The sequence below is a fragment of the Tauraco erythrolophus genome, chromosome 15 (genome assembly GCF_009769465.1).
Source record: "Tauraco erythrolophus isolate bTauEry1 chromosome 15, bTauEry1.pri, whole genome shotgun sequence".
NCBI classification, from domain to species: domain Eukaryota; kingdom Metazoa; phylum Chordata; class Aves; order Musophagiformes; family Musophagidae; genus Tauraco; species Tauraco erythrolophus.
In genome coordinates, this window is record NC_141479.1 from 947632 (window position 1) to 1221856 (window position 274225).

General features: G+C 53.8%; 12 protein-coding genes and 3 non-coding genes across 19 annotated transcripts; 9 read left to right on the forward strand and 6 right to left on the reverse strand.

The window, feature by feature from the left end:
* The first annotated feature begins 8087 nt into the window (after positions 1 to 8087).
* NUTF2 (nuclear transport factor 2) lies at positions 8088 to 36756 on the forward strand. 4 transcript variants are annotated; one of them, XM_086621000.1, is made up of 6 exons: positions 8900 to 9101; positions 10214 to 10267; positions 19151 to 19268; positions 22616 to 22687; positions 26592 to 26690; positions 36222 to 36756. In XM_086621000.1, exons 3-6 carry the CDS (start codon positions 19170 to 19172, stop codon positions 36333 to 36335), a joined length of 384 nt encoding a protein of 127 aa, XP_086477126.1. In that variant the 5' UTR covers positions 8900 to 9101; positions 10214 to 10267; positions 19151 to 19169; the 3' UTR covers positions 36336 to 36756. The 4 variants fall into 4 exon arrangements, with proteins under 4 accessions (XP_086477125.1, XP_086477126.1, XP_086477128.1 ...); XM_086620999.1 differs by lacking the exons at positions 8900 to 9101; positions 10214 to 10267 and adding an exon at positions 8088 to 8131; XM_086621002.1 differs by lacking the exon at positions 10214 to 10267.
* Positions 36757 to 38984: 2228 nt separating this feature from the next.
* On the forward strand, positions 38985 to 78322 carry EDC4 (enhancer of mRNA decapping 4). The gene is given in 32 exon segments (XM_086620864.1): positions 38985 to 39066; positions 44512 to 44668; positions 45743 to 45854; positions 46980 to 47079; positions 48665 to 48854; positions 49915 to 50062; positions 50577 to 50681; positions 51588 to 51697; positions 52625 to 52708; positions 53318 to 53413; positions 54536 to 54638; positions 55099 to 55279; positions 57117 to 57189; positions 57644 to 57735; positions 58366 to 58562; positions 60845 to 60933; positions 61704 to 61857; positions 62607 to 63070; positions 64755 to 64856; positions 65862 to 66014; positions 67396 to 67432; positions 68404 to 68584; positions 70311 to 70466; positions 71194 to 71309; positions 72008 to 72173; positions 74100 to 74129; positions 74132 to 74285; positions 75553 to 75768; positions 76476 to 76546; positions 76549 to 76593; positions 76596 to 76641; positions 77831 to 78322. Coding segments are annotated over 32 exon segments (4200 nt in total). The 5' UTR covers positions 38985 to 38987; the 3' UTR covers positions 78024 to 78322.
* A 539-nt stretch (positions 78323 to 78861) lies between these two features.
* On the forward strand, positions 78862 to 82491 carry NRN1L (neuritin 1 like). The gene is given in 5 exon segments (XM_086621234.1): positions 78862 to 79006; positions 81972 to 82036; positions 82038 to 82129; positions 82219 to 82430; positions 82433 to 82491. Coding segments are annotated over 5 exon segments (573 nt in total).
* Positions 82492 to 89740: 7249 nt separating this feature from the next.
* PSKH1 (protein serine kinase H1) lies at positions 89741 to 137764 on the forward strand. Its single transcript, XM_086621070.1, is given in 8 exon segments — positions 89741 to 89772; positions 91597 to 91756; positions 93312 to 93607; positions 93609 to 93698; positions 93700 to 93741; positions 93743 to 94264; positions 94266 to 94346; positions 132354 to 137764. Coding segments are annotated over 7 exon segments (1374 nt in total). The 5' UTR covers positions 89741 to 89772; positions 91597 to 91731; the 3' UTR covers positions 132672 to 137764.
* Positions 137765 to 141096: 3332 nt separating this feature from the next.
* On the reverse strand, positions 141097 to 143178 carry CTRL (chymotrypsin like). The gene is made up of 7 exons (XM_086621159.1): positions 143127 to 143178; positions 142864 to 142967; positions 142585 to 142664; positions 142318 to 142399; positions 142025 to 142238; positions 141445 to 141578; positions 141097 to 141258 (listed from the first exon to the last, which is right to left on the reverse strand). Exons 1-7 carry the CDS (start codon positions 143176 to 143178, stop codon positions 141097 to 141099), a joined length of 828 nt encoding a protein of 275 aa, XP_086477285.1.
* A 2010-nt stretch (positions 143179 to 145188) lies between these two features.
* EXOC3L1 (exocyst complex component 3 like 1) lies at positions 145189 to 153539 on the reverse strand. The gene is made up of 13 exons (XM_086620886.1): positions 153497 to 153539; positions 152398 to 152558; positions 151144 to 151363; positions 150164 to 150824; positions 149882 to 149999; positions 149563 to 149688; positions 149355 to 149455; positions 148802 to 148912; positions 148542 to 148671; positions 146953 to 147075; positions 146449 to 146604; positions 145883 to 146007; positions 145189 to 145375 (listed from the first exon to the last, which is right to left on the reverse strand). Exons 1-13 carry the CDS (start codon positions 153537 to 153539, stop codon positions 145189 to 145191), a joined length of 2262 nt encoding a protein of 753 aa, XP_086477012.1.
* Positions 153540 to 154719: 1180 nt separating this feature from the next.
* E2F4 (E2F transcription factor 4) lies at positions 154720 to 171333 on the forward strand. Of its 2 annotated transcripts, none has more exons than XM_086620888.1 (10): positions 154720 to 154878; positions 157309 to 157418; positions 158420 to 158581; positions 159339 to 159382; positions 162166 to 162227; positions 162576 to 162855; positions 164303 to 164494; positions 165659 to 165706; positions 168801 to 168845; positions 169174 to 171333. In XM_086620888.1, exons 1-10 carry the CDS (start codon positions 154732 to 154734, stop codon positions 169287 to 169289), a joined length of 1206 nt encoding a protein of 401 aa, XP_086477014.1. In that variant the 5' UTR covers positions 154720 to 154731; the 3' UTR covers positions 169290 to 171333. The 2 variants fall into 2 exon arrangements, with proteins under 2 accessions (XP_086477014.1, XP_086477013.1); XM_086620887.1 differs by having other exon boundaries at positions 154732 to 154878; positions 162576 to 162861.
* A 453-nt stretch (positions 171334 to 171786) lies between these two features.
* On the forward strand, positions 171787 to 179822 carry ELMO3 (engulfment and cell motility 3). Its single transcript, XM_086620827.1, has 20 exons — positions 171787 to 171864; positions 171946 to 171986; positions 172088 to 172160; positions 172237 to 172287; positions 172737 to 172906; positions 173763 to 173862; positions 173968 to 174119; positions 174904 to 174982; positions 175591 to 175641; positions 176006 to 176128; positions 176308 to 176439; positions 176704 to 176808; positions 177361 to 177469; positions 177700 to 177836; positions 177948 to 178111; positions 178234 to 178346; positions 178601 to 178705; positions 179005 to 179087; positions 179326 to 179406; positions 179610 to 179822. The coding sequence occupies exons 1-20, from the start codon at positions 171787 to 171789 to the stop codon at positions 179820 to 179822; spliced, it is 2160 nt and encodes a 719-aa protein (XP_086476953.1).
* A 2327-nt stretch (positions 179823 to 182149) lies between these two features.
* TMEM208 (transmembrane protein 208) lies at positions 182150 to 189562 on the forward strand. The gene is given in 7 exon segments (XM_086621098.1): positions 182150 to 182170; positions 182259 to 182354; positions 182478 to 182537; positions 182680 to 182816; positions 187336 to 187420; positions 189124 to 189222; positions 189224 to 189562. Coding segments are annotated over 7 exon segments (525 nt in total). The 5' UTR covers positions 182150 to 182164; the 3' UTR covers positions 189266 to 189562.
* Positions 189563 to 190956: 1394 nt separating this feature from the next.
* On the reverse strand, positions 190957 to 203692 carry MATCAP1 (microtubule associated tyrosine carboxypeptidase 1). The gene is given in 11 exon segments (XM_086621235.1): positions 190957 to 191096; positions 191099 to 191120; positions 191599 to 191696; positions 192407 to 192584; positions 192586 to 192654; positions 192656 to 192697; positions 192699 to 192715; positions 193136 to 193190; positions 193192 to 193269; positions 199041 to 199184; positions 203243 to 203692. Coding segments are annotated over 11 exon segments (1293 nt in total).
* A 1757-nt stretch (positions 203693 to 205449) lies between these two features.
* LCAT (lecithin-cholesterol acyltransferase) lies at positions 205450 to 212187 on the reverse strand. The gene is made up of 6 exons (XM_086621059.1): positions 212040 to 212187; positions 208988 to 209144; positions 208402 to 208517; positions 207966 to 208061; positions 207465 to 207689; positions 205450 to 206072 (listed from the first exon to the last, which is right to left on the reverse strand). The coding sequence occupies exons 1-6, from the start codon at positions 212185 to 212187 to the stop codon at positions 205450 to 205452; spliced, it is 1365 nt and encodes a 454-aa protein (XP_086477185.1).
* A 3069-nt stretch (positions 212188 to 215256) lies between these two features.
* TRNAH-GUG (transfer RNA histidin (anticodon GUG)) lies at positions 215257 to 215328 on the reverse strand. The gene has a single exon. It is a non-coding gene; the product is annotated as a tRNA-His (tRNA).
* A 490-nt stretch (positions 215329 to 215818) lies between these two features.
* On the forward strand, positions 215819 to 215891 carry TRNAK-UUU (transfer RNA lysine (anticodon UUU)). Its single transcript has one exon. It is a non-coding gene; the product is annotated as a tRNA-Lys (tRNA).
* A 2292-nt stretch (positions 215892 to 218183) lies between these two features.
* Positions 218184 to 218255, reverse strand: TRNAH-GUG (transfer RNA histidin (anticodon GUG)). The gene has a single exon. It is a non-coding gene; the product is annotated as a tRNA-His (tRNA).
* An 18219-nt stretch (positions 218256 to 236474) lies between these two features.
* LOC147527722 (uncharacterized) lies at positions 236475 to 249189 on the forward strand. Its single transcript, XM_086621236.1, has 4 exons — positions 236475 to 236483; positions 240071 to 240226; positions 248468 to 248932; positions 249046 to 249189. Exons 1-4 carry the CDS (start codon positions 236475 to 236477, stop codon positions 249187 to 249189), a joined length of 774 nt encoding a protein of 257 aa, XP_086477362.1.
* Positions 249190 to 274225: the final 25036 nt, after the last annotated feature.

The window sequence follows — 274225 nt, forward strand, 5'->3', positions numbered from 1 at the left end:
GGCGCTGCCCCCTTCATAGGAACGAACAGCCACGTCACGTTTGGCCCCGCGTAGCGGAGGCACGAGGAAAGCTTTAGAAACCCTCTCGGGGTGATGTGTTTCTTCAGTAAATTACTGATGCCATGAGAGACGGCTGTTCCGAGCGTGAGAGAACCCCCAGATTAAAGAGTGCTCTTGTGCTGTGTAGTTTTTGCTTTCTCCGCAGCGCGTACGTATTTGCTACGGATGTCTCGATGCTCTCAACACCAGTAAGGATTGCAATCCGGTGCAAAGAACCCGGCGGCATTGACGGCTGGAGTTTATCTCGGTGGCTTAAGAACTCCCTGTAGTGAAACGGAGGCTTTGTAACACGTCGGAATGTAAATCCTTGGCTTTTGTTCAGAGGACTGGAGTGAAACAGAAGGAGAGCAAGTTTATCTGCAGTGGTTGCAAACCCTTGCTGTCTAATCCTAGACTAGTTGGCGTGACTAATAACCTGTGCGTTAGGCAGGACCTTACTGAAACGTGCTCGTGTGTTCAAACCAAGATTGAAGAGTATCGTAACGGATCCGTGTGGAATGATTGTGTAGTTTCTGTTTCTAGCCAGCATCGGTCCCCTCACTTTCCAGCACCAGAAACCAAATCCACGTTGGCTAGAGAGATGGTGCAGCGAACGTGTACCTCCAGGTGAGCCGGTGGAGCGGATACCTCAGCACTTTGGAGGAAGAGGAAGAGGAGGGTATCTGGTGCACCTCCGTGGCGATGCGTAATTCGGGGGTGCGGCGTCGATAGCGATGGATGTTGAAAGCAAAAGGCAGCTCCCCACAGCGTGCCCACAGTTACGTTGGAGGGAGGAACACGCAGGTGTCTTCGGAGTCTGCGAGATCCTTCTCCTGTCATCGGAGCGCGCTACGCTCGGTCGAGCGGGATGTCGGTTTTGCTAAATTTTATAGAAGTGTTTTCTAACTGTAAAAAGTCTGTTTAGTTTGAAAACGTTGTACGCTTTGTAACACTGGCTAAGGTAGTAACACTTCCCAGCTGTGCGTTGCGATACTCCGTGTGACTGAACAAAAGGGCACGGTGGGATTGGGAGGTTTGTCTAGTGATCATGTCGCCTGTTCAGCTAATGGCACTGGTTGTCCCAGCCTGCTGTGTGATGCATGGCTCGTTTTTCCTGTTAACACGTGTACCAAGTTGGATGGTCAACCGTAAAGATACTACAGGTCTCTTCATGTACTAAGTATTACCCATTATTTCGTTTTAATTTATTTTCTCCAATCTGATATGTAGCTCTTAACTTCAGCTCCGTGGTATACTGATTTTCCTGCGAGTCAAGCAAGCAGCAGTTTTTTTGTTTGGTTGACTGGTTTGGTTTGTTGTTTCGTTTTTTGGGGTGGTTTTTTTTTTTTTGTAGGGAAAGCAGATACCTGCCACGCCATCTGATTTAACACATGTAATTGGTCCAGCAGATCTATGTGCTCCCATCAAGACAACAGGCAGCACGACGTCTCTCTTGACGAAGGAGACGCGTTGTGCGCCGTGGCTTCTTGAGAACGTGCGTGTCGTAATGGTCGTGGTACTTTTTCTACCATTGGAATGCACTTCAGGACGTTCAGCCCCTCGGCCCGCTGGACTGGTTACCTGCTGGCTGCCCCACTTCCTCCAGGTTACACTGAGGTGCTAACATGCTTAATTTTAATAAAGTATATTTTGTTTTGTTACGCCGCCTGTTTCCGTGCTGTGTATGTACATGTGTATCCGAAAGGGTGGTGGCTGTGGCTTGTCTTTTGCGACGTGGTTTTTTTTATTGTTCCTTGTGAACTCCATGGCCGCAGCAGCATGGATGTGTTTGCATTCATGCAGGGTGAGGAAGAGGAGTCTGAGGTGTGTTCAGTGAATCATGTGCATGTTTTGAGCAGCAAACAGCTGTTAGGACAGGGGTGCTCTCTGGATAGCCAGAAGCGATGGGAGCAGCGAGAGCCAGGCTTCCCACGCGGTGCTTCTGCTGGCGGGACAGCAGCGAGTCTCCCAGTTACGTGCAGTGGAGGAAGGAGAAGGCACAGCCTTCCGTGAACTAGCCTGGTGCAGGGAGGGGCTGGGGTGTAGTATCTGTGAATTTGTCATTCCCCTTCCCAAAGTTCCTAATTGCAGTTTGGTTTAGAACTATTAGTCTCAAACAACTGTAAGCGGCAAAAAACTTCAGCTGTGCCTCAAGCCTCCCATTTTTGGGTTGAACTGGGAACATTAAATGAAACTGCGTGACAAAAGCAAACACTTTTCCTCGTTTGCTGCTAAATTAAGTGAGCAACACTACTGGCAGTGACCTGAGAGGCCAATTCTGTAAGGATTTAACAAATAAACCGTATCAGAGCTCCACGCAAATGCTTTTTCTTCCACTGCTCACCTTTCTGCATCCTGTGTTCTAATCCAGCCTGCGCCCTCGCAGTTTTGTTTTCTTCTACCACCATTGACTGTCTTTGGTTGCTGCTTTCCTGTTCGTGTGTATTTTCAAACGTTAGCCCTAGAAAAAGATTGGGAGAATGTTTATTTAAATAGGCTTTTATTGCTTTAAGGGAAAACCATTTCATCTGCGTAGCAATCACCCCTCGAGATTAACAGTCCCTCCCTTTCTGGGTTTTGGACCTATATTTTAAGTTTTCTGTAGTAGTAAGACAGCCTTTAACCCAGGGGGTTAATCACTTTATTTTACTTCAGATGGGGCATTCTTGCCCAACATCCTCCAGCTGCAGAGCTCAAGCACTCACCGAGTCCCACCTGCCCTGCGTAGGCTACATCCCATGTTCCACTATGAGCTCACCTGCTGCTTCAGCTTCCCAGTTACACAGGAAATCCGGAAATGGAACTCCGTCTATGGCATGTTTAGCTGCGCGATCCTAAAATCCTGATGATGTGGATGAGGATAACACAGCCTGCCTGTGACGGGGAGAGCCGCTGCTCAGGGTATTGGCTGGCTGATGCCGTTTTGGGTATCTGTAGAGCTTCTCGTTGTTCCTTTCCCGGTTTCCTAAACTAGTTTCCAAAATCACCCCATGAGTGGTTAAAGCTTAGGGTAGAGTGAGTGAAAACAGCATTCTAACATATGTATCTTTACTTACACATCTGTACAACCTGCTGTAGTGGAAGGTGTCCCTGCCCATGGCAGGGGGTTGGAACTGGATGATCTTTAAGGTCCCTTCCAACCCAAACCATTCCATGATTCTACGATCATCCAGTTCCAACCCCCCTGCCAGGGGCAGGGACATCTTCCCCTACACCAGGTTGCCCAAAGCCTCATCCAGTCTGGCCTTGAACACTTCCAGGGATGGGGCAGCCACAGCTTCTCTGGGCAACCTGTGCCAGTGTCTCACCACCCTCAGAGGGAAGAATTTCTTCCTTCTATCTCATCGAAATCTCCCCTCTTTCAGTTTAAATCCATTTTCCCGTGTCCTGTCACTACACACCCTTGTCCAAAGCCCCTCTCCAGCTTTCTTGTAGCCCCTTTAGGTACCGGAATGCTGCTGGAAGGTCTCCCCAGAGCCTTCTCTTCTCCAGGCTGAACAGCCCCAACTCTCTCAGCCTGTCTCCAGAGCAGAGGTGCCCCAGCCCTCGGATCATCTTCGTGGCCTCCTCTGGACCTGCTCCAGCAGCAGCTCCATGTCCTTCTGATGTTGGGGACCCCAGAGCTGAACACAGCACTGCAGGGGGGGTCTCAGGAGAGCAGAGCAGAGGGGCAGAATCACCTCTCTACTACATCATGGGAAGCCATTGCGTTGGGAGTCAGTGTGTTCCCATGCCAACTCCACGTTTGTCTCATGTCCTGCCTCCAGCTTTGGAAACTGCCCCCTCTTACAGTCCTTCCTGCTCTTCCTGCCTCTGCCCTGTGACCAGGGCCCTGACGTGACAGGGCAGAACTTACTGTGGCAGCGAGCGTCATTACGCAGAGGCTGGAGACTCCTCTGGGAATTCCTGTGCTAGAAAGCACAGACTGATGGGCTGGATGATGAATATCTCTCTGATACAGCCTCAGGTTTCTCTGCTCTCTATATAGACAGCAGAAAACGCTGAAATTCTGGGCTAAATCAGGGATAAGTTGAGGAAAACGACACCATCAACCCCAGCTTTCTCTTTGCCCTTCTTTTCCTTCTCTGCACCTTACCACATGCCCTGTTTTTACTCTCATGACGAGGAGTGTTGAGGCCCATTCTTGGGGTTGGCTCTCCTTCCCTTCTTCCTATCACATCATTCCCTGAAAGCAGCAGCACCCTCCTAGGACCCTTCCAGGTGAGGAAGAAGCATCCAAAGCTTTCACTTTCCTCCAGAGCAGAACACAGGAGTGCTCCCAGAGCACCAGCATCACAAATTCACCATCACCTAAGGGCTGGGTGAGAAGCAGCCAAGGAGAATTCACTTTGGATTATTCTGTTGTTTTTAGATTGCACATTTTCTAGGATAAAAATCATCTCCTTTGTCCATTTGTCCAGCAAAGCAGAGCTTTGATGCTGCCTAGGCTCCTAGGTGACACCCTTCTTAACCTCTGCTAAAAAATAAAGAATCAGCATCACTCAGCTGCTGCCCAGTCAGTTCTCGATTCAAAGGCTTGAACGTTTCCTCGCAGAAATATTGCAGTTCAGATGGGCGTGCTGGGACAGCCCAGAGATCAGATGGACACCTGCACTGGTCCCACAACTCATCTGGGAATCACTGCACAGGCAAAGAACAAAAATTGCGTGCTTTTGCGGGTGGTGACGGTATCACCTGCTGACGGACCTTCGCTGCTTTGCTTCTCCCTGGGTTAAAGCATCAGTATGTCCCTTCTGATGGAATATGGTTTAGGAACAGCTCTCACGCAAGCAAAACATTCCTAAAAACCAGTTACCTCCTTCTCAGGATGCTCCGTTCAGCCCTCACCATCTTATTTTCACTTTTCCTCCCAAATCACACAGCAACTCTCCCTCGAATTCTTACTGCATCTCTCCTTCAAAAAGTAAAAACTACCCTGCACGGAGCAGAAAGCACTACTATAGCTGGGCGGTCACACCATAAAAGATACTTATCTACAGTGACGAGTGGTGTTGCTCAGGGGTCAGTACTGGGACCAGTGCTATTTAACATCTTTGTTGGAGACATGAACAGTGGGATCGAGTGCACCCTCAGCAAGTTTGCAGATGACACCAAGCTGTGTGGTGTTGTGGACACGCTGGAGGGAAGGGATGCCATCCAGAGGGACCTTGACAGGCTGGAGAGATGGGCCTGTGAGAACCTCAGGAAGTTCAACAAGGCCAAGTGCAAGGTCCTGCACGTGGGTCGGGGCAATCCCAAGCACAAGTACAGGCTGGGCGGAGAATGGATCGAGAGCAGCCCTGAGGAAAAGGACTTGGGAGTGCTGGTGGATGAGAAGCTCAACATGAGCTGGCACCGTGCGCTGGCAGCCCAGAAAGCCAACCATGTCCTGGGCTGTATCAAAAGCAGCGTGGCCAGCAGGTCGAGGGAAGAGATTCTGCCCCTCTACTCTGCTCTTGTGAGACCCCACCTGGAATACTGCGTTCAGCTCTGGAGTCCCCAACACAAGAAGGACATGGAGCTGTTGGAATGAGTCCAGAGGAGGCCACGCAGATGATGCGAGGGCTGGAGCACCTCTGCTATGGAGACAGGCTGAGAGAGCTGGGGCTGTTCAGCCTGGAGAAGAGAAGGCTCCAGGGTGATCTTATAGCAGCTTTCCAGTACCTAAAGGGGCTACAGGAAAGCTGGTGAGGGACTTTTTACAAGGGCGTGTAGTGACAGGACAAGGGGCAATGGATTTAAACTGAAAGAGGGCAGATTTAGGTTAGATATAAGAAAGAAATTCTTTACATTGAGGGTGGTGAGGTACTGGACCAGGTTGCCCAGAGAAGTTGTGGATGCCCCATCCCTGGAGGTGTTCAAGGCCAGGTTGGATGAGGCTTTGGGCAACGTGGTGTAGTGGAGGATTTCCCTGCCCATGGCAGGGGGGTAGGTACTAGATGATCTTTGAGATCCCTTCCAACCCAAACCATTCTATGATTCTATGATTCTGTGATTCTACTGAAAGAAGCTACTACAGCTGGGTAGCCGCATCCTAAAAGACACTTATCCCACTACAGTGGCTACCACAGCAACAGCAGAAGGAAAATGAATCGCGTTTTACCCTAAAGCCTGCAAGTTCCAGGTGTGGTCCTATGTTTGGAATTGACCCCAAAACACACCAGCTAGAACAAGGGACCCCAGGCGGTCCCTATCATGCAAATCCTTCTCCTTTTTCTTTCCACACGAAGAACAAATGAGAAATAGTATTTTTTCTGTATATTCTGTATATTTTTCTGTATATTCTTTGGTGTGTAATCAACTCAGTTCCTACACCTTCCTAGATAAAACTGATGGGTCAGGCTTGCTGTGCACAAACTACTTATCCATGTAAGAGCCTCACAGGGTCCACAAGTTAAAAAATAGGTTTTGTTCATCACACAAATCCTTAAGCTGAGTCCACAAAGAGCTGTAGTCAAGGCAGTACCAGCCACTTCACTGACACCTTTTCCCCAGTGGAGAGACATCACTAGCCACAAGGTGCAGAGCACATGAATGTGTCTCAGGCTGGCAGCTGGAGATCTGAGAACGTGACGATAAAGGCAATGAAAAAGCCCATCATTTTCTCCCAGGCACCAACCAGCACCTCGATGAGGAAACAAGAAGGAGAGAAGGAAAAAAAAATTCACCTGTTTGTTGTTCAGGTACTTCTCACTTGGACTCTGCAGCAGACTATCAGCTAGCTGCCTGCAGTCACCATTTCCAGTTCATGTGGGGAAAGAAGCCATGAGATAGTGACCAAAGTGTTGGCACTCAGGTTTGCCTTTTTCAAGTCCGAGAAATCTGATGGAACACACTGTTGGTGCCACATTAGAGGAGTTTAAGGGGTTCAATGCTGGCCACCTCTTCTCTCCTTTTCCTAGTACTGCCTTCAGCAGCAAGCTGGGATAAGTGGACCCACCTCTTTCCAGGGCTGTCTCTCTCTAGGAAGCAGACAGGAAACACCCAGGTTTGTCAGCAGAGACTCGGGAACCTTCAGAGCTGGGCCAAAATGCCATACTCGGTACGGGACAACCGCCAAGCTCTCAGGCTCAGCCCTACGATCTCAACTCCCCGCTAACAAAGCCTTCTCCACCTTTTGCAAGCCCTCCCTGCTGCCACTCGAGTCAATGTAGTGTGAGCCTCCAGTGAGACCAAATCCATGGGTTTTAGACCAGTTATCTGTTGGCAAGTATTTATTTGAAGGCATTTTTCTTCCACTCCACGGCTTCTGTGCTACCTTCTTTCACTGCGAGCAAGCCGAGCAATACTTTTCTCTTTTCTTTGATTTCCTTTTATTAGACTTTCTTTTCTTTTATTAGGTTTGCATTGTATAGCTCTTGTTAGGGGAGTTTAAACGAGTTTCAGGACCCGCAGTTCTGGCTGTGGCTCACCGCCTACTTTCTCGCACAGGGCCGACAGCCCCCCGAGGGCGGGCGGGCCTGCTCGGCCTTAGTGGAAACACTTTTTGCTTCTCTTCGGGGTGAAATCCTGTCACGGTCACAACCCGCGGACGGCTGCAGCCAGAGCGGGTCAGGCGGGCCCAGGGCAGGCTGAGCTTCCCCTCAGCCACCGGAGCCACCACCGACTGACCGACCTCCTGCCGCCGGCCCGCCGCGGCGACAGGGCCCGCTGGGGCGACGAGGCCTCCCGCCCGGGGACGGCTAGGTGGCCCCGGGACAGGCAGCGGCGCTGGGCTTGTCAGGGAGGGGCCGCGGGGCCCTGACGGTAGCCACGGGGCCCTGAAGGTAACCACCGGGCCCCGACGAAGCGCGGGAGCTGGCCGGCCTGCCCCGCCCCGCCACTATCCCACAGTGCCCCGGGGCACCGCCTGCGGGGCCGGCGCTGCGCGGTCCCCTTCATTCAAATGAGCCCCGCGGGCGGCGGCGCGGGGCACGTCGGGAGTTGTAGTCCCCCGAGCCCCTCCTAACGCGCGCTCCGGCGGCCAGCGGGACTCGCTGTCCCGGCGTGCTGCGGGGCGGGGCCGCCGGGGCGGGGCGGGGCGGGCGAGAGAGGCTGAGGGGGTTCGCGCCGCGCACGGTGCCGCCGCCGCCGCCATAGTGGGAGCCGCGGGGTGAGTGCGGGGGGGCGGGGCGGCAGCGGGCCCCCGGCGGGGCGGCGGGAGCGGGCCCGGGCCCGGCCGCCCGCCCGCGGGCCGGCACATGGCGCCGCCCCACCCTGCGCTCCGGCGGCTGCGGCCCCGTGGGCCGGCCCAGCCCCGGCGCGGGGCGCTGCCGGCAGCCGCGGGCCGAGCGGAGCGGAGCGGGAGCTGGCGGCCGGAGCCGCCCTGACCTTCCCCGCCTTTGAGGCGCCGGCAGCGCGGTCCCCGAGGGGCGGTGGCCGCGGCCCCGCGCCCGCGTTCGGTGCCCGAGGGAGCCGAGCCGCCGCCGCCGGCTCTGCCCGGGGCTGAGGGGGTCGGGCGGGGCCCCGCGTGTGGGCGGGCGGGCGGTGGGCTGAGGAGGGTGGAGGGCCCCAGCCCCGCTCCTCCGGGCGGCTGCGGGCAGCGAGGAGCCTTCGCGGAGGGAGCCCGTGCCGCGGGGCGGGAGCACATCCGTCTGGCGGGTCGCCGGTGAGTAACGGCGAGGCGAGCGCCGCTCCTCAGGCTGCGGGAGCAGCGGCGGGCCCGGCGTGCGGCAGCGAACGGCTCTTCCCGGGAGTGCTGACCCCGCTCAGGCCGTGCTGTCGCCATGCTCCGAGGCACCGGGGCTGCCCCCGGCACCGAGCCCGGTGCCCCGTACAGCGCGGCGAGGAGAGGCGGAGGGGCGAGCTCCCGGGCTGAGAGCTGCGAGGCGCTGGTCCGCCCGGTGCCGGTTGTGCCGGGGGCTGCTCGCTGCTCCCGGTGCTTCTGGTGCTCCTGCTGCACGTCTGGCCGCCTCGCGAGAAGGTGTGCGGGGGCCGAAGTCGGTCCGACGGGGTCCAATCGCTTTGTAACGCAGAAAACAAAAGGTTCGCGCTTCCTTGGAGTAAAGCGAGCAAAGTGCGTGTGCTGTAGCCGCCCAGTTTTTTCCTTTGAGTTGCCAGTTTGCGGTGTCGTTCTCCAAGAGGTGATTTTTTTCTTTTTTTTTAATTCCACTTCTATAGCCGTTGTCACTTTTTACCTTCAAAACCAATCCAAACCTGCAGAAACTCACAGTAGCAAGGAGCGTACGGTGCGTTTTGTTAATACGAGAATTTTCTGAAGACATTAAGTCCCAAAGACGGTTCTACTGTTCGAATTTAACTCCCTGTGTAATGCTGGCTGTAACGATTCCAACCGTTCGCTCTCATTCAAAGTCCATCACTTCTAGTTTGGTTTGGAGTTGGATTTGTGGCAGACATGTACTGCAGCCAAACGGGAACAAAGCGCGTTGAGCAGGAATTGGTTGCAGAACTGTTGCTTCGAAGTAAATGTGCTGGATCAGCTGCCTTCTCAAATTGATACTTTTTAAATTTCTCTTTTTCTGGGAGGAGTGATGTTCAAGCTCTCTGGGTTTGTGTGTGGTGACTTTTAAGTTTTATTTTAGCAGCAGCAACAACAAAAAAAGCATTTCACAGATCTCTGTGTAGAAGTAGAGAAATAACTTTTCTATAATATCTCTTTATCAGTGAAACGCATCATCTAATTTTAAAGTCCAGTGACACTTTTGGCTCACTTTTGGACCGTTTAACTATTTTCCCACTGGGATCCTAATTATTATTCCATGTTCCTCCCTGAAAGATTGCAGGTTATTCACTAGGTGGTTTGAAATATATTTGCTTTAACATCTGTGTTTGTTCAGTTCCTTAGAAAAAATGCAAATGGTAACAACTTTCTGTGGTTCTCCCTGCAGGGAATTCTTTTGTCTCTGTCACCAATAATAGGATTGTCGAGTTAGTGATGGTGTGGAGTGTGTTTTGTGTAAGGATGGTGGTATACTAATAGCTGGTAACTTTCGTAAGCGTGATCTCTTTCAGTTGTGTTAAAACTTCTGAATATTGTGGCATTTTTAATATTTGTATTTGTAAATGACTGATTAGTGTACTTCCATACCATGTTTCTGGAAGAAAGGCTCTTGTGTGTTGCAAGAAGGGAAAGAGAAGCAAAATAGGAGAGAAAATATGCGGTTTTGGAAGTGGAAGGTAGTGAGATAGATACCATAGGAAAAGTTTTGGTGAGTCTTTTTTTTTTTTATTGCAGGCATATTTTGGAAATTTGGAGCTCACCCAGAGACCTGATAGCAGTTGTTTGGAGGTGAGGTAAAAGCCTTGCTTGCACACATGAAAAGCTTGTGGATCGTAAAGCGTGTTGGAGGAAATTTTCCATGTTTTGAATGCTGCCAGTCGATAATAGAGGAATACTGTGGCTAAACCTAAAATTATGGGGTAATATAATGCAAATATTAGTGTTATCTCAGTCCTCTTGCATTTAGCACTGCACTAAGGTACCTAGGGTTGTGGTTTTAGGGGTGACTGCCTGTGTGCTGTCTAATTTAGGACTGTTACTTACACAGCTTGCTACTTTTAACAGATATGTAGCAGTGATTGTTTTCAAATGTGCCAAACTTCAGGTGGAAACCACAAGAAAGGTTGTGAGGATTAATTTGCAGGCTTTTTATAGAGGTTCTATTTGGAATAAAAATTAATACTGAATATTACTTTGCTGCTGGGCTCCTGAACAAACCTGGTTAATTTTTAAGTAATGATTTGGTAGAGAAAAAAGGGTTATAACTGTGGTGTGACGTCTCTGCTTCTGTAACTTAAAAATCAGTTCCTGATTTTCTCCTAACCTGAAACAGCTGTCATGATAGTCAGAGATGGATAGATAGAAATATCTTCTGCTGTTTCCTGGGGATTAAATGTTGTGTTACTGTGCCCACAAGGTAGTGAAAAACGTGGTGCAGCAGTTTCCACCTCCTGCCCACCATTGCCTCCTCTGTTACTTTACTGAGCAGTCTTGGATTCGTCCTGGGGAAAGGAGATGGGACTTCTGCCTTGTAAACTTGAATTCAGTTTTTGGATTTCAGCAGGAATAGGGTGGAAAAGATGGCAGATGTGTGCTGTTGTTGCTGTTGCTTAACAGCAAAACGTTACATCTTCCTATCCAATTATATGTAATAGAATATATATCTATATATTTGAAAATCATTTTGGCTGACTCTTCGTGGCTCTGTTGGGCTGTCAGGTTGCAGACAGGATGAGCATCAAGCTGTAGGCACAGTGAAAGCTTTTCCAGAGTCCTCCCTACGTGTTTTAATTTCTAGTGGCCTTGTACTTGCTGACATCTGTAACCAAAAAAAAAAATACATACTTCAGGTTGGCACAATTCCTGCATTAATTTGTCTTAATAAAGTTGGAGGAGAGGAATAAAAAGACGGAGAAGAGGAAAGTCAATTTATTTTCCATATTTTTCAGAAGGAAACAGTCTGTGCCTTGTCACTCTTCCCCTTTCTCCCTTTCCATCCTTCCACAAGACTTAATTATTTTTACATCTGAAAGTGTGTTTAGAATAGTGTAATTTCTTGCACAGCTAGGTGAAGGTCTCTGTTGGAATTGGTAACTCCTGCTTGGCCTGGAGCAGTAACTCTCAGATTAAGCTCGGTGCATCAGTCAGCTCCTGTGGAGTTGATAGCAGAGACACCTGAGATAAGCATGTTTTTCAGTCTCTGGATGCATGAATTTGCTCCTCAACTGGTAATTTCGTAGGTTTTCCAACTGAGAAATGTTGACCACGAAGTTGGAGTCTCTCAGAAAGTGGTTCAGAGTTTAAGATAAATGACTGATGGTCTATGATGTCCCCGAGTAAGTTCCAGAGTTTCATCACCCCTGCATTAACGCGCGTTCTGCCCGGCCTGGGCTTGCTTAGGCTGGAGAGGAGAAGGCTTGAGCGGGGCTTAATCCCAGCCTCCAGCATCTGTCAGACCATTATCAGGAAAATGGAGCCAGGCTTTCCACAGGAGTCCTTGGTGGGAGCACAGGAGACAAAGGGCAGAGTTTGGAACAGAAGGGATTCTGGTTGAACGCGGGAGAGCTGCCCTCTGCGCGAGGGCGGTCGAGCGTCGGAACAGGTTGCCCATGGAGGTTATGTAGTCTCCAGCATCAGGGCTTTTGGGGATGCTGGAGTGGATAAAGGTGTAGGCAACCTGGTCTCATCTCCTAGCTGGCCCTGTTCGGAGCTGGAGGAGGTCCGTTATAACCTGAATTAGGCTGTGATAATTGGTGTAGTTTCTTCTGTTGTGAGTGTGTGCCTTTGCTAAAGGAGGATGATCTGTTATCGAGTGATTCGTGAAGTGGTTGAATAGTTGATCTGTTTGAGAGAAGATTAACTGGTCCTGTGATGCTGGTTCCATTGTGTTCCTGGAAAGCGTGCTCAGGAGACACTCCCATCTTCGTAAGTTTTAGTGGTGATAGAAAAGAGATTGAGTGGAAAACAGCCTAAAAACTGTTTGCTGCTTTGTTTTTTTACTGCAGTCTAAAGACTGCTCACTCTTTCTAATCTGAGCGATCAAAAATACGTGCATGGTAGAAGTTCCATGAGTAACAGGAGCTGCAACAACTGAGAGCTCTTTCGTTGTCCTTTATTTACTCTCGTTAATCAGTAGTGAAGGGTGCAGCAACTGATGGTCTTAAATCATGTTTGCCATGGATTCACTTCTGAACCAATAGCACCAATTTAAAGGGAGCATGGGTGCTTTCTTGTTACACTAATTTTCAGATCTTCCAGAAAACAGGCTTCAATTCTATCTTAAGAGAGTTTAACTTTGGAGCAGTGGTGTGTAGGGCCATCCCTGGTACCCAGGGAGCGTGGTTTATTTTTGCTCTGATGACTTACGGAATAAATGTAGTCATAACTGGAACATAGATGGGGATTTTTTTTTTTTCTCTTCTAGCATGTTAGATTTTCCTCTTAATTCTGTGTTTTCTTTCTTTGATGAGAAAGTTGTTACTGAGCTTACGTGCCTGTGATGGCTGTTCATTGATTCTTCGAACGCAGCGTGCTTTTTAGATGTGACGATCCCTGGGAACCCACCTTCATTTTTATTTAGCAATTTACATTATACTTTACTATTGCTCATACTAGTTTTTGTTGAGGTTTTCAGAAAATGTAGGATTCTTATGGAAGTGCAGGTCTGCCATGCTTGAAGACTGAATTTTTTTAGTTGATAGCAGTGAGCTTACATATGGCCAGGTCTGATAACCAGCTGCTGTGGCTCTTTCTACTTTTGCCAAGAGAAAAGGTGGCTTCTCCTCAAGTTACACCTCTGAGTAGCTCTGGTGATGCCGCTTGAGCAGAAGGATGGACTTTGTACTACAGCATGCTGGCAGAGAATCATCTCCAGGTTGTTTCACGGTTTCTTGTTAGTTGAGGGAAGCAATGGGAAGAGTTTTTGTTCAGCCCTTTTGCAGAAATGGGTCTTTTAAGGACTGTGTTCCCCTTAGAAGTTATGAGCAGTCGTCTTGTTCGTGGTGATCTCTCAAGCCGAGGTGACCCAGAGAAGGAAGAGGGATGAGCATAGATACGGAACATCTAAGCTGTGACAGGCACTGGGAAAGATTCTGTGTTTCGTGGGCAGAAAATCTGTTGCCTGAAGCCAGTGTAACCCTAGTTTAATTCAGTGTCACTCATGGCCCATGTGAAAGCTCCTTTCTCTCTTAGCCCTCCTCTGTCTCGTACCGTTCTTTCCTCCTTGGTGCTACTACTGTTTGGATCATGCACCTTCACATCATGTTAGTGCCATGTGCCAAAGCAGATGAGGAGGGAGCTTAGTTCGGGCAGCCGTCTGCCTCCTGGAGCAGCATGGCTGGTGGCACAGGACATCATAAGCTGGAGGAACCTGTGGGGAAGGAGGAAGAGAGGCTCCAGGGTGTAGCGTAGGCTTGGATGATTTAGGAAGGTCAAGCAGCAACAGAATCGCTGGGCATTATGGACTGTGTGGGCTGGGCTGCTGGGGTTTGTGGGGCCCTGTGGAAGTCCTGTTGACGTGGGAGGTCCAAGACTGTGTGTAGGAAAGTGAACTGGGAAGTTCTGCATGGTTTAGGGTACGAATTCCCTTTCCTGTGCTGCAGGATGCTGAACACAGGAGGTTTGCTGTGTGCTCAGGGATGCTGCGTATCCCAAGGCATTGTGCAGCAGTGGCAGCGCTGGGATGAACATGGGATGAAGATGCTGGGGATACTATGGTACCTTGTAGGAAGAGGTGTGTAGGAAGTGTGGTGAGAGATGTGGAGAGGGCCAGAGGATGTGTCAATGTGCGGCCTGGCAAAGGTATCGGAAAATTTGATTTAGACGTCACCGAGGAAAAGTCCCTGTTGAGCAGCGATCCCAGTTCTACAGTGTCAGCGTGTACCTGTTGGAGAGAGAGTTGCTGGCAGCTGCAGCTTGTGCACTGTACTGGGTTCCAGCGTGAGCACTGGCTGCTGGGTGGTATCTGAGGTGGGATGAGCTCTCTAATATGAGCAGATTCCAAAGAATGGAGCGAGTAACGCGAGTTAAAGCTTTACACTCCGTGTTGGTAGCACGGCTTTGCTGCTGGGCTCCTGCGAAGAAGCCGTTAATCAAATGGGCTGTGATGTTGTTAAGTGGATGTGATGAGGTAGGTTTGGTTTGAAGTGACAAAGAAAATTAATTAGCTTAAGGAAACTGTCTCTTTTTCCATGGGGAGTTGAGGTGGAATATCCAATGACACACTTAAACAGTGGTAACTTTCAGCAGGTGCCCTTAAAAGGACAGGACAGGTGTGTCACATCTTATGTGCTTTCTAGCTTATTGAAACTTCTTTTATCTGACTTAATATTAACCAAATATTCTTGCCTCTGTCACCAAACTTTTGAGTTAACCATGGATAGATGTGGCTGGCTGGCTCTGAGGCACATCTGTGTTGTCCTAATGTTTGGCAACGTCGGAATATGTGTGTTCTTTGTAGCTTTGGAATAGATCTTAAAAGCCTTTTATGTTACTTTTATCTGATTAAAACAGCCCGATAAATGTGTCAGTACAATCTCAGGTGAATTGTACTCTCGTGGAAAGGGACTGGGCTTGATGGCACAGAAGATCATTTCTGTCTCGTTCTTTCTTTAGGTACATCGCTAAGCTGCTTACGTCTGTGATGACAGGCAGAAAACATAAGACAGCATGGAGGAAAAGATGACAAATCGGAAAAGGAAAATAAAAAAAACCTTTCCAGGGAGAGTGAGAGTGTTCAGCAAAACCATATATGCATGGCATAGGAGAAAGAACAAGGTTGTAAGAAAAAAACAAATAAACAAAAATAATCAAGGTTCATTCATCTCTGCAGCTTTTTTTTTTCAGTTGGGTTCTCACTTCTGGCAAAATCAGCATTATAGCTGGTCACATTTATACTGTTTGGTTTTTTAATGGTATTTTACGTGCCAAAATAGAAATACATTTTTGTAGAAGGAGATAACAAGCTAGCATCCTAGTTTTAGAAACCATAATACTACTTTCTGCGTTTAAAATACAAATTTCTTAATTTCTTCAGTCTCAGAGGGTTTCTTGCAGTTTCAGGATTGAACAGAAGGACATGTGCTTGAGTGAGGCTGCTGTGCCTTGAGGAGGTGAAAGCTGCCGAGTCTGAATGAGGTGCAGTGCTGGCAGACAGCTGGCAGACAGATCCTGGGTTTGGATGATGGTACAGTGAGCTGGTAAGGGTGAATGCTCATTGTCTGTGTGGAAGTTCATTTAGCAACAGCTAACTGTAGCTTCAGAACAATAAGCTGGTGGGTTTTTGCTGTTCACTACTTCCTCTCAATCATAGAGTCGTAGAATGGTTTGGGTTGGAAGGGACCTCAAAGACCATCCAGTTCTATCCTTCCTGCTCATGGGCAGGGACACCTTCCACTACACCAGGTTGCTCAAAGCCTCATCCAACCTGGCCTTGAACACTGCCAGGGATGGGGCAGCCACAGCTTCTCTGGGCAACCTGTGCCAGTGCCTCACCACCCTCAGAGTTAAAAATTCCTTACTTATATCCAATCTAAATCTCCCCTCTTTCAGTTTAAAGCCATCGTCCCGTGTCCTGTCACTCCACACCCTTGTCCAAAGCCCCTCTCCAGCTTTCTTGTAGCCTCTTTAGGCACTGGAAGGTGCTGGAAGATCTCCCCGGAGCCTTCTCTTCTCCAGGCTGAACAGCCCCAACTCTCTCAGCCTGTCTCCAGAGCAGAGGTGCCCCAGCCCTCGGATCATCTTCGTGGCCTCCTCTGGACCTGCTCCAGCAGCAGCTCCATGTCCTTCTGATGTTGGGGACCCCAGAGCTGAAGGCAGCACTGCAGGGGGGTCTCAGGAGAGCAGAGCAGAGGGGCAGAATCCCCTCCCTCGCCCTGCTGCCCACACTGCTTTGGATACAGCCCAGGACACGGTTGGCTTTCTGGGCTACCAGCGCATGGTGCCAGCTCATGTTGAGCTTCTCACCCAGCAGCACTCCCAAGTCCTCCTCCTCAGGGGTGCTCTCCATCCATTCTCTGCCCAGCCTGTACTTGTGCTTGGGATTGCCCCGACCCACGTGCAGGACCTTGCACTTGGAGAGTTGCACAATGTTACATCTGTGGCTGTTTAGTATCGGTACTGTCAGCTAGATATACACTTGAATGTTTAGGAAGGATATCTGGTAGCAATGTGGGTTGATGGGTTGAAGTTGAAGCTGTGATGATCCATAAAAAAACGAACAGACGTGAGTTTCACCTGAGCTGATTGTTGGCTCCACTGCAGCCATCCCAAACTGCGCGCCTCTAGGTACCTGCAGGTCCGGAACGGAAAGAGCAGACTTCACAACTAAATACCAGTACTTCTGGTTTTCCAGACAAGGCATGAGAGTCCTCCCTGACAGGGTGGGCAGCCGTCCCTCAGCAAAGTTTCCAGGGAGTTGGTGAGATGGTCTTAGGGTGGTTTTCTTTCAACGTAGAAATCCTTTAATACAAGGTGAAGTTGTTTGATTTCTACATCTGCTCTAGGTTAGGCTGGTATGTGGCAGTCATGGATGCACAATCAATACTTTTTCTCTTGTGAAGAAGTAGGTTTAAGTTGTTGGGGACATTTGTTTTGGTTTTTAAACTTGTTGGACGCGGACGGACTTTTAGTTTGTGATCTGTTCTCCCAGAGGAGTGACTACACTGGTTAAAACTCCTTCAGACCGAGTAATGTAAGTGTTAGTGGAGCACACGTGATGGTGACTGATGCCAGATTTTACATCTTTTTGGAGCAGTTCAAATATTAGTTGTGTGGCAACAAGTCTTTGAATTTTTAGTCTAGGTTAGTGTGCAGGGTTACTGAGTTTGGTCTTGACCGTTTTACATAGGTGGTTAATTCAATAGGGATGTTTACAAATGGGATAGGTATGTTTCTATCAAGTTCATTCTTTGGCCTCATCCTTGAATAAAATAAATTTGAGGTGCACTGGAGCACTAGCAGGCAGCCAGCATCAGTTGGATGTCAAAACCTGGGAGTCTGTGGGCATGTTTTTGTGGTGCATTGTCTCAACCAAAGCTTCTCCTGCCGAACCTCTCCTCCCTTCATAGACTACAGAACATCCCTTTCTCAGCAGGGATGTCTGACCTCTCTGTGCTGTCACCTTCTCTGCTTCACAGATGCCAACCTTTTCTCCCTCAAGTAGTCTGAGTGTTTAAGCTCTAGCAATTGTTCTTGGTTTGTATTTCACTTTGCTGGTTGAATTTACTGCCCTGAAAACTTGTGTGCTACCTCCCGTTACGCTGGTGATCTAATGGAATAGATTTGCTCTTCTGCAAGGCTGGCCACGTTTTTGTAACCTTAAAACTTCTGGCCTAGGATTTGAACCAATTGCATTTCCTATTTGTATGAGTGAAACTCAAACGGCCAGAGCCCTAAAATATGAAAAGAGTTTTCTTGTCTAGCTGTGCACAGAAAGCTAGGCCGGGTGGTATCTGCTGTGGAGATACTACGAATATGTTTTTTACTTCTCTTAGGAATTTGTCAAACAGGTGTGTGAGTAATTGATGACTAAAGGAAGCCAAAATCATCGTCCTGTCCTGTGTTCTGAAACAGAATTTCATGCCTTAGATGCTTTCTAGACTCACAGTGAAATACAGACCTGTAGCTCAAGGGTTGCTGGTCAGGTATTGCAAAAAGAGACTATGGGTGGCACATCCTGACGTTGAACGAGTATAGCAGAGTTTGCTTTAAGTGAACTCAGGTCTTGAAACGTAACGTGGTGAGTTTTGAGTGCAGCATCGTTGTGTTTTGCCTTTTAGCACAACTCTTCAGCCTTTTAGAGAGATATCAGGATCAAGAAAAAATGAACTTGCTCTCCTGACAAGTTTAATGGGATGATAAAGCGATCACCTGTACTGATCACGTGTGATGGTTTCGAGATTGGGTCTGCCTGGACTGCTGCACGCGGTGTACGCTTAATCCCTCCGAAGTAGAGGGACTCGTGTTCCGAAGTGTGATACCTCTGAGCTTCCGATACTTTCACTGGGAACTGCAGACTCTCCCCACTGGGAAAAATCATGGTTTGCATCTTGAAACTACTGCAGGCTCAAAAGATAAACCTCGAGTATACTTCAGCCTTAGCGACACGATAGAAGAGGAGAGTGGGTCTTAAAAAGTAAGCTTGTGTGAAGCAAAGAGCTGGTGAATGAATTCCTGTTGGGTGCCATTCCTTAGGATGGCTTGTGGGTGGGGAAATAACCTGAGGAGCTGCATAGGTAAATCAGTTGGTGTAAGCTGCTTGCAGACAATCCATATTAACACGTCGGTTGTTTACTGTAAGTGAGATCAAGTCACAATAGCAAGTGCTGGCCAACTTCTTCAGATGGTGTCATGTTTGAAATACATGAACGTAAGGTGGTGACGTTTGCTCATTTTTGTTCTTGTTCTCCACTGTTGCGTGTGGGTTGTGACGTCCCACTGAAATAGCTCTAGAAATCAGCAAATAGGGTCATAAGAAATTAAGCCATTTAGTATCCAGGATTTTTATTTCACAGAAGTCTAGGATACAGAGGTGAGATTTGTCCTACTTCTTCCAAAGAAAAATTCTGGCCAGCTGAGGACATCTGTGTTTACTGCTGCTTAATACACAAGCCAAGTGCTGTGTATATTTATGTGATCGTTCTTTCTGATAATTTTTGTTTGTTTGTTTTGCAGCTTTAGGTGAGGATTCAGAATGGGAGACAAGCCTATCTGGGAGCAGATTGGGTCCAGCTTCGTACAACATTACTACCAGCTTTTTGATGCAGACAGGACTCAGTTAGGAGCAATATATGTAAGTATGTACACACAGCGGGCTGGGGTGCTCATTTTCTGTCTAGGTGTCCTTATTTTGATGAGGATGATGAGTTTTATCCTGACTCCAGAACGTCAGTCAGTGCAATCACACTTACTCAACTTTTACTTATTGCATTTCTTTTACAGTTCACTTCTATTTTGAGCTTTGGCTGCTTTATCTAGAGGCATCAAATCCCTGATGTGCTATAGACAGGGTGCTGCTGATGATGATGCTGTGATGAAATTTTCTGTAAAAGCAAACATGCTAGCCATAGTTTGACCTTAATTTACAGGCATGGATTTGCTTGAATCCCTCTTGAAGTGGGATGTGATTTAAATCCTACTCTGCATTTAGCAGTTCTTGCAGGTGTTTGTTGGATATCATGTTGTATTAATTGTCAGAACACTAAAATAGATTTAAAATTTTGAATCCAGTTTAACTATTTAGACTTTGTTAAAGAAATTTAAATTCAGTTTGAATGTCTTCAAAAATTAGTGTTTTTTTTTCTCCTTGTTTGGGGCAAAATGGATTTGATTTCCAAAAGTAAAGACTGTAACAAACCCAAGGAACATCAGCTGTTAGTTTTGGGGGAAGACACTTCCACAACATGCAAAGTGCCCTCTCTGCATGTGGAGTTGATTACTGGTGGTGAGGAATGCTGCTGGGTGGCTGAGGTGTTTCAGCAAGACACTCAAGTCTTGCAGGTCTTCCAGCAGCATATCCTGTTTTTCTGACCTGTTTCTCATCTGCTGGATGAATTGTATGAAGCTTCACCAAGGTCTTGAGGGTTGAAACTGTTGCGTGAGCACCATCTGACACCCCTCCTATACCTCATCAGTACCCACCAGCACTCTGAGCAGCATTTGCTCTTTGGATTGTTGTGTATTTATTATCTGCTGGATTGTTGCCTGGTTTTGGCCAAAAATCTCTGTACAAAGAGTGTACAAAGCAAGAAGACAGTAGCCTGTATGCAGTCTACAGCTCTAAATATGAAGGCACTTAGGAGTTTCTGTCCTGCTATTGCCAAGACACATTCAATCCTCAGAAGACTGATGATAAGCATAGGCTAATTTAAATTCCTGGAAATGTGACCTTCCACATAATGAACTCCTGGGCTTTTGCCACCCTTAGGATCTTTCTGCCTTTCATCATTCAGTGGAGATACCTATGCAAAGGTAGTCAGGAGAGGTCACTGATGGGTATTGTTTTTGTGGAGTTCCTAAACTACGGAGGATGGGATCCTGTTTTGTGTGGCTAAAGTGCACCAAGGTCACAGCTTGTCTAAATTAGAGGTTCTGCAGAAATGCACTTTTGCTGATGAGTTTTTTGCCTTCGAAGACCCTGTGGGAGCGAGTGAATTCTATAACGTGCAGGGACACAGCAGGGAGCTCTTGGATTTCTTTTGCATTCCTGTCTCACTACTTCCACCACAAGGTTCAGTTTTCTCCTGTAGTGTTGTAATCCAGGTCGAACAAGCTGTTGTCACCTACTCCAGGTAGGGATCTGGACCTGTGACTTTTGCTATGAATTGCTCGAGTTACGGGAGTTGGAGCGCCAAGTCAAAGGCTTGTTTTACAGTTATCTCCCTGCAGTTTTGTAGGAAAATGCTGTAGCTACTTCTTTCCTCTCCTTTGAGTGTGTGGCCACTCATAATGAAATATTTTCTTATGTTTATGCTGTTTTCTCATCTCTAGGGCTTTTGGGATAGCAGAAGGGATGCTTTTCTTAAGCAGTTGTTCCCAGATACAGCAAGTGGCTGTGGAGGTAACCTATAGCAGAGAGTCAGGTGGATGCTCACGAGGTACAACGTGAAGCTGTAGTGTGTTTCGGGAAGGGTGTATTTTCCACACCAACTTAAACTATGTCCTTTGCCACTCTTTGAAACATCAGGAGGGTCCTGCAGCGCTCTCCTGCTGATGGCTGAAGTGGGTTCAGTAAGGCAGGTTTTGAGTCCCCTCTGCTTTTGTGGCTTTCCATATCTGAAGGTTGTAATTTGAATGCTGGAGAGGACAGCCTCGTTTCCTGCTACCATCACCTTGCCCTCAAGTGATCAGCATCAGGCCTTGATGTTGTGTAAGGTGCAAGCGGTGTCAGCCAGATGTCTCACTGTGTGGCTTCAGATTGCACCATCTAAGTTGAGCCCATTTATTCCTAAAAGGCATGTCTGAACTCGAGGCTACCGTATTCAGGGGCTCTTCACCATAATGCCCTGGGTTGCATCTGTGACCCTGAAATGCTTCGTGCTGTTGCCTCGGTCCCCTTCTTTGTTCTTTGGCTCCTGCTGCACTGTATAGTTTATTCTGATGATACATGGAGGACCAGAAGCTTTTTTTAGAGTGATTGTGGCTCGTGCAGGTTTGGCACAGCATCTGTGGTTGAAAGAAGTGGCTTTTTGATATGGTGTGGGTCAAAAACAAGGCCTGGAAAATCTACGGGAGAGCATACAAATGGAGTTCTTTGGAATCTGCTGTTTTCAGCTGAGACACTCAGAGCTTCAGTGAGAGCTGAAGATTGGATGGGGAAGAGCCAGGACTCATGTTCCTGGAGATATTTTATCTCAAATGAGCGGAAGGAGTAGCCACCCAGCAAGAACTTGGGCTGTCACGTGGAGGGTGAGGGTGCTGTTTGGAGACGGCAGCAGGCAGAGTTTGAGCTCAGTGGAAACCAATCTCAATTGAAGTCTGTTCGCCAAGGTTTAAAATTGGATTCGAGAAGGCAGAGCTATGTCAAAAACAGGATGTTGTGACTCTGGTTTAAACAGAGTATCCTGAGGGGAACAGAAGGTTTCTCACCTGCTGCTGGTGCACCTGACATAGCAGACTCAGAACGCCTTCCCCCCTATACTGGGAGAGCTTGTAGGCTGAAGCACCTCAATCCCTTCGTGCCACACAGGGCAGTCTGTTAGAAGACCTTTCCAGGCACATACTACTTTTTTGGGTGTGAGTAGGGTGTACGAATCAGTACCTGAGAGGGAAAAAAGAAAAGCTGATGATACAACTCATATTGTCAGATTTCTTCACATATTTTTGTCTCTCTACATGCTTGACTTTGTGTCTGTAGGATTATTGGGTTTGGTGTCTTTTTGATTTTCTTCTGCAAGCCAACCTTGATCCAAAGGCAGGAACTTTTTTGCTGGTAGAATCATGGTAATGAAATTTAATCTACTGCATTTCTAGTTGATTATTCCACACTTTCTCAGTTGCTCTTTGTGGTTTCTTTCCATTTCTCTTTGAGGTAGTTTCCAAATAGCTGGATACCAAGGATATATACCAAGTAAACAAAGTATTTTACCAGGATTGCTTAAGGGTTACCTAAGCAGATGAATTTTTTTCTTTTCCCCTCAGATTGATGCGTCATGCCTTACGTGGGAAGGACAGCAGTTCCAGGGCAAAGCTGCTATTGTTGAAAAACTCTCTGTAAGTCCGTAATCCTTATGGGATGTTTTAGGAAACAGTTCTGAAGACTATATATGAATTGCTTTTGAAAACTTTATTTCGACTTCAGTAGTTTAAAACTCTAGCACATGGGACCTGTGCTTCCAACTTTTGGTCTTCAAAAAACGTTATTGATGATGTAATTCAGTGTGGTGGGGTGTTGCATGGGTGCCTCTGATGGTGAAATGTTAATTGACCCTTAGTTTGCAAGGTTATTTTGTGACTGCAATTGCATTTGACGCTATTGATTTTTTTTTTTAAAGTATAGTTCATAAGCTGACCCTGTGATCTAGAGGAATGAAAGGTGGTTTTTTTGTTCTTTTAAAGCATGCCAAGGAAGTAGGAATGGCAAACCTGTTACGTGGACCTGCCTGTGACAGAGGCTAAACATGTTACTGCGAGGAACAATTTGTCTTCTGAATCATAAGCTGCAAATAAGTTCTGTAGCAGAGAACCTGACTTAGCCTCAGTGCAACGTGTGTCAGTGGTTCAGATATGAGCAGTTATGGTTCCAGAGTGTGAAACCAGTGTTTCCTCTTCATCAAGTGAGAGGAAAGCATTTCTTACTGTGTGGAGACTGAAACTCTCTCTCCATGTTTGCTCAAACTCGGAGAAGCTTTACCTTTTGGGTAAATCCATGCTTCTGTTATAAAACTTATTTATAAACTGTCGTGAAAACAGAAAGTTTGTTTCTCTTGCGAGGTAGGTGGAGGGCATGCTTCAGGTCTTCAGATGTTCTGCTCAGAGCATGGTATACCAGGCAGATATACCATTTCTGTTACACATTGAGAAGAAAAAAATCTTTGTGATTTCGACGCTTGTCTTGTTGTACAGCTACTCCTCCCGTGTTTCGAAGTCTCTGCTTCCATCCAAGACATCTTTTAGCTGTGAAGGCTGAGGTTTGCCCTTGGATCTGTGTCTTAGGTGCCCGCATTGCCTTCGAGAAGGCCACACACCTCACAACAGCACAGCCTGCAGCTGCTCGCTTCTAGATGGGGCGATACTCAAGCTCCAGAGTTGCTCGCTTGTGTACTCGGTGTTCTTTAGACTCCTGGGCTAGCAGCCATGGTGATACCCAACCAGCTAAGCATTTGCTTGGCCTTGGATCTGGCCCAGTGCAGATCGGCCCCTTTCCCGCCGGAGTGTTACTCGTCTTTACCTTCCCTGTTTGCGGTGCACATTGGACTTTCTGGATTCGTGTGCCTGCTGCAAGGTCTTGCTCGGTGAGTGAAGGCATGCCACTTTGCCGCAGAGGAAGTTCCTCTGACTTGTATCCATCTGCTTAAAGTAAGGAAGAAATGCAGTAAAATTATTCCGTGCCCTTCCGCTGCCGTGGCTCGTTACGGGGCTGTATCAACTTACCGTGACTCTTTCAGCATATCTCTGTCAGCACTGAGCTGCCTGGGCTCCGGTGGTTGTTTCGACACAACGTGCTCACCTACTCCTGTTCAAGCTTCTGAAGCTTCTGAGTCAGTTGAGCAGATCGCTGGAAGTTTGATGCTGGAATTCTTTCGCGCTTCTGCCGTCTGGTGTTCTTTAGTGCCTGGCAGAGTGATCAGTGTGAGCGCCCAGGGGCAGGATTTTATTTTACAGCAAGTTCTCTGCTGTGTAACGGCAACACTGGGGCACCTTTTCAACCTACTTTGTCAGGTGATGCTAAGACAGCAGGGCAAGGTTGTAACGACATTGCCAGCACTGCTGCACCGGACCGGTACCTTGTTGCAGAGAGGGAGCTGACACTTGGTCCTTCTGTCTTAGTTGGTGCTGGATTTAGGAGTTGTTTCAAATAGAGTGCCTCTCCTAATCAGGGGACAGCCTGATTTACATTGAGCATTTGAGATAATCCTGTAGCTCTACAAACCTCCTGGGCCACCGAGGAAGCTGGGACAGGTAGCTTTGTCGCCAGGAGTGAGTTTAAGCTACTTGACTTCATTCGTGCGGAACTTCTCTTACCTGACTTCAAGGAGCATTCCACAGTTTTGGTAGTGAAAGCCCAGACAAGTTTTAGTGTCAGAGGACACTAAAAGGACTAAGCCACTTGGTCATTGTGTGGCTTCTCACTTGTTAGTCACTTTTATTGTACTCTTTGTATTGAGAAATGCTTCTCTCCAGTACAGATGGATGTCCATAAGCAGCCATCCTTTTGAGGTAGCTTCTCTCCATCCTAAAAATCGATGCTCTTTCCTATCAGCTGATCCTACTCTTTCCAGTGGGATTTCACCCACTGGATCGCATGAGGAGTAGCTCACTTGGCTGGCCAACCGTTGGGGTCCTTTTCTCCAAAGGGGACAATCGGATACTTGAAACAGGCACCATCTTACCCAGCCCTGTCTTTGATTCCTTGTCACCATTTTGCAGGGCTCTTGACTCTCGAGCGTCTTCTCTCCCCTGTCTCACCTCTCATTGGCATCTTGTCGTGCTGGAAGCTGGGTTCTGGAATCAACCACATTCATTCCCCTTCATCTCTCTGCCTTTTCAAGACAAGTTTCTTGCAGGACTCGTTCAACAAGAAGCTGTTGTGCTGAGGTGGGACCAGGTTGCACAGTATGCTTTTATCAAAGGAAGGGTGTGCAGTGTCTCAGCCTGTGCTTGCACACGTTCACGTTTAGGATGGTGGCCCTGGGAAATACTCTGCTGGTAGTTCAGAAAAGACTGCTCTGGATTTGTTTTTTGTTCCTAAATGTCTATTCCATATTACAAACCGTTTGGCTCACTTTGCAGTTCTTAGTAGGTTGGGATTGTTCTCCCAGCCAAGAGGAAACACTGCAGGCTTTGTTAGAGAATGTTCTTGAATAGTGTCCCTCTGGGATTAGAGGGCTGCTCTGTACACTCCCTTTGCTTCCCAGGTCCTGATTCTTCCATGGTTCATGTTCTCTATTATCCAAAGATTTAGCTTCCTGGTATTCTTCCTGAAGCCTTATGCTTGTAGGGCCAAGTTGTACTTCACATCCTTGACAGCAGAACTTGAGTCTTCTAGGGAGTCTGTCAGGCTCTTTCCGCTAGAGGGAAATGCAGAACTTGTCAAAGCACATGTTTGGATCTGCCTCAGGGAAATGAAGCAATGGCATTAAAGTACCTCCCGAGGTTTAAATGACTGCGTGCTGCTGTCCTGTGCAGTGCACGGACCCTGGGTGTTAGCCGTGAGGTCACTCAGAGCTCCCTCTGTGCTGAACTGCCACCTCTAAAGCATCCAGCATTAATGCAGCTCTTGATAGAGCAGTGCCGAAACTGCGTTTGTGTGACAGGGCTCTCGGAATCCCTGGATGTTTGATGTTCACTGCTTGGAGTCGTCCATGGAATGTGAATGTGGTCTAAGTTGAAAGAGAGGAATTACTCCCCGGTGTCTGGTGTTTCTCAAGGTGCGTTCCTTGCACACTTAACTCCAGACACACTCGCATTGGCTACGTGAACGTCAAGGGGATTAAAAATGGGAAAGGTGGATGTGTGGATTTCAAGTCTTGAACACCAGTTCTGAGCCAAGCACATTTCCTTTCTGTTTGTAGCCAGTTTAACAAAGAAGCAAATTTGGAGTTGTCTGGTAACCCCCCCAAGGTATTAGATCGTACAATTTTTTAACGCTGTTCAGAGCAACAAAGCTGTGTGCCTTCGTCGTGTCAACTTTCAGCCTACTGATGATCTGAAGCTCTTCAGGCAGTGTAATTAGACTAGGAAAAGGTACTGGGACGTTATTTCTTGTCTTGGTGCTTGAAAAACACAACTGTTATGATCAACCCAGCCTGAGTAGTGCTGAGTTCCAACAACTCTCCACGCAGTACTACCAAAATAGTCTAACGCTGGTTAATGTTGGATTTGCTCAATCTTTGTTTTGTAAGTTCAATAATGCAATGCCTGTGTATTTCCTTATTTTGCTTTCTTTTCATTGCAGAGCCTCCCTTTCCAAAAAATACAACACAGCATCACAGCACAAGACCACCAGCCTACACCTGACAGCTGTATACTCAGTATGGTAGTGGGACAGCTTAAGGTAAACCCCATCCGATACAGCTTAACAAATGCTTAGATTTTTGCAGGATTCTAAATCATCTCATTTCTGAAAACGCTAAAATGCTCTCTTAGGTGGGGAAGGAACACGGGTAAGCTTGCACTGGGACATCATTTTTCTTCTGCTCTAGACTGTCAAGAAACTGCTCATCCCTTCAGATAACTAGCACTAGTAAACCACCTGTAATTTGACAGTCGTATGTTCCTGCCAAGCAAAGTACCGTGGTTTTTATTGTGCACACAAATATCACGTGGGGTCTAAAAGCATCAGTATTTCCCTTACTCTGATGCAGTAAGATTTCAGTGTCTTCTGTTGCATTTAAAAGCATCATTACAATATTCTTGGGCAGTATAAGCACATCTAGTTTAATGTACTCTTTGATGCCACGTGTGCATCCAGCTGTGATTTAGCAGATGTTTTTTAGCTGACAACCCTTCAGTAAGACCATGCTGTTTCTTTGCTGGCACAGGACACAAGAACACAGTCCTGGTGTTAATGCAGTCCAGTACCTTTGTAGTCAAAACCAGTTCAGCGATGGGAGCGTTGCCTCCGAGATCAAATGCTTATTGTTGAAACAGCTGCTTCTTGTGAAGAAATCAGTTCATTTTTTATTTTTCGGGCTGTAGTATGATTACATTGCTGTTGAAGTTACACTACTGAACTGTGTCAACTTACCCAGTCTCCTGTGCTTTTGGGGAAATGTTGCATCTTAATATACCAGGACCACAGACTTGTAAATTAATGAGACTACTTAATAATGATAGAAATTGTCCTGGAATCTGCCAAAAACGTCCTGTATGTAAAGTCAGCCGTAGGTGGAACTTGCTCACAGTGGGCAGTGTTTATTTGAAAAGTGCAAGATTACATAGCAATAGCTAAAATTATCAGAGTTGGTTTTGTCAGGGTTTGGTCCAGCCATGCTGTCAACTCAGGATTCTAGAGCCATCCAGTCTTTAGAGTTACTTGAACCTTGTTTCTTTTAGAATAGCTGTTGAGGTTTCCCTTTCCTATTAACTCGGAATGGCACCTCTGGTATCAAAACATCCAAACTTCCACTGGCTGTACTGTTGTTAACTGAGCAAACGTAGGACTGAAAGTTTGAATCTGCTTGCTTAGCTGTTCTCCTTGATCGTTTTGGGCTGGGCAGTTGAGAAGAGCAGTTCCCAGTGTATTGCATCCACTTCCAAGCCTAACACAGATAGCTTTGGCTCTCGTTCAAGTTGCTCCTGCTTCCTAGCTGCAAGTTGGATTCTGGCTTTCTTGTTGCTCAGTCCCACCTGCACACACTCTGAGGAAAGACAGCCATACCTGTCTGTCCTGGGAAGCACTGAATTGCAGGACAGGTGGGAAGTCAGGCATGCTGATCTCATCTGTCTTAATCTTGGTTGTGCACAAAACTCAGTGATGGGACCGAGACTTTTTGACTCAGTGTCTTGAACCAGTCACATCTGCACCTGGTTTTGCAGAGTCATGTTTTTAAGGTTATTGCATAATCAAGCAATCACAGCTTGCAACAGTGATTGTGTTGAATTCTGTGACAAGATACCAAGTTCTTAAAGATTCTGTAAAGCTTTTGGGTTTCCTCGCCCACTATTATGGCCGTTAGGGTTGTAGATGCAGTCCAGGAGCTTTCCATAAATACCACGGCTTGGAGTAGTATTTCTTACTGTGCTGTTTTTATCCTCTGAATAATTCAGGGATCATGTGTTAGTGCGTCTAGGTACTTGGAAAGAACATATTGGATTAAAGAATGCCTATTGTCATGATCAAATCCAACTTGTGTGTGAATTTTTAGTAGGAGAGGCAACACTTTTCTACTCTTTGTATGTATGTGTCTCCAAATTTTAGCTTTAAAAATAACATTTTAATGCCTGGGAATACTGTTCCTTACTGAGGAAGTGTCCAGAAAGTCAAAGCCAACTTGGAATTTGACTTCTTGCTTCTAATTTGTGTGATACTTATAGAAGCAGACAAATGAAATAATCATTAACCGTCAGTAGCATGGCATATATAGTGACCATTTCTACCAGCACATGAACCTGCTTGATATATGTAGAGAACAGTTTTTTCTTGTGCTAATACATCCGTGTTGACAGCCATTTTAATGCTTCTCGATACACGACAGTGACTGAGAACAGCTGGGCTCAGTTAATGGATTTTAACAATTGACTCATCTATGGCATTGGATGAACGGGATGCACTTGAACACACAAATGTGTAGCAGCATGCTTAGTTTTATTTAAAGGTTGCCTTCTTAACGGCGTGGCTGTTCTGCACAGCTCGCATCTGTTGGTCTGGGGGAAAAATAGAGAAATTTGCACGAGGAAGGGCACTTTCAAGACCATCAGTAGCAGGGTTTGAAGGGAAAAGCCATGCTTGCTGCTTACTGTTCACTTGTCCTTTTTGTGGGCCTGTGAGCTGAATTCTTCAAAGCCCAGTACAATTAGTGCATATGCTTTGAATCCTCTGTGGTTTTTCAAAACTTGCATTATTTTATGTAATGAAGGAGCATGCGTAGTGATTTAGTAGCACAATCCAGGAAAATAATGCTAAAGTACCTGTAACATGCCCTTCCTAAGAACTCATTCTTGGCATGATGCTTGAATGGATTTTCTGAGGCCTTAGCTGTGTGAATTGCCAGTCCCAAAATTTCAGTGGAAACTCATTAAGTGAGCTGGGCCCGTTTTCTATTTCTTCCTTAAACCATTATATTTTGATCTTGTTTGATTTTTTTTGGGGGGGGGAACCAAACCAAAGCAGAAAAATCTTCTGCTGTCCCTGCATATAGCATGGGGTGAACTGCTACCACGTTGTCACAAAGCCTCAGCTCTCTTCTCAACTGTGCAAGAACACTTCTGAAGCAATAATGGAGATATGGACTATTACTGTCAAACTCTGTATTTATTTTTTTTTTCACCAGAGTATTATGCCTTAAGTAATCCTGCAGGTTTGGGTTGTTCTCAGCCCTGGGGCTGCCCTGCTGGGGGGGAATTTAGCTGGGGACAGTTGAAATCATTATTGCCCTGTGCCAAGGTGAGGATGGGTGTCTGCCTCTGTGCTGCTCCAGTCTACAGACCAATATGAACTATAAATGAAAAATTAAAAAAGCAACATCTTTTGCAGCAGAATAATCATCTGCAAGTGAGGGGATGGGACACAACAGAGTCTTGGAGAAGACGTTGGAGAGTAGTAGAGCATCTAAGTAGGGTGAATGTCACGAGTGAGGATCTAACTCACTGGCACAAGCAGTACAGTAATCACTTTCGCTGAAAAGCATATTTACAAGTAAACATATGAAAGATCCTCTCTAATGGACGTTGGGATAGGTAGTAATGTTTTTATTATCCTTTTGTAGCGATATAATAAATACACCTCCCCTTTCTCTAGTTCTCTTACCACTCTTTATTGCCATTGATTGTCTGGGTGCATGCTCCCCTCGCTTCAACTAGGAAGAGTGAGCATCAGTTTGTGCCTTCAGGAGCGAGTTTCACTTGGTGCCACGCTGCTTTGCCAACGTGCATCCAGAATGTCACCCAGTATTTTTCAGTGTGCTTCACCTAGTAACATATTTCTCCTGTCATGCCCAGGCAGATGATGACCAGGTTCTAGGCTTCCACCAAACCTTTTTGTTGAAAAGTTTTCAAGGTGCCTGGGTGTGCACCAACGAAGTCTTCAGGCTAGCCCTCCACAACGTTTAACCCTCTGCCTTACCTCTCTTCCATGCAGTCCTCGCTGTCCTGGTTGAGTAAGGAGTGCTCTCTTCTCGCTCTTCTGTCACTTGAGCTGGCTGAGAAGCATGGCTGTGGCTTGCGTGTCCTTGGAGAAACGTGGCAGATCTGTGGCTCTCCCTCAGAGTGTGAATTTTGAAGTGACTGTTGCAGAATTAATTGTGAACGACTAATTGTTAGGCGATGTTTCGCTGGTCTTAGAAGGGGAAGGAAATTTGCAATTAAAATCGCTGGATGTTTTTGTAATGCATGCTGAACACTGAAAGCATTGCTTGAAGCCCGTTAAATGAGGTTTAACATCTGAAAGCACCTGCGATCTTAAGTAATTAGCCTTTCCTTTGCTATGAGGCTGCTGCGAGCCTGCAGTTCAATTAACTGCGGTGAATCGAGTCACTGTGGGGTGCTGGTGAAAGGGTAAAACTGTCTCTGGCCAGACAAGAGGAGAAAAGTTCTGGTTTTCTACTAAGCTTTGCAGCTAAACTTGGATTACAAAGTAGTGTTGCGTCTAATGCTCTGACATGACCCTTGGTTCCGTGAGCTGAGGAGTTTCTACAGTTTTGAGCCTCTACGTCAGAAGGGGTGTAGGAAAACTGGAAGAGATGAAAAAGCTGCCAAGTTTGCCAGTGTTTGAGAGCTTCTGGAGCCTGGAAAGGAGACAGCGAAGGGCAACCTGCCTGAAATGCAGGTGGAAAGTAGTTGAGTGCTTCCAACAACCTGAAAGCAAACTCTGCTTGGTGGTGCTGGACAGTGTAACAAGGAGCGGTGGTTGCAAACCATAAACTGGGAGGTTCAGGTTGGACACACTGGAGAGTTTGGTTAGGGTTTTTTGGTGGTGGGTGTTTTTTTCTCTCCACCAGAAGATTGAAACCCTGGGAAACATTGCCTGGACAGTGTGAGATATCCATTCTTGGAGGCTTGGAAGACCACAAAGCTGTGGCTGATGCAATGCTGCTGGTAGTCCTGCCATGAGCATGAGGCTGAACTGGAAACCAGAGGATCTTTCCAATATGATTTTGGGACTTTTCCTATTTTTATTTTAATTCAAGGATGTCATGGAACGATTTGAACTGCGTAAAGGAAGGCTTTGGTGCCAAAACTAAACCCTCTGTGTTTCAAGCCTGGGCTCACATCTGGAATACACATTTTGAGTTGGACATAGCTGAATTTGGAGTGGAAAGTAAGGGGTAAAGAGTTCCAGTGAGATTATCTGAGCTGTGATGAAGATCCAAAATAAAATGGGGTAGGATTAGTCTGCCTTCTAGAGCACCTCAAGTCACTTGGCTGTGGGTCTTTGCTGTGTGTTAATAGAACATATTCAGAATTTCGGTAGCAGACTACAGACTATTTCATTTGCCTTAAATGTAGTCTAGGATTTTCCTGGTTTTTTAAGTACACTGCTCCTCTGAGCTGTGAAGACATAACGTGAAAGGAATAAAGAAGCAGTAACGTGTGACTTCATTGTGGGAGTTTGTCATATGTACAACAGCAAGTGTTTGGGGAAGAATTCCCTTTTGATCTTTTTTCATGTGTCCAGTCCTGAATTGCGTAAGGGGAAAATTCTCCTCAAGCCAAGGCACGAAGAGCTGTAGTGCAGCCTGGCTTTTCAGAAACTGAGGAAACCTACACTACAACTAGTCTGCTGGTAATGTGGTTTTCAAAGTGTGCTCGTGTCAGTAATGACATGTTCAAATTTTCTGTGGAAGCTACTTTTGCACCTTGCATCGGTGAGCTAAGAAGAGGAGAGCATAGGGCAACCGAGGGTGTACTAATTGCTTATTAATAGTGTTGATTAGAAGTGATTCAAGCTGAAATGATTCTTCCTGCCTGGTTGAAATGAAGCCGTTAGAGGAGCTGACATGAATATGACCAACTGATGTCATCTATCTGGACTTGTCCAAAGCATTTGACTGTCCTGCATGACATCTGTCTAAATTGGAGAGACATCGATTTGATGGATGGTCCACTTGGTGGATAAGGAACTGGCTGGATGGTCGCACTCAAAGAGTTGTGGTCAGCGGTTCAATGTCCAAGTGGAGGCCAGTGACGAGTGGTGTTCCTCAGGGGTCAGTACTGGGGTCGGTGCTGTTCAACATCGTTGTCAGCGACATGGACAGTGGGATCGAGTGCACCCTCAGCAAGTTTGCAGATGACACCAAGTTGTGTGGTGTGGTGCAACATGCTGGAGGGAAGGGATGCCATCCAGAGGGACCTGGACAGGCTGGAGAGGTGGGTCTGTGAGAACCTCATGAAGTTCAACAAGGCCAAGTGCAAGGTCCTGCATGTGGGTCAGGGCAATCCCAAGCACAAGTTCAGGCTGGGTGGAGAATGGATGGAGAGCAGCCCTGAGGAGAAGCTCAACATGAGCCAGCGCTGTGCGCTGGCAGCACAGAAAGCCACCTGTGTCCTGGGCTGCATCCAAAGCAGTGTGGGCAGCAGGTCGAGGAGGGGGATTCTGCCCCTCTGCTCTGCTCTGTTTCCGTTCCGGACCTGCAGGTACCTAGAGGCGCGCAGTTTGGGATGGCTGCAGTGGAGCCAACAATCAGCTCAGGTGAAACTCACGTCTGTTCGTTTTTTTATGGATCATCACAGCTTCAACTTCAACCCATCAACCCACATTGCTACCAGATATCCTTCCTAAACATTCAAGTGTATATCTAGGTGACAGTACCGATACTAAACAGCCACAGATGTAACATTGTGCAACTCTCCAAGTGCAAGGTCCTGCACGTGGGTCGGGGCAATCCCAAGCACAAGTACAGGCTGGGCGGAGAACGGATTGAGAGAAGCCCTGAGGAAAAGGACTTGGGAGTGCTGGTGGATGAGAAGCTCACCATGAGCTGGCACCGTGCGCTGGCAGCCCAGAGAGCCAACCGTGTCCTGGGCTGCATCCAGAGCAGCGTGGGCAGCAGGGCGAGGGAGGGGATTCTGCCCCTCTGCTCTGCTCTCCTGAGACCCCCCTGCAGTGCTGCCTTCAGCTCTGGGGTCCCCAACATCAGAAGAACATGGAGCTGCTGGAGCGGGTCCAGAGGAGGCCACGAAGATGATCCGAGGGCTGGGGCACCTCTGCTATGGAGACAGGCTGAGAGAGCTGGGGCTGTTCAGCCTGGAGAAGACTCTGGGGAGACCTTCCAGCAGCCTTCCAGTGCCTAAAGGGGCTACAAGAAAGCTGGAGAGGGGCTTTGGACAAGGGCATGTAGTGACAGGACACGGGGCAATGGCTTTAAACTGAAAGAGGGGGGGATTTAGATCAGGTATAAAGAAGAAATTCTTCCCTCAGAGGGTGGTGAGGCACTGGCACAGGTTGCCCAGAGAAGCTGTGTCTGCCCCATCCCTGGAAGTGTTCAAGGCCAGGTTGGATGAGGCTTTGAGCAACCTGGTGTAGAGGAAGGTGTCCCTGCCCATGGCAGGGGCATTGGAATGAGATTATCCTTGAGGTTCTTTCCAAACCATTTGATGATTCTATGAATTCATTCCAAGTTAGTCAAACGGAATGGCATTGATAAGGTGCTTTACAAAGTTGTATGTCAAACTTTAATGTACACTGTTCTGAATTTACTCACTTTTCCTAAAGATTCCTTCATGTCCATGAACCTACCAACTATTAAGCAGTAGTAGGACTATACTGGGATGTAAGTGTTATGTTTGATACCTAGGAAAACTGGAAAGGTATAAACCCGTGAGTTTCAGTGCAGAGGCCACCTCTTCAGGATGGAAGCATCTTTTCTGGGCAGATCTAATACAATCTCAGACAATACTTCCGAGCTAATTGGCACAACTGCTGTCACGTGCGCTGATGAACGAGACGGACAGCTGGTCTAATCCAGCATAACTGCCTGTGTTTACATGGTGCTGATTTTTATGGATCCTCTCCCTAATACGAAAGGAGCCATACATCAGTGTGACAAGAAGCTGCTCAGTTCATCAACCAGTTGAACAGGGACTTATTGGCACTTGTCCTGCTTTGAGGATTTTTCTTCCCTTCATTTGGCTACTGAGCACTTGACTTGCTCATCCTTCTGGCCTTACTTCTTGCCACTTGAATTTCTGGCTGTAATAGCTTCCTCATTCACTTTGTCCTGTATGGTTTGATAGTCATTTGATATCTCGCCTCTTCTCCCGACCCCGATCACAGTTTTGCAAGTTAGAGTCATACTCAGTTTACTTTCTTCAGTCAGAAATTGTCCTGTAGCCTGATGGTCTGTCTTGTCCTTCTCTGGCCTTTCCTTACTGTATCATTTTAATTTTTTTAAAAAAGAAATGCATGCAGGATTTGATCTGCGGGTGCTCTCTGTGCGTTTATGCTGCTGTTTACTTCTGGGTTTTGGTTCTCTGTTCTGTTCCTAATAACTGCTAACACTGTGCTTGCCTGGACAGCTTTGGAGCTCTGAGCTGGTTTAAAAAAAAAATAAATAAATTGTCCATCACAATTTCTGTATCACTTTCCTGAGACGTAATAGCTAATCTAGGGCCCTTCTTTGGTTTTCCTCTGTGGATTAGTGTACACTTACTGAAACTGCACTCCATCTGCACCATTTTATTTCCCAGATAGTTGTCACTGTGGAATCCCTGCAGTGGTTTTCCACTTGAGTGCTGCTTTTCCGTGCACTTGATGCCTACCAGTGCTCTGGCAGACTCGCTGTTTTGTGATAACTGATGTCCTTAAAGCCGACTTGTTTCCCATTCCATTAATCACTTACACGAATATAACTTTTTGAAGTAAAGGTGTTTTGGCTTATTTTGTAGTCTGCATTGCTTTTCAACCTTTCCACTCGCTTTTCCTGGTGGACAGCAGCAGAGCATTGAGAGCAACATTCAGCATTTTGACAGTTCCATGTGCTCCTCTGGCCGCTGCTCTTCAATGCTTTTTTGTGCATTTCCCCCATTTTCTGAAGCTGAATAGTCGTGTGCTGAAAGAATAGAGCCTAAAATCCTCCCAAAATGCTGACTTGAATACACTATGGTCAGTAGCAGAAGATTTTTTTGTGGCTTGGTCCTATGCGCTGTTGAGATTAAATCCTATTGTGTGATTTCCAGCTGATTTGGGAAACGTTTGTATTGTGTTGAGGCTTTAATTCCTGCATGGTGTCTCTGAGGAGACTGGTAAACATTAAGTGGGAGAACCAGTCTCCCTCTAATATTATTTTCTACTTTTGTAGTTACAATAAATACAGTGCAGACACTATAACCTGCCTGGATGAATTGGCAAAGGCAGAAGTTGAGGCGCTGCTGCAGAGATCCCTGTGCTTGCAACATCTCGTCACAGCTACAGCAGATACTTCACTCCCTTTGAGCTCCTCCTGGACAGCAGGAGTACTGAACCTGCTCTGGGAAAGCTTCCAAAGCCCAAATCGTTCCTCAGATCAGTCCGGCAGCATCACTGGTACTGACTTCTACAGCAACTCCATTCTGTCATTGAAGTACAGCAGCTACAAACTAATTTTAAATCACTTGGGTTTGTGGTTGGTTCCTGGGCAAGGCCCGAAGGAGATTAGTGATTCAGCACCGAGGTGGGCTGCTCGTAGTGTGGTGAAGCTGCTGGGGTGAGATGTCTGCAAGCCTGCCAGAAACCCCCGACTTCAGATGCTGTTGCAGGATGTCTGTGTCATCGGGCTCTAGGTGTTTGTCTGCAGAGCACCTTGGAACAAAACCTGTGGTTGTGTTGGTGTCCCTTGAGGTACCAGGCATCTTACAGCATGTGACATCACTGTAACATTAGCTTTTAAGTTTCAGAATACAATTCTCAAAAAAGAGCTTTTTGAAATTTCTTTTTCTTCTCTTTCTACAGGCTGATGAAGACCCTATCATGGGATTCCACCAGATATTTCTATTAAAGAACATCAACGATGCCTGGGTTTGCACCAATGACATGTTCAGGCTAGCGTTGCACAACTTTGGCTGAGCTGGCAACACTGAGGCACCCGTGCTTTTTTTTTCTTTTTATTTTTTTTCTCCTTTCCTCTTACTGGTATTATTCACACTCACGGAACATTCCAAATATCATACACAAACCTGCAGCACTGCAGAGCGTGAGCAAGCAAGACCTGTGACCTGCCCTTCTGCTGAGTTTACATTGTCACTAGATGAGTTTCTTGTGCATGATGTTTGGAAGTTAGACTTAGCTGCATTTGACAAGAGAAATTTGTGTTGTACCAGCATGCCTCGGAAAGAATTTATAATGCAAAAGGTTGTTGTTTATGTACTGACAAGATGCTCTATAACCCAAAGAAATGAAAGAACAGCAGCCTGTACAGCCCAGATATTGATTTGTTCAGATGTTTCAATGCTACGTTACACAATAAAACCATAAGATTTTCTTAACAGTTTAAATTGTCTTACTGAGTTGGATATGGAGTATATGGTACCGCTTGCTTTGGATACCCTCTGCCTGCCTGGGAAACGTTCACAGACCTAAAACTCTCAAACTGAGGAGCACGTGATAGTTTTGCTGATGAAGGCAGTCCAGGTGTGCCCTTGGCCGTGCAACTTCTTTCCCCTCCTCTCAGCAGCTTTTGTAACAGGCTCATGGCTCAGTTTTTAAACATCGACAGGTTCGTTCTCACCTGTTGTGTTTTACCAAGGCGAAAGCCTCAAATAATACACAAGGATGACAACAGTCGTGGTAGCCTGTGGCTAATCTTCATGACGTACATTACGTTCAACCCCAAAGCTAAACAGGATGCTGTATTTTAGTATTAGATATATGTATCTATTTCATGTATTAGATATAAGGAAGAAATTTTTCACTCTGCTGGTGGTGGTGAAATTTTTCACATCTGGAAGAGGGTGAGGCACTGGCACAGCTTGCCCAGAGAAGCTGTGGATGCCCAGTCCCCGGCAGTGTTCAAGGCCAGGCTGGATGAGGCTTTGAGCAACCTGGTGTAGTGGAAGGTGTCCCTGCCCATGGCAGGGGGGTTGGAACTAGATGATCTTGAAAGGTCCCTTCCAACCCAAACCATTCCATGATTTTCTTCACGGGCAGAGGCACAGGGTGTTGATCCAGCACTGCCCTCCTGGAGTTTGTCTCCAGCTCTAAAGCCCTGGCCAGAGTCACGCTCTGTGGTGCCTTTCCAGCATCCCTGCGTCACAGCTGGGCTGGTCGGTAGCGCTGCGTTGGCCATGCGGGTTTTTACGATGCCGTTGGCTGTCGTGTGTCCTCCTCCCTGGAGGTGGCGGTGCTCCACCAGCAAAGGGATTTATTAAATTAATCTTTCCAGCATATGAGATGGCACAGGAGCAGAATCACATTCGTTTTACCTTCAGACCTGCCTCAGTCATTGGGCGCAGGTTTTCAAGGGCTTGGCACGCCTTGCTGAGCTCACTCCAAGTACAGGAACTTGGCATTTCTGGTTTTGATGCTTTTGAGGAAAGCCCGGGGTGAGGTGTGCTCAAGCTGCTTACTTCTCAAATCTGGCTGCTTTGGCCTTTGAATTGGAATGGAGCTTTCTTGGAAGTTAGAGCCCTCCTGTTCGGTATTGCAGCGTTCTCATCTGTTCCCCGTTTCAAGCACAGGGCTCTTCTCCTGTCGTCGCTTCTGTGCTGTGAAAGTCGCGCTCAACATGAATCGCTTGGAGAGGTGACCTCTGCCAGTGGGAAGAGGCATTCTGCATGGTCACTGCTAGGCAAGGATCCTTACGTTGTAGGCTCCGGGTCTAAAGGAAGCCTGGCAGAGGCGGGAGGATCCCAGAATAGACCTGTCTTCTGAACCTTGCCCCACAGAAGGATCCGGTCTGCCAGGTCAGGGGAGTCCTGTGAGTAATGAGCTTACTAAGCCAAGAGAGCTTGCTTAAAAGTCAGGTTCAAGGAACGATACATGTGGCAGGTGATAGATAGACAACTATCTAAAACGAGATTCTTTTAGGCCACTAAAAGTTGAAAGCAGTTATCCTCCAAAATAAGTCGTGTAGATCCTTCTGGGGCTCTTTTTCCTGCTTTTTTTCACAGAGTCGTTCACTCCTGGTTCCTTACCTGGAGGAGACAAACTCTATGATGTTTCTAAACCAGCATTGCTTAATATTTTTGACTTCTGCAGGTCCCTTTTCAGCCCAACTACAGGTGGAGTGGCTGCCTCAACTCTTCGTGTCTTGTGCCCACCCAACAGCCTCCTCCCGAGCTCGGACGCCTCCGGGGCACAGCGGGCGGGCCGGGCAGCGGGAAGAGATGATTTTTCCACCCAGACAACCCCCCGTAACCCTTTATGAGTGACCCTTTCGGTACCGCCTCCCGGGATCGGGCCCGGCGGCCGTTCAACCGGCCGTAACGCCGGGGACACCGACAGCTGCCCCGAGGGGGCCCGGCCGGGTGCAGGTGCCCGGGCTGGCGGCAGCGGGCGGCGGGCGGGGCCAGCGCAGCCCCGGCCCCGCGGGGAGGAGGAGGAAGAGGAGGGCGGTGGGAGGGGCCCTCCGCCCCGCCCCGCCCGGAACGCTCCGTCCCGGCGGCGGTTTCCGCCCGGCGCACCAGGCCCGGGCCGGAGGCGGAAGCGCGGGCGGCGGGGCCGAGCCGGGGCGGCGCGCTGGCGGTTGTGAGGGTGGCGGCGGGCGGCGGGCTGGGCCCCATGGCCTCCTCCTCCAGCATCGACATCGAGGACGCGACCCAGCATCTGCGGGACATCCTCAAGCTGGACCGGCCGGGCGGTGAGCGGGCGGGGCCGGGGGGGCGCGGGAGGCCGGCGGCGGGCCGGGCCGCGGCGGAGCGGAGCGGATCCCGCCGCACCGGGCCCGCGGCTGCCGGACCCTCCTCAGGCGCTTCTCCGCCACCGCTCCGCCGTCCGTCAGGCTGCCGCGCTCCGGGGCCGGGCTCGTCTCCCGCGGGGCGCCGGTGGCATCGCCCTTCGCCGGCCCCGGGGCGAGCGGGGCCCGCCCGGCCCGGCCTCTCGCCCCGCAGCCCGGGCGCCGGCGGGAGGGCCGTACCCGCCGGGGAGGAAGAGGAGGCGGCGGCCCGGCATGCGGACCCGCGCTCGTGGGAGAGGATTCCGGGCGCGGAGTGGAGCCGGAACGGACCCAAAACTCGCGGCTGCTGTGGGTCTCGGGGCTCTTTGTATCCGAGAGCTGTTAGAGGCATAGGATCATGGAATGGTTTGGATGGGAAGGGACCTCAAAGACCATCTAGTTCCAACCCCCCTGCCATGGGCAGGGACACCTTCCACTACACCAGGTTGCCCAAAGCCTCATCCAACCTGGCCTTGAACACTTCCAGGGATGGGGCAGCCACAGCTTCTCTGGGCAGCCTGTGCCAGTGCCTCACCACCCTCAGAGGGAAGAATTTCTTCCTTAGATCCCATCGAAATCTCCCCTCTTCCAGTTTAAAGCCATTGCCCCATGTCCTGTCACTACATGTCCTGTTGCTGCTGAGAGCTCAACAGCACCCACCTCCTCGACCCCAGTCTCCCTCTTGTATTAAGAATACTTTTCCCCAGAATGTCTGGCAGGGCTCAGTGGAAGAGGCTGTCAGGCCTGTCTGAGATCAGTTCCATCCTCAAATTTAATGATCTGAAAGGGACTGAGACCGTGAATATTTTGGAAAAAAAGCCCACAACAACATAGCCTGTGGGTAGAGGCCAGAATTACGCCCGTGTTGTGCTCCCGTTGGGGAAAAGTCAGGAGTAACGAAGCTTTTAAGTGTCCAGAGAGTCAGCATGAACGCGGTACTTCCGAAGCAACTGCCACGTGTGCTGCTTTCTCTTGGCCCAAAGGATGAGGGGTTGGATGCGGGATTGTTGTGGGAGGTGTGGAGAGACGCAGGGGGTGATGGAGCGAACCTGCGGGAAGCCAGCTTTGTTAGTTTTACCACCCGTAGCAAAACTTCCCATTGCTTGAAGCAGTTCCTCTTGCTTCTGGAGCACTGGGGTGCTCCCGGATTATAATTTTGATAAGAAAACACATTTTTTCCTTTACAGTACAGCGCTCCATACTTGAGAGACTGAACGGGGAACTCCGTGCAGGGCTGGGGAGCAGAGTTTCACAAGCAGCTTCTGAAGCGAAAGGATGTGTCATGGTTGGGAAATGGTTGGAGTTGTTTCTGTTCTCTCAAAGCGACTTGACTTTCCTCTGAAGCAGCTTCTCTTCCTTGTTGAAGCGAAGGAGTTTTTTTACGAAGTATGGCTTATTCCCTGTCATTTTTCTTCTCTCCTGTTCGATCTCTTTATACCTTCTCTGTCAGCTTTAGTGCATGAGAAGGCAGCTGAGAGGAAAAGGAGCAAATGGACAGTAAGTCAAACAGTAAGGAACTTGTGGCTGTTCTCAGCAGAAATTGCTGCCTGGGTAGGAGCAAATGGACTTGAAAGAACCAGACGTAGTAGAGTGAAGAGCAGGAGTCCTTGTTTGTTCACTGAAAGCCTCTGAAAATCCTGTTGGGATGTCAGAGGAAAGGGAAGCTGGAGGAGAAGTTGTAGATGCCCCATCCCTGGCAGCGTTCAAAGCCAGGTTGGATGGGGCTTTGGGCAACCTGGTGTAGTGGAGGGTGTCCCTACCCATGGCAGGGGGGTTGGAACTAGATGATCTTTGAGGTTCCTTCCCACCCAAACCATTCCGTGATTCTATGATCCTTCAAGGCTTTTGAACGAGAATAGGAGCTGCCTCACGGATTGCATGTGCAGGGCTGGTCTTGTCTGGCGTAAAGTTGCTGTAGTCAAGGTCCTCTCTAGTTCTAGTTTCTGTTATGCCCTGGGTTTCACTTACACATTTTAATACCCAGCAGAGACCAGTGTAGCTGCTTTCCAAGGTTACTACCACGAAGAAAGTTTTGCAGTACTAGGTGCGCGTAGCTATGAGCAGCATTGTGTTACTCTGGGTGCTGTCCAGGCACGTAACAAGAAACACTCCCCGCTTTAAAGAGTTTACAACTGTCACAATGCTTTTTTAATTCTGGTTTCGGAGATCACAAAAATGCAATCCCCCATCCCAGTCTCTCTTAACACAATTTTCTCCCAGTTTCGGCAAACATCGTCCATCGCTTCAGTAGCCCTTGCTGGTTTTTGACGCCGTGCCCCCAGCGAGGGGCTGCTGCGCCACCAAACTGTGGCCCTTCCAGCTGGGGCACGTAGACAGGCTGTCGATGGCAGCGTGTTGTGGGGGACAGGCGTGTTGTACTGGGGTTGTGGGCAGGATCCTCCAGTCCGTGCTGAAATCTCTGCTGATAACCAGGTGTTACGTGGTTTTCTCCTGAGGTGTTTGTCAGGATAGCCACCGCTTAGCACAGCGTAGTGTCCCTGATGTGGGGCGGGAGCAGGGAGAGTTCAATATCCCAGCTCTGCTTTCTCCTCCTTTCCTGCTCTTTAAAAAGGGAAGGAATGCAGCCTCACTTCTTTCCCTTTGAAGACCTCGATCTCCCAGCCTAGGTTAACGTTTTGGTTTTGTTCATGGACCTACTAAACACAGAGCCTCTTCCCTTCTTTTATACCTTCAGGATTGTGTGCAGGCAGCACCTATGCTTGTCTGACTTCCATTCCCAAACTTCAGTGTACTGTTGTTGTGCCCATCCACCTCTGGGGAATATTTCCTCCTTCCCTTTCCCGTGGAGCAAACGTCACTGTCCTGCTCTCCATAAAAGAGCAGAGATACTTGTATGAGCTGTTCCTGTTGCTGCGGATAGAGCGAAGGCTGTGTCGTCTTTCTCTGGCAGCCTCGATGCTTTTTCCATAGTGAATGTTTTCCTGCTTTTGGTCACAGAGGATAAATTACAGTCGATGGAAGTTGCAGCAACTTCCAAAGCAGCGCTGTAGGATTAAGGGACACGTCTTATTCTTGCAACAGCAAGCACAGCACAGATGGGTTAGGTGGTTACAGGGTCCCTTCCCTGGCCTGAAGTTTCCTTGTGCTGTGTGAGTGCTGCTGCTGTTCTCTTCATGCGGTGCAGGTAAACTGAGGTGAGCACCTAAACGGGCTCTGCGTCAGGATGCTCTGTCGCCCAAACGGGCTCTGCATCAGGATACCCTGTCACCCAAACGGGCTCTGCATCAGGATGCTCTGTCGCCCAAACGGGCTCTGTGTCGGGATGCTCTGTCACCCAAACGGGCTCTGCATCGGGATGCTCTGTCACCCAAACGGGCTCTGTGTCGGGATGCTCTGTCACAGCATGGGCTTTTCGTGTCCGTAGCATAGCTGCTGATTTAATGGCTTTGTCCATAAACAGGCAAGTTTTAAATATTCTTCTAGCAAATGAACAATGGTCGCAGTTATTTCTGTAGGCAGCAGCACTCATGTCGATACGTCGAAGCCAGTTTGGTAACTGGAAGCCTGCCTTGCTTCCGGACGACGTGCCTCTTGCCCGCAGTTACGGTTAGGTGTGTTCCGTGTGCCAGGAGCAGGGGAGCTTTTGCTCCTGGGAGCAGCCATTTCGCAAGAGCGCATCAGCAGCAGTTGTTACCTGGCAACAGTGCACCAAATTTCAGTTTTCCAAACCAGTGAAAATTTCAGGCGCTGATTTTGCTGCGACTGGAGGCTTCGACTTCAGCGCGTGGACGTGTAAGTGCAGGCGGACTGCGCGTGGTCTCCAGCAGGGATCATCAGCTCTTCTCTCTTAGTGGAGAGAAGAGTCTCCTTCACCCCCTGCTGCATCTGTCACCTTCTAAAAGCCTTCAGAAGGCACGGAGGCCACCAGGCAGCTTGTGCTGGGCCAAACAGATGAAGGCAGGTTACTCCTCAAAGCGGAGCTGAAATGCCAAACGAGTGGTTGCTTCGCACAAAACTCAAGTGCTGTAGACTTGTATGTGTGTTGTCAGCCAAGGGAAAAACACGGGAATCCTGTAGGCACAGCTGCACAGTTTCGTAGCGAAGTTACTCCAACATGGAATCATGGAATGGTTTGGGTTGGAAGGGACCTCAAAGACCATCCAGTTCCAACCCCCCTGCCATGGGCAGGGACACCTTCCACTACACCAGGTTGCCCAAAGCCTCATCCAACCTGGCCTTGAACACTTCCAGGGATGGGGCATCCACAGCTTCTCTGGGCAACCTGTGCCAGTGCCTCACCACCCTCAGAGGAAAAAATTTCTGCCTTATATCCAATCTAAATCTGCCCTGTTTCAGTTTAAAGCCATTGCCCCTTGTCCTGTCACTACACGCCCTTGTAAAAACTCCCTCTCCAGCTTTCCTGTAGCCCCTTTAGGTACTGGAAGGCTGCTATAAGATCACCCCGGAGCCTTCTCTTCTCCAGGCTGAACAGCCCCAACTCTCTCAGCCTGTCTCCGTAGCAGAGGTGCTCCAGCCCTCGCATCATCTTCCTGGCCTCCTCTGGACCCGCTCCAACAGCTCCATGTCCTTCTTGTGTTGGGGACCCCAGAGCTGAATGCAGCACTGCAGGGGGTTCTCAGGAGAGCAGAGCAGAGGGGCAGAATCCCCTCCCTGACCTGCTGCCCACGCTGCTTTGGATGCAGCCCAGGACACAGTTGGCTTTCTGGGCTGCCAGCGCACGGTGCCGGCTCATGTTGAGCTTCTCACCCACCAGCACTCCCAAGACCTTTTCCTCAGGGCTGCTCTCAATCCATTCTCCGCCCAGCCTGTACTTGCACTTGTGATTGCCCCAACCCATGTGCAGGACCTTGGCCTTGGCCTTGTTGAACTTCGTGGTCAGATCTCGCAGTCAGAGGCCAGTTTTGGAAAGTAACAGATGTGTTATTTCCAGCTGACCCCAGAAGTTGCAGCTAACCACCACTGGATTGCTGGACTTCAGGTATCTGTCTGCAGGCACCAGGGTTAGAAATGCCCCGTCAAGAACCCTTTGGTCTGGCACTTGATTCGGGACATCTGAATTACGAGCTTAGTCTTTCTGATCCCAGGCTGTTTGCTCCTTGAACCTGGTAGATTCCTTGTACCTGTTCTTTGGTTGTTTTTTTTCTGGTCTGCTGGGATTGCTAGCGTAAGAAGAGAGCTACAACTTCACTAGTCTGGGGAGATAAGTTTCTTCTGTGGAAGGTCTCTTACATATTCTTTTTGGAGAAGACTACTTTTCCCAAGCAATTCAGTGTATTCTACCTGCTAGACCAGTAGAACGTGGCAAAAACCATCTGGAGGTAGCATATTTCACGTGGTGCTATTTCTTTTAAAAGGCTGTTGTGCTCACTCGGTCATGCTTCTCTCTAGGTTCGGTGAATGAGAACCAGAGACCCTCAAATTCGTATAACGGAGACCTAAATGGACTGCTGGTGCCTGATCCCATCGTGGCCGGAGATGGACCTTCTCTGGCTAAGCCGGTGCATCGCAGCATTTCTCTGGGAGCTCTGCAGGAGAAGCAAGTCATGTAAGTTTTGTCAAAGAAAGGCTGAAAGTGGATAGAAAACTGTTAAAAATTGGTTCTGATGAGCCTGGACAAGCGTGCTGGGAAGCTGGCAGAGAGTTTTATGTTGAGTGCAGGTGGCAGCTGTGAGTCCATGCTGGTGGTCAGAGCTTTTGTAGCTTTTGTGAGGCTCATGCATGGAGAATGCCATCCTTGCTGCTCAGGAACCGAAGAACACCAGCAGAGCTGTTTAGAGAGAAGGGGAGCAGGACTGGTCGCATGGTGGACATTGCAAGTGAGGATGGAGGTAAATTAGCAGGGCTCAGGGTGAAACTTAGTGTTCTCCTGTAGACATCCAGCTGGGCTCCTTCAGGGACCCACGTTACCTGAGCGGTAACGTGTGCCAGTTTGCGGTACGGCAGACCTCGCACTTGTCCAAGTACTTCTCTCCACATAACTTAAAACAGGACAAATAATCCCGAGCCAGATTTCTACCTGACTCTCCGTAGAGTTGTGTGGATACATGAGTGTGTTTTGGGCAGTGCATGTGCTTTTACTGGTTATGTGCATGTAGAACACTTCAGATTTGTCATGGGAGTAAAAATACAAATACACATCAGTCTGGTTAGTGTAACGCTTGGCTTCGTGCACGGATTCTTAACATCAGAACTTGTGTAAATGGCTTTTGTTTGGGTTCTCTGGTCATAGTTTTGAGAGAAGATGCTGTGAGAGCCACGAGCAGCGTGCGCTGCTGTTGGTGAGGTTCAACTGGTTGCCTTTGGTCTCTTTGCACCTTCCAACGTTGGGTAGTAGTCAAGGCAACTGTGACCAAATGGAGGTCTGTGCTCAATATTCGACTGGAGGGTTTTGAAGCTGAGCAAACCAGCTGTTTGGCTCTCTCAAACCTGTGACACATGGGGAAGGGAGACTCTTAACTGAAAGTAGTTTCTGTTCTTGGTTGTTCAACTCAGACCTCCTAAATGCACAGATGCTCTGGCATTGCTGTTAAAATTATGAGTAGCAAATATCTGACCTCTGTCCTCTTCCTGTGAGTCCTGTCTGATTTTCCCCCTCCTCCCCCTTTGTTTTTCTCAAAAGCTGCCTTTCCGGTGATGACAGCTCCACTTGCATAGTGATATCAGCAAAAGATGTGGAGATAGTGGCCAGCAGTGATTCCAGCATCACCAGTAAGGCCAGAGGGAGTAACAAGGTAAGGAGCAAGAGAAAGCGTAGTTCTAGCTCTTTTTCAGTCACATCAGCTCATGCATGAATATTTTAAACAGAAATTACTGTATTATTTCCTGTGTTATAGGAGCTTGTCATTAGGTAGAGGCTTCTCAAAGAGCTCAACACAGGGGGGGAATAATTGGGGTGGTATCTTGTAGCTCATTGTTACTGTTATTCCAGAGGCCGGCCAAGTTATCTTCTGATTTTCAGGAATAAGTCCACGAAGTAAGCTGTAGGTTTTTGAGAAGGTGGCCTTCCTTCACAAACAAGCTTTTCCTGCTCCTTGTTTCTTCACTGGAAGGCCTTCACTACGGAGGGAGGGTTGGCCGTGGTCGTTTGCTAGCCTCAGTCCTGCCAGGCTCCACTCTGCAGATCGGAGCTGCAGCAGAACCAGTATGCTGAGCTTAGAACTAGCAGAGTACAAGACATGCTCAGAGCAAATGCTGGTAATGAGGAGACAACTCTGGTCTTGACCCTCTCAGCACTTTTCCATATTATATCATTTTGTTCCTTAATGATGTGAATTAAAGGACCACAGAGATTGTCAATGAATACCGTACCATGTTATCGTTTTTTTCATAGATAATACTGAAGATAAAAATGAAAGGAAGGATCACTGCCATAATTTCCATAGTACTTCTTAATTCTTTGCTCACAGAGGCAATGCTTATCTGACAAGACCAGGACTCTAGGCTTTCTTGGAAAGCAGCATTAAAACCAAACAGCAGTTGCCCACGCAGCAAATATATTTCTGTATTTCAAAAAAGCTTCCAAGAACTGGGATTCCGGACGCAGTGCTAATAAAGAGGTGGAGGCTGCTGTGCTGTAGTTGCAGGGTAGAACGTTGTTGTGCAGTGTGACAAATTCGGGAAGTTGCAATCCTCCTTGCAATGGAAGGAAACGTTCATCAGCCTCCAGGACTCGGGATGTTCAGGGCTTTGCTACCTGGCGTTCAACGTGCAATTCCTCTTACCAACTGCTGCTTCTAACAGTTTCCTGTTAAGCATCACAGATCTTCCCTAGGGGAAAATATATATTTGGCAGGTTTGTTCTGGGAAAAAGTTAATTCCTGACATTTCTGATGTTTTGTTTTCTTTTTCTTGAGCAGGTGAAAATACAGCCTGTTGCTAGATATGACTGGGAGCAGAAATACTATTGTGGCAACCTGATAGCTGTTTCAAACTCCTACCTGGCTTATGCCATTAGAGGTGAGAGACCTTCTTGTCTTGGATGTGACTTGTATTATTTAGTAACACTCTGTGTTATCTTTAAAAGAGGCAAAGTTTGCATCAGAAGAAGATAACTGGCCGTAATTGAAATGCTTGTAATACCAAGATCAGGATGCTGTTGGAGTGGGAATATGAGTGAAGCTGGAGCTACAGGGGAGAGAAGGGTTGGTGGTGTAGGAGAGTTTCTGCTGAGAAAGAAAACTTTTCTGAAGTTAGAAATAAAAGGAAGAAAAGGACTGCGTGGGGATGGAGGAGAAGTTGAAGGACTACGTTGGTTTCACCGGACACTAAGCTGATGTTCAGATTACTCCTCTAATTAAATATTTCGGCAGTAAACAAGCTTCTCTGTAGCTGAGCACAGAAGCAGCCCCGCGGTAATTTGAGCAGATCAATGCTTGCAGTGGGTTCGCTTGCATAAATCTGGAGTGAAGTTTAAGGCTAAATTTAGAGGAGCCAGAGCGCGATGCAGGTGCAGTGTGTTTTGTGGGAGGAAGGGAGAGAAATGCAGAAGAACGCAGGGAAACGTTCTTACACCACACGTACGGCACGAGTGAGCACTTAGTCATCCACAGTGCCTCCTTCTGCTCTCGTGTAAGCACACGGTGTTTGGGGCTTCCTCAGCTCTCCCCTCTCTTCTCAGTTCCAGCACCCATCACTTGCCCTGTCCTTCTATGAAATCTCCTACTCCGCTTCTGGGTTTTGTCCTGGCTGGTGTAATTTTAGAGCAGCTTTAGGGTGTCTCACCTCTTTTTAAAGTATTAAACCTTGGGTGCAGTGACGGTGTGGAAAGCTGAGTGGTCTGCAAGGACTGGCTGGGGCATCAGGAAGTGGAAACAACGGGGTCTCCGTAAGACTGCCTGCTTTACTGCGATGTTTGTCTGAAATGGGGAAGTTGGAAACTTTGCTTGGGATGTGCACGCTCTAAAGTGTGTTCTTTTCTGTCGTGCAACCCAAAAAGCAGAGTTTTTTCGCCAGGTGAATGTTTATGCTTTTGGCATGCCCTTACAGAAGATGTGTTTGAGCTACCTGCCTCTCAGTGACTCCTTTTCTCCAGTTGCTGAAAATGAAATTGCAATTCAAATCAATTCCCTGTCCCTGGAGATCCATCTTGGAGGTTTGGTAGCTTTGTCGCCAGCCTGAGATAAAGATTTAGGCCTTGAGTTTAATGAAGGCATCTTTCATGAGAACGATCCTGGGAATCATGAGAAGTCAACTTCTGTTGACTTTCTAAGTCAAGCAGCGTAGAATTTGTGGTGCTCAAGAGATTGTAGAAGATAGAGGCAATTAAGCTGCCCCTTACAAGGCAGGTGAACTCCTTCTTGATGCTGCTGTTCCACTCTTCTGCACCAAAGCTGAAAAGTGCAGTGAGTATTTGTGCATTTATCCTGGGTCTGAAAAGGGCTTTTTAACACGATACCTATTGACACGGGTGTTCAGTGTGTTGCAGTGACAGCTGATGGTGGGAAGGGTGCTGGAAAGGACAAGCTGCCAGCTGGAAGCAGAGGTGGTGGGATGGGGAAACCGCACGGATTAACGATGACTTCTCCCTCTTTTTTGTCTGCAGCTGCCAGTAACGGCTCCGCTATGGTGCGGGTGTTGAGCGTCAGCACTGCTGAGCGGACCTTGCTGAAAGGCTTCACGGGTGGTGTGGCAGACCTGGCGTTTGCTCATCTCAACTCCAACCAGCTGGCGTGCCTGGATGAGGCCGGCAACCTTTTTGTCTGGCGCCTGGCCATGGATAAAGAAAAGATCCAGTATCTTGTCAAAATATGCCTTGTAACAGTCTTTGTGTAATGGTTAATGTGAATGCAGCCTCAAAATTGCAACTTATTTCCTAACTTTTTCGGAATAGCAGCTTGCAGGGGGAAGGTTGATAGTTCTGTCCCTTCGAGAGTATCAGATCAATCAACCTGTGCCTGCATTCAGCATAATAATTACATGAAGTTGCATGTAACTTGAAATTCTAGGAGTGACATCTCAGTTTTCCTTCTGGTCCCACCAAAAGTGAGAAGTGTCAGTCTGTACTAGCTGGCCTCACACATGGGCAGTGTCACCTCGACAGTGTGACAAAGCTTTTTACTCACGTTTGTCTGCTTCTAGCTCTTTTCCTCAGTTGCTTTTCTCGGGAACAGGATGGAATACTTCTCTCCTGCTCACTATCTTCCTTCCAAACCTGTCATCCCTCTTCTTTTGGTGGTCCTGAAATTTATTTTCAGTGTTTGATTCGTTGCCTTAAGTCTTTTCCTTTTAATTACGAGAAGGGACTGCTCAGTGCTTTTGGGAAGCGTGCCAGTCTGTGGGATATGTCATCTTAGGTTGTGGCTTCTTAATTTTAATCGTATACTGTCATTTTACAACCACCTTCACTCCAGTTACTTTTGATTGTTTAAGATCTGATTTGTATGGTGGACCAGAGCACTTGGCCTGGGCCAAGGTGGTAGCTTTTCTGTTTTTCAGTGGTAGAGTTGCAGTGCTAGCTGAAATAATTTAATCTGTCCGTCAGCAGTCGCGAGGGTTGCACATTCAGATGTGGCCGCGTGCTCCTGTTGTGCTTATCCTGTCCCTGTCTGCCACCTGCAAGAGAAAATTATGAGACTCTATTAACTTTTGTAAGCTTAACCTCTTCTGCTGGTGAAGAAATGCTAGCTTGCCACCTTTCTTAGCAGAATCCTTTTGTCTGATTTGGTTTTGAATCTCGATGATCCAAATAATCTTGAGGTTTAGTAGTATTTGCTGGACCAAGCCTGAATCCTCAGTTACTGCTGAGTGTCAGAGCACTGCCAAAATGTTATTTTTCTTAACCGTGGTGCCCAGAGAGGAGATCTTGGTTAACATCAAGCGACCTGACAATACTCCGTTGAACACCTCTCGACGAATCATCTGGTGTCCTTTCATCCCAGATGATAATGAGGAGAGCGGTGAAGAGGGAAGTCAGACGTTGGCCCTGTTGCACGAGGACAGGGTAAGGAAACCTTGCTTTGGACATGTTGTCCCTTATTAGGGAGAGAGAATCTAATGAAGGAGAGAGCCCTTATGGTTAAAGATGTACAGATTCCCGTCTATTCTGTGCTGGGAATCCTTCGTTAATATGGGATTCCTCTCTTCCAAGAGGGAGGTCATGCTGACCTTTCTCCAGGGCTCTCAGGAGGAAGGAAGGTGATAACTTTGGCTCACCATCAAAAAGTGGGAACCACTAGAAACAATGTGGAGGGCCAGAGGCATCACTCATCTGCTCAGGGTGAGCCACTTCCCAGGAGAGGGGGCTTGGTGAGCAGCAGCTATAGCTGCCGTGAGCAGTTCCCTGTACTTACGTACAGCTGGGTGCCAGGAAAGCATCTAACGGCCAAATTGGGTGGAAGTGGGAAGCTTTATTGGACTGGTATGTCAGGATATAGGATAAGGATATAAGAAGTTCTCCACTGGATCAACTAGTAGTTGTAGAAATAAACCTGTGTGCCTACATGTTTGTTTTCCAGGCAGAGGTGTGGGATTTGGACATTATCCGAGCAAACCACAGCTCCTGGCCAGTGGAAGTGCCGAGCATCAAAGAAGGCTTCATCGTAGTGAAAGGCCACAGCACGGTATAAACCTATTTTGTTATTTTACTGCCATTGCTGCAGATCACTTGGGTTTTCTTTGGGTTATAGCACCTCAGGAGCTGCAGTTCTTAGGACAGTTGACTGTAAAAAAAACCCAGTTTCTTACCCATCCATGCTCTCACCCACAACCCACTGGCTAAGTACACCCACTGTTGGTGAGTAACCTTTGTTTAAAGAGCCAGGGTGAGTGTGTAGTAACTTGCTTTGCTCTTGAAAAAAATCATCTGTACTTCCAAGGGCCTGTTTGACAACCTGGGCTGTGTTTCAACTCTTTTGTTATATCTCCTGGTAAATGGAACACCACTGCTGTGGTTTTCTGCTGGATCAGAAGGGCAAAATTAAGTGTCATCTTTGTTCTTCTATGATTCCCCTCATGAGTATGGTTATATCTGTGAGTACAGTGGACCAGGACTGCAGCTGAATATGCAGTAGGTGATATTTTTGAATATAACAGAAATAGCTGGGAAGAGTCCAATTCCACTTCTTAAACAGGATGATGACAAAGTAATTGTATTGCTTAGGTGAAACGATGATGATTGTGAAACAACGATTGTGGAAAAAAAAAAACAGTGATTGTGAAAAGCCTGATGAGCTCAAAACAAAATTAACTCTGTAACATAAGTAACAGTGGGAACAGTAGCAGCACAATCCATTGGGCTTAAATTTGCTGTCTGGAAAAGGAGATTGTTAATTATTATTGAAAAAAAAAAAAAGTCCTGTCATTTCTTCTGTGAAGGGTTAAGTTGTCTGGTGACCTGTCTGTTAGAAATCACTCTGACCTCCTGTACTAGCAAACTGTTAGTCAAATTCTATTTGAAAAGAGTACACTTTCTCCCTAAAGAGCTATGAAATGACTTTTCTGTGTCTTTTTTTTCCCTCCCTGTGTAGTGCCTGAGTGAGGGAGCACTTTCTCCAGATGGAACTGTGTTGGCCACAGCAAGCCATGATGGTTTTGTCAAATTCTGGCAGATCTATATTGAGGGGCAAGACGAGCCAAGGTAACTGGAGAGTTAGAAAATGAAGAATCTTGAAACAGAGAGCAGCATTTTTTCTGTATGGATTTCCTGATTACAGAATCACCTGTGATGGTCATTCTCAGGATGTTATAAAGATACAGGGTGAATGTTTCATGGAATCACAGAATGGTTTGGGTTGGAAGGGACCTTCAAGATCATCCAGTCCCAACCCCCCTGCCATGGGCAGGGACACCTTCCACTACACCAGGTTGCCCAAAGCCTCATCCAGCCTGGCCTTGAACACTGCCAGGGATGGGGCAGCCACAGCTTCTCTGGGCAACCTGTGCCAGTGCCTCACCACCCTCACTGTAAAAAATTTCTTCCTTAGATCCCATCTAAATCTCCCCTTTTTCAGTTTAAATCCATCACCCCTTGTCCTGTCACTACACACCCTTGTCCAAAGCCCCTCTCCAGCTTTCTTGAAGCCCCTTTAGGCACTGGAAGGCTGCTAGAAGGTCTCCCTGGAGCCTTCTCTTCTCCAGGCTGAAAGAGTTATATCATTGAATATCCTATTAATAAATACCAGGAAAAAGCCAAGAGCTGTGTCTGGAAGCAGGAGTTTTGTGCTTTGCACAGGCTGTAGTCAAAACTCTTTTACTCTGTCCCTGTACATGCAGAAAGTTTTTGTGAGCTGTTCCTCTTGATGTTGACTTCTTTATGTATTGTACCCTTGTTAAGACACCAAACCAAATGGCAACACGTGATTTTATTTATTTCCTTACTGGTCACGATCTGTGTCTGCACAGTCTGTGATCTCCTGATTTTATGTAAGCCTGTAAACAGCTACAAGTTGATAACACTTGGTGGCTGCTGTCTTTGGACAAGGAGTAACGTGTTCAGCGCTCATCTCTTATCTCCCTCATTTATCACTCCCTGCACACGTGGATGTTTTCTCTGATTCTTCCCTAGATGTCTCCATGAGTGGAAGCCCCATGATGGTAGACCTCTTTCCTGCCTGCTCTTCTGTGACAACCATAAAAAACAAGACCCAGAGTAAGTCCCCAATCCTGTACTCAGATTATCAAAGTTCAGTAGTGTCTCCTGACTCTGCCTTGGGAGGGTTCCTTGTAAGTGCATTGCAATTGTAAAAAAAATTGTGGGAGTTTGTAAATTGTAAAAAGAGTTGTGGGAGGAGCAAGTCCTGGCCTTTCTGTAGTCATTTTCCTGGTGATGGAGAAATAAATAAGGTTCTGGAGCACAGTATAAAGTGACCTTAATTATAGCATCAATTCCATGAAAGCAATGAAAATTCTAAATTGATGAGTCCTTTCAGATGTGTGGTAGGATCAGTTTTAACTGGGTTGTTATCCTTTGGATTTCTACTGCAGCTGATTAAAAAGTAACTGTTTTTTGGGTTTTTTTTTCCGTTGTTTTTGTTTTTTTAAAAAAAATATTTTTATTCTTTCTTCAGTCAGTTGTGGCCTTAAGGTTCTTGAGAGCTATAGTAATTTCTAATCTGCCTCAGAAGCAGAGCTTTTCTGGGAACTTTAAGACACAGTTGTGCAAAATCAGCTCTGGGGAGCTTGTGAGGAACTTTTCTGTGAAATGTCCTTATGGGAGGGGCCAGATCTTCTTTAGAACTTAATTCTGTTTTGCCTGCAGGGTTCCCTTCTGGAGATTTCTCATCACAGGAGCAGATCAGAATAGAGAACTGAAGATGTGGTGCACTGTGTCTTGGACTTGTCTGCAAACTGTCCGGTAGGTGTTGATACGCTGACTCCCCTGGAGGGCTGGATTTGCTTTGAGCAGTGGATCACTGGTTTGGGTTGGAAGGGACCTGCAAGATCATCTAGTTCCAACCCCCCCTGCCATGGGCAGGGACACCTTCCACTACACCAGGTTGCCCAAAGCCTCATCCAACCTGGCCTTGAACACTGCCAGGGATGGGGCAGCCACAGCTTCTCTGGGCAACCTGTGCCAGTGCCTCACCACCCTCAGAGGGAAGAACAGTAGCAAAGCTCTCAATTTCCAGGTATACTCACTTTGCAAAGGTGATCCTTGATCTCCAATGGAGTCTGCTGTAGCCCCAGTTAGGTCAGACTGGCAAAGGAGGAGGCTCTGTCTGGTGAAAGCTGTCAGGGCTGTGACAGACTGTCGGGTGAAGTTTTGGTGAGGCAGGGGAGATTGATCCTTTTATACAGTCTCCTTGGTGTTACCAAGATCTGTTGTCTTTGCTTTGGTCTGTAGGGCTTAGACGTACAAGTAGCACGAGGAGAGGCATTCCAAGTTGCACTAAAACTACTAGATATTCAATAACCAATCCAGGATCTTTTCCTGTTACTGCTTTTTCTGATATAAATAATGAGAAGCTGCTATGTTGGTAGATCTCAAGCAATTATACATCATCTGATCACATGCACGTGTAAACCCACTTCTGAATTGCCCTCCTGAAGTGGAAGAATATGGCATACAGCTGAGTGCTGCTTTTTCCACCTCGTACTACAGAAGGTCCAAAACCTGTAGAAGGGTTGTTTTGGTTTGGTGGATTTTTGTTTTTAAATCTGTAGCATTGGCTGTTGTCCTCCCATGAACGTGGAACATGCTAAGGAACGACAAACCATCATCTTTCATTTAAGTGTTCAGAATCCATAACTAGATCCTGTTGTGTGATCTCCCTGCTGGTCTCCTAGCTGAAGTCAGCACTGATTTCTGTAATCATATTTTTGTTCTGGGGGGTGGTTGCACTGTGTAGTATGGCTGTGAACTCCTCAAGTTTAAAAAAAACCAACAAACTAATGCAGTTTCATAGCAGTCATTCTAGTTGTGCTAATCTGCCTTCCTTTCTGCACCTCCTCCCACCCCTCTTATTTGTGGATCTAGCTTTTCTCCTGACATCTTCAGCTCCATGAGCATTCTTCCCAGCCTGAAAGTCTGCCTGGACCTCTCCGCTGAATATCTGATACTGAGCGACGTGCAGAGAAAAGTAGGTGGTTCGTGGCATTGCTGGCTGTGTGGGTGACAGAAGGAGAAATGGCCATCGGTGTGGCTGACTCTGCTGCCCAGGTCTAGGATTTGCACACTAGCAGCTGAAACCACAGAGGCTGGCCTCAACTATTTCACCATAAGATGATAAGTGGTAACAATTCGGGGGATTAATCTTGAGGAACCTTAAGGATTACTTCTCACTCTAAAGTAAAGCCCTCATGGAGGAATCTGTGTCTGGCACAGTAGGATAGAGTTCCTGATCAACGTTGCCTCTGTAGGAGTGTGCTTATTGTGGTTCCCTTGGGTGTTCTGTTTCAAATTTACATGTCTCAGGCTTTATTCCTCATGTTATTCCCGTTGCTCCAAATCTAGTTCAGGTGCTAGGCTTTGTAGTCCACACACTCGTACTCGTAGTCTGCTCTGAAAGCCCAGTGAGTTCCTGTTTCTGATTCTTCCAGGTGTTATATGTGATGGAGCTGACGCAGAACCAAGAGGAGGGTAAAGCTTACTTCAGCTCCATCTCCGAGTTCCTCCTTACCCACCCAGTCCTAAGCTTTGGCATCCAGGCGGTGAGCCGCTGCCGGTTAAGGCACACCGAAGTGCTCCCGGCAGAAGAGGAGAATGACAACTTGAGCATAGGTAGGTGAAGAAGAGAATTTGGCTGCTGTGAGATCAGGATTTCTTTGGTTCTGGCTTTCTCAAGAAAGGCTGTCCCTCTTCTTCCCTTGGTCTGTATGAAATACATGCTGTGCAGCGAGAATACTTTGGGGAAAGACAGTGGAGTTGGTTACAAGGGAGGTTACAACCTGCTGCTTGAAGCAGGACTATTGCTGGTGGCAGATCAGGTCACCTGCAGCTTCATCTAGTTGTATGTTGAAGGCCCCAAATATGACATTTCTGGCTGTGCTCTGGTGCCCTGTCCCAGGGCTGTACCCTTTCCTAAAGAAAATGTATTCCAAATATCCAACCCGGACCTCCCAACCCAGGTTGGAGCCGTTGCCCCTCACCGCACAGAAACTCCGCTGAGGTGTTCGTTATTAAAAAAGCATCCCAGGGCTGCATGGGCTTACGTGACTGCAGGTGACACTTTAGTTAAGGTACAAGATGAGGTGCTCGGTATCGGAGCTGTGATGCTTTTGTGATTGTGTAGTGTCATTGCCCCCAGCACCGCGCAGGGGACAACTTCCCCTGGCAGCGTAGGGCTGAGTCCCTTTCCAGCGCAGTGTAATGCAGGCTCACAGGAGCACAAGGGTTCCTGGAAGAATTGGCAGGCTGTGTATCTGTGACTGCTTGTCTGAGTAAACTGTGTGTAGTTAAACATCAGAGGTGTGAGCACATGGGCTGAGAAACCAACTGGTTGCTTCGGAATCGTGCTGCCTGAGCCGTGACAGATGTGAGGACAGCACGCAGTCTGAGTTGGAGGAGTTGGGAAGACTTCATGTCTGGAAGTCATACTGCCAAACCACAAAGCTACTTACAAGAGGAGTGAACAAGTAACTCTCTTTTAGAGGAGAAATGTGTGAAATGTCTTCTCTGGCTGTTTCTACAGTGAATATGACAGTGAATCCTGCGGAGAACTGTCCCGTGCAAGCATTCCTTGATCAGTGCCTCTCCTCAAATGTTGGCTTGCTCCAGATCTCCTGCCTTTCTGATAGTAAAATTTGGAAAGATGCTTTGAATAACATCAACGTACTTACTGTTAGAAAGATTCCTGGACTGTCAGTGCAGCTGTATGATGTGCTTCCCTTTGCCTTTTATTGTCCATAACAATAGTTAATTCATGTTGTTGTCAATATTTGTGGCATATTGCTCTGAAATGCAGAAGCAAAAATGATAGGTACCTGTAGCGAGTCTGGAGCAGACTGGGACGGAACCTTGAGGTCCTTGGTTGGTGCTCAGATAATTAGGACAATTTGCATTAAAATGCCTAATACTTTTTTTTTTAATGGGGAGTTAGATTTATCTTTTGTACTCAGCCTCCTTAGTTTTCTTAGCAGCGGAACTGGTACAGGTGTTGGATGGATGTTGTCAGCGCTGCCTGATGGGAAGTTCTTGCAGAGCTCTTTGTCACTCTGGTTGTTCACAGCCAGGAAGGATGGCTGAGCCCTAGTCTTGACCCTACAATATAAGCTAGTGTGTGTCTCTTAAAATATAGCCAACCAGTCACGTCAGCCACAACAAATTACTGGCAGTTCCAGACCCCAGCTTCCTCCTCTTTTTTTTCTTCTTCTTTTTGTATTTTTTTTTCTCTTCCTTGAATGTTGTTTGGCTGGATTAGAGCAAATTTAATTGCTCTCACAATGAAAAGTAAAGGGAATACTTTCCCTTAACACGGCGAAGCCACCTCTGAAGTGTAGAGGTGATGAGGCTGTGTTGTGCTGGTTATCTCCTGCTGGTTCATCTGCTACGATGCTTCTCTAGTACTTTGTTCACAGTTTCCATCCAACTTCATGTTTTACTCTTGTTTTACTTCCAGAAGGTGCCCAGGGAGCTGGGGCTGTCGAATCAGCAGCAGGCGTGCTGATAAAACTCTTCTGCGTGCACACCAAGTGAGTATGTGTAGCAGCTACCATGGGCACCCGTCTGTGGTTGTCGTAATCCCGCACCGAGCTGTAGAAATTGAACTTACCAATTCCTTTTGCTCATGGCAAAAACTGCTTGGAGCCATGGAAACTTCTGGCTGTGGTGTGTTCAGTATGGCCTCACCAGGAGGCAGCCAGGCATGGTGCAGCAGCAAGCTAGTGGTTTTGTCACCATGAGTACGCAATGCCTTAAGTTATGCTCATGTGTAAGTGCTGGGAAGCATCTTGCAGATCCTCTAGGTGACTGGATCAGCTGGGTGAGGATCAGCTGGGTGAGGATCAGCTTCTGCTTCTTCTGTCACAGGCAGAAAACACTAAAGCATATTCCATGGGAATCAGTTCCATGAAAAGGAATCTTCTAAGCATTAGACTTCTCTTGGTGATATATAAACTAATCAGAGGTGCCTGGATTTTTTTTCAGAGCCCTACAGGATGTGCAGATTAGATTCCAGCCTCTTCATAGTCCTGACATGAGCACGTCCATGCCTTCCCATGGCTCTCATGAAGAATTTGGTGAGCATTTGTGTTCAATCTTCAGTTTTGCTGAGCCTTTAAAGATTGTTGCAGCAGGGGGAAGAGCAGGAGGGCAGCTTTGGCCGTGTCTTTGTCCATGGACTTTGAGCATGGAGTAGCTGTGAAGCAGGCTGCTGATTAAACCCCGGGTTGAGTATGGAGCACGGGGACACGTTAGGCTGGGAGCACCAATGCTCTGTGTGTGCTTGAGTCCACCTTGCAGGTGATTTAGCACTTGTCCCAGAAACTTGACATTTGTCTGTTGTCAGACAGAAGAGATCACAGTGACACCAGAGCGTTGGGAGTAGAGGGGACTGGGCTGTGTGCTGCGTGCTCTTTCAGTTCATTCACCATTCTGGGATGTGGCTGTTAAACTGGCCTTGCATTTAGGGAAGAAAGGAAGCTTGGATCTCGTAATATGAAAGCCTGTTAACATCCACTCTTGAGCATAAAAAGAGTATGTGTAACACAGGATTTGCCTTGCCCTAAACTTTGATTAGGATCTTGCAGGGTTTTTGCTTGATGGAAACCAGTATTGCTGGCAATGGCATAAGTTGATACTTTGTGGAATTAAAGCTTTAGCTTTAGGGTGAAGTTGCTGTAAATTGATTTGTGTTTCTCCCTTGGAAGCCTTTCCAGACCACATGGCTGATCTAAGCACGGAAGGGCTGGGATCTGAAAAGGGATCGATGCACGGCTCTCAGCCAGACCTGCGGCGTATTGCTGACCTGCCTGTGCCAGCGGACTTCCTTGCTCTCTCCAATGATGCCAAACCTAAGCTGATGACTCCCGATGCATTCATGACACCAAGTGCATCTCTTCAACAGGTAGCCAGAGAGCAGCACTGTTATTGGTGGTACAAGGGGTGGGTTTGGATTTTGATACTTTTGGGAACTTTTTGTAGGCAGTAATGACTCTGGGACGCTAAAGTAGCTGAATGCAGAGCACACAGGAAACTCTGTGTGAGTAAGCAAACTGAGTAAAGAATCTAAAATGCTAAGCTGGCCTAAGCTTGTGCTGCGAGTGCTGTGTTTAGCTGCAAAACTGCTGATGTGGCTGTGTTGTGTAGAAATATGGGTTTGCTTCATCCAGCTTTGTATCTAAGCTGGGAGACTGGTTTACCCATGTTGTTTGGGGTTGTGATAGAACTATACTGGTAGAAAATGTGCCATCTCTGCATATCCTGGCTGACAGGATCCTGTGGGAATACGTGTCTGAAACGATCAGGTGGGTAGATAAGACTTTAACATCTTCTGCATGAGATCTGCAAGTGTATCCAGTGGCTCCAGTAGCTCTCTGGGTTTTTTTTAATCTAACACATCAGGCCTTAACATGTACAGGAGACAAGTCTTCTGTGCTTGCACCAGGGATTTTGGTATTAGGAAGCAAGTGAAGCATTCCTTGGGATTTGGTGATCTCTGCAAAGGATAGCAAAGTGTGTTGGTGAAGAGCCATAAGCAAGCATTTACTCCTCAGTGGAGCTCTGATGGAGCCGTCAGAAAACACAGAATTTCTCTTAATGCTCTGTCCCACGTGCGTGGCCAGCAGCGCTGCGTCACGCATCGTTGGCTCCTGCCAGGTGTTGGTAGAGCCTGTCTGGCACTGACTGTGTAACTCAGCATGGGTTTCTGCTGCTCCTTCTTGGTTATGCCAACAAGCAGAAGTGTGTGAGCTCGCTGTCTGTTGACCACTCCACATCCAAATCTCATATTAGTTTATCTTAAACCCACTGAGATATTCTTGCTTTATAGCCTGCTTCTGTGCCTCTGCACTGAATTTGTGCTGAATCTCCATACTGCATTTGTGACTGTAGTTTTCTCCATGTGCTTTTAGAAGGGGAATAAGCATAAATTAAAAAATAATTTGAAAAGCACATCCTTTAAGAAAAGCAATCTGCAACTTAATTACACGATTCAGCTGTGCTGCTTGTGTTTCCTCTGCCTTCGTGTGAGAAACGACTGTTGGCAGTTATTTGCTGAGCTGATGCAGTTCTCAGAGGCAAGAAGGAAAGTGATTGTGAGCAGCACTCCACGTACACATCCTAAGGCAGGGCTTCCACCTTCAAGGGGCGAACGTGTGGTTGTCACCACAGCTTGAATGTGTGCTGGAGGAGCCTGGATGAGGATGGACAGCACATGGAGATGTGCAGGAATGGAGTCTATACTGAGTTGACTAACGAGAGAGAGCCACCCCGGCCACAACTTGGGGAGGAAAGAATAAATTCAACTCCTCCTGAAGGTTTTCGATGTTGCTGGCAAAGTTGCTGAGCGCAGGAGTTAATTTTGTGCCTGAGGGTGGGCAGCCTTCCCAACGCAAAGGTGTCTCAGGGGAGAAGAGGAGTGTTGTTGTTGGGGTGATGGTTGCACGGACTGTTTGCTGCAAGGAGCAGCTCACTCTTCAGTTTAAACAGTGTACCTGTTCAGTTTAAAACTGGCTCTTCAGTGCTACCTATTTCACAGCAGGCTTCTTCCTGCTGGCACCAGCACCCAGGGGAACTGTAGGCTGAACACAGCCTTGAGTTTAGCTCAATCTCTGCTCTCTGCCCTGGGCACCGTCACGTGTAAGAAGCTTGGCCACACTGGCTTTCCCAGCTGAGTACTTATGTTGATGTTGTCTGTAGGTGTTTCTTGGAAGCCAGAAGCAGCAGTGGGGGCCAGCAGATCCCACTGTGCTCTTCACTGCTAGCCAGCTGGCTAGGTGACCAATACCTCTTCTTGTGCATTGGAGCATTCTACTTCTGTGTATCAGCAGTGCAGGACCTAAACCCTGTACCAACTCTGGCCTGGTAGTGGGAACAGACCTTGACAAGAGCAGTCTAGCACTAAGAACAAAACAGGGATGTGGTGTGTAGCCCTGCGGAATGCCACTTGGTTTTGGGAGAGCAATTCCTCCAAAAAAACAGCCGTGGTTCATGTGATGAGGATGTCTCAGGACTTGCCTTCAACCAGCACCTGAGCACTCTAGCAGTACAACTCAACCTATTTTATTTCTTGTCTGTTCCCTCTTCTCCAGAGACTCTTTAGGAGTTCTTCTGGAGCCAGCATTCTCAGGAGAAGTTCTGCTGTTGGACTCTAGTGTCACATCCTGACCGCTGTGTGTTTCCTTACAGATCGCTGTGTCGCCGGGCAGCAGCGTCAGTTCCCTGACTGCAGTCACAGCCATGAGCAGCACTTCTGTCACGGATGCCTCTCTGCCCAGGTAAATAGATCATGTATTAAACAATATTTCTGCAACTCAGCTGATAGTGTCCTTCAGGGTGGCGCGGAGCTGTAGTGTATCTTGTAGGAGAGGAGATTGTAACCAGAGTTAGAAACTGGCCTGAGTCCCAAAGTCCCTGTATGGGCAACTGTTTGCATCGCTCACACAGCGTGGAGCATGTCTGTTGTCATCCAGGGGCCAACAACAGTGTTTCATTTGTGCCTCGTAGGGATTCTCTTACTGCATCTCAGTTTTGTTGCTTTACATGCTTCTCCCAAAGGGCTGCCATTGTTTACAGGTAAGAGAACGCGGCAGCCACGAGGGACAGGGAGATAATTGGGACTGTTAGGAAAATCTGACTGGTGTCGCGGGGGATTGGGCTGTATAACAGGTGAAAACTTCACTTCTGGGGCTGGGAAAAAGACAAAAACCTATCCCATAGTGTCCTGTTTCTCCCTAAGCTCCGTATAGTGTGAACGGAAGATATAACAAGTCCCTTCTCTCATTGACACCTCAAATTCTAAGAGATTGTAATGTCCCTTTGTTTTTTTGTCTCCATTTGGTCTCTCTTTGGGCTGTATGGGGACTAGGAGATGCAGGTGCTAGTTGACAGGGAATGGCTGACCACGGTGGAAAGAGCAAGGGCTTGGAGAACACTAGTGAGCTCCTCCATTGACCTGTGGATCCTGTCTCCTCCCCTTGGGTGTTCGATGCAGATCCACGTAATTAGGTTGGCCTCCTTGATTTGTTTGTGTCTCTGTTCTGTGCAGGCCATCGGAAGACTTGACTGTGAGCCCCAAGATGCAGCTGGACACCAGCCTGACACTGAGCAGCAGTAGCAGCAGTATCCAGACTAGCCCTAGGAGCCATTCAGTTCTTATCCCAGGCCTCCCTGACAAGCTAACGCCAAAGGCACCTGTTCCAGTAAGGCTTCAAATGCTGCTCCCTTCCTTCTCCTCACGGGCCAAGGGACCTCTCTCTATGGGCCCAGACAAGCCAAAATTAAACTTATTTGGATAATGAGAGGGCCAGAGTCTGCCCTTTGGAAAACACAGCTGCTGGCATAGATCTGCAGCCAGGTTTACCAGTATTAATGGAACTTGACCTTGGCATGAGACAGCATGACTCCGAAAATTCAAGAGAGCTCTAGCTTGTGCTGTCACTATATCAACGGTTGGAAAAGGTCAGCCTCTGTGTTCGGAGACAGTGCTACCTGGAAAGGTTTCTTCCTCCTTGCTGGTCTTACAGCTCTAAAACAATAATTTCCTATTCCTAAATTTTTCTTTCCAGATGTGATGTAAAACAGATTATGACCAAAGCTTGAAATCGAAATAAACTTTCAGTCCAAGAGATATTCAGTGTAAAAAAACTGAACTTCTTCCCCTCAAAGAGAAGGGATCATGGAGCAGAGCAGGGAGGTAGAACTGGTGTTACATTTTTCTTTTGAGAGTGTCTTCAAACTAGCTTTGGCTTAAGTGCGGTGTTAGCCCAGCTAAGAGGCCGTTACAAGTCTTGGGGCACTTCTCTGTCTACTGGCCAGAGTGGGAGCACAGGGATCACATGAGGAAAGAATACAGCCAGCTGTTTCCAGAGGTGGTTGGTGTAAGCTACCAGGGGTTCTTGGAGTGTTTCCACATTACCCTGAAGGCTCTTGTTTGATTTTTTGTTTCCAGGTCACGCCAGGAAACCCCGCTCTAGCACTGGAGCTGCAGGAAGTGGAGCCCTTGGTGGTACCCCAGGCTTCTCCCACCCGTGAGCGCTCGCCAGACGTCATTTCCTCTGCTTCCACAGCCATGTCCCAAGATATCCCAGAGATTGCTTCCGAGACCTTGCAACGCAGCTTCGCGGCAGCTCCGTCTGGGCTCCCTGCGGAGGTGCTGGAGCCCGGTCACCACGCAGACAGTATGGCATCCGCTGCCTCAGCCTTGCATTTGCTGTCTCCCAGGAACCGGCACAATTCCGAGCACAGCCACCACTCTTTGGACATGCCTCCAGTGGAGGTGGACAGACTGAATGCTCCATCGTTACTGGAGACTGCTTTAACTCAGGAAAACGCATCTTCTGACAGTGTTGTGAGTCAGCCATGGCCAGCAGCTCCTGACATCACCAGAGAAACCAGGAACAGCATGGCAGACAGGTAATCGCTTGGCTTTGTCTTGCTCAGGGGCAATTTCTTTGCACTTGCCAAATTGCTAGCTTGGTGAAAAGCTCTTACGTTGAGATTAAACCAGAACAGTTCTCCATCCTTCTTTTTCCTTAAAGGACCTGATGATTCAACCTTCCTGCGTGCCTGCGCTGTGTGTGCTTGTCCTGAGCTTCCTAGGCCAGCTCTGACTATTTATGCTCTCTAATACCCCTTGCAGCGTAAAGGATCTCTGTTAAGAAGGTTAAAAATCTGTTAAAAATCTACTTTATTGGCCTTCATGTTCACCTGGGAACGGAGACTTGAGATGGGATATTTTTTTCTTTTTGTACTCTGGAAATAAGGCAGTGCAAGCTAAATTCTGCCCCAGGTGATGCATTCCTGTGCATTTTTGTTGAAAGGACTCAATTAGCACAGAATTGACAGGTTTGATTATAGGTTAGTTGTGTATCTCTCTTCTAGGACTTGGCTCTGTGCACCTAGCATTATAAATAAAGTACTTTAAAAGTCAGAAAACGAATGGCCATGTCTCCGTGGAGCGAGCACGTGGAATAGGGCGACATCACATACACCTGCTTACCAGGAGCAAACTCTTACAGTGGAGCAGTGCTGGGATTCATCACAGAATTCATGTCCCTGTCTTGTAGTGGGACGGGAACAGCGAGATGCATCTGGCATCTCCACATCTGTCTGGGCCAGGGCTGCGTGCCCCATGAGAGCCTGCAAACACCTTCCTTTTCAACAGGACTAGGAGGCTGAGGGTGCCGGCGTTGTCCCTCGCATTATCCAGGGCTGTTCCCTCCATCAGAATTGCAAGAGAAAGGCCTCACCTTGTGCCTCCACACCTGAGGATGCTGCTTCAGTCGCAGTTCTGGTGGCTCTGGGGAGGGCACTGAGGCTGTGTCTCTACACAGTGGGTTTGCTTTTGCTCATAATTCGAAGTTGTGAAAATACTTTTATAGGAGTTTGCAGCTCCCTTCAAATCCCACTCTGTGGATTCTTCAGGACTTCTCATATCAGAACAAATACTTCTGGATCTGAGAGTTTTCCCTTTTTTTAACATTCCATCTCTGTCAAACCATCAGCCTACATGAAAGTAACAAGTGCTCACTTCTGTCTGAAAATCTTCCTGCAAGCTGAGCTGAGTTAGACCTAGTTTACAGCTTAGAAGCACAGGCAATTTCCTTTCAAAATCTTTATGAAACTTGAACTGGATTCACTGTTACAATTCTGTTCTGTCTGGTAGAGCTAACCCATCAAATTCGCACACTTCCTCAAGAGACTTAAAAGAATTGAGAAGCACTGATGATTTTTGCCCCAGTGGTCAGTATTACTGGAGGAAAAACAAACCCAAGATGATGCCGTGCAGTGAAGGATGCTGTACTGCCCATTTTGAGTAGTGGCTCACCTGCCTGTTGGGAGATTGTTCTTGGTTAGTGCCTGAAGCATAGCTGAGCTGCTTCTCCCTTCTTAAGGCCTCCCAGAAAATCACACGGAGAAAGTTGAGTGTTTAGTGCCTCTAAACAACACCTGCTGCTTTCTGGATCTGTGCAGATAGGAGTGAGGTTTTGGGTCGGTTTAGACCCTCTAGCGGGATCTCTCATGAAAAGTGGAGTGAGCAAATATCCAAGCTGAAAGAGACTTTCATGATGGTATTTTCTTCTTTTTCCTCCTCTAGCCCAAGGGATGAGGTTGAAGAAAAACACAAGAGCTCTTCCTATCATCGACACAGCTACCACCTGCTGCAGCATGACAGCCAGGATGCAAGCGCAGAACAAAGGTACCAGAGTGCTCAGCCCCCTCTCTCGCCCCGCATGGACTTAGGTCAGGCTGCGTTCGTGCTTCTGTCCCCAGCAAGCCTTCACGTGGGGGGGGAATGCCTTTGCTTTGCCTCCTGACAACGTGTGTGTGCCGTCCAGCTTCCGTCGTGTTCTGACGACTTCAGCTGATCACGAGACTGGCCTCTGGGCATTGTCCAATTTATGTCTGTATGGAAAGGTTTGACTGTGCTGCTTCTAAGAGCATGGACCAAGCTTGGTTTAATTACCAGTGACAACCTATTAAGGGATCAGTTTCCTAATAGATAAGGTAGTGAGGTATCTGAGGAATCAGTTTCTTGCTTTTCACATCTTTGCTCCCTCGTGAGCCACCCTAAAGCTCCGTGGGCATATTCTGCATGCCTGGCAAGCTCAGCTCTGTCTGACAGCTGAGGCTTCATTCGTAACTCACACTTAGATTCAGACTGAAATGTGCAGCCTGTATCGGATGGCTGGTCAGCAGCTGAAAGACTCCCAAGGCACCGAGGATCACGTACTTCCTAGCCTCAACCTGATTCTCCTCTGTTCCCGCCATGTTTGCTGCGTTAAGCGCTTTCTGTCGGTGAAGCTGTGAGGATGGGCTGTGCTTGGGTTCCCCGCTGGGTCAGCGTCACATCCGAGGGCTTACGTGCCAGCGCGTGTATGCGGCAAGAACAGGCAGCGTTCCGCTGTGCTGCCTGAACCAGGAGGAGGTTCAGGGGTTCAGGGACAGCCTGAACCACTGCTGTCCCTAACACAGAGACCCTGCAAGTCTTGTTCTGCAGCAGTGGAGCTCAGCCTGAGCAGGGTCAAAAGGGAGCAGGATGTGCGGAGGTCTCTGTGTTAGAGATGGAGGTGACGGGCATCCTTGGCTGCGTGGCTCTGGCCGCGTGCAGGTGAAGAGCAGAGTGGGAATCCTCTCCCCTTAGCGAAGGCTAACGCTGTCCAGGATTGCAAGTGACGTCCTCTCCCCTGCTGTTCCTCCATAGTGACCATGATGACGAAGTTGCGAGCTTGGCTTCTACGTCAGGTGGATTCGGTGCCAAAGCGTCTACGCAGAGGCTGCCTGTGAAGGACTGGAAAGCCAAGGCATCCCCTCGGGCTTCCCCAAAGCTAAAGCGGAAGGGCAAGAAAGACGACGGGTACGCTGGGCTTGCCAGAACCCAGGTGGCTGTGGGTCCAGCTGTGCAGGGCCACCACCTGATGTAGCCATTAGCAGCGTGAGTAAGGGCTGAGGCTGGGCTGCAGCCGAGTGCTCCCAGCTCTCACCCCATTTTGCAAAGGGCAGTGACCCCGCAGAAAGTGCTGCTGGTTACTCAGACACTGCTGCTCAGGAGGGTGGGAGTAGGTTCTGCACCACCTTTCCAACTGGGACTCAAAGTCCATAAACGTAGCCTCAGCTTCAGAAGAACGCGTGGGAGGTAAATTGCACGTTGGGCAGACACTGGATCCATTTGCGGGTTTCAGTGAAGGATTCATTGGATCCTTCCAATGAATGTGTGATTACAGGTTAACATGGCATCCGTTTCTAATTGGCTTCTGAACGCTGGCACAGTGCCCTCGTTCAGCAATATCTATCGTTTGTTACCTGCTTGCTGCTTTCGTGTGTTTCTAAACGTGCCCACATGAATGTCTGGTAGGTGAAAATGGATGACTGGAAAGGTGTGCCCGTGGCAAATCAGACCAACCTGTCTGTGTTAAGGTGAGGAGAGCAGCACAGCTGCTGCACAGGGCTCTCTGTCCTCTTCTTGTGTTCCCATAACTCCATAATTTGGCTCTCTAGCTGTGCAGGTTACAACGAAGATGGGCTACGGCATTAAGTTTCTGGCTGTGATCCTGTACTGTGACATCCAGAAACTCTTAGAGTCTGAAATTACTTTAATTTTTCCTGCCTCAGTCCTTTTAAAGCTGCTGAATGGATGCTGTCCAGGAAGAAAAAATGTTTTCTTTCCTTCTTGTAGCATTTAAATATTGATAGATTTGTGACTTTGATGGAGACATGCCATCTTAGTGGATCAGCTGTGTGTTTATTCTGCTGTGTATGCTGGAGTGCATCACTAATTTCTTCACCTTGAGAGCTAAAATCATTCTAGATGATTTGAAGCTCATTAATTCTATATTTAACAATTAGATACTTGGTTTTTTCTTTGTAAAATATCAGGAGACCTTCAAAAGTGGTTTGGCAAAGCCTTCCCTGGCTTTGAATTTGGACAGAACTGAAAAATCAGTGTGCATTGTAACAGTGCTCGTTAAGACTGGGTTTAAGTCTCCTCCCTGCGAGGGGACCAGCCTGGGAGGAACTTTGGGGCCGGAGGATAGTGCAAACGATGGAGTCTCAGTGCTGCAAGGACAGAGATTTCATCACCTTCCCGTTACTCTTCATGTAGCAAAACACAAGTATGAGCTGGGGTGTGAAACCCAAAGCAACCGTAAAACATGTGACCTGTTTTGGCAGAAGTCTTGGATAATAAGAGCAGTTAATTGACTTAATTGGATTACTGCTTTTTCTCTTTTTATTTCCAGGGACTTGAACCAGTCGCCGAGATCATCTAATAACCAGGTGAGTCAGAGCTGCTCTGCAGTCTGTCCCAAGGACATGGTACTTCAGCTCTATTTACTGTCTTACCAAAGACCTGAGAGAAAGTTCATCCCAGTTCCTTGAAGTTCTGTGGGGCGCAGCTGTGCCCAGGCAGGCTGAGATGGGGCCGTGCTCGAGCTTGGCATTGCTCTGTCCTCTGACTTGTGCAGCAGAGAAGGAGCTGCTCAGTGCTGTCCAAACTGATGGCTTCCTTTTCACCTTCCGACGTGCGTTTCTGTGTTCTCACAAGCCCTCTATCATTCAAGACTCTACTGCTCATTTCCTCTTCCTTGCTGAGATGACTCACAGCAGGATAAGCTGTTCCCAGCAAAGTGAGGGTCACAGTGGTACTGACCCATTGGAATTTCTTATCCCTGTGGATACTACCTTCATATCTGCTCTCAGCCGAGTTGCGTACACTTCTTGAACTGCCCTTGATGTGTATGTCTCCTTCAGATGTTTTGAGTGGATGAACAGACAACAAACTATAGATATCTACTTCTCCAGTTGTTTGATTATTCATGAATAAATGAAAGAGCCAAAAAAGTGCTCTAGGAAACCTCCTTCTTACTCTACTGATTGCACAGCTCTTAAGTGTTTGAGGTCATTATTTACATTCGGAGGCCTAAACACTTTCTCAGTACCTGGCCAAAAGTGAATAGGATCTGTTTTCTTCTGTTTTCTTTTAGATGCCAGAGCTTTGAAGGAGGTCTTGAATCTGAACAGTTGATATTCTAAGCAACTTAGAATTCCACGCAGGAACTTCATGTACCTTGCTTTATCAGTTTATTTCCTGGGACAAAAGTCTTAGGAGTAGGCATTAAGCTGGCCTCGTTTTCTGCTTTGTGTCTTGTGCTTCAGCCCTAGGCACAGGGGTTGACTGAACTCCTAGCAGATAGCTTGACTGACCTCCAGCCCTGTTAGAAACGATTGCTTGTCCTCTCCACACGTAGGTGACACCAGAGTTCCAGGATGAGCTGATGTGCATATTGAGGAGCCAACAGCGGGAGCTCTCCGAGCTGCGTCAGAACCAGATGGACCTGCTGCAGAGACTCACGGATCACCTCGATGCCATTCAGAGCTCCCTCATGGGCCACGTGGAGAGGGTGATTGACTCCCAGCAGGAGCAGGAGCGTATCCTTGTTTGCAAACGTTGCCTGCCTCACAGCCTTCCACTCCTCAACTCCCACACAAGACGCGTGAGGAAAGCTAAGAAAGTTCAAGGATCTCGATAGCGTGGGCTGTAGGTGCAACAAAGTGCCTGGCTGCAGTACAACTATTTCAGTTCCTCTCAGTCCCTTTCGAAGGGCAAGAAACTCAAAAATAGAACAACTGATAGTTTCTCTGCGCCACCAAGTCTTCTCGTTGCTCATTAAGGCCGTAAGTGTTGCAACACTGGAGTAGGATAGAGGCGCACCTGATGCGTTATCCTACGTCAGGCACTGACTCTGGCACAAGAGTAATTATGGGATGATCCTTTCCTTCCTTTTCTCCTGAAGGCAGGTCAGTACTTGCACCAGAAATAGCATCTGTCTGCCACACTGCATAGCTGAATATAGAATTATCTTGCCTGTCCCCATATATACCTCTGGTGGACCACAGGTCCTTTATGTGTTGTCTGAAAGGTGCTTTCTTTTGGTGCTTTCAAACCCAGGATCCAATTATTTTCATCATATTGGGAGCAGTCAGCCCCTGTACATCTTTTGCTGCTCTGAATTCGGTCGTGTTCCCCAAACTGAGCAGCTCTGGCCTGTTTCATTTCCAAAACCACTCTTAATTTCTATGACATGACAATTTCTGTTTTCTCAGTTAGTCTCGGATTTTCCTTTATGACCACCATCAGGTTGATGTTTTCGTAGATAATTCAGAGAGCTTTCTCCTGAAGTTCAGAGTCTAGAGCTGTATTGTAATATTAGAAAAGTTTTTTCCTATGTGCACCACTTCATATCTAGACTGAATTTTGTCAACAGCTGAATTGTCTTCTCACTGTTTGTTTTGCTGGGTTGGTTGGTTTTGGTTTTTTAAGATGCACATGCATCTCAGTGTTTGTGTGCTGGCTCCTTCCGAGAGCTTGCTTGCTTCATGAGCTATAACTGGCTTTTATTAAGCCTGGGTTTGCTCCCGTGCCCTATATCACCTATGTCCACCAGTCCCATCCTGCTGAAACGTTTTTACCGGTTTGCTTTTTGTGGATGTTTGACTCCTTCGTTTCTGTAGTGGTTTTGGCTGGGATGGAGTTAATTTTCTTCCCAGCAGCTCCTGTGGTGGTATGTTTTGGATTTGTGACCAAAACAAGGTTGATAACACACCGGCGTTTTTGCTGTTGCTAAACCCTGTCAAAGCCTTCTCTGTTTCTCAGGCTGCTCCACCAGCGAGCAGACTGGGACGGGTGAGGAGCAGGGAGGAGACGCAGCTGGGACAGCTGACCCCAGCTGACCAGGGGGACGTTCTGTACCATGTGATGTGCTCAGCAGTAAAAGCTGGGGAAGAAGGAGGAAGGGGAGGATGTTCAGAGCGATGGTGTTTGTCTTCCCAAGTCACCGTTCCGCATGATGGGGCCCTGCTCTCCTGGAGATGGTGAGCACCTGCCTGCCCGTGGGAAGGAGTAGATGAATTCCTTGTTTTGCTTGGCTCGTGTGTGCACTTCTGCGTTACCTTTTAAACTGTCTTTGTCTCAACCCATGAGCTTTCTCCCTTCTGCCCTTCCTGTTCTCTCCCCATCCCACCTCTCTTTCACCAGAGCTGCGAATTTGGTCTCACTGAGCCTCTGGAGGTGAAGCTGGTGTCCATCTTTGGAGAGGAGTGTTGAGGGCAGGGAGGAAATCTGTTGTTTGTGCTCCTTAACGTGCATTCTCATCAGAGAGAAGACTAGACCGAGCGCTGACGGAAGGACAGCAGCGCAATGGGCAGCTCCAGGAGCATCTGTCTCAGCAGCTCTCTCAGTCCCTTTCCACCGCCGTGTGTAACCGTCTGGAGAGGACCATTCGCGAGGAGATGAAGAAGACTGTTCCCCAGTGTGAGTGCTTCTGCCTGGGTTTTGAAGGTGCATCCCTACAGTTAGCCCCGTAGGGATTGAAAGCGTGCTGCGTAGAAGTGTTGGCGCTTTAGGAAGTAGGAGTTAGGTTACAGGAAGTCTAGTCATCGCGTTTTAGACTGTTGCAGGCCTGACTGTAGTCTGAGGAGCTGTGGTTTGGAAGGAGTATGAGGTTCCCAGAGGGGGGATACCTTTCCAGAGAGTGTGGTCTGACCTTCCATTATAATCCATAAAGCTTTTGGAGTCTGTTTGGTGGAGGAGGGCAAAGAGGCTAATGAGTTTGGAAATGTTGAGACTTGACTGGAGCAAACTTAAACTTGTCTTTGGCACACTGACACCATCCATGTAACGAAACGTTCAAAGAAATGGGTGGGAAAGCCTTCTCCAGCCAGTAGCATCCACCATTCTTCTTGAAGCAGGGCTACCCACTTTTCTAGACCAGGTCAGCTGTGACTTTGTCTGGGCAAGTCTTGAAAACCTTCCAGGCTGGAGATTCCACAGCCTCTCTGGTGACTTCCAGAGCTGTACCACCTTCCTAGCAAAAAGGTTCCTGTAATGTCCAGCCTTAGCTTCCCAAGCCAGAGCTTGTGACCGTTACCCCTCACTGTGTCATATCCAAGAAGAGTTTGACTCTGTTTTCTTTTTTTGGGTTTCAAAGCGTGACTCTAGGCTTAAAGCTGCAACTTTGACATGTACATTTTGTGCCTAGGCATTTCCAAGAGCATGGACCCGATCGCTGGCCAGCTGAGTAACACTATTGCTGCCAAGCTCACCGCTGTTGAGGGAACGCTGAAAGAGAGTATCACCAAGCTAGTGAAATCAAAGGTAAGGAGAACCAGACTGTAGCTTTTCCTGGGGATGTTGAGTGCCCATACCTGCCTGGGTAGCGACTCCTCATACCTCTTCCCCTGACCTCCAGACGAGTCTGAGGTCAGTTCAGCTGCCAGGGTTCAAAGCTCTTTCCTGGTCTCCTCAGGAGGGTGAGCTTGTTGTATAGTCCCCTGCTCAATTTGCCTCGTTAGCCCCTTTTTTCATTTACCAAATTGCTCATTTCTACGAGAGTAGAGAGTCTCACTGCAGCAGTGGTTTTTAGAGCCAACTCAGTCAGCCAAGTGGTGAAACTTTGACTGGCTCTTCTGCTCTCCACTCCCTTCTCCATTTCTGCACTATTTAGGCAGCAGAAGCTTGTTCCTTACCTTGGCAGGGAATGGTGGACGGTGGGAGTGAAGAAGGGGAAGGGGAAAGGAGCCGTGCCTGACTGTGCCACCTCCCCTTGCTCTACAGCCCGAGTACAGGGAAATGGTGATGTTCTGGGGCAGCTCCTCAGCAAACTGGTGCTCTGTGTGCCGTAGTCTTGGTGCAGCCTGGGCAGTGGAAGGAGCTGAGGCAACACACGCCTGTGACACTGGGCTGTCCCTCCCTGGTGTGGGTGTGTTGCAGGGACCTGCAGCGTTTGTTCCCATCTTTCCCCTGCAGCAGGCTGTTGTTAATTTTCTGGTGTCTCTTCTGTGTGTGTTTGCAAGAACCTTACAGACACCATCGTGAGGGCGACGGCCGATACCCTGCAGGGGCCGATGCAGTCAGCTCACAGGGAAGCGTTTCAGAGCGTCATGTTGCCAGCCTTCGAAAAGAGCTGCCAGTCCATGTTCCAGCAGATCAATGACACCTTCAAGCAGGGCACGCAGGAATGTGAGTGGGTTTTCTCTGCAGAGCCTGTTTGCGTTAGTGGCTGACAACAAGTTGGCCTTTTCTTCTGTCTTTGCCTTTCGGAGTTTCAGTGGTGACTGTTTAACCTCTTTGTCCGTCTGCGTGCTCCGTTTGACGCTTGGGAAACGGAAGCAGGAGCAAGGAGGTTCTTGTGGGTGGTGCTATAAGGACAGATGTTCACCTCTGGTCTCTGGAGCCCATGCAGCAAAACACTTGGGCTCGTTCGGTGAATCTGTGACTTCACCTCTTGAGTAGATGTCCTGGGTTTGGCTGGGACAGAGTTAGTTTTTCTTTTTAGCAACAAGAAGAGCTCTGGGTTTGGGATTTAGTCTGGGATTTGCTGTGAGCAGAACGTTGACAGCGCACTGACGTTTATAGCTGGTGCTGAGGCATCAAGGGCTTTCCAGCTTCCCGTGTTTTGCCAGTGTGCAGGAGCACAACAGGCTGGGGGGGAGCACGGCTGGGACAGAGGGCCACAACTGCCCTTAGGATTTGAACTTAGACTTAGGATTGAGGGACAAATTGGCCAATGGAGTATTCCATATCATGCAGCCTCTTGCCCAGTGTATAGGTGAGGATTGATTGGGAAGAAGCTCTTGCTCCTCCGGAACTCTCTTCTGAGGGCTCTCTCGGAGTTCTCTCTCTGTCTTGCTCTGTTTTTGGGGTGCTCACTCGTCTGCAGTTCCAGTGTCAGGACTTACCTGTTTTGGAATCATTTGCTGGGACGGGGCAGGCATTGGTCACTGGGTGGTGAGGAATTATACTGTGCATCACATGTATATTTTTTTATATATATATATAATTATTTTATCTTTATTATTTTTAATTTTATATTATTGCTGTTATTAAATTGTTCTTATCTCAACCCACAAGTCTCCTTCCCTTTTCCCCTTTAATTCCCTCCTCATTTCCCAGGGGTGGGAGAGGGTGAGCGAGCAGCTGCGTGGTGCTTAGTTGCTGGCTGGGCTAAACCACCACAGTAGAAAGCCCAGCTGTAGGGTTACCCCGTCCGGACATCAGGGAGATGACGAATGGACAGGGCAGCAGTCCTGCAGCTAGGCCCTCATCCCAGAGGGGTGATGGAATTTGGGGAAGGGTACAAGGATAATCAGAGGTTAAATAGTGGCTGGACAGTGTAGGCATGGTCAGGCTGGAAAAAAGAAAACTACACTCTTAAGTAAGGAAAACGGTGCTCCGATGCACTGGAGAAGATCTTTCCTTTTCTTAGGCTTGGGATCCAGTTCCTTGGCCTTCTGGAGGGCCAGGCAGGTATTAACTCTGCAGGGCTGGTTTCTGAGGGGGCCTGAAGTTGGCTGATGCTGGCACAGCGACTTCTGTTGTCTGTAGATCTGCAGTGTCTCCAGCTGCTGTTTATTTTGCACCCTTGCTCTTCCTCACAAGTCTCCCACAACTGCATAGAGCTTATATTCTTCTTTTCAGTCAGGCCAGTTCATAAAATAAGTTTAAAATACAGCTTTTTGATCTCTGCAGACATGATTTTTTTTTTTTTTTTTGGTCAGAAACGTTCCTCCTCTTTCTTCATTGACATTGACATCTGAACTAACACAGATCACAACTCACACTGTATAGGGAATAAAATACCCTCACTCTCACCTTTCTCTTGCCCTGAACAAACAGTGCCTGTAAAGGTCTGTCACAAGAGAACTCGTGGCTTTGTTGCTGCGTCGTGCAGTCCTGCGTGATGGGCAGGCTGGCAGCAGGGTTTCTAGTTTAGTGTAACGCAGCACAGAACAAGCCTTGAGCGTTCTCCCCTCTCCCCTGCGCCCCTAACACTGGCTCAGGAATGATTTCTGCTGGAGAACGTGGAGAGCCTGGCAGCTGGACTTCTGCCCTGACCGCCTCCGCAGGGAGCGATGGCACAAACATCTTCCCCTCTCCTTGTTGCAGATATCCAGCAGCTTGAGGCTCATTTGAAGAACAGAAGGTACGAGAACAGGAGGCCCGGGACCCGCTGCTGAATCAGCTTCGACAGCTCATCAGCACCTTCCAGAGCACCACCGAGCAGTTGGCTTCCACTGTCGCAGCCAGCGTCCATGCTGAGGTGCAGCATCAGCTGCATGTTATCGTGGGCAAGTAAGTTGGCAGCTGGGCTTGTGGGGAGAGACGCCAGGGAGAGGTACGCGTGCGCGTAACGAAAAACCTCTCCCTGCTAGTTGTGAAACGAGCCGTTTGCCACTGCAGGGCTGCTTGTTGCACTGTCGCCGTGCACAGTACGACAAAGATGCGGCTGGTGGGGCCGTTGCACTTCAGGGCACAAAGCGAAGACCACAGAAGGCTTCTGACAACCAGACGTATCGCTGCTGCGTGTGGGAGCTCAGGGACTGCTTTTCACAGCGTCCCGTGTGCTCGTTGGAGGGCAGAAAGACCTAAGGCAGCCCCAAAACACGCTCGATTCTGACTGGCCTTCTGTTGCGAAAACGTTCTTCTGGTCTCTCGAGGGCTTGTCTTCTTTTCGCCGTGGTCCTCAGGCACACCAGCAGTTTCTGCAGGCTGCTCTGTCCTCCCAGCTGCTCTGCAGCGATTTATGCTGGGCCGTCCTGGTTTCGAGATGAGTTCCTGGCGGTGCCTTCAGCACATTCACACCGTGAAGCTGGTGGCAGGTTGCCAGGCTTGCAGACTTGGCCGGTGGTCACCTGCAGGGCAGAATACCCCTGTCTATTTTAAGCCACTAGAACATACGTCAGAGCGCTTTGAGGTCTTCGATGCAGACCAGACGTGCCAGGAAGGCTCCCAGACTAAATTCTGGTCTGAGTGCACTGGCTGTGCTTGCTCCCAGGGAAGTCCTGCTGCTCTACCAGTGGTAGAGCAGGTTTGATGTACCCTTTGTAAGCAGGGTCCATCCCTTTGAGGGAAAAGATGTATCCTGCAGCAGTGGAGCCTGCACTGTGAACTGGTCTTGTGCAGAGAAGTCAGAGGCTCAGTGGAGATGTGTTCTCATTCCAAAGCTGTCATTGCAGGCTAGGAAACTGCATCTAATGGATCTGATGCAGAGAGCTGGGCCCATTCAGGGATGCACCTAGAGCTTGGTAGCCTTGCTTGTGAGGAGAGACATTAAAGATTTAAAACGCTGTGTAATGAGAGACTTAGTTCCTTGAAACATCACTTCCCTGCATAGAATCCCAGCATCTTCCACATGGGACATGATGTTGGCCCCAAAGCTACTTTGTGCAGCATATTTCCAGTTCCTGTGCCTCGGAGCAATTTGTGTTAATTGGTAGCCACACTACAGTAAGTCAACAATTGTGCTCTTTCGCTGGTACAAACTTTATACAATGTCGTCCCTCAGCTCTTCGTTTTCAGAGATGCCTTCTCGTTGTTTTGGTTGTATTTTTTTTTCTAGCATGCAGGAGTCTATTTTGGCCCAAGTGCAGAGAGTCATTAAAGGTGAAGTGAGCCTGGCTATGAAGGAGCAGCAAGCAGCTGTCACCTCGAGCATCGTCCAGGCAATGCGCTCGGCGGCCGGCACTCCGATCCCCTCTGCTCACTTGGATTTCCAGTCTCAGCAGACTCACATCCTTCAGCTGCTCCAGCAGGGACACCTCAACCAAGCTTTCAGCAGGTACCCAGACCTCCTCATAGTGGGCATCGCTGCTAGTCGGGGATGGAGCAGGGGGAAAACGGATTCCTTGAGCTGGGGACATAATCCCACAACTCATACAGCCTGAGAAGACCTGCAGCAGCAGACTGCCCGAGGGGTGTGGTTGAACTCTCACACAGAGCTGTGCAAGTTCTGTGATTTGGTGGCAGTTGTCTTCCTTCTTCCCTGCCCGTGCCCTGTCAGGACAGTGTCGGCACTCCAGTAAGCCAGAGCGTTTGGCCATCAGCGGTGGCACGTGGTGTTCCATGAAGAGCAACAGCTTCATAAGCCTCTCCAGGCAGATCTACCAGCTGGGGCCTGACCTTGCCTTTGTCTTTGAATATGTGGGCAGATCCCTCTGGGCTGCTGCAGACAAACTCCTCTGGGAATAATAGCAGTGCTGTGCCAGTGGGCTGGCAGGGGATGCAAACCTGGCCCTGCTCCGTGCTGCCAACCCTGCTCCCCTCTATCTGGTTGTGGTCTGTTCAGCTTAGAACAGACCCAGGTGTCCTCTGAGTGCAGACTGAGAGCCTAAACGTGGTCCTGCTTGCGTGTGCAGCGGGATTTGCAGAGACTTCTGCTCCCAGAGGAGGCTGGCGAGCCATTGGGCTGCCCCAGGGCAGAGGGCTGCCTCGTGCTCTCTCCTGTGTCCCTCACCTGCCTGTTGTTTCTTCTGTGTCTTCCTTGCAGGCTCTAACAGCAGCTGACCTCAACCTGGTCCTGTACGTCTGTGAGACTGTGGATACTCAGCAAGTATTCGACAGCATCCGTGCCCGCTGTCCCAGCCCGTGCTGCTCTCTCTCATTCGCAGCTCTCCTCGGATTTGGGCACTCGTACGGAGCTGAAGTTGAAGTGAGTATGATCAGAGCACCAGCTCTGAACCTATGCAGCCCCGTTTCTGTCGCTGGCTTTAGATTCACTGCCTGGAAGCAGAAGGTTGGAGCTTCTGTAGCCTGTTACTGGTGTGGGAACAACTCGTAGTGACTTGGAAAAAGATGTAGGGCATTGCCACGGAAGGCTTTGCTGCCCAGAGGTAGTAGTAGAAGGGGTACCCGGCTGTAGGTGCTGTTACCTCCTGGGTTGTAGTCTGTAAATATTGTATGTGGTCTGTGCAGCGATCTCCTGTAACCAAGGAACGATTCCACAGTGGAGGTAAAAGGAGGGATAGCACTGTGTTTCCTGGATAAAAATCCAGAGGAACTTTGCTCTGTCCTCATTCTTACCCTGTCGCTGGACTTTGTCGGCAGTTTCTTGTCGTGACTGCCAGACAGGCTCAGTGGGAGGTGGCAGCAGAGCTGGTGGAAGTGATGTCTGTGAGATGTTCTACGCAAGCTCCTGTGACAGAATAGTGACTGTGCTGATACTTGCCATGAACGTTTTTAGTGAGTGAGTCAAAACGCTGTTATCTGCCTAAAAACCTACCTTGTTAAGGTGCTTGTGGCTTTTAAGCGTGGCTTGTATGGAAAATGACTTAAATCCAAGTTTTTAACTCAAGTTTAAAGCAAGCTAGAAAAGCTGAAGAGGAGCCTTAAACTACAGACGAGCTGGTAATCTGAGTTAAAGTTGCTGCTGTTCAGTTCAAGCTCATCTGCTGATGAAAACCTTCTGCAGTGACCACATCCCCTCACTCTCAGTTTATGGCTCCTCTGCACCTCAGAAAGGCTTGTTGGTAAAATTCTTGCTCTTTCCGGTCGCCCCTTCCTGGCCAGGCATAGCTACATTGGAAGACTACCTGAAATAGATCCCTACATGAAATTAGCCTCACTGCTGAGGAGTTTACTGTCTAGTAAAGCGACTAATTCTGCTTATAGCTAAAAAAAAAAATCAAAGAAAATACCTACAGAACTGTGAGGCAGGGCATTGCCTGTGGCCAGGCGCTACCTCCAGCTCTGTAGGAAGCTCTGGTTGAACCTACTGCACTGCGTTTGGGTGGGTGGGTGAGACAGAATTGTGCACCTTCAGTGCTAAAGTGAACTGAATCGCATTGGGATCGCCCTGTTGAGTTTGGTTCTAACCCTGGTCCTCCCCCTCTCTCCTTCAGTTACTTGGAGGAAGCAGTGATGCACCTGGACCACAGTGACCCCATCACCAGAGATCACATGGGTCAGGTCATGAACCAGGTGCGGCAGAAACTCTTCCAGTTCCTCCACGTGGAACCCCACAACCCTCTGAGCAAGCCTGCCCGTCGCCTCATGATCATGCTCCAGGGCCTGGTCACCCCTGGCATGACCTAGGAGGACCTGGCTCCTTGTGGGCTGCTCCGTGGAAGCCCACCCAGCAGACCCAGTAGTTACTAACCACCTCTGGCTTGTGTTAGAGCTTTTGCCAGGAAATCTATCAACATGTCTGTGATGTCTCTAAGGCAAATGCCATCTGTGTATAGTCCCAAATAGTCACTGAACGCTCACATTGGCTTATTTTTCCTAAATAGCCTCTTTTGGGAGAGTTGAGGCTCTTCGCCTGCCCGTCCGTCCCCGAGGCCAGTCCGTGTCCAGCAGAAGCGGGTGGGTTTCACACCCCTTTAGTTCAGAGCCCGCTGGCCGCCAGCAGAGGAGCAGGAGGTGCCCTGCTCCTGGGTGACCCGGCAACTGCTCCTGGGTGACTCCTTGTACCATAGTCAAGGACTCAGCCTCCTCCTCCCGGTGGGGCGAGTAGCTGGGAGGGGGGTTGGTGGGGTCCTGCTGTGGCAGTGCCAGGCGGGTTGGGCATGGGCTGAGCTCGGGTCGGGGGGCAGTGAGCTGTTGGATCTGTTGAGTAGCCGGAGCACGCCCGTGGCTCAGGCGTTAGTTTCGACTTTACAACCACCGTTTTTCTTTTAACTGAATTTGGAAAAAAAAAAAAAAAAAGTGGGTGTTTTTTTTTTGCGGGGGGGAAACAACATTAAGAACAATTCAATAAACAACTTTTTGAGAAAAAAAAAAATGAGTGGGGACCTGCTTGTGGAGGGCAGACAGCGCGGCTCTCGCACCCTCTTTTCCCCCCAAATCTTCCCCCTCCGGTCTCTGCTTGGGCTTTTCCGGGGCGAGCCCAGCCGGGGGCGTCGGTCCGTCCTTCCCGGGAGCGCTGGGCGGGATGCGGGGGGCGGGGCCGGGGCGAGGGGGCGGGGGCCGGGGCGGGCCCGGGGCTCCCGCGGCGCGCGGAGCACACGGCGGGTCGCACCATGGGCGCGGCTGCTGGCGGCTGCTGGGGGTCGTGTGCCCGCTGCTCCTGCGCTTCGGTGAGTGCCGCCGGGACCCCCCCGGGCCCGGCTGCGGGGATCGTCGGGGGCTGTGCGGCGGCTCGGACATCCCCGGGCTGTCCCGCCGGGCGGGTGGGGGGCTGGCGGGTGGGAGCGGGACCCTCCCCCGCCTCCGGTTTCGCTGCCCCTGCGCCGCCCGAACCGTCTCGGGCTGCGGGGAGCGGGGTGCCCGGTTGCCCCCGGGGCTCAGCGATCCACCGTTGTCCCGTCTCCCGCCGTCCTGCGGTGCCGGGCACGGATCAAAGCGCCTTCGCAGCACTGCCCGGGGGTCCCCGCGCCCCGGCAGGGACAGCCCCCCGGCTCGGGCTCTCCAGCCCGGAGCGGTGCCCCAGGCCAGCCCTGGCTGCCGACCACACCTCCTGCTGGTTTTTCCGGGCCCGCCTTCCTTCACTCGGGGCCCGGAGGGATCCTGCCCGCTGGGGAACGGTTATCCGGCAGATCCTGCACATCACCGGCTCCGACGTGCCACTTCCACGCTCTCCCACTTCTTCCCAGAGCCGAGGGAGGACACCGTCCAGCTCCAGGCGCAGTGGTACCCAGTGGCATCCCAGTCCCGAGGAGGGATGCAGGACCCTGGGGGCTCACCTGCTCCGGCTGCATGGAGGGTGGGGGACGGGGGCTGCCACCGCCAAGCCCGGGGCAGTTTTTGGGCTCGGAAGGTGGGTGATTCAGGCCCTTCCCCAGAAGCAGGACGGCTTCGTCGACACTCGCTTGGAGCCAGCGATGCTCTGCAGCGCCCTGGGGAACTCCTTCCGTGCCTTTCTCTTGGGGTTCCCTCCCTGCCGGAGCTGGGGGCAGGCTTTTCCCGTGTGGTTTTTCAGCGGGGGAGCGGAGGTGATTTGCCCTCTTGGTTTCTCCTGCCCTGCCCAGCCTTGCACCAAGGGAGCTGGGCAAAGGGGAGGGCTCATGCTGGGCATTAGAGGAGCCCGGGAGGCCAAAACCCAGGGACCAGCTGGCCAAGGGAAGGCATCTGCTGGCCCAACCAGCCCGTGTGTCCCTGGGCTGGTTGGAGATGTGCTTTGTTGCCTGGCTGGGTCGAGAGGAGCAATAGATCCCGCGTTCTCACGTTGATACCCGCGGTATTTGCGACCCACGTGGCTGGCATCAGTCTGAGGTTTTCCCTGGTGAGGCAGTCGGGGCGTTTATCGTCGCCAACAGGGCTGAAGTTTCCGGCTTGCCCCAGTGTTAATCTCGGTCGCAGCCCGCTTTTCTTAGGGCCTGTTCCTGGGGCACAGGCGTGGGATGCCAGCGGCACGGCACATGGCTCCCTGGAGACATCCTGGCTGCCTTGGCAGCCGCCGGGCAACTTTCGGCTGCTTATGGGGGCTGCTTCCCGCAGGACACCCCTCCAGGACTGTCCTCCTGCCTTTTAGCATCCTCAGCTTAGGGAGCTCCCGGGCACACAGACATGGCACTTCCGAAAGTCCCGCGACTCCCGTGACGTGGCCCACGGGACCCCTGGGGCAGAGCTGAGCTGACCACAGCCGCGTTCCCTTGACCCAGACACACGCCGGCTCTTCTTGGGCTTCCTCCGGCCATGGGTGGCACTCATGGCCGTCCCCAACCACCCTGTCACCCCCCCCATCCCTGGCTGGCACTGGGTTCGGCCAGGTCCGGTGGGGCATTCTCTTGCGGAGCAGAGCAGGGAGTTGGGGCTTCCTGGGGTGAAACAGCCGGAGCTGCACTTGTGTCTCTTCCCTTTCCCTTTTTCCCTTCCCCCTTCCCCCTTCGCTTTTCCTCTTTCCTCTTTCCTCTTTTCTCTTTCCTCTTTTCCCTTCCCTTTCCCTTTTTGCCTTTCCCCTTCCCCCTTCCCCCTTCCCCTTTCCCCTTCCCCTTTCCCCTCCTTCCCTTCCCCTTCCTCCCTTCTTTCCTTTCCCTCCATTCCCCCCTCCCTTTCGCGTTCCTCCTTTCCCCCCCTCCTCCCCCCTCCTTCCCTTTTCCCCCCTTCCTCCCTTTCCTCCTCCCCCTTCCCCTTCCCCTTTCCTTCCCCTTCCTCCCTCCTCCCTCCTCCCTTTCCCCCTTCCCCCTTCCCCCTTCCCCTTCCCCCTCCCCTTTCCCCTTTCCCCATCACATTCCCCCTTCTCCTTCGCTTTTCTCTTTCCTCTTTCCTCTTTTCTCTTTCCTCTTTTCCCTTCCCTTGTCCCTTTTTGCCTTTCCCCTTCCCCTCCCTTCCCCCTTCCCCTTTCCCCTTTCCCCTTTCCCCTTCCCCCTTCCCCTTTCCCCTTTCCCCATCACCGTCCCCCTTCTCCTTCCTCCTTCCTCATTTCCTTCCCCTTTCCCCTTCCTTCTTTCCCTTCGCCCTTCCCTCTTCCCCTTCCCTTTCTCCGCCCCCCCCTTTCTCCCTTCACTTTCCCCCTTCTTCTTCCTCCTTCCTCTTTTTCCGTCCCTTTTCTCCTCCCTCCTTTCCCTTCCCCCTCCCTTTCTCCCTTTCTCCCTTTCTCCCTTCCCCCTTCTCCCTTCCCTTCTTCCCCTTCACTTTTCCTCTTCCCTTTCCTTTCCCCTTCCTTTCCCCTTCCCTCCCACTGCAGTAGGAGCAGAGACTCCAGCTTGCCGATCCTTTGCTTTTATTTTTTTTCCTCTCGTAGTCACAAATTATCTTTGCTGTCGGGGATAAAAGCCGGGACAGATGGCTCCGGGCTGAGCCCGGCACGCCCGAGGCGCAGCGGCCGCTCTTCCCCTGCGGCCCACGCGGCGTCGCCAGCGGGGTCATCGCATCGGGCCACGGCGGCTCCCGGGCCAGGAGCGAAGGTTCGCTCCGAGCACTTGGGGACAGGATGCCAGGGGTCTGGCGGGATGCGGGATGTGGAAGGGGGTGCCCAGCCCCTCGCCACGTTTCAGTGACCGGTGACACCCACACCCCGCGTGCCCCTGAGCCGGCTGGGCGATGCCCTTCGGGGGGTCCGCGGGGGCTCAGCTCCGTCTCTCCTCTCCTCTCCCCCCGCAGCCGCGAGCCAGGAGCCCGTCAGCATGGCGGGGAAGTGCGACACCATCTACAAGGGCTTCGCCCGGCTGCCTCATCAGCCTGGGGGACAGCATGGCCAAGCGTCCGGCGCAGCGGGAGGAGGCTGGCGAGGAGGCGCAGGAGCTGGACACCATCTGCAAGTGAGTGGCCCCTTCCCGCGGGAGCCACTGGGCCGGCGGGGGTCACCTGCCCCCCGGCGGCTCCCCCCAAATCCTGCCCGTCTCCCCAGGTCCTGGGACGACTTCCACGCCTGCGCCAGCGAGGTGCTGGCGAGCTGTCCCGAGGAAGCGGCCGCCATCTGGGAATCGCTGCGGCAGGAGTCCCGCAAGATCCAGTTCCAGGGGAACCTGCAGGAGCTGTGCAGTGCCCGGGGACGCCTGGCCAGCGCCCGCGGCTCGCCGGCCGCCGAGACCAACCAGGCCACGCTGCGGGGCTCGGCTGCCTCCCGCGGCCCTGGCTCCTGGCCCTGCTGGCCTTGCTGGCCCTGCTGGCCCGGCTCTAGCCCCGCTCGCCCGCGGGGTGCCCGGGTGATGCCCTGGGTCAGTCTGCTGGCGCCCACAGTCCCCGCCGAGCCCACCTCCCACCGGGGCATCCCTTGCGGGGCACAGTCTTCTCCTGGAGCCCTTCAGATGGATTTATATTTATATTAAAAGACACTTTTACATTTCTCCTGTCTCTCTGCCGTGGGATGCCTCTCACAACCTTTCCCAAACTCTGGGTTTTGCTCTGGGGGTTGGAGGGGAGACGCTCCCTGGACCAGCTCCTGGGAGGGTCCCAGGAGGGTTCGTGGCTCCGTCCCTCTGGAGCATTGCCCACCACCGTGCTGGGCAGCCTATGGGACCCTGATGGCCCCAGGGAGGTTGGACTGGGGATTCCCACGGCTCTGCCATTCCCTGGCAGCTGCTTTTCAGGGCTAGACATGAAGGGTATTCCCTTTAGAGATGGGTCAAATGATTTCTTTATTTTAAGGGGTGTCTTAGGAAAACACCAATAGCTTGAACTCTGCTAGGCAACTCCAGCGGCATCAAATTTTCTGAAAGGAACCATTTTCCATCCTTTTATTTCAGTCCTGCTGTATTTGGTCCTATTAACCGTCATCAAGGAATTGGGGTTTGCCAGGAAAAGAGAAGGGTTTTTCTTTTTCAGCAGGGATGATATAGGTGAAAAAACAGGGAACTGAAACTCTCATCCAGGTCCTGAGTGGGACACGCTGAAGTTAAATCAGGAGCTGGAGTTTACACTTGATTTGTGTCAATCGATGGAAGACGCTGTTATTCCCATCCCTGTTGCTGTTATGCTGCAAACTTTGGATTTTTTTTTCCTAACATACTAAACCCCATCGTGGCAAACCAGTTCCCCGAGGTGCCCTCCTTGCTCCCCAGGGAACAGCCATCTCCCCCCACCTGCCACCGAAAGGGACATTAAAATTGTAGAGGGGCCACCCCATCCCTTGCACAGTTCAAATGGCTCCTTGCACCCCCGAGGCTCCCAGTAGCGGCGATGGGGACAGCTGGCTGTAACGGGGGAAACCATCCGCTCGGTAAAGGCCCCGGCACCCTGACCGCCCAAAATCCTCCGGATTGCCACGAGTGCCGACCCGCTGCTCCGGATCGTCATGCCGTGGTGCATCCTGGGGGATGCTGAGCAGCCACTGCCGATCCCTCAGCTTTAGGGGGGGACCCCGTGGTTATTTCGGGCTGTCCATTCATTACCCAGCCTGGAGCTGCCCTTGCGGGGGACACACGCACCGCACGGAGCAGAGCCGGGGTGCCAGCAGCCTTTGCTGGGGAACGGTGCCGAGCCCGTCTGGGACCCCCACGGAACACGGGGGCAAAACGCCGTCCTGGCTCTCCTCAACCGGCAGCTGCCGCTCCCCGTGTTTAACGCTGGCGCCGGGGGATAATCCGCCGATTCTTTCCTTTCCAGTTCCTGACAATCCTGTGTTTAAGGGTGATATGCCGGATCCCCAGGGTGGCTAAGAGGATAAACGCCGGACGGGCGCCGGCCATGCACCACGCAGCGCCCATCGCCCCGCCGGCATCTCGGCGGGGCCGGGAGCAGTGGGATTGCTGCCATGGACTGCTCCCCATCGTCCGGTGGCCAGGGACCTGGTAGGCCACTGGAGCGGTTCTCTGCCAGGCCGTCACCACGATGGTGACACCGGTGTGCGCCAAACTGTGCCCTCAATCCAGCCGGGAGCTTGCGGGTGCCCAAAGACCCAGACACCCGGGAAACACTCGGGGTGTTTGATCCTGCACGTGGAAAGATGTTTCACACCTGGAAGGTGTCACCATACATGACACTGGACTGTGTCACCATGCAGCCTGCAGGCACTGATGGCTCTGGGGAACTGGGACTGGATTTGGGGATGCTGGGCTAGGATGGGCCTGTGTGTCACCACTTTGGTGACCACCCCCTCCATGGTGCAAGGGTCCACAGAGCATGCCCTAAACCCACCGTCGCCCCTGATTCTCCTTCAAGGAGGTGCCTGCAAGGCCAGGAGCGGCGGCGTGACAGCAAGGACAGGTATGCCAGCCCCTGGGAAAGCTCTCTGGGTGCTCCAAAATTGGGACAAGCAGCTGGTGGCTGTCCTCCCATTGAGCTCAAGGGTTTGTGGCAAGGCTTTGGGACAGTCTTGCAGCCGTGTCCTGCTGTGGGAAGGGACAACGTCCTCGTTCCTGCCCCCAAAATGAACAGCTGGCTCCCCACACGCTGGCCGGTGGCGTCTTAAAGCAGCTGTCCAGGCTGAAACCAGTAGCTGCTGGGTGGAGGGGACAGGGACCTGGGCCCCGGCACCAGGCACCTCTGAGCACCGGCGTGCTGTGAAAACCCATCGCTCCGGTTATGAAACCCCGACCTACTTTACACTCCCCGCTTTTGTTCTTAATTCCCAGATATGGCCTCTCCAGATTTTGCCCATCAAGGCAAATTAATTGGAGTAGATCCTAATTTGCTCTCTGCTATTCTTTGGGCAGAAGATTAAATGCTCTGCAGACATTATCTCCCTCTCTCTTGTCTAAGAGACAAACCTGAATTATTAAAAAAAAAAAGGGATAAAGGAAGGCCGAGTGAGGTTGAGCTGATGTTTGAATTCACGTTTTGTAATCGCAGACCCGGCCCCCGCGTTCCCAGGCAGCTGGAACCAGATGGTGACACTATTCTGGGCAGCTGTGTGAGCGGGACGGCACACGTGGCACGGCAACACGAGGGCCAACCTCCCGGCCACGCCGCGACAGCCAACACGATGGTCGAATCCTCCTTTGCGCAGGGAAATTCCTGCTGCCGAAGGATGCACCTGGGACGGTGCATCCAACGGGATGGGCTGAAGCTGTGCTGAGGCCACCAGCGGAGATGGGATGGCTCCTTCCCCTCCCACAGTCCTCAGTGCCACCATCCCAACCCGGTGTCCCCACGGAGGAGCACACCCAGGGACCAGCCGTGCCGGGCAGAGCTGCCTCCAGCATCGCCGGCATCCCGGTGCGCCAGTGGGAGAGGGAGCACCGGGAGCCATGCGTGGCCTGGAGGACACTATGTCACAGGGCTGGCCGCGGCCGAGCTCGCGCGGGGATCTCTGCCGAGCCAAACGTCCAGCTTTCCGTAAGGAAATGCCAAAAGGCAACCTCAATCCTCGCGGCTCGGCTGCAGCAGGAACGGCTGAGCCGGAGTCACCTCTGCCACCGGGGCCGCGCTCAGCCCCCGCCTGGCACCCCTCTGCGCAGCTTTGGGGCTTTTTCCTCCCCGGAGGCATATGGAAAGTTGGATTTCTTTTTTAAGCAGCTTTAACTGAACATCCTCCCGCTCCGACCTCTGCTCAGCCTTGCCGGGACAACCTTGAGCTCCGTCCCGGCGTGGCCCGAGGCACGGGCTCCCTGCTGCGTGGGACTGGGATGCGGCTCGGAGGAGATCCAGGTTTCCCACTTCACCGTGTGCCTGTTTGACGGCAGATGAGGGTCACCGTTCTGCTCTGTGACCTTGCTATGGCCCAGCCAGCAGGAAGCCCCAGGCTCCCCGAGTTGCCCCATGCCCTGGACCTCCAGCAATGTCCCAAACACCTTAGGGGTGCCAGGGGATGCTGGAGGTGCTGCTGACCGTTTCCATCATTCCGCAGGAAATTCCAGCTTGTTGCAGCTTGGTGAGACCCTGGATTCAGATGGCAGCACTGCAGGGAGGTGATGGATGCAAAGGGAGCTCCAAAGGTCTCTCCTCCGAGCTCCTGTGCCAAGCAGGGTTCAGCCCTGTGCTGGAGCAGGCTGCTCAAGGCTGTCTCTCGAGGAGCTGTGCATCTCCAAGGAGGCCAGATTCTCCACCTCTCTGGGTACCCAGCATCGGCTTGGTGGTCCCAGCCTGCCTCTAGCAGCTTCCGCAGGAGAAGCCGTGAGAAAGTCACTGACGAGAGATGCAAAACGCTAAGGGGAACCCATCCTTGTGAGGGATGGTGGTTCCCAGGAGGGAGCAGCCAGGCTGCGGGGCCACCTCTGCTTGCTGCTTCTTCGTGGAGATCCTTGCCTCGATGAGCTGAATCCTTCCCATGGCACCGGAGGCAGGACGCAGGTCTTGAGGGTAAGAGGTGGCAGGGGATTTGAAGGGGATGAGGCTCCTCTCTTGGAAGGAGGCAGAACCAGGTGAAAGGCAATCAAGAGCCAACAGGAAGAAGACAACTCGTTTGGCAGAGGACAGCAAAATGAGCTGTTAGCCTGTGCCCAAACACGGCGCTGCTGCAGGAAACATAGAATCGTCTGGTTGGAAGAGACCCTCAAGATCATCAAGTCCAACCATTCACCCTGCACTGTCAGGGTCCCTAAACCGTGTTCCTCAACACCAAATCCACACGGTTTTTAAACGCCTCCAGGGATGGGGACTCCACCACCTCCCTGGGCAGCCTGTTCCAATACTTCACAACCCTCTCTGGAAAGAAATTCTTCCTGATATCCAACCTAAATTTCCCCCAGTGTAACTTGAGGCTGTTCCCTCTCATCCTGTCATTCATAACGTGGGAGAAGAGACCGACCCCCATCTCCCTGCACCTTCCTTTCAGGTAATTGTAGAGAGCGAGAAGGTCCCCTCTGAGCCTCCTCTTCTCCAGACTGACCAGTCCCAGCTCCCTCAGCCGCTTGAGCACGCCAAGAACCTGTTATCCGTCCAGTCTTGCAGGAGGGAGAAAAAGCCGGAGGGGCGAAAGGCTGCAGAGCCCCACCAGTGCTCGGGGCTTCTCAGCTCACCACCAGCACACCCAGCAGCAGGACACTTACCCTGGGCATGAAACAGTTCTCGCTGGAGAAAGGACTTTAGACTGAGCAACAGGTTTCCAAGGTCAAGAGATACTGACCCAAAACTCAAATCCGGTGCCCAAACCGGCAGGCAGCAGATCACGGAAGATGAGAGGAGAGTTCCTCGAGATCCCTGACTGCTCTCAAGTTCCATCCCAGGTTTCACGCTTCTCCCAGACCTTCTGCAGCGAGCTACTGGTCCTTCCCGGCCCCATCCCCGGGTAGTTTGCCGGGTGGATGTGTTGGCTTTGCGCGGATGTCTGGTGCGATGCTCTCTTGGCTCCGGTGGGTCTTGGAGCACTCCACAGCATAAATAATCCAAGAAAGAGCCACTCTGATTGAAGTTCCCAGAAGTCTGTGGTTCTGGCCCAAGAGTTGGATACGTGTTGGCTCTTGTGACGTTTTTGTGCCGGCAATTAGCAGTGGTGATGGACCTGTGACTGCCTCGGTTGATGTTGTGAGGAAGTGACTAATGGAAGATGCAAACCCCGAGGGAAACCCATCACTTCCCAGCCGTTATCCCTATCCAGCAGCTGTGGCCAAGTGAGGCAGCCCTGCTGGACACCCATCCGTAGGAGCCGGGCTGACCAGGAGAGGCGGCGCCAAGCTGGGATGACCTTGAGAAACGGCCTAAAATTCCAGGATCGACTTTAACAGGGATGCGTGCAAGGGTTTGCACGTCAGGCACAGGCTGAGGCACCTCCCCGGGACAGTGTGGTGGGATGTGTGGCTGTGGAAACATCTCCAGAAAAAAATGAGAGGGAATTATAGGACTGAAAATGTTCCAGCAGTGCCATTGCCATGTGGGAAAACACGAGCAGGATGGTTTCCCTTGAAGGAAACCGTACGACTCCCCAAATCTGCCGAGCACCGCCCAAGCAGCCCCTCTTCTGACCTGCCGCTCGTTATTTCTGTGCCTTGTCTGGAATTACATGGAAAAGCAGGCAAATGACAACAGCAGGCATCAGCAGGCACAACTTTTATGTGGTGTGACTTACTCGGCATTTTAGAATCACAGAATCACAGAATGGTTTGGGTTGGAAGGGACCTCAAAGATCATCCAGTTCCAACCCCCCTGCCATGGGCAGGGACACCTTCCACTACACCAGGTTGCCCAAAGCCTCATCCAACCTGGTGATTTTAAACAGCCGAAGAGGCCGGGAGTGTTAAGATAAAAACCAGCTATTTTTAAAAACATGGTAGGAGTGTGTGAAAACAGCCCCTCCCACCCAAACCCATCGGGAACGTTGTGACAGCCAGGCTGTTGGAAAACGAGGCCAGTGGTGTCGCGTTTGTATCTTCCCTGGAGAAAGAAACACCGTCAGCATCTCTGCAAGAAGGTGGTGTCCCTCACCCACCGAGGGCTGAAACGTGGAGCGTTTGGCTTCAGGATGGGCAAAGAGTACGAGGAGCAAAGTCCACCAGCGATATCCAAGCAAGCTTTACGGGTTCTGTGGCACTTAGTAGCTGGGGAAAAGAAAGGAGAAAGGAATGTGCCTCGTTATTCTGCCGTGCACAGGAGCTAGCCCACAGGGGCTGGGTTTTCCCTGCCAAGGAAAAGGGCCGATGCTTCCGGGCGGTTTTCTTGCAAAAGGAGTGTTCTTCCAGAGCCCTGCAGCCCAGCGGGGAGCCCTCGGAGCCGCTCAGTGGGAGCAGCTCTCCCTGGCGCTGCTGGGGATCCGTTTGGGCCGGGTTTGGCTCCGAAAAGGAGGCGAGGAGTCGTGCCTCCTCGGACAACGGCTCACCCACCGCGGCCGGCCCTCGGCGGCAGGAGCGTGGGGAGCGGGAACACCGCGCTGGGCGGCCTCCGGCACGGCTGCTGGGGCTGAGGGGGTCCTGGGACCCGCAGGGCTGAGGGTGGGACCTGGAGTCCATGGGGCTGAGGGGGTCTCAGGACCTGGGGGGCTGAGGGGGTCCCAGGGCCTGGGGAGGCTGAGGGGGGTCCCAGGACCCTGGGGGGCTGAGGGGGTCCCAGGGCCTGGGGGGCTGAGGGGGGTCCCAGGGCCTGGGGGGCTGAGGGGGGTCCCAGGGCCTGGGGGGCTGAGGGGTCCCAGGACCCTGGGGGCTGAGGGGGGTCCCAGGCCTGGGGGGCTGAGGGGGGTCCCAGGGCCTGGGGGGACTGAGGGGGTCCCAGGACCCTGGGGGGCTGAGGGGGGTCCCAGGGCCTGGGGGGCTGAGGGGGTCCCGGGCCCTGGGGGCGCTCCCGGGGCCCGAGGGGGACCGGGGGCTCTGCGGGCCGAGAGGAGGCCCGCAGGCGGTGGGTCTGGGGGCGCCCCGGGGCCGAGGGGGCCGCGGGGGCGGACTGCCGGCGGCCCCGGCAGGGGGCGCTACAGCGCGGGAGGGCGGCCCCGCGCTCCCGCCCCGCCCCGCCCCCTCCGCGGCCCCGCCCACCGCCGCCTCCGCCAATCGCCGGCCGCGATTTCCCCGCCACCGCCCCCCCGCCCGCCTCGGGCGGCCCCGGCGCTCGGCGATGACGTCAGAAGGCGGCGCCGAGCCGCGGGCCGGAGAGGGCCGAGGTGTGGGGGCTCGGCCGCCGCCCGGGGCCGCCCGTTCCGTTCCGTGGCCCCGCCGGGCAGCCCCCGCTCCGGCCGCCCCTCCCGCCTCTCCTCTCCCGGGGCGGCGGTGACTCGGCCCGCGCCGCGCGGCAGCGGCGGCCCCCGCGCCTCAGCCCTGCCTGCCCGGGGCGCTGGGCCGCGGCGGGGCGGGGAGCCCTGACCGCCGCCCGGAGCGTCCCCGGGCCGGGCCGGGCCAGGGAGGGTGCGTCCCGTCCCTAGCCCGGAGCCGAGCCTGCTGCGGGACGAGCTACCGGCACGGGTGTGCCTCCCTGGAAAGACGGGGGGAAGACGGCCTGGTTCGGGCTGAGTTATGCAAAACCATCGGCGTTTTTTGAAATCTCTGTTGGTTCGGTCGGGTTTGGGCTGGCACTGGCTCTGCTAGCTGCCCGGAGTGCTGCAGCTGCCCCAGCCCTGGGTTTCCCCTCAGAAACCCGCCAAAGGCTTGTCCTGCCAGCCGAGCTGGTCATTCCGTGTTTGGCGTGGGCAATAAGATGCGGTTTAGAATTTATTGGTAAGACTAAAGGTGCTTTCAGGCCTTTTTGCCCCACCATGCTCTGTTGGCACAGGTGTGGTTGGCAGGTTGCTGTGTGTGAGTGTTTCTGATGCAGTTAAGAGCTGGTATCTTCACATTTCCTCGCAGAAAAGGGAAATTAAATAGCTTCAAGTCGTGAGGTATGTAACTGGTGGTGGAGGGCCTGCTGGGCCTCGAGTGGGTTAGATAGACAGGTGGCTGACACTTCTTAGGCATGGGACACCGCCAGGTTCAGGCCCTGATGTTTTCGGAGAGGTGGAGGATGCTTTGGGACCAGCAGGAGCGGAGGTGTTGCCCTGCAGAGCTGTGGGATGCAGCGTGCTGGTTGTCCAAGGAGAGGACTAGATGATGAAGCCCAAACCCAGTGCACCTCCTCACCGCTCACAGCTGCGGCTGAGGCGTGCTGCCTCTCAGATAGGTTGGCATCTGCCGAGCACATGGGTCCCTGCTCAGAGGGGGCTTGTCCTGCTTCGTTTCTCTACTGCCTTCATTCCGTCTCCCAAACTCGTGGTGCTCGTTCCACAGGAGTGTTTCCACCTGCACTGGCACGGAGTTGAGTGTTTTGTTGCTGGTTTTGGTGCAGCTCGGAGGTTGTGTAGGCTCTACTGTCACGGACCTGTGCGTGTTTGAGGAAGAGCCACTGCCACGCTGGTAGTTGCTGCCTGAGCTCAGTCGGTGTTACTGGCAGCGGAGGGTCTATGTACGGCGTTTTCAAGCACAGCATCTGATCCTTCTCACTGGTTTTGTTTACGGGTGGGATATTTTGCCCGAGTGCTTCTCTACGTGTGGTCCTGCTCAGGCAGGGGATTGGGCTAGATGATCCTTTGAGGTCCCTTCCAATCCCTGATGTTCTGTGATTCTGTGAATTCCTCTATAATAACTTTGTTTGTGGATGCCTTCATTCTGTTTACCTGGTAACCTAGTATGCTTTGAGGCACGGTAACACTGGGAAAAACTGTCCATGCGAGGCATTATTCAGGAATAGCTGTGGGATTTTATTTATTTTTTGGCATGGTACTTTAATCTGAGTGAACTCCTAATTCCAGGACAGCCCTTGGTGAAATTCAAACATCAATTAAGCTTTTTATGAACTTCTTTTTTATTTCTAATGCTTGCACCCTAGCATAGGCACGTTTGTGCCTGGTTGGTGTGCTGGGCTTTGCGGTACTGCCAGGAGGTCTTACGTGAGGAATTACTTTGCTGATGACTGATTTTAAAAATGAATCTGAACTAAAGCCTTGTTTTCTTTCCAGGTTGGATGTAGAGTCTAAGCTGCTTTGGGTCCCTCTAAAACATGTCTTGTTCCTTCACGTAATTCTTCTGCTGGAAGACCAGCCAGGGTTCCCTTTCTGCTCTTGGTGCTGAAGCGTTGCTTGGAGAGGTGGTGAATGAGTGAGGACACGCTCGGTGATGGTAAGGCACACGATGACATTCCAAGACTGGTGGCTTTTCTGTAGCCTTCTGTGAAGGCTCAGGCGCTGTATTGATGAGCTCTGAGCCAAAGAGTAGAAACCTGAAACTGCTTGGCCAACTGCCAGAGCACACACAGAGAGTTTTCTCCGTCTCCTAGCCAGTCATATTGGTTTAATCAGTGCCTAAGGGCTTGCTGAAGTGCAGCTGGTTTGATTCTGCTGGAATACAGTGTGCTGAGCAAGAGCTCCCCTTGCTCTGGTCTGGAGCAGCTGGTAGAAATTCCGCTTCTTACACGTCGCTCCGTATGGAAAAACACAAGTGCCACTTGGTGTCTGAAGACACAAAAGAAAGCAAAGCTGAGTCAGGATGTTAAAAGATGTCAAAGCTCACTTGGATTTCTTAGGGTTTTGGAGGGAATTGCCAGCTGAAAGCTGCTCTGGTTACATAAGGGCTGCCTTTTTGCAGGGGATGCAGTGAGTTTAGTGGCAAAGTGCATCTTAAAACCAGCATAACTGTCTCTGTAATCCCTGCCTCCCGCACAGTTGCATTGATGCCCAGCAGCAAAGCAGTGGAGACGTTTAAGACGCCGCTCCCAGTTAAACATAAAAAAAACCTTTGGAAGATTCGTTAAGTGAGCAAGTTGCTGAGATACTTTGTGGAGATTCTAGTGAGAAACTTCGAAACTATAAGATTCAGAGTGCCTGCTGTCTTACAAAAATGAAACAAAATTAAGGAAAATGCTCAACTCTTTCCTTAATTTGAATTTTTTTAAAGCAATTGGACTGGACAAGACCTCCAGAGGTCTCTTCCAGCCTCAGCTGTTTTGTGGCTCTGTGATTCGGTCCTCAGCTGGGTGCATTAAACTGCTTAATAAAAAGAGATACTGTGCAGTTTCCACAGGCATCTGTTCTGACTGTGACTGGTTTTTTACAGACAATATCTTCCCTAGCTTGTTGAGGAAAGCAGGAAAGCCCTGCGCGTGCTCTGGAGGAGCTGCTCCAAGGAACTGCTGGAGAGAGTCCAGCGCAGGGCCACAAAGATGATGGAGTGGAGCATCTCCCTTGTGAGGAAAGGCTGAGGGAGCTGGGTCTCTTTAGCTTGGAGAAGAGGAGACTGAGGGGGGACCTCACTAATGTTTATAAATATGGAAGGGTGACTGTCATGAGGATGGAGCCAGGCTCTTCTCAGTGGCATCCAATGACAGGACAAGGGGAATGGATATAAGCTGGAACATAGGAGGTTCTGCCTAAACATGAGGAAGAACTTCTTCCCAGTAAGGGGAACAGAACACTGGAACAGGCTGCCCAGAGAGGTTGTGGAGTCTCCTTCTCTGGAGATGTTCCAAACCCGCCTGGACGCGTTCTTGTGTGATCTGATCTAGGTGGTCCTGCTCCGGCAGGGGGATTGGACTAGATGATGCTTTGAGGTCCCTTCCAATCCCTGGCATTCTGTGATTCTGTGGAGTGAATGTGCACAAAAGTGCAGTGAAAACCTCACGCTCCTCGTTTGATACCTTGATTCCTTTTTATCTGTTTCTTCTCATTCTTCTCCTAAGGTTCAGACGTGGGAATTGCCCCGCACGTGGTCGCTGCTGGCGCTGCCCTGGGAAAATGCCTTGATAGGGAATTAACACCATTCAGTGATGGGCTGTGGACCAGCAAAGTGCTTCCCGAGCCCCCCAAAGATGTGCAGCTAGACCTGGTTAAAAAAGTCGAGCCTTACACGGGCCACAATGACATCTACAAGCATTTCATCAAAGATGACCGTGGGACTGCCATCAAAGCTGGCTCGCCCTCCCCTCCGCGTCACGCCAACCCCTATCCTGGGAACAACCTGCCCGCCCACAGCGGAGCAGCCCGAGCCCCGCAAGAACAAAGTGGCCAAGTACCGGGCCAAGTTTGACCCCAGAGTGACGGCCAAGTATGACATTAAAGCCCTGATCGGGGAGAGGGAGCTTCAGCCGCGTGGTGCGGGTGGAGCACAAGGGCCACCAAGCAGCCCTACGCCATCAAGATGATCGAGACCAAGTACCGGGAGGGGCGGGAGGTGTGCGAGTCGGAGCTCAGCGTGCTGCGGCGCGTGCGGCACACCAACATCATCCAGCTGATCGAGGTGTTCGAGACCCAGGACCGGGTCTACATGGTGATGGAACTGGCGACCGGAGGGGAGCTGTTTGATCGGATCATCGCCAAGGGTTCCTTCACCGAGAGAGACGCTACGCGCGTGCTGCAGATGGTGCTGGATGGTGTCAAGTACTTGCACACGCTGGGGATCACGCACCGGGACCTCAAACCGGAGAACCTGCTGTACTACCACCCGGGAACGGATTCCAAAATCATGATTACGGACTTTGGGCTGGCGAGCGCCAGGAAGAAGGGAGACGACTGCCTGATGAAAACCACGTGCGGGACCCCGGAGTACATCGCTCCCGAGATCCTGGTCAGGAAGCCGTACACCAACTCGGTGGACATGTGGGCACTGGGTGTTATCTCCTACATTCTCCTGAGCTGGTACCATGCCCTTCGAAGACGACAACCGCACCCGCTTGTATCGGCAGATCCTGAAAGGAAAATACAGTTACTCGGGCGAGGTGAGTGTGGCGAGGGTCATGGGGAGGGACGTCCAACGAGAAGCTCTCCGTAGGTGGGTCTTTGTGATGTCCAGAAGCTGGCTGCCACATGCAGGGTGGTAACATCACCGGGGTTAAAAAAATCTGTGATTCCGGCTTTTAAAATCCTTTCCTGCTTTCTGTCTGCTTTCCAAACTGCTTCCAGTGCAGCCTAGTGAGCTCCTTTAAAAAATGTGTATCTAAAGAAAGAAGGGATCTCCTCCTGTAGGACAGAACTGGGATGGATGTTGGGTTCTAGCTGGAGAGATGTCAGCTGTGGTAAACTGCTTCGCTGTCGAAAGTGGTGCCAGGGTGGAGTGTTTGAAATGCAGCGTGCACGTACCTCGTCTGGTGCCCGATACAAATCCAAGCGTAGTCTGAAAAATTCCTTTGCTGAAAGACAAGGTTGGTCGTGGCAGGCAAGCTCATGGCAGGCAGGTGGCTCTTGTTTCTTAGATCCGGAGACATGGACATTTCTGAAATTGATCTGCGTTGTCTCGTGAGCTTAGTGTGTGATCAAATTGAGGGGTGAAGGATAGTTTTTGTAGGTAACTATGGAAAGGAGAACCTTGAAGGGTAGATTGTTGCGGCCGAAGACGGGGAAGCAAGACGCATCAATATGATGAGTAAAAAGGCTTCCGCTTTATTCTGTGACACTGCTCTTTTTATAGCATAGCTCGGTTCTGTGCACGCTTTCATGCGCTGTACTTAGCAAGCTAATTGGTCTAACACTACTGTTCACGCGACAGCACGAGTATGATACACACTGTGATTGTATACAGATTTCTATATTTGTTACAATATTTTAATATTTTTGCAGTTAGTATGTTTTGCTCAGAATCTTGTTTTTCATAGTTTCATCCTTCTTGTTTTTTTCCCAGGGACAGTGTTTTTTCACAGCTTCAACTACCTTCTTATCTCAAGGACAGTGTTCTTTTTATATTCGCTGATACACATTCCTTACTGTTAACAACTTTGGCTGCAACATCTCCCCCTCTTTTTTCAAAAACGGCGTGCGCTATAGCTGACAAGCGTTGGGTCACACATTGCATTAAGCATGGTCCAAAAAGCAAAAGAAAGCCTAACAACAAAAGAGGCCCTAAGCACGTTTTGATGAGATCTCTCAACCAACCATCTATTCCCCAGGAAGTCAACCATCCATCGATGCCATGTACCTCTTTCAAGGCATGTAGTTTGTCCTTTAGTTGTTTAAGTTTTCTATGCACTGACTCTCCTGGACCTGTTAAATTCATACAACACATTCCTTCGATCTCTTTCGCAACCATGCCCATGGGCTAAAAGCAATAGTCAATCGCTGCTCTGTTTTGCAATACCGCATATTTACGCTTTCTACGTCTTTCGTTAATTCATCTAGAATGCTGGATGTTAAGTTTATCTCGTCACGAGCCCAGAACCTAGTTGTTTTGCTAAGGTGAGCGCTTTTGCTGCTGCTAACCCTGGGAAAAGCGTGGAGGCAGCTACTCGTCCAAATTCACTCCAAAAGTGGGATTGCCTACACTGCTACAGTCTAGATCATGGAGGCTTCTTTTTCTCCTGGTGTGATTTTCACTCCATTTTCTCAACAGGGATATATTGGGATGGAATAGGGCTAGTTGGCCTAAATAACAAGGACTTCCTTGTGGTTGTTTTGGAATGCCATTCCATGCCCTGTCTCCATAAATTAAGAAAATTCCTTCGGGCAACCTTCGAGGTTCAGTAATGTTGCTGCCATTGCAGCTCGAGTATAGAAAGCGAAGTACCGATGCGCTGTCAAGATTAGAATCTAAGGTTGCCCATAGTTTCCTGTTTTTATTTGAGCTGTTTGGGTCTAACGGCAAAAATGAAAACCATCCTCCTATTTTCCCAGCGGTAGTGTTTGCATGCATACTACCAAGCAGGTCTAATTCTTCTGGATCAGACTGGAGGGAAGCATTAAGTGCATGAATAAGCTGGCATTGTACTGCTCCGTCATACTGTTGAGGGGTCGCTCTATAGATCGTGTGGTATTGAAGTTGCTATATGTTAGGTTAGTGGTGTTTACTAGCCCTCTAAAGGCTGCCACTTTCCATGTTGGTACTCCTATGAGACAAGTACGGAATGGGTTTCCAATACCACCAGGGCTAGGCAGATTAATGACTGATTTGTTTTGTTAGCAATGGTACCCATATGTTGTCTCTCGGGCTGATGGAGTTGATTCCATAGGTCATTTGGCACCAAACTAAGATTCCTGTTACTATAGGTATTGTCTACCAATAACTCCTCCATTCTTATCATGATGTCTACACTGCTTCTGATATCTGGTACCCATCACTTGTGTCTTTTGTGCTACTTCTACAACAGTCAGTAGTTTTGTAACCTAAAGGCTGCGTGTGCTAATATAGCTTCTTCTGCACTCTCAAACAACGCAATTAACCTTTGTCGTGAAGCGTTCTCTATTCTAAGCCAAGCAGCAAGCGCCTGGTATGGGTTAATATCTAAAGCGCGTCTACAATCTGCACAGCCTTGCACTGCGTCACGTTGCGATTCATGACATATGCGACTACAACCTCCACACTCTATAGTTATAAACCTGTAACCTTCTACATCTACACCTACAGTGCGTTAGCGGGTATAATTTTGCAGCTTTGCGCGTGCGTATTAAACTACGGATAAAGGCAAAATCTATCTCGTCTGGATCAGAGTCGTCTAATATGTTCTTTGGAAGATTTAGCACTTCTTCTATTCTTCTGCAGAGAGGTCCGAGTCTTTGGGAACTCCTGAATTGCCTTCGCCTTCGCCTTTCAGTTCGCTCAGCCACGGTCGTACCACTTGGCTGGAAGCCACCTTGGATCAGATGTACTTAAATCATGTGGGTTGCCAGTTAAATGATAGTCCATTGGAACGGCATCATCATCACCGACAGGATTTTTCCAATTTAAAACATAACAGGTCTTCATTAATACGGCGTTGGGGGACATCTCCCCCTCTTTTTTCAAAATGGCAGCAAGTCGTTTTATATCCTGATGGCGCCGTTCAATAATAGCCTGACCCCTTACTGTTGTACGGAACACCTTTTCTATGTTCAATTCCCCAATCCGCTAAAAATGCAGCACATGCTGTTCCTGCGTATGCAGGAGCATTGTCTGTTTTGATGACTTGTGGTAAGCCAAGGCAGCAAATGCTGAAAGCCAATGTTGTTTCACACATCGGAAGGCGGTAGAAGGCGCTGTGTTGCCCATACAGCTCTACTGCAAGTGTCCACGGTGACGTGGATATGGCGCAGTGGACCAAAGGCGGGAAACTCAGTTACATCAATTTGCCACACTCCTCTTGGTTGCAATCCTCGAGGGTTGGTGCCTTGCAGCGACGATGGCACGGGCTTGTGCTCGCGACAGTGCAAACTCTTTCTGAAGAGGTCGAGCAGATTGGTGAAAAATTTGTGTGATCGATCAGTGACAGCGTTGCCCCTTTTTCTTTTCTCGCACGAATAAAACTCTGTGTAGGAGACTGGCAATTTCAGTTACTAGCATATTGTTTTGGTACAGCCTTGCAAAAGCAGTTTCTAGTATACTACTTCCCTTTCCGAGGGCCTTACTATTTCCACTATACCAAGATTTCGCTGAGCAGGAGGGTGTCAATCGGCAGGGTCGTTGTGGAGAAGGGAGGCAGGCACGGCACCTTCAGGGCGTCCCCTGTTTATCCACACAGTGTGTTCTGCAGCCTCCTCAGCTCCGCTCTGAGCCATCTCTTTTTACCCTCAGCAGAGTCTACGACAAAGGCACTGACACGGCGTTTGCCGCACGCGTGGCCAGTGCGTGCAACAAGGCTGCCCAGTATGTGCTCTGCCGGCTAACAGCGGTTTTTTGCGCATCGCAACATGTTGTTCAATAACAATCCTCCTAGCTTCTCTTTTCGAAGTTACGTGCTTACAACTAAGTCCAGTTAGTATTCTTTGTCATTAATTTGGTACCAGTTAATTCTTTTCCTTCCAGTAGCTACAGGTGGAATCCATACACTTTCCGATCGGAGAAAAGACCAAAGCATATATACAAGCAATATATACAAGCAACTTTCACACACGTAATATACCTAACAATGAGAAACATAAGAACAGTTGATATATTAACATGAAATCTTCTATTACAAGTCTGTCCATTTGAACCATTCTCTTCATTCGGTGTTTCTGTGATCTCTGCTTGCTCTGCTAATTCTTGGATCTCCCCTTCTCTATTTGTAGTTTCAAAAAGTCCTGGTTGGCTTTACGTTTCTTGCTGGTAACCAGTATGGACCTGTGGGAAGAACACAAACATACCCTCTTCCCCATGTAGCAGAGGCGCAGGGCCATCCCATGAGTTGAGTCCAGCTTCTTATAACATGCTGTTGATTTTTCTGCAAAAATAGCACTGGGTTTAAAATTGTGATCCACAGCCATAGTATGTTGCCTAGAAGCAGACAAATTAAGAAAATTTAAAACATATGTGGCTTTGTCCAAGGATTCTTGCGGGGGAAATATACGGAAGACTGCCCCTTTTTGTTTATCAAACATTTGTTTTAACGTTAAATGAGTTTGTTCAATAACAGCTTGTCCCATAGGTGAATGAGGGATGCTGGTAGTGTGAGTCACTCTCCAATCCTGTAAAAAGGCACCATACTGGATCACGTTTGTCCAATTTTCTTTGGTACTCCCATGGTTTTCTTCAGTGTGAGCAGTAACAATAACAAAGGCAGAAAACATATCAACAGTTACATGCACATATTTAGATCGATTAGACAATTGAATATAAGTAATATCAGTTTGCCATAATTCATTGGCACATAAACCTGTTGGATTTACTCCTGCTGGAGTATTTGAAGGCACAATACGTTGACGGTCAGGGTAGGCACGTACAATTTGCTAAGCTTGATTTACTGTCTGACCTGACAGAGAGCATCATCTACTACCAATTGACAAACTGTAGGCCTATTCATCATTCCTTGAAGCAGTACAATCCAATGATATCGTTGCGTGGGTCGTTCATTGTTAAGCACTGGAACTGAAAAGGCAAATCTAGGACAATCGTTAGGGTGTAAATAAATAAAAAAGTAAAAAGGTGAATAACCCAATCTTTTAAATCAATCGCCATCAAATGCTAACATTCTGGAATCATAGTAGGATTTGGTACACCCGGTTGTAATGCACCCATTGGTGAAATGATTGTATTAATAGCTCTTAAATCTTTTAACATAAATCTCCATTTTCCTGATTTCTTTGGGATAACAAATATTGGAGGGAATTATATGTCCTAATTTGAGCTGTTCATTGACTAATTTTGAGTTCAGTCCAGTCGACTCACCTTTTAATGGCCACTGATCGACCCAGACCAGCTTGCCAGCTTGAGTCAGGGCTGGACATCAGTGACGTGCTAAAAATTTGAGGTTAGCCTCACATTCCACTGATTCAACAAATCCCGACCTCATAATGTACATGGGACATCAAAAACATATGGTTTCAAAACAGCTTGTTTGTTACCTGGGCCTACTACTGACAAGGTCTGTGCACTCTGCTGTGGGATCTGTGTTCCACCTACTCCGATCACAGCTGCCAGGGCTGTATCAGAGGCCGAGAGGGCGGCCAGTCAGGATCTTTCACTATAGATACATCAGCCCCTGTGTCAACTAGGCCAGAAAGCCTTCCCATTAATGATTACTGTTAAAGGAGGCTGTGCAGCTGTGATTGTCTGTGTCCAAAATTCTTTTGTGATAGCAGAGTGACCTTTATTGTTGTTATACACGCAGCTTTTATAGATTATTACTCTGGCCACGATGTGTCCATGCGGCCCTCACCCAACTGTGATTGATTACAAACAATAGTGCACGCACCTATTTTAATTTTACTATTGGCTATGCCTAAAAAGGAGCTATTTTTTACTTGCTAAACTAAACATCATTTTCTCACACACTCTATATCAACTTCCAAACTCCTCATGTCAACTTCTCACACTCCCTGCACCAGCTGTTCACACTCCCTTTTCTTTCTCATCCTCTTTATCGGTGTTTCCCAACTTCAGAAAAGAGCACAGGCTTAAATCATCAAGGTCAAACCTCAACTGTAGCTGTGTGTATGATGCCACAACTCCCCCTTTTTTGTTTTTCTGTGACCATTACTTGATGAACCGTACTCTGTACCGCCTGCTGGGAGCATAACAATAGGCAGAGGGTGATTATTACTATGCATAAAAGAACTACTAGCAAAATAATGTCTGCTTTATTAAAGATTTTAACCATCCTGTCAATTAAGAGCATTGATAAAGCAGAAGCTGTAGCATTAATTTGTTTTGCAAGCTAACAACCCAACTTACTCAGTATAGTTAACACCTGTGCCATTCCAACTCCTGGTGCAAATATTGAAGCTGCAATGATTTTAGCTGGTTCCCAAAATTTTGCTTTATAGTGTTTCGAGCCCACATTGTGACACGCCTTTACTAAATCTGCAATCGTTTTTTGCCCGATTTCTGATAAGATCAAGAGCTTGTTGGCAGTCTGTGTTAGCATTTTCAATGGCTGACTGGAATACCAGCACATCTGCAGTAGCCGGATTTTCTGTTATCTCTGAACTGCCATTTGTAGCTAATCAAGAAATGCTCATAAGGTTCCTGTGCTCCCTGCCGAATGGAAGCAAAGGAGCCTCCCCTGTCCCAAAAATCAGGGACACGTCTTAATGCTCTCGTAGCCAATTCAGTCAGCTGTTGGAAAGCCACTTGCTGTAACCCTGCCTGTGCCTAATTTTGACATGAGTGACATTTATTCATCCCAAAATATTTAGCTCTCGATTTAAGAGATTTAACACCTATAACACTTAGCTATTGTTTCATTGGGAGATTTCCCCATCATTCCTGCTTTAAAAGCATATTCTCCAAAGTACCATGTGCGTGTTCTATGATTGGTTGCCCAGTAGGATTGTAAGAAATACCAGCAACATGCTCAATACTTTATGATGACAAAAATACATATGTCTGATAAGAAGTGTATGCCAAAGTTCCTGCGAGCGTAAACCACGAAGATTAACACCATTCACTGGTGGCATGATCATATTTTAACAGCTAGTACACAATTGTACGATTGAGCGGGCTTGAAGTCGTCGTTTCCGCTAGATGCACATCTGTGGTATCAATTGTTATTGTGTTTGCCAGGGCCAAATCAACTCCTGCGCTTCCTCTGGTGGCAGCGGGCAATTCGTTGAGGCAGCCATGCTGCGTAGGGGTCGTGGGCCTGAGTATTTGTTCGCCGCGCTCAGGCCGCGGCTGCTGTAGTTTCCCTGATCAAGGAAGGTACCATCCCTTTTGAATCGTGAGCGACACTCTTGTGCCCTATGTCCATATTTTTGGCATCGCTTACATTCACCTTCATGGGGCTGTCGCCGTTGCTGTTCCGGGCACTGCCTTTTAAAATGCCCTCGTTGTCCGCATAGGTAGCAGATAACGGTTTTTAGGCCTTCGGTCCTCCCTTTCCTTGTACATTTTGGCGTAGGGCAACGGCAAGAGCGGACGCATGTATGCGTGCTTTTGTTTTTTTCTTCTTCCCACGGCGCTCTAGCACATGCCTCTACCATTTTGAACCAAATTAGCTGCTGGATTTAAGGTAGCTAAGAGGCGTTTACAGGCAGCATTAGCGTTTTGTGTAACTACTTCTTTTACCATAACATCCTTAAGGTCCTCGGGCACATTGGGAGCAGTGTCCACGGCTGCTTTGACTTATCCACAAAGGATAGAAATGGTTCGGATTCTCCTTGGGTAATCTTCATATATGGTGGATTTATTTTGCCAATTTGCGGCAGGGCCATAAAGGCTTCCAATGCACACGCTTTTGATTGAGCTAATACACGGGGTGGAAGCGCTGCCTGTCTCTGGGGTCTCTAAACACCCCAGTTCCTAAGAGTTGGTCTTGGGTGGCAGTTCGGAGGGGATCTCCAATCGCCAACTGTACATTATCTAACTGTTTTTCTTCTACCCTTTCCTGCCATTTGCTAAAAATAATGTGAATGTCGTGGGTCCTAAAATCATTTCAAACAAGAGACGAATATCTGTAGGTGTCACTCCGCATATTTATGAACGCCATGACTTGTTTTTTTTACGATGGAATTGTCGAGGCCATAGGCCATTACGGATTGTTGTAGTTTGTTAATCTGACCCCATTCAAAGGCTCTCCACTCTGGACCATTAGGAGTTGTTACTACAGGCGCTGATATTAAAGGCGTAAAGGCGAAGTCCCCTGACAACTGAGCATTGGTAACAACCCCTCGCCATCGCTTTGAAAAATCAAAGGTAGGATCTCGCGGTAGCTCTTTGGGCAGGGTTTTAAATGCAGATAGTCCTTCATCATTTATTTGGGACATTCTAGGTGGTGCATTGGATCCGTACTCTCTGTCCCGGGCATCGGGATCCATTCCTGATTCTCGAAGTCTGGTACGCCATTGCAGGATTTCTCGCCGTTCGGCCTGTGTAACCCTTGACCGGGCCCGTAATTAAGCCTAAGATGATCGTTGAGTTCTTCAATTCCCATTTCTCCATTTCCAGCATATTCAATTAGAGTGAGTCTTTGCTTTTTAGTTAACGTTTTAGGCAAATCTCCCGCAAGGGATTGGTTTTCAGTTTCCTGGTCCCAATTTTTTAACTGCTTTTCTATATTAGAAAGTCCATCCTTAATAGCATTTTGCTGCCTTTTGGTATGCTATCGCGCGAGTGGTTTTCTTCGCCCCGCCATCTAATCTTTTCATTTCTTCTAACAAATTGGTCATGACATTCTTTTGGGCTTGCAGGAGTGTTGCTAGTTTTGACTCACTATGTTGCGATTCTTCCTCGGCGGCAACGATGCCACCATTGCCTGCAGACGCGGATGTAGTTTTGCTTGCGGCTTGATTTTGGGTGTCCATCGGCTCCTGCGGTTCGGGGGGGGCGCTTGGAAGCGTGGGGTCCCAAGGTGGAATAAGATCATCAAAAGCTCCTCGAAACCCTGCCGGGGCAGCAACTGGAGAAAAGAGACCCTGCTCCGGATCAGGATACTCCTCCTCCTGTTTTGCTAATGTGTCTTGATCCCCTGGGGATTCCTCCTCCGGACCTTCTTCAGGGTCCTTTACTCTGGGGGAGGCAATCGCTGTTTGCAGGGCGCGCGCTATCTCTGCATCTGCATGAACTTGCTCCATCATTGAACGTACTGCTCGATACGTTTGTGCCATAGTCTTTGCCCCCTTCATGCCAGCCTGCACGCTTTCCCATAATTCAGACCCCACAGTTCTCCAAGCTCCCGGATCAAAGATTTGATCAGTTTCCGCGAGATAGCCGCGCCGCCTGCACCAGAATAGCAGGTCTATTAACTCCTTGCGGTCTATCTTATGTCCCGTTGTGGATGCAATTTTCATGAACCCATCCACGGTGGCTCGTTCCCAGGCTGTCATTGCAGCATTCCCCATCCCGATCCAGACCTCGGTCTGCCTGACTCACCGGTCAGTCCGTAGCGCTACGATTCCGCCTCTCTCGGGCTATCCGCCTCTCTTGGGCGCCGGGATGGCCGTCCTCTCTCTCGTCCGCGTTGTGGTCGTTGAAAACCCTCTTGATCACGTCGGGGTCACCAGATGTTGCGGCCGAAGACGGGGAAGCAAGACGCATCAATATGATGAGTAAAAAGGCTTCCGCTTTATTCTGTGACACTGCTCTTTTTATAGCATAGCTCGGTTCTGTGCACGCTTTCATGCGCTGTACTTAGCAAGCTAATTGGTCTAACACTACTGTTCACGCGACAAGCACGAGTATGATACACACTGTGATTGGATACAGATTTCTATATTTGTTACAATATTTTAATATTTTTGCAGTTAGTATGTTTTGCTCAGAATCTTGTTTTTCATAGTTCATCCTTCTTGTTTTTTTCCCAGGGACAGTGTTTTTTTCACAGCTTCAACCTACCTTCTTATCTCAAGGACAGTGTTCTTTTTATATTCGCTGATACACATTCCTTACTGTTAACACTTTGGCTGCAACAGTAGATTTTAGGCAGAAGATGGGTACCCCTGCGCTCCCAGAGCCCCCATCACTCTGCAGAATGGCTGGTGCCAGGCTGACACAGCTCCTGCCGACGTGTTTCTGGTCATGGTGGAAGGTCTCAGTTACCAGCCAGCTCCTCTGCCAGCACAATTGCCAAGTGTAGGCATAACCTCACTAAGAATCACACTTGTAGAAAGTGGGGTTGTCCAAGTTTGCAAGTTGGGCTCCTGCCTACATCCCTCACTGGGAAAATTAAAAAAATGAAGCTTTTAAAAACTCTTCTCTCTTTAAAAAGAGAGTGTTTAGATTCCTGAATGCCATGACTTTGTGAGATGAAGCCCACTGGGAAAGTGTTAATGAGTGGCTAAGTTTATGATTCTGAAATGAGAGTGAAATAACTGTCAAAAAAGCAGAATAAATCAATGATTGTTCTGGTATGTGACAGATATGTTGGCCTTTTAATGATGGATGGAAGGAGTCTAACGTGTTAAGTTTCTAAACATATTAAGCTGCTTAGGATTGTGGATTTTTTTTTAAAAAAATCACTCTCTGAAGGGTTTTCAGAGGTGTCAGGAAGTCTTTTATACTTCAAAGCTGTCAGGCCAGCTTGTGCCAATAGTTGGAATATCCAGTTTAGGTGAAACTGAGGAATATTGGCATCTGCATCGGAGGCCACAGAGGAGAGCCCAGGTTTGACACCTTTGCAAATCTTTGTAGTTCTTCCCGTGAGCGCTCCTCGGAAAGCAGAGGAGTACCCAAAAGTGAGGAGTCAAACTCCCAAAGCTGCCACGTGCTGGACCCAGTGTGTTGCTTCCTTCAGAAACTGCAGAACGTGGTGAGTTTCTTGCCAGAAGTATTCTATCAGCTGCCTCCTTGAGCGCCCAGCCTCAGCTGGCTTTGGCAGCCTCAGCTGCTTCTGCCACGTTAATGTGGTTTGTTAACCAGTTATCTTATAACCAGTGGTAGTAGGTGCATTAGAAATTATTTTTCTGGTGTGAAAATGCCAGTTCACAAGTGTTGTTGTGTAGCAGAAGGCATTTCCAGTGGTTTTTGTTGTTGTTGTGTTTGTTTGTGGGTTTTTTTTTAGTGAAAGTTCTCCCTTTTGTTTTCCTTCCCTAGTTCTGTGTCAGCCCCGTGCCTCAAGGGTGCCAGAAGGTCACTGAGGCCATTGACTCCGAATTTGCCTTTCCTTTTGGGGACCTGCCTTTATTCCTAACCTCTCTAACAGTCTGGGATAATGAGTTCCACAGTTTATTTGAGAAACACCTAGAAAAGGTGTTCCCTTCTCTTAGTTTTTATTTGCCTCTGCTCATTTAACTGATATTTTTCTATGTCCATCTCCATAATCCTCATTACTTGAGAAGTGAGCAGCTTTTCCATGTCCACCTGTCAGTTATCTTTGCAATGCTTTAAATTCCTTCTTTTTTTGAGACTGAAGATCCATCTGTGTTTAGTGCCTCCTGTGGAATGTATTCCATAGATCTGATTTTTGCTGTTACCCTTCTCCAGGCTACTTGTATCCTTTGAGACAAGGTGACATTTGAGCACCATGGCTTTGTGTCGTGGCATAGAAGAGTCTCTCTGGTTGCTGACTACTTCTTCCCATAGTTTCTGGTACTGTATCTGTTTCTTTGACACCTCCAAGCGTTTGGCCGGTGATGTGGAGTGGTCCACTGTGACTCCAGGAGGTTTCCTGAGTGTTAATAACCGATTTGGGGGTGTTGTAGTGTCTGCATAGTTTGGTGCATTCCCTCTGATGGCTCTGCCCCTCAGTGCATGAGCTGGAGTTTTGTGACTGTCATTCAGCTTTGTCACTTGCTATTTTTACCTTTTTGCAGATTTCTTTATTAAAAATAGAAACAGCTTCATAGAATCGTAGAATGGTTTGGGTTGGAAGGGACCTCAAAGATCATCCAGTTCCAACCCCCCTGCCATGGGCAGGGACACCTTCCACTACACCAGGCTGCCCAAAGCCTCATCCAACCTGGCCTTGAACACTTCCAGGGATGGGGCAGCCACAGCTTCTCTGGGCAACCTGGTCCAGTGCCTCACCACCCCCAATGTAAAAAATTTCTTCCTTCTATCTAATGGAAATCTCCCCTCTTTCAGTTTAAAGCCATTGTCCCGTGTCCTGTCACTGCACACCCTTGTCCAAAGCCCCTCTGCAGCTTGCTTGTAGCCCCCTTAGGTACTGGAAGGTGCTGGAAGGTCTCCCTGGAGCCTTCTCTTCTCCAGGCTGAACAGCCCCAACTCTCTCAGCCTGTCTCCAGAGCAGAGGTGCTCCAGCCCTCGCATCATCTCCGTGGCCTCCTGTGGACCCACTCCAACAGCTCCATGTCCTTCTGTTGTTGGGGACCCCAGAGCTGAAGGCAGCACTGCAGGGGAGTCTCAGGAGAGCAGAGCAGAGGGGCAGAATCCCCTGCCTCAACCTGCTGCCCACGCTGCTTTGGATGCAGCCCAGGACAGAGTTGGCTTTCTGGGCTGCCAGCGCACAGTACCAGCTCATGTTGAGTTTCTTATCAACCGACGCCCCGAAGTCCTTCTTAGGGCTGCTCTCAATCCATTCTCCACCCAGCCTGTACTTGTGGTTCTGCCTGTTATTGTGAAATATGGTAATTCTGGAGTCTTAGAAGCAAGTGGTGGGATACAGGTTTGACACCTGATAAATGATGCTGATGATACTGAGCTGTTGAAATCAAAAAAAATAAAAGCTGAGCCGTGATACAAGGAGAAATGAGAGACTGGATGATAAATTGGCTGATGTTTGGTGTGGACAAACTTGAAGTGGTCCCATGGGAAGACGGGCAGTGTGAATTTTCTGTAAATGATGGTGGGCCCTGGAGGTGGTGCTTGCCCTTCAGAAGAAACAGTTTGAGGTTGAACGCTTCTAAAGATCCTCTTGATGCTTGTGATCAAAAGCCCATTGGCATTAGGAATTAGTGCTGCTGTTGCAGGTGTCCTTGCTGTGCCATGCCCATCATCCACCTGCACTTGAACGTCGGGTGTGTTTCTGTTTCCCCATTAAAAAAAAAAAATATGGAATTGCAAAGCATAAAAAGAGGGCAGTGCGAATAATCATAAGGTGTGAATTGCTTCCGTTTGGAGAACGAGCGAACAGACTAGGGCCCTTCCTCCAGAAAAATAAATGTTTGAGGGGGGCCTCTGAGCAAACTCAGTACAGCCATAGACAGAACAGGGAGAGCCAATAGAGAGCAACTGTTTTGAGCATTCCCTGCGGTAATTTAATTTGATCTCCTCTGGTCCTTGTGCCAGAATGGAATTATTTTGAGATATTTTGTGACTTCGTTGCGAGTAGGGCCACTGGATGCCTGTAGGTTGTGTGCACAAAGGCAGCACGTGCCACAGAGGAAGTGTTAGGGTTTGTATTTTGAAAGTGCCCTTGCACAAGCCTGAAGCATTTTACTACTTATCCCACCACAAATTACATACCTTAGGAGATGGTTATGGATACTATGTGTGACATGAGTGGTTGTTTTGGAAAGCTGACCATGTTTTACTGCTTAGGCTGCAAATACACGTCAGCCAGTAGCCTGGGTCTTTTGCCCAGATGCATCTCTTTTCCCAGGCTCTGGAAGAGCAGAAAGCTTGGATTTACTGGTGTAATTAAGCCTGTGCCCCTAGATTGCAGGTGTGTTTGACTGCAACCAGGTGTTGGCAAGAGATGCAGTAACAGGCTGCCCACTTTGTCAATAAATTCTTGGTGGAAACAAAGTGATGCAGAGATGTAGAGGGGTCTGGCTTGTTTCCCACAACCTCGCCAGCTTTCTTAAAGCTGTCTTCTGGACTTCTAACTGCTTCCAAATTTCCAGTGTTCATAGAAAACTGTTCTTTTTTATGTGTTACGCTGGAAGTGGTGAGAAGATGTCAGAAATAGAACGGTTAGGGTTGGAAGGGACCCCTCAGAGGTCATCTAGTTCCAAATGAGGGACCTCAGAGATCATCTAGTTCCAAATGAGGCTGTTGATAAGTTCATCAGACTAAAGGAAATGACAGGAGCTGTGAGTTCTGGTTTGTTTGGAACAAGAATGGGCAGAATACTTGACTGCGTCGCAGAAAGCATCTGTCCTCAGGTATATATTTCATGGGAAAGGAGAGATTTCCTGGGAACGGCTGCTTTTCTCCTCCGTAACGTGAGCTTTGAAGATAAGGTGATCTTATAGCGGTCTTCCAGTACCTCAAGGGGGCCTACAAGAAAGATGGGGAGAGGCTGTTCAGGAGGGCCAGTTGTGATAGGACAAGGGGTAATGGTTTTAAAATAGAGGGAGGTAGATTCAGGTTGGATATTAGGAAAAAATTTTTTACCATGAGAGTTGTAGAACACTGGAACAGGTTGCCCAGAGAGGTGGTGGATGCTCCATCCCTGGAGACGTTCAAGGCCAGGTTGGACGAGGCCCTGAGCAACCTGATCTAGTTGGAGATATCCCTGTTCCTTGCAGGGGGGTTGGACTAGATGGCCTTTGAAGGTCCCTTCCAGCCCTAACCATTCTGTGATTCTATGTGGAATGGAAGAGGAGACGTTAAAAGAAGCCTGTGAAGTACAGTGCCTGGAGCTGCGTGGCCGAGATGGCTTTCAGCGGGGAAGGAGGGAGCTGTTTTTCCGAACCGTGTCGCCGCCCCGTGCCACGCAGCAGCGGTGCTGCGGATTTGCCGAGGATCGGTGCCGAGTCCCAAAAAGTCTGGCCTCCAAACCTGGTCAGAGGGGACAAAGCTGTATTGAGAGAGGAATAAAAGCCAAGGTGCACGCTGACCTGAGAAGCAGCTCCAGCTTCTTGAAAAACAAGGGAGCTCGTGTCCAGCTCGTGTAATTGCTTTCTGAACTGGGACCCTCTCGACCGCCGCTCTCCTGTTCCCGGAGCGCCAGGTCTGTTTGAAGAGGCTATTAGCAGATCAAGAGGAGAGGTCTCCCATAATAGGTGTGACTGCTGACATCACTGCTCTCATTATCTCTTCTGTCTCCTTCTGTGCCTTCCGAACCGCTTGGAGTAACGGGGAGGGTGAGGAAGGAAGCAGAGCTGGCTTTGTAACTCGGCGGGCTTTTTTCCGAGCCAGGGTTGCGTGGGCTGTTGAGGCTGCGTTTGATGTAGCCTGCTACACAGGCGTTCGCTTTCACTTCTTTTGTCAGAACTCCCTAAAAAGAAAATTTGACAATATTTTAATTGAAATCTTGGATTTCTGGGGATCTCTTTGTAGCATAAAAAGTTGTCTGAGGAATAAAGCTGGAATTCCATTCACAGTTCCCTTTGAATTTGAAAGTGCAGAAATGAACGTCAAACCATCGTTATCCTGCTAAGACGGGCTCGCTCTCGTTCTGTTTCAAAGCTTCTCCTTCTCTTCCATACTGATACTTTCATGTTGCTTTATGCACCTGAGAAGCTTGCTGGAAGAATCATAGAATCGTCTGGTTGGAAGAGACCCTCAAGATCATCGAGTCCAACCATTCACCCTGCACTGCCGGGGTCCCTAAACCATGTTCCTCAACACCAAATCCACACGGTTTTTTAAACACCTCCAGGGATGGGGACTCCACCACCTCCCTGGGCAGCCTGTTCCAATACCTCACAACTCTCTCTGTAAAGAAATTTTTCCTGATATCCAACCTAAATTTCCCCCGGTGTAACTTGAGGCCATTCCCTCTTGTCCTGTCATTCCTAACGTGGGAGAAGAGACCGACCCCCATCTCCCTGCACCTTCCTTTCAGGTAATTGTAGAGAGCGATAAGGTCCCCAGCCAGTCCCAGCTCCCTCAGCTGCTCCTCATAGGACAAGTTCTCTAAACCCTTCACTAGTTTCGTTGCTCTTAAAGAAGTGGACGATAATTTATGTTGTGGATAAATTGTGACACTGAGCTGGGATTGTTCTGGGTTTGGTATCTGATCTGGGCAAATCATTTCCTGTTCTGGTCTGTTTTCCTGTTCATAACAGTTTTGTGGGATGTTCACCGTGGGTGAGGCTGGTGGGTGCCAGTGTGGGAACATCTCTCCGTCAGTTTAAAACCAAAAAGCTTGTTCTGAATACTGGTGCCAGCGGATGCGTTGGTAAGCATGATGTATGGAGAGATGTTTGATAGATGAAGGAAGTTGGGCGTTGCAAGTCTGCAGGAGCTCTGCAAGGGACTTAGCAGGCATGCAGCGAGATGGTCTGGTTCTGTGTGGCTTGCTTAGGTTTTCCAGTGATGTTAAGGAAAGTTCCTCGCCAAAAGCTCTTGGAGGAACTTTGCAGCTGTGATGCGATAGTGGCCTTTGCGTGCATCAGCGATCTACTGAAGATAAGCACAAAGTTGAAAGATGTGGTCAGTTCCCTGGGGAAGAAAAAAAATCCAGTGAAGTTTGAAGGATCTGGTTCCCTTCTGCCCAAAAGCGATCAGGACAAAGTTCACCAATGAAGCTGTGTGGTCGCTGATGGTGCAGAGTTCTTCAGATGGTGAAAACGAGGGCTGTGAACCACCTGGATGCTGGCTGCTGCAGACCTCAGAAGTTCAACTGAGTTAAAAGAGCAACTGGATGAATTCCTGGAAGAGAATGATGCTAAATATGTTCTAAGTATGGATAAAGAGGTCCCTAAGCCACACATTTTTGACGCTTGAGAGTATGGGAGGGGTGTTAATTACACATAGGGGTTGTTTTCTTGGGCTCTGTCCTTCTCTATCTGCTGTCAGCTGGTGTTGGAGACACCATTCTGGACTGGCTAGATCTTTGATCCAGTAACCTTCAGTCCTGTTACTGGTGCTAGTCTTTCCTTCTCTCCTTTCATCCGTCGGTAGGGAGCTTCAGTAACTCTTGGGAGTGGATGAACTGAGTGCAGAGCAGATGGTGCCTCAAGGTTGTGCGTGCAGCATTTGGGGCACCGGCCTGTGTGCTGGGGGTGTTCAGCGATCCCATCGGACACTGGTGGGGCAGGTACCGCACGTCTCCTCTGGTTTTTGCTTGTGGTTTAGAGGCAGCATTGCTTCAACTGAGTTTGAGGATCGGAAATCAATCCCGAGGCTTATGAACTCCCACGGGCTGGTTTTACTTGCTGTGTAATACTCCTTTGGAAAGGCTAGGCACGGAAAAAGTGGGGTGGGGAATATTTCCTATCAAATGGAGGTGTTCTTGAAGTCCTTAATTATGACCCGAGTCTGGAGTTCCACTATAGGTGGGTGAAAAAGCAGGCAATGTGTACGGACTAAGTAGTAATAAAAGTGCATTTTGCATATGATAAAATTAGTTTTAAATTCCCCTTCTCCTGCAGAAATGGTTTGTGTTTTTTTTTTTTTTCCTTGAGAGAAATGTGTCTGTCTTGACAGTATACATCTATAAAGGAAAACGTGGTGTGAATTGCATTCTGCTTGTGACTCTGCCCCTCTCTGTTTGGTGACTCATTCAGATTTGAAGCGTGAACGCAGGACCCATCTCGTTGTCCTGCCGGGCTGGCTTACCCCCTGGTGCCCCTAATATGATGGCTTTGTTCTTTGACATCTCCCCTTGCTAGTTGGTGTTGCTGTTGAGAGTTGTGCTTGCTTGCTTTTTTTGTGCTCCCACCAACATCTCAAGATGCTGTCTTCCCTGTTGGTTCTACTGTCAGATGTGCAAGGGTGACAGCAATTTCAGGGCTGATTGCTAAAGCTCCATGTGTAAATGTTTAAGTGGTTCTTTCTGATCCCCTGAGTCCCTTTCTCCCCTAACTTCACGTGGAATATGAACCTTTCTGTAGTTTTGGAAACGTGAGTGCCCTTCACATGGGGGCACAGAATCACAGAACGGTTTGGGTTGGAAGGGACCTCAAAGATCATCCAGTTCCAACCCCCCTGCCATGGGCAGGGACACCTTCCACTACACCAGGTTGCCCAAAGCCTCATCCAACCTGGCCTTGGACACTGCCAGGGATGGGGCAGCCACAGCTTCTCTGGGCAACCTGTGCCAGTGCCTCACCGCCCTCAATGTAAAAAATTTCTTCCTTAGATCCCATCGAAATCTCCCCTCTTTCAGTTCAAATCCATTGCCCCTTGTCCTATCACTACACGTCCTTGTCCAAAGCCCCTCTCCAGCTTTCCTGTAGCCCCTTTAGGTACTGGAAGGCTGCAATAAGATCACACTGGAGCCTTCTCTTCTCCAGGCTGAACAGCCCCAACTCTCTCAGCCTGTCTCCAGAGCAGAGGTGCTCCAGCCCTTGCATCATCTTTGTGGCCTCCTCTGGACCCGCTCCAGCAGCTCTGTGTCCTTCTGATGTTGGGGACCCCAGAGCTGAACACAGCACTGCAGGGGGGGTCTAATATTTAGAAACATGTCCCCTTCAAACCGAGGATTCTTGTGGGTCTTCACCAAAGTCTAATTTTTAAGGTTTACTCATTCTTAATTTAAAAACTGGCTTTTTCTCTCCATCTACACAGCAAACCCTTCCACTAGGCTGTCATTTGGAGTCTGAACCGTGGCAGCATCCCTTTCTCCTGACTTGACAAGTACGTTCTTGCTCTGTTCTCACACACGCAGACCTCTGCTGCATGGTTTTTGTACAGCTCATTTCCTTGGCCACATCCATCTGGATTTCTTCTTCTCCATCTCTTTGTTCAGGTTACCTACGCTTTCCACCTCGGCTCCTTTGCAGCCGAGGTTCACTTGGTCCGTGGTTGCGTGTTAGCAAAGATCATAACGCTGAAAGGAGTGCTGTGGTCTTTAGGCTGTCCCTGACATGGATGGCAGCTTCCCAGGATAACCAACAAAACTGCAAATTTGTTCATATACACGGGCTTCAAGTGACCATAATATGGAAAAGTAACTAAGATGCACATAAAAATATTGGAGTAACGATTTTATGATATATTTTGTAGCAATGTCACCTTTTGAAGTGAAGTCGAATGAGAAGCACCTATTTCTAAATCGATATGCCATTATTTGTGGTAACTTTACAAAGAAATTAATAGGTTCATGAGTTGGCTCTGCTTTTGGTTTTGCAACTGGCAAGCGCCAGTCCAGGCAGCGTCAACAACCAGTTGGTCTGGCTTCCTGCGGCACCACGTCGCAGTGCATACTGCTGACCTTAAAATTATGGGAAGATTTAGGCACAAAGTGACCTCAGGAGGTCTCTGGTCCAAACCCCTTTTCAGAGCAGGGCTAAATTTAAAGCTGGATGAGGTTGCTTAGCACCTTGTTCACTCAAGCTTTGAAAGTTCACGAGGATGGAGATGTCATCACCGCTCCAGGCCCTGTCCTGCGACTGCCCCAGTCTTGTGGGAACTGTGGTTTTTCTTCATGTCCAGACAGAATTTGCCTGACTGCAGCTTCATCATCACCACTTGCCTTTTCCCTGAGCATCTCCGAGACCTCTGGTGCGGTGTCATCCTCTCTGTGAGTGCTCTGACAGTACTGGCAGATGCAGTTTGATCCCATCCTGTTTCTCCAGCTAGTTGATGTCCTTCTGGACGGCGGTCCTGCGTATCAACAGCTCCTCCAAATCTTGGTCAAAAGCAACCAAGAAGCAAGTACTAAAGATTTGAACAGTAAAGAGAGATTTGTGGCTCAAATGGCAGCAGAGCAGAACCAAAGAGAAGCTTCACGCGCAGGTTGTATGCGCGTAGCGTTTCTCTTTTCTCTTCTGGAGCGTTCAGCTGCTTAGTGATCATCTGCCCCAGCTTGGAGTTGAAAGCGCCGAGTTAAGTGTGAGTATTGAGTAACTCTGTGGATGCTGCTATGGATAGATTCAGGCTGGAGGAATGCCCTTAATTACACGAAGAACAGGTTACCATAGCAGTTGAGTGGAGTAGTGTGAATGATGTTCCCAAAATAACTAACTTGGTGCACGTCAGTAAAGAAATAAGACACTTTCTCCCAGTTTTCCCTGCCTGCAGGTGCCACCAGAAGGGGGAAGGATGAAGAACTCTGGCAGTGCATTAGCAGACAAACCATGCCTGTGCTGTTAGGTGCTGCCTGACAGACAGCGAGACAAAAATCCCAAAAGCAGTTTGAAACCCGCTGACGTTCTCACTCTGGGTACGTCGGAACGTCTGCAGAGCGTTTCCAGAGTGTTCCTGTGGTTGTCCTCGTTGTGGAGGCTGGTTGAAAGGCTGCGGAGCGCTTGTACGCCTCAAATCCCTCGTGACACATGATGGAGGAGACAGATGACAATCTTGTCAACTTTCAGTATTAATTTTTTGCATTTATTCAACTTTCTGAGAGAGAACAGGGTAGAGCTTGAACCTGGGCTTCTTCTGACTCAGTTGGGAACTGGCTGATGCATCACCTGTCCCTCTCCAAAGGGACCGGTCAGTGGTTGTACTCCGAGGACTGTGGTTGGCTTTCCAATCAAATGACAAACTTGTTCTAAAAAAAAAAAAAAGACACAAGTGATAAAAGAAACAGTAATTACTCTTGATAACCTCCTTCCTCTAAAAGTTGCAGTTGGAAATGTGTAGTGGCAGAGAGCCACAGGAAAAAAAAAAACAACAATCCAACTCAAGTATGTTCTGCATACTTGTATTTTAGTGTAGAAACTAATTTCTGGTAGGAGAGGGAAAAAAATATATTTGCGTATCACTATCCCTGTTGCTTTGCAGGAGAGTTCTGTCAGTATAGGATGAAGGTTCTCGAATTTTGGATGCTTTTTGAAGAGCAGTAAGTTTTGCATCGGTGCTGCAGCACGTGTGATCCCTGACTGTCTGGCTGCCAGTCCTGGAGTGGCTCCTGCCTGTTTGCACTTCTGGTCACTTGGAATTAATTACATCTGCATATGTAACTAAAAAAAAAAAATAATCCTTCTTTTGTTGTTTCAATGACAAAAAGCATAACCACTTTGGAAAAAAAAATACCGGTTTAGAAAAAAATCACGCGTTTCGTAATGTGTTAGCTTTATTTTCTGTTTTATGCTTCGTTTGCCCCAGAAACTTGTCCAAGTTTTTTCCTGCAGTTCACAGCTATAGCTTCGGGATGGATCGTAAAGCTTTGTCTAATATGTTATATGCTAATTAAATCAGTTGTAGGGTAGCAGCTGCCTTGAAAGGATGACAGCTCTCCCTCTGGTGCTTTCCTGCTGGTTAAGATGGGCAGGAAAGCAGCCTGGCTTCCCTGAATTTGGACTAGAGTACGTCTTCTGGAAAACATTCAAAGCAGATTAAAAAAAAAAAAATTCCAGGAACAGAGAAGCACCACTGCCCTCTAATGTTCCCACTGGTCCTTTATCTCCTGTTTTGATGGTGGTGTCCTCCCTGGCTGTGCCAGTCGGGCTTTAGACCCATTAGAGGCTTTGCAAGACACGGTCATCACCTTGGCCTCTGATCTTCCTTCCAGAAGAGAAGAGAGGTTTCAAACCAGCAGTGTGGCCAATTTTTCAGTCTTCTCCCTGGAGCTGGAGTGTCCCAAGCTGTTGAAATATATTTGAGCAACCTGGTGTAGTGGAGGGTGTCCCTGCCCATGGCAGGGGGGTTGGAGCTAGATGATCTTTGAGATCCCTTCCAACCCAAACCATTCTGTGATAGCAGGGAAAATGGGGGCAGTGTAGCTGAAGGGAAGGTTTTAAATCACATTTGTGGTGCTCATTTGCATGATCATACAAGTTTCTAGGACCACATTTTAGCTGCCTTGGGGGAAGAAAGAGTTTTTTTTACTTGTAGCAGCAGCTCCGTTGTTTTGCCTGTGAGCCATGTTAGATGATAGGAGTGTTTTACAGTAGTCCTGTTGCATTTTTTTCTAAAAATTAAGAGATTTTTTTTTTTCCCAGGTAAGGAAGAACGTTGGGGTTTTTTTTAATAGAAATTGCTGAGCCCTTTGGCTGGAAAAATAAAAATCAATTTAGAGAGGAATGTGCTTTTTGCATTTCGTACGGCTGTGAGGACGGGGCGATTTTTAAGCAGAGCAACGGGAGCGTTGGTGAGATGGATTTTTAAGCAGAGCAACGGGAGTGTTGGCAAGATGGATTTTTAAGCAGAGCAATGGGAGTGTTGGCAAGATGGATTTTTAAGCAGAGCAATGGGAGTGTTGGCAAGATGGGTTTTTAAGCAGAGCAATGGAGTGTTGGCAAGATGGATTTTTAAGCAGAGCAACGGCAGTGCTGGCGAGATGCAGTCGGACGGCTCTCGTGGAGAAGGGCACTGCGCTCTGCTTTGAAGAGCCGAAACACTTGAGCAGGATGAAAGTGGTGCCTCTCCTAGCCTGGCACAAAACACCGAGGCCACTTCTCTTGGCTCCTGCTCGCTCTTTTCTTTTAACACACCGCCTTAGTGGGTTGTGAGTACAGGGGGGATTTGTCTGGCTCCGTACGATCCGAGAGCTGAAGTGTTTGTCCAGATCTGCCCTGCTGCAGGAACAACTGTCCTAGGCTCGCTGAAAAACGATAAGCTCCATTAAAACCTGGAAAAATCTTCCAGCTTCCTGCATGTACCAGTGACCCATGCTTCTGCAAAACTTGAGCAGTATTGGAAAACACTTAAATTGCAGGTGAAGGAACACCTTTTCCAGGAAAAGGGCTTTGAAACCAATGTATGCATTTAAAAATCAATTCCCCTTCACTTTGGCTGCTGCTTTGGGGTTTTTTTGACGGTTGTTTCCTCTGATGGAGTTGGTGTGTCGCAAGGACCTTTCTCAAAATCATTCTTTTTGCCTTTTTACTATGTAATTTGGCTTATGTCTCAACTCAGCTGTGAAGATAATTCCCAACTCCTAGCGCAGGGTAAGCGAGGAGAGGGATGATCTTCCTTTCATTCCATACAGCTGCAGTCTGCAACACCTCGTTCCAATTTATATTCCACGTGTCGTCAGGTCAGTGAGTTTTCCAAGTCAGTGGCTTGAGGCAGGTGAGTTGGTTGGAGCTTTCCCTTAGTTTGGGTTTGCGGTTTCTGCGGCTCGAAGCACGTGTTGAAACGAAGAGGTGGAGGCACCACGTGCTTCATGGTGGTGGCTTGTTTGCACCGTAATGCTCAGATTTATTCTGGTGTGTCAAGTGGAGGAGCCCAAGTGGAAACTCTGTCTAAGCCTCGAAGCCCCTAGAAACAAAGCAAGCAGGGGCTGAATCTCCGTGGAGAAGAGGAGTGTGTTTTTTCCCAGTAATTTCATTCACAGATGCTCTCCACGCCGGTAGCACCTGCGGGTTCAAGGCAGGGTGAAGGGCAGCACCCGAGCATTTTGGTTAAGTTTTTTTGGTGAACGACTGGGTTTGGGAACGTGGGGCACAGCGTGCAACTCACCGTTATTGTAAGGATGGAGGAAGGCAGGAGCTGCATCCGAGGGAAAAGGACTTGCGATAACGCTGTGGGTTGATGTGTTGTATTTTCATTCCTGCATCTCTGGGCTCTGTAAAATCCTGTTAATGGCAGAATAGGATCTCTGCAGAATTAGGGATGTAGGGATAAAGGGACGTTGGTAGGATAGAAAAAGAATATTAAGCTGCCTCTGTGCGAAGCGCATGTAATTAACAGAAAGGATTTGAACGATCAGCTGCCATCCATGCCTTTACCTCCTTTACAGTTCCCTGAAACCAGACTGGGCAGGTTCCTCTTTTACCTCTGGCTGATTTAATCCTTTCCTTTCTACCTGTGGCTCGGATGCGTTGTTTCTCCAACACCTGCGTGGAGGTATGTTTTGAGTAGCAAGATAATGCTGCTGTGTCCTCTTTTGCTTAGGACCCAGGTCCGGCGAGTGAGAACATAGGTTAATTCTGCAGTGGAAAGAGCTGTGATCGGCCAGAAACCGCTCACTGGGATGGGTGGTTTGTGCTCACCCTTGCTAGCTCGTCTGCACCCAGTGTTCTGCTTGGGTTTGTAGATGAGTCACAGTGAGGACGCAGGAGGGTTGGTAATGCCTTGCTGCTTTCTTGTATTCCCATCAGTGAACATGGGAGAAAAGTTGAGGTTCCTACAAGACCATGGGAGGGAGAAGGAGTAGCCACTTACTGCAGCTCTGCGGGCTTTGAGAGGTGATCTCGGCAAACCTGGGCTGTCCTAAGCACAACGGCTCTCCTCTCCTCCCCTTTGCTGGAGAAGATCGCCGCGAGGTGGGAGCCTGTGCTTCTGAGCAAAGCTGTGTCTGAAGTTCAGCTGCTCCTGGAGAAGGGCTTGAGGTGCAACCCTTGAGTAGGATGCAAGTGCTCGCCGCCTTCTGTCGTCGCAGGACTGAGTGCCAGAGTTGAGGTGTGGAAGAGCTGGCGCCTGGCCGCCGTTCCAGGTCCCTGCTGCAGGTTAAAAGCTGGGATTAATTAATCAAAACTGAGCTCTGCAAAGAAGGGCTGTGAACACACACCTTGTCACAGATCATTTTGGGGCCTGTAACTGGCCCTGCCTCGCAGAGAGGCGGTTGGAGCGGGTGTATTTGCAACAATCTGCTGTTGAAGGGTGCCTCGGATTTCCTCTGACCAAAATTGGGACTGTGCTCCTGCCCAGGGATGAGACAGCGGAGGAGCTGAGCAGCATCCGTGGGCGTAGGTAGGAGGGCAAGATTTTGATTTCAGGTAGTTAAGATCTCTTTTCAGCTGTGAAAACTGTTTTGGGGAGCTTCTGTTGGTATCAAGTTGGATGGCTAAAAAGACCCTTCCTAAACCCAGAGTTTTTCTTGGTAGTCTCTTTACCTAATCCCTGGAATCCTTAAATCTGACAAGACCGCAAAAGCCAGCTCCTCTGCTCTCTCCGTTCTCACCACCCTGCTGCTTCGCCCTCCTGCTGCCCCGAGTGAGTGCCAAGGTAGAAATCCCAGGCACGTTTTCCAATGCCTTTGTTGTTTAAGTGGTTGCTTTTATGGATTTACCCGAGAAGTGAGCTTTTACTAATAGGCCAGATTAGCGTCGACTGGTGAAACGGGAGCCGCGCAGGCAGTCGAGGAGAGGCAGAACGCTCAGGAGGTGGCTGTCAGGAGCTACCCGCTGTTAGCGTGGTGTGCACCCAACAGCTGGTGTGGACGTGTGCCTGGCTGTGCCTCTGTTGCTCGTGAACTTCGTCAGCACGATACACCCTACCCATCAAACGCACCCAGCGTTCCGGGCACTTTGGACGATTAACTGAAGAGTTTGATTTCGTGCCTAACAAAAGGTAGAACTGAGCTGTCTGAGAACGAAGGTACTTGAGTGTTTCCCACCTTTGTCCATGCCTGAAGAATAATTTCTGGAGGATTCTTTCAGTCTGATCGTTTTGGGGCTGAATACTTAACAGTTTCTTACCTCTTTCCAATTAGTCCTCCGTATTTTTTTTTCATTCGTTTTTAGCTTTACAAGCTTCAGGAATTCTTGGTGACGTTCTGAAGCTACCTTTTTGCTCAAGAGACTGATTTTTGAAAAATGTAAGGAAGACTAGCGTGGCTCTTGGATGAGAATGTAAAATCATTTCATGGCGTACTCATCTTCCAGAATTTGTTGGAGTTCCTGTACCTCCAGTGTTTGACCCGGAGACTTGGCAAGGATGGATCTGGCGTTGGAGGTGTCTTTAGCTATTGTACGAAAGTGTTCCATGGTCTCTGAAAAATCCCTGTTTGGAAATGCAGTGTAGCACCTGATGGCCTTGCTTTGGAAACCTTCTGTGTGCGCTGGACGTGTGCCAGGCACGTGGAGCTCCCGAATAGTCAATATGGGTAAAATCCAACCAGTAAGTGCAGTAACAGACAGAGATGGGAATTAACCCGTGTTCGCAGGCAAAGGAGATGCAGGATTTGAAGTGGTCCTTGTCTTCTGAAAGCAAGGAGCATTCTCCTCTCCCTGGCTTTGGGCAAGCAGCGTTGCCTCACATGTCCTCTGCATCAGCAGGTATCTTCTGTGTCAATGGGCGAGAAGTGCTGTGGGAGAGGGGGGTTGGCACTAGGAAAAACTGTGCTTCTCCACTTACTGCTGCAGATCATTTTGTCCTCGTCTGCCCTTCATGCTGAGCAAAACTTCTTTGCCTAGAAGCTAGGAAAATCATGTTCTCCAGTCTTTCTGAGGACAGAAACCAGCAGGTGGGTTGTGGTTTTGGCTTTCAGAATCTGCCACAGGTGAAGCAGGGAGAGCGTGGGGACCAAATCCTATATTTCTCCAAACTTATTGTGTTAAAATTGGCATTTACTTACTGGTGGCTCATCAACACAGTAGAATATGTAGTGATCGAGGTTCTCTAGAAATTGTCAAAGGTCCAGTGGTATTTGTGGCTATATTGACAAACCCAGGTGAGGGAAAGGTGTGTGTGTGGGTATGTTCATTATTTTCCTATATTAATATTATATTTACAGATGACATTGAATTGGAAGGGCTGCAAAATGCATTGGATGCGAGATGGCCCTAACAAATTTGAGCAATTCATAGAATCATGGAATGGTTTGGGTTGGAAGGGACCTCAAAGATCATCCAGTTCCAACCCCCCTGCCATGGGCAGGGACACCTTCCACTACACCAGGTTGCTCAAAGCCTCATTCAACCTGGCCTTGAACACTTCCAGGGATGGGGCAGCCACAGCTTCTCTGGGCAACCTGTTCCAGTGCCTCTCCACTCTCAGGGGGAAGAATTTCTTCCTTAGATTCCATTGAAATCTCCCCTCTTTCAGTTTAAAGCCATTGCCCCTTGTCCTGTCACTACATGCCCGTGTCCAAAGCCCCTCTCCAGCTTTCATGTAGCCCCTTTAGGCGCTGGAAGATCACCCCAGAACCTTCTCTTCTCCAGGCTGAACAGCCCCAACTCTCTCATAGCAGAGGTGCTCCAGCCCTTGCATCATCTTCGTGGCCTCCTCTGGTCCTGCTCCAGCAGCTCCATGTCCTTCTATAGCAGGTGCAAATTTTTAAAAACTAAGACTAAGCTAGTGCACAAAAATTGGTGAAGAACAGAAGATTAGGAGGTGTTGGCTTCTCAGAAACGGGTCTGCCTATGAATCACCAACTATTAGGTGAGACAGCAGCATCACGCTTGCGGAGACAGACAAACGTACTGGGGTGTGTGAACAGAAGGAGAGGCTGCGTGAGGGGTGATCCTGCTGCCTTCCGTGGCTGGTGCAGCGTGCCAAGCTGAAGCTCCGACACTGCTGGGCAGCGGGTTTCCAAACACCGCCGGCCAAGCAGAGGGACTTGACAGAGGATCAACAAAAACGAGCGTGAGTCAAAAACTCCACAGTCTCTGGAAGGCTGGAACACTTTTGGCTGCTTGGCCTGAAGAAGGAGTTGTCATAGCAGTTTGCAAACATGCACGAGGCTGCTTCAGAGAGGAAAAGGAATAATTTCCAGATTATGTCAAACAGGAGCCTTGAATTATGCTTAGAAAGATTCGCATTGGACCTTTTATGACACCGGTGTCTCCTGCTCCTAAAGCAGACTGACCCGGAGGGTTGCTGAAGTTGTCTCCAAGGCCATGGTAGGCAGTGATCTATCAGGAATGATGCCTCTGCGGTGGATCCTCTGGGGACTCTGGGATGGATTGCATGATCCCTGGACATCCATTGCAGCCCTGTTTTTATCCTGATTTCCCAAGACAGTAAAGTTACGGAACTGTGCTATTTGTCTTTCAAAATGTCCCACAATTAACCGCTTAACTTCTCAGGTCAGTCTCAGCCCGATTTGAGCTTTGGAGAACTTGGAGAATTTGAAGGCCTGAAGTTTCTGTGAGTTTTACAAAAGTGAGTGGCTCAGTAGGAGAGAGAACTAAATTCACATCTTTACTGCAGGTAATTAAATATCAGTCTAAATTCATCCAGAGGGCTCATCAGCACACGTTTATTCCCAAACAGTTCATGGCACTCTTGACCCTATTAAGCACGTGGGATGGAGCCTGGGCAGTGGTGCCTGTAGGAAGGAGGGATGTGTGGCTGTCATGGAGGCAAGATGACAGTACTGGCCAGGAAAAGGGAAGAGAAGCACTAGCATCATAGAAACCTTGGTTACAAGAAGCCTTTGGAGGTCTCTAATCCCATTCAGCTTGAGATGGGACTGTTGCCAGTACTAGATCATGTTGGCTGTGGCTTTGTCTTCCTGAGTCTTGAAAGGCTTCAAGGATGGAGATCCCCAACCTCCCTGGTGACCTTTTCCAGGGCTGCACCACTCTTCCCCTGGTATTTTCTGATATGAACCTTCCAAGATGCAGCTTCTTGTTGCCCCTTGTATCATTTGGACCTGCTGTGTGGCTCTGTAACCCTTGTAACTATATTCAAATAAATGCAAGCTGCTGTTAGGTTGCCCTTAGACTTCTCTTTGCCTGACTGAATGAACCCAGCTCCTTCCACCCTTCTTGAAGGCCATGTGCCACAGACCCCTGGCCATCTCGGCAGCCCTCAGCTGGATCCTCTCCACATCCTTCTTGAACTGGGAAATGGCCAGGCGTGACAGTAGTTAGTGTGACTCCACATAGCAAGCTGGAAACTTTTGATCTTTTTGGGAAAAAAACCCAACAATGTAAGAAAGAACAGAGTAGGGATATAACAGGGGAAAAAAAATCACATCCATGTAAGATAGTAGTTGCAGAATTAGGTATGTGTAGGCAAGGGATGTGTGAGTTGTCCTTGGTGCTTTGATTTTTCCCTCTTGTGCAGTTTGGTGCGGTTTCACTGACGTACTTTGTTGTTCATCAGGATCTCCGACTCCTTCACTTGAATGGTTTGGATGCTGAAAGAGACTGAGAAGATAAGGAGGAGAAACAGAGTGGGATCCAGAACCGTTCTTCTGCTCTGGATTCTAACAAAAACTTCCCAGATAGTGCCAGGAAAGACAACTGTAAACCAGTCACCCAGGACTGAGCTCTGTTAGATGAAGCAAACCTGCTCCTGGTGTCTCCTGATGTTTTGTGAACTTCAGAATTTTCAAAGCAGCGATAGTTTAGCTCCACCTTAACCTGCCCAAAACAGCGCTTCCTGGGAGAGAAACAGGAGTGTCATTAGATTGGGCCACACCAGCCTAACTTAGGCACCTAAATCGGGGCTTTTAGGAAATGCTTGGATGGAAGAAGGGATGTTTCATGTTTTTTCAATCCATGCCTGGCTGGGATTCTGGTTAAAATTGAAAGAGTGACTATAGGGAAGAAAGGAAGGTCACGGTTGGACTAGCAACTAAGACTGTCTTAGGATTTACTCCCCCTTGTTCGTCCTCTTGTAAGCACCCAGGGCTTGTGCATCAACATCTTGAAGCCTGCAGCGGGGAAGTGTGCACGTGTTCATCCCCTCGCTTCACTGACTGGTGTGATAAAAAATATTCTTCCTCCCCGGGGAAGGTTCTTCCTCCCTGCCAGGGACCACCATTTCTTAGCTAAGCTGTTCCTCTGAGTTGGTACGGAGAAACGCGTGGAGGCTGCGGTTCCAGCTCTCAGCGAGTACGTCTCTTAAGATGGTAATTCCGAATGAGACAACCTCGTTCCGATCAGTTTTGAGTTTTCCTTTCCAGAGTAAAAGCACTGACGATGTCAGGATACCCGGATGTTCCGAACAGGTTAGGAAAGGTGTTTCCCCGTTTAGTTACTGTTTCCCGTTTACTGTTGTAAACTGGGGCTCCAGTTTGGAAATTCCTGACAGTTCCCCTGCTTGGCTTTTGGATGGCAGGCTTCAGCCGTCTGTAGGGTAATCTCATCTTTTCACCTGTACTCTTCCAAGTCTGGGTCTCTGGACTGAGTTTTCTCGATACACAATTTCTCAGCCAAGGTATTGGTTCAAGTCCCCTGTGTCTGACCGGAACTCGCTGACACGTTTTGAGGAGACGGCTGTGAAGCGATCCAAGCTAAAACGTGGTACTACCCCGTTTTAACACGCCCGTTATTTCCCTGGGCACTGCAGCTGGAAGAGCTGTCCCTGGCTGCAGAGAAAAGCTTTGTGTTTATTGGGTTTGTGGCTGCTGTAATTTTACTGCGTGGTTCCAGCTGAATACTTGGTGCTTGTACGGGGAGAGCCGGCCGGCGGTTTCCATTCGGAAAGCTGGGTTACAGAAGTTCACAGCACCAGATGGCCGCGCATACTTATAATGCTGGGGATTATTAAAGGGCTGTTGTGTTTTCCTCTTTCATCCTTCCTTTATTCCTCCTCCCCACATCAACAAATTAATGCCGAATGCTTGGGAATCTGTCCTGCGCAGACTTTAGCACGGTACGTCTTTTCAGTGGAAACTTTTTGTTCCAGCCCTTTTGAACTGGTTGGGTTTGATCACCTCTTTACAACTGCTCGTGGGCTGAACGATGCCTGGGACTGTGCAAGCCTCTCGTTTGCATAGAATCATGGAATGGTTTGGGTTGGAAGGGACCTCAAAGATCATCCAGTTCCAACCCCCCTGCTGTGGACAGGGACACCTTCCCAATGCCATGTTAATGTCTGTTTTGCCCTTAAGACTTCTACAGTGATGCAGATCTTACTGTTCAGGTGCCTCACAAAATAGATGCTGAAGTGTGGCCAGTAGGTGGAGGGAGGGGATTCTGCCCCTCTACTCTGCTCTCCTGAGACCCCCTCTGCAGTGCTGCGTTCAGCTCTGGGGCCCCCAACGTCAGAAGGACATGGAGCTGCTGGAGCGGGTCCAGAGGAGGCCACGAAGATGATCCGAGGGCTGGAGCACCTCTGCTATGGAGACAGGCTGAGAGAGTTGGGGCTGTTCAGCCTGGAGAAGAGAAGGCTCTGGGGAGACCTTCCAGCACCTTCCAGTGCCTAAAGGGGCTGCAAGAAAGCTGGAGAGGGGCTTTGGAGAAGGGTGTGTAGTGACAGGACACGGGGCAATGGCTTTAAACCGAAAGAGGGGAGATTTAGGTTAGATCTAAGGAAGAAATTCTTCCCTCTGAGGGTGGTGAGGCACTGGACCAGGTTGCTCAGAGAAGCTGTGGCTGCCCCATCCCTGGAAGTGTTCAAGGCCAGGCTGGATGAGGCTTTGGGCAACCTGGTGTAGTGGAAGGTGTCCCTGCCCATGGCAGCGGGGTTGGAACTGGATGATCTTGAAGGTCCTTTCCAACCCAAACCATTCCATGATTCTTTGTAGTGCAAAGGAGGACCTTTGGTTCGTTTATTTTCAAAAGCTAACACCATGTCACTCATCTACCACCTCAGATGTCTGAATTTTAAAACGCAGCTACTCTGGAAGAAATGACAGACGATGGAGAGATGTGCCCTGCCTCCAGCACCATGTGTACATGTTGGAATGAGTCATTTTTGTGAAAAAATGCCTTTGCTGTTTGTATTCATGATACCTGTGTGCTGTCTCTGTCCAGGCTGACTTTCCTGTTAATGTTTTTTAATGGTCCAGATGACTTCAGTGGGTTTGGAAACAGCAATGGTCGGCGAACGTAGAGTGGAGATAGATGTAGGGACACGTGCGCGGTTCCGAGTGGTGGTATGGCCGGTGTAGCTATAGGATGGAGAGCAGCTGTTGTGAGCTTTGCATCCCACGTGGGTTCTGCACAGCAATAGAGGCTCGTCCTGATGCCAGTAAATAACATCCAGAACAAATATCTTTAGGTTAAAAATGCTGCCTGCCCAGCTCAGGGCTGATCTTCGCGACTTCTTCAAGGGTTTTATCTGCATGGCCTGACTTAAAAGGGGACCAGTGTGTACCTGGGGGAGGATGCAGTGCTGAAATCTAGAGACTTCGGAAATCTGATTTTAAAAAAAATACTTAGGGGGGGAAAAAAAACCCAACAAACCAAACTTAGAAACTTGAATAGAATAGAAATATTTTAAGTGCCCCACAAGAAAATGGATGAGAAACATATTTGCCATGCATTTTAAGCTAAAATCCAGTAAAAAGCCAGCATAAAGCTGATGGGAGTAAAAATCAGGGGCTCTGCTCTAGTACCCAAAATGAGCCCCGGAAGCTGCTCCGCCTGCGGAGCGCTGGCTCCCAGCCCTGCCCGGGTTTGCTTGGGATGGGAAGGCTCCCGCTGGTACCGCAGGTCGGCGTTCCGCCAGCGTGCGCCAGGTTCGTGCTGGCGTCAGCTGGGAGTGGGAGAGGTGGGCTGGGTGTTTGAGCCGGAGAACAACGCCGTGTTTGTTCCCGGGGCGCCGGTGCGGACGGCCCCGCGGTCGCTTTTGTGCTGATGTGAATAACAAGCAGGGGGGTGGTGGGATGTAATCACGGAGAGCCTGGCGCCGCACGCAATCGCCTAGCCTAAGTGACACTCAGAGGAGGATCTCCTGCTTTTTTCTCCTCCTCCTCTTCCAGGCTCGGAGCTTGAGTCTGAATAAAACATAGTGCACTTGAGAGCTCTCGAAGGTGTTGTAAATGAGGCTGCTTTCCCCCGGGTTTGTTATCCAGCAGGGCTGAAGTTGCAGACCGGTGATGCGTCCCGTGTTTTATGCTGCTTAGTTCTGGAGATGCTTTTGTAGGAAATGCTGGTGCACCTCGGAAGCTGCGGCTGTCATTCCTGAGGGGCCAAAGCTACAAATCTCCACTGTGGGAGTTTCTCCCGTTGTCGTTAAGGCTGTAAGACAGACTGTGGCGGTGTCTTCGTGCTTGGTTGAAGTGCTGCTAATTCTAGACTCTGTGCCAGTCGCTCACTTGGGCTGATGTAGCTGCTTCTGCAGCCATCCGGTGAGTCATGCCAAGGAACGGTGGCTGAAAACCCCAGCAGAAAAATCGTAGAATCATGGAACGGTTTGGGTTGGAAGGGACCTCAAAGATCAACCAGTTCCAACCCCCCTGCCATGGGCAGGGACACCCTCCACTACACCAGGTTGCTCAAAGCCTCATCCAACCTGGCCTTGAACACTGCCAGGGATGGGGCAGCCACAGCTTCTCTGAGCAACCTGTGCCAGTGCCTCACCACCCTCATTGTAAAAAAATTTCTTCCTTGGATCTCATCTAAATCTCCCCTCTTTCGGTTTAAAGCCATTGCTCCATGTCCTATCACTACACACCTTGTCCAAAGCCCCTCTCCAGCTTTCTTGTAGCCCCTTTAGGCACTGGAAGGTGCTGGAAGGTCTCCCCGGAGCCTTCTCTTCTCCAGGCTCTGGAGAAGAGAAGTTGGCTTCCCCAACTCTCTCAGCCTGTCTCCATAGCAGAGGTGCTCCAGCCCTCGCAAGTTCAGTCCTCCAACATGAGGGTGAATAGTCTCCAGTGTTAAACTGGTCTGTATCCAGTGTTTGTTGGTGAGAAATGAGGTTTGTGAAATGGGTGCTGCACCAGCCATCCCAGACAGAGGACTTGATGGCAATTGTTTGACAAGCTGGTTGTCTGTAGGAGGTCTCTGCTGCCCTTCAGCAAGTTCTGCTGAGGTTCTGCTCAGAATATGGCTGTTCTCCCTTTATATAAGATACGTGGAAGGACACCAGAACTGCTGTAGTACCTGTCCCTTCCGGAGGAACGCGGTCTGGCAGAGGGAATGGCACAGTTACGGTACTCGAACTGCGTTTCAATTGCATTTGAAATCAGTTCATAGAGGAACAGGAGTGCAAGGTGAACAAGTATAGGTGACTTCGCTTCGGTTTTGTGCCACAAAAGAGAGGGATTTGTCATTGCAGCTGGGAGAATGAAGGCAGAGCTATCTCATGGGGTTTAGCCGATGCAGTGTTTCATGGCCACTGGACGGGAGCGTTTTCCTGCCGAGCTGTTCTCTGTTTCTCCTCAGAGCAGCAGAGGGGCAAAATCTCCTCCAGATGGCTTCAGTCCTGTCGTGTGAGTGCGCCTTGTGTCCTGCACACGTATCCTTCCTGGTGCTCCCCCAGCACACCAGCAGCGACCTTCCTCAGCTCTTACACAAACTCCTGCTGCTGCCTTGCAGTATTCATCGGGAGGGTTCCTGGGGTTTTGCAAAGTTCAAATTGCTGTTTTGTCAACTAATGCAACGTTTCTGGAGAGTGGAAACGTTCTCCAGGGCCTGGGGTTGAAAATTGCTAAATTCATTCCACTCAGCGCTTCAGTAGAATGTAGCCTTACCTATTTCTAAGGAAAAGGTTTCAATGAAGTAAACCCAAAGATGCGTACGGTGCAGCAAATGAAACCTCCAGCTCCATAAACAGATCAATAAACTGATTTGTGTTTGCTGACCAGAAGCAAAATCTAATTGCAAGTACTCCATATTCAACGTTTGTGGTGAAACTAGAGTAATTGGAATAACGAGAAATCCAATTTGCTTTTATTTGGAGTTTATTCTTCTTTAGGTTTCATTAAACTAGACTGGCGCGATGCACAGGCCTCGCAAAGCTTAGGCTGGTGATGGATTCACGGTTTGCAGGTCTTCAGACTCCTCTGTTCTCCATGGATTTCTTCAAATTCTGAATGATCATCTTTGCCATCTTTTTTTTTATGACTTGGAGTAATATTGTTCCTGGTGTTCAGAGGCTCGTTCCACCCGCCAGAATCTGCTGCTCTGTCTTGGACACCCAGCAGTTTGAATGCATCTGAATGGCAAAATAGCTCTCAGGTTGCTGCCGATTCCAGATGTGTGCAGTTACCAACATCTGCAAGAGGAAATAATGCTCTCCTGCATGTCCTGAAGAAGTATTGCCAAGAAAAGTATCGTTGTGTCAGTCCTTGAGTATTTTTCATTGGAGTGCATCTCTTGCATCTCTTTGGATTTCAGTTAAAAACAGAGGATGGAGATCCTGGCACGATTGTATGTCTGTGAGGGACAATATTCAGACAGGTAAAAGATTTTAGATAGACGGGAAGAAATTCCCCGGGAAAAACAGTTAGGTTGGAGTCATGCGAATGTGTTTGCTCTGTTTGAGTGAGACAAAAGCTGTTTGAAGGTATCTACATCATCTCCATTGCTGGGAACAGTAGTGAAGGTGGTCGTAAAGAGTTCTTAAAAAGTTGTCCTTGCAAGGAGAGTAGGATTGTCACCAGCATTTAATATCGCTTTGAGTAAAAGTTGGTAAGTGGGCTAGACTTACTGTTAGCTTAGATGTCTCATTAGCGTTATTTGGAGAGAAAACGGGTCCTCTGTGAAGGGAACAGAAGGGGCTGAGCTCTCTGCTAGGAGGAGAAGAAGGAAGGAGGAGATTGGAGGTTGATGGGGTACAGACAGGTCACGGTGAATTTGTGGGTTTGACTCTATGAATAGGTGATAACTTAAATAAAGTCTTAAAAAAAAAGCTACAGAAAGTAGGTTTTTTCAAGTTTTTGAAGGCGAGCCTGGTAGAGGTGGAAGCAAAACCTCTTGTTGCTGGTTTTGTTTTGACCTGGCCAACTACGGAAGAGAGAATCCGAAGGCTGTCTGTGGCTGAAGATCCGGAGTTCAGAAGGAAGGGGGTGCCTTGACCTGCCGATGGACGTGTGGTACGACCCTGGTGTTATCCGAGACTCCGCCAACAAAGACTAAACCCTGCGGGTTGGTTCCCTTGGCTGCTGTTTACCAAAGGAAGCCCCTTGGCCCAAAGTCTGGTGGGAAATCGATGGGCTTGAACCAGGATTTACATCTCCCCGTGGCAGAGGCACATTGAGCTTTTTGGGTCTGTTGTTAGAAAGAGCAGCAGAGCTGAGCTCTTCGAAGGGTCCGTAGCTCTGCCGGGCAGAGTGGCATGCTCAATCGCAGTTGTCACTTTTATTGTGGGTTTTGCTACATTTGAAAAGATTTTTTTTTTTCTATTTTATTTATCCTCTTTATAAACCAACTTTAACGAGCCTTTGATCAAAGATCATCTCTGTTCTAACAAAGCACCTGTTTTTTTTCTCACCATTCATGGTCAAAATGCGTTTCATCAGCTAAGAAAAACTGATTTAAGGCACGTCACGACAAATTAGTTCTATTTGAAAGCAGTAGACAGAAAAGCTTGAATTTTAAGAAATTTTTTTGTTAACTGATTTTGTTGTTGAGCCGTGGAGGGGAGGGGATTTCGGATGTGGTTTCACAGCACAGAAGTGGTGCCTGATCCATGACAGAAGGCTGAGCTTCCTTCCTGAGCACTCCGGCTCTTGAGTATTTCCGTTTCTATCCTGAATACGTTCAGGAACGTTTATAAGTTTTTCTTCACATACAGGTATTTTCTTGATATCAAGTAGTTCATATCATTTCCACCCTCTTCTCTTGCAGAGTTATTGAGTTATCTCACTTTAGCAAAGCTGAGTAAACCAGACTCGTGAAGCCATCACTTGTAAAATAAGACTTTCTGTACCCTGATCATCCTAGTAGCTGGTTCCTTACCAAGAGGTAAGGATCGAGGTGGTCCTGCTCCGGCAGGGGGATTGGGCTAGATGATCCTTTGAGGTCCCTTCCAATCCCTGACATTTTGGGATTCTGAGAAGAGCTTGAGCTCATCTTTCCTGGCCGTGCCGCTGCCGGGGCCGGGAGCAGTGCTGTAACTCTCGGAGCATCCTGCCTTTCAGCAGAAAATCCTCCCGTGCATTAGCTCTCTCGCCGGTGCCTTCGAGTCTTTTGAAAGAGAAAATTGCTTTCAGTGGCAATGAATCCTGAAAAAAAATCAGGACGTACCTTTTTTAGACCTTTTTTTTTTTTCACAAGAAAAGGACGTTGTATCTGCCTGCACAGTTGGTGGACCCCGAATTTTAAAATAGCTGGGTTCTTTTCTTCCTCACCGAACAAAGAGAGGACTGAAAGAGGCAGAACAGCAGGCTTTTACTTTTTGAACCACACATGCTCTTACCACCCCGTTCCACATATGTGTTTGTTCACGACCTTAATTAGTGTATCAAAATCCTCACTTCATTGCGTGAATCTGCTCAGGGTTGTTTTTTTTTAAGGCTGCTTGGGATGTGGTCTCTATGTACTTGAAAAAATTCAGTCTTGGTGGTTTCAGGAGGGGTGTGAGACCCACACAACACCGAGGGATTGCAGAAACCTGCTCTTGCCTGGGTCCATTCCACACTTGGGTTTTTGTGCTGGCCGAACTGCCTCTTCCACTCCACTTTTACAGTGAGTTTCAGCACGGTGTTCTTTCCAGCTTTGTCCCCTCGTGCTGAAGGAAACGTCCTCACTTCTCATCTTAGCACAAACACGGTATTTTGTCAGAAGTGAAACAATTCCAGCATGCATGGCTGTAGGGGTTTGTCTCGTAAGCTGTGGTGGCTGTTCTTCGGTGTACTGGGGGGATGTAGGAAGAATTTATTATAGGACTAATTCATTATTTTGGGCTTGTTTCTTTAAAAGCTGATATTTTGTAAAAAATTTCCTTCCTCTTTCTTTGGTAAGCATTCCTGAAAACTTCTTATATCTGATGTTTATATGTATTTAGAACATTTTAGGGCCTTGTTTCCAGCCAGGCTGAGTTGCCAGTTCCAGGGTCTCCTAGATTTCCATGTGGGAGCAAGACTGAGTACTACGGCAGAGAAATCTCCCTAGTCTTGGTTTCAGGATTGGTGCAGAGGTCAGTGCTTGATCGCTAGATACGCGCCTTAAGACGAAGGGTCAGAAGAGAACCAGGGGTCTGGTGTCAGGATCTGTCCTCTGTGAGCAGCACAGCTCACGTTCCAGCAGTAATGGCTTCATCGGATCCAGAACACTTGGATTGAGGAGGGTCTGCAATGGGATACAGTTACTGCTCTTTCTGTAATAGTTGTGTGATTTTGGAAGGTGACGTGAGAAGATGAGGTGGGAGACCTCAGGGTCAGCAGCTGGAGAAGGATGTAGGTCTGGGAGCTCGTGCGTGTCTGTGGTGCAGCAACTGGAGTGAGTGTGTGACCAAGTGTGTGACTGCTGGCGAAGATGGAGCTGGACGAGGTGAGTGAAGGGAACCTGGAAGCTGGGGATGTCCATGTGTCTGTGTGTCTCTAAGAACAAGGACGAGACCACAGGAGGATCTGGCAACCAGAGGGACCAGGGAAGTCCCAGCCAGCTGCTGGAGAGAGGATTGAGTCTGGGGGTTGACTGAGACCACTTGCACGTGTGTGTGCACACACGTGTGTAGGTGTCTGTAGGCGTGAGGCACCTGGGCAGGCTGGGATCACGGGCCTGAGCCCAGCTGCTGGAGGGGTCCACACTGCACCTGTGTACCTGCAGACATTTCCCACTAATTCAGGCTCTTCCCCCAACAGTCTCTTGAAGTAATTGTGTCTCTTTCTCCTTGGGCAGATACTGTTGGTTGCAACTTGGAAGATTTGAGGATGAAAGAGAGAACAGAAGCAGCCAAATGCCCTGAAGCACCTTTTGGGCATGGGAGGAATTAATTAATCAGTGAAGCTGTGCCGGGATGTTTCATTCTAATCATCTCTTTTGCCTTTCAGCCCTGGCCCAGCGTGTCCAACCTGGCCAAGGATTTCATCGATCGCCTACTCACAGTGGACCCCAGTGACAGGATGACAGCCCTTCAGGCCCTGAAGCACCCATGGGTGGTCAGCATGGCAGCCTCTTCCTCCATGAAGAACCTACACCGTTCCATCTCGCAGAACCTTCTCAAGAGAGCGTCTTCCCGCTGCCAGAGCACCAAGTCGGCCCAGTCCACCCGCTCCAGCCGCTCCACCAAATCCAACAAGTCACGGCGGGTTCGAGAGCGGGAGCTCCGAGAGCTCAACCTGCGCTACCAGCAGCAGTACACGGGCTGAGCACTGGGCTTGGGACCTGCCGGGCATCTTTCCAGATGTCTTCTCCATGGCATAGCTGTGCAGCACCCTTTGCCGCACACTCCCTCAGTGAGGAACATCCAGGTTCCTCCCTCCTTCCAGGTGTCCCCCCCATCCGTGAGGAGGTGTCCCCCCGTACGGAGGAAAGGGAATCTCGTGGTGGCCGTGGCACCCTGCGAGCTGTGCCACGGGGTCTCGCGCAGGAAGCGGGGGAGCCCCTGTGGGCTCAGGGCACAGCTCAGAGCCTCAAGTACTACCCAAATTAAGGAGCCACGTGGGGAGAAGAGCTCTTTCTGTAGCCCAGGAGCTTGGTTGTTCATAGTTATTTATTAATTCCAGAGCGTTAAGTTTCTCTCACTCACATATGAAAAAAGAAAGAAATCACTTTATGTGTATGTACGTGCACGTCTGCGTGGGCACATACGCGTGCGGGCGTGTATATGTATTTAAAAATGATATAGACACAAATTTGGAGCTGATTCAGTCAGGTTCGGGGGGGCCTTTGCAGTGAAGCTGGTGTGAGTCACATGCACTTAGAGAAGTAGGATAGCTCTGACTCACCGGCCTGCTGCCCACCAGCTCCTCGTCTCAATCCAGCGCCGGGGAGATGCCAGACAGCAGTTTTCCGTGACACTTGGGAAGCTGCGAGGTTTCCCCCAAGGGCTCCCATCCGCCTGATGACGCCAAGGGTTTACTCCAGCTCTGCGAGAGCTGCCGTGGGGATTGGCAGCCTGCTGTGAGCTCAGAGCTGGGGTCTGGGTCCTTCGGATGGGGTGGGTGCTCCTGATGGAGGGGTGGGAAGAGGATCATCGTCCTGCAGGAACTCCATGGTATGCAGAGAGATGTCTTTGGGGGGGTTCCTTGCTGTCTCCCTTGAATCCTCCTCCTATTTGCAGCAAGACCAGTGCCTGCTCTGCAGGGTTTGTTTTTTCTTGCTGTGACATGGCCCTGTCATGTCTGTGACCTGTTACACATCTGGCCCCCTTCAGACTGGCGATACCAACCATGTCACATCACCAGAACGTCAGTGGTTCCAGGTATTGCTCCCTGTCAGCAGATTTTGTGGGGCTCCCGTGCTTTGCATGCCTGCTCTGCCCCCCAGCACTGCCATCCCTGCTCTGGGTCAGTGAAACGGTGGTGGGAGCTGTTGAGGTGACCACAGATGGCTCCATAGCATCAGAGTAGGGGCTTGAATAGTGGAGGTCCAGTCCTGGAGCATCAGCAGTGATAATGCCCTGGAGATGTTGCACAAACACCGTAGAGCTGTTAGGTGTGATGTAAATCCATCCGGAAAAAGCTGCCTTTCAGGTTTCCTTGTGCTGGGTGGGTGATGTGGGGGCCTCTGGTGAGGACCTCTTGGGGAAGGTGGGTGCTGTAGAGCTGAGCTGTGTGCAAGCCTGCTGAGATAGCTTCTCAAGCAGTCAGAGCAGCAGAACGGGGCTGTCACCACAGTCTCGGGGTGGATTCGGCTTCTTGTGAGAGCAGAGCCGAGATCTGCAGCGAAGGCGAGCGCTGGTTTTTGAAGTTTTCCATACAAAGCCGCACGGTTCGCTTCGTGCTGCGCGTTGGGAAGTGCTCGCTTAGCTCCGGGCTGGAGCTGCTGGCTGTGTGAGCTCCAGGCACTGGTGAGCGTGGCCTTTCCGCCCACGATTGATGTCTGTGCCACTGTTGCAGTGTCAGCAAGGTTCCAAGTGCTCCGTCCCATCTCCAGGGAGCTCTGACTCTACTGGCCACAGCCCCTCTTGGTCAGCAAACAGCGAAGCAGCGCAGCTTCAGTAGGAGAAGACTTGAGTTTTCTGTGCTAAGGTTAAAAACAAACAGAAAAAAGGGAATTTCTAGGGCTGCGCTTCCCACCCCAGAGCTGGGATGGGCCATAACCACTGGGAGCGCAGCAGAGGAAACCTGAGGGCAGCCAGTACGTGTAGCAGGGGGGAACTGGAAATGCTTTGCGTGGTTTTACGTGTTATTTTGAAAACTCCACGTCCTTCGCAGGCTGCCCTTTCTCCGAGCGGCCGTCTTCCCGTCGCACACGCGGTCTTTCTTCCATCAGCATTAACAGCTACTGCAGAACTACCAAAAATTGGGGGTTTTTTTGTTCAACTCCGTGGACTGCAAAAAAAAAAAAAAATTTCTTCAGCTTCTTTTACCTTCTCATGTAGTTTTCCTCTTATAGTGCTGCAAGCGGCTCTCCAAAAGCAACAACCACTCCAAGACAAGCAGCAACTGGAAAATTGTCCTTACCGTGTACGTTGAGAGATGGTAGCACACTCTCTCAGAGGGCTTCTGGGTTTGAGCCCTCACTCGTAAGAGTCTTCTGCGTGTTTGGAGCATCACACCCAGGCGCTGTGATCCGTTACCTCTTGGATGCTTTCATGGCCTTCCCCAAATTATCTTGGATATTTATCCTTAAAATAGGTATTTTGCCTACACAAGGAGGTCAAACTGATGAACTGAGCCACGACCTCTAGAACCTGAGACCCTTCTCTTGAACCAGCAGACCGTCAGAACACACAGGCGTTGGGCAGATGTCTACTCATGCTGTCCCGTTGCGCGGTCTCTTGTGGGGTGGGGGAATAACTGAAGGTGGAGAGGAGGTCTGGATGTTGAGCTCTGGTCTGACCAGGCTTGTTTCTCCACCTTCACAAAGCAGAACAAGGATCTTCTCATCCATGCCAATTTTTCCTTTGTCGCTCTTTTCAGCAATCGGTTTTTCACCAGGAGAAGTTCAGAGCGATGTTGTCCGTGGTGAGTTTGGGGTGGAATACGTTCGGGGGAGCGAGATGTTGCTGTACAGGTTCCTGATACTCTCGGAGTTGGAGGGGAGTTGGCAGAAGGGAGGATCCTTCACGTAGAAGAGCAGTGCTGGACAGCTGCGACCTGCCTCTTCGTGGTCCTCACACATCCTGCTACTAGGGAGTTGCACCAAAGAGGACAAAGTCCATCCCGTAAGGGGCTTTGGTTTTTCTAGAAGAACAACCCTAGTTCTCCTTAGAAACACAACATTCTCTTGTTTGCCTGGGAAAATCAATGTAAACGTGGGGAAAATCTTTGTGGGCTTGCCTTCCACTGTTTGTTGTAGCACTCCTGGCTCAATCCCTCTTCTTTTTCCAAATTCAATGTTTGCAGGAACTCTTGTACCCAGACAAAAACATGCATGGGCAGAGGGGAGACTAGCAGAGCTCCATCCAATGGAGTCCTCGGTGATCTTTCTGGTTTTACTCTCTCTGGAAAACCGTGATGGTCCAAACGCCACGTTGCAAGGTCCAGCTTAAGAAAATTCCTCGGGCGCTTTTTATCCTCGCAGTTGTGGCACATTTCCAGCTGGGTCTGGTGGGGGGACAGGCAAAGCGCTGTGATTTTGAGCTGTAGTTCAGGTGCCTTCAATCCATCCCCTAAGGAGCTCTTCACTGTGAATTATCGCCATCATCTGTCTTCATCTATATCCCCAGGAGCATCTCGGTGCTCAATTTATCTTAAGTCTCAGGAGTTTACACTGTTCAGGAGTGCCTTGTTTGGGGATTTTAGAAGCTAAAATATCTCTGAAATGTTATTTCTGCTCTTCTCTTTCATCATTTTAAAGCTTCTTTGGCTCTTAATGGTGGTTCTTCATTTGGCTCACAGGGTTTTTTGGAAGACTTCCTCTGGTACTGAATTAGCTGGGAGAAGGCAGGTAACAAATACGTGTTGCAGACCATTGCTGAGTTGCAGTCTTATGTCAGCTGGGGTGGGAATCTCAGAGTGCTTTTGTTTTCCCTACTTTCCTTCGTACAACGAAAACGAAGCTGGAATGACACCTAGTGGCAAATCGCACTGTGCCCTTGTCCCAGTACAACCCTCTTCCAGTTACCTTCCCACTGTTTCTGGGTGAGGTGCTCTTAAAGAGGAATCTGGGTTTAGTGTGTGCGGAGTGATGGTCTTGGACCTCATCTGCAGTCCGAGATGTTCAGCAACCTTCTCAGCGTGCCACCATTTTCTCCTATTCTGATCCCAAAGAATAAGCCCATGCGGAGATGGGCATGAGTCCACCTGCACCCGCTGGAAGGGAGCTCTGTGCTGGGGAAAAGCTGTGTGTGGTTAACCCTTCAGTGCCCAAAGGAGATGATCACCAGCACCCTGCCTAGGGGAGACGTCTTAGGGGACACTAGGAGAAAGCAAAGCCTAAAGATGCCAAGGCTGGAATCAGCAGGTCTGGGACTCTCTCCATCATGAGAGATGATGGAGCAGCTCAGGGTGTCGCTTCCCAGCGTATTCTGTTTTGGGGAAGTGCAGTTTTAAGGAGTAAAGGGAATTGCGGTTGGTTGTCTTTTGGAACTTAGCGGTACTGTGTAAAACAATCCCATCGTTTCGTCCTGGGAGTTTGGCTGCTCTCTTAGGGAAGAGAATTACGGCTTCAGGGAACGTGACCTATTAATTCCTTGATATTTTTTTCTTGAGGATTATTGGAAATGAATGTGAAAAGGTCTTCCAGAAATAACATTAGGTGGTCTGCAGACTTGCTTCCAGATTTTTGAGTATGTAAAATATATTTTTCCATGCATTTTGCTAAACCAGCAGTTACTCATCCGTGTTTGATTTCCTTCTCACCCTTCTCAAGCTTCTAAAAACCAACATGTCAACCCAGTGGCAGTAGAAACCCCCCATCCTTCAATCCAGAAGAAGTCTGTGCTGTTTAACACTGAGATTGTGACAGCATCCAGATGGCTCCTGCCAGTTCCTGGACTGTGTTGTTCTTGGAAACGTACAACCGTACGTGAGGGACAACTTTATAGCTTTGTGATGAGAATAAGCCCAGACAAAAGGGCTCCGACCTGCTGCCTGCGGTGGTGATGTGGAAACCAGCTGCAGTGTAGGGCCTGCGTTGCATATTTGTTTTGGAAACGATAAACCCTCAGACTCTAAACTTCTTTGGAATTTGGGTATTTTCTTCTTTTTAGGTCAGTTATTTTCTACTCTGGTAATTGACATTCTTTCTTATACCCCGCTCCGTTTCTTAATCCTGTTTTCTACCCGGATGCTTGGCTGAAGCACTGGCACAGGTTGCCCAGAGAAGCTGTGGCTGCCCCATCCCTGGCAGTGTTCAAGGCCAGGCTGGATGAGGCTTTGGGCAACCTGGTGTAGTGGAAGGTGTCCCTGCCCATGGCAGGGGGGTTGGAACTAGATAGTCTTTGAGATCCCTTCCAACCCAAACCATTCTGTGATTCTAATATAGTCAACTTTTAGGTAATGCACAAACTGGAATAGGAGTTGTTAACTCAGCTACTGGGCAGCAACTCTGGATTTGGCTCTGCGGGAGCCGTGGTGAGTCCTGGAGCGAGGTAAAAGCACCTGTACGGTGCCGTGCAGGTGGGAGAAGGTTCCCTTTGAGGGCCCTGCAGAAGATGTTCATCATCAGGTGATCTTGTACAACATAGGACAACTGATGCGTGGCTGTTACAGGCCTCTTACTAGACCATGTGGGGCCGTATTCCTATTTTAAGTGATGATACTAAAGATTTGGAGGCTTTGAGGCGAAGTAAGTTAAAATCTCAATTGTTTGACTTAATTTAGTTTTCTAAATGATGCAAAGCAACGCAGAGATTGGCTTTGCAGGGGGGGGATCACACCTTCTGGAGGAGTTGCAAATTGTCCTCTGGCAGCAGCGTGAGCCCTTGGATTTGCAGGGAGGGTGGTTGTGTCCCGGCCTCTCCCCAGCTTGGCTCATCCCAGAAAATTATCACAAAGTGCCTGTACCACTCAGTGCCGGATTCCCAGCCCCAAGTTGCCTACACCACTCTCGGGAGGTTTTTGGTGCTTTTTTTCCTGACCACTCAGCCTTCCCTCCCAGCCTGGATCAAGAACGCAGCTCCGGGGTGCTCCGCAGGCGGGTACCTTCCCATCAGCTGTGCCTTGCCGAGCGGGAAATTCGCCGAAACAAAAATGTGAAGCAGCGGGAGATGCGCGGCGGCGGCATCGTGGAGCCTGGTACCTTCCCTGCTCCGTGTCCCCGCGGTGGAGAGCGCTCTCCCTGCCTGCTGACGCTTTTTTCCTTCTCCCGCTGTCCTCCCCTGCACCGTAACACCGCAGATCCCTCGGCGGCGTGATGGGCAAGATGCAAACCCCATTGCACTGTGCGTGTCCGCTGGACGTGGAAGGGACCCGCAGCCCCGACGAGGTGCCTTAGAAACGAGCACCTCCTGCCAGCACGCCCAGATGCCCTTGAGTTTTCCTGTTGCCTTTCGCTACGGAAAGACACCTCCCGGGAAGCTCTGGGGACCGAAGGTCTTCCGGCACTTGCTGTTATTTTTAGTCGCCAAGTTTCCGGTGCTGGATTGGAACGGCTTGGAAGGAAGTCCGGTCGCATCCCGGTGGTCTCCTAACGGGGCTGTTTGGAGAATTATCCCGTTCTGTGAGTTGCCTTTCGAGTCCCGTCTCTACGTTAAGGACTGTTGTAGGACGAGGTCCGGTCCCTTGTAATTCGTCGGTCCCGTTACAATTAGAGTGTACAGAATTATTTATTTTGTGTACTCGGTCTGCTAAACATGGCAATGTATTCCGTGTACCCCGTCGCTCTGCTGTCCTCATTCCTGGCTCACGGATGGAGCACGGGCTGACTCCTCAAAGGTGCCAAACGATGGTCAGTAAACGCATGGAAAGCTGGGAGCTCCTACCCCTCTGGCATGTTCTTGAGGAGAGCAAGGAGGTACCAAAGTCGCCCGTGAAAGAGTTTGCTGCTTTCTTTAACGCAGCTGGGATGTCCACGGGGACGCTCTGGTGGAGCTGGGTGCTCAGCATCTCGCTGGAGGGCAGGGTTTGGAGGCTGAACGGGCACTCTGGGGCATTTTATTCCCTTTTCTTTGGCTGCAAGGTGGCAAACGGGGCCAGAGGAATACCCTCGTTCGCCCGCAGCAGCTCGTCACCGCTGCGGTTTCACTCTGAGCAGCTTTTATGGGTGGACAGGAAAACCTGTAAGGTCGGGTGAAAACTGCCTGTCCCTTTTGAGCCACGTCCTCCTGGAAGGGAGGTGATTTTTCAGGGACAAGGGACCCCGTCCCAGTGGCAGAGGGGATGACGGTGACCTGAACACGCCGAGCGAGTGGCCCGTCGTGCTGCGGTTGATCAATCCCCGTTTGAAGCTCCGTGTGGTCACCAGTTTCTTCTGCCCGTATGGCCCATCCCCACACCATCGAAGGTCCTTTAGGAGCTAACAAAAGCCAAAACGGAGCGTGCTGCTTTCGTGCCGTGGGGTTTATTCCAGGTAGCACAGAGTGAAAGCACACCCGAAATGTCGTGGCAGAGTGCTGAGCCTGGTGTGTCCCTCGTGCAGCGGCTGCCACCGGCCGTAGGGGACACTTGCAAGGAGCTCAGCCCCTGTGTCCTTCTCCCCTACATCCCAGGTGAGCCTTTCCAAGGCAAAGGAGCCCAAACCAGCAGCTCCACGGGTTTCTTTGCAAGCCCCTGTTGCCCTGCATCGGTTTGCTCCGGTTGCTTTTGCTCCCTGCAGAGCAGACCACTAAATGAAGCTAAATTTTACCCAACCAAGCTAAAACTTCTCAGCCCTGAGCTGTGCTTGAGCAGCTTTTTGTTTTTAAACTCAAGGATATCAGCCAACCTTTTTGTCTTCTCCTTCCACTGATGGCCTGTAACCCTTCCCATGGGTATGTCTCTGTGTAGCATCACGCTCTCTCTGCGACCGCTCAATACGAGAGCGATTACAACATTTTGGGGGCTGTGATTCATGCAGCAAGGGTTTTATATCGCATTCCCATCACTGATAAAAGAAAAAGAAACAACCCATGCCTCATTTTGGGATGGTCTGATCCTGCTCCTCTCCAGTGTCCTCATGACCAGCTCTATTTGGAGCTTTAAATTTTAAATTTTATATGGATCTTCCATGATCCCATGGACCCACCAGCACCCTCCCTCCATCACAAGCCAAGAAGCTCTTGCTGGTGCTGAGCCTGGTGAGCTGCGGCTCCGCAGTCCCTTCCCTGGTGGGACCAGCCGGTGCTGGGGACCTTGCGCCTGGGTTGGACATCACCCACCCTTGACACCGCAGTGGGCTCTGAGCCGGTGCCAGGGTGTGGATCCGTGTGAAGACACCCCTGAGCAGCCCTCGAGCCTCAGCTGGCACTGCTCCCCCTCTGCCTGTGCGTCATGTCCCAGCTTTGCCCCCTCCCAGCTGGGCACCGAGCTCTGGGAGGTGCTGGGGGAGGTCCAGGAGAGGAGGGAAGCCTGGGCCACCCCACGCACCTTCCACCTCGTCTGCGTCGCGACAGGAGAGGGGCCAGAGGCAGCGCTTGGCACGAGCGAACGCTGATGCTTTATTCCGAAGTGGGGTCCCTCACTTCCAGCTCAGCCCCTTGCCAGCTCTGCCGAGCTCACCGTGCCAGCAGCAGTGCCCAGCGAAGGGATCCCTCCGGCACCGGCTCTATCCCTGAGCAACAACGGAGTCGATCCAGTTTCGGAACCGGCTTATGCGGGTGTAGACGGCAGGTGTGCGGACGTTGCAGTTGCTGTTTCCCCAGGAGACGATGCCGATCAAGGTCCAGATGTTCCCATTCTGGTAGACCAGAGGTCCGCCGGAGTCACCCTGCAGAGAAGACACCTCCTGCGTAGTGGTCCCAGCTCCAAACTGGTCCCTCCCACCCCAACTGCCTGGTCCCCTGGACACGGCCAGGTGCTATAGCTTAAATCTACGACTCCAGAGATGCAAGACCCACCATGTCCTCCTCCTCCTCCATCCTCCCTGCGGTGCAGTGGGACATCAGCTCCTTACCTGACAGGAGGAGGCGCCGACACCGCCGGCACAGAGCATGGAGCTGGTGATCTGGTTGCCCCAGTACTGCCTGCACTGGCGCTGGGAGACCAAGGGCAGGGCTACCTGCTGCAGGCTCATGGCCAAGGCTTGGGCTGGGGGGAAGAAGCACCATTACATTGGGCCAGTGTTGACGGGTCTGCCGGGGCCTTTGGGAGGGCACGGGCACCCTGAGCGAGCTCCTGCTGGTGCTCCCCACCGCCTGGGTGCTGCCATACAAACTGCCTTCCCACTCCGTGCCATCGTACCCTTTCCTCCCCGGGCGGGATCGCCTCGTGCAAGCAGCCCCGAGCAAGGGCAAGCTTGTGCCCGCGCACACTCATCCCTGGGGTCTGCACGCACCCACCTGCGCACGCACCTGCACCCACGTGCATGTGTGTATGTGCCTACATGGAGTTACTCAACGGCACGACTCCCCCTCCCCATGTGCACATGAGACGTCGCCCCCGGCCAGGTGCCCCCGGGCACCCCCGGTCCCTGCAGAGCCCCCAGGAAGGACGGCGGCCACGCGCAGCCCTGCCCACCGCCGCGGCGTACGCGCAGTCGGTGCTGGTGCGTCCCCAGCCGGTGGTGACGCACTGGAGGTTGGCGGGCAGAGCCAGGCTGGCGGGGGGCAGGCAGACGGGGGACACGCGGGGTCCCAGCTGGGCGGGCGAGGAGAGCTTCAGCAGGGTGATGTCGTTGTTCGAGGAGAGCTTCAGCAGGGTGATGTCGTTGTTCAAGGTGTAGGAGTTCCAGCCGGGGTTCGTGACCGCCTGCCGAAACCCACCGTCACGCCTCATCCCGGCCCTCTCCGGGAGCAGCCGTGATGGCGGCCATGTCAGCCCGGCTCACCTTGGCCACCGTCTTCACTTGAACGGACTCCGCGTCGGAGCCGAGGTCGTATCCCCCGAGGACAACGACGTCAGAGTTGGGGCTGCGAGAGGTAAATGGAGTCAGGGGGACGCACTGGGAGCAGCAGCCGGGGCTGCCGTGGGAAGGGGCACCCTGTGACAGCCAGGGAGGGAGCCCCGGGCTGCTCGGTTCCTTGGGTGCTGGCGCTTGGGGCTGTCCCAAGCGCTGCGGGGCGATGCCCAGTGTGCCCAAGTCCCTGCCCCTCACTCGAATTCGCAGTGGGCAGCCGTGACGACCCAGTTCTTGTCGATCAAGGAGCAGCCACAGAAGTGGGATCCCGAGCTGGTCTGGGGAGGAAAGAGCGAGGAGGAGCTGGGGCTGGGGTTGCTGAGCACCCCCCTGAAGCTAGGGACAGGCAGAGGGTGTCACGGGTCCCCTGGGTGCCTGCCCACCTCCCAACCCCGGCACCTGGCTGGCTGTGCTGTGCTGCTGTGGTGCTCATGGCACCGGTGCTGCCCCTGCCCGGGGAGCGGGATGGTGCCGTACCTGCAGGGACACCTGCCAGGGCCACGAGCCGGGCACCGCGTTCTGCCCGTTGATGATCCTCTCGTCATGCTGCACTGAGGGGCTGACGGCGGGCACCCCGCAGCCTGCGGGAGGGGCAGAGGGGTGCGAGGGTAACCCCGAAAACTCAGGGCTCGTGCCCAGGGTCTGCCCATACCGGGGCACGTGGCTCTGTGTCACCATCCCTGGGGTGCCCCGGTCCTGCTGCACCCAAGGACCTCCCCGCACTCACGGGCAGCACGTACCTGAGATGGTGCTGGCGAGGGCCAGGCAGGCGATCACCCGCAGAAACGCCATCCTGGGAGGACACGTCCATGCCCTCAGGACCACGAGCTTTATAGGAGCTGGGAGCCACGTGGCTCGTAGCCAGGCAGGGCAGGGTCCCCATCCTGCTTTCTGCCAGCTGCAGGCAGCAGTGACAGGTCAAACCTGGCACCTGGCACCTTCCTTACCCCAAGCAACCCCTGGTGCCAGTGGCTGTGGGAACGTGCTGCTGAAAGGCACCCCTGGGTGCTTGGGCTATCGCTGTAATGAGTTGTGTCCGTTCTCACTGCGGCCTGTGGAGCTGCAGAGGGGGAGAGCACCGCAGGGCTATGATGGGGGGCTGCTTGTGGGCACACAGCTGGGGTGACAGTGGGGCTGGACGTGCTGGGATGGGTGCCAGTGCCTGGGGCATGGGAGGCCGCTCCATCCCCAGGCCTGTTTCAGATCTGTTGGCACCAGAGCTGTTTTCCCGTGTGGCCGCGAAGCCCAGCTGGTCCCAGCTGGACCTTCCCAGAGCCCAGGGCCACCCCTTGAACCACCGCCCTGGTGCAGGTGAGGGTGTCCCAGGTGCAGGTGGGGAGGGCAGACACCTTCCCAGGCAGGCAGGAGCTGTGGCTGGCGTGGAGAGCTGGGCAAGCAGACCGTGAGCCCCAGGGAGGGCAGCGGGTACCCCTCCTCCACCTGAGCATCCCCCCACCACTGCAGCTGCCTGACCCCTCACCCCAGGGCTGCACGCTGGGCAACAGTATGGTCCTCTCCATCCTGGACACAGCGGTACGTAGTGTCTCCATCATCCCCTGTGTCCCCAGGTGATGCTCCCAAGGTGGCACCGGGTGCAGGGAGTCATCCCTGGGGTGATCCCTCCCCTTCTCTGTGCCACCCACATGCCCTGATCCCTGCCCTGACCCACTGAGGAGCAGAGCCCGGATGCTGGTGAGTGATTGCAGAGCTCAGGCCTTTATTTCTGGCAGTGGTGGCACACAAGGATGGCAGGACCTGGCCTGCCACAAGGCAGGAAGTGTGGCAGAGCATGGAGCACACCCCGGGTGCTGCAGGGACTGGGCACAAGGACGCAGGCAGAGAGACAGGCTTTGCTCCTGATCTTCGCATGGCACCTGGCGAGGAGATGCCCAAGGGCTGGACAGCAGCAGAGGATGGAGGAAGAGCCAGTGCCCTGGGCAGCACTGCCCATCGTGGAGGAACCATGGGACAGGAGGATGCCTGACACACCAGACTAACGGTGCTCTGCGAGAGGCTGGAGAGTCTTGGACTCCAGTCCTGTCCTGGAGTTGGCAAAAGAGCCAGGGCCAGGAGTTGGGGTGGTCAGCAGGAACTCCGAGCTGTCTCTTAATGCCAGCAGGGGTAGGGTTGACGGTACCACCCAGGGTGGTGAAACCCCACTGTGCCCTTCTCCTCTGCGGCCATGAGCCATGATGATCTGCTGTCCACCGTCCCTGCAGGGCCCAGGCTGGTGGAGCAGCAACACCAGACCTCTGGGCTGAGCCAAAACCACAGAAGACCTCCCATGGCTGAAACCCTCCTGCAGGCCTGAGTCTAGCGAGGCTCCATCTGCCCCGGAGCCGGGGTGGTAGCAGCCTCCCCGGCCAGGACACACTGGCTCAGAGGGCTGACTGGAGACTCGAGAAACCCAGGTGTCTGCAGCTCCACGGAGACGTGGACTCACCGCAGCTGCAGGCTCCTGTCCTTTGCTCTGTGGCTCCTCTTTCTCCTGCAGGAGAGAGGCCAGACCTGAGCAGCCCTCAATTACTGCCCTAGCAGGCCGGCAAAATACCTACGGGTCGATTTTTCTCCTGACTCAGGTCTCCCGGGACTGGTGCTTGCAGGCGACTGTCGGCTCAGCGAGGCAAGCCCAGAGGAGGATGGCACGTATCCAGACTGTCCCCAACACAGGGCAAGGTGCTGCGCGTAAGGGATGCCACGTGTCATCTCCGTTCTCCCCACCTGCAGCCTCAGAGATGTCCTGCGGGGTCCGTACGTCCCTAGGGGCGGCGGGGAGCGGGGAGCAGGCTGCGGGGCGCAGCGTCAGGCGCACTTGGCCTTGCGAAGGCAGAAGGGCAGCTCCGGCGCGGGGACCAGGATGGTGCTGAAGATGGGCCGGTAGCTCTCGGGCAGGACCTGGGGATGCTGCGCCATCATTTCCAGCACCATGTGCCGCACCTCCTTGGAGACGTCACCCCGGAGATCCAGCAAGGTGGAGATGTGCTCATCGCTGGGCAGAGAGCAAGAGGTGAGCGCGGGTGCTGCTGGCCCACGGCACCGTCTGCAGCGCTCGTGTCCCGCAAACTTCTCCTGGTCCAGAGAAGCTGAGCTGAGGCCGGGGGAGAGCTGGTACTTCGCACCAGCCAAACATTAAAATAAGCTTGAAAATAACCCCATAGACCTTGTGAATTTGGTTTTGACATTTTGGGGGTTCTGGCTGATTCTGATGTTTCTAGTTTGGTGGTTTGTGGTTTCTCACGCTTGGTTTGGCCACCTAATACAGATGGGTGAATGCCACAGCAGGACTGCTGTTTCCTTTACATCTCTGCCCTCGGGACTTTGCAAGAACCCCTCAAATCTGGAGCATGGGAAGAGGAAACCTCAGGGAGGAGGGGGGGAAAAGCCCAGGTCTCTGCCTGCTCTGTGCGTAACCTCACGGGGTCCAGCCCAAGCCTGGCTCCCCTGGGCAGACTCACACCTACCCCGTCTCATAGGACAGCGGAGCTGGGCTTCTTACCTGACGTCAGGATAGCTGGTGATGAAGCCCAGCACCTCCAGGCTGAGTAGTGCCGGGTCTTTGAGGCAGAGCAGCTCCCGCAGGGCAAAGACGGCCTCCAGGCTCTGCTGGCTGCGGTCCACACCCTGGGAAGGGAGAGCAGCCACATGCGAGACCAGGAGGAGGCCACCACGGTGGCTGGTGAGACACATCCCGGTCCTCAGTGCCTACGTGGGGACCTGGCTCATTGCAGCTGGTGTCTCCCCGCTCAGCCTGTCCCATCAATTGAGACCAGCTTGTCCCAAGGCGAGCCGAGGCTGTGCAGCCTCACCCACCTCCACTGGGCAGGGTGGATGGTCCCCGAGTCCCTAATCCAGCCAGTTCCTCCCATCTTGGCCTCACAACTGGCCAAGTACAACCGCCTGGTCTTGTTCAGGGGCTGATTTACCCACCCCATCTGCTGTGGGCTGGAGGGGAACAGCGGGGTGATGGAGGTGAGCGCTGAGCTCCTTGCACCAACCTCTCTGTGTGATACTACCCGCTGACGGCCCAGCCCCGGCTTCCCACCACACCCGGGCACCTCTCACCAGTCCACAGAAGAGCTCCCGGAGCTGTGTGGCATCCTGCAGCAGGCGGTCGCAGAGCTGGCCTCGCTCCTCCTCGCTCTTGCACACCATCTTCTTCTGCATGAGCGCCCGCAGGTACTGGCTCACCACCAGGAGCTCGCTCTCCGTCAGCAGGAGCTGGGCAGGGGAGAGGCGTCAGCGCTGGGCATCGCCTGGGGGTCGGACCCCAATTGCCCAGGGAAAGGCACAGGGGAAAGGGGCTGGATGCACCACCAAGCCATGGGGACAACCTGCTGGGAAGCCCCCTGGCTGGAGGGACAGAGAAAGTAGCTGAATTTGGGGGAAACCCTGAACATCTCTGTGTGATGGTGTCCTCAGGGCTGCTCCGGAGGATACGGGCTCGCCAGCAAACCCAGCAGCCACGGCACCCCCTGCATCCTGCACCCCAGCACGGCACCCAACTGCCCAACCTCCTTGCCTTGCAGACAAGCAGCCATTCGAAGGAACAGCCCGCGGCAACCGTACCGTGGAGACGGGTTTCCTGACGCGGGAGAAGTCCTTTGCGTACTTGTCAATCACCTCGCACATGCTGCTGACGAGCTGGGACCCCGACAGCCACTTGCGGGAAGGCAGCTGCAGGCAGAGGGGCTGAAAGAAGCAGAGGAGCAGCCGTACGTATGGCCCCTGGCATCGCACGGCGCTCGTGGCAGCTGCCAGCCGCGCGGCGGCACGACATCCCGCAGCGCTTTGCCTCGCAAAACCCGCGAGAACCCGCTGCCAAAGGTCAGCATAAAAACAGAAGAGTGATGTAATTTTTTTTTTTTTTACAAGGGTGTGTAGTGACAGGACACGGGGCAATGGCTTTAAACTGAAAGAGGGGAGATTTCGATGAGATCCAAGGAAGAAATTCTTCCCTCTGAGGGTGGTGAGGCACTGGCACAGGTTGCCCAGAGAAGCTGTGGCTGCCCCATCCCTGGAAGTGTCCAAGGCCAGGTTGGATGAGGCTTTGGGCAACCTGGTGTAGTGGAGGGTGTCCCTGCCCATGGCAGGGGGGTTGGAACTGGATGATCTTTGAGGTCCCTTCCAACCCAAACCATTCTATGATTTTAGGAAATTAGGAAATTACGGCAATACCCTGGAGCTGCCCCTCGCAGACACCCAGAGATCCACATGTTGGGGCAAGCTGCTCCTCACACACTTGCTTTTGGCCCATCCTGCTGTGAATTTAGTTTTAAATTCCACTCCACTTCCCTTGCGTAGCCACAACACGGTTTTGGCCCAGGGCTTTGACCTCCTGCTCCTGCCCTGCTGTCCTCGCCTGTCTTCCTGCCTGCAGGCAGACGCTCCCGGGGGCCGTGGCAGTCTCCACGCTGCCCGCCAGCACTTCACCCTTTGGCTGCTCCTTTGTTTTCATGGCATTCGAGCCCTAAATAGCAATTCCATTAACTATTCCAGATTTTTGGTCTGGACTCCAGGAAAGCTAAATTTGACTACGCTGGCAGGAAACGACTCGGGCAGTCGCGTACAGGCTGATATCCTCTGCACGGACGTCGCCGCTGTCCCGTTTGGTTTTCTGCCATGAAACAGCCATAAAAAGGACCGTGAGGCAGCTCGGGGGGACTGTGGCTCCTGGTTTCTGTCGGTTAGAGGTTTGGGGGCCACGAGCCATCTGCCCCAGCGATACAGGGCGGTGCTGGCTGGCGACAGACATCGCCTGAGCTGCTGGCGGTTTATCAAGGTCCGGGAGCCAGGCTGGCAGAGATGTCTGCAGGACGATAGCAGGCCACGGGGTACGCGGCGGGGATCACAGTGAGGGGAACAGAACACTGGAACAGGCTGCCCAGAGAGGTTGTGGAGTCTCCTTCTCTGGAGATGTTCCAAACCCGCCTGGCCGCGTTCTTGTGTGATCTGATCTAGGTGGCCCTGCTCCGGCAGGGGGATTGGGCTAGATGATGCTTTGAGGTCCCTTCCAATCCCTGACGTTCTGGGATTCTGTGATTCTGTGATCCTGGGCAGGAATAAACCCCTGCCTGGGGATGTAGCAGTAGCGCCGTTCTTGCCGGGGCCGGGTTTGTTGCAGCCCTGCCAGCCTTGGGGGCTGTGGGCAAACGTACCTGCAGGTCCAGGAGCAGCTCCTCCAGCAGCAGCTGGCAGGCTTTCTTCTGCATCCTGTCTAGAGCAGCCTGGAGGGACACGGGGACTTCTCTGCGGGCAGTGTCGGGGTGCAAGGAGGAGACAGAAGAGCTAGGAGAGAGGGGATAGGTCGCCTGGGAAGCACAGTGGGGACACTGGTCCCGCAGAGGGATGGGGAGGATGTGGCTTCCTTGCGGGTGGTGGGGTTGCTACAAGAGCTGCACAGTGCTGGTGGTGTTACCTGAGAGTCAGGTTGTTGTTGAGCATGGCCAGTAGGTAGGAGACGTAGTGCTTGGGTGCGGACCGGTCCTTCTGGTGCTCCTTCCCGCAGTGCACTAGGGCTTCCCGCAGACTGCAACACAGCGAGTCAAGCATGATGGGTGGGCAGAGCCCCGGACATCTCGCCACAAGGACCTGGAGCTGGGATGCTCTTGGGGGCATGTGGACCTCCCACAACCCTCCCAGCTCACTTGGCTCTTTCCAGGTCCTGCCACCAGGTTGGAGAGTGGGTGAGTGACAGGTTGTTGGGCAGGGTGGGACACTGGGACCCATTGTGGACCCCTCAGGAGCGCAGGGCTTGGCGCTGTTGGAAAGGCACTTGGGGCAAAAGTCCTGGGAGCTGATGGCCCCAAGGGCTGAGATGGTAGCCCTGTGGGTAGACAGGCTGCTGAGCCTTCTGGGACCTGGATGAGCGCAAGGTTCCCCACAACAGATCTCCACCATCAGCCTGTGGTGCTTAGCCACGGGACCCAGGGTCTGTGAGGTTGGGCAGGGGTGTGAGGGTCTCCACTGACCGGCCCAGAAATGCCTCGAGCTCCTCCAAGGCCATGTTGTAGACCTTCTGCTGCAGCGAGTCCGTGATCAAGGAGGCTACTTGGATATTCTCATTCAGCATCTGCACAGGGAGAGGAGAGTGGGAGTGAGTCAGTGGAAGGCTGCAGGCCACGGCCCCCTTTTTGGAGGCTCTCAGCATGGCCATGTCCCACAGTGCCGGGGACTCACCTGCATGACAATGACGGGCAACGCTGACTGGAAGAAGCCCTGGTGGTCCGTCTCAGGTTCCTCTTCCCTGAACCACTCTTTGAACTCCACCTCTAGGGTCCTCTGCATCCACTCGAGCACACTAGCCTGTGGGATGGACACCCACCATGGTCAGCCCAAGAAGTCACGTACTGACTCCCTGAGACCCAACACGTAGCACAACAGTGAGTCCTGAGCCTCTCCCACAGCCTCACGGTCTCCTGCTGATGGCAGAGCAGATGCCAGCACAGCGGTGGCGGTTGGGTCCCCGCATCCATTGCACGTGCACTGTCCCACTCACCTTGACTTTCACCACATATTTCCTCTCTGTCTGATCCACGAGCTCAGGAGACATCAACGGACCCAAAGCAGAAACGTCCACTTCTGGGAGAAGGTCAGGGTGACCCATCATCTCTGGGCTGAAGGGCAGAGGTGGGACAGGGCTGGGAAGACCCGTGTTTCCCAGTAGTTCCTACCTCTCCCTCTGCCCTCCCAGTGGTCACCCCCAGGCAGCCGGAGCCACTCTCCCAACCCGCCTGTGTGCTGGTGGACAACCCAACAGGGTGCTGGAGTTGGTGCTGACCTGTGGTACACACGAAGCGCCCACTCAAGGAGGAGGAAGAGCGCCTGTTTGTCCAGGTCCTCTCGGAGGATGTCCTGGAGGTGGCTGGTGAGGGCCTGGTGGTACGTGGCAGTGCAGATGCTGAGGATGTTGTAGTGAGCTGGGACGCACTGGACCATTAGGTCCTTCACCACGCGCAGCTTGGACACGATGTCCTTCTGCAGCGCTGCCAGGTGCCTGGCCAGCCCTCGCCCCTCGGCATCCATGGAGGTGACATGAAAGTGGGCTCCTGTGATGGTCTCCTGGAGAACGTGGTAAAACTTCTGCCTCCAGCCCTTTGGGCGGCCAGGGGGCAGGAAGGTGGCCTCCAGGAGCAGAGTATCATCTATTTTCTCCTCCCGCTCGATAATCCGTACAGCGGTGACGAAAAGAACTGGGTCCTCGTGCACCAGCCGCAGGCTATTGCCCACTATGTCCCACAGCTGCTTGGCCAGGCTCTCGTTGAGCTCCTGCAGGCCACCAAAGTAGGAGAGCACAGTTGCCTGGGCACTGGGGAGCCCGCGGAGGTGCAGCTGGGAGAGGATGTCGTCCCGGAGGTGCTCCATCATCATGAGCTCCGCGTGGGCTTCCAGGAGGTGCTGCCCACGGAGCAGCTGCAGGGTATGGGAAAAAACCTCGTGGACTGTGGGAGAGGGAGGAGAGATGCCAGGATTGAGTGGGCAGGGGGGCGAAGGGGGTCAGCACCGGGGTCATGGGCGCAGGTTAGCAGGGAGATGGTGAGGGGAAGGGTCTGAGATCGGGGGCTCTGGGAACACTGTGCTGGGTCAAGCCCTGGGAAGGTGGTGGCATCTCCATCCACGGAGACTTTCCAAACCCAACCGGCAAAGCCAGAACGACCTGCTCAAGCTTTGCCACCAGCCCTGCGTGGAGCCCGTGGTTGGACTGGAGTGCTTCCCAGTGCCTTCCAGCCCAAATCCATGAGGACTAGGCCAGTGCCTTACCCGAGAAGAGCTGGGGCAGCACCTGGACCACCGAGGCCAGCTGCACGTGCTCCACCATCAGCGCCCGCATCTGCTGGAGGCCCTGGAAGCGGTCCATGCTGTCGAGCAGGGCCCACCGCGCAGCCCCCAGGTCCTGGCACACGCTCTGCACCTCCTGGGCCGCTGACCGCAGCTGCTCCAGCCCCGCGCTTACCCCCTCTAGGTAGGACTGGACAGTCGACTGGGGAGCAGAAGAGGACAGAGGGGCAGTGGAGAAGCTCTCAAAGGCTGAAGGACTCGTGCACCTTTTGCCCCAGCCTTGCCAGGTCTCTCTGGCATGCACTCTCCCAGCCCCACAAGGTCAAATCTGCCTCTGTCATCGTGCCATCGCATCTCCCAGACCTTCCGTGATGACCCCATCCCATCAGACCCAGGCGCACCCAGCTTCAAGAAACCTGCTCCAGCAGCAGGAATGGCTCATACAGGCTTGGGGGGGGCGATGGCTGCTGTGCGTGAAGCAGAAGGGCATCACTTTGGGGTGACCAAGGCAGCAGGGTGAGCAGGAACCAGATGTCTCCTTTCAGTTTTAAAAAATTACTTTGCTTCTGCAAAATGTTTGCAGGCTGGAGGACCCCCGTATGCCACCCCCCAAAGGCTTATTAAGGGCGTGAAACACCTCAGGGGCCATATGAACCCTCCTCCCCAAAACCTCTGAGGCCACATCACACAAGTTGCCTCCTGGACAATTCACCCACGTTCAGGATAGGAGAAACCACCTTCAAAACAATCAGGAGAAGGTCGGGGTGCTCAGAGTGATGGGGCCCTCAGGTTAATCGTTCCTCAGGCTCCGTAAAAAGGGTCGCCCTGAGCAGGGAGGTGCACACGGGGCCCAGGGCCAGCTCTTTGCCTCCTCCCAGGAGCGGGGAGCCTTTGGTGCTGGGATGGGATGGTGATGGGGAGCGCCAACTCCCGCACACGGGGTGTGCCGAACACCCTTGGTGTTCTGTTTTGAAGGATGGTCGGAGACATGGGAGACTCATTTTAACACCCTGGACACTGCCCAGGGGTAGGGCAGGGGGTGGGGTGGGGTTTACCAGCTCTTTTATGCCCAAACAATTGCACTTCTCCCACCAAGCGCCAGCCGAAGGACAAGATTTTGCCAGAAGTGAACACAAAGATGACTCGAGGCAGAAGAGGGGACCCTGGCTGGGATCCCTGCCCGGGGAGGCGCTCAGGCTGCGGGCATCCATGGGGTGGGCTCCGGCAAACACCCACCTTCAGCCGGGACTGGATGGAGCTGTTCCTCTGCATCTCTCGGCTCCGGTACTGCCCAAGCCCCTCCAGTTTCTCGGGGCGATAAAACACCCCAGACGCCCATTTCAGAGCGGCTCCTCTCGCCAACTTCTCAGCCTTCTCCGCTTCTGGCCACTCCTCGTCTGGGGACGAAGTCAGGGGTTAACGAGCACAATGAAGCCTCTCCTGGCAGGGCAGGAAGGGCCCCTGAGGCCAGGGGCAGGAAGCTGGACGTCCAAGCAGACCCAGATGTGGGAAGCCGGACAGCATGGCAGCAAGCGGGTCCTTCCGTGAGGGCCCTCCTGAGATGCCACCGCAGCGGACAGGGGTCATCGCAGCGGCTGCGACAGCGAGAAGGCTGCCCTGAGGATTTGCCACCCAGCCCGCCAGCTCGAGCTGGCCCCCAGGCTGGGCACACATCACAGTTGCTCCCCCGAGCACAATGCTGGGTTGTCTGAGGGGGGGTCTGATGGCACCCGGGAAGCCCTCAGCAGGGCTGAGGCTTCGGCAGTGAGTCAGCAGGAGGGATGGAGAGATGGCAGCTCTTGCCCGAAGGAGAGCCAGGCCAAGGTGAAGCCAGGAGGCTCCCAGTCTCCCAAAGGCACCCATGCCGCTGGGGGGGAGGGGCACAGCATCCCCCTTGGCACAGGGTGCAAAGCCGTGGCAAAAGCCGCCTGGCCAGAGCGGAGGGCTGAGAACCAGCACAGTTATCACACACCAGCCCCCAGCCCCAGCCTCTTGTTTCATCGTTTCCCCCTGCTCCATCCCCAGCAAATTCCCAGCTCGGGGCTCACTGCAGCCCCGCGGGGACATCACCCAGTCCCAAGCCGGGCTCCCGCTCTGCTGGGGAGCCTGCTGGAACAGGCACCCGGGGGGACCGGGGGGCTTCGGAGGAGGCTTTGAGAATGAGCCGTGCCCCCGGTGCCGCTCGGGAAGCAGAGCTGGGCTCCCACCACCCGCACAGGCACAGGGAAAAGGTCCGGGGTGATAAAGCAGGCAGCGGGGAGCCCCGAAAAGGCGCCGAGAGCAGCAGCATCCCTCCCCTGCCCAGCAGCGCCAGCATCCCGGCGGTGCCCGTTACCTCCGGGGCTCGCGGCGCGCTCGTCCCCCGCCGCCGTGCCCATGGTGCCGAGGCCGGGCGAGCCGCGGGGGCCCGGGCAGGGCTGCGCGGAGGAAACCGGCAGCCGTTCGCTTCCTCGGCCGGAGCAGCCGCGCTCCTCAGGGCCCCATTGTGTTCCCGCAGCCGCGCTCGGGACGTCAGGAACGGGGGGCGGAGGGGAGGGGGGGCACGGCGGAGAACGGCGCGGCCGCTGCAGGCTTCGAGGGTGGGAATCACGCCTTGGGCGCCCTCCTGGGCACCCCGCGGGTCCCCTGGGCACCGCACGGGCCCCCCCTGGGCACCCCGCGGCTCACTCGGGGCACACAGCACCCCACGGGCCCCCCTGGGCACCCCACGGGTCCCGTGGGCACCCCGAGGGCCCCCCTGGGTCTCCCTGGGCACCGCACGGCCCCCCCTGGGCACCCCGCGGGTCACTCGGGGCACACAGCACCCTGCGGGCCCCCCGGGCACCCCGCGGGTCCCGTGGGCACCCCGCGGCCCCCCCTGGGCACCCCGCGGGTCTCCCTGGGCACCGCACGGGCCCCGTCGGGTCACTCGGGGCACACAGCACCCCACGGGCCCCCCTGGGCACCCCGCGGGCCCCCCTGGGCACCGCACGGGTCCCCCTGGGCACACATCACCCCGCGGGTGCCCCCCAGCACTGCCCCGCTCGCAGCCCGCCTGGCTCGGGGGGCACAGGCGGGTGTTGGGGTGCCCTGACGGACACCGAACCACCCACCCCCGCAGCGGGAGCGCGGCTGGGGACGGAGCCGCCGGGAAAGGGTTTGCCCGGGACAGCGTGACCCGAAGGGGAGCGCACGGGGACGCGGGGGCCGGTCCCGGAGCCACAGTCCGCCTTCGCCGGGCACGGGCCGGAGGGTTCGGCCCCAGCGCAGGGTGTCTGAGAGCAGACGGGGGTGACGGGCAGCACCGAGCCACCCGTTTCACCCGGGCGGTGCGCCGGGCAGACACGGCACGAAGCGCGGCGTCGGTACCGGGGGGCGGCGGGGGGCGGCGGGGGGCGGCCGCCCCCCCCCCCCCGAGGCAGACGCGGCCCGAGGGGGCGCCCGCCTGCCCACCCATCCCCGGTGCCGGTGCCGGTCCTGGTGCCGGTCCCGGTGCCACCGGGGGCCGCCCCGCCCCGTAAGCTCCCGCCGTGCCCCGCGGGCCGGAAGCGGAAGCGCGGCGGGGCCGGGGCCGGAGCCGGCGGCGGGCAGATGGCGGAGTGCGGGCCGCAGCCCCCCGGGGGTGGGAGCGGGGCTGCGGGGGCGCCGAGCCGGCACGAGAAGAGCCTGGGGCTGCTGACCACCAAGTTCGTGTCGCTGCTGCAGGAGGCCAAGGACGGCGTGCTCGACCTCAAGCTGGTGCGGGGGCTGCCGGCGGGGGGCTCGGCGCGGGGGGAGCGGAGCTGCCGCGGGCCCGGCGCTCCGGGGGAGATGCGATACGGGCCGGCGGAGGGGCCGGGGGGCGGTGGAGCCGCCGGGGCGTGCGGCGGGGGCTGTGCGCCGGCCGCCCTCGCCCGCCCTCCCGCTGCCTCCTCCCGAGCAGCTCTGCCCGCCGCGTCGCCCCGTCCCGGCGGCTCCGCTCGCCCCCGGGCACAGGAGGCAGCGGGCCGTGCCAGGCGGCTGCGTGTTTCAGCTGGAACCCCGTTTGGCTGTCTTAGAATCGCAGAACCATGGAATGGTTTGGGTGGGAAGGGACCTCAAAGATCATCCAGTTCCAACCCCCTGCCATGGGCAGGGACACCTTCCACTACACCAGGTTGCTCAAAGCCTCATCCAGCCTGGCCTTGAACACTGCCAGGGATGGGGCAGCCACAGCTTCTCTGGGCAACCTGTGCCAGTGCCTCACCACCCTCTGAGTGAAAAATTTCTTCCTTAGATCTAATCTAAATCTCCCCTCTTTCAGTTTAAAGCCATTGCCCCATGTCCTGTCACTACGTGCCCTTGTAAAAAGCCCCTCTTCAGCTTTCCTGTAGCCCCTTTAAGTACTGGAAGGCTGCAATAAGATCACCCTGGAGCCTTCTCTTCTCCTCTTCCACCTTCTTAGCCCACACCAAGTGCTTCCTGATCACTGGCACCATAATGATCCAGCCCTATAAAGCCTCCGAGACCCATAGGAACAGATACCTCTAGAGACCGTTCCTCCCTGCTCCACCTTGGGCCCCTGGCATGCAGCATGGTGTGGCCACCTTCATCTCTGCCAAAGGTTGTCCCTGATGCCTTTAGGCCTGGGAGAAGTGCCCTATGAACGTGCCCTGCTTCTGCGCTTTGAAAATGTTCACCTAGAGGAAGTAACTCTGTCTTTGTGGCGTGTATGGTCCTTAAACCTCACCCTTTTCTATAGGTGACATTCTTTTGCCGCTGTTTGTACAGGTATCTCCCAGGTGGGTGGGTGTGCGAGCGCGTTCTGACGCTCTGCAGGCAGCAAAGTGCCAGAAAGCTCTGAAGGTGCAAGAACTGGAGGAGTCTCCTGGCTGTGGGCCTCCATCCTCTCCTCTGCCACGTTGCTGTCTCTGGATTTGGGCAGTGCTTTCCTGCCTAAAGCTCCTGTTCAGTGCATTCGTGTTCGTTAGTGTGATTTGATCAGTTGTGCGGTGTAGGGTCTCCGAAGCCCCGATCCGTTACTGGCAGGTGAGAGGGAGCTGACACTGTTGGTCCTGGCTGTGCTGGCGTGCCGACACAGCGCCCATAACTCTTGCCGGTGCCAGGTTGCCACGTGGTGGTGGAAACAGGTGTATCTGGTGTGTCCCGAAACCTGAGGGGAGGGGAGTTGTGGGAGCAGGGCAGGGAAGTCAGTCCAGTGCAGGGCCACGACGATGATGGAGGGAGTGGAGCATCTCCCTTCTGAGGAAAGGCTGAGGGAGCTGGGTCTCTTTAGCTTGGAGAAGAGGAGACTGAGGGGGGACCTCATTAATGTTTCTAAATATGGAAAGGGTGACTGTCATGAGGATGGAGCCAGGCTCTTCTCACTGACATCCAATGGTAGGAGAAGGGGAAATGGATATAAGCTGGAACATAGGAGGTTCCACTTAAACATGAGGAAGAACTTCTTCCCAGTAAGGGGAACAGAACACTGGAACAGGCTGCCCAGAGAGGTTGTGGAGTCTCCTTCTCTGGAGATGTTCCAAACCCACCTGGCCGCATTCTTGTGTGATCTGATGTAGGTGGTCCTGCTCCAGCAGGGGGATTGGACTAGATGATGCTTTGAGGTCCCTTCCAATCCCTGGCATTCTGGGATTGTGTGAAGTGCTGGGGCTGCTCAGGAGCTCCTCCCTTACAGCCTCTCCTCCTGGCGTCGTGTCTTTCAAACGGAGGAATCTGCCTCTCGAAAAGGTGGCGATTCCTTATCCGGCGGCATCGGATCAGATTTGGAAAAGACCTTTTGAATGTCAGCGTCGCCACACGGTTGTCAGTTGACAGACAGCTCTCTGCGTTCCCCTTCCCATCTCTTTGGCCCTGAAGGGGCACTGAATTTTTAGGCTGCCAGACCAGTGTCTTCTAACACTGCTTTGCTGCTGAGGAGTGGGGATTTTTGGACCCTCCGTGAGCGAGGTGGCTGGAATTTGGTTTCTGCTCGATGGGGAGGTGGCTGGGTAAGAAAAGGAGCAAAGGAGCAGGGGCTTCTTCTCGTGGTCGGAATGACATTGAGAACGTGGCTTTGTAATCTGAGGCGCTGGGACAGGAGAGGTATGAGAGGGCGAGCAGAGTGCTTGGTCAGGAATTAATCTGACAGGCGGGAAGGAGTGAAATGTGACGTGAGAGTTTGGAGTTAAGTGTCTAACCTTTTTGCAGGCTGCAGATACCTTGGCTGTGCGACAGAAGCGACGGATCTACGATATCACAAATGTCCTGGAAGGCATCGGGTTGATTGAGAAGAAATCCAAGAACAGTATCCAGTGGAAGTGAGTGAGAGAGAAGGTCTAAATTGTTCATAGGTCCCTTCCAGTCCAGGTCTAAGTGACACTGGGGTCAAAATGCCCTGCTCAGAGTAAGGCTCCTCTGTGGTCTGTGCATGCTGGTACTTCCCTCAGCTGGGCTATGATGGTAGTAAAGAGGAAAGCTGAAGTACCTACAGTGTGTTTCTTCTACAGCAGAGCTGTTGTTTTGGTACAAACTAAGTATTTGCAGTGCCTTGGGCTAGAAAAGATGCCTGTCTTGGCGCTGGAGCTGGGGGAGAGCTCTGCCAGTCTGCGGGGTGTCGGAAGATCATAGAATCATGGAATGGTTTGGGTTGGAAGGGACCTCAAAGACCATCCAGTTCCAACCCCCCTGCCATGGGCAGGGACACCTTCCACTACACCAGGTTGCTCAAAGCCCCATCCAACCTGGCCTTGAACACTGCCAGGGATGGGGCAGCCACAGCTTCTCTGGGCAACCTGTGCCAGTGCCTCACCACCATCAGAGGGAAGAATTTCTGCCTTGGATCTCATCAAAATCTCCCCTCTTTCAGTTTAAAGCCATTGCCCTTTGTCCTGTCACTACACACCCTTGTCCAAAGCCCCTCTCCAGCTTTCCTGTAGCCCCTTTAGGTACTGGAAGGTGCTGGAAGGTCTCCCCGGAGTCTTCTCTTCTCCAGGCTGAACAGCCCCAACTCTCTCAGCCTGTCTCCATAGCAGAGGTGCTCCAGCCCTCGCGTCATCTTCGTGACCTCCTCTGGACCTGCTCCAGCAGCTCCATGTCCTTCTTGTGTTGGGGATTCTGGAGCTGAATGTCGAAGATGTACGAAACTTTGCTGTGCTGGAAGGCGGAGAGCTAGAGTGGGTGCAGATGAGGCTTTTGGGACGATCTGGCCTTGACATATGACAGTGTGGCAGTAAGGGAGGCGGCAACCTCTCTGAGAGATGGGAGGTGGTCTGGGTTCCACCAGAGACTGATGCATGTCACTCCTTTTTCCTTTGCCCAGAGGGGTGGGTCCTGGCTGCAACACACGTGAAATAGCTCACAAACTTATCGAGCTGAAGGCAGACATAGAGGACCTGGAGCAGCGGGAACAGGAGCTGGAGCAGCAGAAGATGTGGGTTCAGCAGAGCATCAAAAACGTTACAGAAGATGTGCAGAACAGTCGATATCCTTTGTGTGAACTGGTTACTCTGTCTCCACACTCACTTGCTGGGCTGGAAAGCAGAGACCTGAGGGCTGGGTTGACGCTGCCCTGCTGAGGGCAAAGGGCTGGTGGTGACCTGATGTTGCTGGAGGATCTATGCTGACAGGGTCAAGAGGCAGTTAAAATTTCAAAATGCCTTTGAAATTAGGGTAACTCTGTCCAGCCTGGGAACCATCTTTCTCTAAAAAGCACTGTAATATTTGTCATGATGAGAAAAGTGCTTCCCTCTGAGCTGCCGGTGCCACTTTCTCGTGTGCAGAGCTGCTCTTGTGGCCTGCCTGTCTTAGGATGTCAGCTCTGACGAGTATGTCGCATGTAGACCTCTCCAGAGCGTGGCATGGAGAGCGCCTGGGAACGGCATTTGTTGTGCTCAGGAAGGAAATTGTAGACTCACAGAATGGTTTGGGTTGGAAGGGACCTCAAAGATCATCCAGTTCCAACCACCCTGCCATGGGCAGGGACACCTTCCGCTAGACCAGGTTGCTCAAAGCCCCATCCAACCTGGCCTTGAACACTGCCAGGGATGGGGCAGCCACAGCTTCTCTGGGCAACCTGTGCCAGTGCCTCACCACCCTCAGAGGGAAGAATTTCTTCCTTGGATCTCATCGAAATCTCCCCTCTTTCAGTTTAAAGCTGTCCTGTCACTACACATGCCAATTACCCTTTGAGTTCTTTGTCTTCACGGGAAGCTTCAGCCTTTCTCCTTAACCTTGGAAACATTAGCATATGTGACACATGAAGATATCTGCAGGTGCTTCACAGGTGAGGAAACATGCTCCATCGTACAGCTGTAATGCTGCAGCCCTCGGTCTGTCCCAGCTGCTCTCCTTTCTCCGGGAAAGAGGAGGCAGCGGGCCACGGGCTGCCCAGCAGCATCAAGCTAAACGTAGTGCAAGCTCTGACGCCATCCTGGGTTTGTGTACCACTGAGCTGTAGCTTTTTGTCACCATCAGAGGGGGCAGATGGTTTCTTTTACTTGTGTTTGAAGGAACAGGGCTGCTGGGCATCACTGTGTGGGTGTATGTGTTCTGTTAGAAGCCCTTGATTTTAAGGGCTTGGTTGGACACTGTTCTAACAATAGGAAGCAAATTTTCTTGCATTGTAGAAATCTGGGTATAAGCAGGAAAATAGTGTAAAAAAGTGATCCCTCAGCTGCATCATGCCCTCTGCCAACAAGAATGCAAGAGGGAGGTAGCAGAGAGCAGGGCAGAAGGGAACGCACCGCTTGCCGTGGCCTTGCTCCGCTGTGTACTGCCTTCCTAAAGCTCCGAGGGGCCTGCAGAAAAATCCAGATGTTCCAGCTCTGTGGGGCAAAAGTGAAGAAAACCCACAGGGGTCTCTGGTGGTTCTCTATTGCCAATTTTAATGCTAGCTGTAGGACCGAAAAAAAATTAAAAAATGCCCGGTGGGCAGCGTGCAGTGCGGCAGCCTGCAGTGCATACGCTGTTCTCCTCGGCTGCACCGGTGCGGAGTCGCAGCTCCTCTCCGCTTCGGTGGGCACCTGACTTCTCCTGACCCTGTGCAACCTGCATCTGCTTGCTTGCAGCAGGGATGGAAGCTGCTTATCCTGACCTCCCTCCCCCAGCCACGCGTAATCTCGCCCTTCCCTGGCTCTCTCCTTGTCTCTTCCAAGCGCTCTTCTCACCCTACGCTTCATCAGCTCTTCTATTTTTCATCCTTGCCTTTGTGAGCTTTCCTTGTCCACCAGACCTCGTACAGCTCGGGTTCCTGCTGGTGACTCAGTGCATCACCACCCTCTTCACTTTGCTGTTTCTTCTGGTTTAACCTCGTGCTTTTTGGGGCCAGGGGTTGTATTTTCAGGTTGACGGTGCTTGGGGCCAGATGACTCGTAACAGTCTGGAAGAGTTTACTGGAGACCAGCAGACAGCTTATTGCTTGGTTGATTGAGTGTTTTGCATTTTATTGCACCTGGTTTTTTTTGTAAACCGGTTTGCATCTGAAGTCGGACCTCACCAAAAGGTGCAGAGGTTAGATCTTGCTGAGGACAGATCTGCATTCCTTCTAGAACAGAGGCTTGATCCATGTTTTTCCATTGTCTGTTTGGTTTTCCTGTATGAATATGCCTTACATGACTTTTTTTTTTTTCACTCTCCTGAGCGTTTAAGCCTCGCAGAGGTTCTTGGTTGGATCTCTTGTGTTCTTGAACTGTGAAGCAGGCTGAATTTCAGCTCCTGGTTTTTCTGATTGACTGCTATGCCACTCGCTTTCTCAAAGTGAATTAGGGCCTGAAGATTCCCGTGCTTGGACTCTTGTCAAACATGGATTCATTATTTGAATTAATTAAAAAAAATAATAAAAAAAAAGAAGTAAGAATAAGTTAACTTTCTCAGTCACTAAAAACGAATTTTCCCATCTGCTGCTGTGGTGTGTTTTACACTTGCAGAGTCAAAAAGGAAGTGGAAACACACTGTGCTCTGTTTTGTGAAAGTGTTTGGGACGTGGCTACCAAGGGAGATAGAAACGCAGCACCTGTGTTTGAAACTAACAGATCCTAAAGCTCGAGCTTGTGTCTTTGAGCTTTATTGTGCAGTTTTAATATCTCTTAATATTCTTCTGAAGTGCAGATTCGTTAGAGGAATCCCATCTTACTGACAAATCCTGTGGTGTTTTGAATCCCTGTACCTTTTGTTCCTCTGATTTTTGATTGCCTGCCTGAAATTAAAGGATGGCTGCTGCTGTCCACTCTCTCTCATTGCTCTGGGCATCTTCTGTGTTAATTACCAAGTGAAGCTTAACACGAGTACTGATGAAGCGTGCCTACTAACCACACCAAAGCTCAGACACTCAGAGTGAAAGCTGCCAGCTGCTCAGTCTGAGCACATCTCCTGCTCACAGCGCTGCTGTTTCCCTGTGCACGTGTCTCTCGTTAAATGCAGACCCGGATATGGAATGGAAGCTGCTCGCCTGTGACCGTGGTGTTAGGGGCACAGGTCTGAAGGAGCTGCAGAACTTGGGAAGGGAAGATGCCATCAGCCTGGCTCCCGGCCCAAGGCGTGCTGGGCTCGGTGCAGGGTGCGATACGACTCACACCAGGCAGCTCTCTTACCAGTAGAGACTGGGGAGTGTTGGGTTTGGGTATTGGTACTCCAGCGAGAGGTTGCCATGCTGTTGGCAGCCTGGCTCCCGAGCCTGGTTCGACACCACCTCTCTGCTGGCAGTGCTGCTCTTTGTGCCCTCTTTTGTCTATAATTCACATCTAAAAGCTTGTGACAACAGGATGAAGGATCCTTCCCTTAGGATTTGGATGTTCTTAAGAGTGGATTTAAGCCAGCCCTTCTGAGGGGGAGAAAGATTGATCCTGTTAACGGAGCTGCTAAGAAACTTTAGGGTTGCTTTGGGAGAAACTTCACAGGTTCTTTGTGCCCTGGGCAGTTGGCACGCTGGGAGCCCTGTGATATGCCTAGCAGCTGAGGTGGGAAGGGAACGCAGGAGATAGAGGGGTTGAGAAGGGGCTCTTTGCCAGTGCTTAATCATCCTGAGAACAGCTTGTGCCCTCTTGGGTGCTGACTGGTTTGTTTTCACAGGAGACACCCTCCTCGCGATTCGAGCCCCATCAGGGACGCGTTTAGAGGTTCCCATCCCTGAGGTGAGTGATAAATGCACAGGCAGAGTGCAGGGGGGAGAGATGTGGGGCTGTGAATGTGTTGTTGCTGGATTGACCAGGCTGGCAGTTGGCAGTCAGGGATCTGATGGAACTGGAGGAACTGGTAACCCAAGGAAGGCTTCAGATATTGAATAATTGCCAGGAAGCTGTTTGGAAGGACGTGTGTGATTGCAGGAGCACCAGGCGAGAGGATAGTCCTGTAAGTCGAGGGAATTGTTTGTGGAACCATGGTGAACTAGGTGGACAGCACGTCTTCCCTCTTGGAAATTCCTGTTCAGTTTGGAAAGGGCATTTAATGTGTAGTCGTGTTTTGCTTTTGACTTTTCTCAGGGCCTAAATGGGCAGAAGAAGTATCAGATCCATCTGAAGAGCACAAGTGGTCCCATTGATGTTCTCTTAGTAAACAAAGACGCTTGGAGCTCTCCTCCTGTCGTACTACCCGTCCCTCCCCCTGAAGACCTCATCCAGTGCCAGGCAGTTGCACCCTCGAAACCGCAGATACCACCGCTCGCCCACTTCCAGGAGGCATCCGTTCCCAGCAGCACCCAGCCCTCCACTCCGACGCCTACCAGCACGCAGGACCACAGCCCTCCGGCGCAGAAAGCCGCAAGCACAGGTGAGAGGGAGGCAGAAGGGGGATGGTGGCCAACAAAGGAGGGTACGTTCCTTGGCCTGGATGCTTGGCCTGGCTGGGGCTGACACCGCTGGTCGAGCAGCGTTGTCAGCTCCTGGCAAAGGGGGCACCTCTGCCTTTGCCACAGTGAGCCTTTTTTTTGCCTTGATTAGTGGGACGGGGTGAGTTAATGGAAATAAGACACTTGGCTTGAGGGGGTGGTGCCAGGCTGTCGGAGCAGCGGTGGGGGAGAGACTAATGACACAGATTCGTTGATCAGTTTGTAAAAGGGTCTTTTTGCATCTCAAGTTCAACTTTCAGTTTGAAAAAAGACCGTCAGAAATACTAGATTAGGTTGGTTGTGGCTTTGTCCAGCCAAATTTCAAAAGCTTCCAGCAGTGGAGATCCTTGGTTTCCTTGGTGAGCGCTTCCAGGGCTGCAGCACCCTTTCAGTGAATTCCTTTTTCCTGACATCCGGATCCTTTTGTCCGTGTTGTGCATGTTACGTTGTTTGGCACCACTGAGAAGTTCTTAATTTTTGTAACTGCCTTTCAGGTAGCTGCAAGCCCTAAGGTTGCCCTTAGACTTCTCTTTACCTGACTGAACGAGCCCAGCTCCCTCCACCCCTTCTTGTAGGCCATGTGCCACAGACCCCTGGCCATTGTGGTAGCCCTCAGCTGAATCTTCTCCACATCTTTCTTGAACTGGGGGATGGCCAAAGCTGGACACAGTATTCCAAACGCAGCCTCAACCCCAAGCAGGAGATTAGTAACTTCCTTCAATGTGCTGGCCACGCTTCTCCTGGTGTAGCTTACTACCCGGCTTGTGTTAATTGCTGTGAGAGCATGTTCTTGCCTTCTGTGCAGCCTGACACCACCAAGACTGCTCTCCACTGCAGCTGCAGCAGGACCTGGGAGTTTTTACTAGGTGAAAGCAAGAAGCCTTCTTCCTATTGTTCAGCCTGAAGAAGAAAAGGCTCCGGGGAGACCTTCTAGCAGCCTTCCAGTACCTAAAGGGGCTACAGGAAAGCTGCAGAGGGGCTTTGGACAAGGGCGTGTAGTGACAAGACAAGGGGCAATGGCTTTAAACTGAAAGAGGGGAGATTTTGATGAGATCCAAGGAAGAAATTTTTTACAATGAGGGTGGTGAGGCACTGGCACAGGTTGCCCATAGAAGCTGTGGCTGCCCCATCCCTGGCAGTGTTCAAGGCCAGGTTGGATGAGGCTTTGAGCAACCTGGTGTAGTGGAAGGTGTCTCTGCCCATGGCAGGGGGGTTGGAACTGGATGGTCTTTGAGGTCCCTTCCAACCCAAACCGTTCTGTGATTCTGTGCAGCTGCTTGTGCGTGGCCAGCATTGCTGATGAGGGTCTGGTCTGCGCTGCAGCTGCGTGCTTTGGGGCTGGTGGGAGATGACATTCCTCTGTGTGTCTGTGGCTCTTTCCAGAATGCAGTGTCTCAGCAGCAGAGGCCAAGAGCAGCAGCGACTTCGACCCCCTCAGCAGTGCGTCCGCATCGGCCGGCCAGCCGGCCGGCTTAGACACCCAACCGCTACAGTCCTCTGCCTCGCTGGACAGCAGCTCCATCCTACCCAGCCCCTCTACCTCCTTTGAGCCCATCAAGCCTGATCCCACAGGAAGTGAGTATGAACTCGTGTTTCACGTGTTGCTCCAAAAGCTTGCTGCTTGGAGCGAGGGAAAGGCTGCTGGCCCTGGAGAAAGGAGCTGAACTCTGTTCTGCCGTTGCTGTCAGCCAGGCTCTGCAAGGGATGAGTAGGCATTTCCCTGTGAGGGTGCTGGGAAACTTGGTGAGAAGGTAACTGTGTCAGATCTGCTGTCCTGACGCTTTCCGCGACACCAGTACTAGAAAATCTGCAAGGCACCCTCGCACGGCGCACGCCTCTGCTGTTACGTGGAGCATTATTCCCTTTCCGTAGTGCTAGGTCCAGTTTTTGAGACTGAGTGAAGCTGTAGAACTTCCAGCCATCGCTGAGAGCACCTTTGTAACTTGTGGGGTGTCTTCCTTTATTAGGAGAGCTCTAGTCTCTGTTTTCCTCCTTTATTCAGATACACTTCATCTATCTTGAGCGATCTGATGGTCTTAACAATCTCTCAGTGTATATTTGGGGAGCTCCTTGATGTGCTCGGTGAGGTGAAATGGGCTTTAAGAAAGGAACATTGGAGCTTTATGCCAGGAAATGGCAGGCTGGCCCCAGGAGAGAAAAGCATCCTCTGGGTAAGACATGCTGCTTTCAGGTTTTGAAGCCTACCTTCACTGCAGAAACGCTCCAGGTGAGAGGGTTAGAAGAGGAGATCTTACTCAAATGTAGCTTTTTTCCCACACTTCTGCTGCTAGCTGTGTCTGAGAGAAGCATGAACTGTCTGTCTTCATCTTGGACTAGTCTTGATTGTGGAATTAGGCTTTCGATGTGCCTGTAGCTACCATATCCCAGTGGGCCTGTGCTGACTGAAGGCACATCCTTGTCCTACACAAGCTAAATCGAGGTGGTGTCCAGAAGCTGAGGCCGTGTGAGGCTTATGTACAGGCAATTACTCTAGAGCTGCTGACTGCGATAACGTGTTCATGTCCCGGGGCTCCCACAGGTCTGTTTGGAAGTAGTTGAGCTTCAGTACTTTATCGCTGCTCGTTTCAGCAGAAATATGTCACATGGGGTGCGGGAGCAGGATTTCTGGCTGGCATAGGATGATTGGAGTGCCTAAGGAGGACAGTAGGTGATTATGCTGTAAGGCATTTCAGACTCTTCGTGTAACGATGCAAACCATTTGGTTTGTTGTATTTGCAGTACTGGAACTTCCCAAAGAGCTGTCAGAGATGTTTGATCCAACGAGAGGTATGTTCACTCCCTGACCATGGCTTTGTTCTCTGCCCTTCTACCTGCAGAAGTGGGACAGTTTGTTTTATTCACTCTCTTTTTAGATTGTTTTATGGATGTGGTTTTTTGTAAGGTGCTTGTGGTCGCTGGTGGCTGCTGGCTCTCTACTTGTAGTGAGGCACTCTTAAAATTACCGGTTTCTGTATGTATTTTTCTGCCTTTGTGTTGCCAGCAACCTCTGTTAGGGTTTACCCTACAGTGTGTAGCTGAAGGCTTTCCCTTCCCCAAGCCAATGCTAATCTGTGCTCCGGCTTCCCATGCTCCTTCTCCAACTTGTCTGCACACAAGAAAAATCCCCGTTAGTCTTGTTTCAGCTGTAGCCTGCCCGAAGCTAATCCAAGCAAATAATCTAGGAAGATAGTCTTCACTCTTCAAAATATTCCTCTGTTCTTGGTGGTGTTAGACATTTTGGAGCAGTAGGGGAGGGGAGGCTGTTAGTTGTGTTAGGAGTTGACAGACTGATAGAGTTGGGGCTGTTCAGCCTGGAGAAGAGAAGGCTCTGAGGAGACCTTCCAGCACCTTCCAGTACTTAAAGGGGGCCTACAGGAAAGCTGGAGAGGGAATTTGTAAAAAGGTGTGCAGTGACAGGACACGGGGCAATGGATTTAAACTGAAAGAGGGGAGATTTTGATTGGATATAAGAAAGAAATTTTTGACTCTGAGGGTGGTGAGGCACTGGCACAGGTTGCCCAGAGACGCTGTGGCTGCCCCATCCCTGGCAGTGTTCAAGGCCAGGTTGGATGAGGCTTTGAGCAACCTGGTGTAGTGGAAGGTGTCCCTGCCCGTGGCAGGGGGGTTGGAACTGGATGATCTTTGAGGTCCCTTCCAACCCAAACCATTCCATGATTCTGCCTCTGCCCAAGGAATGTCTGGCTGCCGCTGCCTAGTGGTGGGACAGACTCTGGACGAAGAGCAGGAGAGGTGAAGGAATTTGATCTAAACTGGGAAACTTTTTATCTGCACATTTATTTCCCTTCAATGCTGGCGTAATACTTCCCAGCCCTGCAGCTAGGCAGGGCCGAGTACACACAGGCACTTTTGTGGCGGGGACAGGATACGTACAACAACAGTCCCCAGTTCTGTGCTTTGCAAAAGTGCTGTCTGTGTTGAAAAACCCCACAGTCCCAAACGCACGTGTGTGACCATCTGCTCCGTGTGCTGGGGGCCCTGGGCTCTGCAGTCGCCCTGGGCTCTGCAGTCGGCCTGGACAGCACCCTTCCTCCTTGCTTAGCACCCACTGCTTTAGACAGTGGATGAGGTCTTGGTAATGACCGAGTATATCTGAAGAGTAAATGTGACTTTGCAATCTGAAACATAAACTGCTGCAAGTCCCCAGCCCGTGTAGAAGACCTGGCTTAACCCAGACTGACTGTACTGACTGTGTGGACGCTGTTAAAAAGGTATCTGCTGTCTACAGTAACATATCTTGTTTTATCTCGCCGATTTGGAGGATGAAGGTAGAGTGAAGGAACAAGGCAACGTGGCAAAGTCAGGTTTTAACCGGGATCTGCTATGGAATTGCGAACGCAAGCCGTGTTCTGCCAAACAGAGTCCACAGCTACTGAGGCAAAGCTCAGGACGGTAAAAAAAGCAACACTGCAGAGCTCAGAGCAACGGGCCTTGCTGCTCCACGCAGCCTCTTTCATCCCGGCGTGACCGCAGCGGTGTTGCCCTGGCACTGGCAGCTGCTTTAAGGCTGCAAGAGCCTGGAGTTCTTAGTGTTTTGTATTGGAATTACTTTTTCTGCATGGTTTCCTCTCTTTTTTTTTTTTTTAAACGGGTGCTGAACAGCTGCTTGTTTAAAACCCGTATCCTGAAAAAAAGCTGAATTTCAACACACACATAGACACACCCTGTGATGTTACCAGCCCTGAGACAGTCTAAGAATGCAGGCTCTGCATTTCGTTGCTGATTATTGAAGCTGGTATTCCTGGCTAATTGTTTGGTGTTGAAATCCTGTCATCTCATGGCACTGGATTAGGCAGGTAGGTTCCTGTCCTCTAGGAAATAGCCTGCTGTGGAGAAGTGTCTTGAAGATGAGCTCATCCGAGTTTCTTTTGGGAAAGCTTATTTGAAGTGTGGGTAGTATCTCATCAACCCACCCAGTTTAAGTTAGATATTCACTATCTCGGTAAAGCGAGAGAGGCGTTCAGAAAGCTGTTTCCAAACGCTCAGTTTCTTAAAGAAAAAAGATTGACTTGCACGTGCTTCGTCTGGGTGCTTTGTGTACCCTTCAAGTGCCTCCTGAACCTACTAGCCAAAAGAAACAACGGTGGAGGACGGAATGACGTTTCCGAGATAATTAATGTTTTTACAGTTTTGCGTGGGCAGTAGAGGGGAGAGCAGAGTTAATGGCTCGTTAAGGAACGATATGCAGAGCTCAGATGTTCTTCATGCTTTGGCAGCGGGCAGCCAGCGAATCCGTCAGGGCATACGGCTGGATTAGCCACGGGATAGCTGGGGGCCAAGGGGAGCAAATGGGATAGCTGGGGGCCAAGGGGAGCAAATGGGATAGCTGGGGGCCAAGGGGAGCAAATGCAGGGGACAAAGGACACAAGTCTGGAGGAAACCAGAGGTTCAGTAGTTCTACTGCTCCTGCAGCAGCTCGTTTGGCTTTTATTTTTTTTCCCCCCCCTCTCCTAGCCAAGTTGGTGGGGAATTGAGGACTGTGAGTATGTCAGGCTTGACCAGCTCAATTCCAGGTGCATGTTGAAGAATTTCCTTTGGAGGAGTTTGGGGCACCAGCCAGTGTGCCAGTGCAGGGGTGAGGCACAGCCCGTCCTATGAAGAAGGCTGGCCTGTGGTTGAGCTAAAGCAAGGGGAAACCTCCTGCAGAACTTTCTGATGTAGCTTGAATTGCGTGATACAGGCTTCCCTTTGCCCGTGGCAAGAAGCCCGAGGCCCTTTTGCCACTGCAGGCTGCATACTGAGCCTTAGCTAGAGAAGGGATAACCAGGCTGAGGGACAGAAGAGCCGGGAAGGGTGGGATACTGCACGGGAAGAGACCAGGAAAGCCGAGTGTGTTGCTTAACCATGCTTGTCTCTTCCCCAGAATGTATGAACTCGGAGCTGCTGGAAGAGCTGATGTCATCCGAAGGTGAGTCTTTGAGTCTCTCCCTCATGATGTGGCCTTTCCAGGGGAGGAAAACCATCGTGTGTGACTTTACCCAGCTGACAGTCTTCCGACTGCAGACTCGCCCTCATCTTTCCTGGGCTCTGGACACAGACTCTGTTCTCATTGTCCTGTCAGTCCCTGAGAGAGGTGTGAGGACCAGGAGAGCCTGTCTCTTGCACATCGCCAGGCTGATGTGAAGCAACCTCAAAGACCGTTGCTGTGAGATGGCCTCCTCGTGTCTCCGCAGCAGCTTGGCAAGGTGTGGGAGTGCTGAGTTTCGTAACCAACCGTGGGCTTCTCTCTTCCCCAGTGTTCGCTCCCTTGCTCCGTCTCTCCCCTCCACCTGGAGATCACGACTACATCTATAACCTGGATGAGAGCGAAGGTGTCTGTGACCTCTTTGACGTGCCTGTCCTCAACCTCTGACTTCTCAGTGCGGCTGTGAGCCTCGCAAACGCAGACCGTTTTGTAACTCTTTGGAAAGTGTCTATTTTTGGATTCCTTTTGTGCTGGAGCTCGATGAGTGAGCCATTCAGAGATGCTCTCACATGGACTCAGAACCAAGAGATGTGGACTTGCAGGCCGGGAGCCTCCCCGTAGCTTCTCCTTTTCCTCTGTTGCAAGTGCAACTTGCCCCGCTGCATCTCTCTCTCTCTCCACTGGATCCTGGACCTCACTTCAGAGGGTCTGTGTTTTGAGTGTTCCCAGTTCACCCATAGAGTTTGCCCACGTGCCTCTCTGAGCTTCCTCAAATCTGCATGCCTTGTTTTTTCCTGCACTCCTAGAGGCACTTTGCACCTCCTAGGTACCAGCTGCTACAAGGAGCCCTAATATCGTGGTCAGTTCACCAGCCCGGAGATAGTTAGCTAGATTCTTCAACGTGAGCAGTTCAGACTGGAGTGGTTCTATTCCTGAATAACAACGAGGAAAAAAAAAAAAAAAATATGGCACCAAAGTGTCCATTTCTTCCAGTGACTCCAGACCAAGGTAGTATGTTTTACAAGAAAAAGCACTTTTTTTTTAGCCAGCTGTGCCTCCTAGTGGGACTCGGGAGCTGAGCATTCCTGGGAGCTGTGTCTTTCCCTGTTTGTGCGTCAGCAGGAACGCTGGTTCTCCGGTCTGCCGACGCGTGAGCCCAGGGGCTCCAGCTCCTTCTGCAGCAGCTGCGCTCTTTCTACAGGGCTGAAGAAGAGGTGCCAGTATGGGGTTTTCAGATTTTGTTATTTGTTTTTGCCTGATGGAAGAGATGTTGGAAAGGACAAGACTGCTCCAGCTGGTACCTGTAAGGTACGCCAGGTACATCAGAGCCTGCTCATGTTTGCGGATAGCTGTCTTCTCCAACCATTGCACTTGAGCCTTCAACTGCCCAAAAGGCGACCAAGCGGTAACAATTCCGTAGTACTTTGCCGTGACAAGTTACGTAGGTGTTGTCGAAATAGTGCGCCTTTTTTTTTTTTTTTTTTGCCTTTTCCCTTTCCCTTTTTCTCTCTTGGCATCTGCTCAGGATCAGGCTTTCTGTATATTTGAATTTGCTCCTCTAGTGTCCTTACCCACGCTCCCAATTCCTGATCCTGGGGCAGGTCGCTACCTAGTGTGAAGCTTGCTTTGCTTTGCATCATTTTTCTGCAAGACTTCCTGCATCGCTTTGTAACGGAAGGGCTGTGTTGGGTGCGTTACAGCGATCCGGTGGGGCCACTCTTGGACCCTGGTGCATTGCAGTCGGAGGAAAAACTCCCTGATGGATTTGTGTTGTATTTTGCGACCCCCAGCTTTGTTTTTTTGGGTCAGATCCTGTATTTGAGCATCTTTGGTTTTGCACATCTTCCTGCCGACGCGGTGGTAGCGGCTGTCCTGCCTTTCCTGCTCCGCACAGTGCCGAAGAGGGGGCCAGGCCAGGAGCGTGGCTGGCCGGAGCAGGGACGTAGCTTGCAGCCATCCTGCTGATGTTTAACTTCTCCACTTAGCTGCTCCCCGCCTGTGGACCACGCAACCAGCTGGAGCACCAGCCGTAAGGGATGTAAAGTCAATTCTTGGAGCCCGCAGAGGTGAGAGGAGCATCTTGGAGCCCCGAGGTGGCCCCTTGGGCCATCCTGTTCTCTGTGGGACTCCTCCAGAAGGAGCCGTTCCTCTCTGCAGCCCCGACGTCCTGTTTGGGAAAAGCATGAAGAATTCGGGAGGAACAACGGGACGCTCTAGTTTGGCAGCAGGCAGCTGTTGCCAGCAGGACAGCCGTGGCGTGGAACCCCGTTTGGTGGGGGGCTGAACTTCCAGCCCGCATGCAGCCAGTCCCCGAACCTTTTCCCGTCGCATGGAAGCTGACGGAACCCCTCGGTCCTGCTCGTTAGCCGGGCTCCGGTGCCGCTCGAGCTCCCTGTGTACTGCCAGGCCCTCGCCCACCTTCTCAGTGTTTGTGTCCACCGCCAGTTAGACGACCTTCGGAAAAGGATACCGAGAGAAAAAAAAGAAAAATTACGAGCCGCCAATGAACTTTTGATTCATATATAAAGATTATTTTTATACTTTTTTTTTTTTTTTTGGGCAAGGAAACAAAATCGCCTGTTAATATTTGTACAGTGTTCTCTGAGGTGAATAAACAAAAAAAAAACCAAAAAAAAGTTTTGGGAGTTTTTCTCACCCTGCTCCGAGGGACGGGGGTGCCGCCGAGAAGGGGGGGGGGGGGGGGGGGGCGGCCGTTTCCCGCGGGAGGTGGGTCCCGCCGAGCCCGCGTCAGCTCAGGTGAGGGGGCAGGGCTGGCTCCGGTTCCGGCTCCGGTTCCTGCTCCGGCTCCGGCTCTGGCACCGCCGCCGAGCCCGGCGGAGGGGGCGGCGGGAGGCGGGGAGGCGGCGGCGGCGGCGGCGGCCGGAACTGCGGCGCGGCGGGGCGGGGAGCGGCGCGGCGGGGTGCGGGTGCGGCGGCCGGAGCCATGCCGCCGCCCAAGGACGTGGTGAAGATCGCCATCCAGATGGTGGGAGCCATCCCGCAGCTCATCGAGCTCCAGCAGGTACCGCCCGGCACCCCAACCCCCCCCGCAGCCCATCCCCGGGCCCCCCGTCCCGGCTCACGGCCACTCTCTCGCTCGCAGACGAAGCCCCTCGCCTCCGTCCTCAAGGACGTCTGCGACACGTGAGTATGGCACCCGCCGCCCGCCACCGGCTCGTGGTGGCCCACCGGTGCCCGGCGGTAGCCGTCGGTACGGTGCCGTGACCGGCCGCCCGTCGCCGCAGGTGGAGCCTGCCCAACGCCGAGCGCTACGCCCTGCAGTACGCGGACGGGCGGCAGACCTACATCACCGAGTCGGTGAGATGCCCTCCGACCTCCCTCCGGCCCCACCGGCCCGCTGCTCGCCGGCTCACCGCTTCGTTTCTCCTTACAGAACCGCGGGGACATTAAGAACGGGAGCATTTTACGGCTGACCACCTCCCCGGTACATCCCTCCGTCCCCCCGTCTTCCTTCTCCGCCGCGTGCTCTGGTGGGATGTCCCCCTGCGACCGAGCCCTCTGCCGCTGCCTCGCTCGGCGACTTCTGGCTCTTGACGGCTCCTCTCGGTGCCTCAGACCCATCACACCTGTCTCAACCTTCACTCTCCCTCGGCAGAGCTCGGGGGAGTTTGAAGAGAAACCAAATCGTCTTGAGATGCTTTGGACGCGGGGGCCAACTCATCGAGCGTTCTTAGTGTCGTGCCAGCTTGACCTCCTTCCTCAGCTCCTCCTGGTCCCTGCTCTGGTGGCTCTGTCTCTTGGTCCAGCTCCTCACCAGGGCTGCTCTAGCCTGAGCCTCCTTCCAAAACTCGTGCTTATGCTCTTCCAGCCTTCTCCAAGCTTCTCGCTGTCTTTCGATGAGCCCCTTTGGCTTGATTCTTTCCTTCCTGGTAGGACCAAGAAGCAGAGAGGTTGTACAGTGGGATCCAGAGCAACAACTCGGATGTGAAGACTGACTCGCTGAAGAAGCTTGCGAGCCTCTCCCAGGACGTTACCTTTGCTCAGGAGTTCATCAACAGGAATGGCTTGAAACAAATCTTCTATATTGTGGAAGAAGGGAACGAGTGAGTATCAGGAGAGGACTTTCCTCACGGTTCTTGGCTGTTCTTCTCCCTTGCTAATGCTGTATGAGCTCCAAGCGGCTGTTGGAGTGGTCTCGGCTCATGTTCCTGGCCCGTTGATCCCTGTGCTGCAGCACGAAGGGTCAGCGTGGCAGCAGGGTGCTTGGCTCTGCGGGCTCCTTACCTGCAGGTATGAGGCTGTGTCCTCGCACGCTGGCAGCCAGGGGAGAGTCCCCAGGGATCTGTGGTCCTGACTCCTCGTGAATTGTGCCCAGACTTTAACCTCCTGTCCCTTCGCTGGCTGGGTCATCTGCAGCCCCATGGGTTTCGCTGCCAGGAGACCTCCTGTGATGATCGTGCTACTGCTGGTTCCTGCCACTCCGAATAATCCCTCTGCCATGAGGTTGTAACTGCAGGCAGCTCAAAAAGACCCCGGTTGCCAAACTAGTGCCTGCCTGACTCTTTCAGGATGTGGTGGTGTGTCTCCTCTGAGCTCCTATCTCGCAGAGGATGTGGAGCCCAAAACCAAGCAGTGCAGTGCGTGTTTCTTGGAAGTAGAGGGAGGGATTTGGGGTGGCTTGGCTTTCCCGAGGGCTTGTCTGCGGTGATCTTTGTACCGTGGCAACACAGCTTTCCAGAAGCTGTTGAACTTCCCCTGCCTCGACTTCCTGGGATGACTAAGCAAGAGTCCGATTTCTCACCCAGCAGTCTCTCTTTCCTTTCTTCTCCAGCTCGCTGCTCTCTGCTGCTTTAGTTATTTCTGACGTACCCACCAATGTGCAACTGCACTCGTGCCTTATGGTGGTGACAGGGGGGTATCTGGACCCACCTTACTGCGTTTGCTCATCTGTTCCTCCAGCACAGGGGAGATGCTAGCCCACACCCTGAAGGCCTTCATGGAGCTGATGGAGCATGATTTTGTGTCCTGGGAGACTCTCAGTGCTACCTTCATCAAGAAGGTAAGCGCCTTCTCCAGGTTCCACAGCCTGTGCCCCTGGGATTCCTTTGTTGCCCCCGTCACCCGGGCTCAGCCTGCCCTCGGCGGATGGTTTTGTGTCTCGTAGATAGTGAGTTACGTCAATATGAACGCGGTGGATGCGTCTGTCCAGCAGCTCTCCTTGTCTATCTTGGAGAACTTGGTACCCACCAGTCGCCTCCTCTTTGAGCTAGTCAAAAAAGAAGTGACCTTGGATCGTCTTCTCACCCACTTGCAGGTGTAAGTGGAGAGGCCAGAGCACCGTTTGCCCCCATCCCAAAGCCGGTGGGGATGAGGTGATGGATTCGGTTTCCCCAGGTGTTGCCGATTATCCCTGGCACAATGTTGTGTTATCCCTTCCTAAAAAAACTTGTGAGTGGGCAGCCTGTCCTGTCCTCGCTGCTGGGGGAGGGATGGACTGTCCTCAAAACCATCCCGTTTCCAGGTTGGATTCCTTCCTTCATGGCCTGTTTCGTTCCGATATTTTAGTTCTTGAGCTGACCTGCTGTTTTCCTGGCGCTGGCTCTTCCATCCCTTTCCCTGGTGTATTTGGGAGCAGTGGTATATTCCCTGCAACGTGGGGTGGTGGTGCTGTATTGAACAGAGTTTGTGAAGTCCCTCAGATAAAGCATGTTCTTCGTTCCCACATCTGCCTCCAACCTCTGCATCTCTTCAGTTTGGAGGTTGCTCCTTCAAGAAAATGGAGAGGCTTGTGCCCAGGGCTCCTGCCAGACGGGAATCTGCTGCTCGCCCCAGATTTTCCTGCAGCTCCAAAATGCTGCACCCATGGGTGTGTGTAAAGCAACGACTGATCTACCCGTGGATGCTCTGCAGACACAGCTCTGGGCACCATCTCACCCCGGTCCTGCTGTCAGCAGCTTCTCGTGGCTCTGACCTCTCCAGGTCACCCAGCTCCACGCACTGGGGTCCAGCAGTGAAAAGAGGAGAGGGCTCTTCCTTGGGCAGGGCAAGACCACCCTCAGGGCTGATGACTCTCCTCATCCTCATCGCCTTCCTTCTGCAGGACAAACGCCCAGCTGCAGCTGAAGGCGATGGCCCTCCTCATCGCACTGCTGCTGGCTGCGACCGACGCCGAGCGGCGGGTAAGGGGCTGCTCTCTGCCCGCGGGCAGTAGGCAGGACCGGGTGATGGGAGCGTGGTGGCCATCGCAGATCCAACCACCGTGGTGCCCTTGTCATGGGGGTTCTCTGCTGTCTCACACTCCTTGGGGTGGTTCTAGGGGGATGCAAGATCTCACACGCCAGGAGAAGTATCACGGCTGGTGGTGGCACAGTGACCGTGATGGTGCAGCCCCAGCACCTGGCACATCTGGGCCCCCCTGTGATGGGGTCTCAGGCAGCTGGGGATCTCCACCGTAGCGTGTGTGTTCTCTGGGATGGTGGGGCTGGGAGAGGTACCCGGAGATATTTCAAGTCAGTGTCCTCTCTCTGCCCCTTCTCCTTGACGGACACAACCTGTCCTGGCAGCCTGGTGGGGCAGGATCTGTTTGAGCCCTGCTGGGGTGGGCTAGTCCTGGCTGCCAGGGCAGTGGAAGCTGGGGGCAGGTCTCCTGCTCCCCAGTGTCACTCCTGCCTGTGGCGCAAAGCCAGGAAGAGTGGGGAAGACAGGTCAGCAGAGGGAGCACTGGCTTTTTTTGGGAAATGGCGGTGTGCTCAGCTGGGCAACATCTCACAGCCTCTTCCCTTCCTAGGACATGATGGACTACCTGAGGGAGAAGAATATCAGACAGTTTATTCACAAGGTGAGGAGCTGGGATTGCGCAAGGGTCTGCTCTGTGCGTCATCCTCTGTCCTTCCTCCCCAGCCCCTGGCCCCTCAGCCCCAGCCTTTGGCGACCATGCCTGGCTGGGTTGCCTGCATGCCCCACGCCCCTTCCTTGATGCCTCCTGTGGGTGCTGCTACGCTGGCACGCACATGCCCAGGGTGGCACCCCTGGCTGCCTGTGGTTCGGCGCACCCAGCTCTCGCCCAGCCCCGAGGGGACCTGCCTGCTTCCTAACACCCCTTGGAGCAGCAGGGCCTGCTGGGCTTTGGCTCTTGGGTCCTGTGCTTGGAGGAACCAGGAGCAGCAGCCCGGGGGAACCTTCTCACTCGCGGTCTCCTGTAGAACATCATCCACAGCTCCGAGCCGCTGGCGGACGAGATGGCCCATTACCTGTACGTGCTGCAGTCCGTCAGCCTCAACCTGTGCGAGCGCCGCATGAGGACCTCCATGGATCCCTACTCGCAGGTCTGGGAGCCTTCTCCTTGCGATTTTGGTCCTGGTCTCTTCCACCTGTGGAAGTAGAGGCGGGTGAAGGTTCACCTTTGGGTGAACCCAGCACGTTTGATTTCATTGTCGGTTTGTCCTGGGAGAAACCTGCTTGTGTGAGACTCACCAGCATCCCCTCCTCTCCACTCTCTCTCCAGGAACAACGGGAGCTCCTCCAGTCCCTGCGCCAAACCGCCTTTGAGTCAGAGAGCGAGGCGCCTGCCAGCAACTTCAACACGGAGCGCCGGCGATCCCTGTGTGCCAAGGAGTTCCGCAAGCTGGGCTTCATGGTGCGTCCCTCTGCATCCATCTCCTCCCCAGCCCCGTGCCAGCTCCATCACTCGCCCTCAGCAGCACCTTCCGATGGCTCCCCTAAGCCTGGTGTCCCAGTTGATGGGCCACCAGGCAGCACCTCCCTTCTGCTCCCTCGGCACCGTGAGTGCTGCGGAGCTGCCGGGACTCAAAAGGCAAACCCCGTGGCTGCGTCAGGAGGACTCTTCTGCTTGGAGGAGAAAATGGCAGTTGCTGAATTGCATCCTTTTGTGTCCTCCTAGAACAACAGCAACCCAGCGGAGGACCTGCGCCGGGCCCCGCCGGGCCTCCTTGCCCTCGACAACATGGTGTATTTCTCCAGGCACACTCCCAACGCCTACAGCAGGGTTCGTGCTCGCTCCCAGAGATCTCCCTGGCACAGAGGTGCTGGTGGATCTCCACCTTCTTCTCCTTTCCTTGTGACCTGTCCTTAGCCAGCCCCCGGCGAGGATGTCCCTTTTGGGCAAGTGTCCTACTGTTGCCCTATTTCAGATGGAGCCGAGTCCTCCCTGGGGGTAGGAGCAGCCGTTTGAGGCTGGTAGCACTGAACGGTCCCCATAATTTTGAGCGTTTTCCCCACAGCTTGGTTTCCATGTCTTCTTCATGTCTGAGCAAACTGGGGTGGTTTGGGCAAAACCAACCAGTGGCTGCAGAGCATTAACCCCCGTTCTGACTTGCTCTGCCTGCCATCAGCTCCAGCACGGCACGGCAGCAGGGGGAGGAGGGGACTGGGGCTGGTTTTGGGGGAGATCTAACTGCTCCTGTTAGGGATGGTTTAATCTGGGGGGACAGCTCGACTAGGAAGTCCAGGAGGAGTGTGGGATGTCTGAGCCCCACCATTGGGGCAGCCCTCTGAGCCCTCAGACCGTGTAACGCGAGGCATCGACCCTCTCCTCCAGTTTGTCCTGGAGAACAGCAGCCGGGAGGACAAACACGAATGCCCCTTCGCTCGAAGCAGCATCCAGCTCACCCTGATCCTCTGCGAGATCCTGCACGTTGGAGAACCGTGTACGTGTGAGCCCTGGCTTGGCCATCACCCTGCCTCGTTGGCTGCCGGCTGGCAGGAGTTGGGGGCAAGCTGCCAGGGCAGGGGACTGCATACGTGGGGCCAGCAGGCTCTGGCGTGGCTGGCAGCAGGGGAAGGGGAGGTAGGGCTGGAAAATGTCCAGGTTCTCCTGGACGCTGAAATCCCCTGGAAAAACTGGGGGATCTGGCATCGTCTGTCCTTCTCACCGCAGGCTCGGAGACGGCTCAGGCCTTTTACCCTATGTTCTTCGGGCAGGATCATTTCTTTGAAGAGCTCTTCTGCATCTGCATCCAGCTGGTGAACAAGACCTGGAAGGAGATGCGGGCTACCCAGGAGGACTTTGACAAGGTGCGAGGGACGCTGGGGCCCCTGGACGAGAGCTGGGGCCACGGGCTGCGCACGAATTCCAGGGCTCTGGGGAGCGTCCCCAGACCCGGGGTGACATCCTGGGCCGTGCAGGTGCTGCAGGTGGTGCGGGAGCAGATCACCAGGACCCTGTCCCTCAAGCCCACCTCCCTGGAGTTATTCAAGACCAGAGTGAACGCTCTGAACTACAGCGAGATCCTGAAGCTGCGGCAGACGGAGCGGCTGCATCAGGAGGAGACGCTGGCCGTGCCCGTGCTGTGAGTGGGCTGCGGGAGCCGGAGCGGCGATGGGATGCGGGGAGAGATGCCGTGGGGCTGGGGGAGGTCAGCGGGCGCCCGCTGAAGTGGCCGTGCGCCCCTTCTGCTGGCTCTCGCCCCAGGGAGTTGCGCGAGAGGCTGAAGCCGGAGCTCCTGGAGCTGATCCGACAGCAGCGCCTGCTGCACCTCTGCGAGGGCACCCTCTTCCGCAAGATCAGCAGCCGCCGCAGGCAGGGTGAGTGCCAGCCCTCTGCTCCTGGGTGGGCATCCCGGGAGGGGGCAGAGGCTTGTCCCCGTGTCCTCTGCCACCGGAAAAGTCGCAGGTAGCTGCGGGGAGCAGCATGGCTGGCTCCCTGGGTGGTTGGTGCGGGATAACCCCCGGGTGGGACCAAGTGGGGTGCCCTGATGAGGGGGCAGCTCCGTGCACCCCAGGGAAGGGGATCTCAGCGGGGGAAGGCTGAGCGTTTCCTGACGGCCCTTCTCCTGCAGACAAGCTCTGGTACTGCCGCCTGTCACCCAACCACAAAGTGCTGCACTACGGGGACGTGGAGGAGGGGGTGCACTCTCCCCCCATCGAGAGCCTGCCGGAGAAAAGTAGGTGATGGGGTGGGAAGGAGGGGAGCCCTCTGCCCACCCCAGCTGGGACGTGCTGGGGACACCTGAAGGTGGGAATCGTCCCTCCGCCCGGCTGCCTCGTGCCTGGAGCAGTGCCTGTTGGTGCTGTGGCACTGGGAGCTGTGGGAGTCCAGGCTGGGGTGGGCTGGCTCTCCAAAGGGTGCTGCAGAGTGGCTGGAAGCCCCCCAAGGTGCAGATGGCTGCGAGCCCCTGTGCTTGGGCTCTGAGCACCAGGGGGAGAGGAGAGCAGGTGCTCACAGCTCCTCCGCTTGCCCCAGTTCCTGTGGCGGACATGAAGATGCTGCTTTTGGGGAAGGAGTGTCCGCACACGAAGGAGAAGAGCTCTGGGAAGCAGAACAAGGTCAGCATCTCCTGCTCCAGGTTGCGCAGTTGGTGATGGGTTTTGGTGGTGGGTGGATGGTGGCAGGTTGGGTGGTTTCATGGACCATGGCAGGGTTTTGACGTGGCTTGTAACTGGAGACCTCTTGGGTCTTCTGGGGTGCAGAGGAGGAGGCTGGGAGGCACCTCCTGCTCTGAACCCCACTGGGCTGGAAAGAGGCCAGCTGGGAAGCCGGCTACCCACTGCGCTGTCCCCACAGGACGTCCTGGAGCTGGCCTTCTCCATCGTCTACGACGTGGAGGAATACTGCCTCAACTTCATTGCTCCCACCCGGTACGAGGTGAGCTCCAGTGGCCCGCTGGGGAGGCACGCTGCGCCCAGATGTCCTTGCCAGGGGACAGCCGGCAGGGAAAGGAGTTGTGTTTTTGTGTGCGTCCCCACCCTGCTGGGCTTCCCTGGGGTGGGAGCCACAGCTGGCAGGAGGAGGTGGCTCTCCAGCTGCTCAGTGCTGGTGCCAGAGTCGCCCGTGCTCTGCTTCCCCAGTTCTGCCTCTGGACGGATGGGCTGAACGTTCTCCTGGGCAAGGAGATGACGAGCGAGCGAACGCAGACAGACCTCGATGTCCTGCTGTCCATGGAGCTCAAGCTGCGGCTCCTGGACTTGGAGAATATCAGCATCCCCGACACCCCACCTCCCGTCCCAAAGCCCCCCAGCAACTTAAACTTCTGCTACGACTTCAGCCACGCAGAGCAGTGAGTTCCTCCCTGTGCCCCAACCCTCCCCTGTGGCCCCCAAAATCAACCCCCTTCCTCCAGGCTCTGTCCTCCACCTCCTGCCCAAAGGATGAGCCCAAGCGCTGGCTGGGGGCTCGGGCGTGCGCTGCCTGTGCCTTGCCCACCCCGGGGTGAAGCGTCCACCCTTCCCTGCCTGCGTCCTGCCCTCCTGCCAGAGCACGGAGCTGAGCCATGGAGCTTCAGGCTCCTGCTCCAGGGGAGTGACCCGGCTGCTTCGCCGCCCTGCCACAGGCAGGTGAGACCAAATACTTTCCGGACAGCCGAACCCCTCTGTGCTGGTGCTGCCCCCCACGCCGCAGCCAGGCTTTTGGGTAGAGAGGGCAAGGATGCAGGCAGGAATAGAGGTACAGGCAGCACTGGGACAGCTGGAGTAGGGGGGCAGCACTACAGAGGTACGAATCTGCACTGCTTGACTCTCCCCGTCAGCGCAGGGGGATCCTTAATGGACAAGAAGGGGCTTAGAAAAAGGATAAAACACCCCTTTCCGCTCAGTTTGTCGAGCACATGGCACTTCCAGAGCACAGGGTGCCTGCCCAGCCAGGCCCCTCCCGCACCGACAGGTTTTTCTGCTGAGCCCCGTGCTCCCACCCCTGGCAGGGGCTGTTGAGGGCACAGGCCCCCTCTCCCCAGCGCTGTTTCAGCTGGGCAGGGGCTCACTGCCGCCGTGCCCGTTGTGAGGAGGAGACCCCGATCTGCCTGTGCTGCCCAGTGCCGCGGCACTCGTGCCAGTCCTGGTGCCTTCCCCCGCCCCAGGCGGGTACTTGCACACTTCAGCCCTGCTGCTGCACTACTGCACCACAATGAGCTACCTCCTCCCTGGCCCCCACGTCGCCCACCCCGGTGCCCTGCACCTCCTCGTGCCTACGGCTTCTCCATCGGGTGTAGCCTGTGACCGCAGCCACAGGTTGCTGGGGCTCTGACTGTGCCTCTGCCTCCCGCGTCTCGGGACAATAAACACTAGTGGAGAACTCGGGGCCGTGTCCTTTCCAGAGGTTTGGGGGTGAGGATGGCTGTGGGGCAAAAAGAGGCCATAGTGGGCAAGACTGGGACTGTGCTGCTGCGGAAGCTGTGGCACAGAGCGTGAGGAAGCCTGGAGGAGGTCGGGCAGGAAGATTTTGTTCCTGCTGTTGAGGAGCAGGCGTGGAGTCAAGTTACCTCCGAGGAAGGTGGTGGTGGGGTTACAGCCAAGGCTGTTCCCAGCCTAGGAAGGCCTGGGAGCACTGCAGGTGGTCCCGGTAACAAGTGGGACAGGCTCAGCTCCTGCAAGTGGGCCAGTGCCTCTTGGGCTTGAAGGTTGGAGAGCAGCATCCTGGCTGTAAGGAGACTGTTAGACAAGGCTGGCCGGGCAGTGTGTGCGAGGCCAGGCTGTGTGGCCCCAGCTCTTGCCCCACGCACTGAACCACTTCCTAGGAGCCAGCGGAGCTACGGAGGTGAGAGCAGCATAAAATCATGGAATGGTTTGGGTTGGAAGGGACCTTCAAGATCACCCAGTTCCAACCCCCCTGCCATGGGCAGGGACACCCTCCACTACACCAGGTTGCTCAAAGCCTCATCCAGCCTGGCCTTGAACACTTCCAGGGATGGGGCAGCCATAGCTTCTCTGGGCAACCTGTGCCAGTGCCTCACCACCCTCAGAGGGAAAAATTTCTGCCTTGGATCTCATCGAAATCTCCCCTCTTTCAGTTTAAAGCTGTTGCCCCTTGTCCTGTCACTACACCCCTTGTCCAAAGCCCCTCTCCAGCTTTCCTGTAGCCCCTTTAGGTACTGGAAGGCTGCTGGAAGGTCTCCCCGGAGCCTTCTCTTCTCCAGGCTGAACAGCCCCAACTCTCTCAGCCTGTCTCCAGAGCAGAGGTGCTCCAGCCCTTGGATCATCTCTGTGGCCTCCTCTGGACCCGCTCCAGCAGCTCCATGTCCTTCTTGTGTTGGGGACCCCAGAGCTGAAGGCAGCACTGCAGGGGGGTCTCATGAGAGCAGAGCAGAGGGGCAGAATCCCCTCCCTGACCTGCTGCCCACGCTGCTCTGGATGCAGCCCAGGACATGATTGGCTCTCTGGGCTGCCAGCGCACGGTGCCGGCTCATGGTGAGCTTCTCCTCAACCAACGCCCCCAAGACCTTCTCCTCAGGGCTGCACAGTGAGCCCCTCAGGCGGGGCAGGCCCGCGGGGCCCCCGGGGCCTCGGGAAGGGGCGGCCCCGCCCCCGGCCCTTCCTGCGGCGGCCCCGCCGCCATTGCCCATGCGCGGCCCCGCCCTTCCGGCCCCGCCGAGCGGCGCTGCCGGTGCGGGCCGGACGCGGCGCGCGCAGCCATGGCGGTGAGTGGCGGGGAAGGGGGTCGGGGCGGCGGGGCCGGGCGGGCGGGCGGGCGAGCGCGGCCGCTGACCGCCTTTCTTGGCTCTGCAGCCCAAGGGCAAGGCGGGCACCAAGGGCAAGAAGCAGATCTTCGAGGAGAACCGGGAGACGCTGCGCTTCTACCTCCGCATCATCCTGGGCGCCTCGGTGAGGGCGGCGCGGGGGGGCCGGGCCGGCGGGAAGGAAGGGCCGGGCTGACAGCCGTGCCGGGCCGGGCTGACAGCCGTGCCGGGCCGGGCTGACAGCCGTGCCCCCCCTCTCTCTCCGCAGGCCGTCTACGCCGTGGTGAACCTGGTGATCTTCTACCCCGCCGCCTCGGCCTGGACGTGGGTGAGCGGGCAGGGCACCGCGGCCTGGCCTGGCATCAAGCCGGGTCCTTTCCTGGCCGCTGTGGCAGCAAGGCCAGCAGAGCGCCGCCGCTGTGCCCGGGGAGCCGTGGCTTCCGCGGCTGACAGCCGTTTCCTTCTTGCAGCTAGCCTTCGTCTTCAGCTCCGTGGTCTACGGCACCAGCTACCGGTCCATGAACTCCATGGCAAAGCCGTCTTTCGCAGACGATGGCAGCCTTGCCGACGGGGGAATTGACCTGAACATGGAGCAGGGGATGGCAGAGTGAGTGTCCACACCCGCACGAGCCCAGGTGAGCAGGACCTGCTGCCTGAGCGTGCACGCAGAGCCGGAGGAGCCCCAGGAGGAGAAGGCCAGGGCTCAGCTCCCACCTCCGCTCGCCCACGTGCAGGCATGAAGGGAGCTGGAAGCCTGTAGCCATTTTTTTTTTTCCAAAATGTACCTAAACCGCGCTTGTTATCTGAACGCTTGACCCAGCGTGCGCTAGTTGAGAGCGGCCACGTGGGTATGTCAGCCTGGAACAGGCGCTCTCCTCAGGGCTGGGGCGCACAGGTAGGAGATCCCAAACGGTTCAGCTGGAGGAGCTTACAGCCTTCTTTCTGGGAAGAGACAGCGCTGACGCTGCACATGCTTCTGCAACGCAGAGGAATATATATCTTCTTTTTAAACCACTGCTGCAGGTGGTGCTGGACAGAGCAGAAGCGCATGTGCTGCCAGTTGCCCCATCCTGGCAGTGCCTTAAACCATCCTAATTCCGTTGCTTCCACGCTAAAAAAACCTCCCCACTGCCTTAGCCAGCTCCTCTCACCCCCTCAGCCTTTTCTGCCCCTTCGGCTGGTGCATTCCCTGTGTCTGTCTGCGGGCAGCACCAAGTATTTGTGTTCCTGGTGGTGCCATAATTCTTTTCCTCGCTCAAGGAACACACGACAGGAGTTCCTACAAAACAACATTAAATAAGATAAGGAGAGAGCAGTACTGGAACGGCAGAAATACCTTCTAGATGTACGTGCTTTCCAGCCATGAGCTCCAGACTAGGCGCAGAAAACTGCCAGGCAGTCGTGGACACGTCAGGCTCTGCTCTCTGTCCTCCCTGCCCTCCGCCTGTGCCTGCTGGTTCACCCTCTGCATGGTGCTCAGCGAGGGGCTGGGGGTACTTGGCCCCTTCCCTCCTATCCCATTGTCCTACAGTTTAAGGTTTGTCACCAGCTTTCCCTCGCCACCAGGATTTTGGAGACACAAGGGGGCCCTTGTTTCCGGCAGAGCCCTCTGTGTCACGTCAAGCGTTCTCGTGCTGGAAGGGCCACGTACTGAGTTATATATTTTCATTTTTCGTGGCCAGCAGATGCCCGGGGATGTTCTCGGCAGGCAGACCCGCTTGTGCAGCACAGAACCTGCTGCCTCTGCACAGGATGACCTCTTGTCTTGCACGTTTGGGAGTGGAGTAGTGAATTTTCTACGTGCAGCCAGAGTGACTGAGGTGTCCGGTGTAAGAGACTCGGCCGAGGTGGTCAGGAAGAGAGGGAATTATTTCTGTGTGGTTCGTGAGCCGGGTGCTTTACACCCCTCTTCCTCCTCTAGTGACTCCTTTTCCTGCTGGTCAGCCGAGTGTTTTTCTCCCGCTTTGCACTTCTCCGTAGTAGAAGTGTAAAACATTTGGATGCCTGTTTTTGTGAGAGGTGACGTGGCACAGTTGAGTACGGAAAAACAGGGAAGTTTGGTGTCGTCTGGGGTGTCCTAAGCTGTGGGAGACGTGTGAGGCAGCGAAGCAGAGTGGGAGCCCCGATACCTGCCCCACACGTGTGCGGTGGTTCCGGGGGGAAACAGCTGGCAGGAGTTAGCTCAGGGATCCCATTCCTGCTGCGAGGAGGTGTCAGGCGCAGCTGCAGCCCTGGCGTCGTTTCCCCTCGGTGCTGAGGCTCTGAGGTTTTTCTGCCGAGGTGATACACCCTTGGGGGCAGTTTCGTGACACGTGAATTTAACTGGTGTTGGTCGAGGCACGGGCTGTGCGGAACACGGCACAGCTCAGCAGCAGAGCTGTGAAAACACAACCTACACAGCTGAAGTTCCTGTCCTTGTCCCTGGAGCTTTACCTGAGCCTGGGCAGAGCTCTTGGCCATGAGAGCGAGTCTCGTTGTTTTAATCCCACTGGCAGATAAACACGAAGCATTAATGAAGGCTCAGTGCTCCTCCCACTGACTGCGTCCCTGTGTCAGGTGAAGGGCTCTGAATTACCACTCGGGGATCGGGGAACCATAGAATCATAGAACAGTTTGGGTTGGAAGGGACCTCAAGACCATCCAGTTCCATCCTCCCTGCCCATGGGAGCAGGGACACCCATGTCCCATGGGCAGGGACACCTTCCGCTACACCAGGTTGCTCAAAGCCTCACCCAACCTGCCTTGAACACTTCCAGGGATGGGGCAGCCACAGCTTCTCTGGGCAGCCTGTACCAGTGCCTCACCACCCTCAGAGGGAAGAATTTCTTCCTTAGATCCATCGAAATCTCCCCTCTTTCAGTTCAAAGCCATTGCCCCTTGTCCTGTCACTGCACACCCTTGTCCAAAGTCCCTCTCCAGCTTTCCTGTAGGCCCTTTAGGCGCTGGAAGGTCTCCCTGGAGCCTTCTCTTCTCCAGGCTGAACAGCCCCAACTCTCTCAGCCTGTCTCCAGAGCAGAGGTGCTCCAGCCCTCGGATCATCTCTGTGGCCTCCTCTGGCCCTGCTCTAGCAGCTCCATGTCCTTCTGATGTTGGGGACCCCAGAGTAGAACGCAGCACTGCAGGGGGGGTCTCAGGAGAGCAGAGCAGAGGGGCAGAATCCCCTCCCTCGCCCTGCTGCCCACGCTGCTCTGGATGCAGCCCAGGACACGGTTGGCTTTCTGGGCTGCCAGTGCATGGTGCCGGCTCATGGTGAGCTTCTCCTCAACCAACGCACCCAAGTCCTTCTCCTCAGGGCTGCTCTCGATCCATTCTCCCGCCCAGCCAGTTACCTTCAGAAAGCAGCAGATGTTTTCCTGCCTCCCAGCTGGGCATGCCAGGACTGATCAACGCCTGCTCTTTTGGAGCTGCTTCTGGAACGTGGCTGAGTCGCCGGCGTTTCGCTCGCGCTGCCTGTACCTGAATCAGCGGCCATGTGTTGGCTGCTTTGGGGCTGAGGAAGTCTGACCGTGCTGGTCTCTGGGGGAGCTGGGTTTGGTGGGAGCTCTGCTGTCACCCCCTCTGTGGCCTCTGGTGAGGTGTGAGATGTCTGAACCTCAGCGTCTCCTCGTAGAGCTGTTGATGGACTCCGCAGTGTCTCGAGTTGGTGATGGTGACCCAGCACACACCACTTGTTTCTGGTCACTTTATTTGTGCTGTGCTCCCCAGAATAAGACAAGCTGTTCCATTACCATTACCTCGGCCTTTGTTTTCTCAGCTGTGTTCCTGGATGTGACTCGTTCTTACTCCAGCAGAGGGTGATTTAATGGGAGTGAAGGACCTGGCGTTTTTCTCACCTGCCATGACACTCCCTGTGGCTTGTGTTGAAAAACCAATACCTTTTTACCTCTCCTGGGTGTCAGGACCCCCTGAGGGTGGTTGTTGAGGTGTGGGCAGCCTTCTCCCTGTCCATAGCTGCTCTCAGCTCTCCCTCAGGCTGTGTGGAAGACCCCAGAGTCAGACAAGCAAGAGGAGAGGGAGAGCCGTCTGTTGCTGTGGCTTCGCTTGCGGGTGATGCTGTGCTTGTCCTTGCGGCACCCCAGCCCGCTGGTGACCCTGGGTGTGTCTGTCTCCTTGTGAAACGGCACAGGGAAGGTCCACGCTTCCCCTGGTGCAGCCAGCTGTGAGTGGCTCTATGTTATGCCATGATAGCATAGAAAGCCAGCTGTGTCCTGGGCTGCATCCAAAGCAGCGTGGGCAGTGGGTCGAGGGAGGGGATTCTGCCCCTCTGCTCTGCTCTCCTGAGACCCCCCTGCACTGCCGTGTTCAGCTCTGGGGCCCCCAACATCAGAAGGACATGGAGCTGTTGGAGTGGGTCCAGAGGAGGCCACAGAGATGCTCTGAGGCAGGAGCATCTCTGCTATGGAGACAGGCTGAGAGAGTTGGGGCTGTTCAGCCTGGAGAAGAGAAGGCTCCAGGAGACCTTCCAGCACCTTCCAGTACCTAAAGGGGCTACAGGAAAGCTGGAGAGGAGCTTGGACAAGGGGTGTAGTGACAGGACAAGGGGCAATGGCTTTAAATGGAAAGAGGGGAGATTTCAATGGGATCTAAGGAAGAAATTCTCCCTCTGAGGGTGGTGAGGCACTGGCACAGGTTGCCCAGAGAAGCTGTGGCTGCCCATCCCTGGCAGTGTTCAAGGCCAGGCTGGATGGGGCTTTGGAGCAACGTGGTGTAGTGGAGGGTGTCCCTGCCCATGGCAGGGGGGTTGGAACTGGATGATCTTGCAGGTCGCTTCCAACCCAAACCATTCCATGCTTCTGTGATAGGTGTCAAGTCAGCGGGTGCTGGCTGCTGTTGCGGCTGTGGGAGTGGTGGTTTTGTTGCTGATTTCCACCCCCTCGCATTCCTCAGCTTTCTCAATGTCCTTTTTCCGAGACGAGCCTAGCTCCTTAACTCATCAGATCTATTTTCTTGTTGTTTCTTGCTCTGATTCTTCCAGGTTACCATGCGTGGCAAAGCTAGCTGCAGGGGCACAGTCCTGCAGTGGGGCCGGGCAGGGTCGCTCCCGGAGGCGGTGCAGACTTGGCAGGAGCTGGTGTGTCCGGCAGGGGCTGGAAGGGAAGGTCAATGTTTTGTTTTTCTTCCCTCAGGCACCTCAAGGATGTGATCCTGCTGACAGCTATAGTCCAAGTGCTGAGCTGCTTCTCGCCCTACGTCTGGTACTTCTGGCTCTTGGTAAGCCCCTGCGGTGGTCGTTGTCGCTCTGCCTTGTCCTGTCTTTCCTGATGTTCAGGACCCGAGGACGTTATTTATCTGTTTCATTTCAGTGTCCTGTTCCAGGCCAAAAACTGTTCTCTGATAAAATTTTTAATCTCCCCGTCGAGTCCTGTTAAAAATGAGGCTGTATGAGGGAAAGAAGTCCTGATTCCTGTGGGTCAACCCCGTAAAAACAGGCTGGCCTTGGCCTTTTCTCTGGCCCTGGGAAAGGGCAACAAGAACCACGAGGCAGATCAAGCCGTCTTTGTGTGTAGAGCTTTTGTGACTGTGGCAAACAGACTGTGCTGCTGATTGTTTGGTTTCCTCCGTCATTCACCAGCACGGGCCGAGGCTGGGAACCGCTGGGCACTGTGCCGCTCGGAACGTCAGACGCCGTCGGCTTTGATTTCCCCTTAACACACCAGATTTTTCTATTCCCGAAATGTTGTCAGGGGCCTCCGGCTAAACCGCTTTTGCAGAAGGATAACAACATCTCCAGCCAGTTAAAAAAAAAAAAAAATCCCAGAGTTGGTTTGAATATATCCCACGAAGGTAATAAGGCGTCCTGGGAACGTCGAAAGTGGCCTTGTTTCAGTCCTTACAAGTTCCCTTCTTGCTGCCTGGCAGAGGCAGCCTCAACGCGGGCTGTGCCCCGAAGACCATCCAGATCACGTTTGTTTTCCTTTAGAGAACCGTGGGGGTGCTTAGTGAAGGGGGGACAGGTCCGAACGTCTGGGCACTCGGATCTTTCTGGGTAATTCAGACCTGATGCTGGATTTCCGTATACGAAGCCCAAGTGCCGTAGACGTATGCAAGTTCCTAAACTGGATGAAATCAGGCTGTTTATTTTGGACACCTGCCACAGTGGTTTTGATTTCTGTGCATCCTGCGATGCCCCTGATCCAGCCTCTAAAGATATTCCAGCTCCTTCCGCTTGTGTTTGTGCTTGGAATATCTCAAGCACAAGTACAGGCTGGGCGGACAATGGCTGGAGAGCAGCCCTGAGGAGAAGGACTTGGGGGCGTTGGTTGAGGAGAAGCTCAACATGAGCCGGCACCGTGCGCTGACAGCCCAGAAAGCCAACCGTGTCCTGGGCTGCATCCAAGGCAGCGTGGGCAGCAGGGCGAGGGAGGGGATTCTGCCCCTCTGCTCTGCTCTCCTGAGACCCCCCTGCAGTGCTGCGTTCAGCTCTGGGGTCTCCAGCATCAGAAGGACACAGACGGAGAAGATCCGAGGGCTGAAGCACCTCTGCTATGGAAACAGGCTGAGAGAGTTGGGGCTGTTCAGCCTGGAGAAGAGAAGGCTCCGGGGAGACCTTCCAGTACCTAAAGGGGCTACAGGGAAAGCTGGAGAGGGGCTTTGGACAAGGGTGTGTAGTGACAGGACAGGGGCAATGGCTTTAAACCGAAGAGGGCAGATTTCGATGAGATCCAAGGAAGAAATTTTTCCCTCTGAGGGTGGTGAGACACTGGCACAGGTTGCCCAGAGAAGCTGTTGGCTGCCCCATCCCTGGCAGTGTTCAAGGCCAGGCTGGATGGAGGCTTTGAGCAACGTGGTGTAGTGGAAGGTGTCCCTGCCCATGGCAGGTCCCTTCCAACCCAACCATTCCATGATTTCTCAGTAGCTCCCCCGCTGCCAGAGCAGTCCCTAAGTGACCGTTTGTGCCACCCGTGTTTTTGCAGGCGCCGGGAACGTGCCCTCTACCCTCCTGTGGGTGAACATCCTGGGGCCCCTGGTTTACAGCTGACTCCTCACCCGCTGGTCAGGAACCAAATGAGAAGGAAGCAACGCCGCCAAGAACGCCGCCAGATGAAGCGCTTCTAGCCCTGGCTGGGGAGATAGATTCGCGCCGTCTCTCATCTCCACGCTGTTCTTTCATCAGGGATGCGACCGAAACCATCGCAGTAGCTGTGCTGCCCTCTGTCCATCGCTGCCATTCCGCTAGAGAGGCTGCAAGAGACTTCTTTGGTTGGTTCTTTGGCGCCAGTCGAGGCCTTGCTCCTTGGGATGACAAGGGGGGTGATGCTGGGATGTGTGTAAATCCCTTTTTAAAGCAGTGGGGTATCGCGTCCGAGGTTGGGCATTGCAAGTTTGGAGGGAATAGTCCATTAAAGAGCAGAGTCTGACTGACCGTGGTGGCAGTGTGTTCGTACAGGGGCCATCGCAGAGGGGAGCTGTGGAAAATGGCAGCGTGTTCTTGGAGACCTGGACCAGAGGGAAGCAAAATCCCCCAAGACAAGTGGTCTCACCCCTTCCCACGCTTGCCCTGTGCTGCCCTGCCTGCCAGAGCATCTGCACCCCGAGATGGGAGCGCAGGGCAGCCGGGGGTGCTGGGAACTGGGCTTGCAGCCAGACTTGGGGCTTTTGGGTTTGTGCCTGGGCTCTTCTGGGAGCCACAAATTGGCCTGCGCTGCCTTTGCAGGAGCTCAGTGGGATGAAAGGCCACAGCTAAAAGCAGCCAAAACTCAATCTGTCTTCGATTTTTTTTTTTTTTTTTTCCTTTTAAATCCCCTCTCCCAGGGATGGCACAGCCGGGTGCCGTGACTGCTGCACGGACCATGCGTTAGAGCCCAGGAACAGCTCAGGGCAGCTTCTGCTTTTGCCTACTTTGATTTATTAATGTTGTCCCTGCCCAGTATGTTGTTTTACACACTCCAGTGACCCCAGCCTGCTCCTGACGCGCCAGCTCGGAGCCGCGCAGCTCTGCCTGTGCGAGCGAGACACACAGCCGGTGCTCACAGCGGTGCCAGCTTCGCTTTTGATGCCGTCCACAACCTTTAGCCCACGCGTCGTTTCCATTCCATTGTTTTTATTACACGCTTTTTGCCTTACATCAAGCCCCCTCCCCACCTTGAAGTCCTCCCGTGCCTCAGAGCCAGGCAGAGCGGCTGCAGCTGGGCGCGGAGCGATGGATAATAGCGGGCAAATAATCTACGAGGTCGGGGAGAGCAGAGATTGGCACTGGGGGGGAGTAAAGTCCTTCCTGCTGCTGGTGGAGGGCATGAGGGAGGGGGTATGGAGCGGGAAATGCGTACCCGGGGCAATCAGTGGGTACAGGCCAGCCCTTATTCCCTGCCAGGGCTGCCAGGCACAGCCTGGAGCCTCCAGTCCCATCTGCTGCCCCCAAGTACGTGTCCCCGCTCTGCTGGGCGCTCCCCCGGTACCCCAAGGGCATCCCCTCATCGCCACTACCCCAGCCCCAGCCTCTTGCACCTCTGCAGGACCAGACAATCTTCCCCTCGCTCCCTCTCAACCCTCTTCTCCGGCTTCCCTGGAGCCGCATGGAGCCACGCAGCTGTCCCCAAAAAACGCAGCGGGGGACCGGTGCGGTGGCGGGGGACACATCAACACTACCACAGCGGCCATCTCGGCCGCGCTACCCTACACAGCTGTACATGCCCAGCGGCCCGCCCAGGCGCTGCCCTCTCCTCAGCCTCCAGCCCCAAGAAACTCCCAATAAATGACCTCCAGTTAGGGCCTGGGGGCGCTGGTTTTGGGGTGGGCGGGGATGTCCCTCAGTCAGGCAGCAGCTGCTCCAGCTCCTCCTCGTCCAGGCCGTTGGTGGTGACGATGTGGTCAGCTGCTTCATGTACCCGCTCCAGGTCCTGCATGAAATGGGGGATGCGGACCTTCTCCAGCACCCCGAATTTCTTCAGCGATTCACATCTTCATAGGAAACCTGATGGGAAGTAGGGAGATAGCCAGGAGGAGGTCTGACCCCCCCCCTAAGTCACCCCTCCGCTGCCCAAAATCCTTCTCCCGCCTGCGGGGAGGCAGCAGCAAAGCCCACGGGAGGGGGATTTGGAAGGATTTGTGCGTTTTGGTTATTTTTTTGTCACTGTGGGGACGGGCGTGGTGGGGCCAGCACGTGGCCAAGGCAGAGGGGCTGGCAAAACTTAACCCGATGGGTTAAGCCTCTCCCTGAAGGTCTCCCATGGAGGAGGAGCAGCTTGTCCCATCCTCCTTACATTCCACCCAGCACGGCCTTCCTGGTTCCACCGAGCCCAGCTCTTTGCGTTTCCCTGCGCTGACGGAATTGCTGCCAGCCAAGCACTTGTTTTCAGGAAAACGTGGGTCCGTGGGAGCCCATGTGAGCTTTGGGATGCAACGAGGATCTGGGCTCAGCCTCCTCCACCCCCGCCCTCCCTGGCCGTTACCTTTCCGAGCGCAGCCAGCAGCGGGAAGTCGATGGTCTGCCGATGGCGCAGGATGCGGAGGATCCCATCCAGGTAGACCTGGTCCTTACTGAAACAGCCTGGAAAAGCGGGAGAGGCCGGGGAGCGGGAGCCTGGCTCCTCACCGCCCCGTGCTTGCCCCAGTGGCTGCCGATGCAATAACTGGAGGGACAGCACTGGACTGGGGTGACACGAGTGCGCAGGTGCTCAGGCGGCACCGGCGGCACGGCCAGGACCGCTGCAACCACAAAGGATGAGCGGCGCCGGGGACGGCGAGACAGCCGTGTTGCAGTATCCCAAACCCTCTCCCTGGGATGCTTTCAATTCCATCCTCCACTGGATTTAATGTTAAACCACCGCGCGAATCTAAATGCGTTCCCAGAAATGCTCATTTTTTTCCCCCCCTCTCCTTTGGCTGCTGCCTCCCCGCCAGCTTGTGCGTGTCACCCTTGCCAGCCCACAACCACCTTACGGGGCTCCCCGGGGTGCCCTGTCCCCCTCCCCCCTCCCCCCTGAGCAGCCGAGAAAGCTGACGTGCCAGTCTGCACGTGAAAGATCACGCCACAAAGCGTAAAAAACCCATCGGAGAGCGCTGCATGCGGGGATGGGAGGGAGGTCCCATTGCGGGGCAGAGGCCCCATCACCACGGCTGCCTGGGACAAGGGGGGTCAGCGAGGCTCAACCCACCCGCAGCAAAACCAATCCCCGACTCTAGCTTTTGCTTTTTAAAACCAAAATCAAATCCCTTTCAAAACCCAACGGCTTTTTTTTCCCCCTCCCTGAGTGGTACCTGGCTGCGAGGTGTCGGTCTGCCCCGCTTCGCCCAGCACGCAGTACTCCCACCGCACGCCGGCGTCCTGGACGTACTGCTCCAGGTCCTGGAAGAGGGCGGAGAAGGAGAGGCGGCTGGCGCGCTCGATGGTGTAGTAGAGCAGGGCTGCCCGCCAAAGGAAGGGCTGCTTGCGGAAAGAGGACGCTGTGCAGGCTGGCCAAGCCTTCCTCCGTGGGGTTGGCGGGCTTCAGGCTGTACTGCTTGCGGGCCCTCGGAGCTGTGCCAGGGCTGGCGGGTGTTGTTCACCCCCCCGGATATAGTGGGTGCCTGGGGAGGGGGCGATGGGAGCGAGCGCCGTTGGCCACAGCCTCCAAAAAAGCTTGACCCCCCCCACCGCCTCATCCCACCTCGAGTTGATGGGGCTGAGGCTGAGAGCTAGCACCCATGGGTGCCAGCTCCAGGCTTGGCTGGAGATGCTGCCGTGGGCCATCTGCTTGCACCAGTGTGCGGTGCGGGGGGCACGTACAGGCACACGGGTGGGTGCCCGACACCCTGCCCCACCCCACATGCAGAGAGGGACCCTCAGCCCCTTCCAAAACCCACCCAGGAGCCCACCTCCAGGATACCGGGGGTACCACCTTGCCCTGTGGTCCCCCGCAGCCCCCCAAGCCGTCACCCCAGGGGACAACCAGAGGGTGCTCACAGGGTCCCCCCGCCTATGCCATCCCCTCGCTCTGCCCCGCTGACCTATCTCGTGGCGCAGCATCCCCTCCAGCCAGTGCTGCCGGGCTCCGGCCAGGTTTGATGGCCAGCGTCGGCCGGCTGTCCTCCACCATCATCACCGCCTGCGACAGGAGGTCGTCGGTCAGCTGCACCACCACCTGCCGAAGAAGGAGGCAACCGGTGTCAGTGTCGCTGCGGGGGCAGATGCTCAGGCGGGGTCTTGGCTCTAAAGCAGAGGCTGAGATGGTGCTGGACGGCCAGAAGAGGCCCACCGACAGCACGGGCAGCATAGCCACCAGAACACCCAGAGAGACCACAGGCAGCAGGAACGGGCACCTCCAGCACCACCCACCCTTGCCCAGCTCCTTCCCATGGGCACAATTTAGTGCCCACGGGCAACCTGTGTCCTCCAGGGACTGGTCTGGTCCCGCTCCTGCAGCAGTCAGGGAAATTCAGTCACCGAACCAACCCCGCTCTAACCATTACCATTATGGGTCCAACCTCTAGAACCCCCCAGTAAGCATCCCAGGAGGGAGCCAAGGCTCCTGCTCCGTTTTCACCGACTCCTGCGGAATTCGCCCTTTGGAGGCTCCAAGACCCAGAGCAGCAAGGACGGATCCACACCGGCCCACCCTCGCTTGCCAGCCATGATTCACGCAGGGGACAGGGCGACACAGGACAGGAGAACATCTTTATCCCCCAAAAAACATCTATTTTGGGAAACGTGGCTATTGCAAGTGCTGGAGCCAGGACAGCTGCTCCACGTTAACAGGAATTAACGTGTCGGCCAAGAGGTATTTTCCGACATCCGACTTCAGACCCGCAGCGACTCGAAGCCGCAGCGTCGCCGTCGGAGACCCGTGGCTGTGCCGCATCCCCGGGGGCTCTGGCATCCGAGGTTCGGCCGTGGCAACGCTCGGGACCCTCAGGCACGTACCGATCGCACCTCAAACCCCTTTCCCCACGCACGCACCAGCTCTAAACCCCATCCCTTATTTCCTGGCTGCCACTTTTCAGGATGAAAACACGCACACGCGTTACTCCGTGACAATTCTTCTCTTATTTAAAAAAAAAAAAAAAAAGAGGAGACCGAGAGGGTTTGCCTTGACCCTGATTTATTACTGCCCAAAGCCGTTAATTAAAGCCGTAAGCGCGACGTAACAGAGCGGAGTTTACCGCTGGGCAAACAAACAGCACAAAAATACTGCAGAGTGCAATTACTTCCCTGGATTAAAACACGCCGGCGTGAAGGAGCATCCCTCTGACTCCAAGAAAAGACTTGCCCGTTCGCTTCTCCACCGTGCACGTCTCCAGTAAGCAAGTCAAAACTAAACAGGGGTTGCAGTTTCGCCGCCCTCTGCCACGTCCACCCATGGACCTTGGGGACCGGGGACAAACGGAGGTGGAACTGGTCTGGATTAAAACTGGGTTTACGCTCTAGGTTAGTTTCCAGGAAGATCATCATCCCCAATCACGTGAGCTCTTGGTGGGGAGAAGACTTTTGGCAGCACCAGCTTCAGTTAATGGCCCCCGTCCGGAGCTCGGACAGGCAGGGAGGTGACGGCTTCATCGCACGCAGAAATAAAGAGGCACAAACGAGCCAGGGTTTTTGGTAGGATTTTAACCAGCAGCCCCTGGTCCCCAGGACTTTGCTGCTTTTACAGGGAGCACTGGACACACACTGTGTCACCCGGAGCTCCGCTACCAGGATCCAGGATGCTCAGCTGGGAGTGCTCCACAAAGCCAGGTCTGCGTCTTGCTGTCTTGTCATGCCTCGTTGCCCCTATATGGAAAAAATAAACCCCAAAGAGGTTGGAATTAGGAAACTAGATGCAGAAAAACCAACTTCTTCCCTAGGATAAATGTTCTCTTTCTTATACCTGCTTTCTCCCAGCCTGTTAAAAAAATACACACCCCTCCAGCTCCTCCTCTCTGCTTTTCTCCATTTTCCAGTTGCTCATCCTTGGCCGTGTGACGCTGGATTCCTCCAGGCACCATCCCCAAGTGAGGGACGGAGCAGCTCCAGGTCCCCCCCGTGCCAGCGGGACCCGCTGCAGCAGGGCCAGCCTGGCCGGTGGGATGCCTGCTCAGCATCCTGCAACAGTTCCCCCCATGCCATCTCTGAAAACAACACTCAGAGCACCCGTGCAAGCGAAATATTGCATAAAACCAGGAATTTAACTATACGGAGGGTTATATGGAGAAATGTTCCACGTGGCTCATCTCCGCTGTTCTGGTGACCTCTGGCTCTCCCTTCCCACCTGCACTGGCACCTTTATTCCCACCCCTGAAGAAAACTCTTTTATTACAACCCAAATATTCATCCATCACCTCTCTGCGGGTTTTTTCCTCTGCCATACCAGGAACGCCGTGTCCCGCATCCTAAACTGCATCTTCCCAGGTTTGCACCCGAGCATCCTACCGAGGCTGAGCTTCCCTAAAGCGCAGACACGCCCCACTTCAATAAGCATTCAGTGACACTTGCAAGAGTTCTCTGGCTTTAAAGAGCCAATTTTTATGTTAGTTTGGGTGTACTTTGCGCTACGGGACAAGTCCGTGGTCGCCAGACTCAGCGTTCCCATCCTGAGATGGCTCCGTCTCCACCACCATCCAGGCAGGCTGAACAACCCATATCCCCATTTTTTTCCTTATTCTTTTCCTATCCACCATGCGCAGGGCGAGCAAGGAGAACGGCAGCAAACAGCTGGAAACATAAAAAGGATGCTGAGGATGCGACGCTCAGCACCGAAACCGGCTCTTGCAGGAGGGCAAGGGAGCCAGAGCTGAAACTGGAGTGTTCCCTGGGATCTAGCGTTTGGAGAAGGCCCCGAGGGCACAGAAAAGTTTGGTTGTGATGAGCTGGGACGCTGCTGGAGGCTGAGTGCAGAGGGGAGGGTGAAGCAGCCGGTCTGTGTTTTCAGGGATAAAGGAAAACTCCAAGCAAAAAGAACCCGGAGCCTTTAGGAGAAGAATTCAACTCAGAGGGAGAACTTTTCATCTTTTCCCTTCTCTTACGGTAAAGACGACACGGAACCAGCGACACCCAACTCAGTTACACGGAGCAGAAAGTATTTTATCCTGTGCAAGAGCTCGACGGCACCGAGCAAAGCGACTGGGAAGCAGATTGAGAACGAAGCGGTGTCAGCAAACGGTGGAACCAAGGTTTGGAGGTTCACGACCAGGCAGGCACATTAACAGGCAGGGTATTTGCAGGCAGAAACACCCCCCGACGTGGGAAGACACAGGGCTGCCGCGGCCCGGAGAGAAATTGCCCGTGGAGAGATGGAGAGACCCCGGGACAGAGCTGGGCAGGGGAATGAGGGACGGGAATGGACTGATCCAGGGGCTGGGAAACGGGATGAGGCACCTCGGAGAGGCTGAGAGCTCCTGCAGGTCGCGGTCCCCTCGCAAGAGTCGACGATACGGATGCGCCCAGGGGCCATCGCGGTGAGGTGACGGGCGAAACCCCACGATGTCACTCTTCAGAGGTCAGTCTGATGACTTTTTAGGGGCAATATTGGGTTATTTTCACCCCTTATTTGATAAGGTGCAGATACAGCGTTGTTTGGCCGTGCCAAACAGAGGTGCTGAGAAGCCCAAACCGGCCGGGAGCGATGGGAAGGGACCCTCAGCACCGCCGCACACCGCGGCTCTGCACACTCCTGTTCCACTGCCCGCAGCCCTTCTCTGCCCACAGCAGCCCACCCGCCCGCCCAGCAGCACCACGCGCCTTTTTTCGGGATCCCCCTGCTTTGCAGATGCCGTTCCGACAGGGGCTGCGCCTTCGGCCGAAGCCCCGTTCTGGAGCAGCACCGCTGGCTCCCCATGTTTCTGACCCGTCTCATTCCGAGCAGGATCCCCAGAGCATCCTCGTGGTCCACAAAGCTTCTGCTCAGCTTTTGTGGACCCGAGCAGGATCCCCAGAGCATCCTCGTGGTCCACAAAGCTTCTGCTCAGCTTTTGTGGACCCGAGCAGGATCCCCAGAGCATCCTCGTGGTCCACAAAGCTTCTGCTCAGCTTTTGTGGACGTAATGATGGAGAAAGAACTTGGCTCATCCCCAGGAACCGAGGGAAGACGGTTGACGGCTCCCGCAGCATCGGGGCATGGGCTCCTGCCTCTGCCCAGCTCCCCGGCCATGCCACCAGCCTGCCCGCCGGCACTAAGCAGCTCCAGGGTGGAGAAGCACCACTGATGGGATCCCAGGAGGGATTATTTAGGCTACTGACATTTCACAACCCCAGGGATTGCCGCGCAGCACTTACCAACGCGGAGTTTCTTTGCTGCGAGCCGGGAGCTGGCCGGAACCCATCCAGAGACCTCCAAACTCCGGCAGCGTCACCTCGGTCCTGAGCCAGAAGAAAAGCAGAAGAGCTTCAGGACGTGCAGCTCGGCTGCCACAAAGGAGCTTTTGAAGACACAAAGTTCATTACGGAGCAAATACTCACCCCCGAGCGCGCCGGCGGCAGCGCCGGAATGCGGGATCCTGCCTTCGCCCATCGGTGCCAGGGGCAAAGGGCAGCTGCCTGCAGCCACTGCCGCGACCTCAGCGGGCCGGTCTCTCGGCCAACTCAACCCCCTGTGCTAGAGCTTCTTCTTTTTTTTTTTTTTTTTTTTTAGAAAAAAGCCATCATGATTAATACACCAGCGGGAAGTAAACGGCACGCGGCAGAGCAGACGGGACACAGTACGTGAAAAATCAGGAATTAGAGATACAGGTGCTGGGAGGGAGAAACACGCCTGAAACCGCCCCGTTCCCCGACAGGGTGTTATTTTATCGGTGATCCAAGTGTTTTGTTCCATGCGGGGAGCCGAGTTTGCCGGCGTCGCTGTATCAAGAGTGGATGTGAAACCTTTCCCTCTTCCCCGCCCCAGGGAAATTCAGCAAAATCCCTAACGGGTGGGAATGACCAAACCGATGCTTTAAGGTTTTTAAAAGGACTTAGCCAAAGTTTCGGCTCAAAGGGCCACGGATCTCGCGTGCCGAGGTGCAAACGTCATCGCTGGACCCGCGCTCCCTTAGGCGAAGGGAAGAATCCACAGGGCTGGAAGAAAGCCCGCCGTACGCCAATATGTGAGAAAAAAGGTGGAGTTCTGCCCAGTCAGAGCTCAATTTGGGTTTAGCTTAAGGGAGAAGAGCAAATAGCTGAACTTAATCAATTAAGAAAATCAAGAGGTAGGTCACAACTAGCAAGTATAAGTGCAGGTCTTAGCTGCTGGGCTGGGTATCGGGACTGGTTCTGGGTCCTAAAAACCAGCTGAGTTACAGGGAGAGATTCACAGAGATCATTTCTGACCTAAGCGAAGGCTTGGGAGGGTCGAGATGCCAAACCCACATCCCAGGGACGAGCCCGGGAGGGATCACAGCAAAACCAAGGGGGCTGGAGAAGGAATGTTCCCTGGCCAGGTGGGACCTCGGGGAACCACCGAGCAAGTTGATGCTTTGGGGAAATGCTTGTGAATAACCTTGTTGGGAGATGGAGGTGACAAATCAGAGCTTGGAGAAAGAGTCCAGCCAAGAGGGAGAGGTGGGGAAGCCCCCCCACCCCGCACCAGCCAGCATCCCGTGGCCACCTGCCCTGCAGCCACCAGCCAAAAAAGCAAAGCCGGGTCCAGAAAACCTTCTCACCGCTTGAAGCCAGGGTGGTGGAAGTGTTTTGCCCAAGCCTTGCTGGCAAGAAGGAGGAAAAAAAGACAAAAAAAAAAAAGCCCCTTAAGTGAAGCTGTGGGACATCCCACGCCGGATGCTGCTGGGGACACGGAGAAATGGGATTAAGAGCTGCTGCACTTCCCCCCTCCCTCCATCCCGCGCAGCTGGCATCATATCGTAACCACGTACTTCCCAGCCTTTTTGTACCCAAAACATTTGTCAAATCGAGTCCTTTTTATCAGAAAATAACCAGCAGCGATAAAGCGGGGCCGCGGATTACCTCTCCCACGCAGCCTTCCTTCTGCATGTACTTTCGGATGACGGACCAGATCTGGCACTTGCTGAGCAGCCTCCCGCCCGTGGCGACCTCGAAGCTCTCGTAGGTGCCGTACTTCTCCAGGACAGCCCGAATGATGCGGATCGCCTGTCGCGGGCAGAGACGCAACGTCAGCGCCAACGTCCTCCCCGCTTACCAACGCGGCCGAAAACCCCACGGGCAGTAAAACCCGGTCAGACGTGGGCGTTGCAGTATCTAAAACACGGAGGGGATGGAGCCAGGTGGAGGTGGCCACCAGGACAGGCAGCCACGACCCATATATATATATATACATCCTTTCCCCTTTTTATCCCTGTCGCAGGAAGCGGGCAAAGCAGAAGCGGAACGGCAGCGTCGCGGCGCGCCGCCTCCGCAAGTCAAAGCCCCCGATTGTTTTCGTCTTTCCTGCTTTCAGTTCTCCTCTCCTCGCACGGAGGGGGCCAGGTTTAGCAGTTTACACCACTGACATTTTCAAGCAAGGACTTTCTCCAGCCTATTAATATATATCCCAAGCCAGACGAGGATTTTGCACCAGTATGGGAGTTTTTCCAGCAGTTTTACTGCATCTGTAAATTGTATCTCAGCTCCTGCTGAGCTTCCCAGCCCAGGACCAAGCGTTGCTCCTGAATTGTGCATGTTTTACCTCCTTCTGCTGAGCAACCCCCTCATTGATCTCATATGCGCTCCAGACAGCAGCTGGAGCCCCGCAAAGGAGATCCCATCCCTTCCCTCATCCCATCAGGAGATGGGTGGTCACCACCAGCACCAGCACCCAAACCATCCAACACCCCACAATGTGTGCTCACGGCCAGGAAGCCAATCGTGTCCTGGGCTGCATCCAAAGCAGCGTGGGCAGCAGGGCGAGGGAGGGGATTCTGCCCCTCTGCTCTGCTCTCCTGAGACCCCGCCCTGCAGTGCTGTGTTCAGCTCTGGGGTCCCCAACAGCAGAAGCACATGGAGCTGCTGGAGCGGGTCCAGAGGAGGCCTCGGAGATGATCCGAGGGCTGGAGCACCTCTGCTATGGAGACAGGCTGAGAGAGTTGGGGCTGTTCAGCCTGGAGAAGAGAAGGGTCCGGGGAGACCTTCCAGCAGCCTCCCAGTACCTAAAGGGGCTACAAGAAAGCTGGAGAGGGGCTTTGGACACACATGTGCAGTAACAGGACAGGGGGCAATGGCTTTAAACTGAAAGAGGGGAGACTTCCATGAGATCTAAGGCAGAAATTTTTCCCTCTGAAGGTGGTGAGGCACTGGCACAGGTTGCCCAGAGAAGCTGTGGCTGCCCCATCCCTGGAAGTGTTCAAGGCCAGGTGGGATGAGGCTTTGAGCAACCTGGTGTAGTGGAAGGTGTCCCTGCCCATGGCATGGGGGGTTGGAACTGGATGATCTTGAAGGTCCCTTCCAACCCAAACCATTCCGTGATTCTAAGAGGGACCTCGTGCTCTGTCTGGTGAGCAGCCCCTCCCTACCCCAGCAGAAGGTCCTGATTTTCCTTCCCTGGACAGTCTTCTCTGCACACAGCTGGTTTTTATTCTCGACTCACTTATTGCTCTTTCCAGGAGAAGTCGTGCTTGGGTTGTTTTGTTGGGGTTTTTTTTGTGTTGGTTTTTGGGAGGTTTTTTCTCTTGCTGGGATTCTTTTTTAGGGTTGTTTTGTTTTGCTTGCTGAACACTCAGGACTGTTTTCGCAGCACCGCACGGTACCTCCTCCTGACAGCAGCAGAAAAAAAGACTGTGTCTTCCTTCTGCTTGCTCTCTCCTCCCAGGGGACCTAAAGCACCAAGTCAAGGGAAACTCTGCACATCTGGTGCCCAGGAGCAGGATGACCACGGGACATGCTCCCCGCCAACCTCCCGTGCACGTCCCGGCGAGCAAAATTCCTAAGATACCGAGTTTAGTTTTCTGAAAGGCTGCTGAGCATCTCCAGGCAGCCCGAAATCACGCACCCACCATATGCAGAGGGATAATAATAATAATAATAATCATCATCATCATCATCATCCTGAAGTCCCAGCTCCATGCGGATGCTGCTGGCATTCCTGCGACAATCCAGAGATGCGATCGGTGTGACGAGCCTCCACAGGGCTGAAAGAATCCTGATTTATTTAAATTTTCTCTTAAAACCAAATAAAACAATCCCCCAGGCCCCTATGGAGGAGCACGCTGGAAGCAGGCAGCTGGCATTGGTTTGTATGCTCTCATCTAAGGGTGCTGGCTTAGCAAAATGTCTCATTTATTTAAGTTTCATGATTAATGCAGGTTTTTTAAATAAAAGCAGCTTATAGCTAATAGCTGGCAAGGAAGAAAGTCTCCCAAAATAAAAGAGACTGGAAGGAGGTTGGTGCAGGGCACGAGCAAAGGGACGCGGACACAAACACCATCACATCGCCCTGGCACTGGAAAGCTTGTAAAAACATTGGTAGAAACACTCAACAATTGCAAAGGAGTTTAGGATGCAGGATGAGACCATTCACATTCCTCACGGACACTTCATTCATTCAAAAGCAACACATGGAAAAAAATTATCTTAATTATTCACCTTTGCCTGTATTCTAAGTCATCTGCACCAAAGAGAAAGCAAGGGGGGGGGAAACAGCTCGTTTTGCCGCGTTCCTCGGAGAATGAAACACGCTTAAAATTGGGAAGAAAACTCCGAAAAGCTGGTGAGGTCTTTGGAGGAGTCGGATCATCTCCCCTGCAACAGTGTCACCGGTACCAGTTTACCTGGTGTGGAGGTACAGCGGGCACTGGAAAAGCCCAATCGCTTTGGAAGCTGTTTGCAGAAAGAGACTGGATAATAATTCATGCAGAGATCCAGGGAGTAAGGCAAGAAGAGGGAAACGTTCAAAAAAACCCCAATAAATAAACTGGTGAAGAAGTTATTTTAACACCATCGTTATCATCCGCGTCGGAGGGTGAGTCAGGAATATTTCAGTAGTGTACGGGCCCGCTCGCCCACGCGCTCCAGCTCCTTTTCTGTTTGCTATTTCTACAGCAAAAAGTGCAAAAAAACAACAGCAAAGTGTCCGTGATGGACCATCAGCTCCCGAGCACCAGCATCCAGCTGGAAGCAAGAGCTGGTTTGGTGCTCGGAGCGTCACCCAGCACTGGTACAACCATCATGGAGCGTGGACTGTCCTCGCAGGTGGACCAGGGAACTGAAAAAAGAGTTTAGGAATTACGAGGCCGAGCGTGCCGAGGGCAGGGTACACAAGACATAGAGCGGACCGAGGTTGGGCAGCAGCCCGGCAGCGGAAGGTGGGATGGAAAGTTGGCCACCAGGTTTCATGTGGACCATGTTGTCCTGGCTGGCCCAACCACGGAGTGATCCCACCAGGATACATCCTGCTGGCACCAAAGCAGTGACACTGCCCTCTGCAAGGACACCCACACCTTCGCACTTGCCTTCATGGGGCAGGAGGAAGGCGGGGAGTGGGCCATCATCCTCATCATCATCATCCATGTGAGACCCCCCCCTGCAGTGCTGCATGCAGCTCTGGGGTCCTCAACATCAGAAGGACATGCAGCTGTTGGAGCCAGTCCAGAGGACGCCACGGAGATGATCCGAGGGCTGGAGCACCTCTGCTATGGACACAGGCTGAGAGAGTTGGGGCTGTTCAGCCTGGAGAAGAGAAGGCTCCGGGGAGACCTTCCAGCACCTTCCAGTGCCTAAAGGGGCTACAGGAAAGCTGGAGAGGGGCTTTGGACACGGGTGTGTAGTGACAGGACAAGGGGCAATGGCTTTAAACCGAAAGAGAGCAGATTTCAATGGGATCTAAGGAAGAAATTCTTCCCTCTGAGGATGGTGAGGCGCTGGCACAGGTTGCCCAGAGAAGCTGTGGCTGCCCCATCCCTGGCAGTGTTCAAGGCCAGGCTGGATGGGGCTTTGGGCTACCCAGTGTAGTGGAAGGTGTCCCTGCCCATGGCAGCGGGGTTGGAACTGGATGATCTTGAAGGTCCCTTCCAACCCAAACCATTCCATGATCCTCCTTATCCTCCTCTTCTTTTTCTTCCTCCTCCCTCCTCCCCCCAGGCCGAGCACCCCTCCCCGCCACCGCCGAGATGCTCATCCCCCCACCCGCGGGAACAGCCCATCAGCACCGGCAGCACCGGGGGGGTCCGGCCGCGGCCCGCAGCGATGCTCACGCCCCCCCGCCGGCCCCGCCTCACCTGAGCGACGAAGCGATCGGAGGCGGCTCCGTATTTATCCAGCACGGCGGCGGGCACCGGCTCGGCGTACTCGAACTGCGGGTCGTAGGCGAAGCTGGCGCGGAAGAACCGCTCCCGTTCCGCCTCCACGTTCCGGGGCCGCAGCGCTACGAGCAGGCAGGGGCTGCTCCGCCGCCCGCCGCCCTCCTCCCCCGCCGCTCCCCCCCGCCCCCGCGCGATGTGGGGCAGGGAGGCGGCGGCGCGCATCCCTCCCCGCCCCGCCGCGCCTTCGCTCCGCCGCACACCGGCGCCCGTTTCCGACAGGCGCCGGGTCCCCCGCGGGCAACGGGGCGCGGGGCGCGGTGGCGGGGACGGGCAGGAGCAGAGCGGCGGCCCATGGCGGTCGGGCAGGCGCGGGGCGGCGCTGGCGCCCAACCCTCCGGCCGCCGCCGCCCCCGGGTCCAGCACCATGGCCTCCAGCGCGGCGGCGGCACGTGGGCTGCGCCGGCACGACCCCCGCCGCCGCCGCCCCGAGCACGCGCCGCGTCCCGCCAATCGGCGCCGCGCCCGGGCGCGCCGCAGCCAATAGGAGCGGAGGATTTAGGGGGAGAGCTCCGCCCCTCGGCGCCGCGCGGCGCCGCGCCCCGCCCCGCGCGGAGCGTGTCCTGCCCGCGGTGCGGAGCGGAGCGGAGCGGGGCTGCGTGCCGGGGCGGGGGGGGGCGGAGCGGATCGGGGCGTTGACCAAGCCCGGTTGTGTCCCCAGTCCCGGCTGCGGCACGGGCAGCTCCGTTTGCATCGCCGGTCCCGTTTGCATCGCCGGTCCCGTTTGCATCGCCGGTCCCGTTTGCATCGCCGGTCCCTTTTGCATCACCGGTCCCGTTTGCATCGCCGGTCCCTTTTGCATCGCCGGTCCCGTTTGCATCGCCGGTCCCGTTTGCATCGCCGGTCCCTTTTGCATCACCGGTCCCGTTTGCATCGACGGTCCCGTTTGCATCGCCGGTGCTGTATTTGCATCGCCGGTCCCGTTTGCATCGCCGGTGCTGTATTTGCATCGCCGATCCCGTTTGCATCGCCGGTCCCGTTTGCATCGCCGGAGCCGTTTGCATCGCCGGTCCCGTTTGCATCACCAGTGCCATTTGCATTGTGGGTCCCGTTTGCATCACCGGTGCCGTTTGCATCGCTGGTGCCGTTTGCATCGCTGGAGCCGTTTGCATCACCGATCCCATTTGCATCACCGATCCCGTTTGCATCACCAGCCCTGTTTGCATCGCCACCCCTGGCTGCCTTACCAGCCCCGGTTGCATTGCATTGCTGCCCCAGCTGCATCGCCAACCCCAGTTGTGTCACTGGTCATGGTGGCATCGCCAACCCCGGTTGTGTTGCCATCCCAGTTGCTTTGCAAGCCCCAGTCACATCGCCAACCCTGGTTGTGTCATCAGTCCAAGTCGCATCGTCACCCTGCTCGTGTCCCCAACCCCAATGACATTGGCACGATGATGGTGTTGCCAGCCCCGGCCGCGTCACCGAGCCCAGCTCCATCGCCAACCCTGGTCACATCACCAAGCACGTGGCTTTTCCCAAAGCCCTGGCTCCTGCGGTGCCACCGGGCCATGAGTGCCTCCGTTTTCGGTTACAGCTGGCTGTGCCAACCCACCGTGCAAGGACAAGGCACGCTCAGCGCTCAGAAGCAAAATGTGTTTATTATTTTCTAAATCTGCAGATTTCGAGTCGGTCTTGCCCACCTGGGGAGCCTCGCTTGCTGCCTGCACGCTGGTGGTTGGCAGAGGTGCCTCTTGCGAGCCATATGTGCTGTGCCACCCCCATGCCACCCCCGTGCCCGCTCCCATAAGGCAGAGCCCGCACTCGTTCCACGAGTTGCTCCGTCCCAAGTGAGCAGAGGCCACGGCACCGCGGGCTCTGCAGCCTCTAAAATGCCTGAACGTGACTCGTTAGCGACCAGGGCTTGTGTCTACACCGTAATTGGCAAGTGTGATGTTAATGAGCTGGCAGCGCGGTTAATTATCCACCCGGTAGCGGGAAGTGACAAGCCTCTGAAGTATAATTAATTGCCGTTCCTGAAAGAAAACCCAAACAGCATGGAAGTGGGTGCCAGCCCATCCACCGGAGCTCTTGATCTTTTGCTCCTTTCCCTTCCATACTCAGCTCCGAGTCCTCCATGGCAGCTTGTGGTGGCCACCAGCACGGAGGGAAGCTGGCCCTCCTTCCTTTCAGTTCTTTTTGGGCTCCTTAAGGACCTTCCATCCAGGTAGGATCTTCCCTCCCTTCCCTGCCTCTGGGTTGGATCTCAGCTGCTCCGGCTCCCCGTGCTCCCGTGGGCTCCCCAGCAGGATTTCGTTGATGGAGCTGAGCGTCAGGTTGCTGAAGACCATGTTAAGGTGGTCAACGCCTCTCAGCTCCTCGACGTGCACCTTCTGCTTTTGCTGGTTGCGCCATCGCTTGCACAGCTCCGAACTGCGGGTGTTGACGGTGTCGTCCCCGTCGCCGTAAATCATGTCCACGGGGTCCTCGTAAGGGAAATGCTCGTCGTATATGTACGTCTCCACGGTGGGGTAGCCTGTGCCATAGAGGCAATAGGTGTCCACCCCAGGAGGAGGTAAGTCCTTCAGCAAGTCCTTCATGTCCTCCCACATGTACCAGCCGTCCTCCAAGTTGACGTCGGTGAAGAAGCGTTGGTAGTCCCGGTAGGTGTAGTTGTAGGAAGGCGTGGAAATGAAAACGTGGGTCTCGGGCCAGGCCAGGCTCGTTGGGAACATCCAGGGGCTGGTGGTGGTCATGCGCTGCTCTTCACGCAGCTTGATGTTGGACATGAGTGGGATGCCCTGATTGTCACCTGCAGGACACACAAGGGGCTTGTCAGAAACAGCACCGAAACCTTCCCTTGCCCCATGGTGCCCCTTGAGTGGCTCCGCAGGCACTGGCCCCTCCAGCGGCGGCTCGCAGCTGTCTCCTGGCTGGGGTACAGTTCCACCTCAGCTCTTCCCCTGCTTACCCCTGCCCTGCCCATGGCCGTACGTCCTCTCCTCACCCCTCTGGCTCCAGATATCCAGAGCAACCTTCTGAACACTTCTCTCCAGCATAACATCTCTAGCTGCTAGGAGGGGCTGAGTATAGGCAAACCTGGACGTGTGATGGCCCTGACCAACCCAGTCCTGGACCTTCCTTGCCTGGAAGGAAGTCCTGGACCCCAGCACCTCCTCACCTGCCTGCAGGGACAGGAGTGAGCCCAGCCCGACGAGGGTGCTGATAACGGGTGGCTAACCTGCGTGTCTCCTGCAAGCCTCAGCGTTTTTGGTGCATCTGGAGGCCCCAGACTATGCAACGATCTCAGGTTACCTTAAAAATGCCTCTGGCCCATGTAGCCACAGAGGAAAACATGAGGAGATTACTTAAGGGTGATGCAAGGGGCCAGATGTTAAAATCTTGGAGCACATGATTTTAATTCCAAGCATTTTTGGAGGCTCAGCTTGTGACTTGTAGATATTCTGGGCTGTCAGTGTTAGGCAAGTGATTGTGGCTTTCTGGGCTGCAAAGGGACTAAAGAGGAACTGGGTGAAGGGAGATGAAAGCCTGAAGACAGCAAAGGGGATGGGGGATGGGCTTTGAGATGGGGGGGCAGATCCGAGCAAGCAGTGCAGGAGAGCTCAAACGTTCCTTGGGTGACCTCCATGTCCTCCGCTGCGGAAGGGCTCGAAGGGTTTGGAGTGAAGGTCCAGACACCCCACTGTCCTCCATGGACAGAGGCAGTGTGGGTGTCTGGGCTTGCGGTGAGAAGGAAGTGAGAGTGCCCTGGGCTGCTTCTCTGGCCTCAACATTTGTGGATGGGTGTTTCCAGGAGCACCCCTAGCCCAGGAGCTTTCCCTAGGCATGGTGCAGGCTGTGCTGCGAGGGCTGGTGCGGAGGAAGGGGAATGGCCAGGCTGCTGGTGGACCCTTCTGACAGCAGTTTTCCAGACACACAAGCCCACCAACCCCAGCAGTGGCAAGCAGAGTGAGCTCCTGAGCTCTCCCTGGGCCACCCTCCTGCTGCTGGGGCTGTGGCAGGAGCCTCCGTGGTGCTTTCTGCTCTGGGCGCAGCAGAAGCAACACCAGAGCATGAGCAGACCTTGGCCGTCTGTCCCCCACCTCTTCCTTCCACCACATCCCGCCCCTGCCCACCAGCCCCCTTCCATTTCTGCAGGAGCGAAAGAAAGCAAAGAGGTGGCAACACACAAGACGTCACCCACCGGACGCCAGGACACGCAAGGGCTTGACGGACCCTCCCCAAGGGGCACCCAGGGAGATGAAGCCCTCAATGTACTGATCCTTCCAGGCTTGTGTCTGCTGTAGCAAGAAGTAGAGGACGTTGAGGTTGCCCATGCTGTGCGCGATGAGGAAGACGCGTCGCTGGTACTCGTCATGCATCTCCTCAATCAGTGCCTTCAGGTTCTCAAAATATTCGGGCTGTTCCTCTGTGGGCAAGAGGGGAACCAGCTCTTGGCCACCCCACTCATGGTCACAGGGCTCCACAGCTGACCTTAGGAGCCCCGACCGGAGAGAGCTGTGGGTGCAGGGTCACGAGTGCCACCACGCATTCACACGAGAGCACCGCGAATGGCCGCGCACCCACCGCCGCGGGCAGCCATCCCTGCCCAGGGGCTCCTCCACACCAGCCGGCTCACCCACCCCTTGAGAGCCGTCCTGCTTCCCTCCCTGCGTGGTGGCCTGGCCACAAACCCCAGACTTACGGGGCCCGACCCTCCAGTCGTAGGGGGCTGCCCGAACCGTCTGGTCCCTCACGTAGCCGTTGTTCACCAGGTTCTGCACCAGGGTGTGCAGGTAACCTACGGGCAGAGGGAACAGGTGGGAATGAGCTCTGTGGTCTTCTCCTGTCAACCTTGTCCCACCTTGGTCCTGGTCATGGCCACAGTGTCCTCTGGTGAGCCCTGTAGCTTGGTGGCTCCAACCAGAGGTGGTGGCTCCATGTGACCCATGTGCACTGGGGTCAAGGATGGGGTGGTCCCTGCTGGCACTCGAAGGGACCGTGTCCCTGAGGCCAACGTCCCTCACCCCAGGTGACCTGGGCTCTGTGCAGAACCGATTTCCCCCTGGAGACATGGGCACACCTCTCTGCTTGCAGGGAGCGTGTGGCATCCCTGGACACCCCCTCACTTCTCCTCTCACCTGCCAGCTTGCTCTGATCCAGGTATTCCACGGAATAGGTCTTGCCGAAGCCAGGCACACGGATGTGCACCCCTGGGGCGTTGGACATTTTCCGAGAGGTTCGGTTGTACACCACCCTGTGGGGAGAGGACGGGGAGCAGCCGAAGAGCCGTGTCCCCAACAGATGGGGTGGAGATCGTTGGGTGGCAGCTCGGACCTTGATGGCTGTTTCCAAGGCTTATGTGGCTGGGGAGGGGGTAGTGGACAGATGCCCAGCCAGCATCCCCGCTAATCACCTGGCATCTCAGGGCAGGAGGCTCTGATGGAGTGCGCTGGGGCAGCCCCCGTGCCCTGTGAGCCCCGGGCAGGGTGACAGCATCTCCAGTGGGTGCTGAGGACGGTCCGGGGCTGGCACAAGTGCACGGCAGGGACGTGGGAAAGGGACGGGCGCTAGGAGCAGGAGCCAGCCAGCTGCGTTCCCAACCGGTCCCGTGGCACTCCCGTGGTTTTTCCAAGTGTGCCAGGTCATGGCCAGGGGGGAGGAGAGGGGAGGGGGACCACTGGTAGGTCATTTCCCGGGGAGCTCACAGGGCGGGGCGAGGGGTACCTGGTGTTGTCGATCCAGCAGTCGACTCCCACGGGCAGGAAGGTGTTGAGGTTGAGCCAGATGGTGAAATAATCCTCCGTTTTGCGGTAGCACATCCAGTTCACCACGTCTGGCTTGTCCAGCTTCGCTTCCAGCTGGTTCCCGAGACACCCGGGCACTGGAGGCACCACAGATGGGGAGTGGAACCAGTTACAAACCCCGTCCCACTGGCCCAGAGCTTCTCTGGCTCCCCAAGCAGGGGTTCCCTGGGGATTCCCAGCTGGGGACACCTGAGGACCCGCTGGAGCAGCATTCCTGGACAACAGCCTACTCCGTGCAGGAGCAAGGGCACTTGGAGCCGAGATACGGGGTGGGCATGGAAGTGGTACTAAAAACGCATTCTCAGGGACCCTCCAAGCTGCCTTTCCCACGGGGTGACTCCCGGAGCTGCCCAAATGTGCCAATCTCCTCCAGCACGAAGCATCCCGGGTTATTCCCCCATGCCTGGCTGATTTCCGTCCTCCTGCCCTGGCTCAGCCTGGGAGAAGGAATCGGTGGTGCTCGGGATGCCCAGCCCCACCGCAACCCCGGCAGCTTGTCCTGGGGTAGTGGGACTGCTCAGGGATGCACGGAGAGTCCCCAGGGAGGAGAAAGTCATCCTGGTGCTGGCACCCGAGGCCCACATGTTGTTTTCCTGAACTTTAAACCCATCACAGGCTGAACAAGGTCTCTGAAATGGTCTGGCGCTGAGCGGAGCCGTAGTCTGCGGTGGGAACTCGGTGCGAATAGCTCACGTGGTGAACGCAGCGCGGTTTCTAGCAAGTTCAGCGTCCTTTGTGTGCGACCTGGGCTGCCATGATGGAGGACGACCATCACTGAGGTGCCTGGTCTGCTTCTGGGACTCTTGGCAGGGATGGGACGCCCATCCCGGTGCCGCCCTGGTTATGCCCGTGCCAGGGGCAGACGCCACGGAGAGCGTTTCCAGCTGGTGCACAGGCACTGGCCCCAAGGGCAAGGACAAGAGGTGAAGGGACTGCAGGGAACAGTGGCCGTGAACCTGGTGGGATGGGAGCACTGGGTGACTAACCCAATGGCTCCAGTAGATCCAAGGACTGGCCAGAGACGCGCAGACGAGGACAACGTGGACCCTCAATGCCACTGCAGGCACTGTCCGCTACATGGCGTGTTATGTGTGCCGCATCAGGTGCTTCCCTCAAGACCACCATGAGCTGCTTTGGTGGCCTAAAGTCCTACAGGTGCCTGCCCTGTGCTGCTCTGGGACCAAGGAATGGGCTCTGCTGTGGCTACGGAGCCCCACAAGCACAGCCGGGTGGGCTCCATGCTGCCCGGTGCAGGGCTGAAGGATGCAGGCGAGGAGCATCTTTGACTTGAGAAGGATGTCACCCATTTTCCCCGGTCCCCACCAGCCTCAGGTGTCCCTGCACCCTGGGGTCCTTGGGTGTAGGGGTTTGAGTGAGCCATAGTGCCGTCCCCCCATCACAGGGTGCATGGCCGACCTGGCCTGGAGATGCTCTAGCCCCTTCCCACCCACCATGGCACCAGCTCCTGCAGTGGGGCAGGGGCACGGCTGCAGCCTCCAAAAGTCTTATCCCATGCACGGGGTGAAGAGGACGCAGCAGTTGCCTCCCTCGACCTGCTTCACAGCTCCCTCACCTCAGCAGCATCTCCCCAGGGATACAGGGAGGATCTAATCCTGCCTTCAAAGCACCCACTGGAGGACTAGATCATCCAGTGGACCCTGGCATGGGAAAGCCCAGGCAAGGAGCGAGCAGAGATGACCTGCCTGGGCAGCAAGAAGAATGGGCCCACGAACTGCTCTGATGGCTCCTGATGGTGCCAGTGTGGCTGAGAGCACTGCCAGAGCCTGACCGGACCCTGCGGCACCGCCGGCACCCCCGACCCCGGCGCACAGCCCTGAGCTGTGCCTCCCCTTCCAGAGGACATTAGGTAATTATTAAGGGAGTTCCCGTGGGGGCAGAGGGGTTATCGGTGGTTCCAAGGGCACTGGGGGTTTTTGGGACACTCGCTCCAGGGGGATGGGCTACACACGGATGCCAAGCAGCTCATGGGACAGCTGGCTGCGGCTGGGCACAGGACAGGGGCTGGTACCAGGAGAAGGTGGAGATGCTCTGACCATCACAGGTCAGCTGGAGAAGAAGCACCTGGTGGCAGCCACCTGGGTCTCCTGGCCACCAGCACGGTCAAGCAGAACCTGCCCCCGGGCACCGAGACTCTGGACACCATCCCCTGCTCTCCGGTGCCTCTGGGAAGGGAGTGGGGGGGTCAGCCCTCAGCATCGCGGCAGGGACGTTCTGCTTTTTCTCTTCGCTTTCAAAGGGGAAACTCGGCTTGATCCAAGAAAAAGGAGAAAAAAACCTTCTCCAATTCTGCTCTGCAGAGGTTTCATGGCACAACCCCAGCTCGAGTGCCCGGTGATGGCACAGGGGCAGAGGGAGGCAGAGCCAGGCCCAATGGAGGTACCAGCTGGTGGCTGTGGCTCCCACCTCCCCGTCCCCGCGGGGACGCCCCAACCTTTCCATCCCCCTCTGCCGAAGGCTCGCTCTCCTCTTCGCTGTCCCCCAGGCAGGGTGGTTGTTGGGGGGGATGCGAGATGAGCTCCCCCATCCCCAAGGATGGTTTTCCCATCGCTTGGGAGTGATGGGAGACACGGGACAGGGTGGGCTCGTGGAGACCAAGGGGTGGTGGATGACAGCCCCCCAGAACTGAGCAAGCCCTAACACACCCTCTGGGCCAGCTGGGAGGTTTCAGAGCCCTGTTTGCTTTTTGGGGTGCCCAGCCTGCCTCCCCCTCACCCCAAACTCCGGACAGCCATACATCCCCAGCCTGGTGGATGGGAGGGGACCTGGGAATTGTGTGTCATCCCCCCCACCTTGGTGGCTCCAGCTCCAGAGCTGGAGAGCTGAGAGCTGCCGAAGTGCCGGCAGCGTGGCACCCCAACCTTCGCCGCTGGCTCCGAGGGCAACGGGGGGGCTGCATGGCACCGGGTCGCCCACCCGTACCCCGCGTGGTACCCGTGCTGGCGTGACCTTACCGAGCACCACGGGCGGCGTGCTGTTGGTCGGGGGAGCTTCTGGGGTGGTGGTGGGCGGAAAGAGGACGTTGAAGAGCCAAAACTGGTCCGTGGGCTGCAGGAGCAGCGCCAGCGTCAGCAACGCGACCCCAGCGCCGCTGCTCCCCATGGCAAGCTCGGCCGGGATCCTCCGGACGCCTCCAAGCAAAACAGCCTTTTATATTTTCGATGTGGGTTCCAGCCAAGAGGCAGCCGGGCTGCAGGGGAGGGGAGAGCTGCGAGGGGCTGGCCGTGATGAGGAGGAGGGACGGGGAGGGCCGAAGGACTGGCCTTGCGGACATGCCATGGCCTGCCAAGGCAGCCTGGCGGTGCCCAGGGGTTCTCCGCGCCCCGACAGCCCTGCTCAGGGGTGCTGGCAGAGCGGGGATGTAATTTTAGGAAGTTCCCGGTGCATCGGCATCCATCCGCTGCATGCCGGGGTGACGGCTGCCACCTGCTTCCCGCTTCACGGAGCTCCTGGGGTAACACTACGGGGCTGCCCAGGGCTGCCCGCTCCCTGCCTGCTCCCTGCCGGGGTGAAGGCAGCACCTCTCTGCTTCTCCTGCCCTTGGCAGTGGGGGGCTGGCACTACTGACGTGGCTGGGGGAACCCCAAATCTCTAGGAGATGTCGGGGCTGGGACAGGGGAGGACATATCTGGGCAGCTCCTCGTGCCACATGGCAGCATCACGTCCCCCAGTGCCACCCAATGCACTGTCCCTGCCCTGTGCCCCCCTGCCCAGCCTGCCCCATGCAGCATTCTCTCGGCAGGTACTCGACATCGGGGGGATGCAGCATCCCCCTGGCATCCTCCCAGCAGGTGCTCACCCCCTGGGACCCTGCAACTCCCAACCAGTCCCCAAAAGTGTCCCCTTGGCATCAGCCCCAGCTGGGGGGGACCCCCACAGCCCCCAGCCTGCACAGGCAGGGATCCAGGTGACCCTGCCGGAACAGGGGGCTGGGAACCCTCAGGGATGGAGAGGCATCCAGGGGAAGGCAGGGTGACCTGGGTCAGCAGCGCCCGGAAGGGCATGGGGCGGAATGGGCTGGGGTGCAGGGGGTCCATCCCAGGTGCCCCTTCCCCAGGATGGGGGAGCTGGTCCCTTCCTGAGTCCTCCTCCGATCATCCAGCCCCTGCCCTGTGCTCAGCGCCCCCGGAGCACTAATACAGAGGTGCTGGCAGGTCCTCAGGGACCCTGGGTCACAATCCAGCCCCGGAGGGGAGGAAGAAGAGGGTGATGTCTCAGCTCCAGGTGGGCTTTTTCAGCTGTTTTTTGCAATGCACAGGCACTGCGCCTGCTCTGAAGGCACATCTGTGCCACGTTTCAGGAGGAGGGGGTTACAAATCCACGCGAGGATGCAGAAGTGGGCTCCACGTGCCCACACAACCCTCACCTACTCCCTTGGGAGATGCCATGTCCCTGACACAGCCAGTCACCTGGTGCGCCCAAGCCTTACTCTGCCCAAGGAGAGCCTTACCAGCCCGGCAAACGAGGGATGAGCCCGAGGAGGTCGGATCCAGGGTGCAGGAGCTCCCCATCCCATCTCAGGGGTCACCATCACCATTGGAGGCACCAGCTGAGAGTGTGGGGCTCAGGGATGGAAGGATCTGGGAATGCATCTCCATCATGCTCTCCTTGGTGGACAGAAACCTGGAGACATCTCAGGAGTGTAAACAGGAGCGATAAGAAATCTCTGCACACCCCGAGTCCTGCCCCGTCCTCTGCTGTTGTTGCCTCTCTGCCCAGCAGCCCCTCGCTTAGGGGGGCATCTACTCAGGGCTTATTACACCCCATCTACACCCCAGGGCTTATTATGGTGTAATTTAATGTTTCTCCTTAAAATCACTGCTCTTGGGTTTTGGCCTGGTGTGTCGAGCCCAGTGGTGCCACCTGTGTGGGGTCGGGGCTGTAGGCAGAAGATTCTGTGCCCAGGGCCGCATGCAGGGCTGTGTGCCCGGGGAGGGGTTGTGGGATGGGGGAAATTAGTTTTTCTTATTATTTTTTAAATGTATTAGCAGAAAATCATCAGGATGGCATGGCCGCGTGTCCAGCCTGACCTTACCTCCCTGGACCTGATGCTGCAGCTGTGGGTTACAGCTGCTCCTTGTTGGGGAGGCCGGAGGAACACATTTGAGAAGGAGAGGTGAATGATGCCGAGCCATGGCGGTGGAGCAGAACCCAACTGCTCATGGGCTTGCTCAAGCCTTCTGATCCTCTGGGTGCAAATCCTTCCTATCCAGCATCTTCTCTGGAGCTGAGCTTTGGAGCTGAAAGCTGAGGCCACCCACCTGCTCTTGTTCTGTGGGGAAGGGAGAAAGGCACGCAGCCCTGCCAGCGAGGCTTTCCTTCCAGCTTGGCCGGGATAGGAGTAAAGAGGTCCAGGAAAGTGGGTTGAGCTTCAGAAAAGTCATACTCACCTACTGAAGAAAAGGTCTCTCTGGGGTCCCCAACACCAGAAGGACATGGAGCTGTTGGACCTGGTCCAGAGGAGGCCACGAAGATGATCCGAGGGCTGGAGCACCTCTGCTACGGAGTCAGGCTGAGAGGGTTGGGGCTGTTCAGCCTGGAGAAGAGAAGGCTCCGGGGAGACCTTCCAGCACCTTCCAGTACCTAAAGGGGCTACAAGAAGGAGAGGGGCTTTGGACAAGGGTGTGTAGTGACAGGACAAGGGGCAATGGCTTCAAACTGAAAGAGGGGAGATTTCCATGAGATAGAAGGAAGAAATTCTTCCCTCTGAGGGTGCTGAGGCACCGGACCAGGTTGCCCAGAGAAGTTGTGGCTGCCCCATTCCTGGAAGTGTTGAAGGCCAGGCTGGATGAGGCTTTGAGCAACCTGGTGTAGTGGAAGGTGTCCCTGCCCATGGCAGGGGGGCTGGAACTAGATGATCTTGAAGGTCCCTTCCAAACCAACCTGTTCTATGATCCTATGTCTTCTACCTTCCAGGGAAGAGAGAGTTGGGTTGAGTCTGCGTGGGGCTGGAGGGCAATGGTGGGTGGGCTGGGCTGGCGGGGTGGGTTCCCCGTGGAGCAGAGGGACCTCTTCCCACGAAACTGGGAGGAAAGGCAAGAGAAAAGGACGGGTGGCCTTTAGGAGGCCACCCGAACTCGTGACCCCCTCCTCGGTCACAGCATCTCTGCAAACCCACCTCCTCCCAGCTCCATCCTGGCCTTTCCCAGCTCCGGGCTGTGGCAAAAGCGCTGCTGTGACTCGGATTCGAACCGAGGTTGCTGCGGCCACAACGCAGAGTACTGACCACTATACGATCACAGCCGCCCAGCCGGGCCCCGCGCTGCCGCTCCTCTCCCGCGGCCGGACCCCCACCTCCCCCGGGAGCGCTGGGGGGCAGCGGAGGTTTGACAGCCGCCCCTACAGCCCCCCCCGGCTCGCCCACCCGCCGCCGCGTCCCTACGGCACTGGCGCTTTCCCGAGGCGCATCCCTGCCGGGTTATTATTTTCCCAGGCTGCAGCGGAGTCTCCTCCTCCTCCGCCGCCTCACTCCGGCTTTTGGCTGCCCCAGGAGGATGAACCTGGTGTTTCTGCGTCACCTTCCCCCCAGTGACCCCCATCCTCACCCCAGGAAGGTGCCAGGGCAGGGTTGGGGTCCTGGTGGTGCTCGTCCTCGTGGAAGGATGCCCTCGGCTGCGGTGGCCTCGCTGGGGCAGTGCGGGGCTGCAGAAGGTCAAAGCGAGTCCCCGTGTTGATGCAGCGAAGTGGGGTCCTTCCTGCTTGTCCTGAATGTCCCCCAAAATCCCAAACAGGAGCCTGGATAGCTCAGCTGGGAGAGCATCAGACTTTTAATCTGAGGGTCCAGGGTTCAAGCCCCTGTTCAGGCGAAGGCTTTATCCTTTAGGAGCCCATGGGCAGGAGCAGCACCTCTGCTGCTGGGACAACTGAGATGGGCATAAAGCAAGGGATGGTCTCCCCTGCTCCCTTCCTCACTGCGGGGTGTTCAGGTGCCCAAACTTCCCACCTTCAAGCAGTTTCCTCAGAGGGTGGGTTCCTGCTGGCTCCTGCTTTTTCTCCGTGAAGATGACGAAGGGACTGGAGCATCTCTCCTGGGAGAGAAGCCAGGCTCTTCTCGATGGTGCCCCAGGCAATGGGCAGAAGCTGGAACATTGGAGGTTCCCTCTGAACATCAGGAGATGCTTTTTCACTGTGAGGGTGACCAAGCACTGGCACAGGTTGCCTAGAGAGGCTGTGGAGTCTCCATCCGTGGAGGCATTCAGAAATCACCTGGACGTGGTCCCGGGCCACCAGCTCTGGGTGGCCCTGCTCGAGCAGAGGATTGGACCAGAGGTGCCTCCAACCTCAACCATCCTATGATTCCGTTGCCTGTCATCCCAAACCTGCTCCAACCAAAGCAAGGTCCTGTGTCGTTTTAAGGGAAGATGGTTCATGGGAGAGCAGAGGCTCCAGCGACCCGTGGGGCCACCACACAATTCAGCCAAGCCCTGAATCGCACTCCCTACCTGTGTATACATTTCGGGTTATTTTAACAAAATAGAAGCTCTCCTAACAGAAACCTGAGTAATTCTAGGTGGAAAGTATCTGCTTTGGGATTTTGACATTTTCCAACCTGAACATACGTCACTTACTCAAGCACAGAGAAGCTTAACAGCCTTACACCCCAAACTGACTTTCTTGGGGACAAAACTGTGTATTTCCTTGTGTTTCTGCCTCTCAGCTGCGCAAAAGTGGGACAGGTACTTCTGGGGCTGAAGGACAACTTCTCTAGATGTTGATATTCTCTTCTTCCTGTATTATCTTTAGGAGGGAAAAATGCTTTCTCTGAGTAGAGAAACGCATTTTTCAGGAAAAGAGTAAAGGGAGATTGGAGGAGTGAGATGCTGTGCAAGTCATGCCCTATAAACCACAGCTCCTCCAGGTAAACACATAGTGAATTTTGCTCTCCATTTCTTGCTATGGACAAAGCATGAAAGAAAAATAATCTATTTTATGCAATATAAAATCCTCCCTCTCCTCTTCCCGTGCACAAGCCTTGTAGACACCTGAGCCAGCCTCGCTGGGTGCTGGCAGCCCTCTGCTACTTTCAGTTACCCCTGCAGTGGTGAATGAATTGAGATGTCGCTGCTTGGCTAGCATCTTCTTCACCAGCTGAGCCCCGAAAGTGACCCACCCGTGCGATACCTCATGCCGCTAGTTGTAATTTCGTTTTTGAAAGGTGCCGTCCAGAGGGAGCTCTGCTCAGCTGCCAGGAGAGGGCACCAAGTCCAAGCAAACAGGGTGCCTCCATGCTCTGAAGGCTCCTGAAGAGTAAAGGCAACGGTTTAAAGGGCTTCCTCAAGCTGAAGCACCTCTTGGTGCACCCCAGAGATCTCTACCTGCTTCTTGGCCCATGAGACCTCTGGTTCCCAGACCCGCACTGTGTCAGGATCATCCCTCAGTGCTGGGTGGGTTTTGCCTCTACCATGAAACCAGGTGCTGCTGCCGAAATCCCGTTCCCCAGGAGATGCAAGTGCTGGCAGTGGGGCTTTCATCAGGCTGATGGAAGCGCTCAAGGCCAGGCTGGATGAGGCTTTGAGCAACCTGGTGTAGTGGAAGGTGTCCCTGCCCATGGCAGGGGGGTTGGAACTAGATGATCTTGAAGGTCCCTTCCAACACAAACCATTCGATGACTCTATGATTCAACGATCTTCCTTTTCAGGTGGTTGCTGTGGCAGATCCTTCCTACCTTGCAGGGCAGGACAGAGGTCTGTTGGCTTTCTGGAGCCATTCCCGGGGCAGCAAGCTGCTGCCTCCCACCTCTTCTCACTCTGCAGGGTGGACACCGTGTCTTCTGGTCCTCTTTTTGCAAAGCTGGGAGGAAGGGTGAGGGAAAGGTGGAAAGCTGGGTGATATCTTCTAAATTCTCAAGCTTTGAGAAAATTTGGAAAATGGAGAAGCTTGAAAGCTTTCCCGAAAGCGTCACTAAAGCCTCACTGGAGAAACCCTGTGCAGTGACGGCAGGTAGGGAAATAAATCATCATGGGAGCGAGTCTGATCGCTCTTAGGAGCAGAGAGCACATCAGAGCTGCTGGCTCCCTCCTAGGGCACGGTGTCTTAGCAAGCCAACCTCCTCGTGGCCACCTCCCTTGTGTCTTCAACCCGGCCATTGGCAAAAGCGCTGCTGTGACTCGGATTCGAACCGAGGTTGCTGCGGCCACAACGCAGAGTACTGACCACTATACGATCACAGCAGAAGAAGCTGTGCCACACGCCAGGACCACGGGGAGGAGAAGACCTGCACCGTCCTCTTCCCTGGCACGGGGCACCCAGCACGGCCCGGGGAACGAAACCACACTGTTTTATTAAGGTGGCTACAAGTGGGCTTGGATGAGGCTGCTCAGAGCCTCAGCGATCTGGAACGGGGCCCTAAATGGTGCAGAACGCTGGCGGTGCCGGGCCGGCACCCGGGGACCGAGGCTGCTGCGAAGGACAGCGAAGTCGAGGGGATATCATGCCATGGGGGCATCGTGCAGCAGGGGCATCGCACTACAACACAGCAAATTTAGAGTTGCAACAGTTTCAGCTGGGTCTAATTTATACAAGAGGTGCGTAATTAAGTAATTTTATGGCATTGGAAGCGTGCGATGCAACAAGTTTTTGGCAATGCAGTTTAAAATACGACAAACAGCACCAGGATCTCCGTGGGGAGCTGAGTGATCCTGTGGGAAGGCCCTGGGCAGGGAGATCTGGATAACCTGGGATGTTCCCACGGTCCCTCATCCAACATCCCTGGGGTCCCACTGCCACCTCCCTGCCTGGCCACGATCCCCACACATAAATCAATCCCTGGCAGCATCGCTCAGGCACAGGGAAGCCCAGGGCAGGCGAGGTGGTTGGGCTGAGCCTCCTGGCTAACTCCTCAGTTTGAGGTCTCGTCCTCCAAGATCTGGTCTCCAGGGTTTGTGCTGACACTCGGCCCGAGGTAGAAATTGGCCGAGAGAGATGGATCCAATGCCAGTCTGATTCCCACTGGAATCTGATTCCCTTTGCTCCCCATTGGAGCTTTCTCCTCCCTTGGGCACGCTGAGATGGCCTCATCTCCCGTGAGGATGGGAGAGCCAGGACTCTGCTCTCCCAGAGCTGTCCTGCCCATGACTTTCTCTCCTCTGCTGACGTTCGTAGGCTCCCAAACAGGGACGTCAAAATGGTCCTGTGCACCCTGTGTTGGGACCATCCTGTGTACATCTCACTCCATCGAGGTGAGGGGCACAGTTGAGGGTCCTGTGTTCTTTACCTCTACATTAAAACACAACCTTTTTATTCATTATTGATAATTACTCTACATTACTCCCAGTTTTACGCCTTCCAGAGGGTGCTTTGGTGACTCTAGAGCTACTTTTGCTGTTGCTGGTGCCAGGGCAGGTTGGGCTCAGTGCTAGTAGAGAAGGAAGGACTTGATGGGGGTGAGAGCTTCCTGCTCCACATTCTGGGCAGCCTGCGTCCCCCCAGGTACCATCCCACCACCTTCCTCCTCCCTGTCCCTCCACACACCACAGGATATACAGTGGGTGAGCCCTGATGCCCCCAAGCCCTGCATGGAACCCAGGGCGCCTACGTGCCCATAGGGTCCTTCACCCCATTCCATCAGCCCCAGACCCTCTGTGGGAATCTCTGCTCAGCCTGGAGCCTCCAGAGCCACGTGTGCCCCATGGAAACGTACACGGCACTGAGAGCCCATCCTGGCTCCGCACACCAGCTTGGAAGCGGGAGCGCAGCCACCCAGAAGAGAGGTGAAGACAGGGTTTAAGAGGAATATAGAAGAGACAGAGACGGAGGGGCCTCCCACCCCTGTGAGGACTCAGGACCACGTGTACAGACTTCTCCATCATACTCACGTGTCCTGTGTTCTGCCAGAAGTCCAGATACCGTTCCCTTGGATCCCGGAGAGTCATCTGCTGCCCAACGCTGCAGTGTTAAGGAGGAACAGTTTGGTTTTATTGCACAAGAAGGAGGGTGCAGAAATGCTATGGGCTTAGCTCAGACTGGATATTATGGGATCTGCTTCCCCAGGCCTTTCCATACTTTCTATGATGGGACACATGCCGTCGTGTCCGAGGCAATGCCAAGGTCCCATATGCAGGTAGTCAGCCTGGGCATGGGTCTGGCAAAGGGTGAGACTTTGGACCAAACAGGCATCCACCCGCAGGGCAAGGCCTTTAGAAAGCGCCAGAGGAATCTTTTTCTCTTTGGCCACCCACATCCTTCTGGCCTCATCTAGAAATCCTGCTGACTTGCCCAACAGCTGGCCCTTGGATGGCAGGGTGCCTCATCCCAGGTGCCATCCTCCCAAACCTTCTGCCCTCCCATGGTGGGTGCGAGTGAGAGGCCTCTTTCCCCTGAGTCCTGGTTGTGGAGGGGACACATCATCCAGAGCTGGAGAGATTTACCAGAGTAACTGATCCTCTACGTAATTCCTCTGCTGATTGAGCTCTACTCTCCGGCTTCACTCTTCCCGACGTGTGTGATACATCTCCAAGAGTTGCAGGGTGTGTTTTGTTCACATGGAAAGCTGGCTGCAGCACCATGTTTTGCCCTTGGCCTCAACCTCCTACTGCTGAGGGCTAAAGGAACACCCACACACAAGCACCCGTGCCCACGCCCACACCCTGCTCTCTCACAAGTCAGATGTGACATCACCATCAGTCTCAATTTGCTTATCCTCCTCTTCCTCCTCCTCCTCCTTCTCTTTCTCCTCCTTCTCCTGGTCTTCTGTGGCTTTCAGAGGTCCTACAGAGGGACATTCCACCACTTGTTTCTCAGGGAGAAGCGTAAAATCAAACATGGAAATGAGAAGACACCAGATTGAAGACAGAGCACCACATTCCCATTGCATCTTCCGAGGCACTGGCACAGGTTGCCCGGAGAAGTTGTGGCTGCCCCATCCCTGGAAGTGTTCAAGGCCAGGTTGGATGAGGCTTTGAGCAACGTGGTGTAGTGGAAGGTGTCCCTGCCCATGGCAGGGGGGTTGGAACTGGATGGTCTTTGAGGTCCCTTCCAACCCAAACCATTCTGTGTTTCTATGATTAACAATGCAGTCACGGAGAGACTTGAGAAGGTCTCTCAAGGCTGCTCCTTTCCAAAGCAGAATATGCAAAGTCCTTGAGAGCTCTGTCAGGAGATGGAGTGCTGTAGACCATGACTGCCTCAGTGGCCGTGGGGGTCCTGACAGGCCACCAGAAACCAGTTCAATTGTCCTTTGACAGGTGTCCAAAAAGACAAGGTGTAGCACAGGGAAGGGATCAACTTACACTGAGAAGGGCTTCCAGCAGCTTTCCGGTGCCATCCACAGCGAGGAGAAAGTCCTAAAAAAATCTCACATTGACTTCCCTGTTTCATGTGGAAAGAATGCTGATGGCCTTGAAGACCAAGTGTGTGTCCTGTCTTTTAGAGGTGGCCTGAAAGCGATGTCATAGTCTCATATACACAACATTGCACATGGAGAGCTCCTCACACCTCAGAGGGGCAACTATTACATCAGAAAGAGAAAGAAAAAGAGGAACAAAGTCAGCTCTACAACAGGACAGCATAGGCTCCAAGGAGGTGTCAGCAACTTCAGGCAGGACGTAGTCTGTTGAATCCCATGCTAACAGCTCCTAAGAGTGCCGGGGGGATGAGCACTGTGTGGGAGGGCAGCAAAGACGGGTGAAGATCCCATGACCAAGTCCATGGCGCTCGGCCACAAGCGTGCCCACACCCGGTGCGCTCCAGCTAAGTCTCTGCCAGACCCACGGAGGAGTGACGGAGGAGCAAGACGCAAGGACTGCACAGCTGCATGCTCTGACCCCCTGCCCCTTGTACCCATTCACGTGCCTGATGTTTCAATCCCATGGAAGATGGGGTCATGTGAAAGAGAAGAACATCTCCAAATATAGACTCAATCTCTTCCTGCCCCACAGCATCATTCATATCGCGCTGCAGCTGCACTGGCCACAAATCATGGCAAACTTGGCCATCCACGAGTCCTTCCGTAAACTCTTATTCCCATATTTGGTTCTGGTGTCTCTACAAGTGACTTGTACACACTTTGCTCTGGAAGGAGCCTGTAGGAGTCAGCAGGAACTGTGGCCTTTGCCCTCACAAGTGGGTAGGTAGCACCATGAAGGCAGAGTATGAGATTTATCTCAGTTTCATCAGCAAAGGAGCCCCAATAAATTACAGTCTGAGAGCAGAGGTCCTAACATTGCGTAACTGTGAACGGTATGGAGCCAAGCGTGAAAGCAACCGAAGGAGAGATCCTCTAGCTGAAGGCATGTCATCAAAAACGGACACTCAAGGGGTCTTTCTGACAAATTGCTCCTTGGTGGCCTGTTGAGCTTGGACAAGCTGAGGTTGTTCTCAGGACTCTGTGAAGCATTCGGTCGTGCCTTAACAGCAGTGAGCACATGCCTCAAGGGCGGTGCAAGGGCATGCAAAGGTTTTAATCCATCTCCTTACTGGGAACATCTCCAGCGTAGCTGAGGTTGAGTTCATCTGCAGCCACCTCAGACATATGAAAGACAGGTCTTCGAGCAATTGAAACCTCTCTATTCACAGCACACCTGTAGTCTTTAAAAGCATAGAATACCCCGACAGTCGGACACCCTGAGAATAGTGGAGGTAAAGGAGGAACAGCTGTAAGTATCCTGGAGAGGAAAACACTCACCAATGACTTGTCAGAGCATGGGGATGCTGCCTTGTGCCTTGCCCACCCTGAGCCTGAGGAAGCTTTGGGGTGAAAGCACATACTCCAAGCCTTTTTCTGCTCTTTGCTCCTCTGCTCTGCTCAGGAAAGCTACTGGGGAAAGTAACAGCAGAACCAACATCCCTCCCCTAGATACAATCAGAGGGGTTTTCAACAACAAGGAGAAATCCTTACAAAGGCACCAGGGTATGGTCTTCCCGTGCTGGCAGTGTTTATGACAAGTCCCAGAAAATTCTTAACACTTTTTTCTGTTTATCCGGACTTCCATTTTTGTCACAGATTCCAGAGGAGCTGATCTCTGCCACATTTGTTGACAGTAGTGTCCTGATGGGCGACTGTTTCAGCTTTCAGAGTGGTCAAGTTATGGCACTCGATGGCACAGTGTTGTCTGGACAAGGCAAGATCTCAAGGCTTCAATAAGGGGAGGAAGAGGATGCAAGACCCAGCCTATCCTGTGCCAAGTGCTGTCTAACGCATTCAGACATGCTGTCCCAAACCATAAGGGTCTCTGGAAGGCAAGCGAAAGGTGTGTCCATGCTCCAAGTGAGCAAGCTCACAACCCTTCAGCACACTCTTACCCAAGGAGATGATGGGTGGGATTAAATGTATTGCCACCCCAACTAAGAACATGTAAGGTGCTGCACATGACAGAAGATGTGGACCAGGTGTCCATGCCGGCGAGAGGATGGTGTGGTGTCCACAAAGGGCTTGGAGGCTCAGAGGACCCCCAGGTATCTCCCCTACAGGGTCGACTGCCAACTCTCTCTGTGCTCATCGACTCTGCATGGCCACTGTGGCTGGGAGCTCTGGGTGGGCAATCCCCTCTGCGCAGCAAGCAGCAAGCCTTGATGCCAGGGACTTTGACCTGGGGAGTGGGCAGCAAGGCAGGGGCAGAGGCAGGTCCTCAGGAACAGGACCCAAGAGTCCTGGCTGCCAAACTGATCCCTGAGCCAGGAAGGGATGATCAGTCAGGGCTCTTGTTGCACCCATCAGCCCTGTCTAGTCCTCTCCAAAAAGCCTCCATGTTTCCACAGCTACTTTCATAGCTAATATTGTCTACGACATTCAGGAAATAACTCCTGCAAGCCTCAGCAGCAGAGCTGAGATTCTTGGGTGTTGGAAATGCATCTGGCCACAGGTTTTCCATCTTTGTTCCCTGCTTCCCTCTGGGTTAACTCCTGTAGCAGGAGAGGGAGAAGGAAACGTTTCCTCCACGATCCTCCTTCTTTGACATCATCCAAGGGCCTCCAGCTCCATCCTGACATGGAATGTCCTGCTCTGACCCCAGACCATGTCACAGAGGAGCTGCAACACCTCCCTGATCCTTCCTCAACCTGCTCCAAATCCTGCCAAGTTTTGCCCTACAAGAGGGAGCGGAGGTGCGGTGGGTGCTGCGAGGTGCCAGCCCCACCTCACTGCCCACTCCTCAAGGAGAATGGGGTGGGCACTGAGAGCCATGGGGGTGGTCCCTAGATGGGGGCTCAACTTGTGCACTCCAGACACGCTGGTCAGCTTGTTGGTCCCAACTGGAGAGGCTGTGCCACCCCTGCTGGTGTGGGGCTGTGTACACAGTGACATTCCGGTTCCTGGGATACGGACAAGGCTTGGAGACCGATGCACACCGCAGCCATCTCCAGTACTGAGACAACGGCAGGGCTCAGGGACCCCTTGATGGGGTTTTTCTCTATGTGAGAGAGAAGCTGGAGTGCATGGAGCTCTGCTTGGGAATGGGGGATGAGCCAACTGGGAGCTTATGGATCAGGATTAAGGAGAAGACTGGGATGGGTGTCATCGTAGTGGGAGTCTGCTCTAGGCTGCATGGTCAGGAGGAAGACATGCATGAGGTCTTCTGCAGATAGCTAGAAGCAGCCTCACATCTGCAGGTCCTGGTCTTCATGGGGTGTTTTAACCACCCTGATATCTGCTGGAGAGACAATGCAGCAGGGCATAAGCAGCCCAGGAGGTTCCCAGAGGGCATGGGTGATAACTTCCTGGCATACATGATGGAGGAGCCAATGAGGAGTAGCACTCTGCTGCACCTTGTGCCCCCAGGAGGGGCTTGTTGGTAAGAGAGACTAATGCATTAGAAGGCTGTGCCACTGTTCCGAGGGAGAGCTGTGGGATGAGCCCCTCTGTGCCCAGGCAAAAAGCCCTACCAGGATGACAGCCAGGACCCCAGTCAGAAGAGATCAGACATTCAGACCAATGTAGCTCAATCATATTGAGAAATTACTCTGAGAAGTTGTCTCAAAGCACTACTGAAGACTGTCACAGTGATAGTTAAAAGGAGACCAAGAGGAAGGATCAAAAAGGGCCATTTATTGTTTACGGACACACATTTATTAAGACACAGGAACAGCTTGGTGCAGCAGCGAAGGGACCTGCTGTCAGGATCCTGGGCTGACATCTCACCAGGGAACAACCTTCCCCTCCCAGTCCAGGAAAGTCCCAGTGTCCTTCTCGGAGAGGGAGGAGAGCACCTGCAGCATCCCGCGCACGCTGGCGTCCACCGTCAAGGGGGCCTGCGGGGCAGAGGGGAAGAGGCAGCCTGTGCCCGAGGCCTGGCAAAGGGCTGCCCTGGAGCAGATCACTGCTCAGGGCTTGGGGCTTTCTGGAGTGAGTGAGAAGAAGCCAGAGAGGGCAAGAAGAGCCCCTGTCCTCATCTCCTTCCCTCATGTGCCTCCAGCTCTGGGTACCTGTCAAAGAGCTCTTCCAGAGCCCAGCATGTCTGGGACTGTTCAATTCACAGCAAGCTCTGCCTTCCCAAGTAAAAAGGTTCTTCCGGACCTTGGACAAAAACACTTACCATGTTTGATGGTGACCTCGTCATGTCGGTTTGCACCCAGCCAGGGTGGAGAGCGGCGCAGAGGACGCCGTGCTCCCGGTAGCCCAGGGCCTGGCACCTGGTCAGCATGTTGAGAGCAGCCTGCGGGGAGACAGGGAAGGGATGGTGGTGGGAGGGGAAGGGTGGCTGCAAGGGGACACGTGCCGACCCCATGGCTGGGACAGGGCATGTTTAGGGCAGGTGGAAACAGGTCCCCAGGGCACACAGTGCTGCTGCAGTATTCCCGTGTGGAAGCCCATCCCAGCTGATGGCCCATCCCGGCATGTTCTCCTGAGGTGGGACCCAGGGCCAGGCACAGCAACGTGCGGTCAGATGGACCCAGTGACTGACGGGAGCTCAGGGACAGCACAGAGAGGTGCAGGGACTGAGGTGGAGGTTGGAAGGCATGAAAGATCATTCGAACAGGAAAATGTCTGGGCTGATGCCCGGTGTAGTGTGGCACTACCTTGCTGCAGCGGTATGAGACAACTTGTCCATAATCCCATAAATAGACGTCCTTAATGGAGCCTGCGTAGCTGGACATGTTGATGATGGCTGCCTTGCTGCAGCTCAGCGCTGAGCCCGGGCTCCCTTGGGCAGCCTTCTTCAGCAGGGGCAGGAACGCCTGTGAGGAGAGGAGAGGAGACAGGGGCACTGATGGAGGAGGCACAGGGGAGAGGACCAGCTCCTTCCACAGCGGGCAACATTGGCCCCAGCACTGGAGCATCCTCCATTGTCTTCCCATTGCCCCAGCCCAACATGCTGCAACTCCTGAGCTCCAACCCATGGGTCCCTGAGCTTCTTGTTGAACAAGAGCCCCTCAGGCACTGGAGCAGAGCCAAGACCTTCTCCCACGGGTGCTTCATGCTTCCTGTGATGGCCCAGCACAGGGAGCCAGCACTGCGGGAAGGGATGCTCCCTGGAACCGACCTGCAGTGCTGCGGTGAGGGTCTCACCTGTCCCAGCAGCAGAGGCCCAATAGTGTTGGTGGTGTAAGTCTGGGACATGTTCTCCGGTGTCTCATTATCAAGGGAGTTCGGTTTTGCAATTCCAGCGTTGTTGATGAGGAGGTTCAGCCCCGAGCCCCCCAGCTGCTCCCCGACTCTGTCTGCAGCCGCCTTGACACTGGCGGGGTCGCTGACATCTGCAGTGGTGACACAGGGTAGGCGGGTGTCCCCGTGATGCTTTGGGATTCCCTATGTCCCACCAGGGACAGCAGCTTCCAATGTTACCAGAGGCAGCAACTTGTCAGCACGGCTCCCTCCAAGCACAGAGCACCCAGGGTGTGCGCAGCAACAGGACACTTGCCAGGGGAACTGGGGTGAGAGACCCCCACCTCAGGGCACCTACCGAGTGGGATGATGACCAGGTTGGGGTGCTTGGAGGCCAAATTCTGTAGCTCCTGCAAGAGAAGGGATTGTGTGGGCACAGCGAGGCAGGAGGGGCTGCGCACAGGCTCAGCCCTGCCCAGGCAAAGTCCACATCACTCTGGCTCTGTCCCTGCAGCACCGTGCTTCCAGCTCCCGGCTCCAGCTGCCCTGTTCCCGTTGGGTGGGGCTCTGTGCCTCTGGCACGCACCCTGTGCCACTGTCCCCTCCCACAGCCCTCGCACAGCTGGTCCCACAGCCGTCCCAGCCCGGCTGCCCTGTGCCGCGGTGCCTGGCTGCAGCTGGAGCCCTCTGCAAAGCCCGTCCCTGCTCCAACCTGCTGCTCCGTCCCTCTGGCCCGCTCCGTCCCAGCCCAGCCTCACCTGCGCTCGCTGCCCCTTGGGGTCCCGACAAGCCGCAAAGACCCACTGGGGTGGCTTGGGCATCCCCAGGAAATGCCGGACGAGCCCCAGGCCGATTCCCCGGTTGGCCCCAGTCACCAGAACGGAGCGGACGTGCAGCTCGGCCATGTCCTTCTCTCCCTCTGCTCCGGCGTGCCTTGTTTGCTCGGCTGCCCGGTGCTTCTTATAGCCTGTCCCACGGGCACCCCACCCACCTGGGGCTTGCACAGACTCGGGGCCTGGCTCCAGGTACAACCTCTCCAGCTCTTCAGACTCTCGAGGACACAGCTCCTGGCTGGGAGCCAGCCCTCGCTGCCAAAGGGCGAAAATCACTCGGCTTTTTCAATCCAACTGGGCCCTTGGGAAACCTGGTGGAAGAACGCGGGAGCTACTGGCCAACCTGGCCAGGAGATACTGTCGTGGGTGAGGAGGGAGGGAGCAGCACGTGGCAGGGATGTGGGATGCCCCACGGCTCAGGTGGGCTTTAGAACTTCACCAGCATCCTGCGGGCTGGAGGGGCTTTCCCTGTTGTACCAGGTTGGGCCTCAGATGGCCGTGGGCAGACGTTCTCCACCTTGCTCTTGCCTCTTCCGAGCCAATGCCCGTTCACTGATTGTGCTGCGAACCACCATGGAGTGGAGCAAATCCAGTGTGGTCTACTGGCAGCAGGGAGCGGTCCCTGCGCTGCTTGCCCATCACGTCTCTGCTGGTCATGGGCTCCATCCCTTTGGGCTGCTGCCTCACTGTGCCCTGGGCTGAGCAGCTGCCCCACCACTTCTGCCATGCTGGGGCCACCGCTGCTCTCGGGACCTCCGCTCTGGGCCTTCCCACTTTGAAAATCAGCTCATCTTCTCGTACCTCCTTTGCGCGGCTCTTCTCGTGCTCGTCACGGGAAGGATAAAAGGTCAGGGCTTTGCCCAAAAGCTTGAGGGAGCTTACCCAGGCTCAGGTGGCTCTGAAGGCTGCCTAGTCTCACCTGAAAGCCAAGGCCTGAACCTCCTCATCAGCGACCCATTCTAATGGGGGTCTGCTACAGACCGAATGACCAGGAAGATGGGACGGATGAGACCCTCTACAGACAGAGAGGAGCAACCTCATGTTCACAAGCCCCAGTCCTCATGGGGGACTTCACCCAACCTGATATCATTTGGAGGAACAACACAGCAGGGCATAAGCAATCCAGGAGGTTCCTGGAACGTGTTGATGACACCTCCCTTCTCCAAGTGATAGAGGAACCAAGGAGCAGAGGTGCTATTTTGGACCTTGTTCTCACCAGGAAGGAGGAGCTGGTAGGGAATGTAGAACTCAAGGCCAGCCCACGCTGCATTGACCATGAAATGGTGGAGTTCAAGATCCTTAGGGCAGCGAGGAGGGAACACAGAAAGCTCAGTTACCCTGGACTTCAGAGAGCAGACTTGGGCCTCCTCAGGGATCTGCTCGGTAGAGTCACATGGAAGAAAGTCTGGGAGGGAAGAGGGGCCCGAGAAAGCTGGTTAATGTTTCAGGATCACTTCCTTCAAGCCCAGGAGCAGTGCAACACAACAAAGAGGAAGTCAAACAAAACCAGCAGGAGGCTATGTGGATGAACAAGAAGCTCCTGGACAAACTGAAGCATGACAGGGACACCTACAGAGGCTGGAAGTAAGGACAGGTAGCCTGGGAGGAATACAGAGAAATTGTCCAAGCAGTCCGGGATACGGTCAGGAAAGCTAAAGCCCTGATACAGTTAAATCTAGCCAGAGACATCAGGGGCAACAAGAAAAGCTTCTATAGGTATGTCAGGAATAAAAGAGTAGGGAAAATGTGGTCCCTCTCTGGAAGAAAATGGGAGAGGTGGTCACCCGGCATCTGGAGAAGGCTCAGGGACTCAATGAGTTCTTTGCCTCAGTCTTCACCAGCAAGTGCTCTCTCCGCACTGGCCAAGTCGCAGAAGGCAAAGGCAGGACTGAGAGAATGAAGAAGCACCCACTGAAGGAGAAGATCAGGTTTGAGACCATCAAACGACTCGGTGGAAAAGAAATGGGCTGGATGGTCTCACTCAAAGAGTTGCAGTCAACAGTTCAATGTCCAACTGGAGGCCAGTGATGAGTGGTGTTCCTCTGGGATCAGTACTGGGGTCGGTGCTGTTTAACATCTTTGTCGGCGCCATGGACAATGGGATTGAGTGCAGCCTCAGCAAGTTTGCTGACGACACTAAGCTGTGTGGTGTGGTGGACACGCTGGAGGGAAGGGATGCCATCCAGAGGGACCTTGACGGGCTGGAGAGGTGGGTCTGGGAGAACCTCATGAAGTTCAACAAGGCCAAGTGCAAGGTCCTGCACGTGGGTCGAGCAATCCCAAGCACAAGTACATGCTGGGTAGAGAATGGATCGAGAGCAGCCTTGAAGAGAAGGACTTGGTGTTGTTTGATGAGAAGCTCAACATGAGCCGGCAATGTGCGCTGGCAGCCCAGAAAGCCAACCGTGTCCTGGGCTGCACCCAAATAGCGTGGGCAGCAGGTGGAGGGAGGGGATTCTGCCCCTCTGCTCTACTCTCATGAGACCCCCCTGCAGTGCTGCATTCAGCCCTGAGGTCTCTAACACGAGAAGGACATGGAGCTGCTGGAGCGTGTTTTAGGGAGGTTGGAGGATTCGGCAAGGAGACACACACACGTTGCAAAGCTCAATACCAGCACTATTTATTAGTCAGCAAAATGACTCATTCACTCTCATTTTTCAGTCGCTTCATCCGTCTCTGGCTGTTTCCCCCACGGGAGAGCAGACCCGCGGATCACGACTCCGCACTCGCTTCGTACCATGAGCACGTCTCAGTCACCCAGGCACACGCAGGACGAGATGCCAGAGTTCAGAGTTGTGTTGGTGACGTGTTCCAGACACATCTATATGTGCTTAGAAACCCTACAGGCAGTTTGCCCGCACGCTGCCCTGACCCAGATCACTTACAGACTCGCCAGCGCTGCCGCTCCTGCTGCGGTGCCATGGTCGACCCTCGGGCACTGTTGCGCCTCGGGGCGGGGGCTGGCAGGCACCTCTCAGCAGGCATCCCTGCGGAGGCTCCGACGATGGAGCGCGTCTCGACCCGCACCCCTGGCGGGCTGTTGCACCTTTCGTCCTTCCACGCAGGGCCCGTGCGGGCAGGAGCAGTGGCATTCCGCTCCACCTTTTTTGGTATGTAAGATTCCCACTGTCGTGCCTGCACACAGCAGCTGGGGGGTCGCCCAGTGGTCTGCCTTCCTCACTAAGTCTTCCTCTTTTCACTTCTTGCACATTCGGTTTCTCCTTGTCTGCCAAAAGCTCCGAGTTTCTGCCTACTCAGTTCTGCAAAGTCCCAGTCTGGCTCCATCAGTTCCAAACACCGTATCCAGTGCATCCGCTGAGCCATGGTCCCAGCTTTGTTCTACCCGGGAGCTACTGGCCAGCCTGGCCAGGAGAGGCTGTCATGGGTGAGGAAGGAGGGAGCAGCACGTGGCAGGGATGCGGGATGCCCCACAGCTCAGGTGGGCTTTAGAGCTTCACCAGCACCCTGCGGGCTGGAGGGGCTTTCCCCATTGTACGAGGTGGGGCCTCAGATGGCCGCGGGCAGACGTTCTCCGCCTTGCTCTTGCCTCTTCCGAGCCAATGCCTGTTCACTGATTGTCCCATGAACCACCTGCGGAGTGGAGCAAATCCATAGGCATTGGGCATTCACAGTTCTGTTCTAACCCCAGTGAAGCCCCGTGCTCCCCACAACCTCATGTGAAACATGACTGGCACGTGTCCACGTTGCCAGCTCCTGCTCCACCGCAAGCAAAGACCTATCCCCAGAAATCACTTGGCAACCCTTTGCTTTCAAGTGCTGAGTTCCAGAGTCATTGCACGGGCTGCTGGGCAGCAGTGGAGGCAGTGACACTGATGATGTGTCACCTTCTCTTCCAGGATGTCTTGGCAGTAACGTTAACCAGAGCCCCTTCCCCCTTGCTGCAGTGCCATGTGAGCCATCGTGCTCCAGCAGCAGCTTCTTTCCTCCTTCTCACTCCTGTTTGCTTTCCAGGGCTCAGCTGGCAGATGCTGTGGGGCAGAGAGGTCCTCCCCACATCTCTGAGACAATCCTGCCTAGGGCATCCTCCCCAAACCCAGTCGATGAAATGCAGCTTGGGGTGAGGATCCCAATTGGGTGGCCCAGCTCTGCCTCCTCAGTCTTACGCTTGCTTCTGACTCTGTCCTGCCCTGAGTCTGCAGCGTCCTCACCCTCGTATTGCTGCTGCATTCACCTTCCCCACAAGACAAAAGTAAAGTATGGATGTGCCAAAGTTTGGTCCCATGAGCCCTCTGCACCTCAGGCAGGTCGCATGGTGAACTTGGTGCCACCAAAACGTGAGGTGCCTGGCCTCAAGTGTTCAAGGCCAGGTTGGATGAGGCTTTGGGCAACCTGGTGTAGTGGAAGGTGTCCCTGCCCATGGCAGGGGGTTTGGAACTAGATGATCTTTGAGGTCCCTTGCAAACCCTAACCATTCTATCATTCTATGATTCTATGAAACAGGCAATCCTGCCCTGCCTCGCTCACCTCGCCATCTCATATTTGGGCAGCTGACTCATCAGGGACCTGACCAGTGCTCTGTCTGCCTCTAGTTGTAATGGGGAGAGGAGGAGGATGCCACCAGCTCCACACAAAGTAGGGATCAAGGTCCGTTACGGTGGTGGTGTCCACTGTGCCTCTTCTGTGTCTGAGATGGCGTGGTCCAGCTGCATAATGGATCGAGCCTTCCATCCCTAGCCTGCCTTCACCAGGCTCTGCCCCAGGCGACGACTGGGGTGACCACATGGCACATTCAGCCCAGAAAGCCAACCATGTCCTGGGCTGCATCCAGAGCAGCGTGGGCAGCAGGTCAGGGAGGGGATTCTGCCCCTCTGCTCTGCTCTCCTCAGACCCCCCCTGCAGTGCTGTGTTCAGCTCTGGAGTCCCCAACATCAGAAGGACATGGAGCTGCTGGAGCGGGGCCAGAGGAGGCCATGGAGAAGATGCGAGGGCTGGAGCACCTCTGCTCTGGAGACAGGCTGAGAGAGTTGGGGCTGTTCAGCCTGGAGAAGAGAAGGCTCCGGGGTGATCTTATTGCAGCCTGCCAGTATTTTAAAGGCGGCCTACAAGAAAGCGGGAGAGGGGCTGTTTCCAAGGGCGTGTAGTGACAGGACACGGGGCAATGGCTTTAAACTGCAAGAGGGGAGATTTCAATTAGATCTAAGGAAGAAATTTTTCCCTCTGAGGGTGGTGAGGCACTGGCAGAGGTTGCCCAGAGAAGCTGTGGCTGCCCCATCCCTGGAAGTGTTCAAGGCCAGGTTGGATGAGGCTTTGGGCAACCTGGTGTAGTGGAAGGTGTCCCTGCCCATGGCAGGGGGGTTGGAACTAGATGCACTTGAAAGTCCCTTCTAACCCAAACCTTTCTATAATTCTATGACGCGAGTGTCAGTTCAGATGTCACGCTGCCATCAGTGAATTCATTACATGCAGTGTCACCTCAGCTGGGTGGCTTCTGACTCTCTGCAATGGGATCGACTGATGGGGACAAAACCTGGACCATGTGTCTCCTCTGCCCACCCGGAGGAGCAGGGAGGCTGGGAGTCACCTCAGCCCAGCTCCAGCATCTCCCACACTTCGATGGGAAGGAAGGGCTGAGCAGCAACATGGCCACCATCATCAGTGTCTCCACCAAACTGGACTCTGTCGGGCTGTGCCTTGGGGTGCCAGAGGCCCCCATGCACCCATACCGTGCCAACGAGGGGAGGTGCTGGGGATGCTCTGCCATGCACCATACCCGTGAAGGGGAACCCATGGGGACACCCACCTGCCCCAGGCCACCCAGCCCCTGCCTGGTTCTCCCCAGCAGAAGCACAGAGACACAGAGCAGCAGCACCCGGGACTGAGCCTTTCAGGCAGCTTGTGCCGACGCTTTTCCCCAGGGCAGGATCCCATTTCCCACCTCCACAGCCATTTTCTGCCTGGGAAACATCTCTCCCTCATGCCCACCCATGCCCCGAGTCGTGCTGGCACAGCGCTGCCTCTTCCAGGCTGTCCAGAACATGGTGACGAGGTGCACGGCTGCGGAGCTCCAGGACAAGGGGATTTTGTGCGTGACTGTCCCTCCTGGCTGGGGAAGGACGGACACGGGGACGCAGAAGGCACTGGGCTGTGCAGGGGAGGGTCAGCGGGACCCCCACTGTACCCCCAGCTGCCAGGGAGGGCAGGGGCACTCGGGGCAGGAGATGTCGTGCGGTGCTGTTGGCTGCCAGGACCCTCTCCTGGGATGGAGCAGGCAGGGAGAGCCAGCCCTGTCCCCCTTGCCCAGCACGAGAGCAGGGGGTGGCAGTAAGGAAAACGACCCCCGTGAGCACCGTGGGTGCTGCTCCCCCGGCCCTGCACCCTCCGGTCTGCTCAAGCCCCCGGCAGCGACGCTGCACCTCGGCCTCTTCTGCAGGCACCCGACGGGGGAGCGCAGCGTGTGGGGCACCCTGGCCGTACTGCCAACCTCACCCCTCCGCGTGGTCACCCCATCCTGGACTGCCAGGGAGAGGGGAAGGGCACGGAGGCAGCTTCTCTCCCCTTTCCCACCCCACACACGGCCCTGCAGACCCCCTGTACCCCACGCCTCGGGCATGGCTTTATTGAGGGCGTGGGGCAGGTGGGAGCAGCAGCACGGGGCCCCGCTGGCAGAAGGTCGGGCTGGCGTCTCACCAGGGCACGACTTTCCCTTCCCAGTCCCGGAAGGTGCCGGTGTCCTTCTCAGAGAAGGAGGAGAGCACCTGCAGCATCCCGCGCACGCTGGCATCCACCGTCACGGGGGGCTGTGGGGCAGAGGGGCAGAGGCAGCCTGTGCCCGAGGCCTGGCCAAGGGCTGCCCTGGAGCAGCCGGGGTCAGGGGAAGGAGCTGCTCGAGGGCGAGGGGAAAGCCAGCGGCTCCGGGCAGAGGGGCTGAGCGGGGAGGAGGGCCACTCGGCAGGGCGGGAGGACCCACCCTGGCAAAACTCTTACTGTTTCTCCAACTGAGTTCCCCATGTCGGTTTGCACCCAGCCAGGGTGGAGAGCGGCGCAGAGGACGCCGTGCTCCCGGTAGCCCAGGGCCTGGCACCTGGTCAGCATGTTGAGAGCAGCCTGCGGGGAGACAGGGCAGGGATGGCAGTGGGAGGGAAAGGGTGGCTGCAAGGGGACATGTGCCGACCCCATGGCTGGGAAGGTGCCCTGAGGGAGATCCAGTGACAGGAGCTCAGTCAGTGCAGAGAAGTGCGGGGATGGAGAGGGAGGTGACAACGGAGGCCTTGGGCAGTCGGTCACTGAGAAGAGAATGTTGGACCCACATTGAGCCCAGCACATACCTTGCTGCAGCGGTATGAGACATTTTGTGCCTTATCCCAGAAATGGATGTCCCCAACGGACCCCCCATAGCTGGACACGTTGATGATGGCTGCCTTGCTGCAGCTCAGCGCTGAGCCCGGGCTCCCTTGGGCAGCCTTCTTCAGCAGGGGCAGGAACGCCTGCGAGGAGAGGAGAGGAGACAGGGGCACTGACGGCAGTGGCACAGGGGAGAGGACCAGCTCCTTCCACAGCGGGCAACGTTGACCCAGAACTGGAGCATCCTCCCTCCTCTTCCCACTGCCCCAGCCCACCAGCCTCCAGCTCCTGAGCTCCAGACCACGGCTCCACAATCTTCTTTTAGAATGAGAGCCCATCAGGCACCAGAGCAGAGCCAGGACGCTCTCTTACCTGCCCTTTATAGCTCCTGTGATCGTCCAGCACCACGATAAGGTACGCTGGTAAGAGCTGCCGTGTGGTGTTGGGGTGAGGGTCTCACCTGGCCCATCAGCAGAGGCCCAATTGTGTTGGTGGTGTAAGTCTGGGACATTCTCTCCAGCGTCTCATTCTCAAGTGTGTCGTATATGAGCATCGCAGCGTTGTTGATAAGGAGGTTCAGCCCTGAGCCCCCCAGCTGCTCCCCGACTCTGGCTGCAGCTGCCTTGACGCTGGCGGGGTCGCTGACTTCTGCAGACCCAAAACAGGGGAGGTCAGTGTCTTCGTGGTGGCTTGGGGTCCCCGGTGTACCCCCAGTGATGTGCCCTTGGGGCAGGCTATGGGCAGGAGGGATATTAGCGCTCCGTATCCTTGTAGGCACCAGCACATTTGCACGGCTCCCTCCCAGCACAGAGCACCCAGGGCCTGTGCAGCACCGGGACACTCGCCAGAGAAACCGGGGTGAGGGACCCCCACCTCGGGGCACCTACCGAGCGGGATGATGACCAGGTTGGGGTGCTTGGAGGCCAAATTCTGTAACTCCTGCAAGAGAGGGGATCGTGTGGGCACAGCGAGGCAGGAGGGGCTGCGCACAAGCTCAGCCCTTCCCAGGCAAAGTCCACGTCGCTCCGGCTCCATCCCTGCACTGCCTGGCTCCCAGCTCCCTGCTCTGCTCTGACTGCCCTGTTCCTGTCGGATGGGGCTCTGTGCCTCTGGCACGCACCCTGTGCCACTGTCCCCTCCCACAGCCCTCGCACAGCTGGTCCCACAGCCGTCCCAGCCCGGCTGCCCTGTGCCGCGGTGCCCGGCTGCAGCTGGAGCCCTCTGCAAAGCCCGTCCCTGCTCCAACCTGCTGCTCCGTCCCTCTGGCCCGCTCCGTCCCAGCCCAGCCTCACCTGCGCTCGCTGCCCCTTGGGGTCCCGACAAGCCGCAAAGACCCACTGGGGTGGCTTGGGCATCCCCAGGAAATGCCGGACGAGCCCCAGGCCGATTCCCCGGTTGGCCCCAGTCACCAGAACGGAGCGGACGTGCAGCTCGGCCATGTCCTTCTCTCCCTCTGCTCCGGCGTGCCTTGTTTGCTCGGCTGCCCGGTGCTTCTTATAGCCTGTCCCACGGGCACCCCACCCACCCGGGGCTTGCACAAACTCGGGGCTTGGCTCCAGGTACAACCTCTCCAGCTCTTCAGACTCTCGAGGACACAGCTCCTGGCTGGGAGCCAGCCCTCGCTGCCAAAGGGCGAAAATCACTCGGCTTTTTCAATCCAACTGGGCCCTTGGGAAACATGGTGGAAGAACCCGGGAGCTACTGGCCAGCCTGGCCAGGAGATACTGGCGTGGATGAGGAGGGAGGGAGCAGCACATGGCAGGGATGTGGGATGCCCCATGGCTCAGGTGGGCTTTAGAGCTTCACCAGCATCCTGCGGGCTGAAGGGGCTTTCCCCATCATACCAGGTTGGGCCTCAGATGGCTGCGGGCAGACGTTCTCCGTCTTGCTCTTGCCTCTTCTGAGCCAATGCCCGTTCACCAATTGTCCATGAACCATCCGTGGAACGGAGCAAATCCAGCGTGGGCAGCAGGTCGAGCGAGGGGATTCTGCCCCTCTGCTCTGCTCTCCTGAGAACCCCCTGCAGTGCTGCGTTCAGCTCTGGGGTCCCCAACATCAGAAGGACATGGAGCTGTTGGAGCATGTCCGGAGGAGGCCACAAAGATGATCCAAGGGCTGGAGCACCTCTGCTATGGAGACAGGCTGAGAGAGTTGGGGTTGTTCAGCCTGGAGAAGAAAAGGCTCCAGGGAGACCTTCCAGCAGCCTTCCAGTACCTAAAGGGGCTACAGGAAAGATGGAGAGGGGCTTTGGACAAGGGTGTGTAGTGACAGGACAAGGGGTAATGGCTTTAAACTGCAAGAGGAGTGGTTTAGATTAGATAGAAGGAAGAAATTTTTTACAATGAGGGTGGCGACAGGTTGCCCAGAGGAGTTGTGGCTGCTCCATCCCTGGAAGTTTCAAGGCCAGGTTGGATGGGGCTTTGAGCAACCTGGTGTAGTGGAAGGTGTCCCTGCCCATGGCAGGGGGGTTGGAACAAGATGATCTTGAAGGTCCCTTCCAACACAAATTGTTCTATCATTCTATGATCAATCCAGCACAGGACAGCTGTGGTTTTGAGCGGTTTTTGTCAAAACAGCACAGACGACACCAAGATCTGGACGTCATACCTTTGAGAAATATTCTCAAGAAGAGCAGGACTGGCTTTCAGGCTCTGAGAGATCACTTTGATATTCTATATTTCCCCTTTTTAATGGCCACAGACCACAGCTATACTTGCCGACACATGCCATGTGCACGAGAGCTCTGCTCCTCCACGGTTTTCTTCTTCCAGTTGCAGGAGGCGGCCATCACCCACAGTCTGTTAGAAACCTCTGCCGTGCCTCAGAACCAGGCAGCATCAGAAACAAAAAATTATTTTTGCTGTGTCACCGTGTTTTTGCAGCCTTCCATTGTTTTGTGAGTCATAACTTTCTAAGGTTGACTTTGCTCTGGGGCCCCACACCGCATCGTTAATCATTAGAGTTTAAACAAGTGCTGCTTCTCCAGGAGCCAGAGTCCAACCTGGTGCAAAGAGGTGGAGGAGAAACCAACCAGCCTTGCCTGGTTCCCAACCAGGACTCTTCACAAGTCTCCAAAGGATGTCAAACCAGCTCCTGAGAAGGGATCCAGGTGGTTCTTGTGCTCTGAGGTGTTCTTGCATGGTCTAAACCTTAAGCCGAGCCTTCTGCACACCCCTCTCCTATAGCCCTATTTCACCTATGGATGCTTTCCATCTCACCACGCCAGGAAGGGTCAGCACCTGTTTTCCAAGCCACCGTCACACCTTCTCCGCTATCGGTTGCTGCAAGTTCATCACCACCTAGATGTTTGCCCAAAGGGCAGCGATAGTGCTGCCTACAGAGGTATTGAGAAATAGGCTCTCCTCTGCTAGCCAGGGGAATGGGCATGTGACACAATTGTCTTTAATACCTTTAATCCGCTGTGCAATTAAGAATAATCTCACTGTCGTTTATCACATTATTTCCTCCACAATGTTTTCAGGGCTGTTTCCAGCTATGTCATCACCTATTAGTCCCTTGCTGAAGAATCAGTAGATAGTGATGAATGAACATCGAGGGGTAGGGTGAGACTGACTCAGCCCTGTCACTGTCTGAAGCTGGGCAGGTCGTGTCCACCCTCCCTGACTCATTTTCCTTTTGGCTGAAGAGGACAAACAACACCTCTTTGTGAAGGTGCAGGGATTAAGGGCGAGAGCCTGTGTTTAAAGGCAGCCCCCAAGCAAAGCAAGGAGGTCTCTAAACGGTGTCTTACCATGAGAAGAAACCAAGGCTGAGGCAGGTTTCCAAGCAGCCTCTGCCCAGTGCAGAAGACGGCTGCAGGAACTACTGGGACTCTTAAGATCCAGATGAATCTGTGGGGAACCATATGCCACTTGTGGCTACCTCAGGCAGGGAGTAAAGGCATTCCTCCTTTTCCAAGCTTAAGATGGTCCAGGCTCCAGAGAATCCTGCCAAAGCCCCTGAGCCAGGGGCTTCCTGGAAGCAAAGCATTTCTGAAGACCTCAAACCAACTTGTTGGAAATAGCAGGCACAGAGGTTTAGATGGAAGCTGGGCTGGATGACCAGTGTTGATGAGTGTCAAACACAATGCCAAGAGAGGCACAAAGAGCAGAAAACATCTTGGCTCCCTGCATTTCTACACCAGACACACGGACAAGTGGCTTAAGCAGGATGGAGAGGACTCTGCTTGCGGGAGAGATCACAGAGGAGTCAGTTTTCCTTCAATGCTGCTGGACTTGGGCAGGGTGGAGGGGCACAGCCACCTCCTGCCCAGAATAGCCATAGAATCATAGAATCATAGAATCATAGAATGGTTAGGGCTGGAAGGGACCCTCAAAGGTCATCTAGTCCAACCCCCCCGCAAGGAACAGGGATATCTCCAACTAGATCAGGTTGCTCAGGGCCTCGTCCAACCGGGCCTTGAACGTCTCCAGGGATGGAGCATCCACCACCTCATTGGGCAACCTGTTCCAGTGTTCTTCAACTCTCATGGTAAAAAATTTTTTCCTAATATCCAATCTGAATCTACCTCCCTCTATTTTAAAACCATTACCCCTTGTCCTATCACAACTGGTCCTCCTGAACAGCCTCTCCCCATCTTTCTTGTAGGCCCCCTTGAGGTACTGGAAGACCTCTATAAGGTCACCCCGGAGCCTCCTCTTCTCCAGGCTGAACAGCCCCAACTCTTTCCCCTGTCCTCATAGGAAAGGTGCTGCCATCCCAGACTCTCAAAAAAATTTTTTATAATGAGGGTGGTAACAGGTTGCCCAGAGAAGCTGTGGCTGCCCCATCCCTGGAAGTGTTCAAGGCCAGGTTGGGTGAGGCTTTGGGCAACCTGGTGTAGTGAAAGGTATCCCTGCCCATGGCAGAGGGCTTGGAACTAGGTGATCTTGGAGGTCCCTTCCAAGTCAAATCATTTGAAGATTCTATAATGCAAGTGTCGGTTCAGATGTCACGCTGCTATTGGTGAATTCATTACATGCAGTGCCACCTCAGCTGGGTGGCTTCTTACTCTCTTGAATGATGTAGACTGATGGGGACAAGACCAGGGCCGTGGGTCTCCTCTGCCCACCCAGAGGAGCAGGGAGGCTGGGAGGCAGCTCAGCCCAGCTCCTGCATCTCCCATGCTTCATTCGTCCCCAGATGGAGCTCCTGCTTGCCCTGGGCTGGCTGTGCTACCTCGCTCCCTCCCCAGAGAAGGAAAAGGGAAAGGCTGGAGCCCATCACATCCTTGGGGCGATCTGCTGATCCACTGCCCTTCTATTGGTGATGTCTGACCAGCTGCTCGTCCATGGTCTGTGACAGAGATCTCCCAGGTGGTTCTCCAGCTTGGGGTTTGTCATGCATGCACAAGGCATGAGAGTCTTTGGATCAGGAATTTCTGCTCCTCCTGGAGAAGGCAGTGAAGGGCACGGAGAAGGAGGGGCTGAGCAGCAGCACGGCAGCCGTCATCAACGTCTCCACCAAACTGGGCTCCGTCGGGCTGTGCCTTGGGGTGCCAGAGGCCCCCATGTACCCATACCGTGCCAGCGAGGGGAGATGCCAGGGGAGGTTCCAGGGATGCTCTGCTGTGCACCATGCCCATGAATGGGAGCCCATGGGGACACCCACCTGCCCCAGGCCACCCAGCCCCTGCCTGGTTCTCCCCAGCAGAAGCACAGAGACACAGAGCAGCAGCACCCGGGACTGAGCCTTTCAGGCAGCTTGTGCCGACGATTTTCCCCAGGGCAGGATCCCATTTCCCACCTCCACAGCCCTTTTCTGCCTGGGAAACATCCCCTGCTCCTGCCCACCCATGCCCCGAGTTGTGCTGGCACGGCGCTGCCTCTTCCAGGCTGCCCAGAACATGGTGACGAGGTGCACGGCTGCGGAGCTCCAGGACAAGGGGATCTTGTGCGTGGCCGTCACTCCTGGCTGGAGGAGGACGGTCACGGGGCCACAGAAGGCACTGGGCTGTGCAGGGGAGGGTCAGCAGGACCCCCACTATACCCCCAGCTCCCGGGGAGGGCAGGGTCACTCAGGGCAGGGGATGTTGTGCGGTGCTGTGGGCTGCCAGGACCCTCTCCTGGGGTGGAGCAGGCAGGGAGAGCCAGCCCTGTCCCCCTTGCCCAGCACGGAGAGCAGGGGGTGGCAGTAAGGAAAACGACCCCCGTGAGCACCGTGGGTGCTGCTCCCCCGGCCCTGCACCCTCCGGTCTGCTCAAGCCCCCGGCAGCGACGCTGCACCTCGGCCTCTTCTGCAGGCACCCGACAGGGGAGCGCAGCGTGTGGGGCACCCTGGCCGTACTGGCAACCTCTCGCAGGGCACCTCCGGCACCTTCCTGGGCTGGGAAGGGAACAGCCTGTCCCATGACGGACAGACGGACAGGTGACGGTGCCTCTTGCCCTCACCGCAGCATCCCACTCGCGGGCTCACCCCTCCGCGTGGTCTCCCCACCCTGGGCTGCCAGGGAGAGGAGAAGGGCACGGGGGCAGCTTCTCTCCCCTTCCCCACCCCACACACGGCCCTGCAGCCCCCCCTGTGCCCCGCACCTCTGTAAACGCCGGGAGCTGACGCCTCTCGGCTCCATGTCGGCACCCACAGCCTCAGCCCCCTGGCCGAGCCCGGCACCTGCGCCCCATGTGCTGCCCGAGCGCTGTGTGCCCGTCTGTCCTGCCTGAGACCACACGTCCCCTGGCTGAGGGGAGAGGGCAGCTCGTCCCTGCGACCCCCAGCCCCTCAGGCACCCCAGGGCAAGCACAGCCCTGGGGGTGCCCCACAGCCGGGCAGGGGGAATGGCAGCCCTGCGGATGCTGGGGATGTTCCCCAGCCCTGCGGATGCTGGGGAGATCTCTCTGCTCCCGGGAGAGGGGCTCTGCCCCAGCTCCAGTGCCTGTTGGAGGGGACGTCTCCAGAGGACAGTGCTGGTGCCGCAGGACCCACGGGCTGTCACTCGTGGGGACCCCAGTGAGAGCCGTGGGGTGGGCAGGCGGCTGCGGGCACCGCCGCACGCCGGGAGAAGGAGCGGGGCTGCACAGCAGAGCTGGTGGCTCTCGGGCATGGCTTTATTGAGGGTGTGGGGCAGGTGGGAGCAGCAGCACGGGGACCCACTGGCAGGAGGCCGGGCACCAGGTCTCACCAGGGCACGACTTTCCCTTCCCAGTCCCGGAAGGTGCCGGTGTCCTTCTCGGAGAAGGAGGAGAGCACCTGCAGCATCCCGCGCACGCTGGCATCCACCGTCACGGGGGGCTGTGGGGCAGAGGGGCAGAGGCAGCCTGTGCCCGAGGCCTGGCCAAGGGCTGCCCTGGAGCAGCCGGGGTCAGGGGAAGGAGCTGCTCGAGGGCGAGGGGAAAGCCAGTGACCCCGGGCAGAGGGGCTGAGTGGGGAGCCGAGGGCATGGGGTTACCCAGCAGGCAGGGCGGGGGGAGCTGCCCAGGCAGGGCTGGGGTAGGCAGGGGGGTGGTCAGGGGCTCAGGGCAGCACCTCCCTCCCCTGGAAAATCTGCACAGGGGCTCTGATGGACCCACCCTGGCAAAACTCTTACCGTGTGTCCAGCTGCGGACCCCATGTCGGTTTGCACCCAGCCAGGGTGGAGAGCGGCGCAGAGGACACCGTGCTCCCGGTAGCCCAGGGCCTGGCACCTGGTCAGCATGTTGAGAGCAGCCTGCGGGGAGACAGGGCAGGGATGGCGGTGGGAAGGGAACGGTGGCTGCAAGGGGACACGTGCAGACATCATGGCAGGGACAGGGCAGGGGAGGCAAATGTGTTCCCCGTATGGCACGGCTGTACCTTGCTGCAGCGATACGAGAGAAATGGCATGATTTCAAAACCAACAGGAGAAGTGATGGAGCCCGCAGAGCTGGAAATGTTGATGATGGCTGCCTTGCTGCAGCTCAGTGCTGAGCCTGGGCTCCCTTGGGCAGCCTTCTTCAGCAGGGGCAGGAACGCCTGCGAGGAGAGGAGAGGAGACAGGGGCACTGATGGAGGTGGCACAGGGGACAGGACCAGCTCCTTCCACAGTGGGCAACGTTGACCCCAGCACCGGAGCATCCTCCTTCCTCTTCCCACTGCCCCAGCACGTCAGGCTCCAGCTCCTGAGCTCCAGCCCATGACTTCACCAGCTACTCATAGAGTGAGAGCTCCTCAGACACCGGAGCAGAGCCAAGACCTTCTCCCACGGGTGCTTCATGCCCCCTGTGATGGCCCAGCACAGGGAGCCAGCGCTGCGGGAAGGGATGCTCCCTGGAGCTGACCTGCAGTACTGGGGCGAGGGTCTCACCTGGCCCAGCAGCAGAGGCCCAATAGTGTTGGTGGTGTAAGTCTGGGTCATGTTCTCCAGTGTCTCATTATCAAGGGAGTTCGGTTTTGCAATTCCAGCGTTGTTGATGAGGAGGTTCAGCCCCGAGCCCCCCAGGTGCTCTCCGACTCTGGCTGCAGCCGCCTTGACACTGGCGGGGTCGCTGACTTCTGCAGACCCAAAATAGGGGAGGTCAGTGTCTCTGTGGTGGCTTGGGGTCGCCAGTGTACTCCCAGGAACATGCCCTTGGGGCAGGCTATGGGCAGGAGGGACAGTAGTGCTTCCTGTCATCTCAGGCACCAGCCCATTGGCACAGCTCCTTCATGGTACAGGGCACCCAGATCATGAGTGCAGGATCAGGACAGTCAGCAGGTAAAAAGGGGTGAGGGACCCCCACCTCGGGGCACCTACCGAGCGAGACGATGACCAGGTTGGGGTGTTTGGAGGCCAAATTCTGTAGCTCCTGCAAGAGAGGGGATTGTGTGGGCACAGCGAGGCAGGAGGGGCTGCGCACAGGCTCAGCCCTGCCCAGGCAAAGTCCACATCACTCTGGCTCTGTCCCTGCAGCACCGTGCTTCCAGCTCCCGGCTCCAGCTGCCCTGTTCCCGTTGGGTGGGGCTCTGTGCCTCTGGCACGCACCCTGTGCCACTGTCCCCTCCCACAGCCCACGCACAGCTGGTCCCACAGCCGTCCCAGCCCGGCTGCCCTGTGCCGCGGTGCCCGGCTGCAGCTGGAGCCCTCTGCAAAGCCCGTCCCTGCTCCAACCTGCTGCTCCGTCCCTCTGGCCCGCTCCGTCCCAGCCCAGCCTCACCTGCGCTCGCTGCCCCTTGGGGTCCCGACAAGCCGCAAAGACCCACTGGGGTGGCTTGGGCATCCCCAGGAAATGCCGGACGAGCCCCAGGCCGATTCCCCGGTTTGGCCCCAGTCACCAGAACGGAGCGGACGTGCAGCTCGGCCATGTCCTTCTCTCCCTCTGCTCCGGCGTGCCTTGTTTGCTCGGCTGCCCGGTGCTTCTTATAGCCTGTCCCACGGGCACCCCACCCACCTGGGGCTTGCACAAACTCGGGGCTTGGCTCCAGGTACAACCTCTCCAGCTCTTCAGACTCTCGAGGACACAGCTCCTGGCTGGGAGCCAGCCCTCGCTGCCAAAGGGCGAAAATCACTCGGCTTTTTCAATCCAACTGGGCCCTCGGGAAACCTGGCAGAAGAACCCGGGAGCTACTGGCCACCCTGGCCAGGAGATGCTGTCGTGGGTGAGGAGGGAGGGAGCAGCACGTGGCAGGGATGTGGGATGTCCTACGGCTCAGGTGGGCTTTAGAGCTTCACCAGCATCCTGTGGGCTGGAGGGGCTTTCCCCATAGTATCAGGTCGGGCCTCAGATGGCCGCGGGCAGACGTTCTCCGCCTTGCTCTTGCCTCTTCCGAGCCAATGCCCGTTCAACGATTGTCCATGAACCACCCGTGGAGTGGAGCAAATCCAGTGTGGTCTACTGGCAGCAGGGAGCGGTCCCTGCACTGCTTGCCCATCACGTCTCTGCTGGTCATGGGCTCCATCCCTTAGGGCTGCTGCCTCACTGTGCCCTGGGCTGAGCAGCTGCCCCACCACTTCTGCCATGCTGGGGCCACCGCTGCTCTCGGGACCTCCGCTCTGGGCCTTCCCACTTTGAAAATCAGCTCATCATCTCGTACCTCCTTTGCGCGGCTCTTCTCGTGCTCGTCACGGGAAGGATAAAAGGTCAGGGCTTTGCCCAAAAGCTTGAGGGAGCTTACCCAGGCTCAGGTGGCTCTGAAGGCTGCCTAGTCTCACCTGAAAGCCAAGGCCTGAACCTCCTCATCAGCGACCCATTCCAATGGGGGTCTGCTACAGACCGAATGACCAGGAAGATGGGACGGATGAGACCCTCTACAGACAGAGAGGAGCAACCTCATGTTCACAAGCCCCAGTCCTCATGGGGGACTTCACCCAACCTGATATCATTTGGAGGGACAACACAGCAGGGCATAAGCAATCCAGGAGATTCCTGGAACGCGTTGATGACACCTCCCTTCTCCAAGTGATAGAGGAACCAAGGAGCAGAGGTGCTATGTTGGACCTTGTTCTCACCAGGAAGGAGGAGCTGGTAGGGAATGTAGAACTCAAGGCCAGCCCACGCTGCATTGACCATGAAATGGTGGAGTTCAAGATCCTTAGGGCGGCGAGGAGGGAACACAGCAAGCTCAGTTACCCTGGACTTCAGAGAGCAGACTTGGGCCTCCTCAGGATTCTGCTCGGTAGAGTCACATGGAAGAAAGTCTGGGAGGGAAGAGGGGCCCGAGAAAGCTGGTTAATGTTTCAGGATCACTTCCTTCAAGTCCAGGAGCGGTGCGACACAACAAAGAGGAAGTCGAACAAAACCAGCAGGAGGCTATGTGGATGAACAAGAAGCTCCTGGACAAACTGAAGCATGACAGGGACACCTACAGAGGCTGGAAGTAAGGAGAGGTAGCCTGGGAGAAATACAGAGAAATTGTCCAAGCAGTCTGGGATCAGGTCAGGAAAGCTAAAGCCCTGATAGAGTTAAATCTTGAAAGAGACATCAAGGGCAACAAGAAAAGCTTCTATAGGTACTTCAGTAATAAAAGGCAGAGTAGGGAAAATGTGGTCCCTCTCTAGAAGAAAACGGGAGAGCTGGTTACCCAGGATCTGGAGAAGGCTGAGGTACTCAATGACTTGTTGCCTCAGTCGTCACTCTGAAGTGCTCTATCCGCTCTGCGCAAGTCGCAGAAGGCAAAAGCAGGGACTAGGAGAATGAAGAAGCACCCACTGTAGGAGAAGATCAGGTTTGAGACCATTGAACCACTCGGTAGATGAGGAATGGGCTGGATAGACTCACTCAAAGAATTGCAGTCAATGTCTGAGTGGAGGCCAATGTCTGAGTGGAGGCCAGTGATGAGTGGTGTTCCTCAGGGGTCAGTACTGGGGCTGTTGCTGTTTAACATCTTTGTTGACGACATGGACAGTGGGATCGAGTGCAGCCTCAGCAAGTTTGCAGATGACGCCAAGCTGTGTGGTGTTGTGGACATGCTGGAGGGAAGGGATGCCATCCAGCGGAACCTTGACGGGCTGGAGAGGTGGGTCTGTGAGAACCTCATGAAGTTCAACAGGGCCAAGTGCAAGGTCCTGCACGTGGGTCGAGCAATCCCAAACACAAGTACATGCTGGGTGGAGAATGGATCGAGAGCAGCCCTGAGAAGGACTTGGGGGTGTTGGTTGAGGAGAAGCTCAACATGAGCCGGCAATGTGCGCTAGCATCCCAGAAAGCCAACCGTGTCCTGGGCTGCACCCAAATAGCGTGGGCGGCAGGTCGAGCGAGGGGATTCTGCCCCTCTGCTCTGCTCTCCTGAGACCCCCCTGCAGTGCTGCGTTCAGCTCTGGGGTCCCCAACATCAGAAGGACACAGAGTTGTTGGAGCATGTTTCGGGTAGGTTGGAGGATTCGGCAAGGAGACACACACACGTTGCAAAGCTCAATACCAGCACTATTTATTAGTCAGCAAAATAACTCATTCACTCTCATTTTTCACTCGCTTCGTCCGTCTCCTGCTGTTTCCCCCACGGGAGAGCAGACCCACGGATCACAACTCCGCACTCGCTTCGTACCATGAGCACGTCTCAGTCACCCAGGCACACGCAGGACGAGATGCCAGAGTTCAGAGTTGTGTTGGTGACGTGTTCCAGACACATCTATATGTGCCTAGAAACCCTACAGGCAGTTTGCCCGCACGCTGCCCTGACCCAGATCACTTACAGACTCGCCAGCGCTGCCGCTCCTGCTGCGGTGCCATGGTCGACCCTCGGGCACTGTTGCGCCTCGGGGCGGGGACTGGCAGGCACCTCTCAGCAGGCATCCCTGCGGAGGCTCCGACGATGGAGCGCGTCTCGACCCGCACCCCTGGCGGGCTGTTGCACCTTTCGTCCTTCCACGCAGGGCCCGTGCGGGCAGGAGCAGTGGCATTCCGCTCCACCTTTTTTGGTATGTAAGATTCCCACTGTTGTGCCTGCGCACAGCAGCTGGGGGGTTGCCCAGTGGTCTGCCTTCCTCACTAAGTCTTCCTCTTCTCACGTCTTGCACATTCGGTTTCTCCTTGTCTACCAAAAGCTCCGAGTTTCTGCCTACTCAGTTCTGCAAAGTCCCAGTCCGGCTCCATCAGTTCCAAACACCGTATCCAGTGCATCCTCTGAGCCATAGTCCCAGCTTTGCTCTACCGGCTCTGAAACCCCGTGTCCCGTCCCACTGCACACAAGGTTTTCATCTTCTCACCCTCAGAGTTGTAATTAGCACATGGCCAGTCGCACACTCGCTGAGAGCAAAACTCGATCAGCCATCAGTGCAGCAGCACTTAGTCAATGGAGAATTGTTCAGTCAATGAACCCAAACGACATTCGCCGCGTCAACTTTTTCACGCTCCCCTACAGAGCGGGTCCAGAGGAGACCACAGAGATGATGCAAGGGTTGGAGCACCTCTGCTATGGAGACAGGCTGAGAGAGTTGGGGTTGTTCAGCCTGGAGAAGGCTCCAGGGAGACCTTCCAGTGCCTAAAGGGGCTACAAGAAAGCTGGAGAGGGGCTCTGGACACGGTTGTAATGACAGGACAAGGGACTATGGCTTTGAACTGAAAGAGGGGAGAGTCCGATGAGATCTAAGGAAGAAATTCTTCCCTCTGAGGGTGGTGAGGCACTGGACCAGGTCGCCCAGAGAAGCTGTGGCTGCCTCATCCCTGGCAGTGTTCAAGGCCAGGTTGGATGAGGCTTTGAGCAACCTGGTGTAGTGGAAGATGTCCCTGCCCATGGCAGGGAGGTTGGAACTACATGATCTTGAAGGTCTCTTCCAACCCAAACCATTCCATGATTCTATGACATGTGTGTCAGTTCAGATGTCACACTGCCATCGGTGAATTCATTACACGCAGTGTCACCTCAGCTGGGTGGCTTCTGACTCTTCAATGAGAAGGACTGATGAGGACAAGACCAGGACTGTGGGTATCCTCTGCCCACCCAGGGGAGCAGGGAGGCTGGGAGTCACCTCAGCCCAGCTCCAGCATCTCCCACGCTTTGTGCGGAAGGAGGGGCTGAGTAGCTGCAGGGCACCGTCATCAGTGTCTCCACCAAGCTGGGATCCGTCGGGCTGTGCCTCAGGGTGCCAGAGGCCCCCATGTACCCGTACCTTGCCAGCGAGGGGAGGTGCCAGGGGAGGTGCCGGGGATGCTCTGCCATGCACCGTGCCCGTGAAGGGGAGCCCATGGGGACACCCACCTGCCCCAGGCCACCCAGCCCCTGCCTGGTTCTCCCCAGCAGAAGCACAGAGACACAGAGCAGCAGCACCCGGGACTGAGCCTTTCAGGCAGCTTGTGCCGACACTTTTCCCCAGGGCAGGTTCCCATTTCCCACCTCCACAGCCCTTTTCTGCCTGGGAAATGTCCCCCCCTCCTGCCCACCCATGCCCAGAGTTGTGCTGGCACGGCGCTGCCTCTTCCAGGCTGCCCAGAACATGGTGACGAGGTGCACGGCTGCGGAGCTCCAGGACAAGGGGATTTTGTGCGTGGCCGTCACTCCTGGCTGGGGGAGGACGGACACAGGGACGCAGAAGGCACTGGGCTGTGCAGGGGAGGGTCAGCGGGACCCCCACTGTACCCCCAGCTGCCAGGGAGGGCAGGGGCACTCGGGGCAGGAGATGTCGTGCGGTGCTGTGGGCTGCAAGGACCCTCTCCTGGGGCGGAGCAGGCAGGGAGAGCCAGCCCTGTCCCCTTGCCCAGCACGGAGAGCAGGGGGTGGCAGTAAGGAAAACGACCCCCGTGAGCACCGTGGGTGCTGCTCCCCCGGCCCTGCACCCTCCGGTCTGCTCAAGCCCCCGGCAGCGACGCTGCACCTCGGCCTCTTCTGCAGGCACCCGACGGGGGAGCGCAGCGTGCGGGGCACCCTGGCCGTACTGGCAACCTCTCGCAGGGCACCTCCGGCACCTTCCTGGGCTGGGAAGGGAACAGCCTGCCCCATGACGGACAGACGGACGGATCACGGTGCCTCTTGCTCTCACCGCAGCCTCCCGCTTGCCGGCTCACCCCTCCGCGTGGTCACCCCACCCTGGGCTGCCAGGGAGAGGGGAAGGGCACGGGGGCAGCTTCTCTCCCCTTCCCCACCCCACACACGGCCCTGCAGCCCCCCCTGTGCCCCGCGCCTCTGTAAACGCCGGGAGCTGACGCCTCTCGGCTCCATGTCGGCACCCACAGCCTCAGCCCCCTGGCCGAGCCCGGCACCCGCTCCCCACGTGCTGCCCGAGCGCTGTGTGTCCGTCTGTCCTGCCTGAGACCACGCGTCCCGCGGCAGAGGGGAGAGGGCAGCTGGTCCCTGCGACCCCCAGCCCCTCGGTCCGCCCAAGGCAAGCACAGCCCTGGGGGTGCCCCTCAGCCGGGCAGGGGGAATGGCAGCCCTGCGGATGCTGGGGATGTTCCCCAGCCCTGCGGATGCTGGGGAGATCTCTCTGCTCCCGGGAGAGGGGCTCTGCCCCGGCTCCGGTGCCTGCTGGAGGGGACGTCTCCAGAGGACAGTGCTGGTGCCACAGGACCCACGGGCTGTCACTCGTGGGGACCCCAGTGAGAGCCATGGGTGGGCAGGCGGCTGAGGGCACCGCGGCACGCCGGGAGAAGGAGCGGGGCTGCACAGCAGAGCCGGTGGCTCTCGGGCATGGCTTTATTGAGGGCGTGGGGCAGGTGGGACAGCTGGCACGGGGCCCCGCTGGCAGGAGGTCGGGCTGGCGTCTCACCAGGGCACGACTTTCCCTTCCCAGTCCCGGAAGGTGCCGGTGTCCTTCTCGGAGAAGGAGGAGAGCACCTGCAGCATCCCGCGCACGCTGGCATCCACCGTCACGGGGGGCTGTGGGGTAGAGGGGCAGAGTCAGCCTGTGCCCGAGGCCTGGCAAAGGGCTGCCCTGGAGCAGCTGGGGCCATGGGAAGGAGCCGCTCGAGGGCGAGGGGAAAGCCAGCGGCCCCGGGCAGAGGGGCTGAGCGGGGAGCCGAGGGCATGGGGTTACCCAGCAGGCAGGGCAGGGCAGGGTGGGAGGGTGGTCAGTGGTCTCTGACGGACCCTCCCTGGCAAAACTCTTACCGTGTGTCCGGACTCAAACCCCATGTCGGTTTGCACCCAGCCAGGGTGGAGAGCGGCGCAGAGGACGCCGTGCTCCTGGTAGCCCAGGGCCTGGCACCTGGTCAGCATGTTGAGAGCAGCCTGCGGGGACACAGGGCAGGGATGGCGGTGGGAGGGGAAGGGTGGCTGCAAGGGGACACGTGCCGACCCCACGGCTGGGACAGGGCAGGGGAGGCAAATCTGTCCCCACTATGGCAGGGCTGTACCTTGCTGCAGCGGTATGAGACAAAGTGTCCAAAATCCCAGAACAGGATGTCTGCAATGCAGCCTCCAATGCTGGACACATTGATGATGGCTGCCTTGTTGCAGCTCAGCGCTGAGCCTGGGCTCCCTTGGGCAGCCTTCTTCAGCAGGGGCAGGAACGCCTGCGAGGAGAGGAGAGGAGAGGAGAGGAGAGGAGAGGAGAGGAGAGGAGAGGAGAGGAGAGGAGAGGAGAGGAGAGGAGAGGAGAGGAGAGGAGAGGAGAGGAGAGGAGAGGAGAGGAGAGGAGAGGAGAGGAGAGGAGAGGAGAGGAGACAGGGGCACTGACGGCAGTGGCACAGGGGACAGGACCAGTTCCTTCCACAGCAGGAACGGCCTCAGCACCGTAGAATCCTCCCTCCTCTTCCCACTACCCCAGCCCGCCAGCCTCCAGCTCATGAACTCCAGCCGACGGCTTCACAAGCTTCTCATAGAATGAGAACCCATCAGGCACCGGAGCATATCCAGGACTCTCTCCCACCTGCTCTTCATAGCTCCTGAGATGGTCCAGCACCACTATAAGGGACGCTGGCAAGAGCTGCCGTGTGATGCTTGGGGTAAGGGTCTCACCTGGCCCATCAGCAGAGGCCCAATCGTGTTGGTGGTGTAAGTCTGGGACATTCTCTCCAGCGTCTCGTTATCAAGTGTGTCGTATAGGAGCATCCCAGCATTGTTGATTAGGAGGTTCAGCCCTGAGCCCCCCAGCTGCTCCCCGACTCTGGCTGCAGCTGCCTTGACACTGGTGGGGTCGCTGACATCTGCAGTGGTGACACAGGGGAGGTCATTGTCTCCGTGGTGGCTTGGGGTCACCAGTGTGCCTTCAGGGACATGCCCTTGGGGCAGGCTATGGGCAGGAGGGACAGTGGTGCTCCGTGTCCCCGCAGACACCAGCCTGTCTGCACAGCTCCCTCCCAGCACAGAGCACCCAGGGCGTGTGCAGCACCAGAACATTCACAAGGAGAACTGGGGTGAGGGATCCCCACCTTGGGGGACATACCAAGTGGGATGATGACCAGGTTGGGGTGCTTGGAGGCCAAATTCTGTAGCTCCTGCAAGATAGGGGATCGTGTGGGCACAGCGAGGCAGGAGGGGCTGCGCACAAGCTCAGCCCTGCCCAGGCAAAGTCCACGTCGCTGCAGCTCCGTCCCTGCACCGCCTGGCTCCCAGCACCCTGCTCTGCTCTGACTGCCCTGTTCCTGTCGGATGGGGCTCTGTGCCTCTGGCACGCACCCTGTGCCACTGTCCCCTCCCACAGCCCACGCACAGCTGCCCTGTGCCGCGGTGCCCGGCTGCAGCTGGAGCCCTCTGCAAAGCTCGTCCCTGCTCCAACCTGCTGCTCCGTCCCTCTGGCCCGCTCCGTCCCAGCCCAGCCTCACCTGCGCTCGCTGCCCCTTGGGGTCCCGACAAGCCGCAAAGACCCACTGGGGTGGCTTGGGCATCCCCAGGAAATGCCGGACGAGCCCCAGGCCGATTCCCCGGTTGGCCCCAGTCACCAGAACGGAGCGGACGTGCAGCTCGGCCATGTCCTTCTCTCCCTCTGCTCCGGCGTGCCTTGTTTGCTCGGCTGCCCGGTGCTTCTTATAGCCTGTCCCACGGGCACCCCACCCACCCGGGGCTTGCACAAACTCGGGGCTTGGCTCCAGGTTCAACCTCTCCAGCTCTTCAGACTCTCGAGGACACAGCTCCTGGCTGGGAGCCAGCCCTCGCTGCCAAAGGGCGAAAATCACTCGGCTTTTTCAATCCAACTGGGCCCTCGGGAAACATGGTGGAAGAACGCGGGAGCTACTGGCCAACCTGTCCAGGAGAGGCTGTCGTGGATGAGGAGGGAGGGAGCAGCACGTGGCAGGGATGCGGGATGCCCCATGGCTCAGGTGGGCTTTAGAGCTTCACCAGCATCCTGCGGGCTGGAGGGGCTTTCCCCATCGTATCAGGTCGGGCCTCAGATGGTCGTTCTCCGCCTTGCTCTTGCCTCTTCCGAGCCAATGCCCGTTCAACGATTGTCCATGAACCCGTGGAGTGGAGCAAATCCAGTGTGGTCTACTGGCAGCAGGGAGCGGTCCCTGCACTGCTTGCCCATCACGTCTCGGCTGGTCATGGGCTCCATCCCTTTGGGCTGCTGCCTCACTGTGCCCTGGGCTGAGCAGCTGCCCCACCACTTCCGCCGTGCTGAGGCCACCGCTGCTCTTGGGTCCTCCGCTCTGGGCCTTCCCACTTTGAAAATCAGCTCATCTTCTCGTACCTCCTTTGTGCGGTTCTTCTCGTGCTCGTCACGGGAAGGATAAAAGGTCAGGGCTTTGCCCAAAAGCTTGAGGGAGCTTACCCAGGCTCAGGTGGCTCTGAAGGCTGCCTAGTCTCACCTGAAAGCCAAGGCCTGAACCTCCTCATCAGCGACCCATTCCAATGGGGGTCTGCTACAGACCGAATGACCAGGAAGACGGGATGGATGAGACCCTCTATAGACAGAGAGGAGCAACCTCGTGTTCACAAGCCCCAGTCCTCATGGGGGAATTCACCCACCCTGATATCTGCTGGAGGGACAACACAGCAGGGCATAAGCAATCCAGGAGATTCCTGGAACGCGTTGATGACACCTCCCTTCTCCAAGTGATAGAGGAACCAACGAGCAGAGGTGCTATGTTGGACCTTGTTCTCACCAGCAGGAGAAGCTGGTAGGGAATGTAGAACTCAAGGCCAGCCCACGCTGCAGTGACCATGAAATGGTGGAGTTCAAGATCCTTAGGGCGGCGAGGAGGGAACACAGCAAGCTCAGTTACCCTGGACTTCAGAGAGCAGACTTGGGCCTCCTCAGGGATTTGCTTGGTAGAGTCACATGGAAGAAAGTCTGGAAGGGAAGAGGGGCCCAAGAAACCTGGTTAATGTTTCAGGATCACTTCCTTCAAGTCCAGGAGCGGTGCGACACAACAAAGAGGAAGTCGTACAAAACCAGCAGGAGGCTATGTGGATGAACAAGAAGCTCCTGGACAAACTGAAGCATGACAGGGACACCTACAGAGGCTGGAAGTAAGGACAGGTAGCCTGGGAGAAATACAGAGAAATTGTCCAAGCAGTCTGGGATCAGGTCAGGAAAGCTAAAGCCCTGATAGAGTTAAATCTTGAAAGAGACATCAAGGGCAACAAGAAAAGCTTCTATAGGTACTTCAGTAATAAAAGGCAGAGTAGGGAAAATGTGGTCCCTCTCTGGAAGAAAACGGGGAGAGCTGGTTACCCAGGATCTGGAGAAGGCTGAGGTACTCAATGACTTGTTGCCTCAGTCGTCACTCTGAAGTGCTCTATCCGCTCTGCGCAAGTCGCAGAAGGCAAAAGCAGGGACTAGGAGAATGAAGAAGCACCCACTGTAGGAGAAGATCAGGTTTGAGACCATTGAACCACTCGGTAGATGAGGAATGGGCTGGATAGACTCACTCAAAGAATTGCGGCCAATGGCTCAATGTCTGAGCGGAGGCCAGTGATGAGTGGTGTTCCTCAGGGGTCAGTACTGGGGCTGTTGCTGTTTAACATCTTTGTTGACGACATGGACAGTGGGATCGAGTGCAGCCTCAGCAAGTTTGCAGATGACGCCAAGCTGTGTGGTGTTGTGGACATGCTGGAGGGAAGGGATGCCATCCAGCGGGACCTTGACGGGCTGGAGAGGTGGGTCTGTGAGAACCTCATGAAGTTCAACAAGGCCAAGTGCAAGGTCCTGCACGTGGGTCGAGCAATCCCAAGCACAAGTACATGCTGGGTGGAGAATGGATGGAGAGCAGCCCTGAGGAGAAGGACTTGGGGGTGTTGGTTGAGGAGAAGCAAACCATGATCCGGCACCGTGCGCTGGCAGCCCAGAAAGCCAATCATGTCCTGGGCTGCACCCAAATAGCGTGGGCAGCAGGGCGAGGGAGAAGATTCTGCCCCTCTGCTCTGCTCTCCTGAGACCCCCCTGCAGTGCTGCGTTCAGCTCTGGGATCCCCAACATCAGAAGGACACAGTGTTGTTGGAGCATGTTTCAGGTAGATTTGAGGATTTGGCAAGGAGACACACACGTGGCAAAGCTCAATACCAGCACTATTTATTAGTCAGCAAAATGACTCATTCACTCTCATTTTTCAGTCGCTTCGTCCGTCTCCGGCTGTTTCCCCCACGGGAGAGCAGACCCGCGGATCACGACTCCGCACTCGCTTCGTACCATGAGCACGTCTCAGTCACCCAGGCACACGCAGGACGAGATGCCAGAGTTCAGAGTTGTGTTGGTGACGTGTTCCAGACACATCTATATGTGCTTAGAAACCCTACAGGCAGTTTGCCCGCACGCTGCCCTGACCCAGATCACTTACAGACTCGCCAGCGCTGCCGCTCCTGCTGCGGTGCCATGGTCGACCCTCGGGCACTGTTGCGCCTCGGGGCGGGGGCTGGCAGGCACCTCTCAGCAGGCATCCCTGCGGAGACTCCGACGATGGAGCGCGTCTCGACCCGCACCCCTGGCGGGCTGTTGCACCTTTCGTCCTTCCACGCAGGGCCCGTGCGGGCAGGAGCAGTGGCATTCCGCTCCACCTTTTTTGGTATGTAAGATTCCCACTGTTGTGCCTGCACACAGCAGCTGGGGGGTTGCCCAGTGGTCTGCCTTCCTCACTAAGGCTTCCTCTTCTCACGTCTTCCAATTCGCTTTCTCCTTGTCTGCCAAAAGCTCCGAGTTTCTGCTTACTCAGTTCTGCAAAGTCCCAGTCCGGCTCCATCAGTTCCAAACACCGTATCCAGTGCATCCGCTGAGCCATAGTCCCAGCTTTGCTCTACCGGCTCTGAAACCCTGTGTCCCGTCCCGCTGCACACAAGGTTTTCCTCTTCTCACCCTCAGAGTTGTAATTAGCACATGGCCAGTCGCACACTCGCTGAGAGCAAAACTCGATCAGCCATCAGTGCAGCAGCACTTAATCAATGGAGAATTGTTCAGTCAATGAACCCAAACGACATTCGCGCGTCAACTTTTTCACGCTCCCCTACAGAGCGGGTCCAGAGGAGACCACAGAGATGATGCAAGGGTTGGAGCACCTCTGCTATGGAGACAGGCTGAGAGAGTTGGGGTTGTTCAGCCTGGAGAAGGCTCCAGGGAGACCTTCCAGTGCCTAAAGGGGCTGCAAGAAAGCTGGAGAGGGGCTTTGGACACGGGTGTAATGACAGGACAAGGGACTAAGGCTTTGAACTGAAAGAGGGGAGATTCCGATGAGATCTAAGGAAGAAATTCTTCCCTCTGAGGGTGGTGAGGCACTGGACCAGGTCGCCCAGAGAAGCCGTGGCTGCCTCATCCCTGGCAGTGTTCAAGGCCAGGTTGGATGAGGCTTTGAGCAACCTGGTGTAGTGGAAGGTGTCCCTGCCCATGGCAGGGAGGTTGGAACTACATGATCTTGAAGGTCTCTTCCAACCCAAACCATTCCATGATTCTATGACATGTGTGTCAGTTCAGATGTCACACTGCCATCGGTGAATTCATTACACGCAGTGTCACCTCAGCTGGGTGGCTTCTGACATCGCAATGAGAAGGACTGATGAGGACAAGACCAGGACTGTGGGTATCCTCTGCCCACCCAGGGGAGCAGGGAGGCTAGGAGTCACCTCAGCCCAGCTCCAGCATCTCCCACGCTTTGTGCGGAAGGAGGGGCTGAGTAGCTGCAGGGCACCGTCATCAGTGTCTCCACCAAACTGGGCTCCGTCGGGCTGTGCCTCAGGGTGCCAGAGGCCCCCATGTACCCGTACCTTGCCAGCGAGGGGAGGTGCCAGGGGAGGTGCCAGGGATGCTCTGCCATGCACCGTGCCCGTGAAGGGGAGCCCATGGGGACACCCACCTGCCCCAGGCCACCCAGCCCCTGCCTGGTTCTCCCCAGCAGAAGCACAGAGACACAGAGCAGCAGCACCCGGGACTGAGCCTTTCAGGCAGCTTGTGCCGACACTTTTCCCCAGGGCAGGATCCCATTTCCCACCTCCACAGCCCTCTTCTGCCTGGGAAACGTCCCCCCCTCCTGCCCACCCATGCCCCGAGTTGTGCTGGCACAGCGCTGCCTCTTCCAGGCTGCCCAGAACATGGTGACGAGGTGCACGGCTGCGGAGCTCCAGGACAAGGGGATCTTGTGCGTGGCCGTCACTCCTGGCTGGGGGAGGACGGACACGGGGACGCAGAAGGCACTGGGCTGTGCAGGGGAGGGTCAGCGGGACCCCCACTGTACCCCCAGCTGCCAGGGAGGGCAGGGGCACTCGGGGCAGGGGATGTCGTGCGGTGCTGTTGGCTGCCAGGACCCTCTCCTGGGGCGGAGCAGGCAGGGAGAGCCAGCCCTGTCCCCTTGCCCAGCACGGAGAGCAGGGGGTGGCAGTAAGGAAAACGACCCCCGTGAGCACCGTGGGTGCTGCTCCCCCGGCCCTGCACCCTCCGGTCTGCTCAAGCCCCCGGCAGCGACGCTGCACCTCGGCCTCTTCTGCAGGCACCCGACGGGGGAGCGCAGCGTGTGGGGCACCCTGGCCGTACTGGCAACCTCTCGCAGGGCACCTCTGGCACCTTCCTGGGCTGGGAAGGGAACAGCCTGCCCCATGACGGACAGACGGACGGATCACGGTGCCTCTTGCTCTCACCGCAGCCTCCCGCTCGCCGGCTCACCCCTCCGCGTGGTCACCCCACCCTGGGCTGCCAGGGAGAGGGGAAGGGCACGGGGGCAGCTTCTCTCCCCTTCCCCACCCCACACACGGCCCTGCAGACCCCCTGTACCCCACGCCTCTGTAAACGTCGGGAGCTGACGCCTCTCGGCTCCGTGTCGGCACCCACAGCCTCAGCCCCCTGGCCGAGCCCGGCACCTGCTCCCCACGTGCTGCCCGAGCGCTGTGTGTCCGTCTTTCCCGCCTGAGACCACGCGTCCCGCGGCAGAGGGGAGAGGGCAGCTGGTCCCTGCGACCCCCAGCCCCTCGGGCAGCCCAGGGCAAGCACAGCCCTGGGGGTGCCCCACAGCCGGGCAGGGGGAATGGCAGCCCTGCGGATGCTGGGGATGTTCCCCAGCCCTGCGGATGCTGGGGAGATCTCTCTGCTCCCGGGAGAGGGGCTCTGCCCCGGCTCCGGTGCCTGCTGGAGGGGACGTCTCCAGAGGGCGCTGCCAGTGCCACAGGACCCACGGGCTGTCACTCGTGGGGATCCCAGTGAGAGCCGTGGGGTGGGCAGGCGGCTGCGGGCACCGCCGCACGCCGGGAGAAGGAGCGGGGCTGCACAGCAGAGCCGGTGGCTCTCGGGCATGGCTTTATTGAGGGCGTGGGGCAGGTGGGAGCAGTGGCACGGGGACCCACTGGCAGGAGGCCGGGCTGGCGTCTCACCAGGGCACGACTTTCCCTTCCCAGTCCCGGAAGGTGCCGGTGTCCTTCTCGGAGAAGGAGGAGAGCACCTGCAGCATCCCGCGCACGCTGGCGTCCACCGTCACGGGGGGCTGTGGGGCAGAGGGGCAGAGGCAGCCTGTGCCCGAGGCCTGGCAAAGGGCTGCCCTTGAGCAGCCGGGGCCGGGGGAAGGACCGCTCGAGGGCGAGGGGAAAGCCAGCGGCCCCGGGGAAAAGGGGCTGAGCGGGGACCCGAGGGCATGAGGACACCCGGCAGGCAGGGCGGGGGGAGCTGCCCAGGCAGGGCTGGGGCAGGCAGGGGGGTGGTCAGGGGCTCAGGGCAGCACCTCCCTCCCCTGGAAAATCAGCACAGGGGCTCTGATGGACCCGCCCTGGCAAAACTCTTACCGTTCCTCCAACTGAGCTGCCCATGTCGGTTTGCACCCAGCCAGGGTGGAGAGCGGCGCAGAGGACGCCGTGCTCCCGGTAGCCCAGGGCCTGGCACCTGGTCAGCATGGTGAGAGCAGTCTGCAGGGAGACAGGGCAGGGATGGCGGTGGGAGGGAAGGGTGGCTGCAAGGGGACACGTGCCGACCCCACGGCAGGGACAGGAGAGGCAAATGTGTCCCCACTATGGCAGGGCTGTACCTTGCTGCAGCGGTACGAGATATCTTGCAAGAGATCCCAACCATCGGGAGAAGTGATGGAGCCCGCAGAGCTGGAAATGTTGATGATGGCTGCCTTGCTGCAGCTCAGCGCTGAGCCCGGGCTCCCTTGGGCAGCCTTCTTCAGCAGGGGCAGGAACGCCTGCGAGGAGAGGAGAGGAGACAGAGGCACTGATGGAGGTGGCACAGGGGACAGGTGGCACAGCTCCTTCCACAGTGGGCAACATTGGCCCCGGCACCGCATCCTCTTCCCACTGACCCAGCCCATCACACTCCAGCTCCGGAGCCCATGCCGCGGTTTCACAACATTCTTCTTGAGCAAGAGCTCATCAGACACTGGAGCAGAGCCAGGATCCTCTTCCACCTGCCCTTTGTGTCCCCTGGGACAGCTGAGCTAGGATGAAGGTCCCACCTGGCCCATCAGCAGGGGCCCAATCGTGTTAGTGGTGTACGTCTGGGTCATGTCCTCCAGTGTCTCGTTATCAAGCAAATTCAACTTGGAAATTCCAGCGTTGTTGATGAGGAGGTTCAGCCCCGAGCCCCCCAGATGCTCCCCAACTCTGGCTGCAGCCGCCTTGATGCTGGCGGGGTCGCGGACATCTGCAGAGTCGAAACAGAAGAGGTCAGAACTTGAGCCCTGTGATGTCTTGGAGCCCCCTGCGTCCCCCAGTGAAAGCAGTTCCCAGTGTCCCTGCAGACACCAGCCTATAGGCACAGCTCTCTCTCGGTGCAGGGCACCCAGGGCATGCACAGCAGCAGGACACTCGCCAGGTAAAAAGGTGTGAGGGATCCCCTTGTCGAGGCACCTACCAAGCGAGATGATGGCCAGGTTGGGGTGTTTGGAGGCCAAATTCTGTAGCTCCTGCAAGAGAGGCGACCGTGTGGGCACAGTGGGGCACAGGAGGGGCTGCGCACAGGCTCAGCCCTTCCCAGGCAAAGTCCACGTCGCTGCAGCTCCATCCCTGCACCGCCTGGCTCCCAGCACCCTGCTCTGCTCTGGCTGCCCTGTTCCTGTCGGATGGGGCTCTGTGCCTCTGGCACGCACCCTGTGCCACTGTCCCCTCTGCACAGCCCACGCACAGCTGGTCCCACAGCCGTCCCAGCCCGGCTGCCCTGTGCCGCGGTGCCCGGCTGCAGCTGGAGCCCTCTGCAAAGCCCGTCCCTGCTCCAACCTGCTGCTCCGTCCCTCTGGCCCGCTCCGTCCCAGCCCAGCCTCACCTGCGCTCGCTGTCCCTTGGGGTCCAGACAAGCCGCAAAGACCCACTGGGGTGGCTTGGGCATCCCCAGGAAATGTCGGATGAGACCCAGGCCGATTCCTTGATTGGTGCCAGTCACCAGAACGGAGCGGACGTGCAGCTCGGCCATGTCCTTCTCTCCCTCTGCTCCGGCGTGCCTTGTTTGCTCGGCTGCCCGGTGCTTCTTATAGCCTGTCCTACGGGCACCCCACCCACCCGGGGCTTGCACAGGCTCGGGGCTTGGCTCCAGGTACAACCTCTCCAGCTCTTCGGACTCTCGAGGACACAGCTCCTGGCTGGGAGCCAGCCCTCGCTGCCAAAGGGCGAAAATCACTTGGCTTTTTCAATCCAACTGGGCCCTCGGGAAACCTGGCAGAAGAACGCGGGAGCTACTGGCCAGCCTGGCCAGGAGAGGCTGTCATGGGTGAGGAGGGAGGGCGCAGCACATGTCAGGGATGCGGGATGTCCTACGGCTCAGGTGGGCTCTAGAGCTTCACCAGCATCCTGCAGGCTGGAGGGGCTTTCCCCATTGTATCAGGTCGGGCCTCAGATGGCCGCGGGCAGACGTTCTCTGCCTTGCTCTTGCCTCTTCGGAGCCAATGCCCGTTCACCGATTGTCCATGAACCACCCGTGGAGCGGAGCAAATCCAGCGTGGGCAGCAGGTCGAGCCAGGGGAATCTGCCCCTCTGCTCTGCTCTCCTGACACCCTCCTGCAGTGCTGCCTTCAGCTCTGGGGTCCCCAACATCAGAAGGACATGGAGCTGTTGGAGCGGGTCCAGAGGAGGCCACGGAGATGATCCAAGGCTAGAGCACCTCTGCTATGGAGACAGGCTGAGAGAGTCGGGGCTGTTCAGCCTGGAGAAGAGAAGGCTCCAGGGAGACCTTCCAGCACCTTCCAGTGCCTAAAGGGGCTACAGAAAAGCTGGAGAGGGGCTTTGGACAAGGGTGTGTAGTGACAGAACAAGGGGTAATGGCTTTAAACTGAAAGAGGAGAGGTTTAGATTAGATAGAAGGAAGAAATTTTTTACAATGAGGGTGGCGACAGGTTGCCCAGAGGAGTTGTGGCTACCCCATCCCTGTAAGTGTTCAAGGCCAGGTTGGATCGGGCTTTGAGCAACCTGGTGTAATGGAAGGCGTCCCTGCCCATGGCAGGGGGGTTGGAACAAGATGATCTTGAAAGTCCCTTCCAACACAAATTGTTCTATCACTCTATGATCAATCCAGCGCAGGACAGCTGTGGTTTTGAGTGGTTTTTGTCAAAACAGCACAGACGACACCAAGATCTGGACGTCATACCTTTCAGAAATATTCTCAACAAGAGCAGGACTGGCTTTCAGGCTCTGAGAGGTCACCTTGATATTCTATATTTCCCCTTTTTAATGGCCACAGACCGCAGCTATACTTGCTGACAAGTATAGAGCCATGAACACGAGAGCTCTGCTCCACAGTTTTCTTCTTCCAGTTGAAGGATGCTGTGCCTCGGGGTGCCGGAGGCCCCCATGTACCCATACCGTGCCAGCGAAGGGAGGTGCCAGGGGAGGTGCCGGGGATGCTCTGCCATGCACCGTGCCCGTGAAGGGGAGCCCATGGACACCCACCTGCCCCAGGCCACCCAGCCCCTGCCTGGTTCTCCCCAGCAGAAGCACAGAGACACAGAGCAGCAGCACCCGGGACTGAGCCTTTCAGGCAGCTTGTGCCGACGATTTTCCCCAGGGCAGGATCCCATTTCCCACCTCCACAGCCCTCTTCTGCCTGGGAAACGTTCCCCCCTGCTGCCCACCCATGCCCCGAGTCGTGCTGGCACGGCGCTGCCTCTTCCAGGCTGCCCAGAACATGGTGACGAGGTGCACAGCTGCGGAGCTCCAGGACAAGGGGATCTTGTGCGTGGCCGTCACTCCTGGCTGGGGGAGGATGGACACGGGGACACAGAAGGCACTGGGCTGTGCAGGGGAGGGTCAGTGGGACCCCCGCTGTACCCCCAGCTCCCGGAGAGGGCAGAGGCACGCGGGGCAGGGGATGTTGTGCGCTGCTGTGGGCTGCCAGGACCCTCTCCTGGGGCGGAGCAGGCAGGGAGAGCCAGCCCTGTCCCCTTGCCCAGCACGGAGAGCAAGGGGTGGCAGTAAGGAAAACGACCCCCGTGAGCACCGTGGGTGCTGCTCCCCCGGCCCTGCACCCTCCGGTCTGCTCAAGCCCCCGGCAGCGACGCTGCACCTCGGCCTCTTCTGCAGGCACCCGACGGGGGAGCGCAGCGTGCGGGGCACCCTGGCCGTACTGGCAACCTCTCGCAGGGCACCTCCGGCACCTTCCTGGGCTGGGAAGGGAACAGCCTGCCCCATGACAGACAGACGGACGGATCACGGTGCCTCTTGCTCTCACCGCAGCCTCCCGCTCGCCGGCTCACCCCTCCGCGTGGTCACCCCACCCTGGGCTGCCAGGGAGAGGGGAAGGGCACGGGGGCAGCTTCTCTCCCCTTCCCCACCCCACACACGGCCCTGCAGCCCCCCTGTACCCCACACCTTTGTAAACGCCGGGAGCTGACACCTCTCGGCTCCGTGTCGGCACCCACAGCCTCAGCCCCCTGGCCGAGCCCGGCACCCGCTCCCCACGTGCTGCCCAAATTCTGTGTGTCCGTCTGTCCCGCCTGAGGCCACGGCAGAGGGGAGAGGACGGCTGGTCCTTGCGACCCCCAGTGCCTCGGGCAGCCCAGGGCAAGCACAGCCCTTGGGGTGCCCCTCAGCCAGGCAGGGGGAACGGCAGCCCTGCAGATGGTGGGGAGATCTCTCTGCTCCCGGGAGAGGGGCTCTGCCTGGAGGGGATGTCTCCAGGAGGCGATGCCAGTGACGCAGGACCCACGGGCTGTCACTCGTGGGGACCCCACTGAGAGCCGTGGAGTGGGCAGGTGGCTGCGGGCACCGCCGCATGCCGGGAAAAGGAGTGGGGCTGCACAGCAGAGCCGGTGGCTCTCGGGCATGGCTTTATTGAGGGCGTGGGGCAGGTGGGAGCAGCAGCACGGGGCCCCGCTGCCAGGAGGCCGGGCTGGTGTCTCACCAGGGCATGACTTTCCCTTCCCAGTCCCGGAAGGTGCCGGTGTCCTTCTCGGAGAAGGAGGAGAGCACCTGCAGCATCCCGCGCACACTGGCATCCACCGTCACGGGGGGCTGTGGGGTAGAGGGGCAGAGGCAGCCTGTGCCCGAGGCCTGGCAAAGGGCTGCCCTGGAGCAGCCGGGAGCCTAGGAAGGATCTGCTCGAGGGCGAGGGGAAAGCCAGTGACCCCGGGCAGAGGGGCTGAGTGGGGAGCCGAGGGCACCCGGCAGGCAGGGCGGGAGGAGCTGCCCAGGCAGGGCTGGGGCAGGCAGGGGGGTGGTCAGGGGCTCAGGGCAGCACCTCCCTCCCCTGGAAAATCAGCACAGGGGCTCTGATGAACCCGCCCTGGCAAAACTCTTACCGTGTGTCCAGCTGCGGACCCCAGGTCGGTTTGCACCCAGCCAGGGTGGAGAGCGGCGCAGAGGACGCCGTGCTCCGGTAGCCCAGGGCCTGGCACCTGGTCAGCATGTTGAGAGCAGCCTGCGGGGAGACAGGGCAGGGATGGCGGTGGGAGGGGAAGGGTGGCTGCAAGGGGACACGTGCCGACCCCACGGCAGGGACAGGGCATGTTTAGGGCAGGTGGAAACAGGTCCCCAGGGCACACAGTGCTGCTGCAGTATTCCTGTGTGGAAACCCAGCCCAGCCAACAGCCCATCCTGGCATGTTCTCCTGAGGTGGGACCCAGGGCCAGGCACAGCAACGTGCGGTCAGATGGACCCAGTGACTGACGGGAGCTCAGGCACAGCACAGAGAGGTGCAGAGACTGAGGTGGAGGTTGGAAGGCATGAAAGATCATTCGAACAGGAAAACATCTGGGCTGATGCCCGGTGTAGTGTGGCACTACCTTGCTGCAGCGGTACGGGACAACGTGTCCATAATCCCAGAACTGGATGTCTCCAATGCAACCTGCAACGCTGGAAATGTTGATGATGGCTGCCTTGCTGCAGCTCAGTGCTGAGCCCGGGCTCCCTTGGGCAGCCTTCTTCAGCAGGGGCAGGAACGCCTGTGAGGAGAGGAGAGGAGAGGAGACAGGGGCACTGATGGAAGTGGCACAGGGAAGAGGACCAGCTCCTTCCACAGTGGGCAATGTTGGCCCCAGCACCGGACCATCCTCCCTCCTCTTCCCACTGCCCCAGACCAACACGTTCCAGCTCCTGAGCTCCAATCCATGGGTCCCTGAGCTTCTTGTTGAACAAGAGCCCCTCAGGCACTGGAGCAGAGCCAAGACCTTCTCCCACGGGTGCTTCATGCCCCCTGTGATGGCCCAGCTCATGGAGCCAGCACTGCGGGAAGGGATGCTCCCTGGAGCTGAGCTGCAGTGCTGGGGTGAGGGTCTCACCTGGCCCAGCAGCAGAGGCCCAATTGTGTTGGTGGTGTAAGTCTGGGTCATGTTCTCCAGTGTCTCATTATCAAGGGAGTTCGCTTTTACAATTCCAGCGTTGTTGATGAGGAGGTTCAGCCCCGAGCCCCCCAGGTGCTCTCCGACTCTGGCTGCAGCTGCCTTGACACTGGCGGGGTCACTGACTTCTGCAGACCCAAAATAGGGGAGGTCAGTGTCTCTGTGGTGGCTTGGGGTTGCCAGTGTACTCCCAGGAACATGCCCTTGGGGCAGGCTATGGGCAGGAGGGACAGTAGTGCTTCCTGTCCCCACAGGCACCAGCCCATTGGCACAGCTCCTTCATGGTGCAGGGCATCCAGGGCATGCGTGCAATGTCAGGACAGTCAGCAGGTAAAAAGGGGTGAGGGACCCCCACCTCGGGGCACCTACCGAGCGAGACGATGACCAGGTTGGGGTGCTTGGAGGCCAAATTCTGTAGCTCCTGCAAGAGAGGGGATCGTGTGGGCACAGCGAGGCAGGAGGGGCTGCGCACAGGCTCAGCCCTGCCCAGGCAAAGTCCACGTTGCTCCGGCTCCGTCCCTGCACCGCCTGGCTCCCAGCTCCCTGCTCCGGCTGCCCTGCCTCGCTGCACAGCCCACGCACAGCTGGTCCCACAGCCGTCCCAGCCCGGCTGCCCTGTGCCGCGGTGCCCGGCTGCAGCTGGAGCCCTCTGCAAAGCCTGTCCCTGCTCCAACCTGCTGCTCCGTCCCTCTGGCCCGCTCCGTCCCAGCCCAGCCTCACCTGCGCTCGCTGCCCCTTGGGGTCCCGACAAGCCGCAAAGACCCACTGGGGTGGCTTGGGCATCCCCAGGAAATGTCGGATGAGCCCCAGGCCGATTCCCCGGTTGGCCCCAGTCACCAGAACGGAGCGGACGTGCAGCTCGGCCATGTCCTTCTCTCCCTCTGCTCCGGCGTGCCTTGTTTGCTCAGCTGCCCGGTGCTTCTTATAGCCTGTCCCACGGGCACCCCACCCACCTGGGGCTTGCACAGACTCGGGGCTTGGCTCCAGGTACAACCTCTCCAGCTCTTCGGACTCTCGAGGACACAGCTCCTGGCTGGGAGCCAGCCCTCGCTGCCAAAGGGCGAAAATCACTTGGCTTTTTCAATCCAACTGGGCCCTCGGGAAACCTGGTGGAAGAACGCGGGAGCTACTGGCCAACCTGGCCAGGAGAGGCTGTCGTGGATGAGGAGGGAGGGAGCAGCACGTGGCAGGGATGCGGGATGCCCCATGGCTCAGGTGGGCTTTAGAGCTTCACCAGCATCCTGCGGGCTGGAGGGGCTTTCCCCATTGTATCAGGTCGGGCCTCAGATGGCCACAGGCAGACGTTCTCTGCCTTCCTCAGTGTATGTTCAAACGAACTTACACTGCCGTCCAAGAGAACCCCTGTCGCTCCAGCCAGCGAGTCGGCTTTGTCGGAGGCCCAGCTGAAGTGTATGTACACCAACGCACGCAGCATGGGAAATAAACAGGATGAGCTGGAGATGCGTGCACATGAGCAGGGCTACGACCTTATTGGCATCACGGAGACGTGGTGGGACGACTCCTATGACTGGAGTGTCAACATGGAGGGGTATAAGCTTTTTAGAAAGGACAGGAAGGGGAGACAAGGAGGGGGTGTCACTCTCTATGTCAGCAACCGGCTGGAGTGCGTGGAGCTTCGCCTGGGGTCGGAGGAGGAGCTGACAGAGAGCTTATGGGTCAAGATTAGAGGACGGGGACGGATAGGCGATGTTACGGTAGGGGTCTGTTACAGGCCACCTGGCCAGGAGGACAGAGCAGATGAGGCACTTTATAGCCAGATAGGAGCAGCCTCGCGGTCACAAGCCCTGGTCCTCATGGGGGACTTCAACCACCCTGACATCTGTTGGAGAGACAATACGGCAGGGCACAGGCAGTCCAGGAGGTTCCTGGAATGCGTGGATGACAACTTCCTCCTGCAGGTGATAGAGGAGCCAACAAGGAGGGGTGCCATGCTCGACCTTGTGCTCACCAACAGGGAGGGACTGGTGGGCGATGTGAAACTTAAGGACAGCCTTGGCTGCAGTGACCACGACACGGTGGAGTTCAAGATCCATGGGGCAGCAAGGAAACCATTCAGCAAACTCTGTACCCTAGACTTCAAGAAGGTGGACTTCGTCCTCTTCAAGGACTTGATGGGCAAAGTGCCGTGGGAGGCGGCCCTGGAGGGACGAGGGGCCCAGGAAAGTTGGTCCACATTCAAGGAGCACCTTCTCCAAGCTCAGCAGAGGTGCATCCCGATGAAGAACAAGTCGGGCAAAAAGACCAGGAGGCCTGCGTGGATGAGCAAGGAGCTCCTGGACCAACTGAAAATGAAGAGGTTAGCCTACAGAGGGTGGAAGCAGAGACAGATAGCCTGGGAGGAATACAGAGAAGCTGTACGAGTGACCAGGGATCAGGTGAGGAAGGCTAAAGCCCTGAAGGAATTGAATTTGGCAAGGGATATAAAAAGCAATAAGAAATGCTTCTATAGGTATGTAGGGGACAAAAGGAAGTCCAAGGAGAATGTAGGCCCCCTCCGGAAGGATACTGGTGCTCTGGTCACCCGGGACATAGAGAAGGCTGAGGTACTCAATGACTTTTTTGCCTCAGTCTTCACTGATAAAGCCTCTTGTCTTACCACCCAAGCTGTGGAAAGAACTAGCAGGGACTGTGAGGATGAACCACCGTCCACTGTACTTGAAGAGCAGGTTCGGGAACATCTGAGGAACTTGAAGGTGCACAAGTCCATGGGACCTGATGAGATCCATCCGCGGGTCCTGAAGGAACTGGCGGATGAAGTTGCCAAGCCACTGGCCATTGTATTTGAGAAGTCGTGGCGGTCTGGCGAGGTCCCCGATGACTGGAAGAGAGGGAACATAACCCCCATTTTTAAAAAGGGGAACAAGGAGGACCCGGGCAACTACAGGCCGGTCAGCCTCACCTCTGTGCCTGGCAAGGTCATGGAGCAGATTCTCCTGGGAACCATGCTAAGGCACACGGAGAGCAAGGAGGTGGTGGGTGACAGCCAACATGGCTTCACCAAAGGCAGATCGTGCCTGACCAACTTGGTGGCCTTTTATGATGGGGTGACAACATCGGTGGACAAGGGTTGACCAACGGATGTCATCTACCTGGACTTGTGCAAAGCTTTTGACACTGTCCCGCACGACATTCTTCTCTCTAAACTAGAGAGGCATGGGTTTGATGGGTGGACCACTCGGTGGATAAGGAATTGGCTCAATGGCCGCACTCAGAGAGTAGTGGTCAACGGCTCGATGTCCATGTGGAGACCGGTCACGAGTGGCGTCCCTCAGGGGTCCGTGTTGGGCCCAGCCCTCTTCAACATCTTTGTCGGTGACGTGGACAGTGGCATGGAGTGCACCCTCAGCAAGTTCGCCGATGACACCAAGCTGTGTGGTGCCGTCGACACGCTGGAAGGGAGGGATGCCATCCAGAGGGACCTCGACAGGCTGGAGAGGTGGGCCCGTGCCAACCTCATGAAGTTTAACCAGGCCAAGTGCAAGGTCCTACATCTGGGTCGTGGCAATCCCAGGCACAAATACAGACTGGGCGGAGAATGGATTGTGAGCAGCCCTGAGGAGAAGGACTTGGGAGTACTGGTGGACGAGAAGCTCAATATGAGCCGGCAATGTGCTCTTGCGGCCCAGAAGGCCAACCGCGTCCTGGGCTGCATCAAGAGGAGCGTGGCCAGCAGGTCGAGGGAGGTGATTCTCCCCCTCTACTCTGCCCTCGTGAGACCTCACTTGGAGTATTGCGTCCAGTTCTGGAGTCCCCAGCATAAGAAGGACATGGACCAGTTGGAGAGGGTCCAGAGGAGGGCCACGAAGATGATAAGAGGGCTGGAGCACCTTTCCTATGAGGACAGGCTGAAAGAGTTGGGGCTGTTCAGCCTGGAGAAGAGGAGGCTCCGGGGTGACCTTATAGCGGTCTTCCAGTACCTCAAGGGGGCCTACAAGAAAGATGGGGAGAGGCTGTTCAGGAGGGCCAGTTGTGATAGGACAAGGGGTAATGGTTTTAAAATAGAGGGAGGTAGATTCAGGTTGGATATTAGGAAAAAATTTTTTACCATGAGAGTTGTAGAACACTGGAACAGGTTGCCCAGAGAGGTGGTGGATGCTCCATCCCTGGAGACGTTCAAGGCCCGGTTGGATGAGGCCCTGAGCAACCTGATCTAGTTGGAGATATCCCTGTTCCTTGCAGGGGGGTTGGACTAGATGGCCTTTGAAGGTCCCTTCCAGCCCTAACGATTCTATGATTCTATGATTCTATGATTTCTCTTGCCTCTTCCGAGCCAATGCCCGTTCATCAATTGTCCATGAACCACCTGTGGAGCGGAGCAAATCCAGCGTGGGCAGCAGGGAGTGAGGGAGGGGATTCTGCCCCTCTGCTCTGCTCTCATGAGACCCCTCCTGCAGTGCTGCGTCCAGCTCTAGGGCCTCCAACACCAGAAGGACATGGAGCTGTTGGACCCGGTCCAGAGGAGGCAACAAAGGTTATCCAAGAGCTGGAGCACCTCTTTTATAGAGACAAACTGAGAGAGTTGGGCTTGTTCAGCCTGGAGAAGAGAAGGCTCTGGGGAGAACTTCCAGCACCTTCCAGTACCTAAAGGGGCTACAGGAAAGCTGGAGAGGGGCTTTGGACAAGGGTGTGTAGTGACAGGACAAGGGGTAATGGCTTTAAACTGCAAGAGGAGTGGTTTAGATTAGATAGAAGGAAGAAATTTTTTACAATGAGGGTGGTGAGGCACTGGCACAGGTTGCCCAGAGAAGCTGTGGCTGCCCCATCCCTGGAAGCGTTCAAGGCCAGGTTGGATGGGGCTTTGAGCAACCTGGTGTAGTGGAGGGTGTCCCTGCCCATGGCAGGGGGGTTGGAACAAGATGATCTTGAAGGTGCCTTCCAACACAAATTGTTCTGTCATTCTATGATCAATCCAGCGCAGGACAGCTGTGGTTTTGAGCGGTTTTTGTCAAAACAGCACAGACGACACCAAGATCTGGACGTCATACCTTTGAGAAATATTCTCAACAAGAGCAGGACTGGCTTTCAGGCTCTGAGAGGTCACCTTGATATTCCATATTTCCCCTTTTTAATGGCCACAGACCGCAGCTGTACTTGCCGACACATGCCATGTGCACGAGAGCTCTGCTCCTCCACGGTTTTCTTCTTCCAGTTGCAGGAGGCGGCCATCACCCACAGTCTGTTAGAAACCTCTGCCGTGCCTCAGAACCAGGCAGCATCAGAAACAAAAAATTATTTTTGCTGTGTCACCGTGTTTTTGCAGCCTTCCATTGTTTTGTGAGTCATAACTTTCTAAGGTTGACTTTGCTCTGGGGCCCCACACCGCATCGTTAATCATTAGAGTTTAAAAAAGTGCTGCTTCTCCAGGAGCCAGAGTCCAACCTGGTGCAAAGAGGTGGAGGAGAAACCAACCAGCCTTGCCTGGTTCCCAACCAGGACTCTTCACAAGTCTCCAAAGGATGTCAAACCAGCTCCTGAGAAGGGATCCAGGTGGTTCTTGTGCTCTGAGGTGTTCTTGCATGGTCTAAACCTTAAGCCAAGTCTTCTGTACACTCCTCTCCTATAGCCCTATTTCACCTATGGATGCTTTCCATCTCACCACGCCAGGAAGGGTCAGCACCTGTTTTCCAAGCCACCGTCACACCTTCTCCGCTATCGGTTGCTGCAAGTTCATCACCACCTAGATGTTTGCCCAAAGGGCAGCGATAGTGCTGCCTACAGAGGTATTGAGAAATAGGCTCTCCTCTGCTAGCCAGGGGAATGGGCATGTGACACAATTGTCTTTAATACCTTTAATCCGCTGTGCAATTAAGAATAATCTCACTGTCGTTTATCAAATTATTTCCTCCACAATGTTTTCAGGGCTGTTTCCAGCTATGTCATCACCTATTAGTCCCTTGCTGAAGAATCAATAGATAGTGATGAATGAACATCGAGGGGTAGGGTGAGACCGACTCAGCCCTGTCACTGTTTGAAGCTGGGCAGGTCGTGTCCACCCTCCCTGACTCATTTTCCTTTTGGCTGAAGAGGACAAACAACACCTCATTGTGAAGGGATGGTGCAGGGATTAATGGTGAGAGCCTGTGTTTAAAGGCAGCCCCCAAGCAAAGCAAGGAGGTCTCTAAACGGTGTCTTACCATGAGAAGAAACCAAGGCTGAGGCAGGTTTCCAAGCAGCCTCTGCCCGGTGCAGAAGACGGCTGCAGGAACTGCTGGGACTCTTAAGATCCAGATGAATCTGTGGGGAACCATATGCCACTTGTGGCTACCTCAGGCAGGGAGTAAAGGCATTCCTCCTTTTCCAAGCTTAAGATGGGTTCTCTGGTCCAGGCTCCAGAGAATCCTGCCAAAGCCCCTGAGCCAGGGGCTTCCTGTGGAAGCAAAGCGTTTCTGAAGACCTCAAACCAACTTGTTGGAAATAGCAGGCACAGAGGCTTAGATGGAAGCTGGGCTGGATGACCAGTGCTGATGGGTGTCAAACACAATGCCAAGAGAGGCACAAAGAGCAGAAAACATCTTGGCTCCCTGCATTCCTGCACCAGACCCACGGACAAGTGGCTTAAGCAGGATGGAGAGGACTCTGCTTGTGAGAGAGAGCACAGAGGAGCCAGTTTTCCTTCAATGCTGCTGGACTTGGGCAGGGTGGAGGGGCACAGCCACCTCCTGCCCGGAACAGCCATCCCCATCACAGCTGAGCTGGTGGTGGAAGCCTGCTCAAGTCCCACAGCATCACTAATCAGGCTGTGGGGTGAGAAGGGAAGGACAAACCACTGACCTTTTTGCTTCCTCTTCCAACCTGACTAAAAAGTGTTGACCGATGCATTTTCGTAATCTGAGTACAGACAGAGCGCAACCGGTTTGGACTGAGTTTCAGAGCCCGTGAGCTTGATTCAGTGGCCCAAAACCAGACACTAGCTCATGGACCACAGAATTATTGTACCGGACTATACTGGTCCTTTCAGGACCATCAGGAAAGATACACGAAGAAAACACAGATGGCAGCTTCCATGCAAAGTTTCGGGCTATTAGCACCTCTCTAATGCCAAGACACGTGTGACAAGGTCCAGCTCAGTCACTGCCCACCGGTTTCACACGAACTGACTTCTCATTGCAAGGGAGGAGCAACAAAAGCAAAGGTTTTTTGGGTCCTGCCCACTTTGCCCTAAGTGTGTGGAGGCCACGCAGCCACCTTCCCTGCAGGAGACCCCCCAGAAGTCTGCTGGACACAACTACCGGCGGGTCTAACGCCCAGAGGTGAGTGTTATCAAGGGTAAGGGGAGAGCCTACTGCAACTGCAGAGCCTTAAACCCCTGCAGAGACCTCAGAAAAGGGGATTTTTTCCAAGTAAATCTTTCCCAGAAGAGGATTGAAAGTGCTCAGACTGTCCACGCAACCTCTTGGGCCACAGCATTTGTGGCCAGTGTCGGCGACGGGTCTCAAACTGGGGACATTCCTCTCCTGAGAGCAGTTGAGATTCTCAGCTACCTGGGTGCAGCAGTGCTGGCAGCACCAATGGTTGACCACAAGGCCAGAGCCACATTGTCAAGACCCACGGGGACACTACAGATCCCCACTGGCTTCTCTTCTACCACCCTCTGGGAGCAGTTGGCTGAGTCATCCTTCCTGTTTCGGCACAATCCCCTGAAGAGCGACGTCTGAACCACCAAGCAGGACAAGTTTGCCTTTCCACTATTGCATCTGCTAACAGGGATGCCTGAGAATGGGCTCTTTTATGGGACACAGAGATCAGCCCCATCTCAGAAACATGAAGACACAGGCTAAATGAGCAGCCTGTGAGTGGCTTGGTTTGACATCCATGTGTCAGAGTGAGAGAAGGAGAGGTTGAAACTGGAAAAAGAGAAGGCTCCAGGGAGACTTTCTAGCAGCCTTCCAGTACCTAAAGGGGCTACAAGAAAGCTGGAGAGGGACTTTGGACAAGGGTGTGTAGTGACAGGACACAGGGCAATGGCTTTGAAATGAAAGAGGGGAGATTCAGACTAGATCTAAGGAAGAAATTCTTCCCTCTGAGGGTGGTGAGGCACTGGCACAGGTTGCCCAGAGAAGCTGTGGCTGCCCCATACCTGGCAGTGTTCAAGGCCAGGTTGGATGGGGCTTTGAGCAACCTGGTGTAGTGGAGGGTGTCCCTGCCCATGGCAGGGGGGTTGGAACTGGATGATCTTGAAGGTCCCTTCCAACCCAAACCAGTCTATGATTCTGTAAGGAGTCAGGGCTAAAAAGAACACTTTATCACCTGATGGGTGGCAACAGGGAAAAAACTACAAACAACTTCTTTCCAGCCCCTCTTCTTTGTTAAAACCAAAATACATGACCCTCCTCCTCCTCCTAAAACTGTGTTACTTCACCAGCCGCCCAGTGAGGAGAGCCCAGCCTCTCAACCGGTAGGAACATGCTCATATTTATACACTCAAGCGCTCCAAAATTCACTAATATCAGAATCAGGCTTTACCAGGCAGCAAGAAATTACTGTTGTAGAGAAAATAAAACACTTGAGTAAGGTTTGTTTTGGTTTTTTTTTTTTCTGCTTGCATTTCTCTTTATTGCCTTCTGGAAACCCACAACATTCACTAACAAGGTTTTCAAAAAAATTTACAATCCCCTCTTTTGTTGAGGAGGAACTGAAGCACAAAAGCAGGTCAAGGAATGTCCATGCTGGGAAGTATCCAATTGCAGAAGCTTAGAGCCTGCCTTTTTTTTTCTTTTTCTCCTCTGTTTCACATTTATATTCCAAACAGGCTCCTACTGACCTCAGCTGTGGTTGCATGTTAACTGTTTCTACTCAGCAGATCACAGGGGATCCCTGTATCCAAGGCTTTTTGAAGCCAGCACCTAGGAAGAGCTCATTAATGCAATTTGCCTGAAATACACAGGATCCTCGTGGAACAGGTGGCCAAACTCCCGTTCCTTGGTGTGGTTCACCACGGCTGTTTGTACCCCTCCATCCTCATTTGCTACGTATCTGCCAATCTTTGCAACAGATGGAGCAGCCTTTCTGGTGACAAACCACCTGATTAATGGTCTGAGCACAGAACGAGGCAGGAAAAGGAGAATGGGACCTTTAATCCAAATACATGCTCTAAGGAGGGTTTCTGCATCCTAATATTTATTAGCATAATCAAAATATTTATTTCTAGTAAATCCCCATTTCTGTATCGTTGATCAAAACAAAAAGGTTCTCAAAGCATTTTTACATCCCAAGGCAAACTGGGGTGCAGGGGCTCAGCTACGGGGCTGGGCTGCAGTGGAAGAGGACAAAGTTAGCACAAATCACCTGACAGATATGATATCATTATTTATTTTCCAATTCATTTAACAGCATCAGAGATGTTTTGTCAAACAAAGATGAAAATAAGCCACAGAAATAATGATGTTTACATAAGCCAGAGACACTCAGTCATTGCTTCGTTGTCAAGCTCCTGGTTGTGTGCTCACCGTAATCAGATTTTAATGTTGTTTCTGCACCTGGTTTTCCATATAACAGCTGAAAATGAAACATCAACACCCACCTCCAGGCTGGCAGCAGAGCTGGTACATGCAGGTCCCCTCCAGGCACAGTCCCCCAGCTGACACTGATGGTGTCTGTTCTGTTTTTGCTTTCCCCTCACACCCTATTTTCCCATCCCTAGATGCCACCAAAACTTTTCCTTGCTTTACTCCATTCCATGCCTTTGGTCCAGCTGTTGAACCAGATACCTGGCACCCATCCACAAAAATAGCAAGAAAAATTCCCCCAAACACCTACATCCCCACGCTGCACCCGATTTACCTGGCCTGACCATGATGGAGAGCCAAATCAGGTGCATTTTTGGGGAGGCAATAAAGAGCAGCTGGGAAGGATTTGGAACCTCCCTGATCAATTGGGTCAATGCTAAGATTTCTCCAACCACCAACGAACCAACCGATCAATCAACCACACAACTACCCATGCACCCACTCAACCACCCTCCCAGTCAATCAATGGATCAATCAATCAATCAATCAATCAATCAACCAATCACCCACCCAGGGGAAAAATCACATCATTGTGCCAAAGATACTGAAGATGCCCCCCCTAAAAATGATGTAAGGTTTCTCCCCTACACCCCAGCC

Excerpts from the sequence above, each read along its gene's own strand:
- NUTF2 (XM_086620999.1), top strand. The coding sequence starts at position 19,170 with ATGGGAGACAAGCCTATCTGGGAGCAGATTGGGTCCAGCTTCGTACAA. Across the intron at positions 22,688-26,591 it reads CTATTGTTGAAAAACTCTCT|AGCCTCCCTTTCCAAAAAAT; the intron begins GTAAGTCCGTAA and ends TTTTCATTGCAG. Across the intron at positions 26,691-36,221 it reads TGGTAGTGGGACAGCTTAAG|GCTGATGAAGACCCTATCAT; the intron begins GTAAACCCCATC and ends CTCTTTCTACAG.
- CTRL (XM_086621159.1), bottom strand. The coding sequence starts at position 143,178 with ATGGCGTTTCTGCGGGTGATCGCCTGCCTGGCCCTCGCCAGCACCATC. Across the intron at positions 142,665-142,863 it reads CCTGGCAGGTGTCCCTGCAG|ACCAGCTCGGGATCCCACTT; the intron begins GTACGGCACCAT and ends TTTCCTCCCCAG. Across the intron at positions 141,259-141,444 it reads TCGGCGCCTCCTCCTGTCAG|GGTGACTCCGGCGGACCTCT; the intron begins GTAAGGAGCTGA and ends TCTTCTCTGCAG.
- EXOC3L1 (XM_086620886.1), bottom strand. The coding sequence starts at position 153,539 with ATGGGCACGGCGGCGGGGGACGAGCGCGCCGCGAGCCCCGGAG. Across the intron at positions 152,559-153,496 it reads GCGCGCCGCGAGCCCCGGAG|ACGAGGAGTGGCCAGAAGCG; the intron begins GTAACGGGCACC and ends CTTCGTCCCCAG. Across the intron at positions 145,376-145,882 it reads ACCAGCTATCCTGACGTCAG|CGATGAGCACATCTCCACCT; the intron begins GTAAGAAGCCCA and ends CTCTCTGCCCAG.
- E2F4 (XM_086620887.1), top strand. The coding sequence starts at position 154,732 with ATGGCGGAGTGCGGGCCGCAGCCCCCCGGGGGTGGGAGCGGGGCTGCG. Across the intron at positions 165,707-168,800 it reads GATGTTTGATCCAACGAGAG|AATGTATGAACTCGGAGCTG; the intron begins GTATGTTCACTC and ends TCTCTTCCCCAG. Across the intron at positions 168,846-169,173 it reads AGAGCTGATGTCATCCGAAG|TGTTCGCTCCCTTGCTCCGT; the intron begins GTGAGTCTTTGA and ends TCTCTTCCCCAG.
- ELMO3 (XM_086620827.1), top strand. The coding sequence starts at position 171,787 with ATGCCGCCGCCCAAGGACGTGGTGAAGATCGCCATCCAGATGGTGGGA. Across the intron at positions 172,288-172,736 it reads TACGGCTGACCACCTCCCCG|GACCAAGAAGCAGAGAGGTT; the intron begins GTACATCCCTCC and ends CCTTCCTGGTAG. Across the intron at positions 176,440-176,703 it reads TCCGCAAGCTGGGCTTCATG|AACAACAGCAACCCAGCGGA; the intron begins GTGCGTCCCTCT and ends GTGTCCTCCTAG.
- LCAT (XM_086621059.1), bottom strand. The coding sequence starts at position 212,187 with ATGGGGAGCAGCGGCGCTGGGGTCGCGTTGCTGACGCTGGCGCTGCTC. Across the intron at positions 208,518-208,987 it reads TGCTGGATCGACAACACCAG|GGTGGTGTACAACCGAACCT; the intron begins GTACCCCTCGCC and ends CTCTCCCCACAG. Across the intron at positions 208,062-208,401 it reads GGATCAGAGCAAGCTGGCAG|GTTACCTGCACACCCTGGTG; the intron begins GTGAGAGGAGAA and ends CTCTGCCCGTAG.
- LOC147527722 (XM_086621236.1), top strand. Across the intron at positions 240,227-248,467 it reads TGTACCCATACCGTGCCAGC|CGGCGCTGCCTCTTCCAGGC; the intron begins GAGGGGAGATGC and ends GTTGTGCTGGCA. Across the intron at positions 248,933-249,045 it reads GCGTGCGGGGCACCCTGGCC|CCTCCCGCTTGCCGGCTCAC; the intron begins GTACTGGCAACC and ends CTCTCACCGCAG.